The following is a 282,799-nucleotide window of genomic DNA, read 5'->3' on the forward strand; positions in this document are numbered from 1 at the left end:
GCTTGAGCACTTCCCTGGGCAGCCTGTTCCAATGGCAGCAGGGCCAGGGCAGCCACTGTCCCTGTGCTGGGCACTGCTGAGGCCACACCTCAGATCCTGGGGCCAGTTTTGGGTCCAGCTCGAGGGACATTGAGGGGCTGGAGCGTGTCCAGAGAAGGGAACGGAGCTGGGCAGGGGCTGGAGCCGCAGGAGGGGCTGAGGGGGCTGGGAAAGGGGCTCAGCCTGGAGCAAAGGGAGCTCAGGGGGGACCTCGTCCCTCTCTACAGCCCCCTGACAGGAGGCTGTGGCGGGCTGGCATCGCTCTCTTCCCCACGCAACAAGGAAGGACGAGAGGACATGAGTGCCAGGGGAGCTTTAGGGTGGATATGAGGAAAAGATTTCTTCACTGTGCGTTCCCCTCGTTGTACCCCAGCCCCTCCCGGTGCCGCTGTGTCCCACTCCCGCCCGGTGCTCCCCCGTCCCGCTATGCCCCGGCTCCTCCCGTTTCCGCCATGTTCCCTCAGCCCCTCCCGTAACCCCTCAGCACCCCCGTGTCTCCTCAGCCCCTCCCGTGTCCCCTCCCGGTCCCCCCGTGTCCCCTCAGCCCCTCCTGTTTCCCCTCCTGTGTCCCCTCAGCCCCTCCCGTTCTCCCCCCGCCCGTATCCCCTCAGCCCCTCTGGTGTCCCCTTCCGGTCCCCTCCCGTATCCCCTCAGCCCCTCCCGTGCCTCCTCATCTCCTCTGTTTCCCCTCCTGTTTCCCCCCTCGTACCCCTCCCGTGTCCCCTCAGCCGCCCCGTCCCCGCCGGTGCCGCCGTTCCGCCCCCCGGGCCGTGCACGTCGCGGGGGCGCCCCCCGGTGGCGCAGGCGGAGGCAGCGCATGGGGCGCGGCGCGGCGGGCGGCGCGCGGCGCTCCCGGCGGGGCAGCGCGGCCGCGGGCGGGACGCGCCGGGCCCGGAACAGGAATGCGGGGGGAAGCCCGGCCGGGGCCAAGGCGGAGCCCCCCGGGCCCGGCGTCATCGATCTGGGGGCGCAGAGCGGGCGCTGGGCCGCCTTCCAGGAGCGGCACCGGCTGAGCTGCGAGGAGGCGGCGCGGCTGCTGCTGGACGCGTAGTGAGTAACGGGGCCGGGGCTCGGCGCTCCCGCACGAGTCCCGCTCCCCGCAGCGTTCCCTGCACCGCGGGTCCCGAGAGCTGCCCGGAAGGGGCGCCGGGGGTGGGATGGGGAGGGGACGCACCACGGAATAAAAGTGGTTTCTGTGCTAAAGCTGCCCGTGTTCTACGGCTCTCCCATCGAAAATGCCCTTGGGGGCTCCGCCAGGCTCAGCTGCTAAATCTCCACCCATTTCCTGTGCTCGCTCCGTGCAGAGCGCGGGCACATCAGAAGCTGTCCGTGGGAGGCAAAATCTGGAAGGAAAATGTTTTTTCCTTTGCATTTAGCGATTGACCCGCACGGTGACTGCCCAGCTGCTGTGGAGGCGGCTCGGGGAGGGGGAGAAGCACAGGCTCAGAAATTCCTTGGTCATAAGTTCCTTTGCAATTACAACCCAAAATAAAAGACATTTCAAATATTTTGTAGAATCCACAATCTCTGCTTTCCCCAGCTCTTAAATGGAGGAATATCAATGGTGTTGGAGGAACTGTGGGGAAAATTGTGGGGAAATTCAGTTCTCAGTTCCAAGCAGTTTGTTTTGAGGTGATAGCCCTGGTTTCTGTGTAGAGTTGTGTATGGACACAGCTGCAGGGTCAGCACTGTGACCTGGAGTGTGGTGGGGAGCTGTGTTGTACAGAGTCCTCAAAGTGGTGCTCTTCTTTCCTTGTCACCATTTTAATTAAACCACAAAAGCAATTGCTGCAGAGGACAAAAGCCATCCTCCACCTCATTCTGACACATGTTATTAAATACATTTGAGTGGATATATTTCTTGGTGTTCTGCAACAGCTCAAGACAGAACTGAATAACGAATACATGAATGTCATGTATAGCCCTACTGTTCTCTTGGGCAAAACCCAAGAGAGGAGGATGCCAAAAGCTCAGCTGTGTCTCTCTGCAGTGAATACAGGGGTTTGGTGAAGCACACAGGAGGCTGTCACTGTGGAGCCGTCCGCTTCGAGGTCTGGGCTTCAGCAGATCTGCACGTGTTCAACTGCAAGTGAGTTGGTTTGTTCCCTGTTCCCAGAGATGGATGTCAGCTCTCTGCTTTTCCAACCTTAGAGCTAAAGAGGAGACAGCTGCAGGACACCCTCTGAGCTGTTTCCACAGGATTTACCCGTAATTATGTCCTGATCCACTATGAGATCACTGTTGGTGATTTCAGGTGCTGCTTTGGGCAGGACTTCATGTCTCAGCCAGGCTCACACAGAAAGTGTCAGGAGAGATCTAATGAGTCCAGGTGCTCAGCCATCTGCTTTCTGTTTCCTCTCATGCAGGGGGCTCAAAGCACATTGGTCTTTTTTTAACTTGTTCTTTTCAAGTGACATTACAGCTCTGACCACATGTGCCTCAAACTAAAACACTCTGGTTTCAGTAGTGACCCCTCTTTGCCTGCAGCTCGTTTGCTTCCAGCTCATGGGTGAACTTCTGAACTGTACTTTCTTATTTGCAAGGTAATGAATGTTGGCAGAATTGCTCAAATGTGCTCTGAACCATTAAGTGGATTTCTCAGGGCTAGACTTTGTCCTCAAGAGTTGTGTGTGAGGATATCTTATTGGGGTACCTGTGTAGGGCCAGTCTGTTCACGGGTGTGCTTGACAAACACTACTGACACCACAAATCCACTTTTGCCACTTACCTCTGAGCCATTCTAGCTGTCGGTGGGATTTCTGTTGTCAAGAGCTCAGATTGCTGCTCTACAACCTGTCCACTTCTAGAAAGGTCTGTTTTTTCTTTTACAGTTGCAGCATTTGCACAAAGAAACAGAACCGACACTTCATTGTGCCAGCGTCGCGTTTCAAGCTGCTCAAGGTAGAGTAAGAACTCAGTAAGAGCATGGCCATGAGCACGAGCAGTGTTACCCTCACAGAGCCAAGAACAAGCAGTTTTCTGCCCTAGGTTTGGCTGGCTGGAGGAAATGGCTGCATTTTAAGCTGTCTGGTGTGGTTGTGTCGGTGCATTTTGTTTAGAGCTCTTGCAGTTGCCAGGCCTGACTGTTATGGACACGTGTCCATACAAAGCACAGGGGTTCAGGAAAGCAGCAGGAATGCACAGCTCTGTATCTCAAGTAAAGACAGGAACGTGGCATTTGAAGTTGTACATTTCTACATTGTATCTTTCCAAAGTAATGAATCCATCTATTTCCATGGAAAACTTAGAGTGCTTTTCCTTTCCTTAGGGCGCTGACAATTTGACAACTTATACCTTCAACACACACCGTGCCCAGCACACGTTCTGCAAGACCTGTGGTGTTCAGAGCTTTTATACTCCTCGTTCTAACCCTGATGGTTATGGTAGGTACAAAGCAAACTGTGCTAAGCAGAGTTAACCTCCAAGTAAACCTTGGACAAAGATTCCATTGGATGCTGACATGACAGCAGTGAGCAGTATGTGTCCTAAGAGTTTGTTCCTAAAGGAACTGAAGTCTGAACCTGCAGCTCCTCCATAAAAAAACAATCTTACCCATAATGTGTGGGCTTCTTCCTGTGACAGGATTCTCATCCAGGCTCCTCAGCCTTACAGCAAGAGCATTTACAATTCCCTGAGATGCCCCAGCCATGGAGTGGAGCAGGCATCTCCCACATTTTATGAAAAGTAGGTTTCTGTGTACTCTGTTTTTCTTCAGGAATCGCTCCCCACTGTCTGGATGATGGCACTGTGCAGACCATTATCACAGAGGATATCAATGGCAAGGAGTGGGAGAAAGCAGTGAGGGAACATAAGACCATCAGAGACATGTCAAAACCCTGACACATCCTCCCAGCAGCCTTGGGAGCACTGCCAAGGAAATGCAGTCTGGGCTTTCCTGGGTGGTGGTTGGTGAAATCAATCTCTAATTACTGTTACCTGTTCTCTGTTTCTTAAATAAATCTTTCTATGCTGTTTTGTCTCATTCCTTTGTGACATTCAGTTTTCAGCCTGCCTCTGCTCTGTAAACCACTCCAGGGTTGCTGGTTTGGCACTTTGCCTTTAGCTGTGCTAAAGTTTAAATCACAATACAAAAGACTTCATTAGAATCACTTGCACCTCATTCCTGTGTCCTGCTGAGACTCTTGTGAGTTGACCTTGAGCCCTGTTCTGAATCAAGAAGAAAAGCTCATATTTCAGGAGGTGAAAGTGAAGGTGGAGCCTGCAACACAATGTATATAAAAGAAGCAACAGCAAACATCAGTGCAATTAGAAAAAAAATGCATGATTTCTGGTGTTTTATTCAATGGCTTTGGCTTTTTAAAGTTCTGACTGAATAACAAAGGTGTTATGGTTGTGGTATCTGTGGAGATAGCATTGAAAAGTTACTCCTGATAGCTGGATCTTACAAAAGCACCAAGGGAGAGTTGCCAAGCAGTCCTTGCAGTAGGGGAAACAGTTTGTGCCATATCTTCTCCAATGCAGAATCCTCCAGAGCTTGGCTCCCATTTAAAGTTAATCCAAATTCCTCATCTTATTTAAGCTTCTATGATGAGAAAATAGAGTAGCAATAGCCTGTTCTCAGGCTTTAGCCCTGTTCTCAGTGTATCAGGCAACAAGAGATTCAGAAGGAGGTTCACCCAGCCTGGGTTTTGTAGCATGGAGAATGCCACACAAAGAGCACCCCATCCTGTTGAGCACCTAACACAGGAGCTTTCCTGAGTGCTGGGCACGGGGCAGTCGTGGTTTTGCCCATCCTTTGTTGCTGGAGTGGTGCTGGGTCAGAGCAGGCGCAGGGAGTTGAGCACCAGGTAGCGGGAGCAGAGCAGGTAGAGCTGGCGGAACCAGAGGAGCTGGCTGCGGTGGCACCGCATGGCTCTCTAGGGGGAGAGACAGGGCACAGAGCGTGACAGAACCTTCCAGAGCTGCTGTGGGGGCACTTTCCTGACCCTGCTGTGGGGCTCAGTGCCCGTGTATGGGACAGCCTGTTTTCAGTGAGCAGGGACAGGCAGGGCAGGCTGCCTCAGCTCTGGGCCTGTCTGCCCCTGAGGCTGTTGTGCTGCCTGATGCTCAGAGGGTCCTGCTCCACTCCTCCTCCCCTCCACGGGAGCTCAGGCCTGGGGAAGTGCTCACATGCTGGGAAGCAGGAGCCTGATGAGTGTGTCTGGAACATCTCTGTTCCTTCTGACCACTGCCAGCTGCAACTGAGCCTATTTATAGTGCACCAGCCTAGAAAGGTCAGATTTCAGGAACAAAAATACATGGGAATAATGAACACCACCTTTATCCAAGCTGTTTCCATAAGTAACTCTTATCTTTTAACAGCCTCAGAAGCAGGAAAAGTCTGTAATTTGTGAATTAGCAGCGCTGCTTGCTGGGTAAATATTTTCATGCTGCTAATCAGATTCTGATATAGGGAACTGTGGAGTAAATGTGTGAGATCCTATGCAGCAAAATAGTTTAAAAATGTACAGTAAAGGAACTTGTGAAGAGCTTTGGACCACAAGTTCACAGGCTGTCTCCATCTTTAGTGATCAAGGATGCTGTTCCTGGCATGCAGTCATGCCAGGCTTTCACAGGCCACTCACATGTTCAGAATACTGTGTTGGATCCAGTTTCCTTTGAAATGCATCCTACATCCTGGGGAGTGTAAAACTCAGTGCCCAGTGACTGAGCTGCAAATCTGCTCAGCCCTGTCCTGTCACACAGGACATGAGGTAACCTGGCTTTTCCATGTTTCTAAAATCACTGCAGACATTCCTCGGTGACATTTCTAACCCGTGGATGACACGACTGGCATCCCCTGGGAATGTGACTAAAGTGCTCACAATGAGGATGAGCCACTCAAACAGGTCAGGCAGGTGCCACTCATCTCACCTTGGCTTGTTCAGTCTCCTCCTCTGTGAGGATGAAGAGTGCATCCCTGGGCAGGAGGCAGGAAATGAGGACATCCAGGAAGGAAATGTATTTCCTGAAGAGATTTACTGATTCCAGCACGAGCACACAGCACCCTACACAGAGAAAGAGGATAAATATTTCAAACCAGCAGCAATTCTTGTAAGGTGCCCTTTTCTCCAGGCTCAGCAGCTCTTTGCAGCTTCCCTGTGCTGCTGGCCTTGGGATTCTTTTTGTGTAAAGGGGGAACAACTTCTGATGCTCCCACCAGGATTTTTTTTGTGTCCAGTGCACATCTATGACCATTTGTATTGTCTGCTATTCTGTATGTGACCTTTTGTACTGGTTCTTGTTCTGTAATAGCCTGTGGAAAGCAAAGCTAGCTCTGAATATCCCAAAAACTGGGTGTTTTTAAATTCTTCCTGCATAATTAGGCTCAAAAAAATAGGTGCAGATGATTCTCTGAATGCTGACACTGTATCATATAATGGAATTTTAAAATAGTAGTTTCTGGTTCACCTACCAAAATGAAATTCCATCTTTCTACTCCAGTTCTTAGCTACAGAATAAATATTTACAAGCCTCAGGAATAAAATATTAACTCAGGTAGGCAGTAACACTTTAACAGAGTTCCTGAATTCATTGTTCAGATGTTTGTGATGAAGCAGATGAAGGTAACATGGTTCAAAATTCTGCTGATATTGAAGGGGTTTTTTTCTGTTTCAAAGATCCCTATGAACTCAAAAGTTAATTGCTAATTTTTTTTTTACCATGGCTAAATTGTCTTCACTGATGAGTTCAGAGCTACCGATGGTCCCGTTAAGAGCCTGAAGCTCTCAAGGGAGCTGCTTTGGGATTTCCTTGGCTTGGCAGCTGCTGTGATTATGTTCCACACTTCCCACATTGTATTAAAGTTTGACAGAAGAGGCCAAAGTCACAGTTTACACAGGTGGGCAGAGATGCAATTCGATTTGCAATGAGATTTTCTCCAGTGAGCCCTGAAACAGTGAAATGACACAGAAGAGACAGAACAAAGCTCTCATGGACTCCCTCTGGCACATCACCAGGATCTTTCAATTCCTTTCTTTCTTTTCTTTTATTTTCTTTTCTCCAAGGGTGTTGTTCCAACTTTTCAACACCCTCTCCCACTCTCCAAAGTTACCTGGCCAACTGTTCATTTCAGCACCACAGAGGGCTCCAAGGCCACGCTCCCCTTCCATCGAGGGGACACTGAGGGAGCTGACTCCCAGCAGGTCACACGGAGCATCCCAGCAGTGATTTTCTGCTGTGGGCAGCAAGGAGCAGGGCTGGAGCACTCAGGGGCAATCCGGTGTGGAGCGGGGCAGCAGCGCAAGATCCGCGCTGGGAGCGGCGGGCGCTGCTCGGGAGCCGCCGGGAGGTGGCGGCGTCCGCCGGCCGGGAGGGACCCGGGAGCGGGACCCGCATCCCTTCGGAGCGCTGCCCTCAGCCCCTGCTGTCCCCAGTGCCGTGTCCCCAGTGCCCTGCAGGGTCACGGAGCAGCGCTGGGACGTGCGGGAATGCGGGGTTTGGGACCGGCACGGCCCGGGCACTTCCTGAGCGCGGAGCTGAGCGCCCGTCCCGCTCCCAGCCCGCCGGGACACGGCACAGGCAGAGCTGCCCGGCTGCCATCGGCCCCAGCTGCTCTCCCTGGGGATGCTCTGCAGGCACAAGTGCTGCAGTCGCTCACAGAAGGGGCCCTGACACTCCTTGAATCCCACTTGGAGAATTTCTTGTTTGCAAATAGCAAACGTGGAAGGAAACCTGTGATGTGCCGTGAGTGGGGGAACCGTTCTTCCCCTTGCTCTGCAGAGATCCTCTGGCTGCTGCTGGGGTAGTTTCAGGGGAAGAATTAGTACAGGGCTGCTGTCAGCATTCCCAGTGGCACCTGTTTGCTTTTCAAACATCTTTCCTTTCCTGGATGGCTTTAAGGGACTCTGGCAATGCCACACCAATTCCTACTCACAGTGATGGGAAGAGAGGCCTGGCACCACTCTTTGAAGCTTGGGCTGCTCTGTTAACCAAATGTGCTCTCTCTTTCCTCAATTTTTTTCCCCTGAGAAATATTAATTCATGCAGCAATTGCACCCTTTTGTTCCCCAAAGCTCAGCAATAAGGACTCAAAGCCATGGCAAGTGATTTCAGTGTGGATGGCTCTGACCTGCTGGGCCCTCCTCGGTCAGATCAGGTGAAGTGGTGGCATCCAGCTCCCCAAAAAGAAGGGCACTGTGAGAGCCCTCTGTGACACTGATCCAAGCAGGATTTCCATGTGCTGACAGCAAAGCCTGCTCTGCATGGCAATGTGAGATGAAATGAAGCAGGGAAGGAATGTACAGTCCAGGGAGAGATGGAAAAGGGTTCAGAGAAACAGGCTGCTCCCTGCCAAGCAGAGTGAGAGCAGTGCTGCCATTGAGGAGTCCGGTGACACCAGCAGGTGAAGTTTTTGAGAGCCTGCTGTGCCTGTGACCTGGGCAGGATGGGATTAGCAGTGTAATGCAACCTCTCCAGGTTGGCAGAAAGGGCAGGATCAATATAGCTCATGGATTAGGCTGAGAATAGAAGTGTGGGAAGCCTGCAGCCTGCTCAGCTTGGCTTTCCACTTCCAAATCACTCAGGCAGCAAGGATGCCCAGAATGAGCTCCTGAGTGAGCGCTGTGTGTGCTGCAGGCCTGCACTGCTCCTGATGGAAGGAGGCTCAGGTTCTTCTGGAAGAGCACTGGGTGTAGCTGGAAGGGGCCAGTGGCAGGGTGGGAGCACATCCAGCAGTTGCCTTGGCTTCTTGAAACAACTGCTTGTGCCTGGGCTGGAGAACTTGATTACAGATTATAAAAAGCCTGTTGTGTTTGTGCTGGCTAAAGGCATTAGAAAGCAGAGCAGGATATTTAGGGTGCTCATTTGCATATCACTGAGGCAATGCAAGGCTTAGCTGGCTTTTGCATTTGCAGGGAGATTTTCTGTGGATTCCCTGATCACATGGGCTTACACAGGCTCACCCACAAACAGCTCCCTCTTCCCAACAGCAGCACAGCACTTTTCCATGGCCTGAACATGCCTTTCAGCTCCATCCAGACAGCCTCAATCCCACATCACCCTTGTTTCATTAAGCCCCTCTGGTGCACAGCCCTGCACGCCTGCCAGATCAAATTATAAATACTGGGAATTTCAATGAGACTGGAACTATATTTGGAAAGGCTTAGCATAAGCAGCAGCATGGGAGCTCCCCGTTCCTTTGGTGTTTGTAGGTCATGTCAGATGTGATGTAATCAGAGCAGCAAGGCTTGCACAGAGCTCCAGCAGCCTCTTGATGCTGCTGGAGAAATGGAAATGTTCTCTGTATGTGGGTCTGTTTCAAACCTGAATGGATTTGAGGCACAGCCCATATTCAGGACCAGAGTGAAACCTGCATGAGCAGAAAGTGGCTCAGTTAGATGGGGCCTGACAGCCAGCAGTGACATCAACCACTGCAGCCCCTTGTCCTTTGTGCTGCACACAGAGCTCTGCTGCAGCCCAAGGCTGAACAAAGGAAAGGTCCCAGGAATGAAGCTGGCACTAACACTCCTCTTTCATGAACTGGGGAATGAAGGGACTGGAGTCAGAGCTCAGCTTAAGGGCATTCTGCCATCTTGGCTCATGCTGTCTCATTAGGCCTGCAACTTCCTGCTAGCAGAGAATTAAAACTGATTTGCTGTGACTCATTCAAATCCTACAATGATTTGGGAATTAGCATTAAAGGAGCACAGCCTGGATGGCTGCTGAAGGAGCAGGAGATTGACTGGGTGGGCCTGGCTGAGCCACCTTCCTAGGCTCTGTCCAAACAGCTGAGTGACAGCTTTGTGCTTAAAAAAGGTCCACACATTTGTCCCTGGGCAGGCACTGTTTGCCAGAGATAAGGGCTGCAGCTCTGCTCTAGAAAAGGGGTCAGGAGCAACCTCCTTCTGTACTCTGTTTCTTTCCTTTCCCTACTTGTACAGAGAATTTCTCAGAGATTCTTGCTCACAGGTGGAAGCAGCCACTACAGTTTGTTGTGCCACTGCAGATTTCAGATTTCTTTCTGAGCACAGTTCAGTGGAGGCTTAACTTGCTACATGCAAATATTTTTGGCTAAATGGGTAATTGTTTCTGAGGCTTGTGTCACAGAAAAGGAAAAAGGCTTGTAAGCAGGATGTGACCAAAAACTGTGACTAAGCTGAGGGACCTGGAAAGAGCACTCAAATTCACCCAAGAGGCACAGGCCAGACACTGCATCACACCACTGAGGCAGGACAACCCCAAGGGACTGGAAAGTGACTGTAGAGAAAAATTGCAAGAAGATAAAAGTTCAGCTGTGGGTTTCATCTGCAGTGCAGGGATGAGTTGGGCAGCTGAACCCTGGACACAGCAGGGATGTCAAGGACTGCAGGGTGGGGATGTGGGGTGGGAGGAGAGGGATGGAGCTCCTACCTTCAGGTAACTTCCCCTCTGAATGCAGGTACCTGTGAAAGAAGAGATACAAGGGGTCAACACTCAGTGGAATGACTCAAATCCTGATTTTACAGGAATAAAACCCTGCACATTGAACCAAGTCTTTTCATTTAACACCCAGTGACAATGGCCAATCTCATGAGAAACTTCAGGAGCCCACACTGGCAGGGCTAAGCCTCATTCCCCACACCATTCTGCCATTCCTTCCCTCATCCTGCCTGCTGGGACACAAATAATCAAATTCACTCTCAGAGTTCCCAAAGGAAACCCAAGAGGCTGCCAAAGGCTGTTCAGCCCTGGGAGCACCTCTGGCTCTGCTGGCCAGGGGAATTGTCTCAGCAGCTGCTCCTCTTTGGGCACCAGCTCTTTTTTCTAACCCAGGCTGGCACTGGGACATCTTTTTGCTCACCAAGACTTTGATCCCTTCATTACTTTGTCCTGGGAAGTCTCTGCAGCAAAACAGAACAGGAGGACCAAGGATGGGAGATGTGAATGGTGATGGCACTTCCATCAGGAAGTGTAAGCAAACGGCCCTGGGATGGTGAGGACATCAGAGGGTGTTCATTTCAATTCCTTTCTTAATTTTCTTGCTTTTTCTGCTCATGGCTTTGGAGCCATCCTGGATTTGGCCCACGGCAGGGCTGGGAAGCAGCAGGTCTCCAGCAGATGGCACTCAGGGCTGTCCCACACCCAGTCCTGCTCTTCCAGGAGAAAAAGACATCCAAACAATGGAACATTTGCCAAAAGGAGAAAGGAAATAATAATAAAAAAAAAGTTATTTAACCCTGTGTAATATTTAAAGAGATTGTTATCACCTAATAGTGGTGTATCTGACAAAGGACAATGTGCCAGTTCATGTGTAAATCAGCCAGGATAAAACATGCATTATATGTAAACTGCTGTGTTTCTCCAGTCACTTTCAAACTAGGATTATCTCTGGCTGTTGGTTAAGTTCAAGGAAAAGGATTAGCTACACAGGCCTAGACAAAATAGGAAGCACGGAGTGATGAATACCCAATGCAGTACAAAGCAGAAGTCAAGCCAGAAATGCAGGTCATGACAGAACTCAAACAGCAATCAGAAAACATATTTAAACAGATTCTCCTGCCAGTGGTGTCCTCTGCTCCAGAGGCAGAGCAATGCCATCTCCTGCTAAACAATGGCCTTGGAATAGTGACTTGGCCACCTTCTGCCCCACCATTCAAGCCTTGCTGCCCTGACAAAGACTGTTAGATGTTGCCTTGTAATTTAAATATCTCCATGAATATCTGCTCTGCTCTTCTGCCAGAGGTTTCTTCCCCCCACAAGTGGAATCTGGCCACCCAAAGAAATGATTCAGCACTTGGTACAGTTAGTAAGGGTGGGAAACTTTTAGAATAAGCTTGGAGAGATAAAGCAGTGAGTGGTTGTGAAATCTGGCAAAGTCTGAAAGCCCAGTGTGTGTTCTGGGTGTGCTGCTCTGCCATGGAGGCACCTTCAAAGCCCTGAGCTGCTCCAGGAGGGAACTAATAATAACCACTCCTGTCACTAGAAACAGGAGTGAGAGATCCAGCTCATATGGAAACGATTCAGCAGGAGCAGGGAGCATCTTCAGCAGGGAAGAAAAGTGTGATTCAGCAGTAAATGGAGGAGTTTGTGCTTGTCTAAAGGTTCAGGGAGACACAAACTGTGTTTGGTTACTGAAAGGTCCTCAAAGCTGCTGCCAGCAGACCTGTCACTCATCTGGAAGAATAGGCATGAAGAAACTGCATCTCTCCTCATCCTTTTTGTCCCAATCCAAGTGCTTTGATTCCCAGCAAGGCTCAGTGCAGAGCCCTGGGAACGGGCTCCACCCAGCTCTGTGTGCAGAGGAATTGCAGCCTTGCTCATTTGTATTTCTCTGTGGTTGCAGAGAGAGAGAGAAACACGAAGCTCTACCTCCTGCACACGTTCACAAAATGAGCCAATCCTCTCCCAAATCCATCTTCTCACTCCCATCTCCACCCTGCTGGAGTGTCTCCATGGGACACTTCCAAGTAGGGGAGAGGTTGCAGCTCTCAGTTGTTGCCATTTTGGGAATGTTGTTTTACAGATTGGACTTGCTGTGGTTTGGTCGAAATGAAAGAGTTTGGCATAAAATCTCAAAAAGTAAAACACAGGCTCTTTTTCAGGAGATTTTTCCATGTGGGTGTTTTGTTTTTTCTTCCCGGAGAGACTTTTTATAATCCTTTTTAAACACAAAGTGACCTAAGGTGGCTCATTCCCACCCACTGCCCAGGTGCCAGAGCCTGCTGGTTACAGGGCACCTCTCCTGCAATGCCTGTGGTAGGTTCAGGTCCAATGTGAGACCCTCTGCAGGGAAGAATTTGGGAAGACCATGAGACATCCAAAGGCTCCAACCATTTGTGCCCTGCAAGATCTCAGGCCCAGCTCCTCCCTCAAGGCCCAGCTGCTTTGAAGGCTCTGCAGCCACCAGCTCCATCTGCTCAGCAGAAACCCTGAAATGGCCCAAAGCCCTCACCCTGCAGCCTCCAGGACTGAGCTGGCTCCCAAATTCCCTGTCTTCACTCAGGCATCCTCAGGAAAGGTGTGAGTGGGTCAGCTCCTCTGTGGCACTGAGCAGTGAAACATCCCAGGCTGTTCCAAGAAGGAACAAGTCAAGATGGAGCTGAAACCTCAGTCCTGGGGAGCACAGAACTCCTCTGGGGCCCATGCCCACGAGGGTGTGTTACAGTCTGGGTGATGTTCTGTTTGATGAGAAGTTGTTCATTGAATTCAATGACTTCACTCTCCAAATCATTTCCCAAGCCAGAGGCAAAACCCTTCACTGAACTGACTGCTGGCTGCTGTGGAGCACTGGGGAAATACAGTTTTGAAGAGCATGGCAAAGAATGGATGTCTTAAAGCTGCATTGGGGCTCCATTTAGGATCCCAACCTCTAATCTGCCCAATTAATCTGATGAAACAGATGTGAAGGAGGAAGAACAGGCAGTCTCCTAGGAATCACAGAGACATTAGAAGGATATCCTTGCCAGATGTTGGATGTTTGCTCTCTGGAATGCCTCCTCCCTCCCTAGCTGGATTTTCTGGCTCCATTTCCATGCACCCTGAACTACACCATAGAGCAGCACTTTGTACAACACTGCTCAGGCTCTCTGTGCTCACACGTGGGGCAGAGGCCAAAGATGGTTCTGCCAGAGACAATCAGAGATGTTCCAGCTGCCAGAGCTGTCCTGGCTCTGTGCTTTGGGCCTTTCACTGTCTGGGAGAGGAATGTGCAGTGCCACTGCTCCCCTCACTGTGACACAGGGAAGGACACTCCCTGAGGCTGCTTCTTTGGAAAAAAACCTTCTTTAGGGGGAACCCCTTCTGTGCTGGTGCTCCATGCTCAGATTTAATCCTGATGGCTCTCAACAGTGTCATGGAAGGGCACTGGGATGAATGAACTTGGTCAAATGAAGGAATGAGGGAAAGGGATAAAGGAAAGTGATAAAATCTAGAATTACACACCCAGCTATGGGATAAATGCCAGGGCAGAGAGCTTTGAGGGGAAGTCTCAAGGATAGACAGCAGAGTACAATTCTGTCTCAGCCTTATGGGGACAGTCTGGCTGCAACCACAGCCATCACTCATAAGCTCCCCCAGGACATTTAAGATCAGTAAAACAAGTGAGAAATGCATGGGCTGTAGCTGCTGAAAGAAGAGAGGGATCTCCCAGCCCCACACTATAAGAGGGCACCAAATAAAAATGATAAATGGGATATCCTTCACTCTTATCAAGCTAATCACCCAAAACCAGCTTCCTCCCTGTCCTTTAAGACCTGGCCTTGGGAATTCCACAGAAGCTCACAGCAGAACTGTGCTCTGTTGGGGTGGGATGCAGTTGGTGGCCTCTGAGAATGGCTCCCACCAAGGAGGACTGGCTGGACACTGCTCCTCTTTGTTTCCACACACAGATTTGCAGCTGGCATTCACCCAACCCTCCCCTTCCAGGGAGGCTCAGTGCAGCCTCTGCACAATGTCCATGGCATTGGCAATTCAGGAGTGGGGCATTCAGTGGCCAGGCTGGGACATGGCAGTGCCACAAGGCATTGGTGGCACTCAGGCTGCATCCTAATCCACTGCTGAGTGATAAAACTCCCAAATATCATCTCTGCACAGCCTCTTTTACAACCTGCCACAGAGCTGGTGAATGTTCACAAACATCCTGCAGGACTGGGAGGTGTTTTTCCAAATGGAACTGACGAGAATAGGCTCAGCTAATGATTCCTTGATGTAGCTTTTTATATGGCATCATTGATAGAAGTTTTATGGATGCAGTTGCTATAACAACATAATGCACAGTGGTTAAATATAGCAGCTCCTATTTTCCACTCAGTTTGCTCTGCCCTAAGCAGACAAGACTATTCTTTTCTGTTCTAGCTGGGATAAAATGGATTTGATAGCTCACTAAAGAAAACAAGTGGTACAGTCCTCCCTCCTCCTCCTCCTCACAAAGATGATTCCTCTCCATCCTAAGCAAGCAAACAACAAACCCAACAGCCCCCCATTTGCCAGGCTCCTGGGCCAGAGGGGCTGTTTAAAATCAAAATGCACAGTGACTCATGCAAAACTAAACCACCTTGATGTTACATGTGATCTCAGTGCAGGCACTGCCATTTCAGAGTGCAGGAAAGAGAGGTTCTCCAATGTTCCTGCCACAGAGTATTTACCAAGCTCATCACCACAGTGCCTTGTGACTGGCCAAATGCTGAAGGGGGATAAAGTGACCTGGATGTCACTCAAAACCTGCTCTTCCTTGAGGATGAGAGTAAAGGATCCAACCTCCCATGGCAACAGGGAAAGCTCCTGTTTTGGGGGATAAAAGAGGATGATGTTGCCAAATCAAGCTACAGGAGATTGCTTCCAGTCCTCCCTGCTTTGCTGCAGTGGGTTTTTCTTGCGTTTGGGTTGGGTTTTTTTTTTTTTCTATTTGGAAGCCAGAACTGAAATACTCCCAGGGGAGACTGAAATCAAATAGTAATTTGTGTTCATCTCCCATCCTGTTTTTTCTTATTTTTCCCTTGCAGAAGAACCAATCAATCCTTGAACCCTGGCATTTCCCAGTTCCTCCCAGATCTGAAGGCCAGGCAGGCACACACAGCAGCAGCTGGACTCCTGCAAGCTGCTGCAAGGGAAAGAGCTCATTTCTTCTGAGTAGCGCCTGCTCCTTTGAACATAACCTCTGTTCCAGACACTGGGAAGAATATTTATGCCCTTAGCAGACAATACTGAGCACCTGCTCAGCTATGACCATTTCCTGAACTGTTTTATTCCTTTGAAGCTGTTCAATAATCTGCACCTCCTGAAGTGAGGAGTTGTGGGAGGGGTCACAGAGCCCATTCCAGCCCTGCTCTTGCAGAAAGTAATCTCATGGAAGTGGGCACAAGCCTGTCCCCCAGAGACTGGGAGCATCCAAAAGAGCTGAGGATCACTGCACCAGCTTCATCCTTTCCTCCACTTTGCACAGTGGAGGCAGAACCCTGCAGGACTTGTTTGAAGAAGGTTAATAAATACATTGCAGATGATACCTGGAGGGGAGAGGTCGTTTGCCTTTCCCTTGCCATGCAGCACTGGGGCCCCAGGGGCAGCCACTGCTGCTCTGCAGAGCTCTGCTGGCACAGGGGCACAGGGGAAGCCTCAGTTTATGCTCCCAGAGCTGCCTGGACTGGCCAACATGTGAGAACTCATCAGGGCACTGAGAGTCAGGAGTGATACAGTCATGCTCTACTTCCTCCATAACACAAACTGAAAAATAATGAGGGCAAGCAAGGCACTAAAAATAAACTTAACCTTTCAGCAGCCACGGCATCACCCCTGCCACATGCAGATGATGGGGCTGCCATGATTAATTCTGCTGATTCAGGACTGGAAGGGAGACAAGACAAAAAGCAGCCCTTAGTTAATGAGAATTGCTCGTGCTCTGGTGTCCCCATCAGCATGGATCTCATCAGCCCAGTGTTCTGCTCCAGCTGAGCACCAATGCAAAGCTCTGGGTTCAAGGGAATTGTACACAATGAGCATTTCCTGGTAACATGCTCTGAGACAAGAAGAGGGTTAGATCCCCACTGCACACACAGGAAACATAAAGCATGAAGGTGGGAAAGTGATTTCTGCACAGCCACAAAGTAAGACAAGAGTAGAACTGGGGTCAAAATCAAGAGTTGTCCTTAAATTTCTTATCTATAACTCAGCTGCTAACTTGTTTTCCCATGATCTCTTCAGGGTGGAGGAGGACACCTAACAACCTGCCTTTCATTCCTCCTTGTAGGTCACAGGGCAGTTGAGTGAGCAAACAGAGGCCCAGGCAGCTGGAAGCTCTTTAGGCCCTCTGTGCCAATGGTGTGAGCATTGGTCACCAACCTCTGCTCCTCAGTCATCAGCCTCTGCCCAACCTCTGTTCTTAATGTTCAGCCTCTGCTCAACCTCTGCTCCTCAGTGTTCAGCCTCTGCCCAACCTCTGCTCCTCAGTGTTCAACCTCTGCTCCTCAGTGTTCAGCCTCTGCTCCTCAGTGTTCAATCTCTGCCCAACCTCTGTTCTCAATGTTCAGCCTCTGCCCAACCTCTGCTCCTCAGTGTCAGCCTCTGCCCAACCTCTGCTCCTCAGTGTTCAGCCTGTGTTCAACCCCTGCTCACTCCTCAAACTGTGCCTGAATCCACCTCCCCATCCAGCCCAAACACAGCACTGCTTCTCTAACCCCACCCTCTCTCCTCTGTTAGGCAATTTCAGAAGTTGCTGGGAAAGCCATGATCCCCCTCTAACACTGAATTCCAGCCATCAAAGCTCTCAGCATCTTCCCAGAGGAGCTGGAGGTCCCAGTATGGGTTCTGTGGCACTGCAGCTTTCTCTAGGCAAGTGAGAAAGGCAAATCACTGTGATGTTGTCAGCAAGGACAGCCAGAAGAATTTGTTTATTTGAATTGCACAGATGATTCAGAAAACAAATGGGTGCTATAAATACAAAGCTGTACTTGCAAAGAGTTCTTCTCATGCCTGGGAAAGCCAGGGGCAGCTCTGGAGGAAATCTCTCTAGGACACAGAAAGGTCTGAATGAGCAGAGGGTTAAAGTAAAATACAGTGGCTGTCATGCCAGCAAAATCTGAGTGATTTTAATAAAGGGATTTCTATCTATTAACCTCACCATCACAACATGGAGACATGGGGTCTCAAAATGTAAGGAATAAAATGGTGAAGAAACTAACAGACTATTCCTAAAAGTGGTAAATAGGGACAGCTCCAGTGAAAGAGCAGTGTTCTTGAGCAGAGAGGTAAATTCAGGTACCTGGACAAGATGGCAACATCCTCTGCTGAAGAACTTTCCAAAACCCACCTGCCACCAGCTCAGGCATCAGGTATTCACACACTCCTCAAAGCAGAGTGCAAAGTGATCTGTGGCATATTTTAGTGGGATCAAGGACAGGAAGAGCAAAGAGGGCCCAGTGAAAGGGAGTCTGGCAAGCTCCCAGCTGATAGAACACTAAAAGTTGCTGTAGGTTACTTCCAGAGCAGTGGCAGTTTCTCCAGACAGTGTCATGTCCCACAGCCTGCAGCAGTGAAGTGAACACTGCCCTGGCTCTGTTTCCTCAGCAGCACCAGCCCAGCCCAGAGAAGTCTGCAGACATTGTACCTGACAGCTTTGTAGAGAGAGATGTGGTTGGCATGGCCACTCACTCCTCCTGCATCGAACGTCACCACCTGCAATAAACACACAACAAGAAGCATTTAGGAGCAGGAGGAGGAACCTGAGCAGTTCCCACATTTGACATCCAAGCCCCGACCCAGCCCGTTGTGTCTAATGAGCTGTTTATGTGTTGCACAATGAGGCCTTGTGTGTGAACTCCTCACGCCACAGAAACACAAGCAAACAAACAAGGCACTCTGGAAGCAGATGAGTGCACAGCCCAGCAGCCTGAACAACAGAGAGATGACAAAGATCGTGTCCCCACTGGCAGGATGCACTTGTTACTTATTACCGGGGCAAAAGGTCACTTTCAGAGTGATCTGTTGCAAATGTGTTCCTGACCCCAGAGGTCCAGCTCTATGAATCACTCTCCCCTGGACCTGAGAACATCCTCCAGTGCCTGTGGATGACAGGGTGAAGCCATGGTTTGAATCAGGACATTGCTGCAACACGAGCCACACGAGCATGTATGCCTGTCCTGGCTCTGATAGGAGAAGCAGCCTCTTTAAATAATCTGAATGCACTTTTTGTACCACTAAACCAGGCTTTTCACTGAATTAGATTGTATTGTTAATTGCTTCTCTGCAGGGAGAGATGGGAACTCCAAAATGCAGAAGTAATGTGTGCACAGAGCACTGCCCAGAGCCCAGAACAGCCCTGGCTCCCTGCCCTCAGAGCCACCAACAGAGTGCCAGGGCTGAGACGTCACCCTTGGGACCCCTCCCTGCGTAGGGCTGTGCAATGGGCACTTAAAGGCTCCCAGTGCCAACCAAGCAGCCAAAGTGGCAGCACAAAGTGTAGAAAGGACAGGGAATGGGCCATGCTCTTTGCAGGGAGTGACAGTGACAGTCCCTGGACAGAGCAAAGCTCAGGGCTTGCCCTGGGAGAGGCCCAGCAGCAGAGCTCTCCACAGCTCCCTTCTCTGGGAGCAGGAGGAAATCATCCACTCCCACATTTCAGGCAATGTTTGCTTCCTTGCCAGCTTGTTCTCTCCTCAGGGAAGGAAATGCTGCAGCCCTGCTCACTCACTGCACCTCCCTTCCCAAAATCTATTTTATATGCAGGGCCTGGAGCACTGGGTTAGAGATCAGGGGAAGATCAAAGCCACCATGCCCGTCCTGCAGCGTGCTCCTCCAGCAGGAGAGGCCCTCCCAGCCAGGGGATATTGAGTCAGGAGGGAGAGGAAACACAAAGGCAGTGATGAGAAATACTTCAAACCCCACAAACTTCACACAAGCCTGCTTATAAACCCACCCACCCACAGTCAGACTTTCCACTTTGCCCAGTGGCCAGCAAGCCCCAGGTTGCTCTTTGCTGGCAGGAACTGGTGGGACCAAAATTGGTTTCATTCACATACAAAACAGCATTTTTTGATCAACCCCTATTTTATAAGGAGAAGAAGGATGTGTTTAACCTTGGCTGCTGCCGCACATCAGCACTAGCAGAGAGCTCTGCAGGGCTGAGCCCTCTCTGTGGATATCAGCTTGTGGAGGAGCTCATCATGAAATTCAGCACAGCTCAGGGTGAGCACAGCACCCTGGACTTTACAGATGAGAAAAAGACCACACTCTGAAGTCACTGCTACTTAGAGTGGTACTTCCCTGAGATGACAACATCCCCCACTCACTGCAGGCAGAATAAATTCCTATTCAGGTGAATAACAGTGTGAGTCTGATAAGGGCTGGACTTGCACTAAACCTTTTTTACTCATGGGGACAGAGAGAGGGTTTGTCTCTTCTGTCTGCTCCCTGATTTTCATGTAATTTGTACAAACAGAACATTTTTAAGAGCAGCACCCTGCAGTCAAACGTGGTTGAAATTAGCCAATGGGCTCTAAAGGCTTTTGAAACATGCATGTGCACATACATATAAATACAATTGCATTATTCCTGTTTCCTTAGGAAATCAAACTAAAAACCCCAGACAAGCCAAAACACACATTTTTTCTTCTGTGGAGGTTACAAGAGAACAAACCAGAAGACTGAGATAAGAGACTTCAGTGAGCAGACTAAATAAACTAATCGTTGTTTTTACAAAACTGGCTCGGGCCAACTGTGGGAGCAACAAGGCTGGGTTAGGAAATATTCTTGACATGGGAATTATCTGTTCAGAAACACCTTTGTAGGTTTTCCTTCTCCACATCTGTTTTGAAACAGAAGCTGCTGAGCTTATGTAACATCTGAAGCAGCTGAGGAGGCTACAGAGAGCCCATTTTCAATTGCTGTAGTGCAGTTTACTGTTACTGTTTACTGAATTACCTGTCTCTTCAAAGAAAGGGATTTTTAAGTACAATTCCCAAGGTATCTGCACAGTGACTTGGCCAAGGTGGCATTGCTGTGTCTGATCCCTCTTAGCACACATCTGGCTCTGGGACAGCAGGGATATCCCACCCTAAATATATCATATATCATCTAAATATCTATATAAGTAATCAGGGCTCTGATTCCACAGCACCACTGTGCTGTTCATGACTTAAAGCAGGCAGCAATCACATGTAAATCAATCCCTCTGGCTTCAGGGATTCATTTCATTGATAAGGAATTTGAATTTCTTTCTCACATGCTGAAGATATTTTCACACGGGAGCATTTGCTCCTTCCACACGGTGCAGCTCCTGCTGTGCTGGCTTTTAACTCCCAACCTGAACCAGGCTGATGATGAAATCAAGCAAACAATCAGGACAGGATGAGAAAACCTGAACATCTTGAAAGTGTCTGACTTAAAAACAGGCTTAGCCAGTTCTGGGAGCGAAAGGCTGGGATAGTAAATATACTTCATGTGGAAATTATTGCTCAATGAAATCTTTAGGGCAAGAGGGAGTTCCCTCCCCACACCTGTTCTGAAATGGGAGCTGCTGCTGTTGCTGGTTTTTCTTCTAGGTGACCTTGGTATTCAGGAAATGGAGCTTTCACTGGTGGAAGCCAGAGCAGCAGCCAAGACAAACAGGTCCAGAAATCCCTTCCGGAGAGGGGAGAGCACAGAGGAAATTACTCAATTACCAGCACAAGAGAAAACTCCTGAGAGCTCTGGAGTCCATGATCCCTCCTCACACCTCAAAGCTGAGGTTCTCCTCCTCTCTCTGGTGTCACACTGTGCTTCAAACACAGCACACATCTGCTGTGGGGACACAAAGGTCTCTGCTTTTTAACAAGAGCTATCCCTTAAAATGCTACAGCAAGCAGCTCCACTTCTCATGGCCTTCCCTGAGCATCTCTCCTTGCACTCCCAGAGCCCAGGGAGGCACAAACTCCCTCTGAGTCCCTTCTGAGTTTGGAGATGTCTTTTGTGTCTGATTTAGGAGCAACAAGAGCCTGCCTGGAGCTCACACAAGACTGTGTAACTTCTTTTTTTACACACCAAACACTTTCTAATCTGGATCAAGACTGAGCAGCCTTGGCTGCCTCTCCCTGCAACACTGGCTTTTGCTTGGGAATCCAGCAGGCAGGAAATAATTCCCAAAGTCTATAAATTAGTTTTGGCTTTGACTACATCATTAATTTCTGTGTCTGCACTATTTAATGTAGAGCTTGGATGAAATATGTCCCTGTAGCTCCCAAAACGATTGAGCTGCTCCTGGACTTCCAGGGCAATTGAACAAATGAGTAACCATGTAATGGAAGGAAACTACACAGAACATGAGGGACTCCTTGCCTTGCAATCCTTCCTTTCAGACATGCTGGAACTGCAGCCCCTGCTCCACTGCCAGATGGCACACAACATGTTCTGTAAATAAAGATAATAAAGATACCACTGTCCATGCTGTGACTACTGGGAGAACTGGGGAAAGTTTTCCCACTGGGATAGCTACAACAATACACACCCTCCAGCCATGCTGACTGCACTGAGCTGGGCTGAAACTCAGTTAGTTTTTGGTTTTTTCAAGGCTCTTTTAACATGTTCAACCAATTCTCTCCATTTCAACATTAGTGATAAATGGACTCAGTTTACCTTTCAAGGCAAGGCTATTGGGTTAGGACAGCAGAGACATCACAGAGAGCAAGCTCTGAAGTTTTAAATTGCACAATGTTTAACAAAGGTACTTAGGTACTTCTCTCACTGTGTTGGCAAATTCAGTCTGCTCCTAAATGAATGGTATTACAGCAAACAGCTGAGACCTGTGTGATTGCTTGGGACACTTCAAATAATGAACATTTCCAGAGCAGTTCATTACCAGCTGCCCCTGGTGCTGCTGCTGCTGTGTCCTGCTGCAGTGATTTGTGCTCAGTGCTGCTCAGGGAAGAGCTGATGGCAATGCAGGGGCTCCCATCCTGGCAGGGCCAGCACCAAGCCCAGCAATGTTTCTTGTTCTGCAAACCCCACATTCCCTGCTCAGCAAACCCAACATTCCCTGCTCTGCAAACCCCACATTCCCTGCTCAGCAAACCCAACATTCCCTGCTCTGCAAACCCAACATTCCCTGCTCTGCAAACCCCACATTCTCCCTGCTCTGCAAACCCCACATTCCCTGCTCAGCAAACCCCACATTCCCTGCTCTGCAAACCCCACATTCCCTGTTCTGCAAACCCCACATTCCCTGCTCTGCAAACCCCACATTTCCCTGCTCTGCAAACCCCACATTCCCTGCTCTGCAAACCCCATATTCCCTGCTCTGCAAACCTCACATTCCCTGCTCTGAAAACCCCACATTCCCTGCTCTGCAAACCCCACATTCCCTGCTCTGCAAACCCCACATTTCCCTGCTCTGCAAACCCCACATCCCCTGCTCAGCTCAGCCCTGTCAGTGACAGACTCCAGCCTCCCCCAGCACAAACAGCTGGAGTTTAATTTTCCCCCAGGCAAAGATCTAATCCTTCCTAACCATCCAGAGGAGTTCTGGTGTTTTCAGAATTTCTTCTGGGGTTTTGGTGCACTTGTCCCTGTGCCCCTGAGAGTCACAAACATGCAGTACAAATCCTCCTGTGCTTGGAGCTTTCAGATTAGATTAAAACCTATCTATTCAGGGGGCCAAAAGGCACAAAAGGAGTCCAGGAAAAGTGCATTTGTCTCTGTGCACAGCAATGAATTTCATGGAAAATTAGCCTCAAAATCAATACAAAGTTGGATGCATGATGCTGGTTTTGTGCTCGTGGGGCTTTCATGCTGCAGGAGATGTGGTTTCTTGTTTTGTGAAGTGCTGAAAGGCTTTGAGAGTTTGGTGATTTTGCTGCTAATCAGTGTGTGACAGTGCCATGCCTGATCAAAGCAGGGTTCAACAGAGAAGAACAGAACACAACCCTTTCCGTGCTTAGGCCCTTATTCCTGTTCTGTGGGAAAAAAACCCCAAACTATTCCAGTGCCAGGAAATCTCCCCAGTTTAATATCCTTCAATCCTGACCTATAACCCTGCTAATCAAGCTCTCTAACACACATCTGCCAATGGGCTTCAAATCTAAGCCTAAACCTAAGTCTAAAGCCCAATTTGGCTCTCTCCATCACATGGTTACTTTAAAATACAGAAACCATTTGAAGAGTTAGAAAAGTGAGATTCCTCCATTGTTTGTTTTTCAGTGGGAAGCAAAGAAAGCTCTCCTGAGAGAGAAGATACATCCTAACCTTGGAGACTCCAAAGAAAGCTTCCAGAGGGAAAGGCAAAGCCCAGAACACTGGCTCAGGAGTAATGTGGCAATTGCCAGTGCTGCAGAAAGTGTCACATTACCAGGCTGATGTTCTTGGCTTCAATGTGCTCCAGGACAAGGGTGGCCAGGAGCTGTGTGTCCCACTCCACAGCAGGATCATCAGGAAGATCTCTGGAAATGAGAAGGGCCATCAGTCACTGCTGAGAACTTTGTAAAGACCACTCTGGAACAGAGAGATCATCTTAATCACAGAATGAAATCAAGATAAATTTATTTACCATATAAAACCAGCTTAAGAGTCTTACAAGCTTGTATACTGGAGGGTTGAAAGAGAAAGAGCAGTTCCAACACCCTCCTCATGGATTTGTCAAAGTCTCCCTTTCCTCTTACCATCAAGGCAGACTTTGTGACTGCTTTACTTCAAGCAACATCTATTTTCTAAATTCTTTTTCTTGATTTATCCCAATCAAATTTAAAACCCCTTTAAAAATACATTTTTCTGAAAGACTTCCCAATTATAATCTACTGGTGAATTACATTGGGAAGGTACCAAGCAAACTCCTGCTGTCATTTATTCAGGAATAATCCACTAACCACAACCAGAGGACAGCAGAGTTGTAATTATATGGCTTGGATTTGATAGTAGCTGTTCATGTGTTTATTTTGTGCTCTGCATACCCAGCTGGCATGCAGAGCACACTGTGACTGAACTCCCTGCCTGGGTATTTTGGATTGCAGGACTCTAGGGGCAGGGACCATGAGCCAAATGCAAAATAGCACCAGACAGCCAAGAGAACATTCCATATTTACACAACTGAGAGCTGAACGTGACCCCCCAGTCATTATGTTTGAATGATGCCAAGAAAACATTGCTCACAAAGTTGCAAAGGTTATTAGTAACAATAGGATAACACACAGCTGCTGAAACCCAGTAATGACATGTTTAACTGGTCTTTTTCTCAGACCTTTTCCCTGCTCTGGAAGTCTGATAACCACTGTGAGGTGGCTCAGCAGCAAAATGACTGCACAGCATTCTCCCACCGAGCCAGGGGCTGCAGCTGAACCTCTCCAGCTGTTTGCAGCAGAGCAGGAGCCACATCCCAGCCCTGCTCAGGCCTTGCTCCCTCCCTGCTGCAGGGACAGCAACATCTGCAACAAAACTACAGGGAAAGTCACATCCCAAAAGAAACCTCAGCCTGGCTCTTCAGGAGAGGTCTTCTGGGCAGAGATTTTCCCACTGCTGTTAGCAGTAGCTGGAGTGGAAGGAACAGCTTTATGTCCAAACTGACCATTAGATTTCCTCTTGTGTTACATTCTCCTCTTCAGCTCAGGCCCAAATAATGTGAATTAGAAACCCCAGCAAAAGGGAAGGAGTTCCTGCACCAGGCTGCACATTCCAGCTCTGGTCCCTGTAGCAGCACTACAGCAACAGAAAGTTTTGTGTTGTTGGCAATTCCCTCTGGGACAGACAGCACCTCTGCCTGATGGACACCAGACACCTGAATTTCAGCCCTGGAAGGATGCCCTGGTGCATCTGCTGGCTGTCTCAGCAGCTTAACAAACCTGCACCTTTCACACAAACTTTCACACCTCCTGCTTGAGGAGGAAGTGGCCCAGGGGACCCTGAAGGTATGGCCAGTCCCAGCATGTCACAACCAGCCTTAAACTGAGCACATTTATAAATATTATTCACCTAAAACATCTCAAGAAACAGCCAGACTGAGTCCAAGGGCAAGTGTGACAGTGCTTCAGTTGTTTGAATGATTCCTTCCAGGTCTGTCAAGCCTTAACCTGATAATATTAAAGTAGCAAATTATCCAACAGGGATTCTCCCACTGATCACTTGCAGTGCAAATATCATTCCCCTTTTTGGACAGGGCTTAAATGGAGGAAGTGAAGAGTCCCATTAAAACAGGAAGGGTGCTCCAACAGTGAGAGGTCAGGAAAAAAAAGTAGGGCTTGGAATTTATGATGTCCAGGAGGCTTTGGTGTCATAGCCACTGCACTCAGCTTTATTGGGCTGTTTCCAAAAAGGCTGCTGGGTAGTGGAGCAGGTTTTAACTAGTTTAGACAGATAAAGATCATCCTCGTCAATGGAAATGAACAGCTGGAGGCAACGGTTTAGAATCCCTGGAAACAAAACAATCTGAAGGCATGAGCAAATTAACCCCATCAACACTGAACTGATTGAGCAGGAATATTCTACCCAAAATTCTGCTTCTACCCCGTTACTGCTGCTCATAGAGAGACCACTTACTGCCAGCAAGGAAAAGGAAATATTCTTCTTGCATCATATTTGTCAGGTACAGAAGAGAAGCTGATCTTGCCAAACAAGAGACACATGCACAGAAGCACATTCCTCACTCATTAATAGCCACGATGGCCCACGAAAGCATTCCCAGCTCATTCTGCAAACACAAAAACTCACACACAGCTAACTGACAAACCCACAGGCACCCAGGGAAGTCAGCAGAGCTACATTCATTCAGCAATAAATACATTCATCTAGACTGCTGCAGGAAGTGACTTTTCTTTCATGGTAAGAGTCTGTATAATATTTTATGAAGTTGGAAATGCGTTCCCATGATAGAAAGGGACCCACAGAAAACATGAGAGCTGTAATTTTCTGCCTGTGCTCTGGATATCAGTAACTGGGTACAATAAGGATGAAAAGGTGATGAAGAGAACTGAGTTCATCCACAGCCATGCACACAGGACAGGTTTACACGAGATCTCCACATGCCCAGGGAGCTCTGACGGGACATCAAAAACTGCTCACAAAATCATACATGAAGAAAATATTTTTCCTAATGTCATAAATAGGTTCTGCCCAAACCTGAGCAGTCCCCCGAGGTGCTGCACTATTAAAATGAGCTGCATTCATTGCTTTTACCTTCAGGACCTTGTATGAGAAACATTCAGCATTTCAGTGGTTAACTGCACACTGCCTTTCTGGCTAAGGCTGATAATGCCTCTGAGCTCAAGGTCGAAGGGCTGAGATAAAGGACTATAAAGGAGTGAAAATTAGCACATTCCCTGGAGCAGACTGGAGCTGGTCCCAGGAGCCACCGTTCCCCTCCCTGTCCTCTGCCCCACAGAGCTCCTCGTTGCTGCTGTCAGTCACTGCCACACACCAGGACATAAATCCTGCACCAGCAGGTCCTGCTGCTGGAGGGGGCTGTGGGAAGGGCACAGGGCTTTGGGCACTTGGCCATATTTCCATCAAACTATTATGGTCTGGAAGGGATGTTTATGGGATTCCACGTGTCTGATATTGAATGCAGGTGGCTGCTTGGATGCAGGGAAAAATGGGGAGATGAATAGGAGGAAAAAACTATTTTTAATGGAATAAGGCTTCAGAAGAGTTGTTTTCCCAGGAATTTTCAGTGAAACCCATGCTGTGCACTGTACAGGGAATTTACAGCTGTGCCAGGGGATCTGCAGCCTCAAGAGAGGGAAATGGAGAATTATGCTGCAGTGTGGAGAAGGGTCTGTCTCTGCTCACTGATTTCAGCATGTTCAGAAAACAAAATCCTGCACCTTCCTCTGTACCCATCCACGGGTGGCAAGAACCAGACAGGACCCCTGGTTTTCTCCACCTCCCTCTTTGCTTTCCTCCCTGCCAAGCTGAGCAGAGCAGACCCTGGCATCTGCAGCTGCCCTTCCCAAGGTTTGCCCAGGAAGGATGAAGTGGATGTCCTGGGTGTCCTGGAGCTCCCTTGTGGGGGTCTCTAAGTGCCCACAGCAAATCACATCAGCGTGAGGCACCACCCCACCTTGTGCAGGTTTGGCCCAGCAGCCTCACAGCTGAGAATGAGAGATGTCCAAAATCATCATCAACCATTTCTGCCTGGTGCCAGCTCCTCTCCAGGGCTCTCCTCTGCCTGCCCTGGGCTGGAGCTGCTCTCCCACCTCAGCCTGGGACACTCTGCACTTTGCCAGCCCTGCAGGCCCTGCCAGCAGCCAGCAGAGTTTTGTAGGCTCATCTTTCTAGGAACATTTGTGCTCAAGATGATCAGATTCCTGTCATTTGGGAGGTCACTTTTGGCCAAGGTAGAGATTTCAAAGCCTTCACAGATATATATTGCCAAGTTATTCCCTCCTTACATGATAGACTGCTCAATCCCGGTCCAATTTTCCACTGCTCACCTTCCACAGAGCTTTCAGCAGCAGCCAGGGCGTTCAGATGGACAATCCTCTCTTGAAGCTTCCCATGTAATTTATTCTGCTCATGAACTAAGCTCTCATGACTGCTCTAAAGGTTAAGTTAAACCCAGCAGCTGGTCCATGTGATGGCCACATGGCTCCACAAACAGCAAATGGGCTGTGGGATAACCTTGAGACCTGACCCTCTGTGAGCTGGGAAATCCCCAGGCCCTGGGGGCTCTGGTTACCCCAGAGTCACCCCATGGGGACCAGCAGGGACCTCTCTGCCCTGACATGAAACCTTTGTGGGTGGCTTTTACAGGGAGCAGGCAATAGAGAGGCTTCTTGGAGATGTTAAGGTCTCCGTTTCCACATTCCAAGACACCAGTGCCAAACTTTCAAGGTGCCCATGTGATTTTCCATCCCACTACACACCAAAAGGGTCAGGATGAAAGAGCTTTCCCATTTCTTATTGCCTTTTTATCCTGCACCACTTTAATCAGTCCAAGGCTAGGGACCAGGAAACTTTTTGGCATAACTTCTCCTTCTCCCCAGTGCCTGATTTTCCATTAAATCAGCCCAAAGGTCAGTGGGCTGATGGTGGAAGCAGGTGAGCTGCTGTGCACGAGGCTCCCAGCTGGGAACAACGACCACAAAATGTTTGTTGGAACAGAGGATGCCCTTTGTATAAAGTTATAACTGTCTGAAATGAACATCTGGGCAATGAAACTGGATCAAGAAGCAAAAGATCCCACAGAACAAAATGAGGTGAGTGCACAATTAGTGAAAAAGCCATGTGATGACTAGAGGCAATCAGTGACCTTTATATCACAGCTTCAAAGTAATTGAAAAAAATGTGTAAACAGAAATTATTTCATGCTCTCCAAAGTAGAGCAGAGAATTTTATTTTTGAGATTATGCTAAGATAAGCTAAGACTGGCTAGCCCTAGGTCTTGAAGCACAGCCTCTAAATCCTGACTTTTATAACTATTTATAAATTCCCCTTCCTATAATGGGCAATTACAGACAGGAGGGAATTATTGCTGTTAGGCTGCATGTACATCTCTGACTCAATTGAAAATAGCCCACTTAGATAAATGATCAGCATCTTGCAACATCATGTTCTACAGAGAACAGATGCTGTGTGCTTATTGGAATGTAACAGCCTCCAATTTGGGAGAGAAATGGACTGGAGCAGGATGCCAGCTGTCAAATGAAAAGCCACCTACGACAGGGAAGCTCAAGAAATTTTTAAACCAGAAGCATCCTCCCTCTCCTCATAGTAAAGAAATACTGATTATTCTGAGAGTTGTATTTTAAGATTGGAAATAATAATCTTAGGGTTTGGTGTAGGTAGAGGGTAAAGGAAGTGGGGAAGATGCAATGACTGGAACATTAACAGGAAAATACTCTGGGAGAGCTCTGCATGTTCCCACTGAGCATGGCCAAACCATGGCTCTGACAGGTGACACTCCAGCCTCCTCCATCCCTCCCCAAAGACAAAGGTAATTAGGTCCTGCGGGAACACATTTTTTTGACTTGGGCATGACCATGTGTTTCTCTTTAAAAAATAAGCATCCTTTGGGTTTAAATTCACAGGAATTATGACAGAGCACAGGACTGGTTGTTTGCAAAGACCTATCCAAATGGCCCTGTACTAATTTATTTTTTTTAATGAATTATTGATGATTTCTCAGCAGAGACTGATGTCTATTCACAGGGATGACACAATTGCTTATCATAATTTGAAATCTGGTATTCATTTGACGTCTGTGCCTCAGTGCCTTGTTGATAAATTACAGCACAAAGCTCTGCAGGAACAAGTTCATATTCAATGTCTTCAAACAAAAACAATTGATGGTTCCTTTCAAGACCAGAAATACATAGAAGCTATGATGGCTCAAGCTAATTTTAAAAAATAACTTTAAAAAAATAGTTTGGAGAGGGCATCAGGCCCTGCTGTGTAAGACAGGAAATAAAATTCAACTCAATTATTTCTGAATTGGTATTTAGTCACAGTATTTTTATCTTCTGCTCTTCACACCAGTGAAATGGAAATAATTATATGTTTACCCCTATGTAAAGAAGTTTGGGATCCTTCTAAGGAAAGCGTTCTGTCTGTTCTCTGATTTCTAGAGAAATCAGAATGTGTCTAAGATGTGTCTCAGCAATCCTGGGTACTGGGAACCCCACAAACCTGTCCTTTACTCCTTGTACTGTCTTCCCATGGGGTATTGAATCAAGTTCAACATCTTGGTCCTGATTTGAAGGTCTAGCCCAAAATATACAAAATATTGCATAAAACTCCAAAATTAAGAGCATGGTGAACAGTTCTGTCCCTTTGGAGTCGAGGAGCTCTGCAACAGGGATAACATTTCAAGCAGTCAGGACTTCCTTAGAGGCTGGTGCCAAACACTGAATGGGCTCTCAAATCAAGTAATCACAAACTGCTTTGATTTCTACTGCAAATACCAGGAATGCTCCTGGGAACCTGTCCCTTATAGCAGAAAACACAATCATATTTAAAGCTCAAAATTCCCCAGGCTCTCCAGAGCAGATAAGAAAGCTGAGAGCTCTGGGCCAAATGTCATCCCAACAATGGGGACCCCGTTTGCCAAAGCACGTGACAGGGGCTGGGTGTGTCACCCACTGGGCACCTTGCTGTGGTCACGTAGGTGTCACCTCACAATGAGGGATACCATTTCCAGGAGGGACAGCTCCTGGGCAAAGCAGCAGCATTTCAGCTCAGCTCAGCTCCTTCCTGAGGCCAGCAAGGTGGATGGAAATGCTCCGTGGAAAGGCTGAACAGCAGACAAGGACTGCAGCAGCCTTTGGGAATTTCAGAGCACACTCTCAGAACCATCTGCTCCTGTCTGTGGCAGCTCCCAGGGGAGGGACAGACTGACCTGATCCCAAAAAAAGGTGGAATGGTCTCTGCTAACTCCCTGGGCTCCATGATGTACCCTTTGGGATGTCTCTGGTCACTCTGGTATTTTGGACAGTCACAGGGGAAGGACCCAGCCCAAAGCACCATCAGCACTGTGAGGAATGAGCATCACCAGCCCCAGATGAAGTGATCAGGAATGTCCAGAATAGCTCCCAGATCATTCCTCATTATTGTTGTTGGCTTTGCCACGGTGCCTCAGAATTCATCTGGGCCCTGACAGTCCAAGTTGCCCTGACTGAGAACAAAAAGCCCAGCAATCCCACAATCACCACTGATGTTTTTAAACTGAAATACAAATCACCAGCAAAACCAGGAGTCTCTGAGGAGCAGACCACAGGACTTCACTCCTCCCTTAGTTTATTTTGTTTTGTAAAATGCTTGAAGAAAGGAACAGCTCAGTGGGGCAGAGCTTGGGACAGGGTGTGTTAAGGCTTCTTCACCAAGAAGCCATGTCCAGCTCACACAAGTCCTGGCACCACTGGCTCAAGGACAGATTCCAGGTCCAAACTGGGCCAGGAGGTCTCACTGTCCTGGCAGAAGAGCTGTAAGAGCACAGGTAGAAGGCAATACCCTGTTGTTCTTAGCTAGGTTTGCTCTGCAGTTCTGACACACAAAAGGTCACACATGCATCCTAACATGCCCAGGACCCCACAGTGGAAAAGGTACAAACCCAAGGGGAAGGAACAAAAAGTCTCTCACAGCAGCCAGCAAAATCTTTCAGGGGCAAATGACTGAAATGCCACAACCTTCATATGCCAAACAAACCTGGTGACCCTTCAGCACAACCTTAATATTAAATCTGTTTGCTCTTGGAATGATAAACACACCACACTGTGTAGGCAAAACTGCAGTTCTGATCCTGGCCCATGGAAGTCAAACAGGACTTTGCCACTGACTCAATAGCCAGACCCTCAAAAAGCAGGGGAGCCAAAACCATAATCACTCCAGCCAAAGAGATAGACCTTGGTCTATCCCACATAACAAAAATACTACAGTCAGAAACCCCAGGAGACAGCTTGTAGCCAAATCAATCCCTCAGCCACTTTAATTAATCATCTGGAAAGGGTAAGCACAGAATAGTCGCTTCATGGACATTGATTTCTCATGCCAAAACTTATGTAAATGCAGATGCAACTTCAGCAGAGCTCTCCAGAGGATGATGGCCTGATTCCAAACGCAGCTTCCCATGCTGCAACGTTCCAACTTCCCTCTACCAACTCTATCCAAAAAAAGTTTCCTGACTTCTCAGCCTCCCACCAACTCCCATCTCCTGCAATCCATGTGATCAATGCAATGATATGGGAGCATTAATTCTTGCAGTCATGCTGTACCCACATAATGCTGATGTTCTGATGCCCCGGGCTCTCTATCTGGGAAATTTCAAGTTTGAGTCCTACACCAAATCACTTCCTTTTAGAAGACAATGCATCAGGAAGTCAAACACCTCTCTTACTCCCACAAACTTTACCAGCATGCAAAGTCTCTGCTCATGCAAACAGAAACAAGCGTCTCCTGCAGGCACTGAGAGCGCCCCAGTTCCAGGGCTCCATCAGCAATCTCCTCTCTCCCCCTGCTCCCTCTGAAACCTACCACAGCAGCCCAGCCAGGAACTATGCCTGGAACTCCATTTGCGCCAGCAAAGCGGGCCTGGGCAACAATGAACAAACCGAGCAGAAGGAACGCGGGGCCCTTTGTGGCCGGGGCCGCTGCCAGCGTTATGCAATGCTCGCTATGGCAACGCGGGCGCTCGGCAGTAACCCCGCCGCAGGCTCTGAACTCTGCCCCACTCGCCGGCCGGGTGTTTACACTGCTCACATCACGGCCAAGGGAGGCTCCTGGCAGCCGCTCCAGCACCAGCCGGGTTTCCAGGACCGGCCAGCGCTGCCAAAGGCTGGCAGCCATTCGATCTTGAGCCCCGGAGAAGGGAAGGGCACCGGGCAGCGAGCGGGGCTTGGTCCTCCCGATACCCACACTGAGCATGCAGCGAGGGGAGAGAGAAATCAGTGAGAGGAATAGTGGATCTGTCTTTCCAAACAAACTGTGGGTCTGTGATGGTGTTCACAGGGGGCTTAGGATGAGGGAAGAGACGGGAATGTTGACTCCATGTTTCAGAAGGCTTGATTTATTATTTTATGATATATATTATATTAAAACTATACTGAAAGAATGGTCTCACTGTCCTGGCAGAAGAGCTGTAAGAGCACAGGTAGAAGGCAATACCCTGTTGTTCTTAGCTAGGTTTGCTCTGCAGTTCTGACACACAAAAGGTCACACATGCATCCTAACATGCCCAGGACCCCACAGTGGAAAAGGTACAAACCCAAGGGGAAGGAACAAAAAGTCTCTCACAGCAGCCAGCAAAATCTTTCAGAGGCAAATGACTGAAATGCCACAACCTTCATATGCCAAACAAACCTGGTGACCCTTCAGCACAACCTTAATATTAAATCTTTTGCTCTTGGAATGATAAACACACCACACTGTGTAGGCAAAACTGCAGTTAGAATAGAAGAAAGGATTTCATCAGAAGGCTAGCTAAGAATAGAAAAAAAATTATAACAAAGGCTTGCGACTGACCGATAGTGCAGACAGCTGGGCTGTGATTGGCCATTAATTAGAAACAACCACATGAGACCAATCCCAGATGCACCTGTTGCATTCCACAGCAGCAGATAACCATTGGTTACACTTTGTTCCTGAGGCCTCTCAGCTTCTCAGGAGAAAAAATCCTAAGGAAAGGATTTTTCAGAAAATATCATGGCTACAGTGAGTCTGCTGGTAGATAAAACCAGCACTGGGAGATAAAAGAAATAATGGGAAGGATTCCACTGATTGATGAATGAAAAAAGATATTTGCTTTTACAAATAAATTTTAGGTTTGCTGATAAACGAAATTAGACATTGAAAGATGAAAGAAACAATGGGGAAGAAAAACCCCTAAATTTCATAAGAATTAAAAATGAAAAGGGAGGGTTATACATTAGAGGGAAATCTTTGGTATCAGGCATATTGGGGAGTCTGTACCTCTCAAGTACCTCAGCCAATGGGGAAAGAGAGAAGGGGAATGAGGCTGGGAAATTGGGATAAAAAGGAGGCTGCGTCCTCCAAAAATTGGAGAGATTCCAGGGGAATACCCCATGGCCTCTCCCTTTATTTGAATAAAGCCAAAAAGGACTCCTCTGTCTCCTTTTTGGACATAAACCTCTAGTGTTTGTTTGTTTTCCTAACATCATGAAGCTTTAAAGAAGGGAACTGCATTGTTGCAAAGTGTGGAATATGTAAAAATCCCTTTGCTTGCTCAAATGTATAAATAGTAAAGAGTTCTGCTGGTTGATTTGTGGAGTTCCGCCTGGCACACCCAGGCTTGGCAGCTCTGAAATAAATAATCAATGTCTGTCTCGAGTGTGCCATTACTGGCTTGCTGCACACCGGGTAACAAATCTGATTTTTGCAGACAATAGTATCTTTTTTCTTTCCTTAATGAGTGGCAGATGAGTGAGGATAATGAACTGGAGCTGGGCACTCATCAAGAGCTGTGTGCCATGAGCTGCACGTACCTGGCTTACACGAGGTTGCACAGAGCTCCCAGAGTGGCACAGAACTGTCCCAGCCCTGGCTCAGGAGCATTCACCAGGGCACAGAGGAGGATTTGGAGACACGGATGCTGTGCTCCACAGGTGCCTTGCTAAAATGGTGGTTTAGTCTTACAGCACAATCCCGAAGGAAAAAGCTGCAGATTCCCAAGGCGCTGTGTGAGCGCTGCTACTGCCCCGGCACTTCCACAGCATTTATTTCCACACATTAACAGATGTTCATTAACTCACACCTCTGTGAGGCTGGTATGGGGAAGTGAGCGAGTAATAACCTCCCCATTTTCTAATGAGAGAATTAAGAGCTCAGGTAACTCTCCCTGGAGAGCCCGAGGCAGCGGAGCTGAGTCAGGGGCAGAGCCCTGAGCCCGGCTGCAGCACCCACACACACTCCAGGAATATCCTTCACTGCCTGGGGCAAACAACAACCCAACCCTCAACAGGCCTCTCACCGAGCTCTGCAGAGCCTCCTGTATTCCTGGGCACTTGGACTGAGCAGAAAACACATTTACAGTTGCAAATGATCCGCCATTACCACCAACATCAAAGGAGCTGCTTAAACATATCCCCAAAACTTGCCAGGGGCCCAAGTGTGACCTCTGCATCACCTAATTGTGCTCTGTATGATACAGCCCTGGATGACTCCTTGTGTCAATACTCTTGGCTGCTCTTCCTTTTAGGAAAAACCTCATGTCTTGCCCTAAAACACTGTAAAACACTGTAAAACCTTGCCACTCTCAGTAAGAGGTTGTGTGGATTTCTCTTCTTTGCTATGATGACAAGTTCCTTGTCACCAGAATGGGCCCTGCAGATACAGCTATGAAAAGCAGTGCCTTGACACCAGAACTGCCTTTCACATGTTCATCCAGTTATCCCTACATCCAAATATAAAAGTTGCATTAAAAAAAAAATAGAAAAGGAATTTGTTAGGTCTGGCTAAAAATCTTGACGCTCCCAAATTTCAGTTTAAATCAGAGGCTCAGTCTCATTTCTGCAGGAACAGGCTGCTGCAGCTCTCTGACCCTCACTGGTGACAGCAGCTGTGGGAGTTCTCCTCCAAGCCTCAGTCTCTTGGCACCAGTCCTGCAAAGCCCTCACCTCTCTCCCCCACGGGTCAAACCTCTGCCTGCAAATGTTTTTATCCTGCAATATTATACAGTGCCTTTCCCAAGGCAAATGATAAACCAGCCTTGGCAGCCCATCGTGTGGCTACTTACAAGAAAAAGAGAAATGCTGAGTATTTGGCTTATGAGACAGAAATACAGGAAGAAAATATTTATAACAATGCTACTGTTTAAAAAATGGAGACTGTAATTTATTACAGATGTGACCTTTCTCCAAAATGAAGGGTTTAAATCTTGCTGATGCAATGTAATGACAAGAAGTAGAATGGACTTAATGAAGAATTCAACCAACTTCAATTCTGAATTGCCTCCTTTTATCACCTGCCATTTTGTACCCCAAAATAGGAACAACATTTGCTTCTTTCAAGCATTGTTTGTCGGACTTTTCAGTGCTCAGATTTAAAAACTGATTGATAGGAAAAGATCCATCCTTCATCGTAAAAGAGACTGAGCACTTCTACATTTAAGAAAATTCAGTTAATTATTAACAATTAAAGATGAGAAAATGGCATGGAACTCAGACAAGATTTGTTATGCTTACAGTCACATATAAAGAATGTAGAATGTATGTGCATGGAGGGGAGGATGTGAAATGAATTATTTCAGTGCAAATGGCAATTGCAGAGAAACAGACTGCAATGCTGAAATGAGAAACCCTGAAATTACTGTACAAGGAGTCTGCAGCTACAATGAGATTGAGTTAATATGTGACTGGTTAGAAGAGGGGGCATGATTTGGCATGGAACTGTAATCAAAATGATTCCATTTAATGCTTCACTTAGCACAGAAGGATCAGGTAACAAAATATTCACCCCAAATCCCATTTCAGTTGCTAAAAAGGAATTTCAGCTCCCTACACTGCAGTAAAAATACTTTTTAATTTTAACTAAAATGGATTTAAGAAGCTACAAGAGGCAAAAGATGCTCAGTGATGTCCGGCAAAGAGTTCATTTCCCTTCTCCTGATGCAATAAGACTGAAATCATAAAACACCACCCACATTTGCTAATCTAGTGCACATTAGAAAAAAGGTGGATGTGCAAGAAATGAAAACATTCACTTCCTATTTGCTTCATCAAGTTCTGTTTTCTCCTTTTTAAAAAGCTGGTGTTGCATCACCTGAACAGCATTTCCTTCAGAACAAATTATCTAAAGTCTTCAAAACTGGCTTCAGTATCTCCACCAACAGGAACAGTAAAACTCCATGAGTATTCTGAATTCTTTGAGATACTGAGTATCTTTTACACTTTTTTACTCATTATATGAAAATATCTGAAAGTGTTTAACCATTTGCCAACATCACTTACCTGCTAACAGAATTCTATTCACAGTTGCTGTGTGTTGGGCATTCTGCATTGCTGGCACTCTTTGTTGGTGGGGCTGGGTTCTCTTAAACAAAATTCCTACTTGACAGTGGGGTTATGTTAAATGTACTCCCAACCTAGCAAGTGTCCTTTAAGGAATTGATTCTTTTTAATAGTTTGCTCTAATCTGAAGTACCACACCCACCACCTTCTAATTCAATTTTATACTGGAACTGAAAAAACTTTGTCATTTTATGTATGCTGATTGAACTGGGGCCAAGGGGAATAAAACCATTAAGGTTTCACGTGAACTCAGAGAAGAAAGACTTCTTTGGTAATATAATTACAGAGCACAGAGCTCGTAAGAGGAAATGAACTACAGGGATTTATTTGATTAGACTTTTTTTTCTTTTTCCTTTTTAATGATAGCAAGGGCTCTCCTTCCCCCACCCCTTCCAGTCTAACAGTAGATGCTAAGCAAATTCTTGGCAGGCAGGAACTGGGACTGTTACAGAGGGATGTTTCAATGGGGCACTGTTATGGATGGAGTGTGTCCAGTTCAGTTTTGGGTATCTCACCCATTGCTGAGGAGCCTGAGCAACACTCCAGCTGTATGAAGAGTTGATTTGTACAAGGAGCTGAGGTTGTGTCCCACCACACCCCCTTTCCACCTTTCCAGCATCAGGGCAAAGCTGTGGCAGGGATCTGTGAGCCACTTCAGGGGCTGTGCAAGCCCCAAGGGCAGTGGCCAGTTTACTTCGTTGTCTTGGTAACGTTGTGGCTGACCTGGGCCGACCAGATCAGATCAGCGTGGCTTAATCATCCTAAGAAGGAAACAACTGCAACAAGTGGAGAGCTAATTACTGTAGGTTCCCTCCCTGAATGGACTTCCTCAAGCTCCTGCCTCACGTTCACAACCTTTGGCCTGCCTCAGCATTCAACCAGTTCTGATTCTGCACCTCCCTGGGACACCCAAGTCACCTGCAGCACTCGGTGCACTCTGTACATGGGCTCTGTATCTGCTCACACCCACACACTCCCTGGGGGCTCAGGAAGAAGCAGGTTATAAACTCCTATTTACACTGTGTCAATATAGAGGACTTTACTGTTAGTTACAATGTAAAGTCCATGTTTTACCCACTCCATGTGTTTAAGCTCTGTTTTTCTCTCTCTCTGTACAGTAATGCAGCTGTGGAGATCATCTGGGAGACTAAAACAAATGGTGCCCTGATATAATCACAACAGAGCTGGAGGAAAGGCAATTTCAGCAAAAATCTTGACAGCAGAATCTGCTTCTGTTTAAGTCTGACCTGTTCTCCTTGCAGAAGCAGCATGACAGAATGTTTTGCAAAAGATTTGTATTTATATGCTTGGCTGTCAGCTCTAGACGTTGCTCCTTGTCTGTATAATAATTACATGGAATGCTCAGTGGAGATGTTCTCTAAATTGAAATAAACAGAATCAATACAGACTTAACTACACTGTCACACCACATGAATAAAACATGCTGATGGATTTTCTTGGCCAGTGTTCAACAGGGATTTATATGGTCATTGTTATGCTATGCAAAGTGCATGTTAAATGGTGTGCCAGCAGTTGAAAAATGCCATTTCTGTCTAACTTTTACCTGCTGTTGTTGCCAGTAACTCCTAGGATTCCTCAAATAGAAAAGAGTTGCATATTTATCTCTGCCACACAGTACAAGGGAAGAAAAAGAAACATTTTGGAAAATGGCTATGTACAATGGTTAACACTGGATAGGGATCTAGGGGACAGATATTACAAAAAAAATTACTTGACATAATTACAAGTTAACTTTGAATCCTCTGCATTTCTTGTATGCATTTCTCCAACATAAACCCATCCTTTTTTCATGCTGCCTGATGAACTGCTGCAGTTCACTGACTCCTGGACCTTCACTTGCTTTTGCAGTTTATGTATCCTTCAGAAGGTCTCACAAAACAACAGCCAAACCCCTAAATGTGGCCACTTCCTTCATCATCCCAAGCAGAGCAAGGTTGTTTCAGTTCACTGGAAGGCACTGAAGCATGCTCAGGTCTCATCTGATTACAGAGAGCCTGTAATGCCCCGAGGCCACTGAGACTGTCAACACAGCTGTCCCTGCGTGCTGAGACAAATGTCCTGCTGGGCAATCCCTGAGTCAAAATGGAAACACAACTTCTGACACGGATTAGGGCTAAGGACAAGGACTGGAAAGAGGCCAGGAAGCCAGGGAAGTTTATTAGGTATTACTAAAGGAGATTCTATTGAGCTCTTAGGAAATACCTTGACCCTGGTGCTGTTCTGCAGGTCCAAGTATTCTGAAGTATTTCACTTCTCTGGTCACCTGTTGCTAACACAACATAAAAATGAACATTTTCTGAGCATGTCTCAGACACACAAGACTACACAGAATATGTATAAAGCTCACAAAGAAGGGAGGTGCAGAGATCTGCACTCTAATGGCATTATTGGCTCTTGGGAGAAAAGCAGTCTTGCTGCATCAGCACTGAGCAGCTCCCACCCTCACCCATCCCACACCTTCACCCATCACACACCTTCATCCTCCCCACACTCTCATCCTCCCCACACCTTCACCCATCCCACATCTTATTCCATCCCACACCTTCACCCATCCCACATCTTCATCCATCCCACATCTTCATCCTCCCCACCCTCACCCATCCCACACCTTCACCCATCCCACACCTTCACCCATCACACACCTTCATCCTCCCCACACTCTCATCCTCCCCACACCTTCATCCATCCCACATCTTCATCCTCCCCACACTCACTCATCCCACACCTTCATCCATCCCACATCTTCATCCTCCCCACCCTCACCCATCCCACACCTTCATCCATCCCACATCTTCATCCATCCCACACCTTCATCCTCCCCACACCTTCACCCATCCCACATCTTCATCCTCCCCACACCTTCACCCATCCCACACCTTCATCCTCCCCACACCTTCACCCATCCCACACCTTCATCCTCCCCACACCTTCACCCATCCCACACCTTCATCCTCCCCACACTCTCATCCTCCCCACACCTTCACCCACCCCATACCCTCAGGAAAATCCTGGCAGAGCTGCAGTCAAAGGCAGAAATTCAGTTTCCTGACACAAACTCTGCAGCAGAAGCAAACTGGAGCAATGCAGTCCCTGAAAACCTGAACAATCTCCTGAATGCACATCCTGAGGGTTAAACATCCCCAAATAAATTACAATTACTGTTCATGCAGATCACCTTAAGACCAAATGAGTCTGGGCAACAGTGTTTAAACATTAAGTTCTGCAGGTTTATTTTTCTAATACCTCTTGATATTCTTTCTTTTTAATTAATTTTCTGGTCATCTGTGGCTTAGAAAAAGATTGTTTCAGTAGGTATCTGCTCCCATATCTGGGCTTTCTTTAAACAAAGTCACAAAAATGATGAATCTTCTTCTACATAATACTTTATTGCTTCCTACATTCATGCTTTTGGTGTTTTAATCATAACTAGAGGCTCAAACACTCCCATCTCAGCAAGTACAGTATGCTGGATAAGCCAAAATAACATTTTCAGTTGAAAGCTTGCCCAGACATCTAATATTTAATCATAAAAATCTGAAATTTCCTTTTGCTCTGAGCCACTGATAAAAAATTTACTTCACGGAACATTTGAAATGGGGGGAAAAAAAAGGGAAAACAGCCCTGTAAAACAGGACTCAAAGAATTGGCAGGAGCATTCCCAACTTTGGGCCCTGTCCCTGCCAGCTCAGATGCTCCAAGGGCCAGGGGGTGCTGGGGACACCACAGCAGTGACAGTGCCACACAGAAAATTCAAACCAGGCTGTGCTGAGGGCCAAGCCAGCAAAATTCCTGCCCACCTCTTCCTGCAGCCCAGGGCAGGTGGGTGTGAACCCACTCACTAAAGAAGTGATTTAGCTCTTTCTAAAACAACTCTCTCTCTAAAGATAAAATTTAATTTCTCCAGTTTCTTGTATTAATAGGGATGGAGTGATGCATTTCTCCTCACTAAATTAACTTTTAGTCATGGTTTGTGCAATTTTGAGTTGAGATGGAAGCTGGAGCTCCAAATCATAACAGTATTTTATAACTGTTTCCAAACAACTGGGTAAATGATATCAGAATTTTTAGAAATAATGGAAAAGCTTATCAAAACACAGTATTAAAAACTAACACATGCAGTAAACAAAGATAATATTAACTGTAGTTAAGGAGATAAAGCAGTTGGTTTTGGATCACACATGCTGTTGAGGCATCTAAAAAATTAGTAGAACAGACTTTCACATCTATTTTTATTCACAGACCACAAGATGAAAAAGGATTTCCTCCTTCAGTTTTGAATGAGCTTCTCAACTCTGAATTACTGAGTGTTTGATAAGACAACTCAAAAGGAGTCTCTCACTCTAAAATAGTCTACTGCTAAGAGAGAGGACTCCACCCATTCTGTGGTTTTACTTTCTCTTAAACAGTGCTAGGAAGAAGCACAGTGCCTGCCTCTTACATTTCATCTAAGTTATCATGTTAAGAATACATGAGTCTTAGTTCTTAGAACAGGTGGTCATAAATGCACATTAAATCACAATGTTTTATTTTAAACCATTTAATTTAACATAATAAAATATTAATAATTGCAATAAATTTTGATCCATGCTGCTCCAGTGGCTTTTGGTTTTACAGGGCAAAATCAGGCTTGTCAGCTAATTAATTCTTGTGACTGATTGTAGTTATTATCAGTCATAGGCTTTTAAAGCCAGCAGGACCATTATGGTCATTATTCTCATAGAAAATGTGTGAAACAGCTCAACAGACCCCACCCATCAAATCTCTTCCTGGTGTTGCTCCTCCTGCATGACCACAAAGTTATCTCATGGATAAAGCAAACAGCTCAAGCATTTTAAACATCCATTATTAGGCCTGGTTTCCATTTCTTTCATCATTCTGGTGGCAGTTTTCCAAGTATTTTACACCAAGATATTGAACTAGAACAAGAGAATCTCAAACAACACCTGAAGAGGCAATAACAGCTCCTTACTCCTGTCTGATACTCAAAAACTGGGAAACACATGCACAGGTGAGGGGACACAGGGCAGCACTCCTGGGCTGGGCTCTGCTCCAAACAAGGGACCCCTGGCTCTCATCTGCACACTCAGATTCCTGAATACTCTGCCTCCAGCAAATGAGTGTGTGATAATCCTGTGAGAATAATGAGAGTGTGAAGGACCCCTCCAACCCATCCCTCTGTCCACAGGCAGAGGGAGGAGAGGGAAGGGCACCAAGGTGCAGCCTCAGCAAACTGGGCTGGTCACAGAAAAGAACTGAGAGCCCCGTGCTTGTCCCCAGGTTCTGCTGAGAGGGCAAAAAGAGCCTCTGGTCACCTCCTTCCCACAGTGAGCTGAGCATGGGGACTCAGTGAGTTCAGAGTTTGCCCTTGAACTGGTGTGGGCTGCATTTGGCACTCTGCTTTTAGATCAATACATAACCCAGGAGTAATCTTATCTGGCAGGAACAGGGGGATTGGGGGGAGGAACACAGCCCCAGAGGTGAGGAGAGCAACTCTTCTAAATGTTAATGGGTTAAGAATAGAAAGGTCAAATGCCTGCCTTATCAGAAGGGCCCATGTGCAAACAGGCACCAGCTCAGCAACCAGAGCACCAGCAGGGGATAAATGTCAGAAGTTGGTTACTGTAGCTGTAAACACCAAAAGCAGAATGGTGCAACTGGGAAACCTCCCAAGACACTTCTGGTTTATACAGATCACTGGGAAAGTCCAACTGCCAAGTGTGGCTGGAAATGACTTCAGCCTTAGAGCTGCTGTGGGAGCAGAGAGCACCTGTGAGCTGGGTGGTGGCCCCACAGTGAGGGTGCTGAGGGTGTCCTGTGTCCAACATCCTGTGCTGGCTCCAGACTGCTCCTGCCAGGGCTCACACATTCTCCTGGAATAAGGAGTAGGAGGATGGAGACAGAAAATCCTTCCTCACCTCCCTGCAGGTACAGAGGGCACAGAACAGCAGGAGCTGCATGAGGACCCTGAGCACAACTTGTAATGGATTGGGGTGGAATAAGAGATGAGGCAGCACAGGAGAAATATATCTCCCTTAAACACTAATACATTTTTAGCCCAGTTCTAATTAATCTTCCTGTTGGCATCCAAGGAAAGAGGCCAGAAGTTTTATTCCAGTGGGCAGTAATCTTCTTGCAGATACAAGCAATCAACTTGCAGGAATGAAGAAGAGCACAAACACATCCTGGTGTGAGAGTTACTGTGAGGAGCCTTTGCCAGTCACCAGAGCACCCAGCCTGGCACCTTTTGCTTGCAATAAGTTGTCAATAAAATTAATCAGCTGACTCCATTCTCTGAAAAGATTGGCAGTGAGCAGCCATGTAAAAGAATGCTGCTGTTCCCTCTCTCCTGGTACTGGGATTGCCCCAGGAGAAGGTTACCTGAGTTTGGGAAACAGATACAGGATACCTGGCACAGCTCCCTGCTCCTGCAGAACAAAGAGCACCATTCTTGTCATCCTGCTCCCAGCTGTAAACAGCTACCAAAGGACAGGGTTAACTGCCACGTAAAACACAAAGAAGGAATAGTAACTACAAATCCAGCAAGGCTAAATATATTTTATCCCACAAAAGGGATAAACAAGATCTGTGCTCACAGCTCAGAGATCATATACTAACCATTGAATAGTTACTTTAATTGGTAAAGATAGGGTTACATTTCAAAACAAAAAAGGAATGCACCCATTTGAAGCCATTGCTCTCTGAAAGATGATTTTTTGATGTTTGCACCACAAAGTGACACTCTGCAGCTAACTGGCCAGGCCTCCAGCCCCAGCCATAGGGGAGAACATCATAACCTATTTAAATCTGCAGGCTGCATCCTCCCTGCAGCAGGGCTCCCAAACAGCACAAACTGCTCCTTCCCTCCTTCCACCAGCATCACTGGGCATCTGTTTATCCCCCGCCCTCCTGGCAGCATCTGCTCCCTTGCTGACACACAGGAGCTGCTCCTCTGCATTGCCACCCTCGTCTGCAGGCTGGGAACTCGAGTTCATCCGTTTGAAAGAGCACAAATATTCAGCAGCACACGTTTCACACACATGGCATCACTGAGCTCTATTAACAGTTCTGCTCAAGCCTGAAGCTACTGGATTTTCAGTGACAGCTCCAGCATGTTAATGACTTAGGATGTTTTCTGAATTCATGAAGGGAAGAAAAAGCTTTTATAAAAATACAAGATTTTACCTTTTTCTATTCACAGCAAGAATGACCAAACTTATTTATCCTATGAGTCACATCCTGAAGGCTTCACATGGCTGACAGCCTCAAGAGATATAATATACATTCTGGAGAGCCACTGCAGGGGAGAGAGAGGCTTTTCATCTCTCATTTCTTGAGCTGAGAGCTCAATTGAACTTAGTTCAATTTAGGAATAGGAAACACAACCCAAGTCTTCCAGCAGCACAATGACATTTCCCGAGCTGCTGCAAATTTGAATGAAATAATTTGCCAACTCTGAATGAAGCTGTGGAGATTCTGCCACAACTCCTCTGTTTCATTATGCAGGAGGCAATTTTGAGAATGCTGCCTCAGCTCTGCTGTTTGTTGTGTGGACGTGTCTGCCTGCTACAAGTCCTGTCACTGCCTCTCACTCTGACACACGCTGGCGTTTTCTTGGCTCTCAGTCACAGCAGGGGAAGAGCACAAGGGTATTGCAGAAACACCTCCTTTCTCCATCCCTCTGTAACATGTTCACATTTTAAAGATGATTCTCTGAGCACATTTCTTGCAGTTGAAACTGTTTCATAGAGATTCAAAATTGGACAAAAAAAATGCATAGCCCACCACAGCATGAAATGCAATCCAGGAGAGACCATATGCAATTTTCTGACCTGTGTTATTTCTGTGCTGTCATCATTCTGAGGCATTTGATATGCTACTCTTTGGTTTAAACCAAGAATGGCATCTGAATTTTTACCATAATAAACTTTCTCAACAGACTTTGCATTCTCATTATTCTACCCATGCAAGCCACAAGGATTTTTTTCCTCCTTAAATGTCCAATCTGCAGGCAATGGTTGTGAAACTCCATTATTTCCAGGAACTGCTGGCAAACCTACTGCTGTCTGCTCTCCTCAGTATTGCCTGTATTTTCCTTGTTCAGCCTTAAAAGCCAAACTCGGTTTGCAAAAATGTCTGGGTTCCTTGATGCCAGAACTGAATAAAGAGTAGAACAGGACAGAATTAGATGGTTTTATTATGCTGAAAAGCCATTAACTCACATGAAAGTCTGTAAAACAACAAGAGCATAAAACTGGAAATAGATGCTCAGCCTTAAATCCTATTACTCAGAAATTTTCCTAGGCATTACCAATCTTTTTGGTCATGTCTTTTTAAGATCCACCTTAAATCTTTTTAAGCTTCACCACCCTCATCTGATCTTTACAATAAAAACAATGTGGAATATTTTTTAAAGTTGTAACTACTTGGATTCTCATCATTCAGTAAAGTGAAAATAATCTGTAAAGAAAGGCAGCCTGAATTGTCCAATATAGGTGATGGCTGCCACGATTTGGTCTTCAACAGGCAGAGGTAAAGAACAGACAGAGGTAAAGAACAGACAGGTATTCTCAGTTACCTGGGAAGAGAACACACAACAGGAGATACAGCCAAGAAAGCTGGGAGATGTGACAAAGATTCTGGATTATTCAAATCTTTCATCAGTCATGATGATCCAAAAGCAACAATGGAAAACTCCCCACCTAAGGGTTATCTGCAGGACCACCCAGTGATCTCAGCCACACACAGCAGGATCTGCACAGAAAGAAAGGGAATTACTCCAAATTTACACTGGCAGGACCAAGATCAGAATCTGACCAGATCCAAACAAAAACCAAACACTGCCACAGGCTGTAAGAACAATCAGCAATCCATGGGGTGTGAAAGCAATGGAGGCCTCTGTGATTCCAATGCACTTCAGTGACTGAAAATATTCCAGTGCTATTGTTCTTCCTCTCCAAAACATCTTGGACCTCATCCTGTGCTCCTGAGCACTCCTGACAGACAGCTCTGAAAAGATAACTGACAAACTCACAATGGCCTGAGCTTCCTCAGCTGAGTATCCCCTTTATTCCATTTGGGAAAGCTGCAGTGCATGGAGCAGTGGCTGGGGCTGAGTCCTGGGAAGGGGAAAGCGACCATCCATGATGTCAGCCCAGCTCACTCCTAAATGCAAACCACATTGGCTGTGGAGCACGATAATAAAAACCTGCTGACCTAGTTTCCTGCAGAACAAAATCCTCTGTCTCCCCTCCTCCTGTGCCAAACCTAAATCAGATCTCCAAATTAACCCTTTGACTAGCAAGGAAAACTCTAATAATGATCCTCAACACTCATACAGCATGGAAATAGCAACTGCTCCATGCCCACAGCTCTGCAGAAAAGGAGGGTTATTGCAGGATGAAAGTAAGACCCAGAGAAGGTCAGAGACCTAAGCAGAGACTTCAGCAGAGAACTTATTCTCCTCCTTCCAAAGGATTTTGAAGCTCCAACTTCTTTGTTTGTAACATTTCTTCTATGCAGATATAAAACCTTTGTTCATTATGTTCATGTGGCAAAAAACCAACAGCACAGCTCTGCTTTTTTAAAAACTGCATCAAACCACTCAAGAAAGGACCATTGTTCTTCCCAAATTTTGCAATGTCAACTTGCAAGTCCTTTTCTGGAAGATGAGAGCTGACTGTGTCTGCTGCAAGAGTCTGGCGAAAGTGCTCCCTTGTAATGGCTTCACTTCCTCAGTGATGCAATGCTTCATTTGAAGGGATGCCTGGGGGACCTTCAGAATGCACCCAGAATGCAAAAATAACAGGGCATGTCACAACAAACTCAGCCAAGGATACACAAATGGGAATTCTTTGGCTGTAGGAGGCTTCCAAAGGCAGCTCTGGATCATGCTGCAGAGAACCCACTGCAGTCAGGTAGGAGCAGCTGGGGAGCCTCAGATTCCAGACTGCTGAGAGCACCTTTGCTGGCTCACACTGACACTGTCAACTGCAGGAGTTTTCAGTCATGTGTCAAAGAGGGTTTTATTAACACAAGAGTGGAGATTAACAACTGCTACAGAGCTTTACAAATGGGTGTTTTACAACGAGGTGACCAATGTGCAACCTGCAAGTGGAATTGCTGACTGCAGCCAGAGCTTGCAATTGCTGTAAGAAAGACCCTGCACTGAATAATTTAATCACTTGCTGCTCCTGTATGAACTGAGAGAGCTTTGCCCACATCCAGAGAGCATCCACGACCTGGAACGACTCCAGGGTTTCCTACAACAGCTTTTGAAAAAAGCAGGAAACAGGAAAGTGACAACTACAAGGCATGTCAGCAATGCCACTTCACCTGAGAAGAGGTTTCTGTCTCTGCCACTTTGTCACTCTCTGCAGGGAAGCTGTTAAGGCTTACAGAGTAAAGACAGCACTTAATACACTGTACCCTCCAGGGAGTTTGAAGTGAAGAACAGAAAACCTGGATTGGGGAATGCTGCAAAGGTTGTTGTAACTGTATCTGTTCTCTGGATGCTGCATCTTCTCAGGTGAACTCCACAAAAGCTTCTGCTCCACCTTGGAAATGAAGAAGACAAAAGCCTGAGTTCCCACAGACTTGCTACCAACATTGGTCAGGGTTAGGAACATGATGATGGAAAAAGAGCATCTTATTCATCATATCTGCTCCCTGAGGGCTTAGGAGTTGTACATGCTTTTTTTATTGACACAAACAAGCTTTAACTTCTATTGTCTTGCAGAGGAAGAGAAGGCTGAGCTCAGTTCTGGCTCACACATCATCTGCAGTTCCAGCCAAATCCCAGCCACACAACTTTTATTGCTGGGAGGATGTCAGAGGCAAAGACACAGCTGGAAGCTCAGAGCCCAGACTGAGCTTTGCTGTGCTGGCAGGGAGACAAACCAGTTTTTGATTTGTATGTAAACAGAGCCAATGTGAACTGGAAGGTCATTAAGAGAAAACACATTTTACACAACACCCATTGTACAGTTCCCTTTCCAACTTTCCCCATACCAACCATTTATTTTTTTTTAATAAGACTTTGTCTTCTCTTGTTGACTGTTTCAGTGACAATTCCTGGGTGTGCTGAAGTCAATGGCCAACCCCCACTGGAAGTGATGGAACTGAAATTCTTTAGACTGGATCCCAAGGAGGAGTTTGCCCAAGAGAGATTGCAAATCCCTTCCTCTGCTTTCCCATACAGTAATTACCTGCAGAAAATGCATCCATTGCAGAGGCAAGGATGATGTTTTCCAAAGCATGTCACAGCCTCAGATCTCACAGATTTACTTTAACTGAGGCACTCACATTTTCTACTGTAGCCACAATTAAAATGAGATGATGAGAATCCACAAAGAAACCACACAGTTTTTGTGATCAAGGTGTCAATGTCTGATCCATTCTTGTGAGAAGGCTTTTAAGAGCATTCCCAGCAGAAATAGGGATGTATTTTCCCTGAGTAAGCTTGGAGGAATGTAGAGATTCAAAAGCTTAAGCAGAATCCCAGCTAGATTTTTTTCTGTTTGTTCCTCCTTTTTAAATTGCTGTGATTATTTGATATAATTGTTACTCTTTAAGGGTAAGAGTTAAGCACTTCTCTGAAAAAAGACCTGTGTCTGCTTATAATGAACAGCTGCAGGTTCAAATGAGGGACTACCAGAGATGTTGCTGGGTATCAAAGCAGGGAACCTTCAGAAGCAAAGGGAAAGTGCCTGTGATTCTCCATTAGTTCCTCAGGGTCAGTGTTGGCAAAACACACTGAATTGTTCTACATGTAACCAGCCAAATAAAGAGGTTGTTGTAGTTTGCTGTGCTTAAAAGGGGACTCCTGGGTATAACTGTTGAAAATAGCTTTAATCTAAAGACTGTATCTTTCTATAGCTTCCTGGAAGCATGAAGAAAGTCCACTCCAAATGTTTTACCAGGAAATCAGCAAACTCAAAGACACTTCCTTCTGCTTGGACACAAGTGCTCTAGTGACAGAATGGCTCCCAGCCAGGAAATCTGTGTTCCCAGGAGACAGCAAAGCTGGGACAAGAACCATCTGCAAATCCAGGATGGCTCCTTGGAGCTTTCTTTGCTCTGAAGATGAGGCCTGCCTTTAATGTATGTGCAGGACATTTAAAAATCATTCATGAAAGAATAGTAAAAGGCAGCTCTGAATGAACTAAGCATGGACAAAAGAAAAAAACCTCCTTGTAATGGATTTTCCTGTTCTCCTGCATGTCCCTGTCTTCAGCCCCAGACTCCTGAAACACAGCCATTATGCACAGCTTTATTTCTTTTCTTACCATAAGCTTAGCAATGCTGATGGTTTTTCAGTCAAATCAAACTTTCATCAGCTTCAGGGGATGGCTAAGATCCCTCTTCTCATCTTTCATGTTTTGAGATCAGTATTTCATGGTTTTTATTCTGCTAAAATCATCTTGAGAACTAAAAGTATAAATTTCAATGCAGAGTACATTGATTTGATTTCCATAAACCATTTTGTCCTTTAGCTGTACTCCTTCATTTCCCCCTGCATTTATTCTGAGCCCTTGGCTTCTCTGGCCAGGCTGTGCCTTCAGTGATGGGCTGGGACAGGTCCCTGTTGGTATCTGAGGGAGGAGAATCCTTGAGTGTTTCCAGGGGTACCATTGCTGAGGGACCCAGGGCCCTCTGGCACTGAAAGGATCTTTCTCCCCTTCCCCCTTGGTGGAAGCTCCTTTTGCTGAAAAGCTGAGGCTTCCTGGTTCATGGCAGTCCCAAGGGGAAAAGGGGGCAGATTTCCTTATTGACAAAAATATCTAACTCAGGACAAAATAGCTAAGCCTCACTTAGTGCAATACAAAGCTTTGTTTCAGAAAACAGCTTTCCTGGAGGGCTGTGAGACAGCTCAACCCCCAGAAGAATTTCCTCTTAAATTATTGCATAGAGCAACAGTTATAAAAGCAGATGCCTGAAGGCAGACTTTGATATAATCCTTTTTATAAAGTGTTCTGAGGTCCTAAAATGCCAGCAGGAACTGCCACGAAGGAAAGCTTTTTGAAAAAATTATCTATTTAGAAATGTAAATATAAATAGGTGGCCAAATCTTTTATTGTCTTCTCAGAAAGAAAACAATTGACATTTCCAGAATTACACTAAACAGAAATGAAACTTGGCTACAGATTGATAAATATCAAGATCCCCACCTGAGTGGCAAAATGCCCTCTTGTCATGATGAAGCTTGTTAGTGCTGAGGATGATTTTGAGCGTGTTTGGCTGATTCAAGGGATGTAGGTTGATTTCCCTGCAATACACACTGAGCATGTGATCAATTTACATGTCAGATTTCTGGTCCCACAGATGTCGTTCTTAATTACAGAAAATTCTGAACAAAAAAAAGGCCTCTACAGCATTGCTGGGATAAGGAAGATTAAGAAAATCCCATCACTCACTCCTGAAATATGCAGCTCTTCCAGAATAAAGCATGGCAGCAATTTTAATCAGCATACAGATCAGCTTTTTAGAATTAGCAATAAAATAAAATGTCAAACCATGATACCACAGGGAACTTAGGAAGACAAAACGTAACTCATTACCACAATTACTCCAGCAGAATTAAAACTATTAACTATGATCCCAAAATATGAAATAATAGAACAGGAAAGAAGAAATATTAGGGAATAATATCACCTTTATGATAGAAACATAATAAGTCAGATGAACACATTTTTTAGAATCTCACAGTTCTGTGCACTCAGCACTCCCCATCAATAAACAGCAAATCCAAACTGGATCAATGGGATGGACTTAATGATTGTGCTTCTAAATTCTAATTTTAAAAAAGGCTCAGATTTCCAGTGATATATTTTGTTTTCTGAAGGGCCTGAGTGTTTTTGTATCTTTGTGATCACCACAACCAGACACACACACTATTTACTTAAGGATATATTTTTCCCATGACCTTACAGCCTCATTTCTCTGCCATGGAGAGGTCATGGAAGGAAGTTTGTTAGAAGTTAAATATGAGGAAGTGCAATAAAGCCTATTTATCTTATAGGAGGAAAAAATGAGTCAAACAACACAGAATTATTACATAAAAAAATGAAAAAAATAAAAAAGATTTTGAGTCTCTCTGCAGCCTCATAAAAATAGCCAGTGATAGTGCATGGGCAGATGTGCTCTCTGCTGTGCAGTGTCTGACCAGAGCCCTTTTGGACTTCAGTGCAATAATAATAATAATAAAAAAGCAAAGGGAGTGCAATTTCCATGGAAACTTGGAAAGAGATGTAACATTGTTTGCCGTAAGCGTCCGACTGTGAATGGAAAATTTTCCAGTTTACACAGATCTCAGCTATTATTTTCTTTGCACTGCAGACTTGGGCCAAATATTTTCTGTCATATTAAAGATGCTAATAGTCAGTTTTACTTTCTGTCCAGAACAACTGTGCACAAAAGCTTCAGAATCCACAGTAAAACATCTGATATTTATCTTTCCATGAACCCAAAACACACATTAGAAAAAAAAGAATCATTTGGGCTTCCTTTTATCTGCTTCTCTTCAGAAAGAGAAGGCAGATCAGAAATCATCTCCTCTTTATGTGCAATGTTTCAGACTAATAGACAGCCAGAGCATTGGCAGATGTGCCCACTGTAAATGGGAGCTTAACTCACAGGAAAATCTGCTGTTGAAGCACATAAGATGATAAAAATATACCAAAAGCACAGAGTTTACATTAACATTTATATAATTAATGGAGTGACTTTTATCTTACATGAGTTTCAGAACTCGCTCTCTTGCTACTCCTCCCTTACTCAGCAGCAGGAATAATTGTGACAGTCCAGAAATTAATTTTGAACACAAGCCCAAGTTCTGAGCTGGGCTGCTCCAAGTGTTAAGTCTTGTGTGGGAATGGTAACAAAAGTAGATTGTAGAACTTTTGTCCCCTAAATGCAGCTGGTTGGTGCAGTGTGGGAGCTGTGATAATGGCATGGCAGCTCAGGGAACACCTCTGCAAATCTGGTGCCTGACCTGTACTAGTCACAAGTTGGAAGAGTCCAGAGCTCAAATCTAAATTAGTCTGGAACATGTGTGCATGCCCAGACATCCCTGCCCTTCCCACTCCTGGACATGTCCCACAGAGAAAAGAACTTTTCTGCAGGAAATGTGTGATCAGATCTCTAGGGCTGAAATGTGGGTACAGTTTGGGGCCATATTTATGCAGATTTGAGTTGTCTTTAAGTGAGATAACAAACACAATGGCAACATCAAACACAGCTCCTGAAGAATCCAGGCAGAGCAGTTGTGTGATAGAGACTGAGCTGGTCCTGCTGGGAACCCTGGAATAATTGAGACAGGCATTGTTTAAGGCAAAGCACTGCTTAAGAAGGATTTGGTGTTTAGCACAGATTTCATCAGAGGCTGACTGAAGCTTTCTCTTCACAAGTTCACACCGAGGCCCAAAAGTCGTGTTGGTTTTATACCTGCCTGCCCAGAGAGATGACAGAGCAAGTCAATCACCTGGCTTTGAAAATCCATTTCCCCTTTTACATCTTGCAAATTCTACTCACTCACTTGTAGATCACACAAAGAAAGAGGAAGCAGCATGACTCAGCTCCACACTACAATGGCTGGAGCAGATCCAGACCTTGCAATCCTTTGGGCTTTCCTTACCAAAACACAAAGCTGCAGCTTGGCTAATGTAAAGCATGCAGTGTTTGTGTAAGCAGTGGGAGATGGGCAGCAGGCCAGCAGCTCTCCCAGAGCAATGTGCTCCTCCTTTACATTGATGGCAAACCATCTTCTCAAGAGTTCAGCAAGGAACAAAAGAGTCAAAGGGCTCTGATCTTAAAATGCTAAGGAAGAACAGCCTCCTGAGCTGTATTCTGTAGGCATGAATTTACATTGAAATCTAGTGGTAAATAATGCATTATTTTAGCAAGCTCCACACAATGCCATACCAGCAAATATTTTTGTATAACCTGGAAATTACGTAAGTCTTAAGAGACACAGGAAAACTCTTGACCTTAGTGAATCCAAGAACTTGGAGTAAGTTTCAAGAACCCTGGGTCCAGTGTTTTGTCTAAACCACTGGAAAACAGTATCTAAAAATCAGCTACACTAGAAATTCAGTGTGGTCTAGAAATTAATTCTGATCCTCTACCAGTTTGCTAACACCTGATCCACAGATGTTTTTCATGAAGAGCATCCACATGGTGAGTGATGGCACAGTAAATAATGCACTGTAAACACACTTAACTTTGCTGTGTAAACAAGCTCTGAGCAAAATTCATCAAGAACTTCACTTCATTTACTCCCTGAATGCACAACAAAGCTGAAGGGTTTGATGGTTATCTCACAGCAATCTAACTCAGAGATAAAGACCTCAAACCCAAAGCTGTTTCTTGGAGCAATGATGCACATTCCAGCCCAGCTCTGGGCAATGGGATGGCTCTGTCATTTCGGGCACTGCCTTCACAGGGGGGAGCAGAGCTCAGGACAGAAATGTGTGCAATAATAATAAAGTAAGAAAGAGGCATCAGCCAAGAGATTTCTCTGAAAAGGCCCTCACCTTCCAAAGATTGACTTGCAACAAGCAGCAGCTCCTTGGGCTGTGTGTGTGGGGTGACTGAGCAGCAGCAGAACTTGCATCACTCACCAGCCAACCTCACACTGCTTCAGAGGATAAAAGGCCAAGTGGCTTCAGGGCTTTACTGTCAAAGATGGTTCATTGAGCAGACTTTATGCTTAGCAAAGCTGAGCAGCTTTTTCCTTATTCCTCCCCAGAATGTTTTGGGCATTGTCATATGCTTGTACTACAGAACTTGCAGTTACCCAAAGCCAGCTCATGAGAAGTGAACGGAAACATCTCTTTCATTCCAAAGGAAAAACAACTTTTGTGCTGTTTTCCTCAGCAAGCTGAAAACTTGGAGAGAAACCTAAAGCTAAAAAAAGCAAAGAACTCAAAAAGATTCATATTCTGGACTGTGGTTCCTGCTGCCTTAGCTCAAGGGAAAATATGGTCATGGGAAAAGGGCCTGCCTGGAGCCAGAGTTTTTTCCAACTCTGCTCTAGCTAGAGTGGCTTTAAATCAATATGCTGCTATTATTTCTTCATAAACAGAAATATTCTTTATGGGCTGTGTGATAGTTCTTTGCAAGTGAAACAACCACTTGTATCATGTTTCCTAGCAATCAGTGTCTCATTCAGATCTTATACACAGACAGTGATTGGGCAATCTGAGAGGCTTTTACAACATCAGTTCCAAGTGTCACTGATTCAAAGTGTTAAATCACCCTCCCAGAGGAGAGTTCCTGCACAGAGAAGTGTCAGCTTTGCCACCCTCTGCAGCTACACACAGCTGAAACAACACCACACCTCAGAAAAACAGATCTTGCATGGCTTCATGTTGAAGAGTCTCACTGCCATGTTACTGTGGACTGTCTTTAGTACTGCACTTCACTTTTGTCTTTAGCCAGGACTAAAGCAGATTGTAAATACAATAGAATTCCACCCTAACCTTGAAAGGACCACCTACAGACAAACCTGCCCCAGGCAATCCAGAGAATTTCTGTCTGTCTGCAGTTGTTATACAACAAAATGTGATCATGCTGCCCAGACACAGGGGGCCAGATGCCAGCAAGTGTGGTTATCATTATTCCAAATGCTGTATGAACAGAGCTTCACCTAGGAATTCTGATCCCCATAATGCAAAAGAATTGTCTTCTGCATTGATTAGATTTATGAGAAGAATTAACAAAAATATCTGATATTGTCTTTCTTGAGATTCCTCAAGGCTTTTAGAACAACACACTCAGCTCTCCTGAATGTTAAAATGAACTTCAACCCCCTTTAAAACTGGAATTCTGCTGGAAAGGAAAACCAGTTACCTGTGATCCAGGACTGTGACATCAGAAGCAGGAATCCCCAGGACACAGCAACTCTGTTCCAGCTCTTTCTTACGAATCTCCCCTTGATTGTAATAATTTCCTGAAAACAGCAAACACAGCAACACCATCTAACTCAGTTTAGGTTCACATCAAGGGGTCCAAACAGTTCAGCATCTTCTTCCTTGCTCCATTCACAGAGGAAATTAAGGCAGAAGTGATATGGCAAGACTGCAAAAACTTAGAGAGGCAAAAGAAGAGAGAAAACCTAATCAAGACAGAGGCAGCTGGGAGAAGTTGTAACAGAGATCAACAACTAACAGGGAAATGGGATTCATCATCTTAAAACATTGGCTCCTTCTTCACTGAATTATTTTCTTCTCATCTTGCCCTGACATTCCCTTATTTTTTCTTGGCATCAGCCATGCAAAGTCCCTGCCAGAGCTGTGATGCCCCTTCCAGAACGTTGCTCTATGCAGGGCAATACTTGCAAGTCAGTTTTAACTTTGAAGTAATAAAATGAAAAAAATACAGTTGAGTATTAATGTGTGATTCAAGTCTGTAGTCAGCTGTCTTGAATTACACCAGAACTTTTTATTGTTGTGGGTGTGAGTCATCTAAATCTAGCATTTCTCTGGAGCAGTGCTGCAATCTGAGCCATCTCTAGCAAGCTTTGTACAATTTTCAAAGAGGGAAAGAATAACTAGAAGGAAAAATCCTCTTCCCACAGCCTGTGACTGAATGACTTTGGGAGACTGACAGTGAGTGGCTGTGGGACAAACCTTGGATTGCAGCTCCAGCAGAGTGAACTGAAGGGTGCAGCTTGTCTGGAATGACTGAGGGAGTACAAGAGGCTTCATTTCAGAGTGGTTTTTACCAGGCCATTACCACCACAGTGCTGGGAGGAAACAGCTTTTGCTGCAGTGCAGTGTCACAGCAGACTGCAGGTGATGCTTTATCCAAACACTCCCACTGCTCCCAAAATCCCTGACTTCTGCTGAACTCGAAGAAACAGCTCCACAGCTGCAGAAATGTGTCAGGACATCAGGAGTGTGTCAGTGCTCACCAGAAAGAATGGGCAGCTGTTGAGAGCAAACCCAGCTGAACAGCTGATGCTGCTGGACCTCGTCCATGGAGCACTCACAACCCAGCCAGCTACTACAGAGAGCAAAGCACATTTAGACTGAGTTATTAATTCAATCTAAGATTATTTAGTGTGTCAAAGACTGATTTCTTTTTCCCAGTGCTGTAATTCTAACTCATTTCTCAGTCAAATTGATTGATAACTGAAAACTGCAAGTACAATGGTTTTTAAGTAATGATTTTGTCTCAGTGTTAACAATTTGCAGTGCCTTTGATCAACTCACTTGTCATCATCAATCACTCAAACAATGAGAGGATGAACCATCTGAATCACCCACAAGACTAATCAGAGGCTTTTAAAATAAAAATCTCTTAGCTCATAAAGGTGCTCTCCCCTACATTTCCTTACAAGTGAGAAAGTACCTAGAAGGAAACAGCAAACACCCTGAACGTGTCATGCCACTGAATCAGGAGTAAAGAGAAAAGAAAATTCAACAAAATAGACAGAAACACAACACTTTGGAAAGTTCTCTAGCAGCAGCAGTGTATTAGTCCCCAAACTGAAATGGCAGAGCTGCACTTCAGTAATCTCCCCACAGCTGTGGAGAAGCCAGACTCTGTCCCTCAGCAGGGACAATGAAAGCTCTGCACCAAATCTTGAATGGGAGGTGCAGAGCCATCAGTGAAGCCACCAAACCACTGGACTTCAATAGTTCAATCCCTGTCTTCTCACCTGATGGTCTGGCAGGACAGAAAGCTTTGGAAATGTCACAAATGTTGGCAGTGAACTGGCTGGAGCTGCCAAAGGCACAGGGGGCTCTTTCCCAAAGCTAAGCAGCTCTCAGTGTAAGAATTCTGGTACTGCAATGTGGTCTGAAAGATCAACTCAAACCAGGTTGTTTCTTATGCACAGAAACCTGAACAATGCAATAACTGCTCAGGTGTCAGCTCTGCAGAACAATCTGGAGCTTCAGCAGATCATGAGAAGAACACAAAAGTGTCATGTGCTGTGGAAAGTTCTTGCTCTGGGCAAACAGTGGAGCCTGTAAGAATCTCTCCTCTCTACTCAGCCCCAGCTGCAGTGCTGCTTCCAGTTTGTCATCACTGCCCTTCCAAAAATTACATGAACCAAAGGAAGAGTCCAAGGGAGAGTGATGAGAATGATTAGAGGTTTAGAAAACATGATCTATGAGGGAAGACTGCAAGTAATCAGGTTGTTTAGTCTGGAGAAGATAAGGCAGAAGAGGCAGATAACAGTCCTAAAATATGTAAGAGGCTGTTACAAAGGGATACTCTGATTTCTATGTTCCTGCCAGGCATGAAAAAATAAACAAACAAGCTTAAATTACACCAGTGACTCAGGAAAAAGTGATTTGAGGGAGAGCTAAAGCAGCACCGACTCAGACCCCACAGGCTGAGGCACCTCCCCGGACATCCGGAGAACAAACATTTGTCTGCAGCAAATGAAGACGCATCGCTGCTGCCTCCAGGTCAGCACTGATGGGCAGCCCGGCCTCGCATTCCCTTCCGGGCTATTGTTCCATGATCGCATTGCAACGCAAGTGCTGCTTTAGATGTGTTACAGTGGATGTATCGCGACATTAAAACTGGACCATCCAAACAAGTCTTCCGCAAGACAACAGAATCACAGGGAGATGCCAAAAGGCCGCGCCGAGCAGCACCTTTGACAGCCCACTGACACCGCCGCGCAGCCTGAAAGCGCCTCAGCGTCGCGACTTTCAATTTGAACACGTTCCCCTCCGTTCCCTCACGCCACGCTCTTGTAAAGGAGAGGGAGGCGAGGCACGGGGAAGGGCGGGCGATGGCCGCACCGTGCCTCAGTTTCCCCACAGCATCAGGGCGCGGGGCCACACACGTGGGGAGCCATCGCGGCGGCCTCCCCGTGCCCCGGGGGTTGGCGGGGATGGGGGTGCGGGTGCGTGGGTGGTCCCCGCTCACCTGCGGAGCAGCAGAGCACGGCGGGGGCGGCCCCGGCGCTGCGCAGGCCGAGCAGGGCGGGGGCGAAGAACATGGCCTCGTCATCGGGGTGCGCCGTCAGCACCAGCGCGCGCCCGCCCCGCGCGCCCCCGCGGGACCCCGCGCGGCCCCGGCGCAGGCGGCGCGCGCCCCCGAGCAGCAGCAGCAGCAGCAGCGGCGGCAGCGGCAGCAGCGCCGCGAGCGTCCCCCAGCACCACGGGCCCGCTGCCATGGCGACCGCCCCGCGCCGCCGCCGCGCCGCCGGGAAACGCCGCCCGCCGCGCGAAGGTTCCGCCGCACGAAAGGGTCCCACCCTCCCCAGGGCCCTCCCGTCCCCGCCTCGGGGCGGGGCCGCTCGGCCGCTGCCGCGGAAACGGGGCCCGGGCCGTGCCACTCCGGGGAAATGTGTCCCGTTCCTGCTGCTCCGTGAGGAGCGGGACCCTGCCCTGGCCAGGCCCGAGGGTGTGCACTGAACACCGGCTGTGCCCCTGGGCCAAAGCCGTATTGACCCTGCCGGTGCCTCCACAGCGATTAACAGTGAAAAAGTCGAACTGCTCAGCGTGTGGTACCTTTTATCCCTGCTGTGGAAGAGACGTGGGTTAAGGGGAAGCTCAAAAGCGGGGCAGGAAGAGCTTATCTTCAGACACGTTCTGTGGGCTATCCCCAGTGTGGCTGCAAAAGGAGGGAACTTTTGGGTATGGTTTAGAAGTGAAGTCAACCACTGGAGAAAGCTGCCGAGCAGAAGGAGACAGGAAACATTAAAATAAACATGAAACAGTCAGTCAGATGCACGATGGCGTAGATACTTTGCTTTTCCTAACAGGCAATATGGAAGACTAGTGTACAGAGCAATGGTGGAGTGTGGGAATTGGGTGGGTTAAAGCATAAAAGGTGAATACAATTTATTAGAGTTCTGAGGAGCAGCTCAGACCTCAGCAGGTCTTTGCCTGACTGGTCTTCCCTGGCTCTTATTTGGACACCTTTAACCTCCAAGTGATTCCAAGCCAGTCATTGGCTTGTGTTGGGATTAGAGACTGTGAACATCAGCCCGGAGATGTGCCGTGTCACCATAGCGTGGCACTTTTAACCACTGTAATAACCCAACCCTTGGTACAACACGTGTTTGCTGAGCGATCCTGCTTGCCACAGGGTGAGCCCCGGCTTTTTTCGTCTGAACCAGTAATTGTGTGGGCACCCATCCTGCAGATGTGGGCACGACTTCTCCATTTAATGGAAATTGTGACCATGAAGTAATCTAACCTTGCCTAATGCTATGTCTTTCCCATAGGAAACCTGATTAGAGACTAAATTGTGATTTTAGCGCATCCAGAGTCTCACATTTGCACGTACGACGCCGTGCAGGTTTGAAACTCCTGAGAACGCAGGGAACGAGTTACACACTCCTCATTCCGGGGGAGGAATGAACAGACATTTAACGAGATTTAAACCTCTCTCACATTTTCGGAAGTCATTCGTCGCCGGGGCTCGGGCCCGAGCTCAGGGACAGCGCGGGAAGCACCGCGGACGGGGCGGGAAGAGCCCTGCGGGACCGGACGGGCTCCGGGCGATGCTCCCGTGAGGGGCTCCTGAGGCCGCGTTCATCGGCACGGCCGCGGCCCGAGCCCCTTATGGGTTATTATCAATTTACATCGGTCCGGCGGGGGCCAGCGGGGCGCTGCGGCACCCTGGCGGTCCAAGCCCCGGGAGCCCCTCACGGGCCCGGCCCCGTTCGCCTCATGGCGGCCGCGCCCCCCCCGGCCCTCAGCGGGAGGGGGAAGGAGCCCCTCCCCGCCGCACCGGCCAGCGGTCCTGGAAGGGGCATAGCACCCTGCCCTCCCACCGCCGCGCTCTCCTGTGGCTCTTCTCGACCTGTTGCAGCCTGTGCCTCACCACACAGCGGCACAGCCTGAAGAAGGGGAGAGCCACCGTGGCCGGTGAAAGGTACCGAGCCTCGGTGCCGCGGCTTATTCGGTATCTGGCAGGACCTGGCGGGAGGGGGCGGAGCGCGCGGGACCGGGGGAGGGGAGGCAAGATGGCGGCGGCGGCGGCGCTGAGGGTGAGGTGAGACGCCGCGCCCGCCCAGCCCCGCCGGGACCCGCCGGCACCCGCCGCCCGGGCCGCCCCCGCGCCGCGCCTCGGTAAGCGCGGGGAGCCCGGCGGGGCGGCGCGGGGGCAGCGGGCTGAGCGCCTCCGCTGTGAGGAGGAGGAGGAGAAGGAGGAGGGGGAGGAGGGGGAAGAGGCGGGGGCCCGGCCATCCCGTCCTCCTCCCTCCTCACGGGGACGGAGCCCTGTGGTCTCCGGGGGGAGGGCGCTGGAGCCGGGGGTGCCCGTGGGGCAGCCGCCGGGGGTGCGGGGGGTTGGCGGATCAGGGGCGGGGGGTGCCCGGTGCCCGCGGGGCTCTCCCCCATTGACGCTGAGGGTGCGCGGGGATGGCGGGGCACGGAGCGCTGGCCCTCGCTGGGAAGTTTGTGCAGAAATCCCAGAGCATCTCCGTGCTGGGTGTTCATCCTTGCGCTGTGGGCAGGAGGAGTGCAAGTTAAAAAAGAAAAAAAAATTAAAAGAAGGGTCCGTTCTTCAAAACCGTCCCCCTCGGAGGCTCGGCCAGGAGCGCGGTAGTTGCTGAGGATGTGCTGCGGCCACAGCTCCGTGTCGGGCGAGCATCGCTGTCAGTGCCGGGGAGTTGTTGCTGATGCTGACGCTGAATTATTCATATGGGACCTGTAAACATCCCCGGCTTCTGTCATCTCCGGGCTGCTGCAGGGCACAATGGAAGTGGCTTTTGCTAGAATTATTCTGACTTGATGGTAAAGAACTTCGTGCTTGCTGATTTTTCTGTACGTAGAAAAGCTGTGTGTATCAAGTTGGTTGCAGTTAGGCAGGAGTCGAGGTGGATGTATGAACTGTCAGTGGCAGACAGGCTCAAGTAAGCAAGTCGATATTGTGAACAATCTGTTGTCCAAAATCTGCTTCTTCGTGTTTCACAGATATGGTCTGTTACCTTTTCATGACTCGAAATGTTGGTGTAACCTGGGACAACTTATTGCAGTGGAGATGTCTAGTCTTGAATGCTTGATTTTTGTGGCAGTATTCTTTTATTAATTTTCTATAGTTATTAACTGTTTGAGCTCAGATAGGGATTTTTATCCTAGGCAGGATGATTTGAGAGGTAAAATCCAGAGCAATTATAACAAAAGCTGGTGTTGGTAAGTGCACAGTGTAAGTGCCTGAAGAAGTGGACACAATTATGTCACTGCACACAAGGACTGTGCAGCTCGGTTGCAGTTTTGCACTGGAATTTTATTCCGCAGAATGTTGTTATTCCTGATTAACTAAACAACCTTGACATTTGGAAAGGAAGTCTGGAATATTTGAAGTGGATTTCTAGTTAGCTGAAATGTGGTGTCTTGTGTTGTGGGATGAAAGAGCTTCGTGCTTAGCTCAGGGATTCAAAAGTTCAGGGGAAAGGAGCCAACTGCAGTGACCCTTTTTTGTGAAAGCGTGGTAAATTTTTTCTTTACGTCACTTTTCTTTGTGATATGGTATGGGCTGCTGAAGAAAGAGAGCTCTTTTGTGATTTATGTGCAGGGTAATTTGTTTGAAATAACACTGTTTGATATTGGTCACTAAGATATCTAAACTTGTTGCTGCAATGTGGGGAAGAGCAACGTTTTGGAATCTTCTTTCTAGGAGTTATAATGTGGGCTTTTTAGTATGTGGAGAGGATGTTACAAGTGTTTGCTTCCACATGTGTTGCTTCTCTCTAGCTTCTTAATCATTGCAGCCATCAATTAAAAGTAACTCTCCAGACTGCAATGACATGCACAGAATCAGAATATATTCATTTTGCTACATTGTGCTACTGCTGTTTTGTTTTGAATACACTTTGTCTCCTACAACCACTCATTTTAGTTGCTCTTTCAGGGCAGACATGTTTTCCATTGTGATCTAAAAGGATCTACAAAACTCTCTCAAAAACTGTGGTAGAAGTAGGGACAGACCTTAAAGCTCCTTTCCAATTCCTCCCTCAAGTCCCTTTCCACAGCCCTTGTGCTCCTCTGACTGCATCTTCTGAGTTATTTCATTTCTCAGTTGTAGCATGAATGAGAGATGCTCACAGGGAAGGGAAGCTGCCTCTGCTTCAGCTGCTGTTAAATGCATGAAAGCAACTGAAAAAAACCTTCTGTAGTAGAGAACAATATTTCTTATAAATAAGAAATTTATACTCTTTCAAAGCTCTCTGCAAAAGTTCTGGTGACATGTTTTATTCCTCTATATGGCCTTTTGCCTACAAAATGATTTAAATGAAGGCTTTCTTGGCTGATTCAAAATATTATTTAGGGTTCTGATGTGTGTAGTGACTTATATTAAAGATTTTAACAATTGTGGAGCTGGAAGGGGCCTATTCCCCATGCAGGTGCAGTGCAGCACAGAACAATCTCAAGAACAGACCTGTAACCAGACAGTGGTTTCATAATGCAAGCAAACATTTCCTGGATGCCAGGCTTGAGCTCTTCAAGTCATTTATGTTCTTTAGTCAAATCTGAATCTGTGTTTCAATGTTGGGCTATAAACTGAACATGGTACCTTCCCTCCTACTGCAACTGCTCCAGGTAAAAATTCTGACCTATGCAGGACTGCTGTCTGTAAATATTTACTTTGTGATACTTCTAAATCATGCAAATAGCCAGGACAGTGCTGAATGTATCTTCCATTTCAGTGTCTCTCTCCTTCAGTGATTCTCCCTCAAGCAATGAACTTCAGTGAGGTTCCTTTCCCTTCCATGCTCCTCCAGTGAGGTTCCTTTCCCTTCCATGCTCCTCCAGTGAGGTTCCTTTCCCTTCCATGCTCCTTCAGTGCTCTCCCAGCCTCTGTTGAGTCCAGCCTGGGCCTGCTGGGCTCTGCTCAGTGAGCTGTGTGAGACAGAGGGCTCAGTCTTACCTTGGAGCTGTGTTTCTTCCCAGTATCCTAAGAGATATTGCCATGTCCTTGCCCAGCTCTACATCTAAACCACTCATAGTGTTCCCCCTCCCAGACTGTCTGGATAGACCTAGACCTTCTTTTTTTCTTCAGGCTCAAGGGAGATGTTGGTCTATGTGGTTTTGAAGTCAGCAACTTTACCTCCTTAGGATTGCAAAGGTTATTGCAAAATTTAAGATACCCTCTTGGTACAAAGATGCATCAGCCCTCTCTGAAAAATCCTATTGTTCATAACTTTCAGCAGTAAAAAAACGTAGAAATGAATGTTTCATGCAGATGGATTACCTGGACAAACTGTTGGCCAGGACTTAAAGATTCTGTGCATGTTGAGTGACTGCTCTTGGGTAAAACTGAAAATGAAAATACAGTCACAAAGGTGTTGGGGAAAAGGACACCTATAGATGGGAAGGGATGATGTTAAGTGTAAAATATGCTTTGCTTGCCTGTGCCTCGTGCTGCAGGGGAAGGACATTTGGGTAATTCTCTTTGTGTCCTCAGCATGTCAGAGAGCTCTTGTCCTGTGGGAGCAGCAGCCAGCCCAGAGCATTCCCTGGCTGTGGGCACAGAGCTCCACTGAAGCTCTGCTGGGCTTCCTGGGCACCGCCCGGGGCTGCCTGCGAGAGCTCTCCTGGAGGGATTAAAACGTGTTCACGTTTCAGGGAACACAGCAACAAATGTGAATATAAATCAGCTGCAAACCCGACTGATTCCTGGCCTGTTTGTCAGTGTTACAGAGTTAACACACAAGTTCATGACAAGTTCAAGTGCTGCTCAGCAGACAAGGCAGGTGTATGATTTCAGATCTGCTGCTTTTCACCTCATTAATAGTATTTTGGGGCAAAATGATGAATTACTGGAAGTCAAAAAATTGTATATACCCTATAGAGTTTTGTCTCATCAGGTTCATATTTTTCACCTCTTGTTCTGTTTTAATTCTGTCTGAAATGTTGGATTTTCAGAGAAGGGGTATTTGCAAAGTGGGAATTCTCCCATATAATCATTGTAACTTCATGGTTTAGCTGTCTTGGAATGTTGTATCCAGAACCTGGAATAATAAATGTCACTTGTTCCATTTTAGCCATTATTTGTATAGGTGCTGGTGTTTTTCTGTGGTCTCAAAGATCAGACTTAAGCATATCTAGAACCTTGAAGTTCTGGGTTGGTTTTGGGTTTTGTTACTCCAGATCTAAAGGATTATTTATTTATACCACTCATAGTTCAAGATCTCCTTCATTCCTGCCTTTTTCTGTGACTTGGGGGCAGTTGTACCAGTCCCAGCTGGGGTTATATCTTTATATATTGTTACATTTCCTGTGAAATAGAGTATCTTAAATGTAATCCTATATGTGGTAGCAACAAACTTTGTTTCCAGAAGGCCCTGGTGCATTTCCTGTAGAGTATCAGAATTGACCAAGTCATTGTTCTTAGATACAGTTAAAAAAAATGTTATTTTAGCCTTTCTGTACTTTTTAGTTAAAAGCTAGACTTGATTTTATCTGAACCCAGTCAGCTGAGGGGAATTATGAGGCTGATACTTGGTTTGCCCTGACCCTTTCTTTAGAAGTGTTTTTTCTTGCAATCCATCATAGTTTGTGGATTTAGTCAGTATGGACTAGTCAAGTTATATTTCCTTTTCCAAACCAAAGCTGCTTTTAAAAGCTGTCACTGCAGATCCACTTTTGATAATCAGTGAACTACAAGAAGATCCTGGAAACTTGAAACTGTGACCACAGAATTTCTTGGCTGTTAGGTGATGTCAAAAGGAATTTTACCTGCAGGTGGATTAACACTGAAGGAATAAATTCATGTGTAGGAGCTGTTCTTGAGCTGTCTACACTTTCAGCCCAAAAAAGGAGAAGAAAAATGGTTGTTCTGAAGGAATATTTTATGCACAGTGTGTGATGCATATGAAGTTTGAGGTAAGGCTCTTTCTAAGTCATAGGTGAAATGGAGCAAACCTCAGCGAGTTGTTGGACGCTTGTGAGTGAGGATGAGTTGCTGAGGAAGGGTTTTTGCAGTTCTTATCTCTGTGGTTTGTGTTGCACCTCTTGAGTCTCTTGCCTGCTGTGCTGGAGGATGCCTGGGCTGGTTTCTGTTTCACATTGCAGTTTTCAGGGTGAAGTTTGAATGCTCCACTTGGTGTTTCAGAACCAGTGGAATTACCCTGTGGCAGGGATAGGGCCCTTCAAAAGGGGTGAGGGAGATGTCTGGGGTTTAGGAGCTGCTGGAGTCACCTCAGAAAAAAGCAGTTTTCTCTTGGGAATGTGAGTCCTTCCCTGTGCAGTGTTTGGGCTCTGTAGGGTTTGCCTTGCACATTCACTTCTGGAGCTTTGGGTTCTTTGGCTCAGGAAATTTTTTCATGGTGGGCATTAACTGTGTGCCATTTACCATATTGGGCCAACCAGGAATCTGGTGTTCCTTGGGAAATGTTTTTAGGAAAGAAGCTATCTTTGTTTCTATGACATACTTTTAAACCAAGAAAACCCTGTAATGTTTGTACCCTTCTCAGTTTTAAGTCATCGCTCTATGGTATTTTTAGTCAAGGAAATGTCTACATCCTTAATTTCCATTTCTGAAGGGAGGACTTCCTCCTACCTCTTTTGGCTGGTTTTGGTGTTCTTGTGACCCTCCTTGGCAGAAGAGATCTGGATAAGCTCCATGGCAGGGTGTAAGAGCTGTTCCTCCATGAAAATCCAGGAGGAGCTTTCCTCCCTCAGGGATTCTCTGCATCCCAGGGTATTCCGTGGTGACTGCTGAGTGGATGCTGGAGATCTGGACTCACTGCAAGTGGATGTGCTCAGCATCCCTCTATTTTTATTTTAGTTTTTGGTAGGCAAGTGGGTAATTGATCAGAAACTTCAAAAGATGTTGATGTGATTTTAGTTTTTCCTGTTATTTCCCCTCTATAATGCAGCAAACTTGTGTATGGCCTGGGCCCTGAAATCGTGTATTAGCAACTTTTCTTTGAGATCATAAATTACAGGAGGGATTAAAATAGAATTTCCAGGAGAGGAGTATCTTGTCAGCTGAATTTGATCAACCCCATTTTGGTAAGCAGAAATTCTGTTTGTATTTGTAGCAGGAGAGAGACAAGAAAGGAACTGTTGTTTAAGATGAAGTACAACAATGGGATCCTGAGATCTGGCAAGAGCTTGGATGGAAATTACATGTGTAAGGATGCAACCAATTCTCACCTTTGGAATGGCAACAAAAATTGCTTTGAATGTCTCTTAAATACTTATTTAATATTTAGTGTTCAAAAACTTCTACTTGAAGTACTTTAAGCAGCTGGTTACCTGTGAATGGGGAATCTTTTCCTATTAAAATATGGGTATAAGAACCTATTTTAATTTTTTGGCTCCCTTGATGGAAATGGAAAAGTCTTCCTAGTAGAGAGTCAGTGTGACATCTTGAATTGACAGCTGTAATGCTCCTTAACTTGTGTCACGTCTGTAATTGGCTAAATTAAAGTTTACCATGTGTCATGGAGAATATGTCAGGCACTGTAGAGCTTTGGATGTTCAGAAATAAGATTATTTTGTACATTAATGGAAATTTCAGGGCGTGAGAAGGGTTGGATTCAGATGTTTGGACTTTTCTAGGCATCTATTTTTCAAATACTCCTGTTGGTTGATTTATATGATGTTAATAATTAATGGGGAGAATGTTGTTCAGTGCTGGTAGTAAAACACAGCCTTACAGATGTAACTTTTGTACTGTATTTCTAGCAGGGATAGAAATAATGATTTTTCCATCAATAACTTTGTGAGTAGAGGCAGTGCAACTGAATGAGATTAAAGTTCTTGGGAATTTATGGTGTATTTGGAAATTTATGATTCTGTCTCTCACAGAAGAAGAAAAGGCATTTGCACATGTGGAATTGTCTTGGAAAATTCAGCAGTGACTTGTTCTCAACTTGGAGAAAATACATTCATTGTTTCTGTCCATTCCAATGGCATATGTCCTTGTGCTTTGACTACAAGCTTTTGAGAATTCTGCAGCATAAAATTGAGTGAAAAGGAGTGAAAGAAAGATTAGAAAAAGTGTGGAAGAGGCCCTGAGCTTTGGGGCTGACGCCTATGTTCTGCAGAAATGGGAAGCACAGAACTCTGGGGCATATTTCAATGACCATTACTCAAGTTGGCTTTAATTTTAGTTTTGACCTTTGCACATGGTTTTTTTTTGCTTGTAGCACACAAAGAATTTTTCATCTTTTAGAGGGTATGCCCAGCAGATTTTCATACTTTGCAGTACATCTCATCTGTAAGCTTGGCCATTGTAGCTGGAATACAGGTCCTTCAGTTTTAAAGCACAGAATGATCTTAAATCTGCTCAGGCATCAACCTTCTTGAATGAAAACCTTCTACCTTTCAGGATTGTCCTATCTATTGATCTTGTAGCTCACTTCCCATGCCATCCCTTTTGCCATGTGAATAAATGCCATTTGACTTTGCTGAGGAGTGACTGAAGGACTGATGAGTGCTCTGGCAGCGTTTGGTGATTTTTTAGGGAAGATTTTCTGGACTGTTCAGGCAGTGTGAGCTTGCAGCCCTCTTGGTAATGTTCTGAGCACAGGGATTTCAGATGGGAGATGACACTCAGCCTTGTGTCCAGTAATTCAAAGAAATAACTTCTTCTATGGAATTGGACCCATTGAGCTGTTTTTAGCCATCTGTCTTGAATGGGCATATTAGTGTTTTCTGGTGTATGGCACATCCCCAGGATGCAGAGTTGATATTTTTGTTTGGGTGTCTGAACAGGTTAATGATTACCTGGTAAAACAAAATACTTCTGGCAAGATTTGATTTGCAAAGCTAGCAGTACACTGAAGGGTTTTGCTTATGTGATTCTTGACTTGTAATTTTGATTTGTTTTATGCCATTTGAAGCGTTGTGTCTTGAAGGATCTGTAATTCCTGGAGTCTGGTCAGTGTGATTTAATAGGCTGGTCCATAAATATAATAAATATAGCCTGATTTTGGTTTTTTCCATGAGGTAGTTTCCTACCTTTTGATGAAGTGAAATCACAGAAGTAATTATTCCCAAGTATTGTTGTCATGCCTTGGATAAGGCCTTTCAGACCAACTGCTAAAACATTCCCTTCACTCTTCATTCTCTTGCCAGAGTAAACTTTGAATAAATATCCCTGAATTCATTTTGTGATTCATTGTAGATCCCCTGTGCAAGGCAGAGCCTCCCTTGCTCTGCCATGGGTTAGTTACATCAGAGCTCAATTTACTAAAGTGCTGATTTAAAAACAAAATCCCCCAACTCGGGTTAGGCTGTAATCTCATTCTTTGCACTCTTTATATCACACTTAGTTTGCTCAAAAACAAGATGAGGAAAATTCCCGAAAGGATGTGAATTTAATTAGCAAATGTTGGTTAAGCACTTCAAGATGGCACGAAAATGGCTCTAAATGCAGAAATGTCAGCTTGGTTTGGACAGCTGGAGGAAAACTGAGTTTCCCCATGAGAGCGGTCTTGTGTCCATGAAGGTAGGAGCTGGAGACAGGATATTCCAGCAAGGGGAGCAGGTGACTGCCCTGCCCTGGGACAGCTGCTCTCAGGTCTGTGTGGCCACACAGTGAAGGGCTTGGGGAGCTGCCCTGCTAAAAATAGCCCCAGTTTTTAACCTGCTGTGTTTTTCCAAGCAAGAGCTGCTTCACTCAGGCAGCGCCTTCAAAGTGCTGCAAGAATCGAGTCTTATTTCTGATTCAGACTTTGACTATTTCCTGGGGAGTCTTTGATAGATTTTTTAACCTTTCTGTGACTCATTTTCCCACATGTCTGCTGAAGATAGTTTGTACTTCTGCTCCTGAAGCATTTTGAGTTCTGGAGATCAGGCTGAAATTACGCCATGATTGTTGCCATTATAATATTCAGTTCCAAATTATTTCCAACTTACTCAAAATTCCCTGCATATGGTGAATGTAAGTGTGAACAGTAGCTTTGAAGGGAATTCTGAATAGGATCTGTTCAGTAGTTTGAGCTGGCCAAAGACAGAAATATCATCATACCTTTAGAAATAAACATTGTTAAATCATTTCCTTGCCCGAGAAGCTCAAATTAACACAAGGCCAAGTATCTCTTCACTGTTCCTGAATCCATTACTCTTGTCATTGCTTTTTCTCCCCTGGGTATCTTCTCTTAACTGCTTCTTTTTTGATTCTTTGCTCCTATGTGTCCTGTAATTTTTATTTTTTTTTTTAATATTATCCATTTGATGCTACTGGGTTTCCTGTTTTGCTGTAGAGTATGGGAGTGTCAGTGAAATAGGACATTATAGCACAATTTCTGGCTTCTGAACTGCAAAACAAGAAATATTTCTTTCTGCCCCTTCTAATTGTCAATATTTGATGAGACAGATAATTTGCCAGCCTGGTTGGCAGCTGTATGAAAGTATTCATGACCCAACTTTATCTTTGTGAGACATGAGGCAGAATTCCAAAGTCTGTAACAGCTCTTTTAAACATTTATATATTTAACCTCTGAAATTTGCAGAATAATATGAAAAGGTACAAAAATACTTGTCTGAAAAATAGAATCTTGCTGTCACTGAGCTGGGTTGGAAGCTGATTTCTGGTGTTGTAATTTATCAAGGGTGCTGAAAATGAAGATGAGCAGCCTCTGTTCTGGCAGGGGAGAGGAAAGCAGTGCAAGGCTCCCAGAGGCAGAGAGAGTTAATAAACAGTGAGGAACTTTCCAGGAGGATTCTGGTTTGGGTAGAGCAAGAGGAGTTTGTCATGACTAATGAAAGGATACAGCAGGGAGGGAAGCCCGGATGGGCTTGTTTACAGTCTGCACACACAGTTACAGTTTTATGCAAAAGGATGGCTGTATTTAAACATAATCTGGATGTATGGAACTTGGAGAGGTTACAGCAGGAGCTGGCACTGCCCTCCCTGCCCAGGAGCTGGATTGATGGAGAATAATCTGTGTCTGCTGCAAATGTGTGAGCAGATGCTGGAGAGAGAGAGGCAGATGCTTTTGGCTCACAGGTCAGAGGTTGCCTGCAGAGAAATAGGAGTTGAAGTCAAGCACCTCCATCCACAACTGCAGACAGGGAGAAATGTGCAAAATATCAGTGGTAATTCTACTGGCAAAAATTGGGAAAAAATCCCTCTCCTCTCAGCAGAGAGGATAAACAAGCTCATGCTGTAGGAGCCTGGGAGATGAGGGGTCAGATCAGGAGAGAGTGCAGGCATGTGGATGTGTCTAGCAGGAAAAGGAGGCTTAGAGGGAGGGAATGTTGTACTTCAGTGTCATTTTACGTGTTTGTACTCCAGGGTTGATTTTATCTTGAAAGAAATGAGATCCCGTGCAGGATCCCCATCCTTTAGCTCCCTTCCCACCTTGTAATTGCCAATATGTGACCACATGTTCTCCTCTGCTGTTACCCCCTTATCTCTGCTGCTGTTTTGCCAGTTCCCTCAGGGAGGAGAAGAATGGTCCCCCACCTCTGATAACTTCATGTTTTCTTTTTTTCCTCTCTGTGGTTCTCACCTCTCATATTTACCATGATTGTAATCTCTAATGCTCCTTGTTGCCTTCCTCTGCTGGCAGCTTTCATTTATTCCCCTTCTAAAAAAATTCCACCATGAACATGATCACACTTGCAGTTTTCAATAGGAAAGTCATCAGGTTCAATGTTGTCCTATTTATTATGTAAAACTGGTAGTTATCAGGGGGTTTAGGTTGACATTTTTGGATGGATGCAGGATGCTCATTCTTGTACTCCATGCCCTGTCTCTCATCTTTCCATGTCAGTGCAGAATCTGGAGAGATGGTCAAGCCCTCTCCCTGCAGTTGCTTGTGAAAGATTTCAAGATAACCCCAACCTAACACTGTGTCTGCTGAAGTCCCTGAGAATGGAGAAATGGCTTTTATAGCATCATAGAAAGTGAGCATGGCTTGAACTTTCAGCACCTGGGTTAATGATCAACTTGGGGCTTTGACTGAATATTGTGGGAATAAGGAGCAAATGTAACTTAACAGAGAGAAACTGGGAAGGACCTTGAATCGTGCAGTGGTTGACCTATATTTGTGTGTGATTTCTTTCCTGATCCCCTCTGCATCCCCAGGTTCTTCAGATCTCTGCACATGAAACTGCTGAGGGAGCACAGGCTGGGGCATCAGCAATTGATCAAACTGAGATTTGTATTTCCATAACCTTCAAGTGTTTGAGCATCTTTATCCCATGGAGCCAGTTCATTATTGATGAAAGTGCCCCAGCCTGTGGCAGGAGGAGTTATCCCATCAGCAAACATTGGATGGAGCTGGCAGCTCTGTGCCAGAGCTTTCATTCCTGTGGAAATCCACCTAAGAAGGGCAAAGCAGAGGTTTTCTTATGGCTGGGGCTGGGCTTTAGGGGTGCTGGGGAGAGCTCAGGGACAGCTCTCTGCTCTCACAACGTGTGCAGCTGAACCTGCTGGCTTTGTGACACTGTGCCTTGATGAAATGGAAATCCTATGACTCAGAGCCATTAGACCATCACAGAGCAGGTAAAGCTGTACTCCAATGAATGCATGTGAATGATGAGGAATAATAAATGTTAATGGTGAAGCATTCTGTTACAGCTTGTCACTTGGATATGAATTATAGGTACTATAATAGATGTATAGCTGCTATAAATAGATGTATAGCCACTATGGTGTACTATAAAGCACACTACTAGTGATCTGTAGTATTGCTTTGAAAGAGAAACTGTTGGGTTTTTTCTTTGATTTTTCGTAGCTGAAAATTGGGTTTAAGAGGTAAATGTAAATTTGTCTCATTATTCTGGTAGTCCAACATGGAGAGTTAAGGAGGGAAAATCCCCTGACCAGAACAGAAATTGTAAAATATTACAGATATACTTTAAGATCTGTTTGTATAGCTTGCTCTTTGCTGAGCTGGTTTGCCTATTGACTGATAATGGAAAATGCAATTTATAGGTGATGTCTGTGAAATGCTGTGGATTAATGTGCTGTGAAATGTAGCCATTGAGGCAGAGATCAACAGTTTATTTGAAGGTCTGATGTGTCTGCTGGGCTCTGGGCAACAGGTTGAGAATTTGCTCCACATCTGATAGAATTCTGGATTTAATACACAGGCTCCCGGAATTGCATCTTTTGAACTATCAGAGAAAAGTATTTTCTGTTTAAAATATATTTATGTCCCACTTTTTTGCTTAGAGCCATAATTTACCCACTCCAAACCCTGATGGGGAGCAGGATTGAATCAGTTTATTTGGATCTTCAGCAGCTGGAGGTATACCCAGCCTCAGGCAGGCACAGACTTTGCTGGGGAACTTGTCTGGATTGCTGCAGTATTTAAAATCAGTTTGCAGCTCAGTGTTTGCTCTCCATCTGCAGCTGGAGAATGCAGCAGAGGCAAAGTAGCCATTGATTGTCAACTAAGCAGGATTGTTTTCAGGCTTTGTAGTAATATTCAGTTTTTGGCATCCTGTAGGAGCCAAACTATGCTGGCATTTGAAGCAGAGCTGGTTTTCTGCTTTGTGAGTGCCTTTTTTCCTGACTGCTTGAGCTAAGCTGCTGTTGGATGGTTGGTGATGGCATTCAGGGCCTGACTAAAGCACTGGGATTTACTGAACTGTAGGTGACACTGAGTGCAGCCCTAAGACTACCTGGGTCTGAAAGTCAGCAACAGTCCATGGAATCCAAAAACTTTGTAGAAGAAACTAAAGTGAACTTCATGTTGTGCTAAGGAAATTTACTGTAAATGCAGAATCCAGCTATAGACTTATAAGCTCTTTAAAATTTATTTAAAGTGACCTACTTTTCTTATCAAATTCAAAGTCAACTGGTAAAAGGATGTATTCCGACAGTATAATCCTCAAATCTTTGTGTAGACAATGCTGACACGTCTCATTTTGAGCCCATTTAAGACCCGTTAACATGTTTCAGACTGGAGTAACCTATTAAATAAATACATCAGGAAAAAGCTTTTACTGGTAATGGTTGTTTTGCTTAGGTGACTATGGCTGTAATGTATTGTGAGTACATCTGGTACTTCAGTGCTTATCAGCGATCTTTTTCCCTTTAGGCGGTTTCCTAGAAACATGATTGCTTGCTGGTCTTGATCTCGCAGCTTGGTGGAGACTCCTTCCCTGATAATGTCAAGTTCAGGCTACCCTCCGAACCAAGGAGCTTTCAGCACGGAGCAGAGCCGCTACCCGCCGCACTCGGTGCAGTACAGCTTCCCCAGCAGCCGCCACCAGCAGGTAAGGGACACGGCGGCCCGCGCTGCAGCCAGCCCGCTCTGCACGTGGAGGGCTGGCCCTGCCGAAAAGGGATTCATTCTGCTTTTTCAAACCAGATAACACAACTCCTTCACATCTGAGAACACATCCATGAGCCCTGGTGGGAGAGCTGCTTAGTTAAATACCGCTGGGGTGGCTTCTGCTGTTTTACTTTGCCCTCCTTGCCCTTTATTAATATAAACGGCCTGGTTTTATCATTGGTTTCTCATGGTTTGAATAAATTCAGCTGGGGTTGTGTTCCTAAACTTCTGTAGCAGTATTGGGCTAGAATCTCTGGAAGTTAAGTGTGGGACTTGTCAAAATTCTGTGCAAGGTGGAGAATGTGTAAAAACTTGTATTACGCTGATTTCTTTCCTGCAGCAGCTGTACCAGTGCTGCCTGCTGTGTTCTGCTGGCCAGAATGGGAGTAAAGGATTTCTAAGGATATCCAAGTTGCTCAGTTCTGCCAAGCTTTTGTTCTGCCATCCTGTGCTCTGTGCTGTGCAGGACCAGCTGTTGGCTTTACAACAGTTCAGGTTTCCCTCATTTTCATGATGTTCTCCTCCTGCTGCAGATACTTTGGATGATACTTTCTTCTACTTCCATGTTATCAAAAAGAAATTCAAAAACTGAAGCTTTTTGGCTTGCTCTGTGTTTATTTTTAGATAATTTATGAAAACTGCATCTCATGGGTAATGATCTATTACATGTCTTGTAGAGCTTCTCTTCAGTCAGAGCCAGCTGCATATAATTTTTAAAAGCAAGTAGTCAATCACACAAAAATACAAATAAATAATCTTGTTCTTCACTTTGATTGTAAATTGTAGCAATTGGAAGATGCATCTTGTGTGACTCTTAGTCCTGATTAATAATGTCTGATATAAAAATGTCTTGAGGTGGTAACAAAAGAATTTGCCTCGAGGTTGCTCTCATTTTGCCACTTTGCAGTTGGATGTGCAAGACTGATTTTAGAGGATGTTTTTTAAAGGCTATTCATCTGCTTGCTGCTGACTCATCTGTGTTTTGTTAGAAGCTGCTAATAAATTAGGTGGAATTCCTAGTATAAATATTTAGTCTCTTTAAAGTTTATTTAAACCTCGGAACTGCCATTCGCAAACATTTTTTGAGCCGGAATAAGACTTTGTCAATCTGGTGTCCCTCCATATTCAATGTCTTTGGAAATGATCGTGGTCAGTGAATGCCTTTGTTCCTGCTAACACCAGAGGTGTTCCCCTCAGGAATTCGCCGTTCCCGACTATCGCTCCTCTCACCTGGAGGTCAGCCAGGCCACGCAGCTCCTGCAGCAGCAGCAGCAGCAGCAGCAGCTCCGGCGCCGGCCCTCGCTGCTCTCCGAGTTCCACCCGGGCTCTGACAGGTGAGGAGGCTGATCTGGAAGGGTGGCAGCTCCAGTCTCGTGCCTGCAGCTGCTCTGGGGTTACCTGAGGACGCAGAGTGGACAGCAGCAGGGAATCAGAGTTTACTTTCACTTTGCCAATATCTTCCTTCCCAGTGAAACAGATCAGTGCATGGGGGATGCTGAGGGATGATCAATGTGCATCATCATTGCTGTACTGCTGTACTACTTCAGGCCTCATTGTCTGAAGGTTTTCAGACAATGTCAAGCATCCATTTGAAGATCACTGAATAATCTCTGAACACCAAATTCAGAGATTAAAATCCCACTACAGATCAGAATAATATTAACTGGATTGTAGTAAATTAGCAGGAACATGCTTCTCTTTAGGGAAGAGATTAAAATATGATTTATGTCCTCAATTCTTTCGTGTGTTAGGCTGCTGGTGTACCATCATAAGTAAGTGTTAGGGCCTGTAACAACCTCTTTTCTTGCACTTACTGCTTGTACAAACCTTCTTTTGCCTTGGACTCTTAGTGAGTATATCTGCTAGGAGCAACTTTATATGCAGGATTACTGCTGGAGGTTTATTTTGGCTGTAACTGACCGATCTGGTTCTGAACAAATACCCATGATGAATGTTATGTAAATACTGGTCTGGCTTAAAATCTCATTAGGATATTCCCAGAAATAACTTGATGATAGTGAAATCTGGGGCTCCCATATTGCCTTCATCTCGTGTCAGCAAAATGTCAGTAAGGCTCTGTTTTAGTGCTGAGAATCACAGCAGCTTTTAGAGTTCTCAAAATTGAGTTTATAGCAGTAGTAAATCACACCCCCCCCAGACTGTAAATTTGTAAAAGCTTATTTGGTAGTTCTGGCAAACTGCAGGAAACTGCTGCTGTCATCTCTTCAGTGGCACTTCATAGGAAGATGTTGAAGCCTATGAGGGTCTTTTATGGGCATCCTGTGCACTGCACTGCGAGCACCAAGTGATAACTGTTGAGCATTTTTCTGAGAAGGAGGAGTCTTCAAATGACTCATGGATTGAATCAATGACTGCTTCTGTCACAGAGTAGCATTTTAGTAGAGATCAAGTTCCAAACAGACTCATGGCTCATCTCAAGTGTTCTGTGTATATTTAAAAATTTAATTTAAAAATTATTTGGCTGCAAAAATTCAATAATGGAGCTGTTGTGGCCATCTTCAGTGAAATATGGTACTGTGTTTTTCTCATGGATTTTTGGTGGGTTTATAATTTTAATCAGATCTTTGATTTGAACAATATCCTTGTAGCAGAGCTGAGTTTCTTTAAGGTTGTGTAATGAAAGGAGTGCCTTTCATTTGAGATTCAGGTTCACTTCCTATTTTCCAGTGGGTTTTAACTGTTGTATTTTTGAAGTCATATTTAAAAACACTTATCTGCTTTACTGTTTAGAAGGATCTTCACCAAATGACATCTCCTTTAAAATTAAAAAGTATTGAAGATTCTTCTCATATCAAAAATGTATATTTGAACAGTTAATCTCTTCTGTCTAGGCCTCAGGAAAGGAGAACTGGATATGAACAGCAGTTCCATCCAGGTCCATCTCAGACTGATCATGATTCTCTGGAGTCCAAGCGACCACGTCTTGAGCAAGTGTCTGATTCCCATTTCCAGCGTGTCAGTGCAGCCACTGTCTTGCCTTTAGTGCATCCTCTGCAGGAAGGGTTGAGGTCTGCAGATATTAAGAAGGTAAAGCCATTTGCTGTCACACTGCTGAAGGTCTAACTTTCTGTGTTGCTAATCAGATTTTTTCTCTTAGGTAATTTTTTTGTTTGTTTAGGTTTTTTTCTTTAATCCCAAAAATTTACTTTTACACATGATCAGAAGCTGTGATCATGAGTCAGTGTTACTCTCTTACAGTCTGACTCAAACACAGTAAATAGACTGGAATTCTGAGTTGCCACTACTCTCTTAAGTCACTCAAATCTCAGTTGTAAAATGATTGTAGCATAGTGCATGAGATATTTCTGCCTTTCAGCTGAAAGCTGCTGGCAAATCCATGCAAGTCCATTTTTTCCTGTAATTAACATTGGGACTGAATAATCAAAGTACTTCCTTCCACCCCCTTTTCCCTTCTAAGCATTTGAAATGAATCTGCTTATTTACATAACACTAATTATACTTGTCACTGTCTCATTTTGGGTAAATCTAGGACAATCTAGTTTGGGGTGGGTATTTTCTATTTTAGATATTGAATATTAGAGCTAAATTCAAGAGAACTTCACATTTATAACCACAACTAACTCCAGATGTGCTTTATCAGGCTGGTCATGATTATCTTCAAGAATATCCTCCTCAGTATAGGTGCAGAGTACAGAGGAGTGGCTCTCAAGTAGCCCTCCCTTTAAAAATCAAAGTTACTGCTAAAATTTATGAAGATGTATTTTAAAAGGAAGGTGTTTGGGTCTTATTTTGCTTTCAAGGGAAATACTGCAGTACGGTGTTTAAAAAAAAAACTTTGAAATTGCAGTATCATAAAAGATTTAGAGTATTATGAAAACTTTAATTGACCTCTCAACAGAGATACGGATAACTGGAAATTGCTGTTAATTCCTGGATGTTTGGTTTCTGGGTGCTCATTCCCAAGTTATGACTGATTTCCTCTCTGTCTCCCCCATCTCCTGTGCCCATGGAAGGACCCAGCTTTTGGAGGAAAGCATGAGGGACCATCTTCTCCAATTTCTGGTCAGCCTTGTGGGGAGGACCAAAATGCTTCACCTTCCAAGCTGTCAAAGGAAGAACTGATCCAGAGCATGGACCGCGTCGATCGTGAAATTGCAAAAGTGGAGCAGCAAATCCTGAAACTGAAGAAAAAGCAAGTAAGCACAGCAGGCACTGCTCTTGTTTTCTGCCAGTGAAAGAGGTGTGGAAAAACCTCATTTGGTGATGGTGAATTTTTTGGTTACATGAATCAGATGAAGAAGTTGAAAAGGAAGGGTTATGTGTGTGATTTTGTTTTAAATAAGTTGGATGTCACGCAGTTCTCAACATTTTTGAAAGCAGCAGAAAGCCATGTAGGAACAGCAGCAGTAGGATGGGTTTATATTTGAAACTGCTGTGAAACAAGGGCACTGTGACTGTAATTTCAGCTTCAGAGCTGCCTGCTGGCTGAGGGGAGGATCATCTTTCTTCTTTTGCAGTCTGTGCAAGGGGAGAATCCCTTGCATGCATCTCCAGAACCAGAGCTTGTACAAAAGCCCCTGGATCATCTGCTTTCCCAAGGGCAAGAGATCCTCACATCTGGAGCTAGGGCCAGCCTTGGGGGAAAGTGCAGTAGGAGAGGTGCAAACAAACACAGAGAGCAGAGAAATAAAAAAGGAAATATCACTTTGTTTTTGTATGGCCCTGGCCATGCTTTGCATCAGAGATCTGCACTTCAGCCACTGGAAGCAAAGGAAGTGTTTGCTGGCAGAAGTTGTTGCTTTCCCAGTAGCTGTTGTGGCCAAGTAAACCCACCCTTCAATCGAGGCATCTGTTAGTCATTGACAAAAACAAAGTCCTTGTTTCCTTTTCCTTTTCTGACTTTCAAAGATCCAGATAGAAAAAGTGCCAGCTTTACTCTTCTAGTTGGAACTCTGGAGGAAATGAGAGTTGCACTGTAGGATTTGTTAACTTGTAGATCCAGGATAACAAACAGACAATTTATGGTCTGGAAGTGTTTAATTATGTCTGAATTTTAATGAGCTGTAAAGTGACCTCCAGCAGAAAAACAACAACAAAAAAAGGATGTCTCTGAGTACCTGTTTGTGTGGTAATGATGCTTATCACCCTGTGCCCTTTTCCACAAAATCAGCAAGTGCTGTGCAACTCATCTATGAAGGGTCATTTGTGCACATTTGTCTGTGATTTGACTTTAAAAAAAACTACAAAGTTGATGAAATAATTGAGCCCAGGTCTTAGGACATTCTGCTAAAATATATTAGGGAATTCTTGCACAGCAATGTAGCACATTCTAGCCAGGACTGTAAAGCAGGATGGATCCCTGGTGTCAGAAGTTCTTTGCTGTGTATTTGTGGCAGGCACAGGTGAAGGATATTTTAAAAATGAAGATGTCACTGAACCAGATGTATTTGATGTGAAAGTAAATCACAGCAGTAGATTTAGCAGGAAAGGTAGTAGTTAGCTGGGAAAGGAGTACAGGGTGGGTTTTTTGCTTTTGTTCTTTTTTTTTTTTGCTTGTTTGGTATTGTAACAGTCTTGGAACTTTAATGCATGTGGAGTGGTTTATTTTTGCTGTGAAGTACCTTTAGAATGATGTTCTCTGTGGTGTGTTAGAAGGACTTTTGTACCTTTTGAAGCCATAAGACAGCAGTTATGGTGACACTTGAACATCTACAGTGCAGAAAGGCAGCTCTGTGGTTATTTCCACTGTGAGAAGGCGACTCTGATGTAACTGTTCTCCAGAGTTGATACTATTGTTTAGAGTTAAATAATGATAAATTACAAAGTGACAGTGGCTTTAACTGTCAAGCTGAAACAAGTCTGATTCAAGGCAGGTGAGTCTTGTGAACAGGTAATTTGAGTCACCAATAGTACAAAAAAAAGTCTTATTATTGTCCCTGTGGGCATTAAAACCACTTCATTCATTCCTTGTCAGCGCAAAACGAAGGAAGAGGCAGCGCTGACTGATCAGCTGCGTATTTTATCTCTGGTGACTAATTCCTGCTGGGGGGAACATGGATGGCTGATTTGCTTTCTTTGGTCTCTTAGCAACAACTTGAGGAAGAAGCTGCAAAGCCTCCGGAGCCGGAGCGGCCGGTGTCCCCCCCTCCCGTGGAGCAGAAGCACCGCAGCATCGTCCAGATCATTTACGATGAGAACCGGGTGAGTCCCCGCGCCCCGCCCAGGGCCTCCGCCGCCTCTGAGCTCACGTTCATGAGGTCTTCCTTTACCTCCATGGAGCAAATTCTTCTCTTTTACTGATTTGCCCACCCCTCTTTTGCTATTCATGTGCTTCTTTAAATGAAAGATGTTTTAATGACGTTTTTATTCTTGAGCACGGGAATCTTCCTTCGATCTTCCTTGGGTCTCATCCTTGTGCTGAGATGCATGAATTATAGATATATATAAACACACATATATATCCTTTTAAGTGTGTGATATGAAAAATGCCTCGGAAATTCATCTTTAATTCCCTGTTCCTCACATGAGCTGACAAACTTGGCTGAAGATTCTACTTTGAAATGAGCTGAAGAGAAAAAACTGCATATGTTGTAGGATTTTGTGCCTTCTTTATAAACTCTGACTTCTGGCACTTCATATCTGTTCATTTATCCAAATCTTAAGTAGTAATATATGGGTGAATTATGAGTTTGTGTTGTTGAAGTGGTGAGAAAAGTTCAGGAGCTCAGCAATATTGCCAACAGTAACAGCAAAAATGCTTCCTGCCTTTTTTTCCCATGGTAGCTTGAGATTAGGGAGTCAGATATCTGGGGGTTTTGAAAGTATTGTGATCTTCTGTGAGAGTGGTATATGTTTGTTTAATTTCCCAATTTTGTTCTGTAGTTCAGAGGAACAGCTAACTTCTATTACAATAGGTTGGGGTTTTTTTGAGGAATTAAAACCCCCCTGCAAAACAATGCTAGATTTTGTACAGTACAACTGTGTCCAAAGCATGCAAGGATGCAAGGAGGGGCCAGAATTATTTTGTGGTTTTCACTTGCTGTGAATGAAGGACCTTTGACACACTTTGTGTGTTTATGTACTCATGGATTCACACTCCCAGATTTGGCAATTGGAGAATTTTGGTCTCTTAATTCCATTTTTCAAAGCTAATAATACTTTATTTTACTGGATACCTTTCTTCCTTTTTAGAATTATTTGCTGTATTAAGAAATGCATGGTTTTTTTTGAACTGCAGAGGTCAGTTTCTGCTTTTGTGCTCTATCAGCTTCCAGACTGGGAGATCAGAGTCACTACTAAACAATTCAGGTACAGGTTTCTTTATTTGCTGAGGCAACATTGCAGAAGTAGGTTAAGAAGGATCTCGTGTGTTCAGGCAGGGGTTTAGCAGAGAACATAGAGTTCAGATCCACATTTGACATGAACTTCAGAGGATTTACTCAGACTATACCAAAAAAATCTTATTTGCAGAAAAAAGCAGAAGAAGCTCACAAGATTTTTGAAGGTCTTGGTCCAAAAGTTGAATTGGTAAGTTGTTGAATTCTGGTTTGTTTTTTTTTTTTTTCCTTTTGTACTATTTTCTGTGTTGCCAGTTGCTCTAATTCTGTTGTGCTGAACAGCTGTAGTTCTGTGAGTATGTACAGAAGAAATGTGTGTCTGAATGCACTGGTGAGTTGGGGCTTGAGTGAGTTCATTGGCCATGTAAGTGTGATTTTTAAAGTAGATTTTAATCTATTTGAGAGAACAGTTTGAAGTATGAAGAAATGAAGTACTATTATACACAGAAGTAGTTATAATCCAATTTTAAGTAATGAAATCTGTGCTTTGTGCTGAATATCTTGTAGTCCCTTCAGCTCTGCTGCATCTCAGATTGAGTGCACTGTTCTCAGAATACTAAAATATTGTTAAATGTGCTGCATACACATTTAATGAGTTCCATGCATTGCAAAGTGCTAAGTGTTCCTTTCTCATCCCAAATTGCAGCCACTTTACAACCAGCCCTCAGACACCAAGGTCTACCATGAAAACATCAAAACGTGAGTGCTTGAATTCCCTCTCATTGTCCCATTCAGGGCATCTGGACTTCAACATTCCCTGACATTTTTCATTGCTCTCATCCCCAAATAGGATGTGTGAGATTAAACCATAATTAAAAGCTTCCAGTCCATGTGACTTTCTGATTTCTTTGTTATAAAACAGTTCTGCAAGGTGTGCATTATATGTGCTGGAGTCAGAGGGAAGCTCTGGCTTTCCATCTTTATTTAAAGACAAAAATAAATAATAAAACTTAAGTTGGTTGTCCTTTAAAAACTTCTCTTAAAAAAAGTAATTCTTGTTCCACTCTATCAAATAGATTTTTATAGCAGTTCCAAAGTACTTATTTCTTGAATAATATATTGGAAAACTTAGCTTAAGGGCTGAATTGAAAAGATTTTCCCCCATAAAAGCATAATAGCTTAAACCAATTTTTTTTTTCATTTTAATATATTATCTCTCTTGTGGTTAAGGAGAGCATCTGCTTTGAAATAGGAACCTTTTGTGTCTCAATTGCTTATTCCAGCCATCTTCAAGAATCTCCTCTCTGAAAAAATACAGTATTAGGTGATTTAGGTATCTCAACTTCATTGGGAATTTTCCCTATTTTTTACCCTGAAACTGTTATTCATAATAAAGATCTGACATCTAGAATTGAGATGGGCTTTGTTGAGTAGTTTTGAAGGGCTTGATTTTTATATAGTTCACTTTTTTCCCCTAATTTTGTTTTCCAGAAACCAGGTGATGAGGAAAAAGCTGATCCTATTCTTTAAAAGAAGGAACCATGCAAGGAAACAACGGGTAAGAGCACCATGGTTTTCTAAAAGGAGCATGTGGCTGCTTTTCTGTCTGGACCCTTGTCTTGCATTCCCAAATATATTGATTAGAAAAATAAGACCTTCAGCTAAAACAAGTGTGGGATATTTCTGGAAGGCAGTAATGACAATTACCAAATACCACTAGGATGGGTAAAGCAAAGAAATAATGTATAATATTAAAAATCTCCATTTTTGTATCCACTTTCTCACCTTCTCTGTGCTGGAAATTTGGTATAAGTCATCTCCAGCATGGCAGGGACTGGAGCAGGAAAAATCTGTGCATTCCAGGAGCCTGCCCATGTGACATTTACTGATCACTTGGTGTATTTTGCTTAGATCAAGGTTTGCTTTTGGAATTTAACAGGAACAGAAAATCTGTCAACGTTATGATCAGCTGATGGAGGCATGGGAGAAGAAAGTGGACAGGATAGAAAATAATCCACGCAGGAAAGCCAAGGAGAGCAAAACACGAGAGTACTATGAGAAACAATTCCCAGAAATCAGGAAGCAGAGAGAACAGCAAGAAAGATTCCAAAGGTATTCCTGGAGATTTGAAATATTCCTGCAAAATATCTCTTCAGTCTTAAGTTATAAAATGATTTATAATAAAATTAGTTAATTTTAATGATTAAGTTTGATGTTCATGACTTCATTACTTTAAAAAGAATATGGGTGTGTCACAGAGTGTAAAGTTAAATGTTCTTCCCTTTGTTCCCTGTGTTTCCATGGCATTGAGCTCAAGCTTCACTTCCCATCCTAAGGATGTCCATGACTTTATCTGTCACAAATGTCCCCTTTGCTGTCCCTCCCTGTAGTGTGGCAGCAGTGCCAGCTCATCCCTTGGTGTCTCTCAGGCTGCTGTGGTGATGGCCACAGGGTTCCTTTCCATGTCCCTTTTCAGATCTGCTGTCAAACCCCGTATTTTCCAAAAGGAGCACAGGGGAAGGGCCAGCTAGCAGAGGCTGCTGAGGTTGTGGTGTCAGTGAGATGAGGAGAGTTAAGCTGCTCAAAAAGGGTTTGTGGGGTTCTGAAACAGCTGGAGCATCAGCTTCCCTCGAGCCTGTTCATTTTGGGCACACACCCTCATTTACACTGGTATTTTTCTATCACTGTCTGTGTTACTCCTGTGTTTCATAATCCCTGTATTCATTAGCCTCCACACTTAAAAACCATTTATCTTCTTAATTAACAGTTTGACTGATCTTTTATTATACTTGCCAAGTAATTTTATTCCAGACAGTTTTGCATTTTAAAATATTCAAGGTGTGACAATTAAGGCCCTATTATTTAATTTTAATCTATCAGACATTTGTTAGATGGAAACTACAAGGAATCTTAAAAGGAATGAAATGCACTTCACTTGAGAGTTCACCTTGCAGTGCTGTAGGTAGAGAGATAGGATTTAAATTAGAATTAGGTCAAGATTGATTCAGTTGTGTTGAAATCTGTTTATCTGATGTCTGAAATAATTTCAATACACCTTGGAGAGTTCAAGCCCCATAAAGATTTAATCTCATCTCTTGGAACCATCTGTCTACATCACCTTTTTGTCATAAAACATGGGGAAAGCAGAGAGTTTGCAATACACTGTGAAGACTGCAAGATTTTTTGGAATCAAGAAAAGAAGAAAGTAAACTGTTAGAATGGGAACAGCACTCAGACATAAGAAGTTTCACTTTAAGAGTATTTCATGTCTTTGCAAACTACTTGGGGAGGGGTCATCTCTTTACATTATATTTACATTCTGTACAATAATGGCCTCTCTGTCTATAGCTGTGCTCTAAGCCATGTAAAAATGAAAGGTTTTTTCCTCAGATTTTGTGCAAATGGATGAATTCAGTAAAATCTTTGAGATACTTTGTCTCTCCATTTAGTAGTGATTTTTACCTCTGAAATGCTTTTTGACCCACGTGCTGTAGTATATATTTTAGTTCCTAAGGGTAAAGATCACAAGGTGAAAAATTCTTCCAAATTACAGCTCTCCCCATCAATTCACAGGTGGAAAATTTTGTTTTGTTGTAACAAATCTCAGTGCTGTATTAGTGACTTGACCAAATTGATAAAAGGCAAATTTAGTGTGGTTTTCTTAAAAAAACAAAAAAGGCTCTTTCAAGGTGTATCAGCTGTACTAATTAAGGGGATATTTCTGTGCCACTGATGAACATTTCTCATGCTCAGCAGAAGCAAATTCATTTATCTGCAGCACCTACTTGGCAGTGGAATTGGTGGTAGCACCTTTTTTTGTGCCCCTTCTGCTGAGCTTTGCAAACTCCCTGTAAAGCCAAGCAGGACATGACAGGGTTTGTGCTCTGACTCTCCTTAGGACCAGTCCTAGGTGATTTGAGAGACTGCTAGCAGCATTAGAAGGAATTTTGGAGGTTGTTGTGGTGTACAAAACCTGCAGATATAGAGCTAATCTCCACTTCATCCTTTCTCCTTCTGTTTTCCCCTCGTTTCAGAGTTGGCCAAAGAGGGGCTGGCCTTTCAGCAACCATTGCCAGAAGTGAGCACGAGATCTCAGAAATCATCGATGGCCTCTCTGAGCAGGAGGTGAGCCTGGTGCCTGTGCTTTGCTGTAGAAGCACAGCCAATAAATCTCCCTTCACTGGCAGTGCAAGGTGTCTTGTAGAGAGTTTGTTCCATTGAGAAGAGAAAGCTCTTCTCTCTTTAAGAGAATCTGTGTGAAGTGTGCCTTGAAGCAGATCTTACAAACACTTTTCAGGGTTTTGCTTTCTAATTGTATCTGCCCTAGATTTTTCTCATGTGGCTGTACATTGCAGCTTGCTGCAACCTAGTTTTTTAAAGCTGTAACAAACATGTGAAAACTCTTCCTCTTCTCAAACCCTCCATCATTTTGGTGTTTCACCACTTGTGCCACTATTTCCTTCAGCTGCCCAGAAGTGTTCATTGCAATAGTGACAACTTCTGCCAGAGCTGTGTAAAAAAGAACTTCCAAGCTGCCTCTGAGTGTGGAGCTTTAAGAGCTGTGATTCGAGATCTGTAAACATCAGTAGCAGCATTTTGGGTGTTCTTTACTTTGTCTTTTGTTCTGCAGAATAACGAGAAGCAAATGCGCCAGCTCTCTGTCATCCCGCCCATGATGTTCGATGCAGAGCAGAGAAGGGTGAAGTTCATCAACATGAACGGGCTCATGGAGGATCCCATGAAGGTTTATAAAGACAGGCAGTTCATGAATGTCTGGACAGACCATGAGAAGGAGATTTTTAAGGAAAAGTAATGGCCTTTCTTATCTTTTCTTTTTATTGCATTGCAATGGCAGAATAACAGTTAAATGCCCAACCCCATAAAGCTCAATCAGGAATGCTGAAGCCTTTGTGCAATAATATTTGAAAATGTTCTTAATTGGCTGTCATGAATATTGCAAAAGTTTTAGACTTATTTTTCATCTGGTGTGCTCACATGCATTTAGTCCTTAAATACAAAATTTTCTCAAAAGTCCTTTAGTTCTGTGCTAAGATGAAAATGAAAAGTGTAGATAAGGAATTTCATTTTATCATTTTAAGTGCTGAGTTCTAAATTTACACAATCTGAAAACTGGGCTTTTTAGGCTAATTTCACTTGTGTAAATGAAGGGCTTGCTGATGGAACAGATTGTTTGCAAGATTGTTTTGCTTGTTGGATCATGGATTATGTTGTTAAACTGAAATAATTTCTGATTTGTTCAAGGTTTGTCCAACATCCCAAGAACTTTGGTCTAATTGCTTCCTACTTGGAACGAAAGGTAAGATATTTTTTAATATAAATAGAGCTCAGGGTGGCATCCTTAACTTTCCAATATCATTATAAATAGAAACTTTTTTACTTTAGTCTGGGGGCTGAATAGTTTTAAGTGTTTGGAGAAATTAAAAACTCAAATCTTTTCATTAGGAGTAAACCCTACTTTCTCCTGCTTTTTTCACTTTAGAATGTTCCTGACTGTGTATTATATTATTATTTGACCAAGAAAAATGAAAATTATAAAGCCCTTGTGCGAAGGAATTATGGCAAACGCAGAGGAAGAAACCAGGTACAGTGAATTTATTCATCACTTGGGTATTGTTATTTTATTGCTTCTTATTTACAACTGTTTCATTATCTGAGATAGCAACATATTTTAAGCATTGGGGGGAAAGAATTATTTTTCCTTTATTGTATTGTTGCCCTTTTAAAATTTAAGTGATCCTGACCTCAAGGGTGTTGTTGATTTTAATTCTCTGAAATATCTTCTTCCTTTGCACATTTCTTACTTGGTTTAATATGACACTTCATTTTCTTTGAGGACTCTGCCACAGATATTGAGGTTGAATCCATCCATCCACTCCTATGTTGGAGCCAAGAGAAATTAGGTTTAGCATGTGACTTGCAGTGGAAAATATATAATCAGTTCATAATGTCAGTGTTTGTCAAAAAACAGAAATTAATAGTGATCTTTATTTGGTGGTCAGGCTCAAAGTCCAAGTGGAACTTCAGAGCCAGAAGAAAGAGACCAATTTAATGCATGTGAATAAAAAATCCTGCTGATTCAGGAAGTGTTCCTTTGGAAGTCTTCAGAGAGAAAAAGAGCAGCATTTTATGTACCAAAAGCTTATAAATACATGTGCTGGGCTAGCAGGGTTAATGTGGGTATTGGAAAACCTGAAAAAAATAACCCTGAAACTCTGAGACTGCATAACTCTGCTCTGCAAGCCAGTAAATGCAGTAAATACTGCACTGAAATACACAAATACTGAGTGTTCTCTAGGAGTCCCAGTACAAATATATTTTTAATATAAAATTTTTGCAAACAGCTTCAACTGAGGAGTGGATCCTGTTCAGTAGAAACAGCCATGGGGTTGTGCTTCTGTGGGGCTGTTGTTCTTAAACCTTTGGAATGATGGGCTGGTGTTGTGCCAGAGGAGTCCTGGCATGGCAGAGCACCTTGTCTGTACCCACAAATGATGGATTGCTTAGGATAAGGTCATTGTCATTGTGCACAGGATTTCACCCAGCTTCTGGTCTGATAGGAGAGATCACTGGAAATAACTTCAATTTTGCCAGGACTTCTGCTAGATTTTCTAAGTCTGATAATCCTTTTTAAAGGGAAAGGTCATTGCTGTTGGTGTAGTGGCTGGGGAAGGATTGCAGTTAAAGTCTGGATGTGTGGCAAATGAAAAGAAGAAGGAAATAAATGTGGACAGTCACTGTGGACCCTTGGCAGAGGTAGTGCTGCCATTTGGAGTGGCTCAGCTCCCTGTGCCACTGCAAGATGAGGTTGGTGTGGCCATGGGAAGTGTCACATGTTGAGGGGTGAGGAGACACAACTGCCTCAGCCTAGGGCAGTGGAACTGGAGATTATGAGATATTTAGAAAGTCATTGTTGTATATTTAAATGTCTTTTCCACATTGTTAAATGTCAGAATATTTGAAATGTTAGAATTAAAAATTTGGATGGACTTTTCTATCCATAAATGTTTTCCCTGGATAATGTATATAGGATAAAGATTTTGATTCCAGCTTTAGACACAAGGGCATGGATTTGCTTGGTGAACTCAGCTCAAGGTGCTCTGCCTGACTTTGTGACTGCTCCTGTGAGTGCTGATTTATATGTGAGTAACTGAATACATCAGTTGGAGCACTGAAGGTTTGTTCAGCTCAGATTACTTGCTCTTGGAATTGCAGCAGAGTTGTACTCTGTAATTGCTGGTTGTTGATCCACTCTGAGTGCTACAGCAGATCCCTAAACTTTGGGCAAGGCTGGCCAGGCTTCATGTGTGCTCTGTGAAGGATGCAAGAAAGTGCCAGGTTTTTAGCTCTGAGAGGGTTGAGCTGGATTTGCCAACTCAAGGAAATACTCTCAGCACTCTAAAAGGGAAATTTTACCACTTCTGGAAGCTTAAATTCAGAAGTATTGCAGTTAGCATGTTAATAGTAAAGAACTACATGGTGCAAAAAATCATATTTGTATTTATAATTTTATTTATTATTAATTAGCAACGTCTATAACAGCTAGTAAAAAAGAACTTGAGAGGGTTGAACTGCCTGGCTTGCCAGAACTTTTATCTTACAGATGCAGAAAGCAGCTCACCCCTTCCCCCTCCCGTGCCCCAGCTTTGTTTGAAGCTGATATTTTTCATATCTCTCAGGAGCAACCTGAAACTTTCTTGCTGATTGGCAAACACAAGTCATGTAAGATTTATGAGGTGCTCCAGGATGGGCTTAGGCCAATAACAGGTGCTTCAGCTTAAACTCTTAATAGTTCATATATTTTTGTAAAGTAGAAGGCAAGCAAGTGGAATATTGCAGTGGAGGAGATATTAATCATGGTAAGGACATTGAAGTCCTTCAGAGAATGCAGTGAGCACAACTGGGCTCAGGTTTCAGTGTGGGGGGTTCCACATGAGAGAAACTGAGTGCTGGAGCAAGGTTGTGAAGAGATGCAAGGCTAATAAAATTCTGATGTGTGTTTGTCCTCAAACAGATCTAAAAAGGGCTTTTTATAAAATGCTGCCTGAACTGTTCCAGAGTGTCACAGAGGCAACTGAACAAATGTGTCTTAAACCAAAGCTTGTCAAATGTAGAGCAAGTTTTTAACACAGAACTGAGAGAAAGCCATGGCTGTATGGTGCTTTAACTTGCCTATCCCTGGAAATGTTCAGGATAGGGCTTGGAGCAGCCTGGTCTGGTGGGAGACATCCCTGCCCATGGCAGGGGGTTTGGAATTGGATGATCCTTAAGGTCCCTTTAAACTCAAACCATCCTGTGATTCTATGATTCCAGAGAATTCCTTGAATAAGTGGTTTAAAGCAGGTTTCTCTAAGTGCAGTTTTACATGAGTGTGGTGGCCAAGCAGTGCTCAGTGCTGGCCGTGTCCCTGCAGCGTGTGTGGCTGGCAGCAGGTGGGAGGCCAGGGATGAGAGCAGACAGAAATTCAGGGCTGTGTGTGACGGGGATCACCTCTGGTGACTCCAGGGAGATTAGAGGGTGCTGTGTGAGAGGGGCAGCACTGCTGCAGGAGCTTAAGTGGCAGAATGACACCATTTCCTGGAATAAACACGTTGCTGGGTCAGGCAGCCTCTGCTAAGGAGCTCTGTGATGTTGCTGCTGGGTGGGTTTTGCCCTTTTGAGCCGTGCCCTGAGCTCAAGCCCATCCCCTTTGTGGCCAGTAAAAGTTTCAATCAGCAGATGAATGTGCAGGAACGTCGCTGACCGAGGCTTCGACTCCTTCAAGGTTTGTGTTTATGCATTGATTATGCAGCTTAAATAAAGTTATGGGTAACAGAGAACCAACCAAGTGATGTTAACTTGTCCTATTAAGAACAGGATTGTCAACAGCTGTTTTCTAAATAGATTAGATGTAAAATAATTTTCTTTCATTTTTTTTTTAATGCAGTTTTAACTCCTTGTTTTCAGGTCAGTCTATCTAGCAAGGTGGAAATAATTTATCTTAGCACGTCTCTGACATCTTGCTTGAAGGAAGTCTTTGCATAATCAATAACCAGCACCTTAATTGCTAATAATTTGCAGCAAGATGATAGTGGTTAGTGTTTAGGGTTTCTGCTCCAGTTCACATTGTTAAAATGTCAAAACCAAGTCAGTTTGTGACTATTTCCAGCCTCAGTTTAGTTAGTGAAACAGTGACACCTGCTGCTGCACTCATAGGGAGGTTGCTTCCTCTGTGAAAAAGAAAAGCCTATTTTGGGGAATTTTTCAGTAGACTGTAAAATCTGAGTTCATGAAGTGCTAGAACAGCAATCTTGTAATTCTCTGTCCTTGTCTTGTTGTTCTCTGTCCTTGTGTTTCCATGAATTGCCAAATGTACTCTGGGTATCTGTTTGAGACAAGCACAGTGCTTGTAAAACTGTCATCTCAGCAGAGAAAAGAGTTTTTGTTGGCTCTTTTAATAATTCTTTCTGTAAACTCGCTGGAAATCTAAGTCTAAAATTCCCAAGCCAATTTTTTTAACAATTATATTTCTTAAATACTAGTGGCAGTTCTGAGAAAGCCACTCAGAGTTGCTGATAACTTTCATGCTCCAAGACCTTCTGCTCCCCAGTTGTAAGATCATGTTTCACTATAAAATGCATGAAGTTAAAAATAGAATTGGAGAGGAGCAACACCCTCACTGCATGGGTCAAACCTCCCTAAGCACTTCTAAAATTCAGCTGTTCATTTTTAGTGGGCCACACAGCAGCCAGTGTGTGATTGTACACAATCACCTCCATGCTCATGCTGCAGAAACCTCCTGTACTTCCATGGAATTGATATGATATAAAGCAGAGTTCTTCTGTTCTTATGCTGACCACTGTGCAGTGCCTGTAACTTAAAATATTATCAAGTGGGAAGTAAGCAGCATCAGTTTTTGTGCTGCTCTGAGGACAAGATGCTGCACCTTTGTCTGATCAAATTATCATCTAAATCCTATTCCATTTCAGCAACAGATTGCTCGTCCTTCTCAAGAAGAAAAGGTAGAAGAAAAGGTAGAAGAGGAAAAATCAGACAAATCAGAAAAAAAAGAGGAGGAAAAGAAAGATGAGGAGGAGAAGGATGAGAAGGAGGAATCTAAGTAAGTGTGTATGTGCTGAAATGCATGAATTCACCCTAGATTGCAGGTTTTGGCAAGGATCAGAACAGGATTTGCATTAGCCTGCCAGTGAAATCTGAACTGAAAACTATTCCTTTTGTGTATGAAACAATTTTTTTGGACATACAAATTTCTCTGTCTTGTTGAGTTAAACAGATCAATGGAAAAAGTAATGGAATTATTATTTTGCACATGTAATCATTTCCATATCTTGTTGATTTGGGCTTTTCTCATATGTTCTATCACACATGAAGTGTTCATATTTTCTTTGAAGTTGACAAAATCATGTATCTGTGTTACTGGCTGGCAACTGGAAGTTGTGGGCAATAAGTGAATTCTGTTTCACTAAAAGCATCTTTTGAATTTGTGGAGTTTTGTTTGTGTCTGTTGATATTCAGGAATATCTGCTCACAATGGCTCTCTGAATGTGACTGAATTATATTTTCCCTATTCCCAGAGAGAATACCAAAGAAAAGGACAAAACTGAAGTTGCACCAGAGGAAACAGAGGAAAGGGAGCAGGCAGCTCCTCGGGGCCGGAAAACCGCCAACAGCCAAGGTCGGCGTAAGGGCAGAATCACCAGGTCAATGACAAATGAAGCTGCACAGGCAAATGCTGCTGCAGCTGCAGCCACTGAAGAGCCACCACCACCTCTGCCACCCCCACCAGAACCTTGTGAGTAGCATTTGCAGCACTCCCAGCTGGTGTAGGCTCCTCACTGACACGGGCATGCAGTGCACTTCTGTTTTCCTGTTTAATATTCCAGCTTTATTCTTAGCCCTGCTTATAATTTTGTGACTGTGTGGAGCTGCTAAACTTCACAAGTGTAACTTCATGAATAGTGCATGTGCAATCAGCTGACTGTTAGAATGATGATGATGATGTGAGGGGAGAAAAGGCAGCTCAGCCCTTGTGTGGTAACACCTTGTCTCCCTGGGCAGGTTCATGATGGGGCTGCAGAGATCCAGGTGCCCGTGACACAGATTCACTTACAGGCTGCAGCTCACTGAGGATGCTCTTAAATAATTGGCCTGATATTTGAGTACTTCAGGGAGTTTCATAAGCTGAAATAGATCTTGGCACGTTGTTGTTTCTGCATTAGATGGCAAGAGGCTTTTTAAAAATGAAATGTTACTTTCTTGGCTGGTATGGTTAAAAAAGATGATGCAGTCTCTGAGTGTATTTTGGAAAAGTCTGACCTACTTTGTGTTGATGCAGAAATACCAGAATATCTTGTGGCTGGTAAATAATTATCCAGGATGGCAGGGCACGGTGTGGTTTTTTCTTGCAGTGCTCTGCTGTGGCAAATTTTGTTGCTCCTCATGCTTCAGCTGAGTAGTTACAGGCAGCTGCTATTCTAGAGCTTGTAACAACTCTTCTGTTACTCAGATGTTCTGCCTATAAAGAACAGAGTAAGTGGGCACATCAGGTCTTGTATAACTGTCAACAACAGAGATTGTGAGAAACATTCTTGCTCCATTGATACAGTGGGGTTTTATAAGTCTGAAGCAATAGTGGGTTTTGCTTTTGTTTTATTTTGAAACCATTTTTGAAGGATTTTCTGAAAAGCCTAAAATATTTTTTCAGTGGATAAGATAACTTATAGTGTCCTATTTTTGAGGTTTGTTAATGGAAGCTGTTGCAGGGTCTTTGTTACATGCTGTGTGTAATGGCAGATTTTATAGAAAGGAAATGGAGACTGGTGCAGCTCAGTGCTGTTCAGAAATTTAAACAGAATGATACAAAATCCAGAGGAGTGAATGAAAAGCATTAAAGCACTTTGTATCAAATCATACTTAGTTTCCTGCTTGCTTTTACTTATTGGGGTTTTTTGTTTTCTTTTCTTTTTGTCCATTTATCCAGTTGGAGACTCAGTTAATACAGGAATAGTAGATTTCTTGACAACCACTACCCAATAAATAACCATTCCAGCAGTGAGACAGCACTGAACTAGCTTAGAGCATATTGGATTGCTGCTTTTACTAGCTGATGGTAATTACTGACATTTTAAATAAAATTTTAGTGATAAATGCATCTAAGTTACTTACAAATCTTCCTTGACAAAGAATTAATCTCAGTTTTGTAGGCAGAATAGTTTTGAAGAGTTTTCTCTGCTGAGTTTTTGGTTGTTCCTTCTGTATCTCTGACTTGGTTTAATGGAGATTGACTGCTTCCCTCTGACAAGAGAGCTTTCCCCAGTGGCCTGAGCAAGGCATAATGTAAATAGATTTCTTGACTATGGGATTCATAATTGGTGCCATGATAATGAATCCTGGTCTTTTCTCTGCTCAGTGTCTTTGTATCTCTTTCAGCTTCTACAGAGCCTGTGGAGACATCCCGTTGGACAGAAGAAGAAATGGAAGTTGCTAAGAAAGGTAAACCTTGTAAAGCCTTTGACTTCCTTCTAGATACTTGCATTTGCAAAATTTCAAGGATTCACTGAATCACTGAATATATTTGCTGTGACTTTTGCCAACACTATGCTGATTTGAAAATTGCTGTTGGTTTTTTTGTATAAAAAGAAAAAGCAAGCAGCTTTAAGAGACAAAATCATCTTTTGAGACTTATGTTGACTCTTTTCCTGTGGGTTACTTAGAACTGTTTGGACAGCAGTACTTCTCTGTCTTGCCTTCCCCTAGGCATTGTTGTTCCATTTATTGAGGTTTGGATAGCTGAGCTATTGATCACAGTAAATATTGGCTCTTTTATGTCTGACCAGGTCTAGTGGAACACGGGCGAAACTGGGCAGCGATTGCCAAAATGGTTGGGACGAAAAGTGAAGCTCAGTGTAAGAACTTCTACTTCAACTACAAAAGGAGACACAACCTGGACAGTCTCCTCCAACAGCACAAACAGAAGGTGAATGCTGTGGACATTGAGTATTTTGCAGGAGAAAACTTGGGTTATTTCTGAAGTCGTGCATCACACTTCACTAAGGCTGTTTTGCAATCTCCACTGATTTCCTTTTCTACTTGTTTTTATGTTGTGACATAAATCTCCTAGCAAGCGTGTCTGGTGCTCACTGACCTGTGACAGTAACCACTTCTTGCTTTAAAGTGCAAGAGAAGGTTTTGTACTTAGGTAAAACACTTGAGCCTGAAGAGTTCTTCAGTGTTCTGAAAGTCACGTTCCTCACCAGTGCATGAGCAGCTGTGGATGTACAACAGCTCCTGAAACACAGCAAGCACTGACCTTACCAAACAGAGCAGGACAGGTGGCAGAAGTCCAGGAACTGAAAGTCTGGGGGCATTGAAAGTAGAATGCTGTGTGTTGGAATCCTCTAAGCTGCAGTACTACTCTCACTGAGGTGAAGAACCTCAGGGTCTGTTTGCTGCAATTGTTCTGTTGTCCCCCAAAAGCGCTGTGAGACCGCGGTTGGTTCCCAAACTTGGTTTTGGTCAGGAGCAGCAAAAGTTGGCCTGAAGTTGGAAAAAGTGTCCCCTTGTGAATGACTGTGCTAAACAGAGATTCTCTCTCCTTCATTTCAGCCTCAGATTGGTAAATGGGGATGTGGTAAAAGGCAATAATTGTGAATTTTCAGTACATTGTCAATGCTGTGTCTTCCTCAGTCTTCGCGAAGGCCCCGAGAGGAGCGAGATGTGTCCCAGTGTGAGAGTGTGGCTTCCACTGTGTCAGCCCAGGAGGATGAAGACATTGAAGCATCCAATGAAGAAGAGAACCCAGAAGACAGTGAAGGTAACTTTTCTGGGAAGGAAACTGGTGTGTGCACAGAAAGGAGCCTATGGTTTGTGCCAATTATATGCTCAGAAAACTGTGTTCCACTTCATGATGTTGTTGTTGTTGTTGTTCAAATGCTCTTTCAGTTGAGTTTCAGCAACTTGAATTCGCTCAAGGGGATGCAGCATTTTTAGAATTTAGCAGCCTAAAGATGTTTGCTGCTTAGTATTTTGAGATGCTTTGATTATGCTGTCATCTGGAGTGCTGAAACAAGTTGAATCAAATAAATGTAACCTTTGGTAGTCAGTAGTCTCAGTAATGCTTCAGACAAGCATTCAAGTGGTGGTTTTTTTTTTTTTGGTTGTGGTTTTTTTAATACATATTTGTTGGTTGCAACTGCTTATTTATAGACACTCAACATCAGTCAATCTTGGCTGGTCTTTTGTGGAGCAAAAGGCAATAGAATTCATAAACAGTGAATGAGACAAGATGAGTAAGTGTTGGGTTTTGAGTAGTAGGTATTTTTTAGTTGCAGTATTTCTGTAATTCAGCCAATTGTCCATTTCTATTATAAGTCAAAATTGTTGTTGCAGATGGATTGGTTAAAGTTGATGGATCCTTATTGCACCCAAATTTTCAGATTTCATTGATTGAACCTTCATGGCAAAACATTTTTTCCCCAGGTGCTGAAAATAGTTCTGATACAGAAAGTGCTCCATCTCCAACTCCAGCAGAACCTGCTAAACCAACTGAAGAAACTCCATCTGAGCCCACTGCTCCAAAAGTAACCACTGAGGCCCCAGCAGAGCAGGAATCTGCCATTAAACCTGCAACCAGCACATCTCCCTCCTTACCAGCCCAAAGTGTAACAACAGCTGAAACTCAGAACCCTGAGCCCCAGGTCAAGGAAGAAATAAACACTGAGGCTGAGGAGCCTATGGAGGTGGACAGTAGAAGCCATTCAGCTGAAGCTAAGCCTGTGATTACTCTTCCAGTTCATACCAAAGTAGAACCTGTAGAGACTGAAATGAGGCTACCAGAGAATATTCAAGTGAAAATAGAGAGTGATACCAAAGAGAGAGAGATGGAGAAACCCAAGGAAAAGTCAGAACCAGAGGAAATGGACTACAGCCTGCCCCAGCAAGTGACTGCAGCCAGACCAGAATCCCATTCAGATAATGACTCCAGTGCCACCTGCAGTGCTGATGAGGAAGTTGATGGAGAACCTGACAGGCAGGGGTGAGTAGGGCTTTGAATGGACAATCTCTGGAGCTGTTTCTCTTTTGGGAATGGCTGACACCACTGAGGGTATTTGAAGTCCTTTCAGTGTTCTGTTGGTGCAGTTCCTGTGTCACCCCAGCGTGGCACTGGAGCCAGTGCCCCCCTCCCTCTCAGTGGTTTAATATACACACAGTGCCAGGGATAGATGTTTAAATGTCAAAAGTATCCAGTGTCATGGAGTGCATGTGGGCTTTGGAAGAGTGCAGGTGATGGTGTTTGTGCACTCCCTGCCTTTTCAAACATCATCTTTCCACAAATGTCTTAGCCCTCCATGGGAAATAATTTTGTTGTAGACTATTGTTTCTTTTCTGTGGACTAAATACATGTAGTCCTTCCTACCCTTGGTGTTTTTCCAAAGCACTCTCTACAAAGAAGGTTGCATTGATGTAAGTACTGCACACTTAAATTTCTGATGTGGGAGATTCTGAGCTCATATTTTGGTATTTCTGTGTATTATGAAAATGTAGCAGCATCTGTTGCCTCCTCTACCATATGTGCTGTGGGACAAAACACAACATGGTTCTGACTTTTCAGCTCTTTGTCCACTTTGATAATTGTGTTGGTTTTTTTGAATTTAAGAGTTGTGGCTGTAATTTTTTTAAGATGTATAATCTTGCTCCTTTTGGTGATATTTTCCCCTTCTGTCTCTTTTTCCAGTATCTTCAGCAGAGAGTCAAAGCCCTCACTGTTAAATCCCACTGGGTCAATCCTGGTATCATCCACAATAAAGCAAGGGCAGATGGACCTGCAACAGCTTCACCACCGAGCTGCTGTCATCCCACCTATGGTATGGGCACTTTTCATTGAGTTTTGAAGGAGTGTTTGTTACCCCTAAATCTAGTCAGGAAAAAAAATGTTAAACAAATAAAGAAAAATATGATTTGCTTTATTATTGTATTTTTCATGGGGAAAGTAGGTTAAGTACAACCAAGCAGCTTAAAACCAGGTGTGAATCTTTTGAAACCCCCAGACTGCAGGGGGTAGCTGAGTTCCACAGCTCCTCCATAAAGTGCCTGTGAGGGGGTCCCTGGCATTGTCCCCTTGCTGTCCCCAGGTTTCCTGCAGCCCCTGCTCTGTCCCTGTGGGCACCCCAGTCAGTGGTTATGCCCTCTACCAGAGGCACATCAAGGCCATGCACGAGTCAGCCCTGCTGGAGGAGCAGCGGCAGCGCCAGGAGCAGCTGGACATGGAATATCGGAGTGCTGTGAGCCCCTGTGGCACCTCCAAGAGCCCCAGTGTGGAGTGGGAAGGTTGGTGTTCCTCAGCTGTGCTTTGTTTCTGTGTGGTTCACTGCTGCCTCGTTGGACAGTGACAGTTTAGTGTGATAAGGAACTGATAATGAACTTGCTGGAAGGGACCTGTCCCCTCTGCTGCACTTACTGTTGAACAGCTGCCTTGTAACCCCTTTATATGAAGGCAGAAAACTGGTTCTGTTTGGGCCAAACCCAAAAATGAGTTGTTCCTACAGAGAAAGATGGAGCATGGATGGAGAGAAAGATGGAGCAGATGATTCTGTTCTAAGGGAGCCCTTCCAGAAGCTTAAGGTGTAGGTGGGAGTGTGTACTCCATGCAGTAAAACATTCATCTTAACTGTGCTCAAACATGGACACTGGGCACTGAAAGAGGGCACAAAAGTTTGGTGGAACACATTAATACTTCTTTTTAATTGCACTGTTTGTACCTGATGGGTGTGTCTAACATTGGAGTAGTCCCTTCTTTAAAACTGTGCTGTGAATTGACTCCAGTTTCTAACCCAGGGTTCTTCTATTTCTGATTACTTCACCCCTCCCAGGAAAACCAGTGGCCTATATGCCTTATGCTGAGGTCAAGAGAATAGAACAGGAAGCACAAGTGCAAAATCCAGCCACAAGGTCAGCATCACCCTATAGGTTATCTCCAAGAGAAGTCAATAAAGCCTCTCCCCAGCCTGAGATGAATGCAGCTCGCTACAGTGTCCCTCCAGGTAAAGATTTGGAGCATGAAATTATCCTCTAAACACTTTGTGAGTTAATAGAAGAAAGATCATTTTCTGTGTGTGCATGTGAATAGCTGCTCAGTGTTCTTCTAGCCCAGTGAGGCTGTACTGTGCTATTTCTGTTCACACTGCAGTGTTTAATGTACAATTTTTCCCCTCAAGTTCTCCAGCCAGCCCCTCACCAGGTGATAACCAATATTCCTGAAGGAGTTCGCCTGCCCACAACCAGACCCACCAGACCACCACCACCTCTCATTCCATCCTCCAAAACCAGTGTGCCATCAGAAAAACCTTCCTTCATCATGGGAGGCTCGATCTCACAAGTAAGAGAATTATTATTTGAAAATCTGTCTTGCTTTTTTTTTTCTTCACTTTCTCCAATCTCCAACTTTTTGTACTCAGTTATGGAGTCACAGCATTAACCCTTAAGACCTACCTGTACATATCATTCTAAAAGTCCAAAGGAGCTTTAGAAATGGAACATTTACCCCCATTTAAGGGCATGGATATCCAGTTTAGGTGACCTGCATCTCCAAACTACCAGCGACACTCCACTCCTGCTGCTCTGTGCTTTGGGACATGGCAGTGAGGCACTGTAGCAATTTCCAGATAGGATCACACTAATTTTAGCATTCTCCTGTAAACAGAGATGTGACTCCTCATTCCAGAAACAAGAATTAACATCTATTTGTTGTTTCAGGGAACACCTGGCACTTATTTAACATCCCACAGTCAAGCTTCCTACGCCCAAGAAACTGCAAAGCCATCAGTGGGTTCTATATCCCTTGGGCTGCCAAGGCAGCAAGAGTCAGCCAAATCTGGTAAGGAAAGAAAAGCTGACATGTTTTATACAGACTATTTAATGATCCATAATTAAAGGAAATTAAAAAACCTCAACCTTTTTCTCTTTCTTCTCCTCAATAGCTTCTCTGCCCTATATCAAGCAAGAAGAATTCTCACCCAGAAGCCAGAATTCCCAACCTGAGGGACTCCTGGTCAGGGCACAACACGAAAGTGTCGTGAGAGGTAAAGAAAGTCACACAGATTAAAAAACTCTTGTCAGAGCCTGAGAAACCCCAGAGAATTAACTGCTGAGGTGCTATTTAAAAGTATTCTATGATTATATATATATCATAAGATTACAGGATTAATTTGTTCCCTGTTTTCCAAGGCATGTGTATTTGTAGCTGGCTCCTCCTGTCTGCATGGCTCACTTAAAAATATTTCTTATGAGCCATGCCAATTTCAAAATAAAGTTGCTCGCTACAGCAAATTCATCAGAACAAAATAAATTAACTGCTGTAAGTTAATGCTATAAAATACTTAGAGTCTGTAAAAGGCTGTGTTAAAAGAGGAAATAGCCTAACTGCCTCATATGCCAGCTGTTAAATTGAAATTTCCCCTGTATTTTAATGTATACTAACAGTTCTCAATAGAATTTTTAATTATTTCAAAGGGAATGGATTTTTTTTGTTTTCTGATTTATCAGGATGTCTTTATTTCAAATCAGGTACCACAACAATACAGGAGGGGAGTATAACACGAGGAACTCCAACCAATAAAGTTTCAGTTGAGACCATTCCTTCTTTGAGAGGCTCCATAACTCAGGTATTTTACCTTTGACTGCTGGGAAGGCTGTAGCAAAACAGATCTTCATCTTCAGACTATCATTGTGAATGTATTTGCATGTCTAAAAAAGTAAATTATTATCACAGGGTAGGAACTGCCTTAGGAAAAGAACTTTCAATCCAATCAGATGTTCAAACCCCACTATTTGAAGTCAGCATTACCGTGATTTCATCTTCATATATATGAGTTTTCAAATAAATAATACCAGAGCCTTTGGTAAACCTAACTGAAGGAAACTTTCCTGAAAATTGCATCACACCTGAGTTCAACTATTCAAACCAAGTGTAACCAGTCTTGTGCAGATTCTATTTAAATCCAAGAAGGGAAATTCTTTTGTCTTACCATTTTAAATGCTGCTGTTTTGGTTGGTTTGGCATCCCTTTGTACAGGGAACAATTGCCTCAATTCTGCTTTGAGATGAGAAGGGAAGGTTCCATTGCTTTGGACAGAAATAAAACCTAATGGCACCATGTGGTATATGTTATCTTCCCCCCAGATGGTATTTATAGGTTAAATGTTCCAGGTTGTAAATGCACTGGTAATATTGTTTAACAAGGTAGCAGAAATAATCTCACTCATATTTAGGTTAAGTGTCTATAATAGAGGCAGAAGTTTAAGCCATACTTGATAAATTAGTTGGTATTATAGGCCTAAGAATTTTTGGGGGGTTTGTTGTATTTCCCCTTCACTCTCCCTGCTCCCTAAAGACTCAGGGGCTGTGAGTTCTGTGCCTTGATTGCTGTGCTGGGTTTGCTCCCAGGGTACCCCAGCTCTGGCCCAGCCCGGCATCGCCGCCGACGCGCTGCTGAAGGGAACCATCACCCGCCTGGCCACCGAGGACAGCAGCCCCGAGAAGTGCAGGGAGGAGGCCTCAGCCAAGGGCCACGTCATTTATGAAGGCAAAAGTGGGCATATTCTGTCTTATGATGGTGAGTATTTGTGTATTCTACCTGATCCAAGTCAGGTTCTGCTTTGATAACCCATAGCTGAAATGTTTCTGCTTCCAAGCAGATGCATGTTTAAAATATAGTTCAGCTATTCCTTTGCCATTTATTTCCTATCTGTCATTAAATTGTATTGTGAAAGGGTAAATAACCCTTTCAAAATGACCTGTATTAAAATAAAAATAAATGTATCTTTAAACTTCAGTTGAAATATTGATAAATTAGTAACTTAACAAGTAACTTTCTGACACACTATAAAGTATCTTTTTAAGATTGATATTTAATGTTACAATATTATATTGAATTTGTGTAGGTTAATTATTAATGACCTGTGGTCTCATTAATGTAATATTCATGTGTCCTTTTTTGTTGCCCACATTTCCTGACCACACTCTTGTACATTTTGCCAGCTATTAAAAATGTCCGTGAAGGAACAAGGAGTCCCAGAACTGCTCATGAAATTGGTTTAAAGAGAACCTATGATACAATGGAAGGAAATATAAAGCAGGGGATGTCACTGAGGGAGTCTCCAGGGTCTGCACCACTGGAAGGTAAAAACAGCTGCTTCCAAGGTGTTTTATCTTTTATCCATTAATGTAAGAGCATTTAGAGTTTTTTTAGGGTGCAGACTAACAGAGAAGTTAGATTTAAATCACACTAATGACCAAATCCATGCAATAGCACTGCAGTTAGAGCGTGCTGGAAACAGGACTGGAGTAGATCCCAGTTTTCTTTTCTGTTTTGCCACAACTGCTGCTACTGCAGGTGACATTTCCTGCTCTCAGCACATCTGACAGATGTTCCTGGCTCTCCACAGTCCCAGTGGTCCTGTGGAGCTCAAACACTGGGTCACACCAGCACAGCCTCTGCCACACCCTTTAGTTAAATATTAATGTCACACTGCCCTGACCTTATGCATTCCTGCAAAAAACCTCTTTGAACTGCAGGATCCTGCTTCAGGGCATCCCCAGTGCTGTGGTGTTTTAATAAACTGTAATCAAACAAAGCCTGCAGAGGCCAAGGCAGGTCATTATATAACTTTTCTGATTGTTTTGTAAAAATACAAATGCAAGAAAATATTTCCTACCTCGACCATGGAGCCTGGCTCCTTAAAAGCATTTTGTCCCATTTTTGGGTAGCCCTTGGAGACTATTTTGTGGACATGTCCATCAGATGGAACAATGTGAATGTGGGGTTTGTAGGCTGCACACAGAAATTCAGTGTTGCCTCTAAGTTGCTGCTCTGGTACTTCCATGCTTTGTCTCATCACTGACATATTTTCTGTCTTCAAACTGTGGAAAATTTTGAGTGTTTTAAGCACTTTGTTTAGATTCTTACTGTAGGCACAGTAAATTCTCTCTTCCCCAATGATTCAGTATGAACTTTGATAATTTGGAGCATGCTGAGGCATATTTTGGAATTTTTTTTCTTGGTTCCACTTCCCACCATGAACACCTTTCTTTCTAGGCAAGGAAAGTGGAGTGTGAGAAAAGCAGTGACTGCTTTTGAAACAAAGGTTAAGCGTAATTATAAAAACACCTCCTGTTTTCTAAATATGTTAAAACTTGCAACTATGCAAGAGCACAAATACTTGAACTGAAAGATGTTTTTTTTAGGGCAGAAGGTGTTTATAACATGTTGCTGCAATGCCTGGCATACTGAGGCTTGGCCCTCTGGGCACTGCCAGGGTACAGATACCATCTCTCATGTGTGAGAAGGAGGGAGGGGGTTTGTTGGTTTGAAGGTTGGATTTTTTTTTAACACTTGTTTAATTCACTAAATTATTTTCATTTTAATTTTAGGTTTAATCTGCCGAGCGCTGCCTCGGGGTAGCCCACACGCTGAACTAAAGGAGAGAACAGTTTTGTCTGGTTCTATAATGCAAGGTGAGGTATTGCAGGCTTAGAAAGGGGAGCATTAATTAAGCCTCAAAAATCTGGATTTCTGAACCTTAAAGTTCTTATTAACTGTGGGAGCTGTGTTAAAAGTGGAGCTTATTTTATGAAAAGTTTTCAGAGCATAAATCAGCAGCTTTTTGATATGGTGTGTTCAAAGCTAGAGTGTAAACATAGATTTTATTTCTTATTGGAAAATAGACTTTTTAATATGAATACTTGGTAATCAGCACTTTTTAAAAATGAACACTAAAAACTCTGTAGATGCATTTATTTCTTTTGTTTCATACCTGAAATAACACGGGAGGTGTTCTGTAATCTATTGTTCAGTATTATTTTTGTGATAATTTTTTTAGACTTTGAGTATCTTAATCACAGACTACAGCAAACCAAAGTTTCACTGTTATATATAATTAATTACTCTGCTTATGAAAAAAGAGACTTAGCAGCTATTAATACCACTCATGTGACCCTTTCTTTCTATAAAAGGCACACCAAGAGCAACAGCTGAAAGTTTTGAAGAAGGTTTGAAGTACCCCAAGCAGATCAAGAGAGAGTCACCTCCCATCAGGACGTTTGAAGGAGCCATCAGCAAGGGCAAGCCCTACGATGGGGTCACCACCATAAAGGAGATGGGTCGCTCCATCCATGAGATCCCCAGGCAGGACCTCTTAAGCCAGGAGAGTCGCAAGACTCCTGAAATGGTGCAGACAAGCAGGCCAATCATAGAAGGCTCCATATCTCAGGTAAATACAGAAAGCACTGATACACTCACACAGGACTCAATCAGCTCAGGCTGTGCGAGTTTTTTCCACAACACGACCTTAACCTGAACTTTTCCTCCTCTTCAGGGCACACCCATAAAATATGAAAGCAACTCTGGCCAGTCTGCCATCAAACACAATGTAAAATCTTTAATCACTGGACCAAGCAAGCTGCCCCGGGGAATGCCTCAGCTGGAAATGGTGCCAGAAAACGTGAAGGTGGTGGAGCGAGGAAAATACGAAGATGTGAAGACCGGGGATGCCGTGCGGTCCCGTCACACGTCCGTAGTCAGCTCTGGTCCCTCTGTTCTCAGGTCAACCCTTCATGAAACTCCCAAATCACAGCTGAGCCCTGGGATTTATGATGATACAAATGCTCGGAGGACACCTGTGAACTATCAGAGTCCAATGTCCAGGAGTTCACCCATGATGAATAGAGTTAGTGAGGGTATGTCATTCCTGTCCACAATAAGACAAATGGTTCTATTATTTGAATGTTTTATGTACTCCATTCTTCTTTATTTTATTCTAGTGGCTTGTCTCAATTTGGAAGTTGGCTAGAATGAATTTTAGAATATATACATATAAGGAAATGAAAATCTGCCACAATAGAAGAGGGAAGTGGGAATGCAATTCAGTCCCAATTTGCATTTGACTATGGATCACATTGAAAGTGGTACCTACAAGGATAATGTTTAAGGGCAGAAGCTATTCCTGATCTTAAAATGTCTAGATGAGGAAGATGTTTTAGTGAAGTGCAAACAATCTTAAAGTACAGTTCTTTCAGCAGAAGTGTTTTGTGATATAAAATATTCTGTTCTTTGTTGTATTGCAGTCATTGAAAATGTTCCTTAGGAGCCAGTGTATTTTTACAGTTAAATTTCCAATAGAGAAATAGGCATTTTATTAACTTGGGTTTTTCATTGCTTTTAGCTGGAGTATCTTCTGGGAAGTCAGCAAATCATGAAAGGAAGAACACACTCACTCCAACACAGAGGGAGAGTGTGCCAGCAAAATCCCCAGTCCCAGGGGTTGATCCTGTAGTGGCTCACAGTCCTTTTGACCCTCACCACAGAGGAGCAACTCCTGAAGTCTACAGGGGTCACCTCCCTCCCCATTTAGATCCTGCTATGCCATTTCACAGGGCTCTGGATCCTGGTAAATACATTTGTGTTGGCTTTTTTTAGTTTTAGAAATACTATGAGCTTTGATGCACAGAAAGGATACTTTTATAAGGCAGTCAATGGCCAGTTATAAAGTTATGAGTATTTACAGCTATGGTTTGATATCAGTTTAGTGGTGATTTAATATCTAACCAAGATACTTAGTAAATTAGTATTGTATAATGTTGTAACTTCCCTTCAGAGCTGCCAACTTGCTTCTGTTTGGTTAAAAAGATCACAGTATTTATAGAAAAGTATTCATGGAATGTATTAAAAGCCTTCAGGAAAGCTTTACAAAGAAGGATGTGGAAGAGCATAGAGAATTAAAGTGTAATTCTATATAATTATATATAGACTTACATATTCTATATAAATCCTCTGTTCAAGACTGATTATTTTCACTGAAGAATTATCAGGTGGTATTAAATACAGTGACTTCCTTTTAACCTATCCCTCAGTTTACTTCTGTGAGGTATTTTCTAAGTTCTTTAGGTATTTCAGCCTTTTACATTTTCAGAATTTCAGGATTTATAGTTCTATTAAAGTCATCTCTCCAATCTGGATTGTTTAGCACTTTCAGTATGCACGCAGTGCAGAAATTCAATAAAACACCAGTATTAAAATGCTATTTTCACTCATTTGCCCCAACTAGAGAGACTTGATAGCACCTCTCATTGAAGCTTTACAAACACCTTGTGGTGGTGTTTGCAGGAGTCCCAGGATGAGGGAAGAGATGGGAATCTTGACTCCATGTTTCAGAAGGCTGATTTATTATTGTATATTATTATTATTATATATTATATTATATTATATTATATTATATTATATTATATTATATTATATTATATTATATTATATTATAAGAAAATGATATATTAAAACCATACTAAAAGAATAGAAGAAAGGACTTCTCAGAAGGCCAGCAAGGAAAGAAAAGGAATGATAATAAAATCTTGTGACTGTCCAGAGAGTCTGAGACAGCTGGACTGTGATTGGCCATTAATTAGAAACAACCACATGAGACCAATCACAGATCCACCTGTTGCATTCCACAGCAGCAGATAACCATTGTTCACATTTCATTTCTGAGGCCTCTCAGCTTCTCAGGAGAAAAGATCCTAATGAAAGGATTTTCCATAAAATATATCCGTGAACATTTTCTTTAATCCAGAATCCTCCTGCTTCCTAAACGCCTCCTTTTGCCTCCTTTCACCCTCAGCTGCTGCTGCTTACCTGTTCCAAAGGCAGCTGTCCCCCACGCCGGGGTACCCCAGCCAGTACCAGCTGTACGCCATGGAGAACACGCGCCAGACCATCCTCAACGACTACATCACCTCCCAGCAGATGCAGGTCAACCTCCGGCCCGACGTCACCAGGGGATTGTCCCCCAGGGAGCAAACCTTGGCACTGCCTTATGCAGGAGCACGAGGTGGGCCTGCCTCTCTTTCTGTAACCCTCTCCAAAGTGTGTTTTGGCTTTTTCGGATGCACTCATGTAAGGCCGTGTGTATAAATGGGTTTGTGATCGTGGATGTCTCACAGCTCATTTGGAAACTGCCTTTTGTGGAAAGGAAAACCACCTCTATAATCAATATTTTTTAAGGAGAAGTCTCTGAGAGTTACTGCTGTTCAAAAGCCAGATTGTTTTCTCCTCGTTTAAATTGATGATCAGAACCATATTTAGCTCACCATCAAACTTCAGAAAAGAGAATTAGATCAAAATGATAACTTCTTCAAAAAGAATATAAAAGCAACAGCCAGAAGTGTAATGTTTGTGATAACAATGCTGGTTTTATTTTTGGGTAATACCCAAAATTGCTAAAAGATAGGATTATTGAATAGAAGTGAAGTGCATTTTTCCAAATGGCAATTAAAGAGAGTGTTACAAATGCAAATTCTGACTTTGTATGTTCCTAAATTGCTGATTGGCAGATTTAAGGGAGTATAACCAGCTGGAATATAGCTCTACACTTGCCTTATTCTTGTATTTTCTACACCAAACATTCATTGCTGACTGTGTAGACCATGTCCTGGAGTGGCCATTCTCACATGTGTCATCTCCTGACAGGAATCATTGACCTGAACAATATGGCCCCCACTATCTTAGTGCCTCATCCTGGAGGAACCAGCACCCCACCCATGGAGAGAATCACATATATCCCTGGCACCCAGCTTACCTTCCCTCCCAGGCCTTACAACCCTGCTTCTCTGTCACCAGGTAAGAGCTCTCCTGGCTTGGTGATGGCTTTGATTGTCTGACATGCTGAGAGAATTGACCATCTTTATTCAGCTTTCATTAATGCCATCTTTTGATGTTTTCTCAGGAGATGCTTTTTGCATGCACCTCTCACTTGGATAGCAAAGGGGTTTTGATGATATCTCGTGTAGTTACAGTAGAAGCACTGTCAAATTCTGAATTTGCCACATTCTGTCAGGTCTTTATTTGTAGTAATTTGATTATAATTCACTAACCCCATTTTACATGTATTGAAGGGTAGAATTGGGGTCTAGAAGCTGTGTAGTTTCTAACTGTATAGCAACCACTTTAGTAAAAGGCTTTTGAGCCTTCCAGTATCATTGTGTGTTAAGCTTTTGTCTTCCTAGATAAGTGAATAGTCTTGGGTGGAATTAAAATGTATTTGGGAAATTTTGCTGCAAGTGTATGGCAAAATACATAGGCAAGTGTTTACATTGCCATGCTTCACTTAAGTAAATATTTTTGCTCCTTCATTTTACCTTGTGGACCTTCCAGGACACCCCACACACCTGGCAGCTTCTGCAGCTGCAAATGCTGAAAGGGAACGGGAAAGGGAAAGGGAGAAGGAGCGGGAAAGGGAGAGGGAACGTGAACGAGAGCGGGAAAGAGAACGAGAACGAGAGAGGGAGAGAATCACCTCAGTCCCTGCTGAACTGTATCTACGACCAGGTGAGGGCACATGGATACACTTGGATCACTTGTCTTGTACATTGTAACTGCTCATTTTATGCAGTCACTGTTTGCAAACACCATTTACAGTTTGCTTTTACTCTGCACTTCAGGCAGGTTCCTGTTGCCAGCAGTTCTGGTCATAATTGCAAATTCTGCAACTTTCTCTCAAAGCAATGTAGTGCCTAAAGAGGAGTGAATCCTCATTGTCACTGGCACAGCTTGCATGTCATGTAGAGCATTGTGAACAGATTTCAATCTTTAATACATACCATCACATCCAGAGTGCTGGAGACAGCTGGGAAGGGATGTGGAGGAGGCAGCATTGATACACAGTCCTGCATTGTTGTAAGAGTATCCAGAGTGGTGGAGACAGCTGGGAAGGGATGTGGCAGCATTGGTTTACAGTGCTACACTGTTGTAAGAGTAATCATTTATTTTGCTTTGTTCCCCTCCTGCAGGTGCAGAGCAGCCTGGCAGACCCGGCAGTCACGGATACGTCCGGTCCCCATCCCCCTCTGTCAGAAGCCAGGAAAACATTCTGCAGCAAAGGCCAAGTATATTCCAAGGAACTAATGGGACAAGTGTGATCACACCTTTGGATCCTGCTGCTCAGCTACGTATCATGTATGTTGTAGAAGTTAATGTGGCACAGATATCTGTTCTAATATTTCACCCTATTAAAAAGTGTATTAAAAAGTTAAGGATATTTCACTATATGAAATATAGTGGATTATTGGATATACCAGAGCATTTTCATCAGTGCATTTTGGGTAGAAATTAGTGTCAGAAAAGCTTTGCTTTATTACGTTCATGGCTCTAGTTCTTTCCATGTGATCTAATTGAGGCTATTCAATGTTTTCCAACAGGCAGCTCACCCCTGGAGCTCCCTCTATCACTCAAGGCTTGCCAGCTTCCCGTTACAACACTGCTGCTGATGCCCTGGCAGCCCTCGTGGATGCTGCAGCCTCTGCTCCTCAGATGGAAGTTGCCAAATCAAAGGAGAACAAGCACGAAGGAGCCAGGATAGAGGAGAACATGGGCCGCAGGTCAGCTGTGGTGACTGACCAGCAGCAGATGGAGCAGAAGACCCTGGAGGTAGAAAAGAGGCCTGTGCAGTGCCCCTATACATCTGCCAATTACTCTGGTGGCAAGTCCCAGGGACAGACTTCATCAGTAGTCTATTCAGAGGCTGGTAAAGAGAAAGGACCTCCTCCTAAATCCAGGTACGAGGAAGAGCTGAGAACTCGAGGAAAGACCACAATTACTGCTGCTAACTTCATAGATGTGATCATCACTCGCCAGATTGCTTCAGACAAGGATGCTCGAGATAGGGGCTCTCAAAGTTCAGATTCTTCCAGTAGTTGTACGTATCTTAGTAACTCTCTACTTCTTTGCTGTCTGTCTGAGCCTTTAGGGAAATGATGTGAAATGATTCAGATGTTTAATGATAAAATATTCAGCTCTGCAAAGCAGAAACACTTGATAGACAAATACGGTTTTTGCATATAGTTACTCTTGCAAAATCAGAATTGTTTGCTTTCTTCAGATTCCATGCTACAGCATGAATGCAGGATCATAAGTGTAACTTTGTCAGAAGTCAGGAAACTCAAAATTACTTGGTTTATGTTGGAACACTGATGGAAGTATTTGCATCACCATAGTTATCCTGAGAAGGCAACAGTGTTTTGAGTTTCATTCACTGGTGCCATTTTACTGGAAGCACTGGTGTTGCTAAGTATAGGCAACAAAAAATTTCTGTCATATTTACATCTTATTCCACAACCTTTGCTTGATATTCAGTGTCCTCACACCGGTATGAAGCTCCTGGAGATGCCATTGAGGTGATCAGCCCTGCAAATTCACCTGTACCTGCTCAAGAAAAGCTGCAGCCCTATCAACAAGAGACACCCAAACCAAACCAGGCAGAGAGTAAGTTCATCAACATGTGGAAATATTCTCACAGTCACCTTTTTTAGATTTGTAAGCACAGAAGTTTCAAACCTTGAGGCTTAACAGAGTGACCTTTTCTGTTTCAAGCAGCCGACCCCAACAGGCCGTACGAGGGCCCCATTCACCGCTACAGGACACAGCAGGAGCCCCCGTCACCCCAGCAACCTCCACCTCCCTCTTCCCAGGCAGAGGGGATGGCACACGTGCCCAGGACCCATCGCCTCATCACCCTGGCTGATCACATCTGTGTAGGTTTTATAATTATGGCTTTTATTTGGGAGTATTGCAAAAGATTGTATGTGAATTTATAACCTCATTTGTTGCCATCAGGCTCATCTAGTTCATGAATACCTAAACTATGGCCAGTGTCTAATCAAAATCTCTTTTCTATTTCTTTTGGTGACATCCAGCAAATTATCACACAAGACTTTGCTAGAAACCAAGCAGCTTCTCAGGCCTCTTTGCAGCCTCCCACCACTACATTCCAGAATTCCAGCCCTGCTCCAACTCCTGCTTCTGGCCGGGCAAAGCCCTCGAGCCGCTACAGCCCCGAGGCGCAGCCACAGCCCGTGCACCACCAGCGGCCAGGGGCCAGAGTGTCCCCTGAGAACCTCTCTGACAAGGCCAGGGGAAGGTAATGCAGGGATTCAGTCTAACTGCAACTTTAATTGATGCCCAGATGTGATATTGATAGAAAATAGTGCAGTAATCTTGTTGGAGATTGGAAGTAAAGGCACCTTTCAGTCTTATTTTCAGGCAAAGTCTGTCTCCTACAATTTCACCAATTGCTTGGCTCCATAACATAACTTATAACTGTTTTCCCTTTGCTACTTCTCTTAGTTCCCAGTCTTTAGACAGCTGAAAACATTTAATAACCTAAAACTTCCAGAGTTGTTATGGACAATGCATTGTCATCTTTTTAAGATCACCAAGCTCACTGAAGCATGTAACATGTAACTACACATAAGCAGTTATGTAGGAACTGTAAAATTGCATGAGTTAACTACTGCTGTACATGCATTGAGAGGAATTATCTGTCTCTGAATCATGGATGCAGGCCTGGAAAATCTCCAGAGAGGAGTCACGTCCCCTCAGAGCCCTACGAGCCAATCTCGCCACCTCAGGTCCCGGTTGTCCATGAGAAACAGGAAAATGTTCTTTTGCTTTCCCAAAGAACTGAGCCTACTGAACAGAGGTAGGTGTAAAACTGCCTTTTAAAAACATACTTCTGAATCTTTGTGCTGCAAACTGTGTCTTTATTAAAGAACAGTTCAACTGACCTTCCTCTGGTGCCACAGGCAAGTTGTTAATCACTGTCAATCCTTCTGCACTAACATCCAAAACTTGCAATTTGGGAGGTGCTTTGGGAAGGCTGAGGGAAAGGTCACATGTTGGTGCTCTGTCTTAAGTTTCTTGGTGCAAGCAGAATGTTCTGTGTCACATCTGAGAGAAAGTTAGAATGAAACTCCTCGTGGTTGCCAGTTCTGTAAAACTGAAGTGAGTTTTGAGAAAGGTCACAGATTTTATTAAATCATTCACTAAATCTCTTCTCCTGCCTCGTTGGATTCCTGGATACTGTCCTGGTGGAGAGGAACCCAGGCTTCCAGCACTCAGGGTGCTGGAGCAGTTAATCCCTTGAAATATCACTAAGCTAAGGAGGTTCCAGGAGGAGTGAAGTGGGGTGTCCATGGATGGGGCAGCCCTGTCCCAGTCTGTCACATCTGCACCACAAAACTGCACAGGACCTTCACAGGCCCCCAGCAGTGCTGGTGTCTGCAAACGTGTGGGAGATGCACACTGGAGTGGGTGCTCCTGTTTTGCCCTGCTGAGGAAGGAAGAGCACCCAAAGTACTGATTTAAGCCTCGTGTTGGTGAAACTGATTCCAATTTTCTTGAGGTTTTCCACTCTGCAGTTGCTGCAGGGCTGTCACAGTCCATGGATGTTAGGTAGATGCAAAGGGATTTTCAGAAACATGGCAGGGGAAATTGCACTTTTTAGAAATTTAAGGATGTTGGGCTAGGAAATCTAGATTATTTTTTACTTCATTTTTAGATTATTTTTTAATTTACGTACAAGTTGTTTGGGTTTTTAATTGAAGCTTATTTGTCAGATTGCTGCTGCTTAAGCAAACTCAGTTATTATTGAGCCCCCCCAGTGTTCATATGACTGTTGGTGGTTTCTGCCTGACTGCTTTTGGGAAGATTGAAATGTGCATCTTACAAGTTCTGTCTCTTTGACACGTGTTGGTCTTGGCAGGACTGACTCTCGCTCTCCAGGCAGTATCAGTTACCTGCCTTCGTTTTTCACCAAACTTGAGAACACTTCACCCATGGTAAAATCCAAGAAACAGGAGATATTTCGAAAGCTGAACTCATCTGGTGGAGGTGACTCTGACATGGGTATGCAGGAATTGTGTTTTCACTCAATTTTTCCAGCTTAAGCTTCATGTGACTTCCACCTGCAGATGTCCTGACCTAAATATGATCAAATAATACAAATTAATAGAAATCTATTAATATAAAACACATATAATAATTTATGACCATAGAACTAGAAGGTTAGATTTTTTTATATACTGTTGTATGTAGGACTGTCACATCATTTTTACACTTAATTTAAGAGGTGAAAACCATATAATTAATGAGAGAGTTATTAAAACCTGACATTATTCTAACTAACTTTATATTTGCTTTATATTAATACTACACCTTTTCCTGTTTGGAAAGGTGTCTTGAAACTAAATAATTTGTGTTTTCTTGGCCCTTATGATTATGTCTTTTAAACAGCATTTTCATATAATTCCAGTAATGAACACTGACATTATGGAATATGATACTAGAACTATATTTTTGCCTTTTTTTGTGCAGTAGGGCTACTGCTGATTACTTAGTGACCATCAGTACTGAAAATTTCAATGAAATCCTGTGTTTTAATTGCAGCAACTGCTCAGCCAGGGACTGAAATATTCAATTTGCCAGCAGTCACTACCTCAGGTAAGTTCTTCAATAAAAGAAACAACATATGTTCCAGAAAAATGTAATGTCTTTAATACCTTAAATTTATACTCTGTGGGGAATCCAGTAAAAGAGGGAAATGGTGCAAATTTAAAAGCTAACATCCTACATGAAAACTTACTTCCTGCACCATGAGGAAAAGCAAAATGACCAAATCTTTCCCCACACCCCTTTGTAATTTCTCTGAGATACACTTTCTGCATCCCTTCCCACCTCTCCCTGTGTTTTCTCTTCTCTCCCAGGTGCAGTCAGTTCTAGGGGTCACTCCTTTGCAGATCCTGCCAGTAATCTGGGTCTGGAAGACATTATTAGGAAAGCACTGATGGGAAACTTTGATGACAAGAGTGAGGAGCACGGGGTGGTCATGTCCCAGCCTCTCTCGGTGGCTCCGGGCAGCTCCGGCGCCGCGGTACCGGCGACTAACGAGACACGGAGGGAAGAAGCCAATCCATCTCCAAATTCAGGTATTGCAGCTCCCAAATATCCCAGGGCCTCAAAGAAAATAAATAAATCAAGGGTTTGAATAACGTGGGATCACTGAAAATCACTGTCTTACCTCTGTAATTGGCAGAGGTGGGGTTGGCAGTTATCGTCCTGGCTTTTCCAGCAACACTGATGGAACAGGAAAAGGAGAACAGGGTGTATTGGATACCTAAAGCTTCTCAGTGCTACCTGATGGTAATTTCTAGAAACAAACCACTAAAATGTGGTTGGTGAAATCTGTCCCTTGTGTTGCCAGGTGGGGCAGTCAGCAAGCAGAAGCTGATCGGCAAGTCAAACAGCAGGAAGTCAAAGTCTCCGATTCCTGGGCAGGGGTATTTGGGAACTGAAAGACCTTCTTCTGTCTCATCTGTACATTCAGAAGGGGACTACCACAGACAGACTCCAGTGTGGGCCTGGGAAGACAGGCCTTCATCAACAGGTGAGGAAGGGGCTTCTTTCAGAGGTGTTTGCAGTCTCAGGTGTTGCACTGTAACACTGGATATTGGCCAGAAGCTCCCAGCATGTAGGGGTTTTCTGCAGTGGATTTTCTGCTAATTGTCACAGCCCAGGCCAACACAGATCTCTCAGAACAGCTCATGTTTTTGCCTTTTGATGCAGGTTCCACCCAGTTTCCATACAACCCTCTGACCATGAGGATGCTGAGCAGCACCCCCCCGACCTCCATCGCCTGTGCCCCCCCGTCCATGAGCCAAGCAACCACTCACCCACAGAACAGGATCTGGGAGCGAGAGCCTGCACCACTGCTTTCAGCACAATATGAGACTCTGTCTGACAGTGATGACTGAACTATGCAGATTATTTTTTTTTTTTAATTTGCGGGTCAAAAAAAGAAATCTATTTTTGACTTGTGCCCACAGAGACTTTCCAAGAAGCAAGGGCCACACAATGAAGAATTGCTGGAGAGCCCATGAAATGCCTTCTGCACAGGCTGTGTGTGTTGGAGGATTGTGGTCGAGAAGGTTGACTTACTAAAGATAAATATGTAAAGAGTTTTTAAAAAATGTGGACTATTCCTGCTCTACATCTATTTGTAAAGAAAACCATAATGTCTTTTAAATCATTCTTCTGTAAATAGAGAGTACTTTTTGCAGTGTTTTTTCCCTTGCTATAGTATCTGGTGTACTTATGTTCAAATCATTGCCTAAACTTTGGGGGTCATTTTGTAATTTTTTTTAAGCATTTTCTCCAGTGTAGAATACTCTTCATAACCCTAGCCTCCCTCTCAGCCTAACCTAACCAGAACCCCAACCTCCCAACCATCATTGCCCATTTAATGCCGTGCCACTTCCTGCAGGCATTGTGCTTTTATATAATTTTTTTTTTCCCTAGACACACTTTCTCAGTGGTGTTCAAGCTCTTGTGAAAATGTTGATTTTTAAGACTGACCCCTTAGTGAATTCTGTACATTAACATAACTCCAGTTCGCTGGAATAAGATGATATATTTCTTTGGAATTTGAAATTCTGCCACATTGTAAATTTTTGGTGCAGTTGGTTTTATTTAGCAACACTGCAGAAATATTATTGCATGGGTATGTTATGGTTCATTTTTAAAAGGTTAAAGAAACAAAAAAAGAACAGCTTCTGGAGGCATACCTCACTGTTATGCACACTGGGAATTTTAACTGTGCCCTAAAAGCCTATTCTTAGTGTTCTCTGTTTCTGCATTGTATGCAGTCAAAACAGGCTACTAAATTTTACTGTCATATTTAACCACAGCAAATGGCTTTTCTGAACAGAGGCTCTGGGTGGGTTGATAAATCCTTTAAGAAGAAAAAGCTCCACATCCCAAGTTTAAATAAAACAAAGTGCTTTTATAGAATAATTGAGCAACACACGAGTCAACTACTTGGCTTCTGTTACAACCAGTTTGAAATAGGTACTGTGATTTTTTTCCTTCCTCCAATCTGATTTAAAAATCTTTATGTAATAATTATTTTGCAGTCTGCGTCCCAGTCCCTGTCCCTCTAAGCAAGCTTTTGGTGGAAGTCCTTACAAATGCTTGGCTTAACTCCTGAAGTGTGCAATACTTGTTAGGGTGATTTTTATTTTTAAATTGTATATGGTACTAGGAGAGTCTCCTGAATCGTTCATCTATCAATGCTTGCTATGATGTGCTTGTAGCTCATGTACACATCCCTCCATCTGGGCAGTGATGGCACAGGCTGCCCTGACATCCATCTCCAAAAGCATCTTCATTTTATGCTGCACTGACCTCAGGAATTGAATTCAAATCTTCTGGGGTAGAAGGACTGATTCACAGATAGCACTGAGCTGGGGGTGGCATGGTCTGTCAGATTCCAAACTGCTTTTGCATCTCATTGATCAACAGGGTCTCTGCCTTGGAGTTATTTCCAGTGAGAAATATTTTGGGTTTTGCTGTATTTGTGATGCGTTGTATGGAGGGTGTAATGCAGTGTGTAACCTTGAGTCCTGTGAGCTCTGCAGCCCATGGACTGCCATGGTCCACTTACAAACAGGAAGAAGCAAAGAACTATTTATCAATAGCAAATTTATTTTCAGTCCTTTAAGGAAAAGCCTTTTTGCCCCAAGTGTGGGAAACAAAATTCCAAAGGAACTCATTTGGAAACTTGACACTGTTGAAAATACAGAACTATTTTGCTACTTTTTTTAAACACTGCATCACAGTAGATCCGTTGGCAGTCTTAAATCTCCTTGCAGTCTTTCTCTGAGAAAGATTTCTCTCATCCTCCCTTCCTTTACCCTTCTGGCTTGAAGCAGTGACGTTTTCATCCTGTTTGTAGACCTGTGCTCTTATTTTAACTTTCTTTTTTGGTTCCCACAGCAACATATACTGGAAAAGGAGTTGATCTGCCCTTTTTGTAGATTTAAATTTGGAGTGGAGAGTTAAGTTCCATTCTTAAACTCACTTGTTCTCACTTTCTTAGTGTAACAAATACAATGTGAAAGAGGCATGTACAGACAAATGTCTTTGCTACCTGTACAGTAAGTATAGCATGTTCATTGCAAAGCTTCATGTTACTGCTGCAGCAGCAGCAAGATATCCAAAGTAGGATAGTCACAATCTCCTAAGATACAGTTTGAGTGGCATTTGCACATAAAATGTTGCTGCTTTTTTTTGTTTGTTATCAGAGTTTTAACTTCTCCGGTGTAAAAACCTCTCCAGAGCCTAAGTTAGGGTTTACCACAATTCCAGTAATCTTCAAGTATGGAATTACATCTGCCCTGTTTCAGACAGGAAGGTGTTTGTAAGTCATGTTTACAAAGTGTAGTTTACTACAAATTTTTACCTGATTTCTGATCAGCGCTTTCACAATGCTTTCATCTTGATATGGTTCGTGATTCTGATATGAAATCATTTAAGACTTGAAAAACCCATGCATCATAATTTCCACACAATGTCTTCACTAGACAGTGACTTCTGGATTCAGACCAATCAATAAAGGGGATCAGTTCTCCACTTGCTTTTCCTGTGTCTCCCTTTTGTTTTGCAGCATCAGGCAAGACCCTGCTCCCAGGGTGCTGCAGGGTTCCAGGTGACACTGCTGCCCTCCAGGCTCTGCTGCTTCAAACCCAAAACCCAGCATGTGAGGGAAGGTTGGCTCTCATGTGCCAGAGCCTTTCTGTCAGTATAGCCCTATTTTTATTTCCTAGCTTGCTGAGAACAAAGCTCTGTATGTGACTGAAGTTTTCCACCTTTAATGATCTCTAGAAAACCTGTGTGCCTCCTCCTCTTAGCTCAGAGTTCAGAGATGAAGCTGCTACTGTAAGTAAATTAATAATGATGTAATTACACTGAGGGTACCAACCAGCTGCAGTTCTGACAACTGAGAGGTTAAAATAGTGACAGAATTAGTTTACTATCCTAACTAAATAAGGATTTGGTGGTTTCTGGTTTAATTCTCCTCTTTCTTTAACATCAGGCTTCCTGGCAGGGCAGAACTGAGAAATTCTGTTGTCTAAAGCAGCTGTTGATCCTTGATTCACATGAAGGCACGTAGCTGGCAAAGCTGGGTTTGTACACAGCATCTTTTCCAACAGGAAGCCTCAGCATTCAAGCACTGACCTATCCAAGAGAGAAGACAACTCTGGCACTCCAGGTGCTCTCTACTGCAGCCAAGTGTTTTATTCCTGACAGCAGCTCTGTGTGCTAACAGCCTCACCCCTCCTCTGAGAGGACACCTTCTATCTTTGGATAAAAGAAGAAATGAAAAGAAATCAAGAAATATGTTGCTCTTCAGGCAAGCTGTTGGCCCAGGACAGGGAGCTGCAGCTCTGTTGCAGGGCAGGTACAGCCTGGGAGATGCTCTGCTGCAGTTCAAACATGCTGAACTGCAGCACTGATAAAAGTGCAGCTCCTACTGTGCTGTGCAACATGTAAAGAGTGAGACAATTCCTGCCTGTTCCTTTTCAAGATTTGCTCTAGGACAGCCATGTTTTGAACCTGAACACTTGTGTGGGCAGGCAGGAGTAGCAAACTGACTCTAACACAGTATTAACACCAGCCCAGACTTGCACTTAGGCAGCCAAAATTAAATCACTTAGCACAGTAGGTCAGTCAAACCACAGACTACACCACAAATTCACACAGTTAAGATTTCACACCTTTATTTTGGGCTGTTAGGCAGTGGCAGCCCTTCCTCTTAAGCAGTCCTGAAACTCCTCATTGCTGTTTCTCTGGAGAATTGCACCAAGCTGCTCCCAGGCTGCCTGTGGTGAGCAACCCTTGCTGCCTTCAGTCACCTCAAGGTTGGACTCTGTGGCCAAACTTATTTGGAGCCCTTCCTCCTCTTGGCCAGCTCAGCTAGTTCCTCCTGGATATGCTGGACAGAAGCAGCATCTCCCTTCTGCTGTGCCTGCTTGAGAGCTTCTTTGTACACTTGTTTTGCTTGCAGGAAATCTTCTGTAGAAAGAGGGAAAAGAGGCCTGGCTACCCAGTTCCATCACCCATTTTCAGAGCCCCCTCCTGATGCTGATCACGTGCAAAGGACCAGGACTGCCTGGAAGACACCAGGATCTAGGGAGGCTCAGAAAACATCCTGCCAGGTTGCCAACTCTGAGAGCTGGAGAGCAGCAGTGATGATTGGACCTGGTGCTGCTTCAGCATTAAAATCTCACAGAAACAAATCCCTTCTGACCTTTTAGAAAAGTTACTGGACACAAAGGACATGGGAAACAAGATCCCCTGGCAACATTTTGGGACAGTTTGTGAAATCAATTCAAAGCCAGACCTACTGCTTAAACTACAACTAATTACCCCAAACCAGCACTGCTGTTCAACCCTACAACACAGATCCAGCTCTCTGCAGCCAGCAGCAGCTCAGTGCCAGGCTGGGCATGTATTCACTGACCTTTGTGCATGAGGATTGCTGCCAGGTTGTTGAGCACCATGTGCTCCTCGGGGTGCTCTGTGTCCCTTGCCAGCTGTGCTGCCCTCCTGCTGTAGGCCAGCGCCTCCTCATAGCATCCCTGAGCATCCAGCACCGTGGCCAGGTCACTCAGCAGCACCACACTCTGCACCAGGAGGGAAAAGGGAAGCTTGTGGAGCACTCTGGGGCAGCAGAAGCACCACATTCATCCCCTGCCACACAAGTTACTGCAGTATTTCCCAGAGAAATTCAGTAAGGAAGTGTCCTGTTATTTCTGTGTTTGCATGCTCGTCCTTCCTGGCAGGAAAACAGCCTCAGGCAGTGCTGATGTCTGATGGCAGCAGAGCTGCTCCAAGGCTGCCTCATTCCCTCCAGATCAGCCTTTCCTTCCCTGGAGCCCTACTGCTGTACAAATCACCTGTGGATGAGTCTCTCCCTGAACATCATTTGATATCTGCAGAGCCTTCTCATACATTTTCTGTGCTGCTGGGAGCTCGTTGATGTTCAGGAGGTAGCGGCCGTAGGAGTCCAGGCTCATCCCAAGCAGGAGCTGGGTGTTGGCCTTTTCTTCAGCTGCAAACAGAAAGGAGTGAGGTGATCACTGCCTCAGGATCCAGCATGAACCCCCATCCTACCACAGCAGGAAACTCAGGCAGTGGGAAGAGAATGGATTGACAAGAAGATGGTGCTTAGGAATAGAGAAACAACATCAGGGACAGGGAAATGGAGAAAAGATGAGAAACCTTTGGCAGACAAGGCTGCCCACCTGATAAGACATCCTCAGGCAAGTCCTTCTGCTTGGCAATCTTCTCCTCTAAGGTCAGGATGCAGAACTGGTAGCCAGCTACAGCTAATTTGTGCCTGCAAAGTGCAAAGCAAAGCTCCTTCTACTCCTGAAGGATCCCTCATTGAAGAGCCTCTGCTTGGCCACCCCAGCAGCCCTGCAAGGCTGAGGTGAAGGCAGGTGGTGACACCTCCAGCTGGGAACTCACTGTTTCTGAGCAGCGTAGATACTGGCCAGCTTGAGGGACACCTCAAGGACAGCGTTGTCATCCTGCCAGGAGGACACACAATGCAACAGTTACTCTTCTTGTACCTCCCCAACAGAAACATTACTTTGTCAGAGAGTTTAGACCTCAGAAATCCCCATCTTGTTGCTTTCAGTGCTGCCCTGCATTAAATATTGCCAATTTCCAGTAAGAGGCATTACAGCACAAGAAATAAGGTAAAGAGAAGGGCACCACTGGGAGCCTGTCTCAGGACATACCTCCTTTGTGTCCCCTGCAAGCATATAGCTCATCGTTGCTTTGTAGAGCTTTTCTGCCTGAAACAAGAATTTTGAAGAGGATACTGAGAAATGATGGCATTTAAAACAAAACAGAGGCAAACTACATAGAGGGACCTGGCTCAAACTCGTTTCATTTACACTACACCAAGAGCAATTTGAAGTGAAAGGCTGAGCAGAGCCCAGTGCTACTGAACCAGTGGCTCCTCTCAGTTTCTCCTCGAGCACTGCTGCAGCAGCCAGGCCTTCACCCCGTCTGTGAGCTCGGGGCTTTCCCAGATTCTCCTTGGAGGAGCCACCTCTGTGCTCAACTGCAGAATTTCACAGAAAGAAGTACTCCTCCTGCCCACCATGTTGGAGCTGAAAATTTACCTGTGAGAGCATCTTTCTTAACTTGGTGTGCTCATGGGACTGCAGCCCTGAGTTAGATCATTCTGTCAGATCATTCTGCTTTGCACTGGGACATCTCTGCCCCATAGCTCTGAGTCTGCAGCTTGTGCCAGCACCCTACACCTTTGACATCGTGCACAAGATGTCAACATCTAAAAATTCATTGGGAAAAAAGCAGAGTTGCTCACATTGTCCAGCTGTCCCTGCATGTAAGCCACGTTCCCCATCTGGAAGAGACAGACAATGCTCAAGCTCCACCGAGGCAACGCAGACGAGCCTCAGCCGCTTCTCCTTCTCCCTCGGGCCCCGCTGTGCCCCGAGCCCGGCTCTCACCATGCTGTAGGTGTAGATGATGGCCTGCCTGTTCTCCTGCTGGTGCGCCCGCCGCAGGGCCTGGTGCAGGAGCTGCTCGGCCTCGGCCAGCTCTCCCTTCATGGTGCTGAGCTGCGGGGGCAGCGGGATCGGTCAGTGCCCGGGCAGCGCCGGCACAGTGCCCGCACACTGCCCGCAGAGCCCGCACAGCGGCGGCAGCGCCCGCAGAGCCCGCACAGTGCCCGCACAGTGCCCGGTCAGCGCCGGCAGCGCCCGCACAGCGCCCGCAGAGCCCGCACAGTGCCCGGTCAGCGCCGGCAGTGCCCGGTCAGCGCCGGCAGCGCCCGCACAGCGCCCGCAGAGCCAGCACAGCGCCCGCACAGTGTCCGCAGAGCCCGCACAGCGCCAGCAGTGCCCGCACAGTGCCCGCACAGCGCTCGCAGAGCCCGCACAGCGCTCGCAGAGCCCGCACAGTGCCCGCACAGTGTCCGCACAGTGCCCGCGCCTCACCTTGGCTCTCTTCAGCAGCAGGACGATGGCGTCCTCGCCGTCCTCCTCGGCGTCCCGCGGGAACAGGGAGAGCCCTGCGGGGACAGCGCGGTGGGTGCCCGGTGCCGGTTCCGCGCCGCCCGTGCCCGCCGCCCCTCTCACCTCCCAGGAAGGCCAGCGCAGCGCCGGCCGGCCGTGCCCAGCGCGGCCGCGCCCGCCCCGCGGTGCCGGTGCCGCTGTCCCCGCGGTGTCCCCGGGGTCCCCCTGTCCAGGCGGGCCGGGGCAGGGCGGGACAGCGCCGGGGGCACAGCCGGGACAGCGCCCGCGGCAGCGCGCCAGCCACCGCCGCCATCCCCAGCGGGCCCTTTAAGAGCGCGCGCGCCGCGCGTGACGTCACAAGGGCACAGGGCGGTGTCGTGACGTCACTCCCGGAGCGGGACCGGGAACTGGAGCGGGATCGGGATCGGGATCGGGATCGGGATCGGGATCGGGAACGGGAACGGGAACAGCCCCGGGAGCGGGGCGGGAGCGGGTCCCGCCCCTCTGCCCGCCCTGGTGAGCAGCGCCCCGGCCATGCCGGGCTCCTCAGGACACGGAGCAGGGGACACGGATGGGGAAGGGGCGGGAGCAGCACCCGGGAAGGGCTGAGGGAGCCGGGGCGGCAGAAGGGGACCTGGTCCGTGTGTGTGAATACCTGCGGAGGGTGCCGGGGGCTGCACCGAGCTCTGCTCGTCCACAGGAACGTGAGGAACATCCTGTGGGCAGCGAGCCGTGCTTCCCACGGGACCTGCCTGTGTGGGGGCATCCCGGAGACACCCGTGTGTCTGTGGGGAATCCCCTTCTCAGAACGTGTAAAAAAAACATCTCAGGAGTTGTTTTAAAACATCTTAAAGGATGCCATTCCTTGGTTGGGCTGGGGTGCCCAGCTAACCCCCCGATGCTCAGTGTCCATGGTGGCCCCAAGGATTTCCCACTGTCTCCTGTCCCGTCTGGTTTGCAGGGATGATCCCGTGCCCGTGGGATGGACAGCAGCACCTTGCCAGCAGTGGCAGAAGAGCTCCTGAGAGAGATCAAAAAGGCTTTTCAGGAGACCTCGCAGGGTATGTGGGGGATGCCAGCAGGAGAGGCCGGGCCCTGGCACTGTCGCGGGGCCTGTCACACCCCGCGCTTGACAGCTGGCCTGCAAGCAAAGCTGAGTTAATAGCAAGAATAACAATTGATGATTTTCGAGTATATCCATAACAAAAAAGAAGACAAAGCCGTTAGTATAAAAACAGATATAAAAAGATACATTAAAATTTCTGTAAGCTAAACTACGTGCGTAAGTAAATGTGTGTACGTGCCTTATTAAATTTCTGTAAAACTTTTGGTAATTATATTAACACTAATTACTTTGCACTAATGAATATTATAAGTTATTGTAATGTAGTTAATGACTTAAAATTATGCTTTGTTAAGAGTATATAAGCTAGAAAACACAAGCAGAATAAAAACTTTTTCTTTTAAACTCTAATCACGCAGTGCCCGCACCCCATGCAGCACTGATGAGAGCCCTGTGCCTCCCCTTTCCTACCTGGCCCTGCTGTCTCAGGGACCTTGATGTCCCTTTTTGTGACAACAGAAGCACAGATAATGAGGAGCAGCCCCTCCTCCAAGTCAAATTCAAAAATCACACCACTTTGGACTCTTTTCTTCATAATATGAGACTTATGGGTTCTGCTGCTTCTTAGAGCTCCTGGTGCCCGTGGTCACACCTGAGGGATGATAAATTAATGCTCCCCGCAGGAATTCTGCTGTGCCCTCTGCTCTGCTGGTTCTACAGATCCACCAATCCCAGCACTGGGCTTGGAAAGGGGAATTTCCCAAAGCCGTGTCCTGGCTGACCGGCAGAGGGGGTGTGCTGCTGATCCCAGGGACAGGAACAACTTCCCAGGGCTTCAGTGCAAGGAGCACCAGCCAGCACTGAAATCCTGGCCAATTCCAGCAGCTAGTTAAGAATAATTACCTTTGCTGGATCTGTGCTGACAGAATATTAGTGTTTGTGTTTACTGGATGAGCTGCACAGAATGGCTCTTCCCAAGGAAAGGGTCTGCTGAAGGAATATTTTTAACTGCACAGAACCCAAACAAATAAGAATTCAGATAAATCTGTCTTGAGCACTATGTGGGAGTGAGGAATGGGCAGAGACTTCATGTCTAAACTGTCAGAGTGACCCCAGTGACAGCTTTTTGGCACACTTGTTCTGTGGCTCCTGTCAGGTTAGAGTACATCCAAAATCTACATGTGGCTTTTAAAAGAGCTTTACAAATCCTGTTGTAAACTAAGCAAAAAAAAGAAGTTCACGTCCCTTTAAAAACGTCCTTACAAAAGCAGAGTGGTACTAAAGCACACATTGGGACAGGGCTGTGGAGACAAACTGATTGATCCCTTTGCAGAATCAAATTCAAATAAAGCTGGAAAATTCAAACCAACAGTGCAGGTCATAGAGAGTGTTTTGAATTGTCAGAAGAAAATTATTTTAAAGTCAAAAATCCAGATCTTCCAGTGGGATATGGAGGCAGAGTACACGGTGTCCCCTGGGTGATAACAGAAAGAGCAGAGTGGACAAGCAGAGCCTGAGCTGTCAGCTCCAACAAACACAATTTGCTGGAGTCTAACTTTCCATCTTAAGGAGAAGTTCCAATAAATGGAGACACAATGTTTCAGTGGGCTGCAGTAAAAGCCATAAACCAGTGGCGCCCTGCAAGACTGTGCTGGGAAAAGAACAACATTTCTAAAGTTGTGAGGCCTGAGTTCTCAGCTCCTGCCAGGAGAGTTTCAGGGAAAACAATATATATATATTTTTTTTTTAACCAGCTTCTTAAAGTGACAGAGTAAGATGCTGAGGCCTTCTGCCTTTCATTGGGTGCTTTTAAAAGTAGGATGTCATAAAAGAAAGTACATTTGGGCTTCTGCTTTTCTTTTTAAAATGAATCCCTGTGGTTGTGATTGCTGTGCTTGATAAGTGCCTCAGCACTGCCATCCTGGATCATTTCCCTGCTCCTTGTTGCTTTTTTGGTGGCTAGAGAGGGTGTTGAGAGCTCTGCAGTCCTGTGTGACCTCTGGGGGTACCTTGGGGGGACAGTGACCCCCCTGTGATGTGAAATTCTGCAAAATCATGTTTCCTTTTCTTTCTGTTGCAGTGCCTGATGACCTGCTGCTGGGGTGAGTGTCTTCTGCCCCAGCTCCTGCCCCTGTCCTGCCAAAGGGCACTTGGTGGTCAGCTCTCATCCTGGTTTTCCCAGTGCTGCTGAAACACAGGAATCCTGGTGGTTTTGGTGGTAGTGAAAACAAAGATTCTGAACGTTTTTTTCCCAGAGATTCACAAAATTATCTCTGTATCACTGCATCTCCTGTGATGACTTGCTCTAATTTAAACCCAGGATATTTAACCTGAGCTCTGGACCCAGCCTCAGCTCTGGAAGGAGTTTGCTGTGGGAGTGGGCTGTGTTCCAGGGTGATTCATCCCTCTGCCTTCCTGCCCCTGTGAGCACCCTGAGCTCACTCCTGCTCTTTGAGTCATGGGCACGTGTGGTGGAGAGGGAGAGGTGTCCTGAGCATCACCCTGCTCCAGGGAAATGTTAACTTGGAGACTCAGAGTTTTCTTCTGTTTGGGGGCGGTCTCAGGTCAGTTTTGTCACCCTGTGAATGCTTTAATCATTCCCAGCAGTGACCTAAGAGATCCAAGTTTCACAACTTCAGCCCTCACCAGCTGGTGTTGAAGGTGGAGAAGGGGCATTGTCACAGTGAAAGAAACTTTTCAGATTCATCTTTAACCTTGTGCTCCTGCCTGCTGGGGGATGAGATCACCAGGAACCCTCCAGGCCTTGGTGCCTTGGTGTTAAAGTTATCTGACACACCACCTGTGAAAGGTGTGCTGCCTCCCTCTCCTGGGACCACAGTGGCCTTTGAAAGGTGGGATCAGATTTGAAAGCTTTTGTTCTCCTCAGAAAAGAAAAGAGAAATTCCCTTGTTGAGTTTAATAATGGTGGTAACTCTTGGCAGCCGGATTTCCATCAATTCCCTGCATCCAGCAGCTCAGAAGTATTCTGATTTAATTTCCCAATCTCTTCCAAATCTCCAAAGTCCTTGAATTTCCTGTGGGCATTTCCTGTTGAAGTGATCAAATTATATACACAAGAAAAGAATTCCCTAGATTTGAAAAGAGTTCCTGAAACTCACTGAACTCAGCCCCCTTATAGTCCCAAACCTAATCATGAAGGAATGTCTTAGTTAAATGTTCCCCACCCACCTCCTCAGATGGAGCCAACCCTTCTTGCCTTGAGTTTGTGCAAGTTTTGGTCTTCCTGGAATCTGTCTGTCTGCTTGGCTGCTTATCAGTCAGCTTGACTCAGCCTTGCTGGGGCTCTGCCTTGCCCTGTCCTCCCTGCACTTGGAAACTTTCCCCTTTCTCTTGGTCTCCTGCTCGTGTTCGGTGCTATCTCTTCATCACTGCTGATTTCCTTGTTGTTTACCCTTGGAACCAATCTAGACTACACAGATTTTTCTCAGCTGGTGAAAGGTCTGTAAAGTTATCTGAGTTGCCCCTGAGCTCTTTGGAAACACTCAGAGCAGCTGGATTTACTGGTCTAGGGTGACTTTGGAGCCCATGAGCTGTCTGGACAACGGGCTGAAGGTGCAGATGTCCATATTTAACACAAGATGTCCATATTTAACACACACCTTATCCTATAGCCCTGCACAGCAGCAGCAGGAGGCAAAATCCCCCTTTAGGATGTGCAGTGATCCCCATCCCAGGCACTCCCTCATCCATAAATGCTCTGCAGCCCTGAAAGGACAAAGGTTTTTAGGGAGAGTGGAGGGACATCAGGCACGTGCTGCCCCTGGGTGTTTATGTGGAATAACTTGGCTGTCTCTGAGCCCTGCTCCTGGCTGGGTCACAGATGTAAAACTGATGCTATCTGGTGTCTCCATGTGCATGGAGTGTCTTGAGTAATTCCCTGATGTTCTCCAGCTTCCTCCTGATGCAGTTTGGTGGGTAGAGAAAGGATAATTTACCCCTCAGTTGTGACTGTGGTGGAGGAGATGTGATCACTACAAAATGATTCACTCATTCCCCAGGGTTTGAACTGATCTCCAGGGGATGAGGAAGGAGCCCCAGTTCCTGTTGCTCCAGGAGCTTTGAATCATCCTTGCACTCCCCTTTCTCCAGGGAGCTCCATGTGTGCTCCATGCCTGGAGGTGGGATTCAGGACCAACTGATCAATCCAGGGCAGAGATTGAGGGAGAGTCTAGAGCAGCACATCCAGCACAGCCTGGCTGTAGAGTTGAGGTGTCCCAGAGCCCCTTTTGCCCTGAGCACCCCAAGTCTGGCTCTGTGTGCTCCACTAAAATTCCTGGTTGTTCTTTTGTGCTCCTGGGACATTTCCAGTTGCTGCACCAAGGAAAAGTGTCTTACTTTTACAATGGGCTCCTTCAGGGCTGCCTCTGTGCCCTGAGCTGAGCCTGGGGGTCTCCCTTTGTGCTGTGACCTAACTAGAGACATGTTCTCTTCCAGGCTGAAGTTCATTTTTGGCCCATCTGCAGTCCCAGCTCTGGATTTGGTGGATCAGCGTTCTGTCACCCGGCTCAGGTCCCCCAGTGGAAGGATTCTCTACCAGGTACAGGCTTCTCTTTGCTCTTCCTTTCTGATGGTTTCCAGCTGGCATCTGAGACAGTGTTTTCCTGACTTGCAGAGCATGGATAAACACAGGGAGGACACCAGTGTTTTACAAACTCCTGAGGTGACCCTGGAGAGCAGCAGCCACGGGCTGGAATTAGAGCAGCACAGTTCAGAACCATTTTCTCTGTGGCTCCCAGCCAGCCAGAGACAATTTATGTGTTTGTGGGCATCACAGTCAGGAGGAAGTTTTCCAGGGATTGCTAATTTTGCTTTATTACTCCCATCCTATCCAGCAGAGGAAGTTCTTCCTCTTGACCAGTTGTACACAACTCATCATTATCTGCCTTCACTCTGCTTCTTTCCTGTCATGACCTCTGCTTGGCAGGAGATCCCTGCTGCCTGTGGGGGAGCAGTGCTGGCCAAACCCCTGGGTTTCACTCTGGTTCAGGGTAGCCAAGGCTGTGAATCACAGAAACCTCCCCATGAAATGGCATTTTGGGGAGAGGAACTCACCTCAGCCCTGAGATCAGTTACAGCACAGGGTGGGGGTGAGGTGAGGAGCCATTGGTATTTCATTCTCACCTTCCTGTACTGTGCACAATTCCTTGTTCTGTGGTCCCCCAGCACTGGTGGCATCTCTTCTGGGACAACCTGTCCATGCTGTGAGCCATTGACCAGCTGCATCCAGCCCATGGCTGTGCCCTGGCTGAGCACTGGGACTCTGTGTCCCAAAGATTTTGGTCAAAAAGCACCAATTCCTTCTCCTGAGCACTCCCAACCCCTCAGCTGGCACAGCCCCTCCAGGACTGGGCCTGGTTCTGTGCTTTCACACACCACAGAAAGGGAAATGTCTTTGCTCAGTGCTGCAGCACCCAAATGTTCCAAGAGGAACATTTCCAAGTATCCCCTCTGCAAAGGACCTTTTCTCCTCCCCTGGAGGTGTTCTGGGGTCCTGTAGGGTGAGAAAAGGGCTGTGAAGTCAGGCCTGGTGCTGGCACAAGCCCTTCCCACGTGTTCAGAGCTTGCCCTGCTTGGTTTGCACATGGAGCCTTTATCACTTCTGGGGCCATGGAGAGGACACAGCCCCTCCAGAGGGACATGAATCATAACCAGGGCTCAAGAACAGCCTTGGATTGCAGCTGAGGGCTTGCCTGTGGATGTTTGGTAAAGCCTAGGAAGCTTCCAGCACCCTTAGACAGCAGCTGCCATCCTGATTAACTGAATGCTCAAAGGCTTTCCCTTTTTCACTGTTGCTTGTCTGAAAATGCCATGGGCAGAGAATGGTCACATTCCCTTTGTCAGGCCCTGCAGGCTAAGGCAGAGCTTTGCTGGGCATCAATTATTAATCTGATATTAATAAAGGGCTCACTTGGTGCACACTGAAAAGGAACAAGTGTCAGAACTGCTCTCCTGCCTCTGCAGGGAGAGGGAGCCTCTGGTTTCCCTGTGGAGAAGGAACCCCTGGCCAGGAGGGTCAGGGAGTTAATGCAGGACAAAGCTCCAGGAAGGAGATTCCTGTGTGCCTGCAGCTGCATTCCTCTGCTGAGGAGCTTGATTGCTGATTAAGGCCACGCTGATGAGTTCATTAACAGAGGAATCTGAAGAGATATTTTCTCTGGGGGTGTGAGGTTGGTGCCATTGTGAAATTCTCCCTCATCACAGCTGTCTGAGATGCAGAAACAAAGAGCAGAGTCTACCCTGGGGCTGGAGCAGTGACAGGAACACATCTGGGGTCACAGAAGCCCAGCCCTGGGTGGGACACTGCACTGCAGCCACTGGCTCTTCATTCCTGTGTGGGAATGTGTGGGAGTGTGTGGGAATGTCCCCCAGCCGTGCTCCTGGAGAGAGGGCATCCCTGGCTGCCTGGGCACTGCACAATCATCCCTGCTAATTATCCCCCACAAAGTCAGCCCTGCCATCTGCACCAGATGTGGTTCAGCTGGAATGTGAGGTGCTGCTTCCACTTGCAGCTGCCTCTGGAGAGCTCTTTGAGGCCACAGGGCTGGTTCTGTTGTGAAACTCCTGTGGGTCATTACAGCCAAATCTGGGCTGCTGATAATCCCCTATCAGCCAGCACATCTCAGGTCCTGCTTCAGGGCAGGAAGGCTCTGCTCAGACAGGCCCTGTAGTGTGGGCAGCCCCTGCCCTGAGGAGCTGAGATGGGAGAAGAAGGAGCCCTCAGTCAAATGAGAGCTGTGATGTGTCCCTTAATGCCCTTCTGTTTAACAGGAGTAGCACTGATGAGTGCCCCTGGCTGGGTGCCTCAGAGCTGAAATCATCCCAGGAGAGCTTGGATGACACCTGCCCTGCTCAGCTCAGGGGTAAATCCTGCCTGCTGCAGGCATGGTGGGTCTGGCTGTGCTGGGGCTGTGCTGGCTGTGGCAGGGTTGGCCTGGCAGCATTTGGGGCTCCCTTGAGCTCTGCCCGAGTGGCAGAGATGCTGAGCTGTGGCAGTGAAGGAGGGCAGAGCTTCAGCCCTGCCAGCTGGCACCTGCACTGCTCACATCCTGCACTGCTCACATCCTGCACTGCTCACATCCTGCACTTTCATTTCTTTTTTATTTTGTCTTTTTTCATCCATTTCCCAGAACTGTGTGGCAGATGTCCCACAGTGAAGGGTTTGAGCAGCAGGCCCTGGCACAGGCTGTGGTGCTGTCTGTCTGTCTGTCTGTCCCTGTGCTGGTGCCTCAGCTGAGCCTCCTGTGCCCCCACACTGGCAGGGACACATCCAGGGGGATTTTTCCTCCCTGAGGCCCAGGGATGAGGACAGCAGAAGGAAATCTCAGCTCAGGGCCAGGGGAGCACCCCAGTGCTTGGCAGGGCTGCAGCTGGCCAGGAGCAGAGGCACCTTCTTCTCCCAGTCTTGGATTTTAGATTCTGCTTTCTTAGGCAGAGACTGTGTTCTTGCCATCTAGGTCAGGACTGGGAACGCTGGGCTCAGCCCAAATGTGGCAGTGTCTGTCTGTGGCTCCCCCTCCCCAAAGGAAAACACTTCTGAAGGGAAGGCACCATCAGAATCCTTCATCTTGGAAAAAGCAATCAAAGGGGCTGCAGGAAAACAAACTTATCACAAGTGAAACAAACTCAGCCTGCAGTAAAAGGAGGACCCAGGGTAAAGGCCAGACTGAAAAAAAAAAAAAAAAAAAGAGATTTACCCTGAAATGGGAATGTGAGTTTTATGTCCTGGATCTGCTGGGAGTGAGGGGGACTTTGAGGCATTGGCATTTCTGTGGGAGAGCCTGTGTTGGGCAGAGGGGGCAGGGGGAGCTCCAGGGGACTGGGGAGGGCTCCCCTTGGAAGTGCAGCTTTGGACAGGGAGGGACAATGTTCCCCTGGAGGGGCTTGGGATGCCAGGGATGTCCTGGAGGGGAGCAGCACTCTGCAGGGCTCCTCTGCCTTTGCACTTTTGGGTTTATCTTTGGATTTGGGGGTGTGTGTGCCACAAACCCAGCCAGATGGAGAGAGCTGGGATGGGAGAGAGCTGGGATGTGCCCTCAGAGCCCTGGGCCCTGTGCAAGTGTTTTCTGCTCTTGCAGATTCTTCCCTTCCCATAGGTTGAGCCCTAAAGTCGTTTCCTAAAAGCGATTTTCCAGTCTTGAGGAGACCAAAAGAGCACTAATGATTCACAGGCTGGCTTTCCTATACCCTGCAGTCAGCTCCAGCAGCTGACAGAATGCTCCATGCTGGAAAATAAAGCTTTTTTCACCTGTTTGCTGAGCCTGGTGCCTCAGTACCAGCCTTGCAGGGAACAGCATGTGGGAAAAGCAGGCAGTGCTGTTCCCAAAGCAGAGATGGAGCAGGGAGGCTTCTCTGGAGACCTCAGCTTTGTTTATTCAGGCAGATCTGGATTCCAGTAGCTGCAGCTGGTTCTGAGAGCAGAACAGCCTTCAGTAGCTGGGAAAGGAGAGGCCTCCCTGCAAGGGCTCAGTGCTGCTCTCTCTTGTCCCCAGGCCTGTGGTGGCCCCGGGGTCACACTTGTGACAAGAGTCTCTGTCATTTCCACCTGTGAGCCTGCCAGGGCTGGGAGGGAGTCACAGGAGGGGCTGGCACTGGATGGGAGCTCAGGGAGTGGTGCCACCACCCCTCTCCTGGTCCCTGGGACTGGGAGCTGCTGCAGGCACAGCTGCAGGACACCCTCACCTGTAGGGAGAGGAGCTTGGAGAGACCCTGAGAGGCCTGAGGAGCTTCAGGCTTGGGTGGGTCACTGCAGTGCTTGGGGACACTTCTGTGCTGTGACATCTCCCCTCAGTGCTGGGGCAGTGCACACCCAGCCTGAGTCAGAGAAATTAAAGTGAATCCTGGCCCTGACTCCTCCTCTGCCTCTGTTTCAGGTCCTTGGCAGCTCAGGCAAACTCTACACCTGCTACAGCTCCTGCCACTTCTGCACCTGCCCTGCCTTTGGGTTTTCTGTGTTGCAGAAGAGTGAGAGCCTTCTGGTGAGTTCTGTGCCTCAGCCTGGGGCTGCCATGGGGAGGGACAAGGCTCTGCCCTGCCCCTTGAACCCCAAATTTCCCCCCAGACACGCGTGGAGCTGCCATGCAGGCTGAGCCTGGCCACTGTGGCAGCCCCAGATTTTGGGTGCTGGGTGCAGGGAGGGCTTTTGGTGGTGAGCAGTGGTGGGGAGGGTGCCAGGAGCTGTGTGCCAGCTCCCTGCATGGCACTGTCCTGGTGGTGGCAGAGCTGGGGACACTGAGCCCCACCTGTGCCAGGAGGGAGCCACGTTCCTGGGGGCTGAGCACTTCACTGAACACATTTGGGCCAGGATGGGCTCCTGAGCCTGGCATCCCAGCCTTGCTCCTGCTCTTAACTTTGCAGTGCAAACACATCCTGGCTGTCTACCTCAGCCAGGCCTTGGGAGCCTGCCAGGAGCTGGCTGTGTCTGAGGAGCAGCTCTCAAACATCCTCCTGGCTGAGGAAGAGGATGAAGGATGAAGGAGGAAGAATTTGGACCACTCCTGGCTGTGTAACTGGCATTTTTAATATCTACAAGGCTGTCAAATGCTCATTGAGGCTGGTAGATTTCTTCCTGTGCTGCAGCCAAGTGTGACATTAATTAGCAGCCTGGCACAGATAAATTAATTAATTAGGCCTGTGTTGACTTCAGTTTTATTTATTTATGCTGGTTTTGGGATTTCTGAAGATGTTTGAGCTAATCTGTAATGATTGTGATGTGAGGATGCAAACAGTCCTGCAGGTCTCAGCGATGCACAGATTAAAGAGCTGCTGTGGCTCTTTGCAGGTGGCAGCTCAGAGCAATTTCTGATTTTTCAGTGTCAAACCTGGTCCAGGGAGTAGGGCAGGGACCTCTCAGCACCCTGAGACTGGTGACAGCCCTGTGCCTCCACTGGAACAGGATCTTTGGAAGCATCAACGTGGTTGCTGTGCTTTAAATCAAACATTTTCAGACACACTGAGCTTCCCTGGGAGCCAGCTGGGATTCCCTGTCCATGCTCTGTGCTCCCTGAGGGCAGTGTGGCCTCTCCTGCTGCATCAAGCACCAGTAATAATGGGGCACAGGCTGAGCCAGGTGCTGTGGATGGTAAATGAAGCATTTGGGATGAAAATAACAGTTTCTGCAAATACAGAATCTCAGCAACATGAGGAGAACACATCCATCCATGTACAGCAGAGCAGGGACAGCTCAATGGCCACAGCTGCACTGGCCACAGAAAGTTCCTCTGCTGCTTTTGCTTCACATTTTTATGAGAAATGAGCTTTTTATTGAGGAGGGCAAAGGAGGTGTCCTATTTTTATTTTGCCTTGAAATATGTTTGGCTCAGATCCACAAAGGCATTTCCTGTGCCCAGTGGCCATGGCCTGGGCCAGAGTTAATGCCTGACAGCCCAAAGGCACAGCTGGACTAAGGATGCTCCAATGCACCTGCAGGAATTCTGGTTCATGGGAAGGGGGCACTGGAGGATGCTGAGCTGCACTGGAAGCTCTCACATGTGCACAAATGTTCTGGCACCTTCTCTCTGGGTATTACAGCACTGAGAGTTTCACTCTGCTGCTGCTGTGAGAGTTTGGGTCTGTTTCAGGCAGCCAAAGGCAGAGATTCCATCCTTTGTTGTGAGGATAAATGTGGCTTGCAACCACTTGGCAACACTGCCAGGGCTGCAGGTGAAACCCTGCTGCTTTCCAGGCCTGATTAACAGGAGGAACAGGGCCAAAGATAACACAGGAGGGAAGGGATGGAGGGAGGAGGGAGGCCCTGCCCAGATGGCAGGAGGTGGCCCTGGCTCAGCTGGGCCCTGGCCAAGGCAGGTGCAGCAAAGCTGAGTGGGGCTGGTAAAGGAGAAGCACCTGGGACAGGGACTGGAGCTGCTCAGGCTCGTGCTGAGATCTGAGACACTGAGCTGTAGCTAAACTTGGGCATTGTATAAACACTGCAAAGCCATTCAGAGCTCTCTGGTGATTTCACCCAGCTCTGGGGCTGAGCTGCTCCAGTGGCAGTGAAATCCAGCACTCCCTGTGAGTGGTGGGCCCAGAGTCATTCCTGCAGCTGCTGCCTGCAGCTCTTGCCAGCTGGCACAGGAGATGCTGCAGGAACAAGAGTTCTTCAGCTTTTCAATTGATTTTACACTGTATTTGTCATTACATATGCCAGAGAAGTTAAACTCTTGGGGTCTTGTACCCCCCTTTTAGTGCAACAGAATGTTAAAAAATATAGTTGATTTCTGTGTGATTCAAGTACAATTTTTCAAGGATAAAAAGATGAAAATTACTATTAGGGGGGAAAATAAAGCATTCACAGCTTCTGGGGGCTTCAGGGCTGCAGGGGTGTCCCAGCCAGACCAAGCCTTAGGAGTCAGGAAGCTGCAGCATCCACCTCTCACAGCTAAAACCTGCACTTGTGGAAGCTCTGCAAGGCTGGCAGAGCAAAAACCCAATTGTGGAGCTCATGTCCCCAAGGCAGAGTGACACTGGCCTTGGTGGCTCTGGTTCAGACCATTGGGGCACTTCTGCCTCCTCACTTTGATAGCTGCAAACAGATCTGGAAGCAAACCTGGGCTGCACAGCCCTGTGAGCCAAAGTGATTTCAAGGCAGTGAAACCTCTGCACTAAAACCTTGGTCAAGTATTTTCTCAAATCTTTCAGCAAATGGGGCTTCCATGCTGGGCTGGCCAGTCCTGACCTGGTTTTCCCATCCTCACAGTCCCTCCCCTGAGTGCCTGGAACACAGATTCAGTTTCACACCAGCAACTGGGCTAAGTAAGACTTTTTCCCATCAGAGAATACAAGCTGCATCAAACAATTGATGGAATAATTAGGGTATTACCAAAGTGCTGTCAAGTATGAACTTGGAGAACAACTCAAAAAACAGACACAAAATTATTACTCCTAAATGAATCCAAATATTAAAAAATAATAATAATAATAATTAAAATAAAGATCCTATGACTTGACATGAGCAGCACAATTGGGGAAACACCCCCCCAGCAGGTGAGTCTTCCCCAGTCAGTGTCCAGCCTGGAAAGGAAACACAAGGGGATCACAGCCCCAGGGGCTACAGAGGAGGGCGAGCTGCACTCAGTGTCCCCGCTCAGGTCACTCCTCTACCAGGCACGACGTTAATTACAAAAATAAAAATAAAAATAAAAATAAAACCAGAGCTGCACGGGTCCATAGTGGTCATGTCTGAGCCCTGCTGGCAGGGCAGGGCAGTGCCAGGGCAGTGCCAGGGCAGCAGGGCCGGGCTCACACGGTCACCGAGGCCGCGGGGGAGCTGATGTTGATGGCAGTCAGGTGCTGGTTGTGCTCCGAGGGACACTTGGGGAGCTCCTGGGCCTTGCAGAGGATCTTGGAGAGGATCTTGCGGAAGGTGCAGCGGAAATCCCGGATCCTGTAGGCGTAGATGATGGGGTTGATGACGGAGTTGGCGTGGGACAGGATGATGGCCACGTACATCACCCACTCGGGCTTGGAGCTGGAGAAGCCCTCGTGGAAGTGCGTGATGCAGTTCAGGATGTGCAGGGGCAGCCAGCAGAAGGCAAAGAGGCCCACGATGATGGCCAGAGACTTGGCTGCGTGCACCTCCTTCTGCAGGGTGGTCCTGGAGTTGCCCATCAGCTCGATCTGGTGCAGCTGCTTGCAGGCCACCATGAATATCTTGACGTAGATCCCCAGCATGATGACGAGCGGGAGCAGCACGCAGCCAAAGAAGTTGAAGTAGACCATGTAGCTCATGGTCACCACGTTCTCAAAGAGGCACGAGATGAAGCAGCCCTGGGGCTCTGTGCCTGTCTCGTTGGTGGCGTTGGGACAGCCACTCATGGCTTTATTCCAGCCCATCAGAGGGGTCAGTCCAATCCCAAAGGACAGCAGCCACAGCACTGCGATGAGTCCCCTCGCCCGCTTGCCGGTCACCAGGCTGTTGTACCTGCAGCCCCCGGGACAAAACCACAGCAAACGTTACATAAACAGGCACTGGCGACTTCCCTGCAGTTAAAGGCATCCGTGTTTTGGTTAATGAGACAAAAACCACACCCACGAGGGGGCCTCACCTCTCTGATCGCCCGAGGGGCAAAACCTCTCACCTGTGTCTCCACCCACACACCGCGGTTTGGGGAGGTGACTCATTTACTATTCCTGAGAGGCGCCAGCACTGCCCCAGCCCACAAACCCCCTGCAAGGGGAGGGAAGGGACTTGGAGGCTTAAAAAAGCTTTATCATTGCGTGATCCTAAACCACCAACTGCCAGCAGGGCAGGACAGGGAGGCTCCCTGATGCCCTCTGGCTCTGAGCAGCCACTGCTGCGCACGCTGGGGCAGCTGCTGGGCACTTCCTGGGCTGACCCCGTCCAGCTGGGCAATGCTGGTGCCCAGCTCCACCTTGCAATCCCATGTGGGTTATGAAGAAGCTCTGCTGTGGCCCAGGGACAGGTTGGTGCAGTGCTGAGCCTGGTGCTGCCCCACACCTTCCTCATGCCACTGAGTCCTTTCATAGCCCCTCCAGCCCTCAGATGCTCAGAGACACAAGCAGAGCTGGAACCTGAAGCAGCAAAAGGCAAAAGTCTGGTTTGGGAGCAACCAGAGCAGCTGCCAGAATCAAAGCATCCGTCAGATCCCTGTCTGGAGATAGGAAGAACCTGCAGGTGCCAGAAGCCAACATGAGAAACCCATTCCTGTCCTCTCCACAGCCAGGCAGAGTCTGCTGGCTGCCACACGTCCCCTCCTTCCCACACCCTTCTCTCTTCACCCTTGTTTACTCTGGCTGGGCTGCCCTGCTCCTCCTTCCCTAAGAACGTTTGTTCTGATTTTCTTCCGGCCGTGAGGCAGGGGAGGGTTTTATTCCCACAGAACTGCAGCTGTGCCTGTGAATCACTGTGTGAGTGAGCTCCTGCTCCTCTGCAAGGATGGGGGGGACAGTGGGGGTCAAAGAGGGGCTGGGGGAGCCCTCAGCTCCTTCAGGCTGGGCTGGCTGGGAGGATGCAGGAGCAGCAGCCACGTTTAGGTGCTGCTAAATTGTGGACACAGCCCATGGGTTGGTGTCTGAAGGGTAGATCCAGCCACTGAGGGGCTTCTCCTGCATTTTTCTCTCATTATTAATATGTTCCAATACTTAGAAGTTGAGAAGTTCTCAAACAGGGCATCAGTGAGGCCAAGCCTGTTGCTTTGAGACCCCACATGAAGTTTTCAGAAGCTGGAGCTGGTCTGGGCTTGTGGGACCTGAAATCATTGAGATTTGAGAAGTTGACAGAAACCCAATCTCTTGGCAAAGTCTGAGTCTTGAGCTGCAGCCCTGGCCAAGCTCAGTCAGTGCTGCAGAGGCACCAGGAGCTGCTGCTCTCTCAGCCCTGCAGTGGAAAGGGAACTCTGCAGCTCTGCCTCGGGCTTGCCCTGCTTAGAGGATCTCTCCAGGTGCTCCATCCCAAAAACTACCATGGTGAGACTGGGAAATGCCAAAGGGCCGTTGTTTAGAAGCAGACACTGAAGGAATGGAGGGGTTTGTGTGCTCAGGAACAGGAGGAGCCACCTTGGCCATGTTGAGGTCCCAGGCTGGTGACATTCAGTGCTGCCTCTTGCTGGCAACACATGGCCCCAAATAAGGCTCCTTCCATCTGCTCTTCTCCTGAACTCTTCTGCTAAGATAAGGCTTGGCTTGAAGGTTTACAAGACCAGTCAAGAAGCCACTTGGTGTCCCAGTGGCTGTCCTGGTGTCCTGTTTATTTTCGAGCTGCTGGCTCCTCCCAGCAGAGCTGCAGAGGGACCATGGCACGTGCGTTTTTGCATCTCCTGAGGGAAGATGTGAAAACATCCTGGCCTGCAAGAGCCAGAGCTGAGCAGTGGGGAGGGCTGGAGGCCCAGCATAGAGGTGGAGATGGTTTTTCACAGGGAACAACTGCCCTGCTCAGATTAGCTCTTCATAGCTCTTCATTTCCCCAGAATTTGCATGGCAAAGCCCTCCCACCATCTCTCTGTCCAGCTGGTGGTCACTGCTGTGGGCAGGGAGAAGAGCCCAAGGTGAAACTGAGAACAGCCTGATGTCCTAGAGCTGTTCATTAATTACCTTCATACACTTATTTGGTGGGACCCTGCCTGTATTGCCCTTAAGTCAACACAAGTTAAGCACATGCTTAAAAAATAAATTAATGAATGTCAGCAGATCCAGGTATGAGGAGTCTCACAAGCTCTTCCTTAGCTCCATAAAACAGGGTCAGACAGTGAGGAACCAACAGATTTTCACAGCTCAGAATTCTCCAGCAAACCCCTCCTTCATTCTCTTTTAGGCTTAATATTATTAGACCAAAAAAACCCCATTAAAGTGAATTTACTCACCTAAGTCTGCTCAACTAATGTATAACAAATATTGAATCACCTCTACGCTTCCCCCTAGAGGCATCAAATGTTGCCTTAATGTAAATAACAGCTGAATATTTTAAAATGATTTATTGGAATTAAATAACCTGGCAATGTGTTAGTTCCTTCTAAAGTCTCTTTACTGGTGCAATCAGCATGAAGGCTTTAATTACCCCAGCTCCCACCCCTGCCCTCTCAGAGGAGCCATGGTGGGGTGAGTCAGGCTCCTGTGGTGATGGCAGGAGCTGAGCACTGCCACCAGTGTCACTGCAGGAGGACAAGGGGCTGCTTGAGGGACAGCTCAGCCTTTGCAGTGTCCCCGTGGGCAGCTGGGGCTGTCCCTGCCGTGCCCTCACCCACAGAGGCCACAGCCAGGGCTGCACGAGGTGTCCCCAGCTCCTGGTGGCCCTGCCACAGCAGCATCCCCGTGGCCCCTCCAAACCCCAGGGTTTTCCTGGGGGAGCTCACAGCAAACACCAGAGGAGCCAGTTCTGGTTGGAAGCCTCGCTCTGTGTGTTGGAGGATGGTTGGGGTTGGGGTTTTTGCATTTCTGCTGCCACTTCCCGGGGCTGGGAAGCGGCCAAGGTGCCCAGGCTGGTGCTGAGCACAGCTGGCACAGAGCAGGACACGCTGCCAGCCCGGCCTGGCAGGAACTGAGTCATGTCCTGCACGTCCCTGGCATCTGCCACCAGCCCCTGCTGGACCCCGGGGAGCTCAGCCCTGCCCTGCTGCCCCTGAGCTCTGTCAGACAAGGAAAGCACAGCAGGAGAAATTCAGATGTCCCACATCACAGCCCTGGCCTGTCCCTCCTGTCCCTGGGCCAGGACTTTGGGTTCTCCCACTGCCTCCAGAGCAGGATCAGCCTCTGATGAACAATTCCAGAGCTTCAACTCCAAACCCACCCATGGCTTGTGCTCCCCAGCTCCCTCCCCACCCTGCCCCTGGCCCAGGCTGCTGGATGCAGGGAGAGGAGCAGATGGAGTTTGCAGAGCTGGGACCAGGCAGGTGCTCTGGTACAAACAGCCAGTGACAATTCATATATTTCTATTTTAAGTGTGAAGGGAAATGCACAGACACCTCCATTCACAAGGGTTGAGAACAGCTCGGCTGCCAAGCATTGTGTCCTTGTCACCTCCTCACAGCTGTACTTTGCATCTTGCTCTTTTTTTATTATTTTTTTTTAGCTTTAACAAAGTAAGCCCCATTGCTGCCTCTGTGCTCCATGCACAGCCACAGAATGGAGATCACTCAGCAGCTGAAATGTCCTGGCAGGACACTTTAAATGAATCATAAATTGCACCTTAGAGAGGAGAGGGGAGAAGAAAAATAAATAAAAAGAAAAAGAAAGAAAAAGAAAAAAAAATGAAAAGAAAAAGCTGTGCTGTTGAAGCAGGAAGGAGTTGGCGGCCAGAGCTGTGCTCAGTGGTGACGCTGTCAGCTGGGGAAGTGGGACATCTGCGAGTGTCCCTGTCCTGGGCAGACAAATCACTTCCTCCTGCATCTGTCCCCATTGTGAGGGACAGCAGCAGCACTGCCGGCCTTCCGCTGGGCGGGACTGCCGCACTGCCACTGCCACAGTGTCACTGTCACACTGTCACACTGTCACACTGTCACAGTGTCACAGAATCACAGTGTCAGTGTCACAGTGTCACAGTCACACTGTCAGTGTTACAGTGTCACACTGTTACAGTGCCACACTGTCGCACTGTCGCACTGTCACCGTGTTAGTGCCACACTGTCACACTGTCACAGTGTCTGTCACCTGCCAGCCCAGCTCAGGTGAGCTCAGGGGTCAGGAGCAGGAGGAGCAGAGGAAGGGGCACCCCCAGAGGAACGGGCACCCCCAGGGCTCCCGGGTGGAAGGGAGTGTCCCCTCGCTTGTCCCCGTGTCCCCAGCCACGGGCCGGGGCTGTCAAACACCCGCAGGTTTAGAACCTGCCCGGGATATTCTCGATATTCTCATCCGTGCCCATTCCCTCCTGTGAGCCCTCCCTGCCTAGGTGGTGACAGAGCCGGGAGAGGGACAGAGGGACAGCCCCCGGCTGGGGACAGGGGACAGCCGCGGGGCCGTGCAGCCATGTGGGAGGGAGGAACACGGGAGATATAAAACCTGCCCCTGGCACACGGCCGGGAAATCTGGGGGTCACACGGGAGCTGCAGCCGGGGATGCTGCGCTGCCAGGGCCGGGCAGGTGCGAGCGCCTCTCGCCTCTCGAGCGGCCCCGAGGGGTTTGCAGGTGAGATCTGCCCGTGTTCGCTGCTCGGCAGGGTGAGAAAAAGCGGCTGAAAGCCGAGCTCGGCCCCCGGGGGTGTCAGCGGGCTGGGCCAAGCCGGGCTGGGGCAAACAGAGGCCAAAGAGCCCCGGAGCACAGGAAGGAAATGAGCTCAGCCCCCTCGCCCTGCTCGCTGCTCCCACGCTCCGGCAGCCCCCGGCAGCCAAAGAGCAGCAGCTGCCCCAAAACGGTGCCTGCAGGGGAGTGTGGGACTGGTGTGATACGGGTGTGATACTGGTATGACACTGGTGTAACACTGGTGTGGAACCAGTGTGATACTGGGGTGGAACAAGTGTGTATGGTACGATGCCTGTGTGGTATTGGGGTGGAATCAGTGTGATCCTGGTGAGGCATCAGCACGATCCTGGTGTGACACTGGTGTGGAACCAGTGTGTGATCCTGGTGTGACACTGGTGTGGAACCAGTGTGTGATCCTGGTGTGACACTGGTGTGATCCTGGTGTGGAACCAGCGTGATCCCAGTGCTTTCTGTTCCTGGGTCAGCCCTAGAGCACAGCCCCGCAGTTCTCCCCTGTTTAAGGCCTGAGCTCCTCCTCAGCCCCCCGGGCTCTGCAGCCCAGCCTTATCAGCCTTATCAGCCTGCTGGGGCCTGGGACTGGGGGTTTTTGTCCTCCTGAAGCTCCCCGAGGGTCGGGCCTGGCTGTGCAGCACCAGGGGCTGAGTTAAAGGTGCCTGGCAGAGGGGAGATAGGGGCTGGCTCAGGGGCCCGATCCCGCTGCCCCTCCCAGCGCCGGCTCAAGCGATAGCAGATAAGGGGGGATGGCAGATCCCTGCTGGATCCCTCCTTCTGCAATGAACGGGGTGGAACCCCCTTCCCAAAGTTTCCAAAGCGCTGCCTTGCCCCCCAGCAGCCTCACGGAGCTGCTGCTCAGCTGCCCTGGCCGCAGAGCCCAGCGCAGGGGGACGGGGCAGGGTCAGCCCCGAGCCCTCCCAGCCTCATCCCAGCAGCTCCAGGAGCCCAGCCCGTCCTCTCCTCCCTGCCTGGGCACTTCCAGGCTGGACAGAGCCCCCAGCCCATCCTCATCCTCTCCTCCCTGCCTGGGCACTTCCAGGCTGGACAGAGCCCCCAGCCTGTACCAGCACAAGGGGCACAATCCCATGGAAGGTTTGAGCAAAAGGGGGACATGGCCAAGAGCTGCTCCTGCAGGGACTGTGCTCTGTCCCTTGTCCCCAGCAGCTCTGGTCCCAGTGGCACCAGAGCCCACAGGGCACTGCAGGGTGGCAGAGCAGGGACACCCACAGGGACACACCCACTGATGCACTCCCAGGTTATTTGTGGCTCCTGCCCAGGCCTGATGTCATCCATTGGATTAGGAGTTAATCCTCTCTTTGGATTGCACAAATTCCCTAAACTCAGTCCCTTCTGCAAGCCTAAGGACTGACACATCTGTAGGCACAGCTGGAGTCACCAATTCCTGGCATCTTGTGGATCAAATACAGGAAGAGGAGTCCCCAAACCCTGCGTGGTCACTGCCTGGGGCAGCCCAGGGCCGGGGCAGAGCACTCCTCAAAGACTCAGTTTTGTGGTCTGTGCTCATTGCTCTGGCAAACAGCAAATTTCATAAAAATCCCAAGCAGCAGCTTGATAATTAACAAAGCAAAAACTTGCAACTTCAAGATAAAACAGTTTCTGCCAAAACATTTCGTTTTTGTGTATTTTTTGCAGGGCGAGGTCAAAAGATCTTCTGGAGCAAAATTCTGCTGGATTTCAAAAGTTCCTTTTTTAAAAAAAAATCTTAAAATTAACCTGTATTTTTTTTACAGATTGAGCTGACCAGAACAGAATAAAAACTTTCTAAATCCAAAATCTGGGTTCTGACTCAGCCTGGAGATCAGTGCCCTCAGCCAACAGCCTGGAGCCAGCCCTGACATCCCTGATGCTCCCTGGCATCCCTGCTGTCCCCCAGCTGCTGCAGAGGGGGCAGAGGTCCCAAGGAGGCCCCAATTCCTTTTCCTGTCAGGACTTTTGTTTTTTTGGGAAGTGGCCTCGGAGGTGCGGAAAAGATATAAAAATCTGGGACATGCATTTTAAGGAAACCAGGCTGCTCACAGCTAAAAATAGCTGTGATTTCCCCTCTCTACTTTATTGCCATGAGGACACATGTGATTATTCCTGATTTTGCTGTTGTATTTTGGCTGCACCCAAAGGCTGGAGCGAGTGGCAGCCCTGGGGGAGCCTCTCACATCCCTCGGACCCAGCTTGGCTGCCACAAAGTTCCCTAAAGCTGTGACAGCTCCACTGCTCAAGTGAACACCCCAACACCCCAGCCCTCCTGTCCCTGCTGGGTTTGTGGCACTGCAGGTTTAACTCAGTGATAACCAAGGCCAGGTACAGCACTCTGGGGATGGGGAGGAATTGGGAATGCTCAGAATTGGGATGCTCAGGAGTGGCCACAGCACGGGAGCCACAGGGGAGCAGCAGAACTTGCCCAGGGGTTCAGATGAAGGGCAGTGCAAGGACAGAAAGAAATGAGGCAAAGGCACAGGGAGGAAGAGCAGCTCTGTGTGCTGATGGCACTCACAGGGTGAGCATCAAGAGGATTTTCTCTGCTCCCCAGTGGCTCCAGTCCCACCTGACATCAAACCCCAGCAGTTTGCTTTGCTGAGCAAAGCTGGGATCTGACAGGGATCTGGGAACAGATCCCTGCAGGGGAACACCTCAGAGGGAGCCCCTCCTCTGCAGCACACAGCCTCAGCATCAGCCAGGCCACCTCTGCAAAGGATGAGGGAAAAACAGCAACAACCCAAATTTAATCTGTCCCACAAGGCCAGCAGGAAGGAGCTGCACTCCTGCCTCCCTCATGTCAGAGCCAAGGGGGGCAGCAGCTCCTGTGGGACATTGGCAGGAGCAGAGGCAGGTCAGGACAGCACCATTAACAGATCCTGAATCCCATTAACTTACTGGGAATCCATGGGAGCATCCTCTGCAGGAGGGGCAGCAAGGGCTCAAAGATGTGCAGAAAGGGAGAGGATGTGGCTGGGATTCCAGTTCATAGCAAAGCTTCCCTGGAACATCAGTCCTGCACATCTGCAAGGGGTGAAGCTGAAGATGGGAGAAAACTAAACCCAGGACAAGCAGCAGATCAGCTCAAATCCCAAGGAACTGGGGATGATTTTCCCAGGGCAGGTCCCTGGGGTGTTTGCCAGGCAGCAGCACCACATTCACTGTCCTGCAGGAGGTACCAGAGCACAGGGGCACACACTGGGCTGGTACTCAGTGTTTCTCTTTTTGCTCTCTAAATACAGATTCTCTTCTCCCTCCCTAATTCCTGACACATTTGTTCCAGGCATCCATCCCTACCTATAATTCTTCTCCATGCCAAAGGATTTGGGTTAATGCAAATAAAAGGAAACTGTTTTATTCCACCTACAAATCTTCTTTGGCTCCCAGCTACAGGACTGTGGGGTGAAATCCAGCTCTGGAGGAAGCCAGAGAGCAAAAGCCTCTGTGCCAAGTGCTCTGTGCAGGATGGATTTGCTGCTGCTGAGAGATGCTCGATTCCCTGGCTGGGATATTCTGCTTGGAGGAAGTGCTGGGATGGAGCTGGGTGCAGGAAAAGGGGACAAGGACAAGGAGCTGCATCCTGGTGATGGCCAAGGGAGAAGGGAGCCTGGGCAGGGCTGGGAGCTGCAGCTGCACAGAGTGGGCAGCGTGGGTGGGGGCTTCTCCACAAACAGAAAATTCATCAAAAGCAAACAAGCGAAATAGGAGTTTCGAGGGACACAAAGAATTCATGGCTTCGGGTCAAATTCAGCAAATATTTTTAGCCAGAAGAGGGAGGGCTCTAAACCACCATTTTTAAAATAAGATTTTTTTTGTTCTGCAGTTCTCCAGATGAGAAGTTGTCAGTTCCTTCCCCAGTGAGGAGGCCTTGACCTCAAAGAGCAGCACAGCCACATAGGAAGGGTTGGGCAACCCCAAATCTGCCAGGTTGGTCAGGATCACTTTGCTTCACTGAAACCTCCCAACATCCCTGTTCCAGTTTCACTGAAACAATCTTCCTCTTCCCCATGGGATTTCTTGGTTCAGCCACAGAGCTGAAAATCCATTATTAGCCTGGCTGTAATGCAAAGTTCTGCTGTGCACCCCAGCCCACAGGCCTGCCCAGCCTCTCAAAGAGCTCTGAAAGGGCATTAAATAATGTGGCACAGCCAGTCCTTAATGTCCCTGCTGAGCTGTCCACAGGGAGCTGATGGAACACTGGATGTGACAAGGACACTCATCTGCTCTGCAACAGCCACATTATTTATGGTAATCGCTGGGCAGGGCTGGGCACAAATCATTTTCCTAAACATTTAATACTTCATGGCCTGGTATCAGCCTCTGCACTGGCCTCCAGAACTGGTGTTTAAATGAGAAAAGCTTTTCCTGCAGTCTCCATTCCTAGAAATTGATGATCAGCCTCCCGTTCCCACAGCACAGCCCTGCCTCCAGAAATTGCATGTGCTCCTGCCCAGAGAGGGTGGTGGGAGAGGTTCCTCCCCAGTCCCTGCCAGCAGCACTGTGGAATAATGATGCTGAAGAGAAAACTCCAACCAAGCCTTGCTGGGAAAGCCCTGGTGCTGTCCAGAAGGGTTTTACCTGTGGAAAAACCTGTATAACCTCCTCTATCCCCTTTTGGTGCACAACTAAGAAAAGCCTTTCAGTATCGGTCCCTAAATCTCCTGTCACCGAGGAGTGGCCTGTCCATTGTCCTGCTCCTCACAGGGAGAACCCCCCTCCTCTGGAAGGAGATTTTTGCTTGCTGGTCCCTCCTGAGAGCACTGAAATAGGCCTCAATGCCAAGATGGAGTTAAATCCAAATTTCACACTTTAGCCAGCCTAGGATGGGACTCCTTGGTCTCCACTTGTGTCCAGCTTGAAAGGACTCATAGGAATAAAGATGTTTGTGCAAATGGAATAAAAGATTTGGCAGGAGATGGGGTGAGGAAAGCAAAGCTGGGAAAGAATCCCAAAGCAAGGCAAAACTGCCCTGGGATGAACTGCCCCGATGGAGAGTCGAGCAAACCTGCTCGAGAGCAGGACTGGGGGGAAAGGAGTGCAGGAAATATCGGCAGTTCCATCAGCTGGCAAAGCCACTTCCCCCTGCGGGCACAGGAACGATCCCTCAGGGCATTTCTGATCCTCTGCTTCCCCCCGGCTCCCAGCAGAGCACAGACCCCTCACCACAGTTTCCTCAGCTGCAGAAAGTGCTTGTGGAACAAAACCAGAGTTATTGCCACAGCTTGTGGCCAGGGGTGTGACTAAACTGAAACTCAAAAATCTGACCTGCTTCAGGGGTGTGATTAAACTAAAACTCAAAAATCTGACCTGCTTCTGCAGCTGCCGCTGCCCCAGCAGCCGGGGGAGCCCCGAGCGAGCGGGTGGAAAAGACACGACAGCATTTTCTGGAGCCGGGTGGGTCTGTGAGCCCGGCTGGGTGGCTGGGAGGGTCAGAAACAGGGTCAGGGATGCTGGAAACAACCTGTCCCTGTCCCTGCTGTCCCTGTCCCTGTCCCTGCTGTGCTGCAGGTCCGCTCCCGCTTGCGCGACATCCCCCGGAATTTCCACGCGCCGCGCTCGCATGACACACAGACACACGGACACACAGACACACGGACACACAGACAAACGGACACACGGACACACGGACACACGGACACACAGACACACGGACACACAGACACACGGACACACAGACAAACGGACACACGGACACACGGACACACAGACAAACGGACACACAGACACACGGACACACAGACACACGGACACACGGACAAACGGACACACGGACACACGGACACACAGACACACGGACACACGGACACACGGACACACGGACAAACGGACAAACGGACACACGGACAAACGGACACACAGACACACGGACACACGGACACACGGACACACGGACACACGGACACACGGACACACGGACACACGGACACACAGACACACAGCCACGCTTCTCCTCCTCGGCCCGGTGACTGATTCATATTTACTCAACCTCTGCGAGGTCTCAGATGCAAGGTGCCAGACAGGGTGAAAGGGTTTTCTGTTTTTTGAAGCCGTTTCAGGGTGACTTCATTGCCCGGGCACGGGAGATGCCGGGGACGAGCGGAATCCAGGGAAGCTGCGGCTTTGCGGGGTTCAGCTGAGGTCCCTGCTCCACAGCCGCCCCCCTTCCCCACCGCCTCTGCCCCCCGCCAGCCCCTGGAGCTGTCCTGCCCTCCCGGGGGGCTCCATCAATGTCCTATTCCCAGGGAAGGACAACTGAGACACGGAGGAGACTGAGATGAACAAACTCAGGTGGTTCACAATGCAAAGCCCGGGATTTGGTGCGCTTCAGCTTAAAGAAGCTGCCGCACCAACCCACTGGAGAGGTGCCTGTAACTTCTATTCCATACAGTTTTCCCCATTTTAATTCAATTCCCACGAATTAGAAGGAAAACAATTCATGTCTTGGATGCTGCACTTGGATGAGACTGAACTGTAAAACTCTAAATCTGCTGTGTGAACCTTTCTGCTCCCCTCTTCTCCTTTCACAGTAGGAAATAGGAAAAAGAGTGGCTGCTCCTCTATTTAATCTATTTAATCACCTGGGAGATGCCTGGACACCGCAATAAAGGGGCTGTATAAATACCGGCACAGCCCTGCCACAACCATCCCAAACACAGCCCTACACCACTGCGGGCCCGCCCGGAAACCTCTGACCCTCCCAAGGCAAACATCCTCAAGAAACTGAACTTCCAGGTGTGTTCCGGAGCAAAAGGAGGACACTGATCCCATTCCTGCAGCGAGCGAGTGACAAACCTCTGCTATTTCCACCACCTGTCAGCACTAAAACCTTCGGGGCAGCACTAGAGATTAGAAGCGCTAAGAGAAGGAGGATGAGACCCGGGCTGTGAGGGAATGCGGCTGCCCGCTCCCACTCCAACTCTTACCTCAGTGGGATCTTGATAGCCAGGTACCTGTCGATGGCCACCGCCAGCAGGCTGAAAATGGAGCTTTGGGTCAGCACCAGCACGAAGCAGGCGAAGAAGAGGCAGCTGTGAAAATCCACCTGGAAGCCGATGCTGATGGTGATGGCGAAGGGGATGGCCAACAACCCCACGGCGATATCGGCCACGGCCAGCGACACCAGGAAATAGTTGGTGGCGTTCTTCAAGGTGCTGTTGATGGCCACGGCCCAGCAGACCAGCACGTTGCCAGCGATGGAGAGCACGGCGATGATGAGCTCCAGCACGATGTAGGTGGTTTTCATAGTGTCCATGGCGAGCGCCCAGCGCCGGGAGCAGGCGCTGCTCATGGGAAGCAGGGACTTTCCGCCGGGCGCCCTCCCGCAGGTACCAACACGCCCCGGGGCAGCCGAACGCCCATGTCCGGGCTCCCCGCGGCCCTGGGGGGCCGGAGGGGCGCGGCGAGCCCCGGGTCGCGGCCCCCCGCTGCCCGCACCGCCCGGCCCCCGCCCGGCATCCGCGGGTCCCGCTCAGCGCCCGCCCGCCGCCACCCGCGGGGCCATCGGGGCCGGCCCGGCCGGGGCTGCTCCGCCCGGGGATGCTCCGCCGCTGCCGCCCGCTCCCCGCGGAAAAGCCGCTGCCGGGGCGGCGGGGCTATTTCTGCTCGGGGCGAGCGGGGCGGGGAGTGCGCGGCGCGGAGCCATTGGCCGGGACCCGGCGGCACCGGCCCCGCGCCCCCGCAGCGCCCGGCCCCGCTCCCGCACCCCCGGCCCCGCTCCCGAACCCCCGGCCCCGCTCCTGAACCCCCCGGCTCCAGCACGGCTTCCCCGGCCCCGCTCCCGCACCCCCGGCCCCGCTCCCGAACCCCCAGCCCCGGCGTGAGGCTCCCCCGAGGTTTTGGGCACCGCTTTGCACAATTCGGAATAAAAAGCTGCCTTCGCCGTCCCCAAAGTCGAGGACTCCGGACGCTGCTGCTGCTGCTCCGGGAGAGCGGAGTTGCAGCACCGAAAATAAAATTCGCCACCAGCAGAGCGCTGACCCAAAGTAGGAGATTTCACAAAATCCTGGCAGCGCTCGGTCTCTGTATGGTTGTGGCACAGCGGGGCATTTCCTGATGTAAGAAATGGCAAAATACCACGGATTAGCAAATGCTGTTACTCACAGGGCTGAAGTGGTTGAGTTTCAGTCTAAGAAGCTTAAAAAAAAGTTATACCTGAAGGGGTTGTCTGCTCTGGTGGATCTTAAACCAGCAGGGGAGGTGAAGGCAATTTAATAACTGGTTACCTTTTCATTGCAGGTTTCATGCTTTATATTGTGTTCACCATCAAAACATAGAACAGAGATTGAACTTCACACCACTGCTGAGGCATCCAGCAGCACTGAATAGCTCAGGGTAGAAAGCAGGAAAAAAATCCAAACAATTAAAGAAAATAAACCTTCTTGTAGCAAACAGAAAGTAAAAGATAATGCCATTGATTTCCTTTTTTAAAAAAAACAAAGTTGTAAACTAAATCCTGTGGAAGGGAATGTTTTCTGAGGATCCAGAGTTAAATCAGAGCAAAAAACATATGGGAAAAATAGGATTGAAACTATTCCTTTGGGTGTAGTGCAAATAGAAACATTCCTGTTGACCAGCAACGCTTGGGGTCAGACAGATACAAAGGGGGACTCTTAATTTATATTGAACAAAGTAATTTTTATCAAGTTGGACATTCAGGATGCTGAAAGAAAGCCGTGCCAGAGATTCATTTCATTTGATGGGGACACACAGAGGGATCTGCACACAGGAGCATCGCTGCCCTTTGCACTCCCACCAGGACCTTTGCACTTTGCATTCCAGGCACTCTGCTGTCACAGGGAAGAACCAATCCCACGATGGCATTAACAGGGAAGCCCTTAAACCCCGGGATTCAAACCTCAGTTTTTGCCTGAAGTGCCCTGAAAGGAGCAGCAGAGTTTGAGGTGAGCTCAAGGTTCACAGCCCCAGGTCTGGCTGCTCCTTCAGAGCTGGCTGGATCCTGAACTTGCCCACACTGGTTTGGTTTATTTATTATTTTGGGATGAGTGCAGCTTCCCTCGTTCAGAGCCTGTTATAACCATGTGAACTATCACAGAGAAGCACTTTTCCCCCCAGAGGGATGGATTTACATCAGGGTTTTTACACACATTGTTTTCCTAATGGAGGAACATGTGCCAACAGCCACCTTCTGCTGCTTAACAGCACCTCAGCAAAACCAGAATTAACTTTCTGCAGTGGACACATTTTATTAGAGAAAGATCTGCTTTTGTGATCATGGAAGCACTTATTACAGCCTGAGCCCAGGGAAATTGTGGTTTGTCAAGTCAGACATGAACAGAGAAACCATTATTTCAGGTTCTCATGAATAGGTTGTTTGGGCAAGGTCTCTGTGAGACAGGTAGCGAGGCAGTGAAAATTGTGGATTTTGCATTACAGGGAGATTCATGGCTCTCCAAAGCAATAGAACCTGTGCCAAGGTCCAGTGGTTTATTCTGGCAGTAACTGGTGCAACTGAGCTGACTCCCAATACAACTCCTGCAAGGGGAGCCAAGGACAAGTGTGCTCAGCTCTGTTCTACCAAACCTGGTTAAATCCTGCCGGCAGGAAAACCAGGATGAGCCCATTCCCAGATCCTGCCCTCCAGGTGTGCTCTTTGAGCCCTCTTTAAATACCTGGCATCACAAACCCTCCATGAAACACCAACTGAACTCTGCTGCCCTGTGGAGAATGAGCTGAGCCCTGCGAAACCCCGCAGCTCCCGGGGGATCCACAAGTGAGAGGCTGCAAATTTATCTTCTGGAATCTGTAAAGGAGCAAGGAAATCACAGAACCATCGAGGCAAACACAGCCCAGAGCCGGCAGCTGGATGGGTGATGAATCCATTCAAGAACTGGAGTGCAGCAGCACCATGGCAGCCCCGGAGCCCTGCTGGATGCTCAGATGCCAGACGCAGATGAATCACCACTACTATTATTTTCCTGGATTCCACTTCCCTCCAGGGATTCGCCTCCCAACACTCACGTAGGGAACAGCAGCAGCCCCGATCTGCTGCTTTCAAGTGCAAGAACTGCCCGGGCTCCTTTGTTCGTGGGAAGCCGATTGAAAGGGATCCCACGTTGTGCTCGGAGCTGCGCTGGGAGAAGGGAGCGGCGCCCTGGGGCGGCCACAGCCGCTGTCCCCCGGCCTCGGCAGGAGCCCTCCAGCCTCGTACGTGCTGTTCCTTCTGTCGCTGCCGTCCCGGGGGAGCGGAGCTGCCGCTTCGGAGGCCGAGCTCTTCCTGCAGCCCCTGTGATCTCTCCTGAGCAGGCTCCGAGGACTTCCCGAGCGAGCTGCGCCTTCACACCTCCAGCGCTCTTGGCCCAGGCACAAAGAGCTGGAGAGGAGCCCCAGTAACACATCCCTGCACACACACCCGGCCAGGGCCCGGCCAGCCCGCGGGACGAGGCTCCGAGCACCAAGAAACTCCCGAGTCAGGGAGAGCTGAGATCTTCTTGCTGGTCCCGCAGCCAGATCTGCCAGCTCAGACACTCCTCAGCAGCCTCAACAACAAATTTTCCTCTCTAAGCCCACAGAGTTGAAGAACAAGCACTGAAGTGGGAGAATCTCTGCTGCAAAGGGACGCAGATATTGTCTGGCTATCAAAAATAAAGGTGGATATATAAGAAGTCCATCTGTCTTGCTGCTTCAGGCACATCATCACATTGGCTTTGGCAGCCCTGCACCGACCTGTGAGTGCTGCAGTAGCGGGCAGAGCTGGCTCTGGGGCGTGCAGGGCATCAGCCCAGCACTGGTGGCCTTGCAAGCAGAGGAGCTGCCACCCACCCCTTCCCGTGGAGGGCAGCGCCACCCCAAAACTGCCCGCGACAAGGGGGAATGGGGAATCAGGAGAGACAGCGGCACTGCCACCAGCCTGGCACTGCCACCAGCCTGGCAGCGCTGGCACTGCCACCCAAACCCCATCCCATCCCCACTCAAGCCTCCACTGGTACTTCTGAGCTGTTTTCCTGGACAAGACAGAGCCTGTCCTGAGCCTGACTCCAAGAAAGGATTCCCAAGGCACAACGCAACCCCTAAACCGCAGAGCAGGTACAAAAACCGCCTTTGAAATGGTGCTGCCAGCGACACGCTGAACTGCTGAAAGGAATGGATGGGTTTGGATAACTTGCAGGCACCTCTGCATGTTTATTGCCCACATTGTGTTGAGCATTAGCACATCAAAGGCTCCTGATGAGCCCTGAATTAAATGATGAGGAGAGGAATGGCCCAAGGTGAGGTTGGTAACTGTAGGGCTGCAGGCATTTTGCCGGAAGAGATGGAAAACAAAGAGTGAAATTCCAGGGGAAGCTATTTCCATACTGGAGATTTCAATCATTCGGCAAAACCCTTGGAAAACCAAACAGAAAAACTTGGTTAAGATCGTAAACTGTGGATGAACAAACTTGCATTTTCCTAGTCCCCAGGGTCATTGCCAGATAATAAGGGTGTATTATCCTGGAATCTCAAAGCGGTGCTTTAAATTATCTGCAAGAACTCATCTCACAACAATGCAGGTGTGTGAATTCTTTAGAGATTGTTTCATTAAAAACAAAGAAGTCACCACAGGACTGAAAAAAAAAAAAAAAAACCAAACCATAAACGGCTCCACCAAAGAGGTCGAATTAAAAAGGAAGGATTTTGGCTGAGTGAAGTCCAAGGTATGAGAACATAATTTTGAATACACTTTTCATTTTTTTTCTCTGTGTTTGGTTTTGTGTACTAACCAGCCTCTGGGGTGGAAAGCCAAGTGCCTCTTCCAGCAGGAGTTGTGAGGCAAAGCTGCTGCTCGACCCCACAGCGCTGGGCCCTGCACGGGGCTCCCAGCGGGTACTGGGCCCAGTGTCCCCTCTATGCTGGTGGAGCTGGTACAGCCAATCTCCCCGAGAAATCAATGGGAAGCGTTGTGTTTCCAGGCCAACATCAGCTCCGGAGAAGCTGGACAGGCACTGATGCCCTTTGCAATTCAAACAACCTGTGATTGCTTCATTGAGAGCTGAGCTGCTTCCTGGGCAGAACCTTCACGAGTTCCTACATCCGGAGCTTGCTGAGTGTCCTCTCCACTCCCAATGAACACGTCACAGCAAAAGGAGAAGTGGTTCTGCTCCCTGACATCAGGGAAATGAGTCCTCAGCCCCGGCCTTTAAAGCAATTCAGGTTCATGTACAGATGTGACATTTGGAGCTCCAAATGAATGCAGTGAAAGGTCTTGAACGGGTGCAACACAACTGCTCTGAATATGGAATTATGCTCAAATACTAGAGAAAAGCAAGATTTAGTTCAAATCCTTCAGCTGGCTTTCTCTGCAAGATGAGCTCATGATTTATAAGTATCTGTTATTATTATTATTGAGATTATCTGTGGCTCTCAGAGGACTTAGAAACCTCTGGTGTTCCAGGTCCCAGCCAGAGCTCTGAAAACCACTTTTGATCCCCAAAAATCAGACTCCTTTCACAGGCAGGGCCAGGCAGGTCACCCAGGGGTTAAAGAGCAGCTTAGCTGTGGTGAAGGGAAGCTGCAGAATACACAGAAATACAAATGAGCAAATGCAGGGGCAGGACCAACCTTGCTGTTGGCAGCAAACACCGAATCTGCACTCAAACACTCAAAGCCTGTCTGAACCCCAGGGTCGTTATTGCACAGCCCCTGCTGGATTGCTCCATCAGAGATGAGGGTTTTGTTTCATCCACACTCCACAACCACTGGCAAAAGGAAACCTGGTGCTGTTAAAGCCCAAGAATTTGGTTAATGTGGATTCCATCCTTGCAAGACTCCACCAGAAACCTTCTGAGCTCAGTCTCTCTGAAAGCAATGGCTAATCAAAGCTGAAGGGGAGAACTGGCCTGCCCTATCCCATGGCATATTATTTATTATTAATATCATTAACCCCTCTGCAAACTTTAGACAGAACTCTCCCTTCCCAGAAGGGCTCTTCAGGGCTGAGCTGTGCAGAGATTATTATTTATGAATAAATTATTTTTATTCAGACACATTTGGGTTGCCTGGGCTGAACACTTTCATTCATTGTTTTCACTGGACCTGCCTTGGTTGTAGTTCAAATTTGGGTAAGGAAAGTAACGAATGTTCCATAACTGAAAAAAACCCAAGAGTCATGGTTGCAACCTCACTTGCCAGGAATTTCATCCTGTTGGGAGAATGTTGGGAATGTCCTGAGGAATCGCTCACCTGGGGAGTTCCTTTGTCTCCATGATTAGAGTCTGGGAGTGGCTTCCTGCGAGACAAAGGATGAGCTGACCGAGGAGGCAAAAGTTACAGCACATCAAGGTGGAACAAAGGTTTGAACTGCTATAAATTATTTTTTTTTAAAACCAAAGGAAGTTTTAACGGGGGCTTTGCACAGAAGGTGTGCAGCTGTGTGGAGCAGGTTAAGAAAGGCATTTGCTCCCACATTAATTCTCTTAATCTTGTTACTTTCTCTTTAACCAGCTTAAACTCTTGCTGAGGGTCTGAGGATGAAGCCTCGGTCATTGCTGTGTATTTAAGAGGGGAAAGCAGCTCACTTTCTGGATGTGTGAATAATATTTACCCACGCTGACATTTTACAGCCTCATTTTCTTCCTGTTAAGCTCAATAAAACCAGTGACTCCCCCAGCACCTGACTCTCCTGGGTGACATTTACTCCAGAGTCCTCCAGTATTAAACTGGATAATACTGTGAGGCTTCAACCACCTGCTTCTGACCTTTGCAGCCCATCTGGAAGACTCTTTATTCTACTCACATTTCTTATGCTTCTCTTCCATCTGTTCTGGCTTCCACCTTTCACCAGTCAGGAGGGGAATTTTTCTTTCCACACCAATCCATGTTCTCCAAGCACCAGGAGTCACTGAAAGCACACTGAGCCACAGAGCAGCCCTGGATCTTTTCCTCTCACCCCACCTACAACCACCCACAACCCCCCCCCCCAGGAAAATATTGGCTTTAGATTTCAGTCTCTTGCTGAACCAAACCTGTCCGTGGCTCTCACTCTCTGGCCATGTCCACAGAAAATCCAGCTTTCCCCACAAATGAATCAAAGCACCAGGAGCGTACTCTGAAAAGAGACAGCAGAGCCTGGGAGCATCATCTAAGGCCCAGCATTAAAAGTCCAGGGCTGAAACACAATGCCCAGGTGGGGAAAGGCAAAGTAGCTTGGGTTATGTAAATGACAACTTTTCCCACAGGGTTTCACCTGCCCAGCTGGACACAAACACACCTGAGAGGCCTGAGGAGCTTTAAATGCCCATTTCTTTTATAATCTCAGTTTTCTTTGCTTACTTGGCAGCTGGATTGTTCTGGTATTGCTGTCACCACCTTCGTGGGACAAAAGCAGCCTCTGTGAAATTGTTCTGGAATTTGATCTCAGCACCTCTGAGAGCTCTGTGGGTAGAGGGGATGGTGGCTGCAGAAGACTCCAAGGGATGTTTCTGGCACTGTGCACACTCTGCTCACCCTCTTCAATGTTCTGTCACTGCCTCCCAGGTGCTTTGAGCTCTGGGAGTTGTCATCTCACCTTCCAGACTGCCATCCAAACTGGCCTTGAACACTTCCAGGGATGGGAGATACTTTGGATTTTGTATTGTATGTAGGTAACTGAAACATTTCAACAAACCTCAGAAACAGAAAAAGATTTATTAGAAATATTACACAGATTTTGCATCATACACTTTAATAATGTTAATATTTAAATATTAGCATGTCCAAATCTGCAATGCTTAGTATGTACATTCTAATGTGCTCTTTGTATAAATTAGATTACGATGGAACATCTGTACCCAACAGGGAAAGCTAAAACTGTCAGAGGTGATCATCCCATATGACAAACTCAAGCCTGGACCAACAGTCAATAAAAACATTGTGTCCAGCACTGCCCAATGGGACTTGGCACACGTGCAAGTCAAAAATGGAGAGACCATCAGTTGAGAAAATAAAGTTACTTGCAGTTCAGTGAGAAGCTGCTTCTGCACCGTGTCGGTGAGTGAGCGTCGATGGCACTGCAGTTGGTACAAACCAACACAGCTGAGCATAGTAGAACTTATTGCTGGGTTTAAAAATGTCTTAATGCTCCATGCCCTGAGTCTTTTTAGGCAAAAAGCCCTCTTGTGACAGGAAAATGCATAATCTCATCCCATGCAGCCCCTGCCTGTGATCAGATGCACAAGGCTCAGCTTTGCCAAGAGCTGGCCCAGTCAGATCCTTGCTGCTGGTACCCCCAGCACAGCAGGATGAGGGAGGTATGAACAAACCAACAAGCCCAGGCTCGTGTGGGCATTGCCAAGGAAGGGGGAAAGTCAGGGAAGCTAAAAGGTGGATTTTTGAAGAGTTCCAGGTCAGGAATCAAACTGGGAAGAACCAATCATTCCACCCGTGTGCACTTGGTTCAGACAGAAAACTTGCACAGAACTGGTTCCATGTACAAAACAAGAGACAAAACCTGTCAAAATCAACTTCCAATCACAGAAAGAAAACTACCAAACCTCAAAGGGACCCTGCATAAGCCCCAAATCCCTCTGCTTAGCACAGCTGCCTTGCTGCAGTGCAGGAAGAACAGGAAGTCTCTGTCCCCTTCGTGTTGCCACGACTGGCAGGGGAAGGGGAGCCTGGCAAGGGCAGCCAACTGTGCTGTGTCCTCTCCTCACCTGCTGGGACCCCCAGGCTGCACTCTCAGGAGGAATGCCCCTCAAGCTGACAGCCCACACAGACCCTCTGATGTCCTTTGTGACAAAGAGCCCCAGGTGTGTCTGTCCCCTGTCCCTCTCCTCACACTCTGGGCTCCCCCTCAGTCTCACCAGGAACTTTCAAAAAAGCTCCTCAGCCCTTCTAGAAAAGCTCCTCACAGGGAGGGGCTGACTCTGGGCTCACTCCTCACACCTCTGTACCTTCCCAAGCCATGAAACAATTTGTACCTTCTCTGTCTCACCTGAAATCCCAGGAGCAGGACTGCACCTCCCACGCTCCAATCTCCTTTCCTCTCCTACACTGCAGTACATCCCTCCTTGGAATGTCACTGGCACCCCCTTCCTAACCCTTCTTCTCACCTGCTCATCCCAAACCAGCTGTTTGCTTCCCTGCAGTCCCACAGACTCCCCAGGTGGTGCCTGTGAGTGACAATTCAAGGAGCAAGGGACAAGACAAGATTTATCTGCCTGCACACCAGGGAAAGAGCCATTACTCCTAAGAGGCAAAGTCAGAAAGGATTTAGGCAGTTCAGGCAAACCAACTGCTCAACACCATCCCTGTCACATCATCACATTCAGGACGTTTTCAGAGAATTCTCAGAACTTCTATAAAGACTATCCACATACCCTCTTGCTTAATTTAATTAAATTCCCTAACTTTAAAGGCAGCTGGAACTTAAATTTTGCAGCCCCAATCTGAGATGTCTCACAAGGGCCTGAAGAGTCTCTGAAAACCAGGCCTGCAGCATCTCATATAGGATAAATTTAAATTCATATTGAAATTTTAAGGCAGCGTGAAAAAACAACAGCAACTTGTGAAAATCAAGGTCTAGAAATGTAACTGTGCAAGGTTTAAAAGGAAGAACCCCCCCCCAATATTGTAAAAGTTAAATGAACAAATAAACAATATTCTTAATTTAAAAAAATAATCTGGAAAACCATCTCTCAAAGTATCAAAATAAGATGTTTTGCAGGTTTGAGTACAGAACAGTAACACTGAAGAAAAGATAAAATCAAGTATCTTCTTCCCTACTACAACTCTGTGTTGTAACTCCTAGCTAAGTAAAAAAATTAGGAATACACCACTAGAATTGGGTAGAATTAGTGTTTGGACTATGCTGCTGGGAGGGGCATAGGAGAGGAAGCAGCAAAGAGATGACAGAAACATTACTTTGCACAAATCATTTGGAAAAAAAAAAGAGAAAAAGCTGCTGGATCCCACAGAATGGTCTGTAAGGGTAAAGTGAGCCTTGAGAGCCAGAGCAGTGTCAGAAGAGCCCTGGGAGCAGAGGATGCTCACACAGGAGGTGACACACACCCCATGGACACTGAGCCACACTGCAAACCCTTCCAGTGACCACGGGGTTAAAATTCCCTCTTTTTACATCATTTACTCTGACTTTGAGATGTTTACTACACACTGGGAATTAAAAGTGTTTTTCTCATCCCTGCAAGTGCCCAATCCAAAGCCCACTGAGGAATATGGAATTTTCTGTGCTGACTTCACTCCAGCTTTGAACTCCAGCCCGTTGGAGAGAATTGGGATCCCTGCCAGGGGACACCTCCAGGGAAAAGAGCTGCTGCATCCACAGGCAATGGGGCCCTGCAGTGCAAGTGCCTCAAGGCACCCTGCTCAGCACAGATTTCCTCTTTCATCTCATCCTGTATTTTACAGCAACTCATCTTGGGTTCTCCATGGACTCCAGAGTGAATTCCATCGAGGAAGGGTTCCCCTGCAAGGAGCTGCCTTGGCAGCACCCAGCTGTTTGCTCACAGTGCAGGAGGGCAGCCAGCATCAGGGGCACTGTCAGTGCTCTCCCCTGGGCCATTTTTATCACACAGCCTCTCTAAAGACTGGAACTGAACTTTCCCAGAGGCAATGGATTAGAATAGATTTCAAACTAAAACCAAGAGCAAGAGATGATTTTATCCTCCCGCAGAACAGGCACTGCCTTCCTCCAGCATCCTCTTTGTTCAAAGCGGTCCCTGGCCTCTACCATCTATTCCTGAATCCTGTATTCTGCTGTGAGAACACCAAGTCTGAAACATGTTGTTTATTAATTAAATAGCATTACAAAGTAAAATCAAATCAAACAACAAAGCACTATGGGGAACCAGAGGCTGAGATCAGCCACCTGCAAAGCCCTTGAAAGCCTGAAACCAATTTTGTTCTGTGAAATCTCTTGTTTCCATTTCATGAGCCTTTTTCCAGGAGGCAGGAGCAGTGAGCACTAATATTTTTTGCAAGAGAGAAATGATCCCTAGCTCCCTAGGACTAATGTCCACAAAGCATCAGGGTTAAGCACAGTAACTAAACACCAACTTTCTCCTACCAGCATGCCCTGAAGCAGCCAGGCAGCCTTTACATGCTCTCCCAGACCTGCTCCTAGAACAAATCCAGCAGCCTGTTGGATGCTTCCATCCTTGGAGACAAACACAAAAATTAATTTCATCAGGTGAAATGAGAGACACAGAATAATGGACACTTCACAGTGTCCATCAGGCATTTTCCTAACAGTGTTACTGAGGTGGGAAGCTGCTCCCTGGTGCCTGATCTCCCTGGCACAGACAGGTTCCAGTTGCATTGTTGTCATCTGTGGAGTGAAGCTGCACCTTCCATTGGTGCTGATATATGACTGTGTTCCTTTAGAGCATGATATCATTTCCAAGCCTGTCCCAGTGCCCCATGGGCTGTATTTCATGGCCCAGGGCACAGGCTGTCTCCAGATTCCTGCCTCTAGGCAGCAATGACACAGTTGTGCTGACCAGACAGGAGCAACACAGAAGGAAGAAGTTACTCCACTCAATCCACAAAAAATATGAGATGTCACTGTATTGCTCACCTGATTACTGGCACCTTTCAAGCTAAAGCTATTAAATTGCATTTGCAATGTTCCTGTGATAACTGTGCCTGCACAGTCAGCCAGGAAACCAAGCTCTGGCTTCCCGAAGTAATCAAGTAATGAAGTTGAAGTAATAAACCTATTTTCCTCAAAGAGATTAATTCTGTTTGAGATGAAATGAAGTCCCAGCACCTAACAGGATCTTTCAGACTTATTTCACTAGCTGGTGATGAACAGAGGGTGGTTTCTGAGTTACAAATGATCCTGTTACCATCCTGCTGGTTATGCTATGAGTAAATTAGTGCAGTTATTGGGTGAGATGTGCAAGAGTAACTCAGGTTAAGGTTCTACAACTTAAGTGCATCTGTCAAAGGTGTTGTATAAAATACATGGAGGCAAGAAAACAACATGTACTTGGGATGAATTAAGCATCTTTTGGCAAGAAGAGCATTTTTGTGAGCTTTTGTATTAATATTAATCTCCCAGCCTCCCTTGAGTGCCAGCTTAGTCCACATTGACTTAAAACTTCATTGTGTAGCAGGTCTCCTGTCAAGGCAAACGTTGTTAGCCCAAGGGATCCTCTTCAGAAATATCCCATGTGTGCTTGAAAACGCTTTGCAATTTCCATGTGGGAGCAAACTTACCAATGGATTTGGTTTGCAAAGGTGGACAACAGGGAATTATTTGGTTGCAGTCCCAGATGGAATCAAACCTACAGAAGAGCTTCCTTTCACACTAAGAGCTTTGCTTGGCTGTGGAAGAGGAGCAAGCAGGTTTTTAAAGTGATCGAGTGCATCTGTAGCATTCTTTGTTCTCTTCCCCACTCGTGTCCACCTCTTGCTCTGCAGCTCAGGTCTCAAAGTATTTGTAGATCTGGGCCACGTACTGCATGACGCTCTGCCAGTCGGGCCGGTCCGTGTACATCATCTCGCTGAGCTCCTGCCAGACACAGCACCACGCTCAGGCAGCCCCAGCACGGCTCCCCTGAGCCCCCTCAGCACTTCTGCTCCCACTCCTGAGCCCCTACAGCCATCAGGACCACAGGAATGACCCACTGGGAAAGTGCAATTCTCAAATCTCTTCATGCATTCTGCAATCTACAATATTTCTTCCATCTGCAATCAAAGATCAGTTCTCTATACAACTTCATTTAAACTGATCCTTCTTTGCTTCTGAATCTAGCTCATGAACCCCATAATAGTTTTCCCTTCATATTAAACTTCTATCTCCCTTGTCAGATAGGTAATTTTGGAAAAGTTTTTTTTAACAGTTTAATGTCTTTCTGTTTCTTAAAGTACTAAAACAACAGGAAACAAAATGGTGCAACCATTAATGTAATGGTGTAATATGGCAAATCTGTCCATAAAATTATGAAAAATCTGCAGCTGGCATCTAAAATAAGAACATAATCCAAACCCTCATTTCAATACTGGATGACCTGCAGCAGCTCCTCCAAATTATATTTATTCTGTGATTCTACAAATTCTTTCTGGAAGCTCTCCTAACACCATCCTGATGGTGGGCAGCCCTCCCCAGCACTTTGAGTGCAAGGTCACTGACTGGCCACATGGCAACAAGGAAAGGTGTTGGAATGGTGTTTGCAGCAAATGTCCCCTTGCTCAAAGGTTACTCACCAGACTGGGTTTGATGCCCACACTTTCAGCAGCTTGAAATGCCAACAGCAGATTTCTCTTCTGTAAAAATAAAGTTCAAAAGGATTAACATCAAAGCACTATTCCTGAACCTGTCCTTGCATCTGGTTACCCAGTAAGTTTAAATGAGCAGGTGTATTTGAAAACTAAACCCCTGGATTCCATACTTGCCTGTAGACTGTTTTTTGAGTCTCACTCTTTTTTGATCTTACTCACTCACAAGTTCTTTGTCTTTGAACAGCTCATCTACTTCTGCCTGAGTGACACCCTCTGTTTTTGACAAATAGGTTGTTGTGAAACTGGTTACAACTGGAAAAAAAACCACTACAGTTCTGTCTTTACTATGAGTAAAAGGTTTCTGCAAAGGTTTTAATTAATATAAAGCATTCTTGTACATACTATAATTCTTACTGTGATGGATACTGTCTTTGTGTTTATTTGCAGCACTCACTGGACTTAGCCAACTTGTCACTGTTTCATCACCCAGCAGTCCCTGCATTTCTCCCTGGGAGCTCACTGTTGACTTCCTTCCCCTTTTCATCCATTCTGTTCACCGTGAATTCTGCAAATGTACACCACAACTTACTTTGTCCTGGCTGTTGAGCTCCTGGTAAGGAATATGTGCAGGCAAATATGTGTGCAGGAGAGCACAGAAGGCCAGCCCATCACTCCAGCTGCTGCTGAAGTTGGTAATGTCAATATTCTGTAAGAGAAAACATGAGTCATCCTTGAACAGTGCTACACAACAATAAAAAAATCTCCAAACAATAGTTTTTATGCAGCCATGGAACAAAACCCCAGAGCTGAGCTAGAAACATCTGTGGTGACACTCCCACCACTGCCACCTCCAAAAGGAGGGAGGTGAAGAACAAAAATTTAGAAATAAATAGTCTAATAGAGCTGGGAGTTTATGTGGACAAATATAAACTTCCTTCCCTTGTTTCTAGACACTTGGATTGTTCTTTGCCAGCCACATCTCTTACTACAAGGCTGCACTCAGGTGCACAGAGCAAGCCCAGTTTCCCTGTTCATGACAGCTGAGGTCCAGAACCATGGGGGCTGCAGTGACTACAGAAACAGAAAATGGTATTTTAAAGTCAGCCCATCTGCAGAGAACTCCTTTAAATCAAGATTTCTGGGGATACAGAGAGCACTTGGGGTTCTTCCCTGGATGCTCTCATGGGGCACAGCTGCAGTTAAAACAGGCCCACGGCCCAGTTCTGCTCCTGTGAACAAGGTGACCTTTCTGATGCTCCTGTCTGCACTGCCTGGCCATACCAGCACACTCAGGAATTCCCATGGCCGAGTCTTGCAGCTGTAGTTGCAAACAGCAGCTAAAAACAGAACAGTGAACTGGTACAGAGCAAGAGCTGCTGGAGCAGGGGGGCTCTGGGACACGGTGGAGCTGCACCTTCTCCCACACTCCTGCAGGTGTGGAGCCACCTCCAACCCCCCTCAGCAGCCACATCCTCCTGTGTGCTCAGCTTCTGTTCACACTCCCCACCCCTGCATTTTCTTTAGTTAGCTGGTTTCTGGTTTCTTTCAAGACTCCCCCAAAGACAAGGCTTTTACTGCATCTCTCATACAACAGCTGATGCAGACACTAAAACCCAGACAGGAATTATTTCAGCATGTGCTCCTTGCTCCTGATGCCTCACTGATTAGTTATCCAACCTGGACTTGGTCCAGTCAGACACGATTTCCAGTTAGTAATAAATGTCCATAACCAAACATGACTCAAATTGAAGCAGTAGAGAATATTTCAGGTTAAAATACTTTGTAATAAATCTACAACTCTAATAGGCTCAGAAAGAGCTGACATCCCCACACTGCACCAGCCACCACATGGTAGGGCTCTATTAACATCTGTCAGTGGAGACAAGGCAAAAATGAGGCACTGGCTGAACAACATCAGAAGAAAAAAAAAATTTTCGCTTTGAAAGCTGCCTTGGCATTGGCTATTCCATAAAGTTGCAACTTTTTAGTTGGAAGTCCAACTTTGTGTGTATGGAATTGGCTGAGCTGGATTATTCTGCTTTCTTGAAGTTTCAGACAAACAAGTTCCTTTCTATTTATCAATCTGCAGTTAGTGGGAAAGGACTGACTGCCAAGTTACAGAAGTGTTTTTACTGAGGCCAACATGTTTTATCAGCAAATAGCTTATCAGCAAATGCCAATATTCTCATTTTATACTGTAGGATGGAAATGGAAAATGGAGGTTGTTCCTCCTCTTTCCCAAAGGCCATGGAAACAGGAACAAACAGAGCCTTAGTTATGCAACAGGACTAGACAAAAAGGGAAAGCTTGTTTGTGTAGGAACGTTGTATCTATCCTCATTTTCATGATGCTACTATGAGACATGTGAGATACTAAAAGATACTCACTACTATGTGAGATACAAAACTGCTCCTTCACACTATTTCACTATCCCAGAATCAGTTTAATAATTTTATCTACCTTTTCAATTTTAAATACATCTAAAGCTCTTTTCTTCCCAAAGCACAATATCTACGCATAAGAACTGCTCATGTCTACACCAAAACTAGGTCCAAAAATCCTCACCTCCCCAACAGCATTGTCCAGCCAGTCATGCTCAGTAACTTTTGGATCTAAGGCTTACAAACAAGCAAAAGTTCAAGGATGGGATTCTGCTGACCATGTTTGAACCACAGATGAAATCTGCTGCAAAGTGGTTTGCCACAATCAACAGCCAAAACGAACTAAAATCTGAATTTTTGTCCTAAATGCAACCCCAAAACGAACATTCAAAGGTTCAGCTCAACTACCCAGTTCACAGTACAATAAAAAATACCTAGGCATACTCAAGGCCACCTAGTTCCATTTTTACATCTAACAAGAATCAATGAATTTTGGTTTATTTTTCTCTAAACAAACGCATTTCCATTTCATACACAGTACAAACCCCTCTCCCTGGCACTTCATCTTGGCTTCTGTGTTAGAAATTTTTCAGTTTGGGATATAAGGACATGGTAAATGAAAAGTGATCTGTGTTTTGCTACACTGCAGCTTTATTTGTAGTACCTCCCCACTCCACCACACCAAGAGAAATTAAGTCAAAATAGAGACAACTCTGATTTCTCGGAAGATCTCTGGCTCCCCTGAAGCCATTAAAAAAAAAAAAAAAAAGGAAAACAATTTATGGAATGAACACCTCGGAAACTATTCCCTTCTCTTGATTATTTTGGCAGCAGAGCCTGTCTCAGTCTTGCTGCCACACCTCTCTCCCTATTCAGTCCCTGAATATATGGGAGCTATTTGTGTCCATGCTGCTTGTTAATGCACAACCCCAAGCTGCAGGAGGGTGATTTCTGTGTCCCACTGTGCTCACAGCAGAACCCCCACCCCAAGCTCTGAAAAACTCCATGTGGCTTCTCATGAGACACCCAGAAAGGATGGCAACAATCTGAGCCATCAGAATGAGTGCAGGGGGAAATGGGAAAATGGAGCAGGGATTCAGATCAAACTGAGTTGCAGCATTTATCAGGAAAGGAGGAAAAATTTGCTGTCATATGGCCACAGTACATCCTGTGGTCAGTGGCAGCCCAGGCTTTGTCCTCAGCACTCCTGCAGGGTCACCAATCAGTGGAAACACTAAATTCTCTTCAAGCTCACAAGTGAACTCCTCTACATCACTGGGAATGTTCTGACACTGGGATCTGGAGGCACACCAGGGAGCATAGCTATCAAAGTACCAGAGTGCCCAGAAGGGTCTGTTTCTATGAACATTAAGGTAAAATTTAAAAAAAAGAGAAATATCCAGCAATGTTATTTGGTAACAAATGTACAATCTAGGACATCAGTGTCAGGTCAAGCCTAAAAGACACAAAACACCTGGAAGTGATTGACCTTAGCCCCCCATTCCAGGAACAGGACCTTTCCTGCAGATAACAGAGCCCTGCTAAAGACACCCAGGGAAATCTGTGTGATCTGTTCTCACTAAAAACAATCCTTTGTTTGTCTGAGGAAAAAACCACCACCCCATTAGATTTCACTCGATCTTTGACTCCAAGCAAAAAGCAACAATGATATCATGCACTCCTCATTACAGTCTGAGTAGGTTAAAATCATGATACAAGATATTCCCACTATGCACGTGTTACTGTGCCCACAGTATGGCTCTGAGTCATAATTTTCTCCCTGAGAGCCAGAATTATCAATTACAGACATGAATCAGCTTGAAGCTAGCCTGGAACTCTGAGAAAGAAGGCCTGCAAGAAATACAACCTGAGCATCATTATTCCATTCTCTCAGCATCCAGCATCCCTTCCTGCCTCTCCCAAGTTATTGGGATGGAATGGCACACCAGGAACCTGCCAGAGTAGCTGATCATGGAGGTTCAGCCCATGCAGAATATAAAATTAAATACTTGAAAATAAATCTATTGAGTAAACAGATTCAATTTATTGAATCTATTCAATTGCCTTGTTTTTAATAGCAGCTTCCCTCCAGTGGCTCATCACTACCCAGGTCCCCACAGCTCCTCTTGAACAGGTCAGTGATTTTATGTGGATATATTTAAACACATGGCTGAACAGAAGTCACAGCTCTGCACATCTGAACTCTGACCTTTCTAAAGCAAAATGGATCAAGGTACCTACAATCAACTTCCAAACCTACCCATCTTTAACAACAGCTGCACAAAACGCAGCTCTAATTTGATTTATTACACCCTAACTGGCTGGGGCCAGTTAACAGGGTTCAGCCAAAGAAGTTCTATTCAAAGGAATCTTCAGGCTCTCACTGGGAAAGTTCTGAACAGTTCCTAAGAAGCAACATGAGGGAAGGATGGCTCCTTTCAGCCTCCAAAACAAGCAAAATACTCCAGTTCATCTGAAATGCTCCAGCAAAGATATGAAACATCTGGGCAATCTACTGGAACTATGGGTGAATGAGAAGTGTGGTCAGGTCCAGTTAACAGGGATGAAAGGCATGAATGTCTGAAATTAAAGGCTGCCTGGATTCTTCTGTAATTGCAGGGTACACCCAGATGACAACTGCACACAGCTATTTTCAATGGGGAGCTGCAAGTCTGAAGTGATTTGTACATCACATTTAGTCCATCTACTACCAGGAAGCTTTCTCAATTCTCTTACCAATCTTTTTCTCTTAAATGGAATACAAAATGAAGTAATGCCTTGTGATTAAAAGAAATCAACCCAGCAATGTATTGCACAGAGATTAAGTGGGTAGCCAGGACTGGGAAGGAAGCCAGGTGACCTCCTATCCTCCAGCCTGTATTAATATCCCTGGTTCAAATGGCCCAGCCAACTGCAGACTCCATAACAATTGCTTTAAATTTCTTTAAAATATTGTGGTTTTATCCCATAATCCATATTTCTAATGCTTCTCTCAGCATGTCAGTTAGCCATGCATCTTTTTGCTGATTACACATGCATGGAACAGCAGAGCTCAGATCACAAAATGCTCTCTGAAAATGCAATTAAATCATGTCATAACAGCACGATGAACTGAAAAGGAACTGATGCCAGCTCTTTTAAAGTCATGCCATTTACTGCATTTCTTTTTATAAAGAATCCCAGCTTCCCATCACATTTTTAGGTTCTCTTTGCTTCTTTCTCCACTGTTACCACAGGTGCTGCTTTGGGTTTACCATTCATCATTTGCTTCAGTAAGTGTGAATTAATGAGCTCTTCAGCAAAGACAAGATATTAGAGAATTTATGGCTGTATTTTTTTTCTTTTTGTAAAAGCATCAAACACCAATTTGCTATAGAATTTACATAGAGCAGAGACATTTAAACAGAGGAAATTTTAAAAGGATATTATGCATCCTACACAAAGATGTTTCAGTTCCCAACTATTTCCCTCTCAAAAACCAGAGAAGACACCAAAAAGTCAGGCAGATCCAATTTTCCTATATTAACTTTCCTACCCACGGCAGACTGGCAAGAATAGGTAGAATGATGCTCTCTAAAATTCTGTGTTTAAAACAAGCTCATGTAGACAGGACTTGTCCTACAGACATTGTTCAGAGTAAATTCTAGAGCCATTCCAAAACAATCTGTGCACTCTTCAAACTCAGTTCTTTCCTCCTGTGTTTCAGGACCTCTTCAAGGCAGCTTAGTTCTGATATTGTGGTTACAAGGGAGAGGTGGTGCTGAAATGGCTGAAGTTTTCATTACAATGAAAAATGAAAGTAGTAGCAAATGGGAGACAGTAAAGGTAATAAAGTAATTATGTAGCCTCCTATTTCCTTTGCTTGCAAGGCAAGATTCTACTGACACTGAAACCATCCCTGCAACCATGCAGTGAGCAACCAACCTGCCTAAGGAGCCAAACAGCTCTGTTGGTGCCTTTTACTGCTCCTTTTGTTTGCATTTTTATACATAAAGACTGACTTTTTATAAAGAAAACAAGTTCTAGTGAACACAGGCTGAGAGTAGCTGCTGGCATAGCATGCAACACACAGTGGATTAATTTGAAGCTTTCCTAGCAATTAATCTGAGTTGTTTTGAATGCAAATAACCCCATGACAGCATCCTCATTACTAAAAGTCACCTACTTCAAAGGTCTCACTAAAGGTTAGTAAAGTTACAGGGGTTTGTACATATTCCTCAGTTTGGGTCTTAATTTATTGCTATGCACAAGAGAGACAGAAAATGTATAAAACCAAGTTCACAAGGAGCTGGTTGGTTGTTAAACATACAGGACCAAATGAGAGCTGGTCTAGGCAGAAGCAATTTTATGGATGTGTCTGGGTCATTTCAGAGATGAGGTAATGGTGACAAGAGGTATTTATCAAGTGTGAGTGGTATTTCTGTAATTTCCACCAGTCACACTCCAAGAGAAGGCAGAGCAGGAGTCATTTCTGTCTGCAGAGGTAGATTACACACCAAAAGCAGGGACTAAGGAGTTCCCCCTCTTATAATAATCCAATTAGACCTTGATCAGTTCTGGTTTTTGCTCTGCATGTCTCTTTTCAGCCTGAATTCCCCTTGTTATGCTCCCTTGCTGAATGGCAACTCCCTGCTTGCCACACAACTCCCACTTCCCTCAGTTTTCTCAGCAGCTCCAACAAATGACACCAGTGCTGAATGCCACAGAGAAGAAACAGACTGGGCTGGGTCCCTTCATTCCCAAGGCTGCAGCAGTGGAGATGCAGCAGCACAGCTCAGGGACCACACAGATACTCTGGGGAAGAGGGGAGGGACAGAGGAGGGGAGGAATTAGCTCCACTCTGTGTCCAAGACAGCAGCACAGCTACTTCCTGCCTGGAGCCCTGGTGCAGAATTGCTAATGACCACACTGGCTGCTCCCACAGCTCTTTTTAATTATCTGTCTTGAGAATTCAGAGATTGGGCATGCCCTGGAATTCCTGGGTGGAGGGGCAGGCTGCAGACTGCAGCAGGCTCAGGGTGGAGGATGGAGACAAGGTGGGCAGAGGTCCCACCACCAAAGGTTACTGGTGGACCAGCAGCAGGGCCCAGCTCCCTGCCAGTCAAATTCCCAGTTTGGAGCTGTTCCAGCTGGTGACCAATCAATTCAGTGTTTTCACTGATTGTCAGCGCATCCAGGCAACACAAGGGAAGTGTCTTGGACTTTGGGATGGACAGAATGTAAATGCTATTTTTAAAATGACCCAGCAGGATAGAAAGCTACGCTTGAGAGAGCTGCATTTATTTTATCCTTCCAATCAAGAGACTTGTGTTTGTTTAAAGGATAAAGCCCTCTATGTGAAAAAAGGTAGAGCTTGGCTCAAGTTATTTGGCTCCACTGGGGAAGCACATTTGTGCACTGGCATCACTGAGAAGGGGTGATTACATTGGTAATCAACCTGGTTATTCCTCACATGCCAGGATTTGGCTACTGCATTTTAATTCCAGACACCAATCCTGGGTGCACATCTGGTGATTAAGAAACCAGTGGGTTCTCTCCTGTATTTCCTCAGGACAAGGCACAGCTGTGCTGGGATTCTCAAGGCTTTAAAACTGAGCTCCATCATATACGTGTCAAAGGAAGTGTTTGAGCAAGCCAAGCCCCAGGTATTACATTCTGACCAGGTTCAGAGGTTGATCCTGGGTTTTGTCCCATTCAGTTCTAATTCTGGTGAAGAATCAACTCTGCTGGAACTGCCAGCCTGAATACCGACCCTGAGGGACTGTGGTAGCACTTATATTTTATATATAGATATAATTTTTTTTTTTTTTTTTTTTTACACAGCTCTGCAGTCCCACATGATGCCAGTGAGGTCAAGTTCTCAGCTGACAATTAGAAAAGGTTAATGCTTCAGTAGACAGAAAATGCCAACTACTCACACTAATGACATACAAAGAAGTAACAAACTTCCTGTTTCTAAAAAGAGCCCTTATTTTCCAGAATAAAGAAGAAACCTTCAAATATAGACGTGTTAAAAGTACAACTGGCCATGAAGGAGCTTTGGGATGTCCTATAAAGCAGGTCCTCACAAAGTGCAGCCCCAGGAATGCACCTGGTTGATGCATCAGCAGCCCAAAAATTGCCATCCTGGCAGTGTGTCCCAGCAGAGTCCCTCTCCCAAAGGAGAATGGTCCCATGACCACCTCACCAAAGGGAATATGTCATGTCCATCTTTGGGTCACACTTAATCCATGCTGGATCTCATCCAGCCAGCAAATCAGACAAAAAAAGCAGGGGCTAACAGCATGGCATAGGGCTTGAGAACAAGGAGGATTTGGAGGAAATACTGCCTAGCACAACGAGAAAAGAAATGCAAATTCCTGCGAGGAAAAGAAAGCCACAAATTCGTAAACAAAAAGCTGGTATTAGTCTGAGTTTAAATTGAACACAAAGGATAAAGAGCTTTATATTACATCCACTGCCAAACCACCAGCAGAGCAGTCTCTTGCTATAATTACTTGACAAACAGCAAATACTGCAACAGCTTTATTTTTCTGCCTAAGCTTTTGTATCTGTGCTCCATGAAGAGCTGCCTTGATCCACAGCTGATGCACTGACACTGCCATAGGGAGGTGATCCCATGCAATGCCTTAAAACACAGATCAAGAATACATGAAATACAAACATTTCCAGAGGTAGCTGCCATTTCCCTTTATCACTTCTAGGACATTCCCTGTCTGCTCCTATTTAGCAATCTTCTGTATAAAACAACCACAGAGCTTTACTGTAAGAGATGGAGGATCTTCAACAAGTGGTGGATGCAAAATAGGTCCTGTTAAACCAAACATCACTTTGAACAAAAGAATAACCACGAAAATGTATTGGAGGAAAGAGCCACTCTCAGATCCTCTTTTCCTCTGGGCCACAGGAAGGGTGTGTAGTGGTTGAAAAGAGCATGAAAATAGTTCCATATTCATTAACGTGGTGGCAGTTCCTTCTCCTCTCTGGAGAGAGCATGTGTGGCAGAAACAATAATCCTCAATTCTAATGATCATGGGTTAAGTGCCTCTTAAAGTTCTGTGTTTTCACAATACATCTGTGAATGGCAATAGACTTTAATCTAGAGAGGTTTGGCCCCTTGACAAATGGTCTCCACAGAGAGCAAAGAGAATCAGGGTACTTAAATGACACCACAGTCACTAATGACATGATTATGGGAGGTGATAATGCAACAGGAATGACTCTCAGCAGCTTCCAGGAGTTCCAGCTCACAGGAACCCAGCCTGTTGGAAAAGAGGCACCCAGTTCCTGCTTCACAATGCTGCTAGGATGTATCATCTTTTTAAATAGATGGAAAAAAGCCACAAGACAACAGAGAAAAAGCTATTTTAACACAAATAGCTTACTCTCAGCAGGCTTTGTGGTTTAAAGTATTTGTGGTAAATGAGTTTCAGAGCCACAAAAGCATTTCTCAAGCCTGGTCACCTCATGGCCCTACATTACACACCATGATGTCAACGAACTTGGAGAGGCAGAAGGAAGAGCAGAATTGTGTATCTGGCAGCAGAGAGCCTGTGCCACTGCACAACTCTTATAGGGAACCATACATTAGATTTGGTTTTTAAGGTGGAGATGTTCCACCAAAGTTTTGCACAAAGACACTGAGTCCAAAGCCTGATTTCACCACAATTCTTGCTCCTCCTGAGATTTTTTGCACCTCCCCTGCATAGTTATTCAGAATCAATGGCCAAAATGCCACATAACATTCATCTGGGCACCAAAACATGACAATTGAAATAATATGATCTATCATGCCAGTTTATGCAATCCCATTTTCATATGCTTTTCTCCTAGTCCTTAAACTGAACTCCCACTTTATTTTCACTCCAGTGATTCTGTTTTCATGTTCTCAATATTTTTTCTCAGTATGCATATCTTTCTGATATCAAATCACTGTTTAAATAAGAATCTCAGAATTGACATAGCCAATTACAGAAACATAGATGCTTTCATGTTTCCCTTCAGTTACTGTAAACTCATGCAATTTCTTTTTTTAAAAAGCAAACAAAACCCTCCAGGGCCACTGCTAATTTGTGTTGCACTTCCCCCAACTCCCCTCGGTGTCCCTGGTTTATTTTATGAGATTGCCTCCTGGGGAACACGCTGAAGTTCAAGGCCAGGGAATGTTCCCACTGTAGTCCATGCAAGGAGAGTTTATGGCTGGACTTGATCTTAAACTAAATTAAACTGAGTCTATATTTGCCAGGAGCAGGATGAAAAATTCCATCTATAGCATAAGTTTTGTATGAATTAAAGCATTTAAAAAGTGGAATCCTGTGTGCTGGTCCCCAGGTCTCATCCCCAGACACCCTCCTAGGTCACTCATCCAGCTTTCCTCAGGGAATCTGGGACATGGGGAGTAGCTGCTACTGAGAATATCAATTATTCTAATCCATTCTGCCCATACTGCTCAATGAAATCATAATTTAAACAGAAAGGAATCCCCCCTCTTCCCCCCAGCTCAGATGAGGAATTGCTGTCACACATTTTGCCACCAAAAAGAGAAGTTGGGCAGCCAAGCAGCAAGTTTTTAATGCTCTCATTCTGCTGTGTCACAGGGCTGAAAAGAGTTTGCATCCCAGCTTCCCCCTGGTTCTGGCTCCACGTGAGGAATGACAGATCATCCTGGAATTTGCACAGATGAAGCCTCACAGACAGGGGTGTTATCTCTGGAAAAGAAGTCATCAGGGCTCTGCTCTGTGGAGCTCATTACCTCATCCCACCCTTGCAGTGGCTGAGGCAGGAAGGAGGATGACGTTCTTCATTTCTTGTACTCAAGAATGATAAAAACTCCCTGTGGAGCTCAACATCAGCCCTACCATGGGAGTGCAAGGGGCTGGGAAAAGCAAGTTCATGATGAGTTAGTGAATGCACAGCAGAGAGTGCAATGGGAATGACAGGCTGAGGAAGAATGTCCAAGAGAGAATTCCTCTAAACAAAGCAGTGAAGATAGAAAGGCAAAATTCTCACCATAAATCAATATTGTGATTGTGCTTTGGTTCTTCTGACTTTAATATCTACCCTGAGATGTCACACAGGCCTCTATATTTGCAAAGCCACATCCTTTTTTTCTAAAATCAATACATTTAGTTCAACTTGGGTGTAAATCAGAGAAAGAAACCTACAGGCTGATGCTCAGAGAACACTTCTAACAGTGAAAAGGGTAACACTGCCAGGAGAATCTGAATGAAGAGGATGGAAACAGCCCACAAAAGTAAACATGCAAAAATCAACATACAATATTATTCATATTTCTTTGAAGTGACTGCTTACTGCATACTATAGGAAAGTGATTAAAGTAAAAAGGTACCTACTCTCTTACCTGGTAACCTTCAGTCTTCTTTTGGCACCATTTCAACAAAGCATTCCTCTTGGAACCCCCATACTCCCGGGCCAGGGCTGCCAAGGGGTCCTTCCTCTCCACACTAAACCACGGAAGAAGGGAGAAGACAATAAATACACTTGAAATCTCTTTAATTTTTTAGTCTGTTTAATATCTGTATGACACAGCAGAATGGCAGCACAGAACATGAACATAAACCAAACTGAATTAGGTTTTGGAGCCTGCAATTAGTGTTTTCCTTTACACAAGGTGGTGTCACTGCACATGAAGAGCTGAAAAAACAGAACCTGTGGATAGGCAGTGGTGTGTGCTAACCAAACATTTCTGCTGTTATTGTCATCAGCTTTGCTTATACAATTTTCAAGTAATCTCTTTATTTTATATATTAAAAACTAGGATTTAGATGTAAAATTGAAAGAAACTGCTTAAAGAATCTGTAACAGTAAATTCATTTTATTCAAGAACTTGTTCTGCAGCACCTCAACTGGGTGTGAAAAGTGTGAAAGCTGAGAATATTTAAAGGCCAACAATTAAAACACCCACATTGTCTCCACTCTACAGCTTCTACTGGTGGAAATAATGGTGGAGATCAGAGGAAAATGTATGTTTTTTCTCAAGAGAGAAGAAAATTATGTGCCAAATTTCCTTCATCCCTCAGGGACCACAGAGCCTCTGGTTTTTAGCTCACCACAACATGGAAAATGACAGTAAGATAAAGAGGGCTGACCACATGTACACATGATGGAATTCTTGTGCACAACTCAGTGGCTCCTGAAAGCTTGCTATCCTCATTTCCCTTTTTAAAGATCATTACAATCTGAATTTTCATATCTTGATCTAACAGAGCCTGGTGATTCCCAAAGACCAGCCAGCAGAGTCTGCCCTGGAGACAAGAGATCCTCCAGATTAAAACATCCAGATTAAAACATTTATCTTGGTTCCAAGGTAATGCTGTTGGGCTGTCCTGTTTTTCCCAGGAAATTGGGCTGATACCTGAGTTTGCTTTGGGGTTTCAGGCAGCTGGGGGTGGAGGAAAGCATCCTGCTGCTGAAGGCCATGGGGGGTTTGCTCAGGGATTCCAGGGAGGGGCTTTTGCGGAGGTAATGGTCTGGTTTCAGCTCTTCATTCCTCCCCTTCAGAAGGTCTGTGGGAATTCAAAAAAAGCTGTCAAGTTTGTAGCCTGAAGAATGTGATTAATCACTGTCCTGCCACCCCAGCACACAATATGGAGTCTGTTGTTTTGATTCTAAACAAATGTACTCATTTGTTCATTAAACACACATGGGGCTAGGAAACCTTGAGCAGATTAGAGGTGACCACAACAAGGAATGGCTTTGATGATTTCAACAGTACAGGCTGCCTGGTTTCCTGTGATTGATACTCCTGCTGGGGGGTAGGGGCCTCAGGTGAATGAAGGGAAATACCAAAATCTACAGTCTCCAAGGTTCAAAAGCTGAGCACAGATATCTTCACCAGATGACTGAGCAGCCCTAGTACAAGGATTTCTTTTCTGCCATTAGCAGACTTGGAGCAAGAAAGCCTCTTGTCTTCTGAGCACAGCCCAGGGAAAGGCACTTACTCCTCATGATGTCTGATATAACTTTGAGAAGGCTCAATATATTCACAGCAGATGCATCTGTGTTTTTCTTACATATATTATGTAAATTATATAGTGTACTTGTTATATATATTGTTATATAGTCAAAAGAAAATCACTGCATATCAATATATATTAAATAATAATAATAATAATAAGTAATAAAAAGTGATGTAACAAGCCAGGACTGCACATGATGTTATCAGAAATTACTGAATGTGGAACACAACTTTTCCATCTCTTTTTCAGTTCCATCCCTATGATAACTGCCAATTAATGCCAATCACTGGGGTGTGAATTCCTTCTTATCTCAGCTTCAGCTCCCTTTAACTTATTTCTGGGTGCTTGAAGGTCCAGATGGAGCCAGGAAATCTCTGACTCTCAAAGATCACAACCAAAGACCAGCTCTGGGTGAAGTAACCCATGCTCCTCTCCAACTATGTAACATTTGGGTCACATTGGGGACATCACAGAACCCTGCTGTGACACTGGTCAGATGGAATCAGCCAGAAGATTTTTATTATGGAGACTACTTCACTCTGAATTTCCTTGGGGATAATTTTTGATTCAGTGTTGTTTGCATAGGGCTTGGATCAACTGCCTTCTAGGATTATTTAGATTGGAACCAGAGCTGTTACAGCTTTACAGTGAGTAAGCCTTTGCTATGGATTATTGGAACTAAATTAAATCCAGGTACAAAGAGAAGCTGTAAATATAGGAACTTGTTAGATAAGCAGCCATAAATTTTTACCATACAATGGCTTATAAAATATCTGTTGATTTTAACAGATTTCACAGAACTGCCCATGGGTAATAACAGGAATTATCCATGGCCCAGAGTGGGATATTTATTGTTAAGGACTGGCATCATATTACATAGCCGATACATTATTTCACTCTACAGTAAACTGGTAGAGATTAAAAAGGTCTTATATTGTGTTTGGGATCTACACACTCATGCAAGACTTCCAGGAAACCAAGTGATGCAAGTAAATAAACCCTGTCCATTTCCCTAGACAGAAGCAGACACTTCTGCTTGCTTAGCCAGGTTCTAATTTCTCTTCTGTATTAGCAAACGATGGCAGAAAATCAAGTTTAGCCATCAAGAAGTTGTGACTGATTGTTGGGGCTTTTTTTGTCCCTTCCTGTAGTTTCACAACAGGAATATAACATTTCATCTGTCCTTAAAAATTCAAGAATCTGCTGTTATTAACTTTGATTACAATGCAACAACTACATTCAGGACTAGATAATTAAAATAAAGGGCCTAGAGAAAATGGGAAACAAACATTGGTAGGAAAGAATATTAAATGACAAGAGAACAAAAGCAAAGTGTGAAATGAAAACAAACTCATCTCTTGAGAACTCTCAAAACAAACTATTTCCAGCCCAAATATGACTGCTCCTAAAACAGTCACATCAGTATCTGAAATGTTTGATGTATTTCAAATGAAGCTCAATTTAAAAACAAATAAACTCTCAGAAGACAGTGCTTTGGGCTAATTCCAGAGACATACATGTTGAACAAAATCCAGCCCTCTCCAGTTCCACAGTGTGGATTAGAGAGGTGCCATGGATCCTTCAGAACAAAGAAGGGGAGTTTGTGTTGGCAAACCACAATAAATCAGCTATTTTTTAGTTATGATCAAGATGGGAATAGAAGCACAACAAAATTAATTAGCTCTGTAAAACAAAGATATTGGAGGCACTTTCCTTTGACGACGTAAGAAGAGGAAAAATGGCTCAGGCTGAGGCCAACAGTAAATACCAAGTTTAGTTAACAGAAAGAGGCAGTGTCTGTACATTGATCACAACTTACCTGCCAGAGGGAGGTCTGACAGGTCTGCATGCCTGGCAATGCCCTTGCTGGCTGGCTTGGCATTGTTATACACAGAATGTCTCTGTGAAACAAAGGTGCAAAAGGTAACTGAAGAAGTATTGGCCATCATGCTTAAATAGGTGAGCAAAAAGAAGTTTCTGCTATCTCAAGAGCACAGAGCATGCAGAGTAATACAGAAACCTTTCAGCGGGGTATCAGCTGCATCTAAGTTGGGTAAATAACTGTGAAAAATAAAAGGACAAAGGGACAATATTTTATCTGGTAATACATTGGTTCCTCAACTACTTCACACTTCTATTTGTATGATTTTTCTCTTGCCAAACAATTTAGAGTCACAAACCAAAAGTAAGGATGCCTGTTTTCAACCCTGACTCTGCTCCCAACACCCTGAGTCATATGTCATGAGGATTCTTGTCTCTGCAGCCCCAGCAGCAGTTTTCAATGAATATCCCATCATCAGGCATCAATACACAGTTCCCAGACCTCACTGGATAACTGGGAGCACACATCTTGGAAACTTCAATCCCTTGTGTCCCAACTCATGTGCCAGCTCCCTAGTTCAGTGTGATGTTTCTTCTATCTCACCCCCAATAACTGAAACCTCTTTTCTGGTCCATGGTGATAAAAGCTCAGAACTGGATTCCAGAGCTCACATCCGTCCACCAAGACCTCTAAGCTGAAGTCCAGACAAACTCACTTTGATCCTTTTTGTTAGGACCACAGCATTTGATGTTCCACAGCAAACAAACAGATGAGTTTCCCCTTCCCCCTGTCAGCAGATGCTGGAGCCAGCACTGTGTCCACCCCTTTTGAATCTACAAGGACAGAAGAGCTCCTTGTACCTGCATTGGGGAAACAGCAGCTGCTGGGGCTGTCCTCACTGGAATTCCACTGAGAGGGCTCCTGGGCACCTTGTGAACTGGGATATTTTGTCCACTGCTACCTGCAAGGACAAACCATGGAAACATCTGGATTTCAAACCCAACTATCAGTCTCTTTTCATATCAGGGAACCACTGTGACATTCCATATTTATGCACCAAGCACTGACAGAAAACACCCATCCAGGAGCAAGAAGCAGATCCTGCTCACTGCTAGAAATATTTTTACTGCAAAGTACAATGTCCAAATACCTGAGCATCCCAAGTCAAAGGACTTTATCAGTGACTTCACAGTGGCTGCAGATTCTGGAGGCGTGGGAGATGCTCTGCTGAGGCAGACCCCCTGCCAGCGGCTGGCTGTGTCTGACTCCAGAGAATCCACCTCTTCAGCTGCCAGCCTGCAAGGCACAAACCAAGCAAAGTCAGGGCCAGCAGGAAGTGCAAGCACAGATTAAAGGTCTTTACTGATAGTGAGGTAAATCCAACAATGAGCAGGTTTTACTGCATTGCCCAAAACACGGACCACTCTTAGAATATTCAGGTACTTTTTTTTTGCAGTGCCTGGCAAACACTAAATCACTGAGTCTAACAAACTTTTCTGCATTGTTTACCATTTCATGCCCATTCCCAAGCCTCACACAGGAAGGAGGATTTTCATAGGAAAAACAAAGCAGTTTGATGAGACTTTTGAGTAATTATCAAAAATTACCTGAAGATGGGCTTTCAATACAGCATAGGTGCCCAGGGGCTGCTGTGGCTCTCAGTTTATAGTGAGGAAAGTAACCAAAAGACAAATACACTTCAGAGTAAAAACTCAACACTTAAAACCTATCAGCAGAGACATCTGCTAAATAAATGAACAATCACAATTCATAAGCACTTATGCAGGGAGTAAACTCTTAAGTGCTTCATCCTAGCAGACACAGGAAGGCCAAAATCCAATGGCTAGAATGAAGACAGACAAAGCAAATAGAAAATGTTTTATATTTTAACAGGAAGGATAAAGAAGTTACTCCTTTGAAAAGAAATTCTGAAGTCAAGATCAGGTGCTTACAGGAGTTGATACAGGAAGGCCCAGAGCTGTGTTAAACATCAAATATAATCACACAGTGAAAGTTGCTTCTAGTCAAGTATTTTAGATGACATTGCTCAGTGACTTACCTGTATTTCTCAGGTAGACTTGGAGTGCAATTACCTAGCTTTCATTTAGGAAAGCTGCAAGCAAATAAAGTCTAGCAATGTAAAAAGAGATTATTTGTACCTCTCCCACCTGCTCAGAACCTGCACATGAGCTGCTGAACAGCAGGTCCTGAGCTATCACCACTCCTCCCTGTATTTACAGTGTTGATACACACCAAGAGCTGCATGAACACAAACCCAGAAATTATTTCATAAAGTGCCTGGAAGACTCCATCCAGAAAGTGCCTATGGGGTGGAACAACTTCTGTGAGCCAAAAATAGAAGTCAGAGCCTTTCCCTTTAGCCATCAGAAAATGAAAAAGGCTAAAGGGTGTCAGTGAATAAGAGAATAAGAGTGACTCAAGCTTCTATTTCTGGCAGGGCTTAAGGAGGTGCTGTCTTTAAGCAGACTTTGCTATTTCTTTAATTCATTGAAGCTCCTTGTGTGCCAGGGAAGCCTGCAGAGGCAGATGGCTGGAGAAAAAGCCATTTCAGTTCCATTCTCCTTTAATCCAATAAGGAGGAAAGGCAGATTGGATAGGATTCACTGAGCTCTGAGGGAGCCAGTGCTTTGCTAGCCTTAAGTTCCAGCCTTGACTTCTTGTTCTGTGGTTCATAAAGCATGAACAACAAATCAGCACGTGACAGCACCTGCACCTGAGCTACACAAACCACAAAAGCTACAAGAGTCCTGTAAAGCATGGAGGAAGGACAAATTTCTGCCTCAAAACCCCAAACCACCCAGTGCAATCTATTACACTTTCAGTCTGGCCTTTGACTGCAGAAGGATGCAAAATGTTAAACAGAGTAACTGGACCAGCCCCTGTGCCACAGAAGAGTCAATTGAGAATTTATGTGCCATTATTCTGTCATTATGAGGATTCAAGTGCTGCAGTTACAACCAGTTCCATTTTTTTTAAAGAATGCTTCCTGTAATCTTCCATCTGTATATTTGTAATAGGCAGCCTGAAACAACCTCCTTGATTAAACACAATCACAACAGAAAACCAAGGCCTCCCTTGCTGCAAACTTTGGCATAAAAGGTAAGAACAACAATCCTGAGAACCACTTGCTTCAACTAAAACAACACATGTCAGCCAACAAGCAATGGAGAGATGAAACTGGTGAGCACTTAACCTTAAAAAGAAAAATCTGTCTGATAGGGGGATGCACATGTGTGTACAGAGATGGGCTTCTTAAGAGAGAAGCAGAACAGCAAGAGCTTAACTTGCAGTAGCTAATTCAGGACAGTAGAGAGCACAAACTAGAAAGATTAATGATAAGCCATAACTTCAAACCCAAAATGACTCCTCCTCATGCACAGAATTTCTTCAGCTTAGCACATCTTAGGCCATCCAAGAGACTACACAAGTTCTGCTACAAAAATGAGGGGTTTGAACAAAATGTCACCAAGTGCAGTATGCTTTCCTGGAAACAAGAATGAATGGTTCACACAGATAAATGCTGCACATGCAGCTGGCTGAAGTGGAGCAGCTCCAGGAGGAAGCAGAGCACTGGAGCCACAAAGGAATTAAAACGTGCAGTCCCTTTCACAAAACCACTGCTGAGTTTCATTCATTCACTGTGAGAGAAATAGATGCAGAGAGCTTTTCTCTAACAGCAAGAGTGATTCTCCTTGTTTTGTAGGTTTGAAATATGTGGACAACTGACTGCCAACAAGGTGCAAGTCTTTCAGGGCTTAATGTACAGATTTTTGGCAAACTCAGCCTTCTCATGTTTGTAAAATTTCTAAACTGCTCTGACGACTGTTACAGGAGGCCTAAGACCACAGGACCATATTGTCAGAAATAATGACTCCCCAGTATCATCTTTGACACAGTTCCTGTCATTGTGACTCCTCCTGAACTCCAAGGCACACAAAGAAGATACAACAAGCTACTGCTGCACAGAATAGAAGAGAGGCCAAAGGCAGGCAGCAGACAATTCCAAACACTTAAACATTTATTTGGCACTTCAATGTATATTTCTTAAACATAAAAACCAACATTCAACAGCTGCCAGCACAGCAGAGAAAGGCAACACAAGTGTGCATATAGGCAAACACTCCAGCAGCATGGCACAAAGGTGGGGCCATGCCAAAGCCAGGACATCCTGTGGAATTCTCCACAAGCTCAGCCTGCTCCCACACCAGGCCCTTGCTAGGTCTTCACATCCAGAAGAAAAGGACAGAAATCCCACAGCCAAAACACAGAATTCCAGTCCTGGAGCAAAAGGTGAGAATCTCCTGGTGGAGATGGTGATCTCTGAGTTTTTCCTCAGCATCCATGGAAAGCTCTCTCCAGGTGTCTCCAGCTGCAGAGCTGAACTTCAAGTTCTCCCTGATCATCAAATACTTCACCTGAGTTAAAGGCATGAGAACAACTCCTTTCTGAGAGGGTGTTTACAAGGGGCTTGATACGTTCGTTTCTTTTCCTTCTGTAGTTCTTCCAGGAGGACAAACCTCGCAGGGAACTGTCCCCGGCAAGGTCACAGCAGGACACGCTCGTGGTTGTCCCTTCCCAGCAGCACCGGGTCGGCCGTGCCACCCAGTGGCGAGTGCCTCGTCAATGCAGGGGTGGAAATCAAACCAGCAGAGCAGCTGAGAATGACTGAGTAAATCCGTGTTTGCTGCTGGATTCCAGTGACCTGTCCCCACGTCTGTGTGTCTGTATAAACGATCTGCTCTCTTACATGTATTTAGACACACAGAGATAGATCATAGAATAGAATGTTACATGGAGAATTTATGTATATGCCATTAAATTTTACAAATAAGACATACACACTCAGTTTAATCTTTGCTTAAGGTTAAAATGGTATGTTTGAATGCCTGTTTTGAGGAAAATAGCCCCATTCCTCCAAAAACAAAAGCTTTCAGTTATTTCAGATCCCCAAATCTCTGTGATTACTTCTTATGGCTTAGCTGGCTTTAGAGGAATTCAGAACTTCTTCTGCCTCCTGGTGTCTTCTGAAGAGAGAAGCCTTCTGAAACAAAGAGAGAGGCTCTTGCCCATGGGGAAGAGGTGGACCTGAGCATTCACACTTTGCAATACACTTGAATTTTGCAGGATAATAAAAAAACCAGAGGTGCTTTCTTGTATTGAAACTTCCCTTTTTCAGCTGGGAGTTGAAGGCAAGTCCTGTAGTGTCTCAAGGCCTGGCTGTGCCTCCTTTCAGGGCTGTGTTAGCTGGCAGAGATCAGGCACCTGTGGAGAGACACACAGCAGTTGGGGAGGTTATGGAAAGCCACACCATGCCCACCCTGAGGTACAGCTCTCTATTTTACATCATCCCATCATCTCTAAATTAGGGGGAGTCAGGGAAACACCAGTGGGGTGGCTGGGACAGGTAAAGGAGCACCTTAACACTCCACTAATTTGGCTTTGAGACGTGATGAGCAACAACAAAACACAGAATAAATCTGTGTTGCTCAGATAGGAGGAAATTAATTATCTACAGCCAGGGAATCAAAGTAGGACAGGTATGGTGGTGGTTCCTGGCTTTCCTCTCCTCATTTCAGACTATTCATTCAAAAGGGGTACAGGGACCCAGCCAGGCAGCTGAGCTGCTCTACCTCAGCCAGGGTTTCAGGGTCCTTGAACTAGAGGGGATGGAATAACCTCATCCAAAGTAAAGAAACCCACCAGGAACTCCCTAACAAACCCAAACCCCCACCCCAAACAACTCTGAGGAGCAAACAAACACTGCTTTGAGAGCCCTGCTCTGCCATCCTCCTTTGCTTGCTGTGAGAGCAGAGTGAACTCTCAAAGCCCTGTGAGACAGAACAGCTGCAAACACAGGCACAAATGAGCAGCACATCAGCACATACAGACTGACAGCAGGGTTTAATACACAGACTACAAGCTCATTTCCAGGAGAAAAGCATGTGACACTGCCATGCTGTGGCATTGGAGACTTGAGGAGGAAAAACAGACGCAAATTAGTGGGATGCATCACAATCTTCAGTTTAGGCCTCCATTTCAAGATCTGGTTAATTTTTTTATTATTCTACAAAGTGACTCATCTAATTACAGATTTAATTTCTCTAAGTACTACTCCTGGCCCAACTGTCTTCCCTCCATGTTCTTAGTTCAAGGCATAAAATGCTTTAGTGCCAAAATAATTTTGACAATTTGAAGCCAAAGAGTGAAAGCAAGACCTTGAAAGTTTTACTCAGGATCTTATCCTGTCTGGTCTAGAAAACCTCCAAGGATGGAGAATATTTAACTTCCATTTCCACTACCTGTGAGGAGACAGCTTCACAACACTGGATTGTAAGCTTCTGCATTTTACTGCAGAGAAATAACATTAATTAGGATGTAAAATATCATAGAAGACTGCCTGAAGCATGAGTTAATCAATTTGTAGTTTCACCAGTACTAACTTGGGACAAGTTAACTCCTTTTTCCCTTATTCCATTTGGTCGATGCTTGTCCAACCTCCCCCCAACATTCTCAGTCATAGAATTAGACATTTAATCTGTGTTAAAGATGCCCTTGGGAGGCTCTTACCTTCATTCAGTTGAACTCTGATGACCTCATCAGGATTTTTTCTGCAAGTTCTTGGGCTGTTCCTAAACCAAAAATGACTTTTTGTCTGATTAGAAGAACGTAACGGTGAAATCAAACTTGGAGGCAGGAACTCAGGCAGCCACAGGCAAACATGAAAATGGCAGGATGTCGTAGGAGATAAATTGGCTTCAAGATGAATTTATGAGGTGGAGTCTAATGACCCTCAAGAGATGGCTGAGATTTTGCCAAAAACCTTTGAGTAGCAAGCTCTTTGGAAGGTACATTTTCCAAGAAGAGCTTAAAAATCAGGCAAGAAACTTTCACTAGGGACTGTCAGACATTCAGCTGAGCGTGCAGCTGCTCAGCATTAGCAAACATGAGGAATACTTTATGGGCTCTGTTAAAGTATCATGCTACAAACTGCTTCCACCAATGCTGAGCACACATCAAAATCACCACAGGCACCAGAATCCACTGCTGATTGTGAGCAGTGGCATTTGTGAAAGCTGACAAAGTGATGATGAGAATACCCCAGAACTTCCTGGGTGAAAGAAGCTGAGGCGCTGGGGGAGACAGAGACCTCAGGAATGGAAAATATCTGGAAGTGTAGAACTGGCTCTCAGCAGGAGCTTTGGCAACTTCAGGAATTTGTTTCATAGGTCAGTAGAGCTTTAAAGTTGCAGTGTTTAGCTGCTGATCACTGGTTTGTTTAGAAAGAGATTTCCATAGGTTTCATTATGTTCCCCATACCACTCAGTACAGACATCTTGCACACTCTGAGAGTTAAATTATTTATCCTGACAGATGCAAAATTTGGTTTTGTTACCTGCCTTTGAAAGAGAATCAATATTGCCCACTGCAGACAGCACATCTGGCTCCATGACCAAGGCAATACTCAAAGCAAGCTACACAGAGTCAACATGACACAGAGACAGACACATCCATGTGTGTGTGACACAGAGGGAGACACAAAAGCCAAAAGTGACTTCATTAAATACATGTCTGAACAATTCCTCCTGGAACTACAGCTGTATGGATTCTGGGGTTCCAATTTAAAAAGGAGTATTTGCAGCTCAGCCTTCTTATACCAAAGAGCTGATCATGTTCCTTATAGATGAAAGATAAATATTCCAGTTTGCAAATTAGCAGGTCATCTTCTATTCATTTGATGTACTATCAAATATATCTTAAAAGCCAAAATAATACAGAGGGGAAGCTATGAGAATATCATTCCCCACCCTCATATAGGAACCCTGCTTTCAACAAGAGAAATTTCATTAAGAACAAATTAGAAATGGAAACAGAGCCCAGAACCTTAAGTACTGTCTGGTAATCATTTTGTCTGAGTACATGGTCTGTAACAGCTTTTCTTTGCATCCACTTGGGACTCTGCAAATGAAACTGGAGCCTAAAAACATTCCCTTATTTTCTGAAAAGAGGCTTTTCTGTTTGTTCAATCCAGGCATTCTGATCCCCTACACCTCCACAAAAAAGCTCTCCCATGTTTTTAGTCCCACCTACTGTACAGCTGCTGTGGAAAATCCTGAATGGAAAACAGTGAGCAAATAAGTGCAATGTAGAGCTGGACTGTTACTTCACCTGAAAGAAATGACAAGATTCACCCTGTTCCTGTGGCCATTCTGCCAATGGCCGTGAATTTACCAGGAGAGAGATTAAAAGGCAAAATCTAGAGGAGTAAAATTAATTTACACATATTTCTGATGAACTGCTTGTGATACTTTGTCTTTCTTCATTGACTTCCCTCAGGTTAAGAAGTTCTCTTCTGGAATATCTGTACCCAGCCAATCCTTCCACAGATGGTTTAATACAGCTGCACAGAGTTATAAAGGCATCACCATATTGAAAGCAAAGCTATCAGAGGATATTGGCAATTGTAACTACTTAATATTTAATATACCTGATTAAAACCTTCATGGCTTAGTTGACAGAACTAGACTGCCAAAAAGAAAAAGAACAGAAACATCTTAGAATAAGAGACAACAAAATCCGCCAGAAGAGTTACAAACAGACGAGATGCACATCCAAGCCAGCAAATAGTTACTGACAAAGCACTGTTTGCATGCGTGTTAGCAGGCACACAGAGCAAGTCCTGGCCTTGGAAAATGGTAAACAACCAACCTGTTGCTGCCCTTCACTTCATCCAGCTCCTTCTGCAGTCTGGCACTCTTCTCCTCCTCCTCCTGCAGCTTCCTCTTCACCACACGGAGCTCCTGCTGAGCTTCACACTTAATGTCATTGGCTACAACCACTGCAGTCTGCAGGTCAGCCTGGAAACGCCTCCACTCCTCTGTGTCCTCCTGCAAAGAGCAATGAGAACCCCAAACTGCTGTAAAAATGCACCCACACTTGAGCTGAGCACCGAGTTACTGATCTCTATTGCAGTGATCACAAGCAACCGGGATTTTTTCCCCTATTTTAAGGTGGTGGTGGTAAAACTGAACACCTGCCTCTTTATACTACCAAAAATATTGCCAAAGAAACTCATCCTAAGCTTTCCACTCAAATATTGCCACAAAGTCCAAAGTGAAGAGAATGAAAACTTTAAGGGTGCAGAAAGAATTTCTGCTCTTGTTCTAGGAAAACACAGTGCCAGTATTGCAATCAAAGCTCTGCTTAGCTTTGTCTTGGAACTTAAACCTTACCTTCATCTGCTTAGTCAGAGCTTTCAGCTGCCTCTCTGTATCTTGTTTTTGTTCTTCCAGCTTCATTGCTTTACCTAGGAATGATAAAAAACGTGAAAAGTTCATTAAACACATAAGGGCAACAGTGAAAGTGAGAATGGGAGGGCAGAGCAGCTGATTTGGTTTTGCTTCTGGTAATGCCACTAAAATAATTAAACTGAATGAAGACACTGTCAATGATCAGGAATGGAACCAACAGTAGATCTGGTACTTAAACACCTCTAAAATATGTCATTATTTTCAGGTATTAAACCAGACAAATTTAAGCAATCCCACGTGGATTTCCTTGCTCAGCACACACATCCCTGGGGATCACTGATGGGAGGAACAGCCACTGGTTCCACCAGGTGGCAGCTCCCCATCCTCAGCAACCTCGACTTTACTGCTCTTCCCAGTGCTCTGCCCTAAAAACTCTTTAAAAGAAACCCAGTGATTCCAATTTCTGGAACAAGCACTACTTCCTTCACTGAAGAATGAGGCTTGGAGACTGTCTCTAATGTCCCATCTACAGCACTCTCTGTTAAAATAGTACTTTTCTGCATGAATAGAAGGGAATGTCCAAAACTGGAATATTTGCAAAGATCAGACCTCCTCCTCCCTGTTGCAGCCCTAAACTGAGCCCCTCAAATAAGCTCACTTCAATCCTTTTTTCCAGCTCCACTTACTTTCCAGGTCACTGATGAGCTGGTTATTGTGGAGTTTTATAGCACGATGCTGTTCCACCTGGTCTTCCAACTCAAAAATGGTCTCCTTCAGGTTTTTGATATCTGCTTCATTCTCTGATGTCTTCTCCTGCAGCTTCTGGCTGGTTCTGCTCAGTTGCTCAGCCTGTCGGTCACACACCTCCTTCAGCTGACCATACTCATTCTCAGCCTGGGAGGGAAGAAAAAAAGCTGCAAGTTTGTCCTTATTTCTTAGGAGATCTCACTCACTAGAGACTTTACTTGTGGATTTAAGCATTGTGTACACCCAGTTTCAATGAAAATGAGAGTCTCAGGAAGCAGAGATGAGAGATGAATGTCAGTTTTCTTTCCTGGCAATGAAGATAATACAAGATGCTGCAAAGGAAATGGAATTTTCTATATGATGACCACAATTCCAAACCAATCTCTGCAGTTAATGGAGAGGAATTATATTCCCAGAAATCTCCACTTCTATTTCTGTAGAACATTATGAAAGTGATATCACTGCCTTAGGGCCAGGCTGATGATCAGCTCATCCACATTAACAATTTGCTGCTTTTACCATGTGCATTTTCAATGGGCTGTGAAAACACACACAGCAGAGCCAGCTACTGCAGATAAGTGTATTTCTGAATATGGGACATCTGGAATTACTGAAAGGGGAATCTGCTGCACTTCAGTTTGTTGGCTCAGCCCATTGATCAATGCTTCCAGGTTTGGGGGGAGCTCTCTGGCTAGGAACAAGTTATGGAAAAGGTGCAGGCTGCCAATTCAGTGAGCAGCACTGGCACAGCCTCACTGCAGGGCAGCCTTACAGAAGCCTGTGGTCTTGTTTGGGTGTCACAAATAGCCAGTGATTCAAAACAGCTTAATTCGAGGGAAGGGAAGAGTAAAAAGAGGGAAATCTGTGGTTTCCAAACCAAGCAATAAAAAGTTTGGGACAGAGTCTGAGCACTCAGCAGTTTTTCATTTATTCTTCATGACCTGCAGCTCCAGAAAGCACTTGGGAAAAGTGGAGGAAAGCTTCCTCTACTAACTCCATTTGCTGTGGTCACCTATTTTAGCTGTAAGGACATCTGGATTTTCTAAATCACCCAAACCATGGAGGTGCTTTTTGGCAATGCTCTCTTCCTCTGCAGCCAATTTTATCATTCTTCTCATGCTCCCTTCTCCATACAGGAAAGGCTGCACACTTTCACTCCTGCAGCACTGGGACATAATCACTGCTTGTGCTTTATTAACACTTGCTGAATGATGGCTCATGCTGCAGCTCCTCTGAACAGCTAGGATCACACAGAAAACAGGGACACTAACCTGCTTAACCTTGTTTGGAGCAAAGCTCTGAACTCACTAATGAGGTAAATTGTTCTAAAAATATTTTTATGTTACTTTACCTATCTCAAAACAGAGCATTTCTCTTTTTTTTGTAAAAATATTTGCTTTATGAAAATTATCTCATCAGGAGCTTGACTGTGCTGTGACTTGTTGCTGCCCCTATCAGCTTCCCTGAGCATTAATTCATGTCCTTGTGTTCTCATGACCAATGACACCTATACTTCACTGCTAATTAATTGTGATTCATTATTCAGAATTTAACATTCACAGCTAACTATTTATGCCCTTCTCTTCATCTGATTAGCAAGTTATTTACACTATTTGTTCACACCATATCAAAGTGCTTTTTTATTGATCTGCTCTTTGCTCCAATTCTGACAGACACAATTCTATTTACTGAAAGAGTAAATTCTACAGAAGGTATTAGAACAAAATAGCTATCAATTTTTTAAATACAGATATGCCAATAGTTATTTCTGAGAAAATATGGGTAGAGCAGCAGAAACTGAGACAATATCATATAATCTCAGCTTCTACTAAGAACTAATCATACAATTTAAATCCTGGAAACTCACAATCAATGTAAAGACCAATTTATTTATGAAAGGACAGAAACGACCACTTTATTTTAGAGCTGTTATTGTTTTACCTTAGACAGCAGCCCCTGAATGTGCTTCAGTTCACTGTTTGCCTTCAGCAGCTCTTGTTTCAGCTCAGTGCAAGAGGCTTCTAACTGGGCCTTTTCTGCATGGGCTACTTTGAGCATCTCCTGCACCTCAGAGTTGTCAGAGGTGCAGCCCATCACGTTGATTTCTGCAGCCTTTTGTTTCTCATTCTCCAGCTGAGTTTTGAGAGAGCCATTCTCAATTTTCAGACCTTCCAAGGCAATTTTGCAGTCCTCCAGACTTTTCGCCACTGCGCTGTTGCTCTGCTGTTCCACTTCTAGAAGTTTAAGCAGCTTCTCATTTTCTTCTCTCAGGCTTTTTATCACCTGCTGGGCATCCTGATGCTCCCTTTCTAAGCTTCGAAGGCTGCTGGTTAACTGTTGCTGGATGTTGAGCAATTTCTCTCTTTCAAACTGTGCTTTTTCAAGAACTTCTGCACATTTCTGCTCCAGTTCAAGGACCTTCTCCTCTTGAGCTTCATTCTTGGATCGCTCTTGGAGGAGAGTCATGAGCTTCTCATTTTCCTGGCTCAGCTGCTCAGCTCTGTCTCTGTGCTGACGGAAGGAAGTCTCCAGGAGAGCTTTCTCTTCCACCAGCTTCTCATTTTCTGTTGTCAGCTCCTGCACCATTTGCTGCTGATCAGACAGCTCCTGCAAAGTGGCCTGCAGCTCTTCTGCCGTGCTGTGGTGATTCTCCTCCATCTTTTGTATTCTCTCTGTAAGAGACGCCACAGAGAGGTCGCTAATATTGTTTGGAGAACTTCCTGCAGTGGAGCACTTGGAGCCTTTGAAGTGGTTGCTGCTGGCAGATGCTGGCCTGGAAGGCACATCTGCAATGTGCTCAAAGTCAGACGCATCAGGTGACAGGGAGGCCTTGGTGACATCACTGCTGGAGGAGCCGGAATTGCGCAGGGCAGCCCCGTTCAGGTGCTGCCTGTGCTCCTCTGCCTCACCCCTGGACACACTCTTGGATGGGCTTCCAAAACTTGACTCTTGGGTAGTTGGGGTTGGGAGGCTGCTGTCGCCTCCACTGCTTGTGGTTGTGTCTGAGAGAGGGGAGTTCTCCAGGTAAAGCAATTTCTCTTTCAAAGCACGGTTTTCTTCTCCCAGGCTAGCAAGCTCTTTTTGGAAAGTCCTGTTTTTCTCCTGAAGGGTCCTTATTAATGGATCTATGTCAACAGGTGATACTGTTTCTAAATTTTGGTTGGAAGCCCCCATTCCTTCAGCATTGAGTGACCCTTTCTCTTTGCATTTCTTCAACTCACAACGAAGTTTGGTAATTTCCGAATCTTTCGTCTTTGCTTCTGCCAGGAGCTCTTTAACCTGAGATTCCAGAACAGCCTTGTCACCAGTTTCATTCTCTTGCTTGGACTTGCTGGTGGGGCGCACGTGCTTGGTAGGAGTTGGTGCAGCAGAAGAGGTGGGGCTGGGCTGTGTTTTCCTGGGGTTGGCCTGAGCACGCAGCACAGCTCTCTCCCTGGACACGGAGGAGGACAATTCCCGGGGCGCTGGGATCCCCGTGCGCTTCGCGGCCGAAACTGCTCCTTGAGGAAACAGGGATGAAGCAAATTGGAGTTAGTGCAAGAAGAAAACAAGTTTCACAACAACAATGCTGGAGCCTAGAGCAGCCCTGGGAAAAAACACCTGAGTGTTTGAATAGGTTTAGTCATGACTGACTCTGTGGATTCATGTTTCAAAGGCTTGTATTATTCTGCATTTCTTCCTTTCCCATCCCCTGCAAAGGAACACAGCCTGGTAAACTTTTTCCCAGTGTGGTAATATAATATGTAAATGCTGCAATACATGAGCTACAACCCCCTATTAATTGTATTGATGTAAAGATATAAGGATATTAATTATTTGAAAGTAAAAGTTCTTCACACTACTTTGTAAAATGCTGGATCTAATCCTAATCATTTCTGAGGAAGTGTTTAGTAACTTAAGAACAGGTACTGTCTTTGAAAACAATGTATTTTTATCACACACAAAACTATTTGCATTATACTCTATTTAAGCAGATCATCACAAAAGAAGGACTGAAACACTTATGCTGAGCACAGATTCAGTGAAATATAAAACTCTTCTGGCACTTCCAACACTAAAACAATTGTGCTGCTGCAGCTTCTTGCAGAGATGGATGAGAGATTTTCCATGTTCTAAATTCCCATCCTCTTATGGAAGAAGAGCAAAAGGAGTTTAGTTGATGCTGTTCTGAGCAGTTGTTGGTTGGGTTTTTTCCCCACCAACCAACAATGCAAAGCATTATGTGACTACAAGGGAAATGAAGTTTATGAGTTGTTGATTTTCATCTTTCAAAGCTCTCTTGAAATACAGGACCCCAGGCACTGAGGAAACAATAAGAGTCATCTGAACCATGGAAGTTGTAACAAGCTGGTTAAAGAAAAGAAGCTGGTTCAAAGGGCAGGTATGACATGGCACTGTAACTGAAACACTGTGAACTTAAGAAAATCCTCCTGAAAATTCAGGACCTTATTCAAAAGGAAAAGCCCTAAAGTACAGGACCATAAAGTGTGGGGATAGGGCACAATGAGGAGATGTTGTCCAATGTAGCCACATAAACAGGATGCAAGAGCAAGTTACGCAAACAGAAAGGGCTAGTGAGCCAGTGTTTGCAATAAAAACAACTTCCAGAAGGACTCTGGGGGGAAATCCTAGAATGAATTCCATCTCCCCACATTTGGGAGGCTCTTTGCTGACACACATGTGCAGCATCCACAGAAAATCAAAGAGCATTAAGAGCAAAGGGGAACAGACTCCCTTCCTTACACAGCAACCTCATCACCCTCCCACAGCCTTCTTGCCACAGCAGAGCAGGGCATGGAAGGGTTAACATTAACACCACCCCGTTTGCTCAGCATCTCTTTTGAAGAATGCACTGGGTTTATAAAGCCCACACAAACAGGAGCCCCTCCTCTCCCCCCCAAACACACACACTCTGCAGCAGCAGCAGCAGCACAATAAACACCCCAGACAAAGAGCAGCTGAAGAAAAGCCCCTGAAGCCGGCGCAGCGCTGGCAGGAGAGCACAGAGAGCCTCTGTCATGGCAGGGGCACGGTGCGGCCAGAGACAAAGGCTCCAGTGTTTTTGGGAAGAGATACAGGGACAGCCAGGCCTGCACAGCTTCATTCAGTCACCTACAGCTGGAGGGGACAGCACAGCTCTGGGGTCTCCAGTGGAAAGCACCACGAAAGCGGAGATGGGAATTCTCCCTGTCAGAGCCCTGGCTCATGGATCATCCCATTCCCAACCCAACCAGCAGGACCTGGCGCCCATAAAACCTACTCAGAGTGAGCTCAGCACATGAGCAAAGCTCGTGGTGTCCACACAGCCAACACCAGGAGATGAAGGACAGGAGGGAAAGTGAAAGGACCATGATGTGATGTGACTTCCAGCAGAGAAATCCCAGCTCAGCATAACCCCTCCCTGCTGAGACAGAGGCACAGGTGGGAAAACATTTGAATGCATCCTGACCATTGAGAAGGACAAATGTCCAGCATACAGAAGCAATTTTCATCCAAGCTGCAACCATACTACAGTTTTAAGGTATAAAATCCACATTACAAATGAGCAGAAATGTTCTTGAATGGAGTTTAAGGGGTGATTTAAAGCCTTCTCTGTGTCTTGGGCTTTTATTCAATCTGAAAGGGTTTTCTACCTTTCACACAAAATTTTATGACAAAAGCAAGTGCCCTGAAAAACTTTTTTTTAACGCCCAAACCAGTTCAATAACATGACTGCCAACTGGTCAGTACATGACTAAGCAGTATTCCATAAACAGTGGGTGGTATTCTGTACATTGCAATAAATAATGAGGCAATTACACATTAGTACAAATTACTTGGCACTAAGGAAACCACCTTTTCCTAGGAGATGTGCTGCACCTGTAGTGATGCCAGCATGTCCCAGATGACAACTGCAACATGATCCTGAGCAATGGAAGACATATACATAAGGATAACAATTAATGATATTTAACTGGGATTATCTGTACTCCACCAGCTTGCCAACCTGTGCAGGCTTTGAGCTTACTCAATGTGCCTCCTGCGTTTTGCAAGACTCCACGCTCTGCTGACTTGTTCTGTCATAAATCACAAGGCATTTGCTGTCCATCAATAACCATTAACCAACTTGGTGTTTTTACCATAGAAAGACTTACATACTTTCCTCATTCCACTCCCCACAAGCACCACACGATACTAAAAAAGTCACAAGGAGCCCCAAAGAAAAAAAAAGTTCTAAGTGCATATGTTGATCACAAAACACCAAATCAAGTATAAACACCACTTTAAAATCTATTTTATGGGCAAGCCCCCTGTGAATGACCTTGGAATTGAGCAGTGTAGTGGTTGCCAATGAGTGCCAAGCCACAGCCCCAGGCTCCAGAGGCAGGAGCTGCACTGAGGGCTGTGCAAGTCCCCCTGGTGACCTGATTAAGTGGCCCCCAGTCTGGTGATGGGCCGTGGGACACTCCAGACAGACATGTGCCTCCCACTGCTGCATCCAGCACAGCCCTGATTTATGCTGCTGCTTTCAGTGCCTGGAATCACACAGAACTTCACTGCCTGGCCAGTGCTGCTGGTTTTGAGCAGGGCAGAGAAAAACAACCAGCCCTGAATCTCAGTGGAGGTCACCTCATCACTGTGCTCCTCACCTGGGTGCCCAGTAAGAACTTCTCCATTTTCAGCCTTACTTATTCAGTCATGAGGCATTAACCCATAACAATACACAGAGCTTATAATTCTCCAAGTGCTTTAAAATTACCAGCTATTTAACTCAAATCCTTTGAAACACATAATTTAGTTTAAGCTACAGGACAGGGAAGCAGAGAGAAATGAAACACCTCACCCAAGGTCACACTAAATCAGGATTAGGACCAGGGTTCATACCCTGCTGTGGAGCTTTCCATGAACCATTTGCTGCCAGGGAGCACTCCCTGACTTCCCACTGGTGTCAAAAGCCAAGGTATCGCTTTAATGAGATAAAAGTTGACCCCTTGAGATGATCTTTTGACATTTTAATCCCATTCTCGACACAATTACAATGTTTCTCACAGAAGCATCAGGATTACTCCTCAGTTTTTCCACATCATGATCCATTTCTGATGAGCTCTCAGCACCTTCCGTAGGGACATCCATAACCAGGAGAAAATGGACTATGGAATGGAGGAAAACATTTCCTAATCCTCCAAGGTGAAACACACAGGATTGCTGCTCAGAAGTAACATCCAATGTAATTACAGTGCTAGCAGGGTAAGGGATGTAGGAGGCAAACATTTTACCTGCCCCAGGGGGACACGTGTGACATTATGGAATGAAGATTCAATACATTTATCTGCCTTTACATTCCATGTGCTCTGAGATAACACATATCACTGCAGTAAAGCACCAGCCTTGAATTTACATTTATTTTACTTGACCCTTAATTATACTAACAGTTCAAACACCTGCTTCCCCAGTCCCAGCTCTTGGGAAGTGACAGCATTTGACTACATAATCACCTTTGAAAATGTTTTAATTTCTGCCTTGAATCTATTTTTTAGAACTGGAGTCAATACAAAATTATTTGCCTCTGGCCTTTGTCCCATTTGTGTCCCACAACCTGCCCTTTTCTTAATCCTCCCCTCCACCAACATATTAATAACCCAAAGGTTAATGCCATGGCCTTCTGCTGTTCCACAGTGGAGTTAACAGGGAATGTTCCATTTAGTACCTTATTCCTCAGTTTTAATCCTGTCATCTCTTAAGCAAACAACAATAAAAACACATTGTTTCCTTCAACATATTCAAAGTTCCACGTCAGTAATTCACTGTTCCATAGTTTCAGTAGGTACCAAGCCTCCTGCACCATCGATGTAATTGAAGCACTGATCACCCACAAAGCATTTCAGTCATGTAAGACTGAAGCATGGAGAGGGATGCAGCTTTGGTGTGATGTTTTGAAACAATGGATACCTTATTTGAATTGCAAGGGCAGGATAACTAACAAGAACTCAAAGGAAGCTATTCATAGCACGCTGCAATGTTCCAGTCATACATTTCTGAAAGGCAAACTGTTGCCTGCAGACAAGTTTGTCCTCTCACGAGGATGGTAAAGCTCTCTCATTCCAGCTCCTGCTTTTGCAACAGATCAGCAATTTCACTGTCCCGTGTCTGTCATCCCTAAATCCTCCTCAGAAAGGACAGTGCAACAAGAGATTACAAAAAGAAATTAAGGACTAACTACTCAAAGCCTCCCTGGAAGCAGAAGACAGAGGTGGTTCTGTCATTCTGGAATTCTGTCCTTACATGCCAGGATGTTTTAATAAAATTTCCCATCTGAAAAGAACTCCTGAGCCTCAGATAGAAAAGTGGTTCCTTGAGGGAAAGGTCAGTATAAATCAAATGGGCTGGAAGCATTTAGCACCATGGCTAAGTAAAGGCAATATTAACAGCCCACGCTTGTACACCAAATAAAAAGAATTATTAAACCACCCCACACAATTTTACTGTGCTCTAGCACTTGTGGTTTAGTTGAAATATGTCCTTCTTATCAATTCTGGCTTTCAGCTCATCCTCTGGCTGTGACTTCAGAGAGCACTTCCTCAGGCTTTGCCAGGGTGTGCTGAGGATCCAGAGCAGCACCAGGGACACACAGCAACAGCCAGGCAAGGCAGGCAGGTACCCTGTGCTCAGCCTTGCCTGGGAAAGGTCCTGGCACCACTTTCAGTTTCTCAGTAAAACAAACCTGCCTCACAGGAGTATCTTAATTTCACCTGGTTTATGACACCAAAACACAGCTGTTTAGTGCCATTTCAGATGACTTTTAGGTATATTTAAAATATCTTCACTGCGCTCTAAGATTTGGCAGCACCTGTAGGAGATTCATCCCTTGCTCCAGAGGCAGACAGAATAACTGGGATGTCTGAAGACACCTGAAGTGCCAGCAGACATTGAACTGAACAGTCAGACTTTCTTCACAGATTTATAAACCAATGTTAGAAGGCAGATAACAGCAGCTTTTTGTTGCTACATTCAGAATTCCTCCAGCACCCTAGTACCCTTTAGCTGACTTCCAGCTACACAATGAATGATTTAACACAATGGATTAATATGGGATTCATGACATCATCAATGTGAATTTAGTCACAGCCAAGTCACAAAAGATGGCATTAGCTTGGAGTCACCAACCACAGTCTCGGCTGACTCACTCTGATAAACCAGCACATGTTACAGGGAGCCTGGACATGTTTTCTGACTACTTTTGTCAACTCAGAGTAAAGTTTTAAAGAACCTAATTAACTTGGTGCCTAAGATCCATTTTTCAAAAGCAGATAAGCCACTAAGACCTCATAGCTTAAGTGAAAGCCCAGGGGACTCGGCAGATCCCTTTCACCCAGTTCCAGCATTGATCCTGAGATTGATACTGAGACTGATTAAGAGTCAGTGAGGGATGTCCTTGGGGAAATGGAGACTGTACAGCACAGAGGAAGGATTGCTGTACACTTGAGTCCTTTAAAGTACTTTTTCACTAAAAGGTTTCAGTACACATCTGTTTTATTAAATCCCCTATTTTCCTCCTGCCTTCCCCCCCCCCTTTGTTTAAAGCAAATGAAACAGTTAAAAAACAACTTCCCTGCTGACCAGAGATCTTGTGATATCCAAATTAACAGGAAACACACTGACACATTTCACGGTGGCATGAGGAAAAGCAAACATTGAGAAGTAGGGCAGATAGAACAGCAGCCCTTACCTGCACTGCTGGGCTACTTCATACAACACCTACAGAGACAAAATCCCTGCACATTCTGCCACACTGCTCAACCTCCCTATCCCTAAACCTCTGGGAATGGTAGGACTGCTTGGTAACAAATACTGAAGGGATGCACAAAAGTAGATCAAACCATGAGGAAGACTTGAATCTTCTTGAGAGCTGAAACGTGAGTGGGACTGGATGCAAAAGGCTGGATTTTCAAAGAGATGCAAGTGGCAAGAGATACCACCCAGCACCTACTCATATTTTCAAAACTGCTTATGCTGATTAGAACTTCATATTTGAGAGTGAAATGGCTGAAACTTCTGCTCCACCATCAGCTTAGGCAAAAGTCAGGATAAAGAATGGCACTATTGTACTGTGCAAAGTATCATGGCTTGAGCTGCTTGGTACACAAAGGGAATGAGCTGAACAGGGTCCATTCTTCCCTGACAACAGCACTGGATACTCCTTTAAATAAATCTCAAAAACTCAGAGGAGCACACCATTTTCCATCTCTTTCAGGGTAGTCCTAGAGAAAGACAGTGCTCTCTGCTACCTGGTCCTTATGCAGCAGCAAACAAAGCAAAGCAAGGCTTGGCCAGCCGTGGCTTTTCCGAATTAATCAGTCTGTTTGCAGAGTGTTAGTCACAGAGCCAACACCTTCACAGGTCAGCACCTCCTTGGGAAGGTTCACTTGTACTCCACCTAGCTTTACAAAAAGACAAGGAGATGGCTCCAGAACAACAAATGTGATTTTGATAATCCAGCACTAATTATATATTGAAGCTTCTGCTCCAAGAAGGCCTTTTACTCACTTAGCAAATGCAGACTAGGAGTAATTAAAACATTTGCTTTTTTTCTGAATCATTTAATGGCCTGTTGGACTGTCTGGCCTCCCTGATTGCATTGTTTGTGGAACAGGCACAATATGTAACAGGAGGAAAGAGCTAAAAGGCTTAATGCAAAGATTTTGATCTATGTAATCATGGTGGGGAGTGTAGGAGAGCAACTCGGGTACTGATATTTGAGATGGAGGATAAGAGTAAGACCAAAGAGAAATAAAAATTACAAAGTACTAGGGAACAACAGATGTCTGTACTGAAAAAGCTACACTAGGAAAGAAAAATAAAAAGCAGCAATAAGCATCTTGATCTGAGTAATTCCTAATTAAAGACTAGAGACCCTAACATTTGAGCTGAACACTTGGTAAAGGTTGGCTGATTTTTTTAGTTAGAAATACAAGTCTAGAGATCTGGAGTGCAAAAAGCACCCAAGAAAAGGCACTTTTGGTAATTTAAAGTCCAAGTCATGAAACAACTACTTGCCAGTAGTTTAAATCTGCAGATGAACTATTGGTAAGACATTCTTTTCAAGGGTGGCCACCAGCAGAGACTCTCCCACGGCAGGAATGTAACCCAATAGTAGAGATGACCTTAGAGTTGAAGCATCACCATTTAGTTCAAATTTTAGCATTTAAACAAGTACTAAGAATCCAGAAAAGGTCCCAATAAGTTTTATAGTGGTTTTAAAAGAGAAAAATGTCTGCTGCACAATTAAGGAATGATCACACACATTTTATTTTCAGCTTGTTGGATTCACCTGATCAATAGCTCTGTCGTTTTCTCCTTGCAGAGAAAGTCACATTTAATTCTTCCAGAAAAGTGTTAAAATGAAAATAGAAAAAGATCAACTCTACTCAGTATCTGGTGGTTCCAAGCTCAGCACAGCCACAAGAACTGAATTTCAATTTCACTTTGTCACAGCTCAATTCTATTACAGTGGAAACAAGGTCGCATTCAGAAGGTAAATGAGAGGAGATCTGATCAAAACCCTGTTCACAAAGTCTCATTGTGAATTTCAGCTGACTTTTTCTGCTCTTTATGGGTCTGTTCATAGACAATTCCTCTCTGAATAACAGCAAGAGTAGTTAAAATCTCTTTACCCTGAGAGACTTGCCAGTGCCCAACAAAAGAGTCCCTCTGAACATTTTTGATACTGTTTACTTGAATTTCCTGAAAGTTTTTAAGCTGAAAATGAAAACTCAAGCTTGGATATCCCTGCTTTGAGCACAAGTACAAAAGTACAGAAGTACAAAAGCAGTGCAGGCTCTACTGTACGAGGCCACTTCTGCTCCCAAAGATGCATCAGGAAAGTGAACTGGCTGAGCTGAGAGACAAGAACTGCCCTGTGCATGCCCAGTCTCTGCTGCCACAAACACAAACTTCTCCTTCTGATCTGCTCAAGAGTCAAGGAGCACCCAAGGGGCTCCACTGCTCCCTGAGGCTCTGGCACCAAGAGGATCACGAGGTGCTGCTGTGTTCACCCCCAGAATGAGGGACACAAACCCCGTGGAATTACCAACACTGGTGCAGGTCAGAATTGGGGTGGAATCTACCCCTGAGCTGCTTTGGATTTCTGGAGTACCCAGCAACCTGGCATAACAAACACTGAGCCATCCAAAGCAAATGTTCAGGGAAATTCTATATCCTACACTTGCTGGAATATCCCTATGGTAAACTCAACACTACTTTTTTTGGAACTGTTAATACCACTGGGCCTGCCAAAAACTTTAGTCACCTCCAAGTTATACCCCTTGTCCAGCCCCCACAAAAGAATGACTAAAACTTTCAATGTGTAGCATTATCTCAAAATTAATCTGATGAAAGTTATAGAAATAGAGAATTCTCCCTTTTTAAAATGAAGTACCCCTACTTGCTGGTCTTAATGCAAATTTGTAATTTCCACAACCATCACAGCTCATTATTAAAAACAATACATAATTTTTATATTCCTTAAGGAGGGCTTGATTCCATGTACTTGTGACATAAGCACACCAAAATTATTGGGATTTCTGTGTACTATGACACTTCCTGATTTTGTTTGTTCTGGAACATTTCCTGCCTATGCACCTGTAAAAACAAGATGGGATCAGGTATAATCATCTCATACCTACAGCTAAATCAATTTTAAGCTAAACTCTATTCTAGCAGTTTTTTAGACAACTGTTAAAAAAGAAAATCCATAAATATGATTTTTTCTGTGAAGAGGGACAAAATCACTGGTGTTTCACTGAAACAAAGGATTTTTTGTTTGATATGGTTGGTAAGTCTGGAGTTTCCTTTGTTTTCCTACCTGTTAGATCTGAGGCTTCTGCTTTCCAGAAGGTTTTTAGCAACTGCTGTGGGGAACATCCTTGGAGTTAATAGCACATCCCCCAGAATGTGCTGTTCAGAAAAAGCAGGGATTTTCTTGAAGATAAAGCAAAGAAATAATCCATCAACTCCTATGGCTGTACTAGGAATATTCCTGAGATAAATGACCACTAGCTGCACTAAGAATCCCAGGGTTTTCCTTGATTCTAGCTTGCAGACAAGGAGATCATTCTCCTCAGCTCAGAAAGCAGCTTCCCAGCTAACCTAGCCCAGAAGTCCTTCACTCAGCCATTGCTGGGTTAACAGTGGTGATAAAACAGCTGTACTTCCATTTCTGGAAAATACAATTATAATGGATAAAATACCAGCGCTGAGTGTTTTGAGAAGTACAGGAAATTAAAAAGCAAACAAAACTAACCAACCCTAAATCCAACCATACCAACTCACTTGGCAGTGGCTGTCAGTACTTGTGCTCCTCCCTGCACAGTGGCTGTCACACCTGAATGTGATCTGTGGCTCAAGTTCATGAAGGACTGTCCTAAAAGCTCCTGGTCCAAGAATCCAGCTGGAAGGAACAGTGAGAACCCTGCTCCTGCTCCTCCCAGACAAGTCAGGTGCTGTGGATCCCTCTAAGCATCAAAGTCTGGTATCTCTCCACAAGCACAAAGGACAACCAAACGTTATAAGAGGGGAAATGGTTAATATCCAACACTTTCACAATCAGCAGGGTAATTTACTCAGCCTGTTTAATTGTTCAGGAGGCCATGCCATGGACTGAACCATGGAACTGACAGAGATACCTGCATGGGGCTTCATCACACTTCTCTTTCTTTGTAGAGAATGCTCTGATTCCTTGTCCTTGCCACTGAGGGAGCAGAGCCATCACAGAGGAAAAGAAACTGAAAATGCCTCTCCAAGCACTGGGGTCAGGAATCCATGATCCCAACCCTCCAGCTCAGGAATGCTGCCCCACACTCGGCCAAAAGAACTTCTGTCCTCCTCAATTCCCAAACCCTGCTGATCCAGAAAGACAGGGGGAAAGGATCACAAATGGAAACATGAAAGGAGGCTCCTCTTCCTTCCCTAAAAGGGCAGAACTTAAAAGCTAGAAGCTTATTTTTTTTAATTGTTTGCTTAATGCTTAATAACCAGTTTGCATTGCACTGGTGTTACAACTGCCTTTTGTTTACTGAAATGTGATGGCCACATAATAAACCCAGTTTTATTGTCATTTCCAGCCTGCTTCTGTGAGGGGGTGGGGAAAGGACTCCAATTTAGTCTCCACTGCTCATCCAGAGCTTTAGCTGAGCCCAGCACAGAGCTAAGAGAGCTGGGAGCCAATACTGGGAACTGGGCTGAAATCATCAGAACTATCAACACAGGATGAGACACATCAGGAAAAGAAATGAGACAGAAGGGGAGAGGAGAAAGCTCATAACATAATGAGATATTTATCTATAAAACATTGCCCACTTCAAAGCAGGAAGAGCTTGAACTCCTTGGTTTAGAAAAAAAGAGCTTTTAATTAAAAGATCAGTCAAAGATTTTCCACAGTCAAGCAGCCTCAAAGAAACTATGTGTGGAGGAGGCTGAGAGTAATTCTTAACATGATTAGTCCATTCTTCAAACTCAACAAGGTTTTATGAAAGCATTTCTCAAGACCTAGAAGATAAGGATTGTGGAAATATCCTCAGACCCTCAAAGAGGGGCTCTTCCCTTCTGACACCTCCACCCTGATCAGCTTTTGCTCTGGAAAAGCCTTGAAAAACATATTTAGAGCTCTGTGCCTCCCACTCTGTGGCTAAATAGATTGTAATCCTAGGACCCAGGGGTTTGGGTTGAGCAAAGTTACTGCCATGGTCTTTAGGAGGCCTGGCTTGAAATGTGTCTGTGCATTGCTCTAGTCAGCTGAAAACTGAGGCTGTATGAGCACACAGCCTTCCATTAGACAAAGGTCTAAAAGCCTTTGAAGGTTTAAATGAATTGCACCACTTTTCTGGAACACTCTTCCCATTCAAGGAATGTTTCCAGACTGGGATGGACACGACACCACCACCTAATCCCCTCCCAGCATTACAGCTGATGCTACAGGCTCTGGGGAACAAGACTTTGAACCACTTCCCTTTGGTCAAAGAATTTTTAAATGCTTTTCCTTTTCTGAAAAAATCCCCAGAATTTTGACAATTTAGCCTTAAATAAGAAAAAAATGCAAGGTTCTCTACAGGCTGCAATTTAGCAACTATTTCACATTACTGCAGAGACAACACCAGGGCTATTGCACCCTGGAGGAGCTTTCCCAGCAGAGAATTACCAGCCCTGGAATGACTCCTGTTCATGGAACCTCATCCCCTCTTACCAGCTGTTAATTATGACTAATGAACCTCATGCTGAGTTGGTTCTGTTCTGCACAAGCACAGGGAATCACCTCTGTTTTATTTCAGGAATCATAAGCATTTTTGTCTATGAGAGTAAGTATTCAGTTATACTTTTGAAGGTCTTTCCTGTATTGCAGAGAACTCAGTTCCTGCCAACAAATTTATCATTATCCACACCCATGTGGAAACAACTCCTATAAAAGGGATTATATGAACATAATTAGTTGGTATCACAAGGATTTCTACATCTTCAGTATAAATGCTGCAATGGCACAATGCAGAAGACCTTTAGGGTGTGAAAAATACAAAAGAATATCCTCCAGATGCAGGGAAGGAGCCACCTTTGCATTCTACATATTTCAGACTAATTAAAACAGATTTCTATCCTTAGTATAGGATGGGATTTCTTAATTCAGTTGGGGAAGAAAGAAAAGTCATCCAACAGAAGTAAAATGTGTCAGAGGATTAACTGCACCCTGCCCCTAAAGCCACTTTCATTCCATACATTAATAAATATGATTTCATTGAAGTTGCTGGTGAAATCCTTACTTGCCTGAGTAGCAATGATTTTTAACACTTAGCACCAAAGCATCCATCAGGACAGGAATGTGAGAGGAACAGAACTCTGCTCATGGGATGTGGACATATTTGCTTTGCTCCTAACATTTTTCCTGAGTAACTGAATAAATTCCAACCAAGATACAAAACCTACAGAGCTGGTAACAAATGGAAAATATATGTCCCTGTTTCAGCCAACACATCCCTTACACATGCTCAGAACTGAACCCTGAAAACTCATGTTAGCCCTTTGCTTTCCCAAGAGTGTATTTTTCCAGTGATGAATATAAAATTTGCCTGTAAGAACTTCAAATGTAAATTTTGCTGCTGATAAAAATGTAGAGCTTGTTAGCTGTGTGCTCCAGAGCCTGATGAAAAGGGCAGGAAGCTGCAGCTCTGATGTAATTTATAGCCTGAGAGAACCAACCCATGAGCACACAAGGGCAGAGTGCTCTGCCTCAGAACATGCAATCCATACCTATTGATGCTTGTGGAAAAACAATTCATGAAATATAATAGATGGAACATTCCAAAGAGATCTGTGAACACATGCCTGCTTTGGATTACAGGAAGAAAAAAGTTCATGCATGGAAAATCTAACAGTGTCTATTACCATCATCAGAGATCTCAGTTTTAGATCATCTTCAATCATCATGCTCAAATTGCTTGGAGATACAGAATGGAAAAGTAATAGAAAATAATGAAAATATCAAATTTTTGTCTATCTTCTACTGTCAGTCTGTGAGAATCACAGAAAAATCAAATTAAGTTCTCCTCAAGCAATGCAGTACAAACAAAATCAGAGAAGTACTCTTGCCTCAGTTTTAGAATCTCATCTTGTTTTGAAAGCTACATTCCCTGTGGAAATCAGATTTTATGAAGAGTAAATTAGTAAAATTGGGGAGGAAATGAAAAGAGAAAAAAATAAGACAGATTACTTTGCTGAAATACTGGTAGAAGGTCCAGAACACAGGACTGCTTCCAAATAAACTCCTCAGTACCTCCAGAGCTCTGGCAGCTCTCAGTGGGAAGACCAAGGGGCAATACATGCTCAGATTTCTTTGGCCAGCTTTACAGCTTCAAGATCTTGAGGAGCCAAACATATCCCAAACAAAAGGAAGCAAACTTCTCTTTCTCCATTATTCCCTATTCAGCATTTTTCCCTTCTCCTTCCACCCTTTTCCCTCTTTCAAGTAATTTAATGCTGTGTCAGAGCCACAACCATTCCCTGGCTGTTCCCTTGTCACTCTGCAGCTGTCAAGCACATTAACTAAACTAATGAGACAATCATCAAGAAAATTAGCTTTTACATTTACTATCATGTTAGATCTATCACTGGTAGGTCCTAAAACACCACCAGCACTGGGGCAAAAGCACAGTGCAAAGCTCTGGACCCACAGGACAAGTTCTTGCTGACCAGCTCATTCAGCAGGATTCCCAGAAGCTCCCTCCTTTATCCAAAAATGGCTTTGTTTTGCTGATGGAAATTAATCTCACACAAAATGCATAAACCACATCCTGCTGCCTGCCATGCCCTCGAAGTTCTTCTTGTAAAAGCTGTCATCCTGCCCATGGAGAAAGCACTCCCACTCAGCACATCCTCCCAGCCAGGGCAGAAAACTGCTGGGAAGGCCCTGTGGTGGAGGAGAGCTTATTGATGAGCTTTTGCACTAATTTAGCATTCATTAGCCTTTCAACTTGGAATCAGGGGACCTCAGATTATCACTGAGCACTGCCTCAGATAATTCCAGAGGTAAATTACTCACACTCATGACTAAATTCCTCCAAGAGGTCAGTCCAAACTGTGACAGTGGCTGATCCCATTTCACTGGTCTGGGAGCAGAGGGGACACTGCCACTGACTGATGTGTCTGTCAGTCCTTCTGAAACCATTTCATCATGTCAGCCCTATCAAGTCACCTCACGAGACCCATCAACAGAGCTGGCCCTCACTGGCCTTGAAGAAAAGCTTAAGTCAAGTAAAAATGACTCTCCAGGGGAAAATAAAGTTCTTCAATACCACTTTAATCAGCAGTGCGTTACTACTCTGAAAAATGAGAGCATTTGTAAACCCCCCATGCAAGAATGACTTGTGGGAGGAAGAGGAGACTAAGGAATTAAACTATCCAGTGGAGAGCAAATTGTGGTTTGTTGGCTCCACTGGGAACAAAAGGTCTGTGGCTGGCTGCCTGAGCTGCAAGAGGACATGACTTGCAGTCGCTATTTCCATGAAAGCTGTTATGTGATTCATTAGCTTTGCTGGCCCCTCTCTCCTCCCTCCCTTCCCCCCACACCATCATCAAACTCATCTGGTCTCTTGAGCTCTTGCTTGGCAGAAATGGTGCTCTGACATCCAACAGAGTTAAAATGAACGGCTCTCCCATGTTTGGGAGAAAAAAGAGGGAGACTAAAGAGAGCACCCAGGAAAGATCTGCCTACACACCCTGAAAACAAAGAACAGAAATGACAAGAGCATGTATTTCTACAAAAGCATTTATCTTGAAAGTCTCCTATGTTTTACACTGAAAAATCCCTTCCTCAAACTCAAATGAAGCCAGCCCTGGGCCAGGACAAAACAGACATAAGAAAACAGCTCAATACTGACTCAGTGCACGCACTGACACTTGATAGTCTCATCCAAGCCATGTAAGCATGTTTTACAAATAAACACAATCCCAAAAAAAGCCTAACCCTTGGATAACCCCACCCGTCACCTTGTTCCAACAAGAGAAGTTAACATTTCCCATTCAAGAGATTCTTTCAGGAAAGTTTTTGTGGGTATTGAGTCATTTTTTTCTACCTCTTCCCAAAGATATTCATCATCCATCACCTGCAGATGTTTAGAGGATAAACAACCCCCCCATCACCGTGTCAGCCAGTGTCAAAGAACATCAGTGCTCCTGTTCAGAAATAACAGGAGGCCTCCCTGTTTCCAAGGCAAACTGTGTTTGAAAGGCTTTCTCCCAATAAATACTGTGCACTGGATAATTCTGGATTCTTCCATACAGCTCCCAGGAAATGTTCCAGCTATTCCACAGGTGCTCTGGCCTCTGTTTGTATACACTGTTTCCTTGAGCTTGGGTAGTCAGTTTCAAAAGCAGAAACCTAATTCTGCTGACAAACTGCTGCAATATTCACTTGTCTTTCACGTAATTTTCTGTTTACTCTAAAACCTCCACTGGTTTTAAAAATATGAATATTCAGAGCACTGGGGAAACCAATGACTTGCAAGGAGCAGAGTTTTGGCAAAGAAGTGATGCAAACTTGGGTCACACACCACAAAGTTCTCACAAATGATTGTAAAAGCTGTTTAAAGTAAGCTTTAAATTAGAAGCTAGGAAAAGCCTATAGAATTTAATGCTATTACAAGCAATCCTCTCAAATCCTTGTTAGACACTCTCATAAAGATGGAGATTAATTTGATACTGGGCTGTTAGAGTCTTGTCTTCTGTTCAAAACATTCCCATCAGAGACCAGCAGTGGATTCCTTTCCTGTCTTCTCCTCACCACAGTCCCTTGCTCAGTCAGTCCCAGTTCTTTGATTTTCCTGTATTCATGTGTTAACCTTCAACTCCTCAGCTTGGAGGCAATAATTTCCTTCCTGTTCCTGGACAGCACTGAGCAGCCCACCCAGAATTTACACTTAATAGGAAAACCTATTAAAGTACATAATACTCTTGTAAATGTGTGAAAATCAGTATTTTAGTTGAAATGATAACCAATATCATAACAGTATCAGATTTTTAAAGGCTTCAGTGCCCACTGACACCAAGAGGAGGAACAAAGATGCCCCCAGATGGTAAGTTTGGGGTGAAAGACTTAGAGATGAGCCATAAAATGTCCATAAAGTTTCCTAAGAAGGTAGACAAGGTAACCCTGAATGTCATGCTCAGGGAACAGTCAAAGGGGTTGTCTGTCACTAAAGCTGGCTCATGAGCTAGATCAATAAAGAAACCCATTCCTGGGGTTTAGTCTGGTTATTCCAAACACAAGCTTACAAGTACCACAGTTGTTCAAGATATTGGTGCTCCTGAATGAGAGCTGAATTAAGTTCACTCAAGCAGAAACAGAACTCAGAGATACCACGAGTATCACACTCTGATGTGAGAAGCAGTTTTTTGCATCCAGTTGTCAAAAACACAAACTCTGAGCTCCAAAGCCAGAGATCTGACACACAATAAGGACTATGTTGTCAGATTTTTTTCTTTTTGTCAACAGGAATGTTCCTGACTCTTTTTCATGGTTAAACATTGAGCTTTGAACACATAGTTCAATACAAAACACTGCTTTTCAATCCTACTCATACCTTATGAACAGTGAGGACTTTCAAACAAGACCTAGTACAGCCTACACTTAAAAACTGAGAATAGTTTAAAAACTGCTTAGGTGCAACACAAGTATAACTCTTTCCTCTTCAATAAAAAAATAAATCAAGAGAAAACAAAGGATGAAAGAGATTTTTCAAACCCACAAGGGCTCTGCACACTCATTTATCATCTGCGTTAACAGCAATAAGCTGTTCAAAATGGCCCTGCAAAATCAGAGTCCGTTTGCTGCAACTGATCAGAAGTCAGCAGTGTGTCTCCTCCGGCCATTATCCAGCTCTCCCTTAGTTTATTATCAGTACAACCCCTTCTAAATGACACTTTTAGCTCCAGCAAAACTTCACCGGCTGGCAGCGGCCAGCGCATTTCAGGGGCTGGGGATGTAGGCAGCCACATTCTCCAGCCTAAAGTTTAACTTTCCCTTAGGGCAGCATTTCTTCTGGTGACTGGATACTGGCAGCTTTTGTGTTCTTCATTAGCCCGGTGATTAACATAGTGCTAGAGAGTTCTCACTACACCTCGCTGCTGTTCCAGCACTCGCTGGCAGATTTGTTGTGAGCTCCCCGAGCAGCAATGCAGCCCTGGCTAACAATTCCAGAGATCAGGTACATTTGTATTTGCTCTTAGAACAATACCTACATATCGACCCGAAGTCATAGAAACCCCTGCTCAAGCAATAACAACTTTAATGGGATTTTGTGAATGAAATTCCCATGGCAACAGCAAGAAACAGAGTGCCAGGAAATACAACTGATTGTGGTTTTATGTGTGTTAGAGGGTTCTAAATTCGGAAAGAAGCTGAGAAATAGGCAGCAGAAAATAGTGGACCTCCGGGTTTCCCCCCTCGCCCAGCATTTGAAAAACAAGCAAAATAAACCAGAAGGCAAGCGAAGCAGCTCTACGGCATCAGGAACAAATTAGCAGCAGCGCTGGTGTACGGTGCAGACATTTGGCACACGGGGAATGCGATCTACCTGATACCAGCTCTCAGCTTTCTATGAAATCTGCTCCTGATTAACATGCAGAGCACTACACTTCTGAAAGGACAATGGTGGGAGACCTTCCACAAAGGCATCATTTTAAATTCTAAGGCCTGGAAAATTTCAGGCCTCAGGCCACGAACAATGGTGAAGGCTAACACAGCCAAGCTGCAGATCCTGACAAGTTCTATGCACATCACTACATCGGCTTTGTAACTTTTTAGTTGCATCATACAGACCATGCCAAGAAAAAGAAAAAAAAATCTGTCAGCGAACAGGGTCCCACCCTTGCAGACATTCTGCTCCAAAGGATTCCTTTCAGAAGAGCTCCCGTGAGGACGGTGCTGTGATCTCAGGTACGGAACGCCAATAAAGCTCATTTACAAGGCAAACAGCAGCAGTGTCCCCGGCAGGTTGGAAGCCACCAGCGTTCGCTGTGACAACAGCCCCGAGCCTCAGCCCCGGAGAACAAAACGCCATCCCCGCGGTGCCGCCGCCCCGCCGCCCGCACACACCTTGCTCGTGCTCCTCCGCCCTGCCCGGCTGGTTCCCCATCTCCTCCGGCCGCCCGGCTCCTCCCGAGCCCCCTCAGGCCGCCGGAGCCCCGCTCATGCCCGGTGCGGGCGCGGAGCCGCCTCTGGCCGTGCCCGGCTCGGGCAGCCCCGGCGGGGAGCGGCAGGCAGCGCGTCCCGAGCTGCTGCTGCTGGCGGCCGAGCCGCGCTGCGGCCCCCGCCGAGGCGGCTGCGGCGCCGCCTCCTCCCTCAGCCAGCCCCGCTCCCGGCCCGGCTGGGCGGCAGCGAGCGGGGCAGCGCCGGGGACACCCAGCGGCCGCCGCGGGAGCTGCAGCTCCGGCCGGGCCGCGGGCTCCGCGAGGGAGCGGTGCCCCCCCGGCACCGCCTCGATGCCCCCCCGGCACCGCCTCGATGCCCCCCCGGCACCGCCTGGAGCGGAGCCTCCCTGCCCTGGAACAGCCGTGGCGGACTGCGGGAAGAGCGGAGAGCCCGTTCCGGGTGGTACAGCACGGTGTTTCCAAGCTAAACGTGGCTGGGGGCGAAGGAGGGCAGAGGGACCCGCAGCAGAGACGTGAGGAGCCAAATGTCTCCAAAGCAAAGGCAACGTTAATTTTTAGCCAGTTCCACCATGCTTAGCAGGGAGCAAACAGACCCTGCCCACAGATCTAGCTACACTGCTGAGCACAGCACTGACATGTCTGGGCAAGGGCAGCTCCAAACTGTCATAAAATGAGAGGACCCAATTTCAGAGATGCTCAGTGTCTCGTGAAAACAGAGATACCCAAGGGATGCTGAAATGGAGACCGGACTCCTCTGAAAACCTGACCGTGATTGTGAGCATGAGCCCTTTCTGACAAGTCCCATCCATCAGATCTGTTCTGATATCCTCTGGGGCTATTCCTGGGTCAGCTGAGCACCCCCAGCTGCTCTCAGCCTCCACTGGTGCTGAGAACAGCACAGCAGGCTCACATCCCTATTATATTAAACAATATAGAGCATTCAATGGGTACCATTGAAATCTATTCCTCTTTATTGAGGTAAGGATGTAGTATTTTATTCCTAAAAGTCTATTACAGTGATTTCCAAATTTCCCCTTGTGCCAATAAAACAACAATCAAACCTGACAGCCACTAGCACATCTAGACTTGCAGCCACAAACTGGAGCAGATTTCACACCATATCTCTATCATCAATATTTTTGCCTGTGACTGGCACTACAAGAGCAGCTGCATAAGACAGGCCTACCCAGAGGCTCACCAACAGCACATCTTTCCAAAAATCAAGATGCTCCACACTGATGGAGCCCTGATGTACATGGGAAACAAGGATACTGAATGACTCCAGTGATCAGTTTCCATTATGTGGATAATTAACAGATTCCTCTTGAGTCTTGGTTTCAACAAGAGGGTTAAAAACAAATTCAGAAATAATAAACTAGTGTGTCTCCTAGGCTCAAAACAGCCTGAAAATAAAACATGAAGAATTAATCTATCTAGTTGTGAATCCATCACTTCAGATAAAGTATCTGGAGACCATTCAATATGATAGAAGCAGAATTTTGCTAATATTTCAGTACAATAGGATGAGTTCATTGTCAGTGTTCAGCTTTCCATTGTTCTTCCTCTGACACTTTATAGATGAAGTGAAAAGTTTTCATACAGCTGTCTATATCTGGATGACATTAAACAACTCCTGTCTACTTCTGTCTCATGACATGTCAAACACAAAACGCTTTGTTTAATGAATAAGCCATCAAAAGGGAATCAGTGACAGTACATTCTTTTTCTAAAAGTCATCTTATGATCTCTTAAGTCTTGTATCTGACTATGGTGGGTACTCAGCCTGCCCTTTCCAAGGTACAGATGCAAACTTCCTCCAACTGCTGTTGAAATGTATCTCCCACAGAGATTTTCTTCCACTATGGACTAAAGAGTGACTTCTGCTTTCCTTCAACAGGACTCACCTGAAGGGCTGCATGAGCTGTGAGAGCCTGTTGGGCTGATGATTCCTGAAGCTGAGCATTTATTACTTCATCACCTGCTTTCTATTTCTGTAATCACAAAAGGGAATAGTGTAACAAGGTCCCAGTGCAGTGTTGGTGCAAGCCTGGAGCAATTATAAAATGTAATCACTGACTCAGAGCACACACACCTGAAATCTGAGCACTGTAGGAGAGTCAGGACTGGAAGAACCAATCTGTTACTTTTGACAGTGGCACGAAATGTAAGTCAGAACATTCTAACACCATGATAGGGAGAATGATGTCAGGCCAAAGACTTCTAGCCCAGTCCAAAATGAAAGGTAAAGCACAAATTTTTAAATACAGCTACAGCCTGAGCAGACGGTGTAGATAAGAGATTACTGCTTATGGAGCTTGCAGCTCAAGCTGAGGAAAAAGGAGTAACAGCAAGGATGAGATGGGGACCAGGTAACAAATCACAACAGATGCATGGCTTAATCTTTAGGCAAATGTTTGTTATCTGAACATTTGACATTACTTTCCTTTCCTCTTCAGTAATAATGGTATAAAAACAAAATGAATGCATTTCAACTCTACAAAGCAGATTAGCTGGTCTCTTCCTCAGCATGAAGCTTGACTCATCCCCTTGCTCTTTGTTGAACTGCCAATAAAACTTCACAAACACTCCTATCCTATACAGTGAGAATGGGAATTAATTATTGAAGGTGTGAGGTACATAATTCTTTCAACTCCCTAGTCAAATGACAGGACTTGCTTGCCAAGCATAACTTTCTTGGCATCCTATTCATAACACAGCAAATGAATGAATGGAATTTCTGTTCAAATTGTAATCCATGCTCATGAGAACGAGTGTGAAGATGCCACCAAATCTCAGATTTGCAGTGGCCAGGCAGCTGACAGTCTCTCCAGAAGGCTGAGGCCTAAAGAAGCTACAGATACTGATGCTGGACTAAACTGAATGGGCCCTAAGTGTGGACATCATGAACACCAGAGTTCACACTGTCACACTCCTCTTCCATGAATGCTGAAGATTTTACGAGCACCAAGTACATAGGTAGCAGGGAAAATAAATCTTCAGAATCTGTGCATCATTCCCAGTAGTGGGCCTCAAAGGATTAGGAATATAACATCTAGAGCTGAATCCCAGATGAACAAAAGCTTTTTTTAACCATGCTAGAAACAAATTTTTTGTAATGAAGATACTTGGTGAGGTCACAGTTCATGTCACAGAAGCACAGCCTTCCAGGAACACATCTGAGATGGAGCTGTCAATTCCTCCCTCTTGTTCTACAGTATTAAAATCTAATGTAAGCCAAAAGCTGCTGGGAAAAAAAAAAAAACAGTGGAAAAATATACTACAAGGAATGCCAAGCCCTCTCCTGATCTGCATACTTGTCAGACCAGGCCAGCTTCGCGTTCCTTTCCTTCTCCCTCCCATTCTTTAAGTGCAAACACAATGGCCCTGTGCCAAGGCATTCTGGCTGCAATAGATTTAGGCCCAGAGAATTTGTGTTAAGGATCATTTCTTTTCAAACCAGCTGAAGGAAAGCTGATAATTAACCCAGGGCAGGTAGTCAGAGCAGGGTTGTGTTGACTTTGCTGAACAACTTCAGTAAAGAAGCCTGAAAAGAAATGAAAAGAAGCTGGGAGATCCTAGATTTGTGCTATTCCTGGAGCATCCAGGCATGCTCCCCTCTCTGTTTAGGTGTCCCAAGGAGAGGAAGGCTTTTGGGATCACCACAGTTCCCTTACAGCTGTAATGAATCCTCCCTGTAGATGTTGCCCTGAGCCAATTAACTGTCAACAATTTAATGGGTAAAGTCATTGCAGCCTTCAAGACCCAGCATTTCAGTATCCCTACCACACACTGAACCCTCTGAACTGGCTCAGCTCCCAGAGGGGCTCACGTGTGCCAACAAAGTCATTCTCAGGGGAACAGCCAGAGAAAAGGGTCTCTTTCACAGGTGGTTTTAACAAGAGGCTGAATGCAGAATCTCAGAATGTGTTAACAGAGATTCAGCACAGGAAATGTAAATTCTGCAGTAGATTAGGACAGCAAGAAAGCTTGAAAAAGGTACATTCTGCAGACAGTGTTGTCAGCAGAAGTTAATTCCTACTTGTTTAATAATGCAAGATGACTGCAGCCAGCCTGTGAATGCCTCTCAAAAAGCCTGTTATCCATAACAGGATCAGGTATCAGAAATCCTACCAGACAGCCTCTAAATGCATTGGTCTCACTACACTGCCAGTTATCAAAGAGGAAAAAGATGCCTGGAGAACAGTCATGTGAAGCAGCCCCCATTCCCAGCCATTCCAGGATGCACAACTGCCCATGGCTTACAGAGGGAAAGAGCAAAGCTTCAAAGAACGTGAAAAACAACACGACAATAAATATAATACAAGAATATTTTCAGCAAAGGCATCAGCAATCAACAACTGTTATTTGCAGGCTGTGCCAAGAAAAAAAATCCTTGTAAGAAGCAGTAAGAGAAACTTGACAAGTAGCAGCCATAACCTAAATCTGGAATGCCAAATTTGATCTACTTCAAATCTTGAGCTTTCCCTTCAGAGGACAGTGGGTGAAATCTTCTAAACTGGTGCTGAAACTCAGTCTGACTACTTGACACCTGGGGAAATCACACACAGAGGAAACATTTTGCTAAGGAATGCCAGGGAGGTTCAGGTTCACGGTTGTAGCAATATGTTAAACATCCTTGCAGATATTTATAGATATGTGTAGATGTCAATATGCATATCCAGCTGCATGTAGAGCTCTGGATGTAAATGCAGACACATTTCCACTGCTTTGCACGCTAAATTCCTGCAGCACTTCTTGCCAATTGGAATGACAGCCTGACAAAGCAATATCTTGAGTCCTCCTCTCCTTTTTATACCACTTTTGGAGCTAGAATCTCTTTGTAGGAAAGAATAATTATGCAAGAGCTGTGTCTTGTACCTGGGAGGGGGAGTAAAATGCAAGTGGCTTTCCAGATGAGGTTTTGAAGCATATTTAGAGCTCCTGGGAAAGCCCAGATGAGCTCAGCCCCTCGGCTGCAGTGGAGCCTGGTGGAACAGAACATACCGATCTCATTAGTGTCCCTCACACTTGGCACCATCGCTCACAAGGAAAACGAGACAGTAACGAGCCTGAATGCAAAGTGCAGCAACCTCTCCCAAACCTATAGCAGTGCTTTGATGTGGCAGATCACAAAAAGCAGCCGCTGTCAAAAGCTGATGTATGGCAGAGTAAAAGGGCCCCAAGGTCAGAGAGCTGTCCTTCAATAGAAATCACTTTCCTTTTTCCTGTCCTAATTGGGGTGCATTAGCATCTTATGAACTGCTATATTGTCAGTTAGGTTTTTTTTTTTTTTCACAAGGATTTTTTTCTTTTTTAAAGAAAGCTTTTAAATAAAAGATACTTCCTTGAATTTTCTGACCATGGAGGGAAAGCTTCTGGTCTGGATTAGCTTCACATTAACCTAAATTTTTACCCCACATCGCAGAGTGGCAAACAGCAAGCAGAGAAGTTGCCTGAGAGAAGACAATAAACTTGATAGAGTCCCTATATTACTATCAAATAGCAAGCTGAAAATGACAATTCTATGAACAAGCAGAAGCTCTGAGAATCTGTAGCATGGCACATTTTCAATTTTGCTGGGAAAGAAGCATATCTAATGAGTGCTATGTGCAATAAAACCACACACCAGCCTCCCCTCTGGGATCAGCCACAGGTGAACAAGTCTCACCAGTGATATTCAAGCTTTCCCAGCACTAACACCAGAGCTGGCAGGGACCAGTTGGCCTCATTTAGTTAAAGCCTTTCTTTTCTGAATACCAGCACTATCTACACAGAAAAGCTGCAAGCAGCTGTTTCAGAGAGAAATCAAGACTTTTGTTTTCACATAAACTACATAAAAAAAAAAAAGATGGACAAATGGAGTCATGGTATGTGCTCTACCAGCACTAGGAAGGAATTGAAGATACACAGGTATCATATTTAGTCCCTGGGACATTAACTCTGATTATTGGGCAGGAATGTGAATGACAAATCACAGAAAAACTCATCAAAACAGAGCCCCTCCTTTCTGGAGCTGAAGGTTGTTCAACCCAAACTGTGCCACAACAGACTATGAGCCTCAGGCCCTTCTATAGTTTTCCCTGATTATGCCAAATCTCTTGGTATTTTTGTTTCCCTATTTCATTTGCTGGGTTTATTACAACAGCCTGTGTTGCAGAGCAGCTTCATTTCCAATGCTGGCAATGTTCCATTCTGGGATTAGCAGCTTTTGTCCAGGTAACCTGCAGAGTTCAGAGCCTCGACACGAGATGCTGAGGAGATAATTGAAACTCTTAATGTCTTTGAGCTTCCCTCCTCTATGCTCCTGGATTGGCACCATCTCCAGCCTTGGATGTGGATCAACTCAGCAGGAACACACAGAAAGCAACAGGTTTTTTGTTATTTTGGCTGAAAATTCAGGCCAAGTATTGACTTTCCCATTTTATGCATAATAATAAATGGTAATTTCTGATGGAGCAGGGGGTGACACAGCAGGCCACCCCTCACAGTCCTGCTGGCATCTTGGCTTCTCCCAGCCCCCAAAGATATAGTACCTGTCTCCTGCTCTAGCCTTTAGAGAGAACTTGTCAGTAAAATAACCAGAATTTCTGTAAATGCTAAGGTAGGTGATAATAACATTGTTATTGACAGTTTCCTATTGTTTCTGAGGCAAATGATGTCTAAAGAGATTTAGCCTTTATTTAGCTATAAAAAAATAAGCTGATGAAGCAGCCTGAGAAAAAGTACAGCTATCTCTTAATTACATTTCAGGGATAACTGATACCTCATATTGGAGCTGGCAGCACTTGATATAAAAATCAATATATTTGTGAGAAATGGGAAGGGCTGAAATAGTCTCAATGCTTTTGGATGATGTGTGACTGGACTGTGCCATGCCCACATCCTGGCTGTGTCCAGACTCTTTTTGGTTCCTGTCCAACCTGACAGATAATAGCAGCTGCCACTGAAATCACATCAAAGCAGCACAGGAACATGATTAAACCAGACAGCCCCCAGGCAAGTTCTCAGAAAGTGCTTGAACTGAGAGTTTGTATGGACTGAATGACAGAACTCAGAGCAAGGATTTGGAATGACTTCCAGGCTCCATTGAGAAAGTAATTTCATCTGCCTGAACCTCAAATTTTCTATCTGCATACCAGTCCTGCCATGCAATGCTCTTCCTGAGAGGTGTGTGATCACATAAGAAGCTTTGAAATTCTCTGTGAAATTGCTTTTTAAAGGTTATTTGGCTTGCAGACCTCAAAGGAGCAGAATCTGAAGTCATTGATTTCCTACAATCCTGAACCTTAGGGGAAGAGAGTCCTAGATTCTCATGAATATACAAACTTTTCTATTAATATATTTTACAATCATTTCTTTGCTATATGGCTTCAAAGACTGGATGGCTTTATAAATACATGCATTAAAATCAATGAATTCCAAGATTAGTGAACTCTTGCTCATGTTTTACAGTTTCCCAGCCCTTTTTCATCTACAGAGACATTAAAAACAATGCCAGAGTTCTGTAAGCTTGGTTGTAACAAACCCAAACAGCCCCTTCAGGACAGCACATGGGAAGACATCACACTGTGGATAAGGAAGCTGAATACAAGACATTTATTTTTTCCCTGTGCATCATTTCCCGCTGCCTGGGATTTCAAAACTGCCAAGGAGTTACAAAACCAAACAGCACAGCTCAGAACTTCCAGCCAGAATCAGTCTCCAGCTCCATTTGCTCAACTCCACTTGCCAAGCATGGATACATGGGCTTGGCCTCATCCCTCTTGAAGCTGTTTATGATTTACTGTGTCAGCTCCCAGCAGGGCAGGCAGGGGTAGTTCCATCAATAAAAGGCTGGAATAAATAACTGAGACTCCACCAAGGGCAGCATAGAAACAACCCTATTTAAACAACCAATCTTTGAGGGCAATTATTTATTATCTGCAGCATTTGGAATGTGTCTTACTGCTCAAGGTCAACACAGAAATGGTGGACAGACACACCCAAAGAGGAAAGAAACCTAAGCTTTTGTATTTCCATACCTTTTTCCCTTTAAATTCTCTCATACAGGAATATTATACATGCTGTGTACCATCAGAGTGTGGCTGGAGCTAATAGAATATCATTTCAGTAAAATACTCCAACCACTCACTTGAGTAACAGACAAAAAAAGCCCAAACAAGGGGGAGAGATAATGCCTGCAGTCAAGACATTAAAGGAAAACACAGAACAGATGAAGGCCATCAAAGAAACAAAAGAAAGTGACTTTGGAATAAATTTCTAGATTTACACATTTGGCTACGTATACAAACATCTGCATTTCCCAGCTACTGGAACCTTCTCTCTTGGATTAGCTCCACAGTCAGCTTTGCATCTTGATCAGAATCAGACTCTTTGGGATGCCTTTGCAATAAAATACAGCAGCTGAAAACGTTCTCTCCTTTCCTACTTCTGTTCCCCAGAACATGCTGTGCCCTCTGTCATGCTCACTGTTAGTTCTCTTAGCAACAATGCACCATTTTAGTGGGACTGTTTGTATTTTCTTTTCCACTGTGACAAAGCATTCAGCTCTGTAACCTTGCTCAATAAAATCAAGCACCTTCCAGTGGCCCTGACAATGACATCTTCTCAGCATACAGCTGGATTTTCAAACATCCTTTTGGATTATGGAACCACTGTAAAAACAGACATGCAAGACACTGTATACACACTTAAAACAGTCCCTGTAAGAGCTGGGACGGCTCTCTCTAGGTTAAAAACCATTTTAGAGGGGTGACACATGCATTCTTAGCCTTTATCTATACACTTGTTCTCTTTTCATTCAGCATTAGTATTCCCATTCATGCTTCTACAAACGCAGATGCAAAGCAATATATGAGGTTATATCCAATGATGTGATTTAAAGTGGCAAAGCAATACCCAGATGTAACTTGACCTCCATAAACCATTTCAGCCTTTGTATTTAAAGTAGTCCTCATCATAAATCTCCCTCCTCCAATCCCAGTTATTATAGCTGCATGCAGAAGAGGGCTCTCTATTCCATGCTTGTGTTTTGGTGTCTGACAGACATATTCCATTCTGGACTCCCTGCAGTGCTGTTTCCCTGGCTGCATTCCCAGGATCCTGTGCTGCATCATCTGTACAGGTTTTCATCTCCCTGCCTGGCTCCTCCCAAGCATCATGCCTCTTTATTGGCTTGTGAATCCCAAATTCCTTTGGATACAGCTAGTCACTATTAAATTTGAGGATTTACACGCTGATTAACAGCAGAATTGGATCTGTCCTTGGGTTACTATGAAACATTTGTGCTGGTACAAGGCACATTATTTTCTTCCAAGGGTATATAAAGGTTTTTATATTTCATTTTTTTAAAAAACAGAAATCTCTCTCTGGTTAGTAACATTGTTCTGTCACACAGTCAAAACCTGCAGAGGCTGTGACAAATAGGGAGGTCATGGTCAAATTTAATAAGAGCTCACATTCCCTTGGAAATGCCACCAGGGAGCAGACAACAGCAAGTATTTGCTGAGCTCCTGGGGGAAAGCAGAGCGTTTGCACCGAAGCCCTTGGTATGCAGATGGTGTCGCTGCCTTTCGAAACAGGCTTAGGTTTGAAACCTATGGGAACAAGCGGTGGGGCTGAGGCTGCTGGGGAGAGCGTGCCCCGGGCTAGCTCAGGAGCAGCACAGGCTGCACAGAGGATGCCCAGGGCTGCTCTTTGTTCTCACAGCTCTGCCGTGTCCCAGGAGCAGCGGGGAAGCAGCTCTGCTCACTCAGTGAGAGAGAAGAGAGATTGCTATTGATGAATGGGGAAAACTTCAGCCAGCGATGCTGTCCTGCTCTGGAGCCCGGGGCTGGGGCCATCCTGCCCCGGAGCCGCGGGGCACCGGCGCCACCGCCCGGCTGCTGGGGCTGCCCCGGCTCCTAAACCCACCCAGTGCATCCCTTTTCACCTCCTGTCCCTGGCGCGGGGGATGCAGGATGCAAAGCACAGAGTCCTGTGACCGCCACACGGCTGTGCTGCAAGGGGGACAGGGGACACTGCTGGGACCTTGTCACTCACAGCACGGCTCACAGCATCTTGGTGCCTACCTGTGCTGGGCTTCAGCCGACTCTCAGCGAGCTCTGAGATGGCTCCTGCTGTGATTGTCTTCTTCAGCCTGGACACTCCCGAAGCTGCTGCTGGGCCAGCTTTGCTGAGCATGTCCTCGCTGCTCGCCCGCTTCAGCTGGGACACAGAGGGGGAACAGGTCAGGACCCTGAATATTCCCCTCAGTTCGTTCAACATGCAAGATTCTTTGGGAGAAAAATTAACATTTCCATAAAGTAACCCCACGGGAATATTGCCTTGATAACTGGAGTACATAATTTTTGTATTTGCATTCCATTCTAGGTTTTTGTGAAGTGGGTTAAGGGATAAAGCACTGTTCCAACAATGAAGAATAAAAATGGGAAAGACTGTTCAAAAAGGCAAATAATTAAAAGGCAAGGAGAAAACAGTTTAGAGGAGTGGTCCACTGGCAACTTTTTGGGAGGGAATCTCTGGTGACACAAGTCCACTCGAAGTGCCTACTCAAGAAACCCGTGGAACACAAGCACAAGGTGAGATTCAAAAAGAAACACTGAAATGATCTTGCTTCAGCAAGCAGGAGTTACTGTTTGTCTCAGAACTTTGGTTGGCTGATTTCCCATTTGTGTGCCTCTAGTAACAGTCTCTAATTAATTTCAGGAAAAATACTTTAAGTATTTTAAGACCAAAGCTTTGGAGAGTCTCCCTAGAGGAGAAGTTTTCCCATACTTTTGAGTTTGTGGACAGCTAAAGTGTTTTCTCAAATGAAAATCCACTTCCTTTGAAGTTGTCCAGTGTCAGCAGGGGGTCCCTGAAGCACAGGCTGAACACCTCTGCTGGGTTAAGAGAAAAGAGCTCACAACAAGCACTGCCCCTATTTAGTAGTTCCTGAATGTGAAACATTTAAGCAAAATGAAATCTTTCAACTCTAATTCCTTCTCCCTTTCATCTCCTCCTCTGACTCAGAGTCTGTGGTTTCCTGGACCCTGTGAGCCCATAAGTTTCAATAGCTGAAGTGTTGATGGTGCTCCAGGATACCAAACAACGAACGTTTTTCCTTCTGGCAGAGGTTTTGTCAGCTCACTCTCAGGAGGAGAATGGAACAATCTGACTTTCTGACCTTCAGAAAGTTCTGCAGTCTCTCTGAAGTAATTTCTTCAATGTGTTCTTCCCTATAGCAGCAACTACAGTGCCTTTTCTACTCCCTTTCCTCAAGCAAGCCACTTTGATGATTTTGCATTTGCAGCTGGACACAGTTTGAAGGCATTAGCTGTCATTAGGAAGAAATCTCTCCACAATTAACACTAAATTTAACAAATCAATCATATCAGATTTCCTGATTAGTGTCCTCAGTAGCATTCCTTCAGAGATGCTGCCTCAACCACACTGCACAACCTGCCTGGAGCATTGAAATGCACAATGGTAAGTGCATCTAGGAGTCTGCACAGCAATTTCAAGAAATTAATCCTTTCCTTGAAAAACTGTGACAATTAATGAAGTTTTAACCAAGAGGAGATCTAAATACTCTACCCTGCCTTGTACTGTTCATTAAACTTTGTTACTGCAAAGTTACAACCTTGGTCTGGATTTAGATGACCAGGTTATTTCTGCTTGCTGGCTGCAAGGGTGCAGATGCAGCAGCATTTCAGGTGTATTACGCCTTTTTCTTAAAAATATTACTTGGACAGAAGTTTCTGTTATTTTTTAAAATATATCTGTATAAAAAATTAGGATTCATAAAATGCATTTGTTCTATTGCAATGTCTTCTGTTAAGATATTTTGCCTTGAAGGGAGAGGCACAGGTTTTTAGGAATTCTGGATATTCATTAATAAATCTCTTTGAATTTCTTTACACGTGTAACTATCAGCTGAACTAGAAATTTGCCATTTGTTTTCCTCCATCTTCAAAGTTTAGGCAATTCCCTCACTCACAGACTGTACAAATACAGTACATGCAAAATACTTTGAAAAATGTGTATTAATTTAATATACAACAAAATTTAAATCTCTCTGCACTTAGCACAGAGGGTGTAGTAGTTTGAGGATTAAACCAAAGCTTTAACCTGGATCAAGACTGGAATTTTAACCTGGAATTCTTGAACAGTGTCCAAGGATTTGTACCTTGCTGAGGCGGGATTCAAAGGCAAGGGAAGTGGAGGATTTGGATGTCTTCATTCCTGTGGAGGTGGTGGGAAGAGGTTTTCCTCTGTCAACCCCATGGCTCCCTTGCTTTGCTATTGCACTCCAAGGCCTGGCACTACTCTTCATTTTCTTTCCAAGTAATTCAGTCTACAGACTCTAAAAAAAAAAAAAAAAGTTTATATGTATTTATGCACTCATACAAAAATACAAAAATATAACTTATCTTTATGTGACCTGAAAGGCAAGAGAGATATCTGGCATGAGTTTAAAGGGCTGAAAAGGCCATGATAAACTTGATCCCCTCCCTCACAAACATCAGCACTGAGACTAGAGGAGCCTCAGAGCAGGCTACAGCCACTTTTACCTTTCATACCAACCACAGAAGGAACTTTAACATTTCTGGGGACTGCTTTAGTCCCAAAACCTCTCTCAGGCACAGCAGAACACCTGTGAATACTGGAAGCACAATGGAAGAGCAACTGAGAACATTGAAGTCCACAGCAATTTAAAGCAACTTTGGGATAAAAGGAAAATTACTTATTTTACCATTAGATCCAGCATCTTCAACTGAACACTCACTTTTAGAAAGTCACATGAGAAGCAAGTTTCCTCAGATGGGTGGAAAATATATCTTTAACTTATCAGAGTCTTCTAGAGGAGCAGCAGTTGATGTTGCCACAGTGATAAAAAGATGTTCCACAATACCAAGACTCACAAAACATTGTAAAAAAAAAAACCACCAACTTCTTTGCAAACAAAGATCCAGATCCACTATTCCTCAGAGATAAGCTTATGCAAGAGAGAAATCCTGCCAGGAACCAGCAAACAGACGTGATTTCCTTTTTTTGGATGTAGCTGAAGACATTTCAGCTGCCAGCAGGAACAAGTAGCCTGTTTCCCTCAGCAGGCTGACAGCTGCCAGTTAAACAGCTCCCTGCAACTCCTGGAGATCTAAACCCATTCATTTCCACCAGCCACTGCCCAATCCACACCATGAGCAGAATAAAAGAATTATTTGGATATTTTTTCCAAGTCCCACCATCCTGCTGGACTGGGAATGTAAGGGAGGGGAGGTGGCCTGATATCTCCTGTCCTCCTCCACTTCATATGAGCAACATTTTTCTTCATTTTCCAAAATAGACACAGGATGTTGCTGTGGCTCAGCCTTGTGTAGGCAGAGGGTAACTTGTCTGTTAAACAGGTAACTAGAATATCCACAGGCACAGGATGGAATGCTGAAAATTCATTAATAAATCTCTGAATTTCTTTACATGTGTAACTACCAGCTAAACTAAGAATTTGCCATTTGTTTTTCTTCATCTTCAAAGTTTAGGCAATTTCCTCACCCAGTGAGTGCCCAGTGCCTGGCAATGTGCTCAGAGGATGAGTGAGCTTGGACAGCAACACCTTGACAGAGACACTGAAGCAATTTATTCCTGGCTGAGTCAGGGGGGCTCTGCTCACACGTTACATCTCATAATTTGCTTTGTACCTGATTTCACATTCATAAATGAGAGCATTCACTGAACTCCCAGGACACAGCTCTGTCAGGGGCCAGGGTGGATTTGACAGTGACAGCACCTTGCAGGTGCCACCTCGGTCTGTTCTGCACGGAGGTGAAGGCAATGTCAAGTGCTCAGCTGCTGCTCACAGAGAACAAAGCCAGCAGGTGACATTCCCTCTATTTGTCCTTGGTGCCTCTGGCAGGGGGGGCTGTCTGCTCTCTCCACAGCAGCTCCCTATCAGCTCCTAAATAAAGGAATTTAAAAGTTAGTAGTTGTTGCTAAGTATAGGCATTACCCCATTAAAATTCTTCACACATCCAGTGAGGAGCCATCCACTGATCTCATTAAGAGCCTTTGGTGATGATTATGCTGATCACTGTTTTAAAGCCCTGACAGATATGTAAACTATATTACAATAGATGATATTATTTAGCATTGCCACAGCTCATGATCCACCTTAGCAAGCTTTGGTGCTTACAATATTTAAAAACTTATCTTTTAACAGGCTCTTAATCCTTTTAACATTCACTGTATTTATATGGGTGAACAGGCAACTACACATACAAACTCTCTTGCTGATTACATCTCCAAATTATGCAGATTTTGGGTTTTTGCAGATCCAGTGGTTGCACATACACTGCTTTATTATACCCTCTGGTTTTCTTCATAACTGTACCTCATATTTTCCTGCCTTAAGCTGCACAGATGCTTTCTTGATATCCAAAGGAATTTAATTTTCAGTCATCCATGACATTTTCAAGTTGCACTGGAGTGATATGCTCATTAGACCACGATCTTAGGAGTCAAAGGAAGAGGTACTTAAAGAAAAAAAAAAACTCAAACCACAATTCAAGAAATCCAGCCAGTAGCCTAAGGCAAACTGGCTTCTTCATGTAAAGAGAGCTGAATTATTTGCCATGTGGATTCAATAACGTTTTACTGCACCAAGCAGATGAAACTAAAATTGAGAAGAAATACCCGGATTTATAAGTGTTTATTATTAGTTTTCCATGTATTTATAGGAGAACTGGCATTTGTAAAAGATGGAGTTAAGACTTCTCAGGTATTTGGCTAACCTGAATTTGCCTTGTAGATAAAGATTTCCATCTCTGAAGTGGGATTCCAGGACTTTCCACAAGCCTTATATGTACTTCAAAGCATCAAGCCAGGTTGCACATCCTAAGCTGCTTTCATTCCTAAGTAGGTGACACATATTTGAGTTATTAGAAGTACTGCTTCAGCAGTGCAAAATAAAAGTACTTAAAAAAAAAAGTGAAAAAAAAAAAGTCCTGCTGTTCTTTGATGAGAGCAGAAAATCCATTCTCAGAGTCACCATCAGCTTTCCCCCTCCTCCAAATACAATTTATTGCATTACAATGAAACAAGCAAAATAAAAAAGCTCCATGGAAGGTATGAGCAGTGGGGACAGTGGAAAACCCTGGAGTTCAGCATCATGAAATTGCTCATGGAAGGAGCCCATGGTAGCAGTGAACCCAAATATTAACTCAGCTACCCCAAGTGTCTGCAGCCAGGCAGCAACCAGGACACCCAGCACTGACAAGGAGCTTTCTCTTATCCTGGTGTAGAAACAGCACCTTTATTAAAAACATCACATCCAGCTCTCATCTACTTGTGTCTTAGAAGTAACTCTGCTGTATTTTCACTAAATATCAGCCTTCCACGAGGACCCCAGAGAGATTGATTTGATCTCTAGGCTACCCCCAGGGAGACTTGAAAGAGAAGCAGCTTTCCACAAGAGACACAACCAAGCTGTTCCTGCAAACACAGGGACAAAAATCACTTGTTTTATACCCATTCTGTGTCAATACATTTCAGATGAGAGCTGATTCTCATGGGAAAATGACTTGCTTTAAGCAATGCCTGGAGCTCTGTGGTTTTATTTTTCATTTTTGCACTTTTCACAGGGAATTTTCCTTAGGAAGCAAACAGAATTACTGCCACCCTGAAATTCAAAGTCCTCCTTTGGCATCAGCCAGAGCAGGGCACTCAGCTGGCCAGACTAAATCCCTGCTTGCAGCTGGACTCTGAAAATGAGGAAACAGCCCCATGCTGAAATAAATGAGGACTCAGCAAGATGTAACTTCAGCAAAATTGGTTCTATTGCCAGGCACTTCCAGACTGCAGGGGCTTGGGCTTGGGTTTTTAAAAATCTTTTACACCCAAAAGTGGTGTCTGAACACACCCCTCCTCTGAAACAGGTACTGCAAAGGATAATCAGGTTTACCAAAAATGTAAAGCTGGTTCTGACAGAGCTTCTTCTCTCAGTAATCCTCAGAATTCCCTGCAGGCATCAGCCTTTAAAAATTCAGGCCATGCTATGCAGTTCATCCTTTCTTACTGGTATTTTAAAGGATATTTGGAATATGTTGATGAGGACTGTTTTGGCAGTTGGCAGAAGTTCTGCAGTCCATTTTACTTGAAATTTTACTGTTTTATTAAAGGCTGAGAACCCAGACATTTCTTTATTAGTCAGTCCACATGCATTTATTAATAAAAGTCTTTAGAACCAGCCTAGAATGATTCCCATTTTATGGCTAGAAAAACTGGATTAAGAATTCTTCCTAACTCACAGGCAGTCAGCATCAGCAGGAACAACACCAGGGCTCCAGGATCTTTAGACTTGGCTGTGGATCAAAAGAGGAGTTCACCAGTTCTGGGGAATAAACTTCTAGGACACACATTCTGCTGACTATTAAGGGCTATTTTATTCTGAAGAACTAAAAAGAATAGATAGGTTGATTTGAGTGATGATGAGCAATATTATTTCACAGTCAAGAAACCTAGGAGTTGCACTATTAAATAAATAAATATTATTAGCATATCTGCAGAAATGAAATTACCCAGGAAAATCCCTGTTGGGGGATGGAAAGCATCTGTACCCCACACATAACTCTTATACAATTTAGGTTTTGGTGCACATGTCTGTGTCAGGACTCAGCAGGACACTCAAATTAAAGCAGAGTCATGCACAAGATGCTTTGGGAAAAGGAAAGAAAGAAAGAATTATGAAAGCTCATTACTGAATCTGGAGAGGAATGTGCCAGATGGCAGCTTCACCAGGACCTGGGAATGCCCAGCAGTCCTGAAGGACGAGGCCAAAGTCCCAACTCTGCACCTGAGGCCCTCAAAGGACACAAGTGTGGCTTTGGTGGGTCAAACCCCACAGTCCCCAGTGCCACTTTCCTGTAATTCAGTTCCTTCTCATGACATCCTAAGGTCAGACCATTCCAGAAGCTTTGTAACACACACTCATGAATTCAAAGCACGATTTTCTTCCTTTTTTTTTTTGTAAAATCTGCATCATATTTCTACTATTTTCCCTCTAATCAGCTTCTGCTATTTTCAGAGAAACTATCAACTGGAACATAGAAATATCTAACAAGTTCAGTAAACTGTAAAGCATTTTCTAGTGGCACGTAGGAAGCTGCATGGCAGGATAGACAGCTGGGCTAAAATAGAATTCTTTTCTGCCTTTCACATCAATTAACTTTAAACAACAATTTTTAGGCTTGACAGATGCTTCCATATGACTCATCTTGATTTCTTAACTGATATTAGGAATCAAACCAGGGAAGCTGATAGTCCAAATACAGTAATTGGTAATGTGGAGATAGATGGCATAGAGAAAACTCCATTTAGAAATAAGATCAGGCTAAAAAAATAAAAACAAAGTATTTTGGTCACCTTTTGGTCACCTTTAACAGCTTTCCTGAGGCCTTTGTTCCTTTTATCTCAGTAGAATTTCTGTATCTATTCAGTCTCTCTTTGCTTTAATTCCTATTATCTTGGTTTTGGTGTATTTGAGGCACTCAGTGCAACCTTCCTCCATCACTCCTCCAAGCAGTCACTTGCTGGATTCTTCCTGGTATAGAGCTTAGCTTTAATCAGAATTGGATGAAAAAGCCCAACCAAAAAAAAAAAAAAAACAAAAAAAAAAAAAAAAAAACCACAAAAAAACAAAAAACAAAAAAAAACCCCAACAACACAAAAAACCAAATAAAAACCAACCAAACAAAACACCAAACAAAAAACCCACACCAAGCCAGACCACCTGTTTCCACTTCCATTCAAACACAACTCGGACAAAAAAAATACCCATTTCCCAAAACCTCATCCCCAAGGCTCCTCTTGCTTTTGCTGTCCAAAAAGAATCAATTACAAACCCCACCCCAGACACTTCACAGTTTCCTCTGGTCTACCTCAGCAGACTCTCTTTCCAATCTCATTTGCAGCTGAATTTTCGTGGTTTGCTGGTAAAGGACCAGGAGACAAGACATCACTTGGAAATTTTCATGTCCAGACAGCAGGGCAGATTCTGCTGGTTTTATTCATGCCTCAAGAAAGATGGTTTTAGTGCTATTATTAATTTTCCACTTTAAACAATGAAGATTGTACTATAATAAAACATCTAGGCAGCTGTAGAATCCAAGTGATCTTGCAAGGAGTTAAAAATGCTGTTAAATTTCAGCCACAGAACCACACAGAACTGAGGATACAGACATTCCCAAGGTCACCCATTTAGTCACTCTGTTGGGTTGAAGCTTGCTTTGCATTTTTGCTTTAATGATTCTTCTGTAGAACTCTTCAACATCAAAAGAGCACTTTCAATGCAGCATTCTCAGATGAGAATTTTCTTTTCAGGGGATACAGCTCTACCCTCTCCTCTAGAAGCAACTATTGCAGAGCCAGTTCCTTTCCTTCCCCCCATGGTGTCAGATGCAAACAGATAATGGAAACTCCCTTGAACTTCCCAAAGACAAAGTTTCTCTGTGGTTACAGTGGTAAGCCAGCAGCTCACATTTTTGTGTTAAGGCTTTTCTTGCTTATTTCCTTCGTGTGTTTTCAAGAATTCCCTACAATTGGTATTTATTGAGGAGCACACAAATGTACTGAAAGGTTCCAAGGATGCCCAAAGATCGGAGATGGCCCAGGCAAGGACAGGTCCAGGCAGCCACACGTGACAGGTTTCCAGCCATCAACTCAGCCTCCAAATCCATCCCCAAAAGGCTGCCAGAGCTCAGGCCAGCAACTGCAAAACTCCATGTCTCAGCATCATTCAAAATAAAATCCTCTTCCCACAGCAACCATTAGAGTCATTGATGACTTTTTCAGGCATGGAGAGCACTGCAAAACCTTCTGCCCACCCTCCTCCACAGAAGCTGTCCCTGGAGTTTTGGATTTGTCAGCCTTTCACTCATCATTAGATCACATGAGAAAAATGCAGAAATCACAACAAAATCCTCATGTGTGCACATGGACAAGGAATTGGTTCAGCTGCATTTCCCTTGTTCTTGTTCCATGCTGCTGGCCATTTATGAGACAGGAAAATACAGATATCTTTGCTGTCATCCAGCACAGTGACTGATGCTGGCAAACTGAGCCAAAGCTGTTCTGGGAGATGTCTGGGAACATGCTTGTCCTGCATGTGAATCACACTGTTTGTACATGGACTCCCCATCTCCTCCTCCTCCTCTCACACTGATTATCTAACCAGTCACCATTACACAGCTCAGAGAGAAACGCTGCTACCTCCTTATGACCCCTGATCTTATAAATGAGAGGATAAAAACAAAACTCCCAACCCAGCTGTCATTTTCTACATGATGTGGCAATTCTGAATCACAAACATCACGTTACTGAAGGATGCACAGGAATATTCAGGAAGGCTAAAAATGATGCATTGACTCCAAACTCCCTTTTTGAAGTTACAACCATGTTATAATCGTGACGAATTAGGTCACTCTGGGCTTTCCCCAATATGACTCTGTCCTGAATAGATGGGTTTAATTCATGTTCAGTACATTCAGGTTGAGAACAAAAATGTTTTAGAGCCATTTCAAGGCAGCTATTGCTCATTAATCCATGTTCTTTGAACTACTGTCCCAGTGAATGCAGCACAAAGCAAGTGACACATTCAGCCACTTCATGTTTTGCCAACCCACAAGAAGGAAGAGAAGAAGGTTTCATTTCAGATAGAGCAAGAGCTATATAATTGCTGAAGAAATTAAGAATAATTACAAGTGGTTTGCCTGATAATTACCTGTCATTACGTTTTTCTGTAGCACAGAGGGGAAACACAACTACAAGAAGGAAAAGGAATGCTGATGTTTTTTTGGAACAGCAGAGATGGAGAGCACGTGGCTACATGGTCATACTGACTGGTACATACTGGTACAGAGAGTGGCAGCTTCCCTGTCCCCTCAGAGCATGGAAGGATGATACCAGAGGCAGTGCATTCCATGGAATTCCACCTGGTTCCATCCTCAGCCTCAGCACAGGATCATCATACCCCCTCAGCCATGCAATCTTCCCTTCCTTAGTTTTTCCATTTTTAAAATAATTGCTCACTAAATAGGATATTTACGAAGATGGACTCATTCATTTGCCTTGGAAAGGAACCCCACAGAAAAAAAAAAAAAAAGCAAAAATTAGATAAATCAACATCTGTCACACAGCACACAAGCGAGCAGCCTCACAGATTGCCACATGCTGGGATGTTTCCCTGACTCCCGTTTTCCATCCATCACAGTGCAGAGAAATAATTGAGATCTGGAAGCTATCCCTTAAGGAGATATTTATCTCCCATTAAAGAGCAAAATAGCTCACTTGAAGTTCATAAACTGGGAACTTCTGAGCATTTATGAGAGACAGTGTGAACTTCTGACAGAAAGGGCTCCTTGCAAAGATGAGGACATAACTCCAAAGCTGCAGGAGAAACCAGAGGACTTCTGCATTTTAAAAATATTCATAACGAACAGGAACAGAACAGACCTAAGCAACAGTTTGCAGCTGTGACTGGGGGCCACTGATGGACTGAATGACCCACCTTGGTGGGCTGCACAATGAAATTAAATTGGTTTAGAACTGCACAAGAAAGGGAAGGGATAGCACATAGCCAAGTGCATGTTAGGATGAGGAATTTCTGTGGTAGTTACAGAAATTGTGCAGAAAAAACACTGTTTGAGGAAATCAGGTATTCTCTCTCCTACCAAGGTTACAGCAGCAAAGAACACTTGAATTTAGAAGGAAACATGCAAACCAGAAAGGATCAGTAGGGGATTTCTAGAACTGTACAGAAGAGAAAAAGGTAGAGAATCCCTGTTTTCAAACCAGTTCTACCACTAATCCTTCACTGCTACACACACAGGGTTTAATTAACATCTCTACAACTTTGCCATATTACCTGCTCTATAAATGCTGTTATTATTACAATTGTTTCTATGACCAATCTTCATGCCCAGCACAATTTTAAAGACAACAGTCGAGGTGCTGTAATGAAAGGGTCCTGCTGAGAACCTGACCAGCCCTGGCTGGAGTGCCCCAGGTGCTCTCCTTGCCCCCACAGACATTGAGCTGCCAAAGCTCCTGGCTCAGCAGCCCCTTCCCTTCTGCCCTTCCTTCACTGGACTGTGTGCACGTGCAGCAGCAGCAGAGGAAACTCTGCTCGTGCTCCTGCTTCCATTCACTGCCGGGGAAGAACCGTAAATTGCCAGAGGAAAAAGCAGGAACAGAAACAGCTTCACCCCTTCTGTCTCTAAATCAATGTAGCTGAGCAGGAGGAAAATACAGTAGCCAGCTCTCCTGAGGGGATTTTTTTTCTGTGGTTGAAATGGCTTTTAGACCACCCCCAGCCCATTTTCAGCTAACACAGCCATGTTTACCCTATTTTTGATTAATTCGATTTAGTTTTACATTGAGATGCTATGAAAAAAGTCTTGTTGAGCAAAGCAGGTTCATTCACTCTACAAATACATTACTGGCCCAAGAATCCTTCTAGAGATAATACAGTTCCCATCATAAAAGAAATAAAAGATAATAAAATACTTACAGTAAAAGCTTGTCCTCTTCTCTGCGTTAAAAAGAAAAGTGTCTCCCACTAGCTTCTGACAGCATGTGCAAACCAGACTGAAAATTCAGGGCTTGAGTGCTTCCCTGAGAGGAAAACCACATTGCAGAGAGACACAGAGAGCTGCTTGAGAAATGATTCACACACGGAAGCGAGCTGGCTCCACCGGCGCCTCGGCACTCAGCACACACACACAGGCACTCGCTTACTCAGGGGAATGACAAATATTATATTTTCATCAAAGCAAGGAGGATTTATGCAAGAAAGCAATTTGTAGCCTAGGTCCAGAGCAGTGAGATGCTTCAATCCTTAAAGCAGATGAAGAGTTTCTTTCAGAGTCCCATCATCCCCAACTGCAGGACTGGACACTGGGCAGAGCACACACCACAGACTGGTCTGGATGATCCAATTAAGCAAAAACATGCAGCACATACCACGGAGAAGGGGCAAGGAGGTGGCATAGAAAAAGGCATTTTCAGGGGAAAACACAGAAGCAGCTTGCAGAAGGTGTCTATTCCACAATAATACATCCCCCAGAGTGCCAGCAATCATAGCCAGGACACCTTATGGCATTTCCCTTGCCTCCATCATTGCTTCAACAAAGTGGAAAAGTGGGTGCAGGGAAGGAAGGTGCACTAAGACAGAAGCTTTTACAAAACTAATCAGAATCAGTCCTGAGTGACTTGAGCTGCCCAGGAAGGGTCTATCTGTTCTTTATTTAGAAAAGAGCAAATAAAGAACAAGAGTGAACAAATGCTTGAGAACGTTAACCTCTTCCTTAAAATTTTTGAATTTCATGATTGAAAACAGGAAGAAAAAGGCCAGAGGTCTTAACAGAGTTACAGCAAGCAGAGATAGTATCAAGTTGAAGGAGACAGAGGGAATGAAACTGTATCAAATCCAAATTTCAAACAGAACACGAACATGTTTAAAACATGGGGGTTTGTCCAATTCTGTCTAGAGAGGGTCTGATCACCCTCTGATCTCCCTGACCAAAGAATTCCTACAGATCAGGAATTCTCCCTCTCAACGGTGTGAACCTGGTATTTAAGTAATGTTGATACTACAGGAGATGTTTCTAGTAGAGGATGGATCTGAATGGTCCAACCTTGCTGCACTCTCCTTACTCGAGGTGCCAAAGGGGCCTGAAGGAAGCTGATGTTATGCCAAGAGTAAATTTATGTTTTAGCTCAGTTTTGGCAGCACTACTGCTATCATAGAGTAACCAAACCTTAAAGACAGATTGAGTCAAGCCAAATTTCCTCTGAAGATTATGGATTTGGGATCCAACTTTCTGATATTCTCAAGAAACGAGTTCTTGCCTTATCTTAAAATGCCAGAGCAAGACAAAAGAGCACACCATGACTTATTTGGCTCAGGATAAAGGTCTGTGCTTGGCAGGTCTCAAGCAGGCATTAGTTCTAAGTCCCTAAATTCAGTCAGGTGCTGTTCCAGCTTTGCCAACATCCACAATGTACCAATCCTTCTACCCTGCCCATTTTGACAGTTCCTTCAATATCCAAGGTCAGGCTGTGTGAGCACAGGTAGAACTTACCCGTTCTGTATTTTCACAGAACATTCAGAGCTCTTGAGATGATTCACAGCTCAGATAAGGAGGAAGTTGCTGTAGATACTTGATCTGAATGCAGAGTTCCTCCTCCCTGAGGAAGTGACCCCTCATGTGATGCAGACCAATGAGGTCACTTGGTCCCCAGGGGAGGGACAGCAGCTCAGCCCTCTGCTCATGGATCACCATCACAACTGAACAGATGCAGCTCAAAAATACCAGCTCAGGGCAAACAGCTGCAGGGACCCTGAGCTCACCAATGAGAGGGACATCAGGTGCAGACACCTTGCTGAGAAGATTCTTTGGCTGAAGAAACCAAACCCTTTTTGGAGAGCAGCATTCAGCCCCTCTGCCACTGCTGGTGAGTTTGTTTGGGCTCAGAGGGACAGCAGTGTTGGCAGCTTGATAGGTTTTCCTATCCTCCAGCCAAGAGAAATAAAGAACTGAGATGAGGGAGTGGGGAGGCAAGATGAGCTCCTGTACTGCACTCTCAAATATCTTTGGGATACATTTGATAAATATAACTTGACCAAAACCTAAAAATGAAACACCTGGCTGTAAGGAGACAGTCACAACATTTACATACTTCAGCTTGGGGAGACAGCCTGGAATAGTGGTGGAGAATTTCCCCAAACCCAAGGAGACCAGACAGTATATTTGTTTATTTAGAGGTTTTCTGGTAGCCTTTATGGCTATAATTACCTGGTCTCTTTACTTGGACCAAAGAGTTATTCAGCATAAAACTTTCTGAATTGATAAATTGCCTTTCTGTTAAATGAAAAAACAGCCCAAAAACAAACAGCTCAAATGAATTGGCCAGGCTGAAAGAAAGCCAGGGCCTTAACCATAATTACTTTCACACAGCCAGGATGAGAAAACAATTTCAAGTAGCAATATAAACTTTTTTCAAGTATATGCCAGGTTCTCACCCAGCTGGTAAAATTGGTTGACAGACAAAATAACACTGAACATATTGCCTGCATTCTGCTCAATGCACTTGCTCCCACAACTTCCCTACAAGGTATGAGAGAATAAGATCAAACCTCACCATTAATACACCTTAAAAGTACTGCATTTGAGGAATTTAAAGGCTTTATGCTGCAAACTGCATTAATGCTACAATTCCACAAGAACAACTATGGATGAGAACTTAATGAAATGGGCAAAGGGCAGAATTTTGGGTGGCACGGCTCATTTGAGAAGCAAATGCATAGTGTGGAAGAAAGGCTCACTTAAGGAACAAGGTTTAAAATATCTTTGCATTTACAGATATTTATGCCATATTTAACTGCTTTTGTGCATGAAACAATCTTAATTACAAAGGAGAGAAATTCCATAAACAAGGCTGCTATGTCAATAACAATGTGTTTCTAAAGCAAGTCTCTAATTCAGCTGTAGGGCTTGGGACGTTGCTGTCTGGAGTTGGAAAACCAAAAGCAATTACAAAGGCAAGCCTGCATCAGACAGTGGATATTAGTGGAGTGAGGCCATGGCTTTGGGACAGCTTTTACTCTGTGCTTTTTCCCTTTTGGACATAACTGATCCAAACTTCTTTATTTTCTCAGTTGCAGTGCAGATGTCAGGAAGTTCACGCTGCTGGTGGACGTTTGCAGAGTGAATCATGGGGCACCACTTTCCATTTTGACAAAAACAACTGCTGCTCAGTCAACAAGATGCTGCTGATCAAATGGGTGGATGGAACTCCTGCAACTGCTGCCAAAAAGGCTCCACCAGCACAAGCAAAACTGTGTGAGCTGGCTTGGAGAACTGGGATTTATTTTTCCTTCCCTGTTCTTAAGAGACTGCTCAGAGTTCCATGTTCCTACCCAACACCTGAGGGGCTCAGCCTGTGGCTACCAGTTTTGACCTGCAAATGGAGAAAATGCTTGTTGCTGGGAGAGGCTAGAATAATTAAATTGGGGTGAAAAAAAGGCAGATAATGTTTTATGGAACATGGAGTGCTATAGGAGACAAGAAAAACAGCTTCCTCTGGTGCCTATTGCCAAAATTTCAGAAGACCAGACAACAACTTGAGAATTTCCAAGGGAACAGCCACTGAGTCAGTCAAGAATAGAATTAGGAAATTGCCTGTTTCAAAAGTAACTCTGTAAGATGTGCCAGCATTTTTCAGTATTTCTGTAATTTCCAAGTAGAACACTCAAGAGTTAACACACATTTATCTACCAAAAAAAAAAAAACAAAAGCCAACCCACAGAAAAAGTCAAAATGAGAAAGGAAATCTATGTAGCAAAGAAACACTCATCATATTTCATATACTTAAAATAAAAATTGCTGATCACTTTTGCACACATTTATGCAAAGTTTATTATTCTTTGCAATTTTCAAACATTTCCACTTCCTTAGGCATCATCAACAACCAAGGACAGCTTTCTTGCTAGTCACCCTGTTATTCAAAATGTGGATAAACCTGAACACACAAAAAAGGCAACCCTGAGTGCTCTTCCCTGAGAGAGGACCATAAGATTTATACTGTTCTTTTTTACTAACTGATTTTTTTTTTTAAATTTCAGTGATTAAAAGCAAGAAAGGCTTAAGGGAAAGGGAGTAACTTTCTATTTTATTATTCCTCACTGTTAGTTTTCAGCTATATAGGTTATAATGTGGCACTCATTAACAATTCATAGAGAATTACCATATTCAAGTAGCACAGCAAGTTCTAACTACCTACCCAGGCAAAATCCTGCACAATCCTCCTTGCTCCCTTTACTTATTGTCCCAGAGGGATCTCATGCTGGAAGAGCCGGCATTTTATCACCTAACGGGAGAGGAATTCCAACAGGTTAGAAACTCCAAGGAGCCCGGAACAGAAAAGCATTCCATTAAATCACTGACAGCGCAGAGCTGCGCAGCAACACGGAGCTCTGAAGATGTGTGCTGGAGGCTGCCTTGGAATCAAAAACCCCGACGGGATTCTGGAGCAAAGTCCCGCTGCTTTGAACTTCTCGCTGCGTTTCAGGGGGATGCAAATGAGAGACCGGAGGTGTCAGCTTTGTCTCGGAGGGATTCCCGCTGGAAGCGCCGACAGCCGGAACGGGAGCGGAGCTGGGGGATCCCCCCGACCCTCCGGGGGCATCAGGGCAAATCCACAGAGGGAACTCAGGAAGCACCAGGAGCTCAGGCCCCAGGAGAGGAAGGAGCCCCCTAATCAGACCAGCATTGCAGAAAAAAGGCTCTTGGCAAGATCTGATTCCCCACACAGCAATGCCTTGGAGTGCCCACCTCGTGCTTCCTCTCTGCATCTTTTACAGACACTCCATCAGTATTGGTTCATCATTACAGTAGCTTAATAACTCATCTATTTTACAGGTCAGGAAATGAAAGCACCTAAATTACTGAATAAATATCACAAATTAGCAAGGGTCTACAGTGCTCACCAATTTTAACTCCCATCTAAATCAGCAGTTTTGACAGACATGCACACAGAGGCACCCAGAAATTCAGCATAGAAATTTGGCTTTGATGATGTAATCAAATTCAGAAAAAAGGGAGAATCTAAATTAAAGTTCAACAATTCCTTTCTTCTAGACAGCTTGTAGGAACAAACATGTTTGCTACTGCTTAAACTTTTAAATCAGCTTAGCAGGCTTGAGAAATTGAACCAAGCAGCTGAAATTTGAAGTGCCTGAACACCGAGACCCTCCCAGCATTAACCACAACATTACAGAGGAACCATGAAGAAACAAGTAGTGCTATAATGCAGGCAAATTCCATTCTGAGAGCCAGGTTCTGCTTTCAAGACTTCTTATGAAAGTATTTCCTTGGATCTCTTGGTTGGCCATCATAATCCCTTCAGATTTTAAACTCTTGGTGCAAATCTGGCACTCAATAAACCTCACAACTAAAATGAATCAGAAGCATCCTTAAACTCAGCAAAAAAAGATCTTGGCATGTGGCTCACGTTGCCTACAGGGCAGGTAAGGACAAATATCAACACTTCACCAGCATGAGCTCATCCTGCAGGCACCATCTTCCCATCAAACGTGCTCAGTGCCACTCGTGCTGGCTCTGCTGTGCCAGAGTTCCCCCCCACACAAAGTGGATGCAAAGTGCTCCTCTCCTCAAGTTCTCATTTTCTCATGCAGCACAGCCACACCAAACAGCTCACACCAGAGCAGAACCTCCCTTACCAAAAGCCCTAAATGCCCAGAGGCAGGAGGCACAGGCAACGAAGTGGGAAAGCAGCAGGAATAGGTGCTCAATTTTCATGTTTCTATAAAAGCAAGTGATAATTTAAAATCTCCAGCAGATACTATAGTAGGAGGGCAATGAAGCAAGAGAACAGATTGCATGAAAAGGAAGAAGTGCCCTATGGAGTTTGTGACCTGTTTACCATAAGTAAATAAATAAATGAAAGCAAAACAACCCCCTGAGGTGACAGTTTGCATGAGGGACATTAGTGACTCTGTCATGTGGAAGCCTATAGAGACAACTGTCATTACAGAGCAAGGGATTGATTTGCCACACAACAGGAACTCAGGAGAGAAAGCAGATGTGAAAGAAGGGAAGAGGAAGGTTTGGAAATGAGGACAGCAGGGAAGTCACTCTAATATTGACCAACTAACACCACTGCCCTGGTACACAGCAGCTGAAGGCCAAGAGGAAAATGGAGCAGTTTGAGAACACCATGAAATGAAGAGAGAACACACAAGCCAGGTCAATTCTTTCTACTCCCCACTGAATCACTCAGCAACTCTGCCTGCTCCTGTGGCAGGTGGACTATCACAATTTTGCATCCTTCATTAGGGTTAATTAGCTCACTTGCTGACAATGTTGAAAGAAAGGCCAAGTGTTGGCTCAGCCAGAGGGAGTGACATCTCCAGTTCCTGCAGGAGCCTGCTGCCCGAGGAAAGCCTGCGCTGTCCCTGCCTCTATTCCCTGATCTGAGGGCAGGCTCCAGAATAAATCTTATTCCTTTCAGTTCCACTACCATCCACTGCTATCAGAAATCAGGAATATGTTATTTTGGCCTCTTTGATCTCATTCAAACCGTGAAAACAACAGCCTAAGCATTTTGCCCTGCTGTATCTCGGGGAGCTGGAAACCTTTTACCAGCAAGAAATTCTTACAGCAGTTACCATGGTGACTCTGGTAATAGATATTTAAAGGCAGCTCACTCATAATCACATTCATTAGATATCAGGAGGCTTTAGTAAGAAAGGCACAAAAAGCTTGAAACCAGGGAGCCAGCCAGGCTTGGTGATGGTGTAAGAAATTTATGGGGAGGGATCTGCTTATCCCATCATTTAGCTGGACACAAAGGGCTCCTGTCCAAATCTGGAATGGCACTGAAGCTTGCAGAATAAACTATTTTTAGTTTGTCAATTAAAAAATTGGTTCTGAAAGCCTCATTTCAATTGTGGTATTTCCATTAATCCTTTCAGAGTGGCCATTGCCAGAAATATAAGAAATAGCTGTGCCACAGCTCCATCCCCCATTATAGAGCCAGGCTGCTGGGAATCTCCTGGTCTGCCATCACCTGGAAACTCAAATCTGGATAAAGCTCACTGAGTTGAAGAGGTATGTTTGGTTCTACAAATGTTAAATCATTTATTTCTTTAGGTTTGAGTCCACAGCTTTCCAATCCACTGGAACACAACCCAGAGAATCTGCATCTCCAGATAGGGAGCCACTTCTCCAGGCTGGCTGAGCCCGTGCAACAGTCATCAAACTGAGATTTCCTTTCTCTTTTTGCTGCATATTTCCATGACAACTTTCCTGCAGTATCAACTTCTTTCTCTTGGAAAGGTCTCTCAAAGAGAATTTAGGCTTCTATAGCAACAGCTGAAAGCCCTGGGAGATAATGATGCCTGAAACTTTTTTTAGACCACAAAAGTGTGTTTTAAATTATATAGGGGAAAACAAAAATATGTGTAATATTGGGCAGACTGTGAAGAGGAGAAGGAGCACCTTGCTGAAGTGGAACAAACACAAAGAAACCACCTTACTTTCAAAAGGGGTGCAGACTTTGAGATCTAAAACGTTTGGGAGAGCAGACAGGATCAAACACTCATCCTGAAAAGCCACATCCTGTTCCTTCTCTCTGAGTTACAGAGCACAGTCACAAGGAACGAGTCTGCTGATCTTACAAGGAGATTTTAGTCCAAGATCTCTCTCTGCAGCCTATTTTATATTGACTTAAAGAAAAAAAAAAAAAAAAAGGAAAATCAGTGAGTCAGGATAGCTTTTGAGTTTTAACTCCAATATACCTACCACCTTCCTGTAATCTAAACTTTTTCTTAGTACTTTAGCTGTTTGCCATGGTAGTGACACAGTATTCTCCAACACTGAGGGCTACTTTAGAAAAAAAAAACCCCAGCTGCACTCTCAACCAAATAAATTTGCTAAACTCATAAAGCCAAGGAAAGTACAGAAGCTGAAGCAGCTTTCCTTCATTGAAATTAGATCTATTTCACAAAGCACTTCTCCAGTGCACTTTCCAACCTAAAGTCTTTTAAAGAAAAAAAAGACAAAACATTTTGACCTACATTCACAAGGTCAAGGAGAGGAAGGAAAGGATTAAATTTAATGTATAGATGGGAATACCACAGGGTGGAAACAAAGCCCAGCAGGTCCAAGCACCTTCCCTTTTGCAGCCACTGGAAACCTCTTTGTACCCAACAGGTGGGATCAGCATGTGACCACCTGCAAAGCAGCCCCACTTTCTTCTGCTTGTGCTGATGAAAAGCTTTTCCTTTTAAAATTAAAATGCCCATTAATTTATCTCCTCCTCTTCTCATTCACCCTTACATCAGGACAGCTCTGATAAGGAAAAGAAAGTGCCCACAGGTAGGAATGAGTGGAAAAGAATGGATTTGATCTAATTCTTGTTGACTTCCATCTTCAGTCACTCCTTGCCCAGCTGAACAACTTCAGAAAACACTCTGGAACCGGCATTTTGACAAAATAAAACTTGAGGACTGGACTGTGAAAACTTATTTTCATTTTTTAATAGCACTGCTAGAGTCTATTCAAAACCTGGAACTCTACATCCAAGACACATATGCAAAACCAGGATTTCTGACAAACCCCCTCATTATTTCCAAGATTTATCCTGTCTGGAGAAGACTGAAGCGTGGGAGTCACTGAGTCACTGCAAAGGTCAAGTGAGACGCAAAGATTCGGTGTCACCGTGTGCTGCCCTCTGCTGAGACACACACCGAGCTCCTCCGAGCAGCGCCAAAGCCCGGGATCATCTGCGCCCGCTGCTGCCGTCACACTCACCCCAACTCGAAATGTTTCATTTCCTGGGACCAGGCAAGGTTAAAAATAACCTGAGCTCTTGCACTGGACTGAGCAGCTCCAGGATAAAGGAGTGTCTGGGGAGAGAAGCCAGGGAGAAGGAAGAGGGTCGGATGCACCGTCACTCTGCAGTGATGGAGGGTCACAGGCTTGGAAAGAAGAAACTGCTGAAAGTTGCATTTAAACAACTTGTTTATCAAAGATGTTGAATTCTCAGAGTCCCTCTCAAATCCTTAATCCTCCATCTGATTTCACCCACACGAAAAATCTGTTCAGGCAGAGGAGATTATTCAAATACTCAGGCACCGGAATTTGTTCATATGTAGAACAGAAGGGGGAGAGGAGAAAACTATTAAATATCTAAGGGGAAAATAACATCTAATTACACATTAATATCCATAAATAAGTATATTTTATAGAATCATAGTTACAAAATCCTTGCTTAAATATTTTATTTACAAACAAATAGTAACCCAGCATTTTCTCCAAAACTCAGGGAAAGGGGAAAGAAAGTCAAAGCAATATTTCAACTATACATATAAACTCTCAGTGCTGAAATTCCCAATGCAACACATATGTTTTTTCCCTTTAGGCCTTTGGAAATTAGGCTTTGCTGTGTGACTTCAGCCCAGCAAGGTTATTTCAGCTCAAGAAGATTGAAATCTTAGGTTGAGGGCTCCTTAGGGAGACCATCCTGGCAGCAACCTCCCCTACCCTGACAAGATCCTGCTGTAGTAGATTTTAACCACGCGTTTTTTCATGGAATTTGGCCTTAAAAAAAGGGGAGGGGAGGGAGGGGAAGTACCCCCAACAAACAAACAAACAAAAATCCTAAACAAACAGCAAAAAGCCATATTTTTAAAAAACCCCAAGGACGAAAAGAAGAAAAGAAAAAAAGGAAAAGAGGGAATAGCAGCGGGCAGGTGGTGCAGCCAGTAGAGGGCAGTGGGATTTAGAGGAAAGTTGTTGAACTTCGTCTAATGAAGTATTTGAAGTGATGAAATTATCCATTTAAATCGTTATTTGAACTTACCTACCTACACTAAGACATAGGCAGGATAGAAAAAGAAACGAACCAAAATAGAAAAGAAATTTTATTACTTTAGGACCTCTAAAAACTGTTTCAGGGTATCAGGAAGATTTCATACTAATGCATCATTTACTTAATTTTGAAAATAATTTTCAATTACTGAAATACAATAACTCCATGCATCCTATTGAAACCAAGACAACTATGTCTCATAGATTTTTAAGCATATGGGTAACTTAGAAAAATATCAAATAAGAAGAAAGGTATTTTTAAGGCACACCTATTGTCACTTGTGAAGATGAAAACAGGTTCTAGTCAACAAGAAAGTAAAACAGGTGAAGAAAAAGCAACACAAGCAGGAAACATAGATTTTTTTTTTTAATTGCACCGTATTCACCAAAAGGAAAAGCAACATTTCTCACCTTATCACCAAACAGAACAGCTCCCCAGAGCTAAGATTCGTGGATTATTTGACACGAGCCCAGTCTGCATTTTGCGACGGAATATCGTGGATATTCTCAGAGCCCTTTTGAGCTACACATGTCCTGAAGCAACACCGCTGCCCCACGCCAGAGGGGACCGAGCTGTCCCCAGGGAGCAGCGGGGCATGTCCCGGTGCTCCGTGGCACAGCGGGGACACCTGTGCCAGGTTTGGGAGCCCCGCTGCCCCTCCGAGCCCTGCCGGAGCCCCGCTGCCCTCAGAGCCCCCCGGGGGCTGCAGGAACCCCGCTGCCCCTCAGAGCCGCGCTGGAGCTGCGGGAACCCCGCTGCCCCTCCGAGCCCCGGCGGGACGCTACGGGCACGAACAGCGCCCGCCCTGTGCGGGACCTGTTGCCCTCAGACACCGGCGCGGGGCCGGAGTCAGCGGCGGGGAGGATGCGGGGTCACGGCGGCGACACCGCGACACCTCACCCGCTGTCCGCACCTCAGCCAGGGCACAGTGGTCCCGCACTGCGGCACCTCAGCGCTACCCCAGCAGCGGGATGCCCGGCGCGAGGCTGCCGGTTCTGCCCAGCCCAGCCGGTGCCCCCGCGCTGCCCGCACCTCCCCACGCTCACCTGCAGCCGCCGCCGCCGCCACCGAGCTCGGGGATGCTCCGCAGCCGGAGCCTTCACCTCACCTGCACCGGCCGCACCGGCCACCAGGGGGCTGCCCTGCGGCTCGCCGGGTAATGTAGTCCCCTGGCTGCCCGGGACGGCCAATCCCCGCGCGCGCCGCGGAACGTGCCGGGAGTGGTAGTTCTTGCCGGAGGCGTCGGCGCGGGGCAGACCGGGAGATGTAGTTAAAACGCTGCAATGCGCAGCTGGCTTCTCCCCGCTGTGGAACTACAACTCCCGTGCGCCCCCGGCGCGGTGGCTCTAGCGGGCCCGGACGCGGCGCCGAGCGGCCGTGGGTGTGCATGGCCATCATGGCGGCTCCGCCGCCCTCAGCGCCGGGAGAGCCGGGGCCGCCGCCGCCGCCGCCGCTGCAGTACAGCCTCCTGCTGCAGCACCTCGTGGGCGACAAGCGGCAGCCCCGCGTCTGGGACCCCGCCGTCCTCGGTGGAATCCCCTGCCCGCCCAAGAGCGAGGAGCAGAAGATGGTGGAGCGGGTCATGGAGAGCTGCCCCTTCAAGGCGGCGCTGGCTTGTGTGGGAGGTGCGGCGGCTGTGGGGTCGTTCGGGGTTCCTGTGGCGTCGGGAGAGGGGCGGATGGAGAAGAGACTGCAGTCCCCGTGTTTGGTGTTCCTCCTGAGCCTCCTCCAGTGCCTGTCACATGTCACAGGCAGGGATCTGTGTCTGCCTTCCTTGGAGGTGCTCGTGGCCTTTCCTCACACATCACGGGCTGTCACAGGTGTCCACAGCACGAGGGATTCCTGCCCTGTCACAGACAGCAGGGGCAGAGCCGCTTCATTGCCTGCAGGGAATGTGCTGCTCCTGCCCAGCCAAGTTAATTTCACTGTTTATCTCTCACAGGGTTCGTTCTGGGAGGTGCGTTCGGTATCTTCACAGCTGGCATCGACACCAACGTGGGGTTTGATCCCAAGGATCCCTACCGCACGCCCACGGCCAAAGAGGTGCTCAAGGACATGGGGCAGCGAGGCATCTCCTACGCCAAGAACTTCGCCATTGTGGGTGCCATGTTCTCCTGCACGGAATGTGTAGTGGAATCTGTGAGTAAGAGCCTCTCAACCATTAAGAAATGTTTTCTGGTACCCTTTAAAATCTTCTACTAGATCCAAATAAGTACATATATCCTCCTTGTAATAGGGCAATGGAATAGGCTGCTTTGTTCTTTCTTGGCCAGCAAAGCTTTTCACCTTGGAGATCTGTCTTCAGAGCTGCTGTTCTCTGACAGAATGAAGAACTCTTCCGCAGTAGCAAAGTCCTTTTCTGTTTTTAGTCCTAAACGTATTGGCAAGCATAGGCATTACTTTTTAAAACCCTGGCTACAAGTGCTTGTGTAAAATGTCAAACTGTGAGTTGCAAGATGGTAATTTGAGTGTCTAAAAATTCCATATGCAGAAAGGGATCATTTGATGAAAGTTCTTGAGTAACAGGCCCATTCTCCTCTGGCTCCTACAGTCAGAAATTACCTTTTGCAGCTCAGTGGTAAATCTGTCATCTGGGGTTTTTTTAATAGGAAAATTACCCTGTTATGAATTTGAGTCCTGCCTTTTAATTGAAAGGCACAATGAGTTAAGAAGTTTAACTCATCTAGAAGAAAAGTGTATCTGCTTTCACAATGGAGCAGAACAAAGAGATGTCTGCACTGGTGAAAATCCAGCATGTCCTGCCTATGGAAATAGTGCACCTTTGTCAGCTAGTGCTGTGACTCTCACTGTGCCAAGGACCAGTTGCATGGCCAGGCTCAGGGCTGCTCAGATGTGGCTGTTGCACTTTTAGACTCAGGGCTGTGTTCTGTCCTGGCTCACCTGAGGATCCTTCCCACAGCACTGCATTGCACCACATGGATTTGTCTCACCTCTCCTAGTTCCCTTCTCCTTCCTCCCTTCCCTGCCCTGCAAGTCTGGGAGTGCAGGGCCATCTACTGAGAGCAGAGGGAAGAACACCCTCAGCTGAGAAGGGGATGGAAGGGCGTTTAACCTTCCTTGCTGTTAGCACAGATACTGAGTGTTATTCCATATTTCCTTGTTGGCTGTGATTTGTAACTCCACAGTATCGTGGGAAGTCAGACTGGAAGAACAGCGTTATCAGCGGCTGCATCACGGGAGGAGCCATCGGCTTCAGAGGTTGGTGGTGCCTGCTGGGAACTGTTTCTGTGATAAGATTGGATTTGGTTATGCAGCACACGATGTTCTCAGTGCAGCACACACAGCACAAACCTCTTTGCATGGGGATGTGGTGAGGCCAGCATGAGAGTGTGCTCCGGACTGGCAGAGCTGTCAGCTCCAAGAATAAGTGGGGATAAGGAAGGGTTGGTCAGAGAGGAAAATCAACAAAATTCACTTGAAAGAAAAATCAGGAGATGGTGCTGGCTGTCCACACTCTTCTGTGGTGTCATGGGAGAGAGCCAAAATACAAATAGAAGCTGTTAACTGAGCTCTACACATCTGCCATTTCACTGTCTCCGCTACTCTCCTTTGAAATTAGAACTAAAGAACTCTTTTCTTTTGTACCATGTGTAAAATGCTTTTTTCCTTTCTCATGTATCAGTTCAAACAGACAATTTTACTTACATGTGAATGAGAAGTGGGGTTTTAGTCCAGCAGCACTAGTGGAGACTTTCCTTTAGTGGTAACATCTGGGAGAATGCCCAAGTAGGAGAGAGCTGTTCTGCTCATCAGAAATATCAAACTTCTCTCACTCTCCTTAAAAAAACCCCAGTCCTGTTTTAAGAAGCGTAAATGAAAAGAAAGCTCTTGAAAGTGCTTCTAATTGAGCTTAAGTTGTGTTTGTCCTAGACCTAATCCTCTTAGAGCTGTCAGAGAAGTGGCTGCTCCTCCTCTCCCTCCCTAGCCCCACCAAGCCACTTGCAGGGCTCAGATGAGAGCACAGTAAAGTCGGCAGTGGCCACGGGAGGGTTTGTACATCAGGCAGTGGCAGTGTCACTGTCCCCTGGGAGGGCACTGCCAGGTTCCTGCTGCTGTGAACTCTGAGCCAGCACAAGTTACTGGGAATAAGAATATTTCTCCTGCTTTGTCTCATGGTTTCCCACCCTTGCCTTGCAGCTGGGCTGAAGGCCGGCGTGATCGGCTGCGGAGGATTCGCCGCTTTCTCCGCCGCAGTCGATTACTACCTCCGGTAACAGCCAGGAGCAACATTCCCTGTTCAGTGCTGCTGCTGAGAGCCTGCACCATGGCACAAGCACCAGGCTTACCTTTCCACTGCCTCTGGAGTCGGGGTGGCGCTGGCCACTGTGTGAATGACTAACAGCAACCTGGCTGTGAGCCCTGGCGAGCTGCTGCAGGCAGGCTTGCGGGAGCAGGGGAGGATGGAGCCAGGCACAGAGCAGCATCTCCAGGACAGATCAGCTGACTGTCAGTTTCCAGGAAACATGCCTGGACTCTGAGCTCTTTCGATCCTTTGGGGCTGATTTTGATTAAGTCTGTTGCTGGCATCAGAAGAAGGCAGGAGGACAATCTTCGAAGAGAAATGCAGCGATTTAGGTTATCACGTATTTGAAGGTGCTGCAAGTGTTTTAACAGTCACCAGTTTGCAGCTTGCTACTCTGTTGGGGAGAGGTAAGATCCTGTGGAGAAATAAGCTTGTTCCAGGCTTTTCTTAAAATACCAGCTGAAGACAAACCACCATCTGTACAACTTGTCTTATTTCAAGTACAGAGATGAGCGCCAGATTTCTTTACCATGTTTTAAAGGGAAAAGCAGAAAGGAATCCTTACCCTTAGAGCTGTGGTTACTGGCAGATGAACAGAACAGTTTAAGGGAAAAAAAGAGGTTGTTGCTGAAGTATAATTCTCTGTAGCCACTTGGCTAGCCTGATTTAACCTCACTGTGGGAGTGCAATCTTGCTACTGCTTTAACTGCCCCAGGCTCACCCCATTAGTTCCAGCAGTTTGATAGTGAGACTTAGAGCTGTGAGAATAAACCAGTGTTTGACACATAACTGGGCACTCACTCAGCACACAGCCTGCTTCCCATCACATCCCTGTGCCACCTCCAAGTGCCCCAGTGTTACTTACATAGGGGGAAGTGAGTGTTTTTTCTCAGCTCAGTTTTTTCTGAGCCCAAAATTGGTGCTGAAATCAAAACATCTGTTTGTTAGGTCAAGGAGCTGCTGATTGGTGTTCTATCTGCCCTCCTGCTATTCTAACCAAGCTCTGTTCTCAGACCTCAGAGGGTCATTTTTAACCTTCATTGAGCCATTCCATAAAGGCAAACACTCCCTCTAATCTTTTTGAGGCAGTGGCATTTCAGATGCAGTGCACACAAGTAATAGGGATTCTCCCACTCACCTCCCCTCCTTGGCATCCACAGTTGGACATCCCAGAACAGTGACAGCCCTTGTTGACCTGGAAGAACAACACTAGCAGTGTGTTTTGGCTGATAACAGTGGTCAGTGGTCAGTTTGGAGGCACATTGGCTCCCATTCCCACATGGAAAGAAGTGGGGAGACAGCAAGCACCATGTGATCTATCAGATGAGGTTTCCAGATCTCCTGATGTCCCTTGCTGTGCCTGTTCAATATCCTCAGGCCAGAAGCTGTGCAAGTCAGCTGAATTTTAAGCTTGAGTAATTCTAGGCTGATTAAACAGCCTGGCTCCAGACAGTCCAGGGTTTTTTTCCTTCAAAATGCAAGGATGGAGCCCAAACCATAAGAAGTCTCTTCAAAGATTGCCTGGCACAATGCCTGTGCTTATACCACTGGCTTGAAGTGCAACTAGCAAGAATTCCACGACAGAAACAAGAAGCTGTGATGCCAGAGTGATCAGTTAGTGCAAACAGCAACACCACAGGGCTTCTTTTGTGCAAATATCAGGGCTTTGCATTTTTATTAACATTTTTTTTTTCTCCTCACGAAGTTTTACAGCCATTTAAAGTTTATAATCTACAGAAATTGAAACAGAACACAAACAAAAATATATCCTTAACAACTTTTGAAAGTCAAATATTAATTAACAGTTCTATTCTACCTGTAGCTGCAAGAGTCCACCCCCCTCTTTTCCTTCCTGTAGGGACAAGCAAAAGCCAGTCATGGGGACAGCCACAGCCTGTTGTGCTGGGCTGTGGGGACTGGGCCTCCAGCCACTGTCACAGGGGGAGATTTGGCTGTACAGAGTCTCCATCTGGAATGACAGAGAGTGGACAGAGACTTGGACACATGTAACAAATCAGACACACACAGGGATCTGTTGTGCAGTCAGATCTAAAGCTCGGCCTCCTTACTGGGTCCAGGGCCAAGACAGACGCCTGGTTATTTTCTGCAATGCTGTTTCCCTTCTGTTTAGCTGGTAGTCAAGAGGAGCAGGGTCTGGAGTGTGAGCCCTTTGGAGGGGGACTGAGACCTCCCCTCCTTGGTTGCTTTGCTGGTGCAGGGCTGGCAGGTGCTGCCTTCCCCAGGGAGGGGGCTGAGGACATACCTGGTGCATCGGTGGCTGGGCTCTACCTGGAACAGTCCATTAGCTGGGAGGGTAAAGGCAACGCTGCTGTGGGGGACAGGCTTGGTCACTTCTCATCCATCTCCATTTGGCACAGGAGAGCACAGGGCCAACGCAGTTGGGGACATGGGGGGGCTTTTCCCACAAGAACACAGACTCAGCTCACAGAGCGAAAGGTTTTGTGTCCCAACAGGTACCAACACCTATGTGGGAGCCTGGGGGACATCCCAGGAGCCAGGCACTGGGGCAGCCTGTCCTGCCCTGGGACATGGCCTGACAGCTCCAGTCATCAGCTTGGGAGGGGTCACTGGAGCCACTAACAAACAAACCTGAGCTGGCTGGGCACAGCTAATCCAGCAGCAACCACTTTGGGAGGAAGACAGAACGAAGCATTTCTGCCTTCAGTCACGAGGGCCATGAAGGTTTCCTCCTTCCATCCTTCTGTGCTGGTTCCCAGGCTGGGTGACCATCCAGCTGCTGCAGAGCACTTGCCTCTGGCAGCCAGGCTGCCACCGAGGCAGGGCCATGTGCTGCCATGTGCCCAGTGCAGCAGGGAAGGCCAAGGAAGGGATAAAACATCTCCTTGTCCCCGTGGCCACGGGAGGAATGCTGGTGCCCCAGCAGGCTGTGCCACGGGGTGCATGCAGTGCTCATGGCAGTGCTGGGCTGGCAGGGGCACGAGTGCCTCACTATGGCAGAGGGAGAACTGTACAGCAGATACCCTGTTCCCCACCAAATTCCCAAATTGAGGAAATTTGCGACCACATCAGTGCCAGAGCATACATGGGGTCAGCCCATGGTGCAGAAAGCAAATCTGCCTCTGGCTGGCCATCCTTTCAGCCTGCTGTGGATCGAGACCAGCACAGCACCTCTGGCTCCAGCCTTGTGTGAGGGGTTACCCCATGACTACTCAGAGGCGAAATCCAGCGAGGGGAGGAACCGCCACGCCACACACACACAGGCAAAGCACAGGGCTGGAGAGGGGACTGGCCTGAAAACACCCAGAGGAGCCGTGGCAGGGAGGAAGCAGCACCCTGCTCCTCTGCTCTCGGGGCCGCAGTTTGCTCAGAGCGGAGCAGGATCCGGGCACGGGGTCCGACGTTTGCGCAGGCAGCGAAGCCAAAGCAGGGCTGGTGTCACCGTCACCAGGGAGGGAGGGAGGGAGGCCCGTGAGCTCCCGGCCTCGGAGCGAGCCAGTGCTGCACATGCAGGCGTGGGCAGGGAGCTGGGCAGCAAACAGGCACTCGTGGGGCACTGCAGGCTTCAGGCAGGGGGTGCCTGGTAGGAGTGAGCGGGCGGGAAGGAGTCCAGGAGAAAACTAGCCAAGGGGGAAGCCTGTGTCCACAGCCCTTGTCAGTCACTACCTCTTCCGTTGAGCAAATATACATAAAAACAATCCTTGAACACAAGAAGGGACATAAGACACGACTACTTTACAGAGAGGGCCTGGCACCTGCTGGGACCAGGCCACTGGAACATGATTGTACAGGAGCTGCAGGCAGCACCGTCCTGGGTCTGGGCTGGTCTCCCTTGGGGGCTGTGGTCCAGTCCGTGTCCCCCAGCAGGGAGCTGGAGTGTTTGCAGCTGGTGCCTTCTGCCTGCAGGCTACACGTCCGTGGAGAAGTAAAGTGTGTTGCGTTTGAGCTCGCTGAAGGAGATGGGAGGATGCTGCAGGTAGTAGAGAAGGACCTGGACCTGTAGAAGGTAAATGGGGGGTGTTACTACAGAAGGGGAAAGAGCTGCCACCTCCCAGCTTGTCCCATCCAGCAATAAGTAACAAATCTACCCAGACAGGCGGGTGAACCCCTCCAGTACCCAGCTCTTACCTGGGCCATCACATCATGGGACCAGATGTCAGAGGCCAAGGTGAGGTGCGCCTTGCTCTCCCCCTCTGAGGGTCTCAGAAGTGTTGGTCCAAAAACCGTGGCCAGATTGTGGAGAGACATTTTGTTGATAGGTTCCTTTTCAGCCACCCTGTGGGGTACAGGAGAGAGGCAGTGTCAGCCCCTAATGACGCTCAGAAATGGGGATCCATGGGGTGATGTGGAGGCCGAGGGCTGCTCTCCCTTCTCCCAGCAGCAGTGGGGCACCTCCAGCTTTCCACTGCCCTCTGTAGCCCTCAGAAAAGCCAGGTGCAGGGCAGGGAGCTCTGCCCCCTTCACGGCCTCTGCTGGAGCTGCTGGGCCTGGCTGGGAGCCCTGGGTGTGATGTGGCAGCAACCAAGCCCTGACTTCTGCACTGTGGGGCCTCCACCCTTCCTGAGCCCGCAGGGTACAGGGAGCCCTGCACCAGCCCCTGCCCCCTGCACCCACTCCCCTCGAGGCTCCCTGCCCCAACAGCCCTGTGGGAGCCCTGCCAGCACGGAGGGAAGCAGGACCACAACATTGCCATGTTAGGAGGCAGCTGTGCTCCCCGGCACAGGCTGCTCGCTTGAGCCCCGGCCAGGGGAGCAGATGTGGGAACTGGCTGTGCCCGGTTCTCAGGATGGAAATGGATTTTTCCTTCTCCATCCCCCAGCATCAATCACTTTTTCTGTTTGGTTTTAGCCAAACCAGAGGAACAAAAAAAAAAAATTTCATGATGCAAGTAACATGAGCCATGAGCCCCAGCTCTGGCCAGGCTCTGTGTTCTGCTCTGTTGCCCTTCCACAGCCCTGTACCTTTCCTGGGTTTTGGGCCCCCAAGGAGCCCCCAGTCCCTGAATCCCCAGGTTTGGATGCACCTCATCTGGGCCAAGAAAAGCCTATCAAACCACAAACTGCTGCACTCACCCTGGGATAGCTGATATGAGGTGTCACCTGCAGTTCTGGGACATTTCCACAGAGCTGCGTGTCCTTGGTTCTTGGCCACCTGCTGCTGACAGGTGACAGGGATTGCTGCATCTTGTTTTGCAAGGACTACTGCTGGACTGGTGGGAAGGGACACTGCAGAGCTCCCAACTGATTCCTGTCCTGTGCTGAGGCCAGCTGCTCCCTGCAGAGCTCATCCAAGCAGCTGCACGCCGGCTGCAGCAGCCAAGTGTTCCATGTTTGCAGAGGCCGTGTGCTCCCTGAAGAGCTGACCTGGATCACTGGCCAGGCACAGCCCAGACCCTGCTGCCACCACAGCCGGTGGTTCTGGGACACCAGGGGCTGCTCTAGAGGGACAGATCAGCTCCAGGACACCCCCCAGGAGAGAAGATGTGGGAAGCCAACACTGATATCAGAGAAGGTCTGAACAAGCTGCAGCCTGGGGAATATGCCAGAGCCCAGAGAGACAGGGCAGGTGGGACACACCTGGAGCTGTACCCTCTTGGAAGGACTGGGAAAGGACCACTCCATGCCTGCCCCAAGCTGCTGTTGCTGGCCCTGGCTGCTGCCCTGCTCTGCACCAGCACAGCCTCCAGTCTGGGATCAGCCTGGAGCCATGCAGGCACCACAGGAATCAAACAGCAGCTCTGACTCTGTTCATGTCCCATCCCCACGGCAAAGCAGTGAGACAGACCCATCCTGCACCTCCCACCCATCCCAGGCAGCCCCTGAGCCATTACCTTTTCAAGTGCTCCAGCAGGAAGAGGAAGGTGATGAGGTTGGGGTCAGGCAGCGAGCGGAGAAGGTGCATCATGCAGTTCTCCTTGGCAGCAGGATCTGAGAGAGCTGGAGGCAAAGAGGGAGAGGGCTCAGGACAGGGTCTGCTGCAGCAGCAGGACCCACCACAGCCAGATACCTCCCAGCAGCCACTGTGTGAGCACTGGGGAGCAGCACCACCAGCCCTGAGCTGGCCTGGAGCCAGCAAAAACAGCCAGGACCAAGGGGGCTGAGCTGGGAAGGACCCTTGGGAGTGTCCCATCCCAGAGCAAGCAATGCCAAACAGTTTGTGCATCATCCCCTTCCCCTTGCCATCCCTTACCGATGCCCTCCATGAAGGCAGGGTAGAGCCTGTCAGTGAGGAGGGGCTCGGGCAGCTCTCGGAAGTACAGCTTCAGCGTGCCGGCGATGGCATTGATGTCCATGTCACTCAGCATCACCAGGATGTCCTTGTTATCTGTCCAGAGAGCACCCACAGGTGATGCCTCCTGCCCTCCTGATCCCCTCTGCGTCACTCCAGCCAGCCAGCCAGGCTGCCAGCTGCAGGGCAGGGACAGCACTGCTGGGTTCACAGCCCCATCAGCCAGGCTGAGCCTGGGAAAAGCCCAGTGGTTCCCGCCTGGCTGGGCAACAGGACACACAACAATTTGTGCAAATCCATTTGCAACGTTTCCCTGACTCAGTGTCTCCCAGGAGCCAGCTCAGAGGCACAGACAGGCTGGGATCCCTGGGTGTTTTTGCCCCTCCTCACCCCCACCCCTTCCTGTGCAGAGTGGCACATCTGGCACAAGTGCAGCGCAACAACCAAACCCAGCCTTGCAGGGGCTGGGGGAGTCTCAGAACACCAAGCTCCCCCAGGACACTCACTCGCATCAAAGACAGCTTTCAATGCCTGGATGTCAGTGGCCACTCCAGAGATCCTGTAGATGCCAACCTCTTCAATTCCCCTCTTCTCCACCTCCTCCACGCACTGGCGCACAATGTAAGGCACCTTGGAGCGCTCGCGCCTGGCTCGGGAAGCAGAGCTGTCACCAGAGACTCCCAGGGGAACCCTGGCAGCCAGCCCAGCCCTGCCAACCCAGTGCCCAGCCCTGCCAACCCAGTGCCCAGCCCTGCATGCAGGAGGGGAGGATGGGAATGGCAAAGGGAACAGGAAAATCCCCAGCAGAGAGCAAAGGCCAAGCTCCCCAGTGCTGGTGGGAGCAAGGGGACACAGTGCAAACCCACACCCAGAGCTGGTGAGAGCAAGGGGACACAGTGCAACTGGAGCAAGGGGACACAGTGCAGCCCCACACCCAGAGCAGATCAGATCAGCCCCACAGCCCTGCATTTACTTTGTCACAACACTGATTTTCACCCCGAAGACACCAGTCTGCTTTTTGGACGGGGTCCTCTTCAGGCTCATGTCCCTGCTCGTGAACTTCATGGAGAACTCCACCTTGATCTGTGGGAGACAGGGGGTGAGTGCTGGCTGGCCTGAAGGCAAGAAGGGGCTGCATTCACAGCGAGGGGCTGGGGGTCCCCCACCCTCACTTACTCCATTCATCTCAATCACATCCATGTGCCAGTTCTTTGTCTGCACGGCCTGTGGGTCCAGCTGTGGCGAGAGAAGGTCTGTGAGCTCTGTGGGGACACAGCCCCGTGCCAGCCCTGCTGTCATCCCAACCCGGTGGCCCCCAGAGCCCCTGATCTGCAGGTGGTGTAGAGCACAGGATATGCTTTTCCTGGGCAACATGCTGCTCATGAGCAGAGGATGGAGAGGTTCCCCTTTAGGGTCTGGGGTCCCTCTGGCTGTGCTCTGAAGCCAGGTGGGCTCAGCCCCCCTGTCCTGCCCTCTCCCCAGAGCCCCTGCAAGGCAGTGCTTTAACCCACACCCACAAAGCAAGAAACTTCCAAGAAATTAGGACTATTTCTGGCGGCAGATTGATGAAACAGAACTAGGGCAGCGTTTTCCATACAGAAAAACAACATCTCCCCATAGCCAAGGCTATTTATAACCCCTGGGAATGACAGGCTCTGCTATTTCTGGCTTTGGGGCTAGCGGGGGACTCGGTGACGCTGCCCCGGCGCCCGGGTGCAGTGAGAGGTGCTGGCATTCCCAAGGCCCTGGCACGTGCCCTGGTGGGTTCCAGGCCCCAGGGCTGTGCAGAGGTGGGTGCAGTTGCCTCTTGGGGCTTTTTGGTCCCCAGCTGGTGGTATTGATCCAGCCCCATCGATCCCTGTAATGCACAGGGCAGGCAGCCCGGCCCTAATGTCCCCTTGGGCAAGGGGATGGGATCTGGGAGCTGGTGGGGGCTCCCAGGGCTGAGGACACGCAGCTGCCAGGCCACACTGGCACCAGGCACGTGGGGTCACTCTGCAAGGACACGGGAGCTTCCTGCAGCTGCTGGGTCAGGAGATGCTCTGGGCAAGTGTAAAGATGTTCAGAGCTGCTGCTCCAGCCACAGAGCTGCTGCTCCCCTGCCCACAAAGTCACTGCATGTCATGATGGCGGGGCACCGTGGGGTCCCTCATGTCCCTTCTTGCACACCAAAACCCCACAGTCCCAAGGACAAGCTCGAGCTGCCCTGGCTCTTGGCACAGACCCAGCACGGTGGCATTGCCACATGCCCAGCCCTGTGAGCCTGAGCAGCTCCTCAGCCATGGGAAAACTGCGAATCTCAGCAAGGCAGAAACGTCTCCAGCATGGCCCAGGAATGGCTCCTGACACGGAGCCCTCCCTGGTGCTCCAGCCCAGCAAGTGCCACGCTGCTCCCTCCATGCCAGCCCTGCTGGGGAGCAGCAGCAGGAGGAGGAGGAGGAGGAGGAGGAGGAAAGCTGCGGCTGCCCTGGGCTCCCGTGGGACCCTGCAGCAGGTCTGGACACTGGGATCACGAGACTGCAGCCAGAGCACAGCCAAGCCCAGTCCTGCTGCTCCAGCTCCTCTGTGCTCCCCTGCAGGGCTGCGTCCCCCACAGCACTGCCAGGAAGGCAGCACAGCCAACACCATGTCCCAGGCACTTCCAGCCCTTTCCCCACTCATGGCAGTGAAGCCCCTTCATCCCCCAGCCAGGTCAGGAGCCTGTCTGCTCTGCAACACAATTTTATCTGCAGCCACCATGCCTGCCTTCCCTTCCCCAGCCCTCAGGTCCCTCTGGCTCCGATGGCCCTGGCAGCTCACATCTGGAAGGGCTTTAGCAGAGCTCTGAAGAAAGCCTTTATTAAAGCCAGGTTGGCTGCTGCCAGTGCTGCAGACCTTACCCTGAGCTCCCCTGCAGCCCCTTCCCCCTGCATGGGCACAATCATCCCACAGCAGCCAGCAGGGCCCAAATTTGGGCTACTTCTGCTGGCACCATGGGCCTGAGCCCCCCTGCAGCTAGGGCAGGTCCCTGTGCACTGCTGTGGCCTAACCCTGGTGCTCTCTAACCCTCCTGCAGCAGCAGCAGCAGCACATGATGCTGCCACTCCCCAGTTTCAGCAAAGCCACGTCCAACACTTCATCTCCAGGCGTGGGAGGATGGACAGGAGCATCCACCCACAGAGCCAGAGGCAGCTCCTGCCCACACAGCGCTGGCAAACACCCTGTCCCAGCTCCCAGCACCATCTCCTCGTCCTCTGAAGGGAGCTGCCTTGCTCCAGCAGGATGCAGGGACATCCCAGGTCAGTGGGGAACTCCTGGGCCAGGCGCCCTGGGGAACAGCCCTCGAGCCAGCATTGTGCAGGATGAGATGTCAGCTCCTCTTTGGAAGATCAGACGGCTTCAAAAACCCCTCTGTGCCTGGGGAAACATCTCAGCCAGGGCACCAGCACGTCTCCAGGCTGCTCCCTCCTGCATCCCAGGGACTCCCAGCCATGGTGGTATCCATGCCCAGGTCAGCATTCACTGTGGTGCTGCTCTCATCCACAGGGATGTGCCATCATCCTGGCTTCCCAAATTATCCAAAGCTGTTTGTTCGTAGAACAAGGCCCCAGGTTGTGGAGGAACAGGCAATGAGCATCCTGGCAGTCCTGCAGCACTTTGTGTGTTCTGGAGAGGTCCTGCTGGTGCTGACCCTCCCCTCCTTCTGCTTGTCTTGTCCATGGGACAGCTCCGGGCTTGAGGTGATGAGGCCACATCCTGGATTCTGTCCTCAAGACACGTCCAGGTCGTGACAGACCCAGGCAGGATTGGGTGCACAGAGCTCCAAGGTGAGGAGCTGGTAGGGCTCCAAATCCTCAGGGTGGTTCCCCAGGACCCCAAACACTGGGATGCTGTGGTGGGGCAGGGTCAGGCCGGGCATGTCCCCTCCTCACATCTCAGGCCCATGAGGTCACCCCACCTCAGCCTGGGGTGAAGCAATTGGGAGCAAACCCATGACTCAGTCTTTGAGGTCATCTCTGCCAGGGCCCTGGGGAGTGGGATCCCAGAGGAGCTGCTGCAGCCAGCGCTGCTTCCCATCAGCATGGCACCCACAGCTTCCCCAGCCTGGCCTCCCGTGGCTGCCCTGGCAAGCAGATCCCTCAGCAGACCTACAGACAGTCCCTGAGCCCCCAGCACCGTGGGACAGGGCAGCCCCCACACCAGCAAACGCTGCCAGTGGCCAAGCACAACCCCCCAAAAAATCAGCAATCCACAGCCCTGACTGAGAGTGACCCGAGCAGCAGCAGCAGCCACAACCCAGCAGGACCCAGCATGGACCTACCGGGGCCACATCCTGCCCTGCAGCCCCAGGGAAGCCAGCAGCCAGCACGGGCATGGGAAATGAAACCCCTTCATGCTGTGACCCAGCAACAGCCGCCGGGCAGCCTCCCCAGAGAGCCCTGCTGCCCCTTAATCCCCTGGGCTCGGCACAGAATCGAGGTTAATGCAGCTGCGTCACACACACAGAGCCAAGCCAGGCTGGGCAGGGGGACTGCACCGAGGGAAACCCCCAGAGTCCCCCGTGGGGCTTTTGGGACAGCCTGCAAGGGTGCTGTTCCCCTTCCTCTCCCTGTGCACTCTGTGTTTCCAGCAGCACTGCCTGATGTGGCTGCGACACAGCTGGGAAAGCCTGGCTGGACCCGGGTTGCAAGAGGGGGACACAGGCAGTGTCCCCGGGAAGCGGCCCCAGCCAGCCCAGGAGCATCACTGCCCCCTGGAAAAGCTCCAGGGCCGGGCAGGAGCTCCCTGGGGCTCTGCAGGACCCCCCGGTGCAATCAGCTCAGCCTCCGGGAGCCTGCCAGCACACACAGGGAGAGGGAAGGAGCAAAACAAACACCTCGCAGGCTGCCAAGTGCATCTAAGAGCTCCCAAAGCACCCAAACATCTCCCTGCTCTGCAGACCCCGCAGCGCTCACTCTATACACAAACAACACAGCCCCCCGTACCAGCGCCCCCCACCCCACAAAAGCACCGGTGACAGCGCAGAGCAGAGCCCGGCAGAGCCACCCCAGAGCCCGGCGCTGCCCCCCACACCCGGAGCACCTTCTGCCGGAGCAGTTTGCTGCGCACCCTGCCCCAGAGCCGGGCGCCCGTGTTCGGGGCTCGCTTCCCCTCGGGCTCCTCCACGCCGCGCTCGCCCCCGGCACCGGGGCTGCCCTCCGGCTGCACCAACACCTCCGTCATCGCTTCGGCTCCGGGCAGGCGACACGAGGGTGCCCGCGGCTGGGTCAGCGCAGCATCCGCATCCCTGCTGCTGCCGGCGGCGAGAGGTCAGCGGGGCCCGGCCAGGGGAGCCCGGCTGGGGCTGCGGGGCGGCGAGCGGCCGGGGCTCATCTTCAGGCTGTGAGTCGGGCTGGCGAGGCAGCCCCAAAAACCTCCCTCCCTCCCTCCCCCTGCGAGGAAGTGACTCAAAGGAGCCCCCCCCGGCGGCCCCCACGCGTTTAACCCTCGCCCTGCCGCCCGCCGCCGCTCGGCAGCGCTGGGGGGGCTGTCCGGGCTGCCCGCCGCCGGTATCGGCTGTTGTTATCCACTCCCGTTATCCCTCTGCCGGTATCCGCTGTTGTTATCCCCTCCCGTTATCCGCTGTTGTTATCCCTTCCCGTTATCCCTCTGCCGGTATCCGCTGTTGTTATCCCCTCCCGTTATCCCCCTCCCGTTCTCCCCCTGCCATTTTCCGCTGTTGTTATCCCCCTCCCGTTCTCCCCCCGCCGTTTTCCGCTGTTTTTATCCCCCTCCCGTTCTCCCGCTGCCGTTTTCCGCCCCGCAGCGCCAGCAGCAGCCGCGGCCCCCGAGGCACCGCCGCTGGCGGCTGCAGCATTCCCGGCTCCCCGCAGGAGCCAGGCTGGCTCTGCTGCTCTCGCTGAGAGCAGGAGGAGGCTTTTGGGGTCTGTTGTCACGCCTAGGGACAGCTGGGTACCCCCACGTCCCCTCTGTGTACCCTGGCCCGTGCCAGCCCCACTGCCAGGGGGCAGGGAAGCCCTGGAGGGTCCCTGCCGGCAGAGGGACACGCTGAGGTGCAGCTTGGGGGGACTTGAGTGCCCCCCAGTCCATCCCTCAGCAGCCCCTGGAGTCCCCACGGGTCACTATGGCTCCCTGCAGGTCAGGGGTGCCCCAAGATCACAAATCTCCCCCGCCAGAGACTCTGCCAGCCTGGGGAAGGGGACAGACAGACAGACAGACGGGCAGCTATCCCCTGAGGGTACAGCAGGCACCGTGCCCATGACAACACAGGCTCTGCTTCAACAGCCAAATCCCCCCGGGCATTAATGGGCTGAGGAAGGGGGTCCTGAGACCCCCTTCATGCACCCACTGCCTTCTCCTCCAGGGCCTGGGGGCCACATCCAGCCTCTGTCCTCTGCAATGTGGGCACAAGCACAGCCTGCTTTGCCCACCACAACACCCATCTGCCATCCTGGCACAGCAGCACACACCCCTGCCAGCACCCAGCAGACACAGCCCAGCTGCTGGGAGCAACTGGGACAGCTCAGAGCAGGGCTGAGCCCTGCAGTGCAGGGGACACAGGACCCTCATGGGGACATGAGCCAAACAGAACAGCCCTAACCTGACCACAGCATATTCCAGCTTTAGAAAATAAAGGGGTTAATAACAACAAAACAGGGTTAGTGCCAGCCAGGAGACCCAGCTTTCCACTGAGCAGCCAGTGCTGCTACGTGGAACCAGCAGCAGCTCATGGTGAGCCCAGGGACCAGCCAGGGTCAGGAACATCCAGGGCAGCCTGAATGGCTCAGGGACAAGGCAGAGGGGCAGCTCTGGGGCTTGACTACAGCCCACAGCCCCAGCAGCAGCACTGCCCATGCTGCTCACAGCTGTCCTGCCCTGCCACCAAGCCCAGCCCTGTGGCTCTGGGTGACACCAGGACAGCCCCAGCCCTGTCGCTCTTCCACCCATCCAGATCCTCCTTGGGATAAGCAGCCCCAGGGCCTTCTCTCTTTCCTGCTCTTCCCCCAGAACTCTTGCACAGCGGGTACGGGCTGTGCTGTCCCTGTCCCGACCCCCGCATCTCCCAGCATGACTCATGTTTGTTGATCCAGGCTATTTCCGAGAGCGCAGCTGGACTGATCCCCGCGGGACACCGAGCCCCTTGCCTGCCCTGGCCTTCCCCCTTGGCCCAATGCCACCCCCACAGCACTGCTTCCTTGGGGAGAGGGCAACGCAGGGGTGATTTCAGGTGTGGACAAGCCACTGGTGAAGCTGAGCCCCCTCCTCCCACCCTGTGTCCCCTCCAGTGCTGTTTCCCCACAGCTTCCCATTCCCTGCAGCACTTCCCTGCTGCTCTCTGCTCCCCTGGGACCTGCCCTCAGTTGCTTTCCCACGGAGCAGGCAGCCATGAGGGGCCCTTTGAAGCGGCCCTGGGTGCAGGGCTGTGTCCCAGGCGTGACCCTGTCCCCAGCACAGCCAGGCTGGGCTGCCCACCAGGAAAACACAGAGACACCCCCAGCCCAAACTGTGCTCCCCTGCCCTGGGCTTGCCTGCAGCCTGGCCAAGGTGGCTGCAGGGGGAATGGGAGATCTGGGGGTTGCCTGCCCCCCACTCCATCCTCCTGGTCCTGCTCACCTGGGAGCATCTCAGGGCAGCCCAGACCTCCATCCTCCCTGCCTGGCAACCGCCAATCAGAGGCGGCTCAGCCATTGCCCTGGAAACCCCCGTTGCCATAACAGCAGCTGATGGAGGCACAGGGAAGGCAGATGGTGGCAGAGGGGGACACAGGAGGGACGGGGGGCTGCACATGCAGAGCCCTCCCTAGGGCAGCTGCCAACCCCTCCCTGCAGCCCCCCGGGGCCACAGCACAGAGAGCAGCAGAAGAGAAAAACTTCCAGCCCAGCTGGGGCTGGATGCATCTCTGCAGGGGAGGTCTGGCTTTGCCACCTCCACAAAGGCCCCTCTCACTCTGTCCCACCTTCTCCTGCAGCCACTGTGCCCCAGGACCATCACCCCCATGCTTGATGCCCACCCACCTCCCTGCCTTCAACCCCACAACTGCTGTACCTTGATCCCAAAAGCAGAGCTGCCACCCCAGGCACCGCTCCAGAACAACCCTCCCAGCCCAGGTGCCAGGCCCTAAGGAGTCCCCCTTTGGGTGAGAGGATGCCCAAAAGCCCCAGTGCATACCTGGATCTGCCCCTTGCCCATGATCTTGTCCACAATTTCGTTGTTGTCCTTGTTGAGTTTGGTCTTGTCGTAGCACTTCTCGTAGCAGAGGATGCGCAGGGACTGGGAGCCCTCCAGCTCAATCTCAAACTCCTGGTGTGTGGAGGGAGGGTGGCTCAACCCCAGCACCCCAGAGCAGCTCCAGAACTGGGCTTGAAGGGGAATGGGGAGCACAGCCCCTCCCTGCATGCCACCCTCCCTCACCTCATTCCACTGCGGCTCCGTGGTGTCCCGGAACACCCTGGTCTTGGCTTTGCTGACAAAGTAGCCAAAGGAGTCCACCTCCAGTGTGCAGTAGAGATCTGGGGGAGCAGACATGGCTCAGCACCCCAGGAACACCCTCACCATCTCCCAGGGGACCACAGTGGGCAGAGCAGGGCCACGTGCTGGACCTCAACTCTTGCGAGCCCACCGGCCCCTCCAAGCAGGGTGGGCACCCACACTTACTGGCTGACTGCTTGAAGCCCTTGGCAGAGTGGACGATGACGTGCAGGAACCCATAAAGCCCTGGGGACTCGTCATCTGTGGCAGGAGAGCAGGGGCTGTGTCAGGGCCTGGGGCTGGCCATCCCCAGGGCAGCCTTTGCCACCTTTGCCACAGCAAGCACAGTCCCTGCAGTGACACCCAAATCCCCCAAGGCCCTGCAGGGACATCCCTAAGTCCCGTATCCCCCACTGACACACATCCCAAGCTCTCCTGCTGCTGGACAGCTCTGGGGGAGGTTCCCAGTGGGGCTGGCTGGGTCTCACCCTGGGCACACTGCTCCTGCCCAGCCCACGGTGTGGGATGGAGAGAGCCCAAAAGCAGCCCCGTGCTGCAGCCGGGATTGCTCTGCCTGGGAGCCCGACGCTGCTCCAGCAGTGCCACCTGGTGGGAAGCTGTCCCCTGCACAGCAGAGCCCCCACAGTCCTGCCAGCATCATCCCGAGCAAAGCAGGACCCAGCGGCCACTCACCGTCCTTGTTGCTGGTGACTGGGATGTTGTGGACAGTTCGCAGCTTGAAGCAGGATCCTGTGAGCACCTGCAGCTCCACTGAGCTCAGCACAAAGGCCTGGAGGTCTGGGAGAGGACAAAAACTTCAGAGGGACACAGCCAGTGCTGGTCATAGAGACTGGAGAGCACCAGGCTGGGATCCTATAGGACTTCTGGGGTGACCAGGAGCCCCAGGAGCACCTCAGCAGCCCCAAACTCACCCTTTTTCTGCAGTCTCTGGATGGCCTCTCTCCACTCAGAGCGCTCGTAGTCGGAGGAGAGCAGGAAGAGGTAGCTCTGTAAGAGAGGAGATGTGGCAGGCTGTGTGCAGGCAGGGCTGAGCCCAGCCCCAGCCCCAGCCCGCCCTCCTCACCTTCCCGTTGCGGTTGTGGATGCGGAAGGGAATGGCAGGGGAGTTGAGCAGCAGCCAGAATTCGTTCTCAAACATCTTCTTCTTGAGGCGCTCGATGGCGCGGCTCTGCCCCTTGTTGGCTTTCTACAGACGGGGAGCAGAGAGGACCTTCCAGAGGTGCCCCTGTGCCCCAGGACCCAGCCCTGATCCAGAGCAAGGCACCCACCCCAAGAGCAAGTCCCACACCTGTCACAGACGTCTTTTATGAAAAATCCTTTCCTTAGGATTTTTCCTCCTGAGAAGCTGAGAGGACTCAGGAACAAAATGTAAACAATGGTTATCTGCTGCTGTGGAATGCAACAGGTGCAACTGATCTGTGATTGGTCTCATGTGGTTGTTTCTAATTAATGGCCAATCACAGTCAGCTGGCTCAGACAGAGAGTCTAAGCCACAAGCCTTTGTTATCCTTCCTTCTTTTTCTATTCTTAGCTAGCCTTCTGATGAAATCCTTTCTTCTATTCTTTTAGCATAGTTTTAATATAATATATATAATAAAATAATAAATCAAGCCTTCTGAAACGTGGAGTCAGATCCTCATCTCTTCCCTCATCCTAAGACCCCTGTGAGCACTGTCACACACACCCTTCTCTCACCTCCTTCTGCACCTCGCTCTTGATGGCCGAGATCTTCATCTTCATGTCCTCCAGCTCGTGGTCGGGGATGACGTGGACCTGCGGGCAGTGCTCCGACTCCTCCGGCGAGGGGAACACCAGGTCGGCCAGGGGCACGTACCACTTGCAGTCGTACTGCTGGTGCTTCCTGCAGCCAGGGCACGGGTGCTGACTGACGCCTGACCCCCTCCCTGGCTCATCTCCCACCCCAGTGAGGGACAGGGGGGGTCGTGGCAGAGCGCCCAGCGCCCTCCTTACCCCACTGCTGTCTTCTTCAGCTTGGCACAGAGCAGCACGTCGGTGAAGAGGAAGACGTGCCGCAGCTTCCGCGAGCCCTCCGACAGCTCCACCAGGAAGCCATCCTTGACAAGCTGCCGGGTCTGCGGGCCAGAGGGGCTGCCATGAGGGCAGGCAGGGAGCAAAGACCACCAATCCATGGGGAAAGGCCAACAATCCTGTCCCTCTCTGTGGCTCAGCCACCAGGAGCATGGGAAGGCCCATGTCCTCTGTGTCCAGCAAGCAGCAAGGACCAGGAAGAGCCCTGGCCTTGTACCTGGAACTGCATCTGGAGGAGCCTCTCCAACTCCTACCCAGGCACTAAGGAGCTCTTCAGGGCAGGGGGCTGGCAGAGGGCTCAGCCCTCACCCTGTGCCCAGGCACTGCCCACCCCACGGGCTCACCTCGCCTTTGGGGGTGGTGACCGCTGTCCTCCGGGGGTCGATGTCCTCATTGATGCTGGAGAGGAAGTTCTGGGAGATGCGGAGGGCGTCCTGGAGCAGCGGGTAGTCAGGGTGGTCAGCTGGGGTGTGCTTGAGGAGATCCTGGAAGGAGACAGGCACAGGTGAGCAGCTCGAAATCCCACAACCTGGAGACCCCTCATCAGCACTTCCCCACAGCTGCAGACCCCCAGGAGCAGCAGAGACAGAGGCCACCACCACCCCCGTGGCCCTGGTGTCACACTCACGTGCAGGACGAGGGTGCTCCGTGTCACCCGGTCAATGGGTTTGTACAGCAGCGCTGAGGGGAGAGACAGAGTGTCAGCAGCCACCTGTGCCTGCAGCCCTGGCCCCTCTCCCACCCGTCACAGCGAGCACAGGGGCAAGCAGGGGAGCCCAGATGCCCAGGGCAAGCATCTGAGCTCTGTCCTGCACAGCTGGACAATGGTGGTAGTGCCAGGAGCAGGGGGAGCCAGCACTGCCACAGCCCCGTGTCCTGCTGTGCTGGGGGCACCAGGAGGCACAGCCAGGTCCTGGGCGGTGGGGACAGGATGTCCCACCACACCTGCGGCAGCACAGGGCTGGGACAGCCCCCTGGAGGGCAGGGCCTCCCCGGGAGGGCTGCACCCACACTTGCTGTGCGGTGGCTGAGGAGCGGAAGAGCCGTTCCTCACCCTCGGCAGCTTTTTCAGTTTCCCTTTTTGCTCAGAGCTGGGTCCCGTCTCTCACCAAGCTCTGCCACGCCATGGGACACCCTGTACCCACCCCTCTGCACCACCCCAGGCAGCCCTGGCTGCAAAGGGGGCCCAGGCTGCTCCAGCAGCAGCAAAACCCTCACCCTACAGAGAACACCGAGGCTTCAGCCCCACAGCCCTGCCCCATGTCCCTGCCTGCAGCCCCCCTGACTGCCTGTGGGGCTCACCCAGGGCAGAGCTGCCTCACACACAACCACACAACACACACAGGGGGTACAGACACCCCCTTTCTCCTGCCACACACCCTCCCAGCAGGAAACCGCCCCAGAGGCTCTTCAGAGGCACATTTCAGTGGAAGCAGACAGACCCTTCTCCTCCTCCCCACCTCTTTGGGCAGGCAAAGGCACAGAGCCCACTCACACTGCTGCTCCCCATGCCTGGCCACATTCATGTCTCCCCAGGCTGCTTCCAGCCAGGCTGATGCCTCTGGGGTTTCCCTTCACTTTGGAGCACTTCCCCAAACTGCCAGGGCCGAGAGCAGCCAGATTTTGGGCCATGGGAGAGGAGGGAAAGCTGCCACCTCCTCAGCCTGGGCTGACTCATGGGGGGTTCCCATCCCTGTGATCCCAGAGGGGGCTGCCCCATGGCCCCCAGCCCTGAGACAGGGTGAGCAGGGGGTCTCTGTTCAGCAGGTGATGATGCCAGGCTGCACCCCAACCAGAGGCTGCACCCCCACAGCTCCATGCCAGAGGGTAAAACAAGAGCCCTGCTCCCTGTGCCAGCCAGCCAGAACCCTGCTCTGGGATAAAGGTGACAGGCAGGGTGCCCCCCCTTTTCCACCATGAGGAAGGATGGACCCTCCTGCTGCCATCACTACGGGAACATTCAAAGCTCCGGGGAGCCCCTGGAGGGGTGGTCCCAGCACAACAGAGGAGCAAGGGGCTCCTTGTGCCCACAATCCTGCCTGCCAGCCTGGGACCCACAGGCAGCAGAGGCAGGGATGCCCAGTGCCTCTCCTCCCAGCCCCACGATGCTGGGGCAAACGGGGACCCCTCCCCATCACCATCCACACAGCACAGCCCGCACGGGGGGGTCCCCCAGCCCGGCACCCCCCTGCCCACCGCAGCTCCGTCTGTCCCATCACTGGCACGATCCATGCCCGGAGGGGACAGCGAGCGCGTGGCTGCGTGTGCCAGAGCCAAGATGATTCAACCGAGCCTGGAACAAAGACGCTCCCAACTTCACCCTGCAGAGCACGACCGCAGCCTCCACCCCCCCGGCGGCACAGACCCCGCGGCACCGCTCCCTGCCGGACCCCAAAAGCGGAGCCGCCCCCCTCGCCTCACCGTAGGTGCAGTTGCAGCAGAGCCGGACAATGAGGAGGATTTCCATGGCAGCCCCGGCCCCGCGCAGCCATCGCAGCAGCTCAGCCCGGCTGCGGCAGCGCTCCGGCCGCTCCGCACGGGGAGGAGCGCTGGGCAGGGGCTGGGGGGCTGCCGCACGCCCCCCGCATCCCAAAGAGCCGCCTGTGACCCCCCCTCCCCTCCCCGCCGGCTCCAGGCACACAAAGGGCTCGGAAATTCACCCGCGCACACAAAAGGATGCGACCCCCTCCCCGCATCCCCCTCCCCGCGTCCCTCTCCCCATGCCCGCCGTACCCTCCATGGTGACAGACGTGTGGCTCTCCTTGGAGTCCTTGGGGCCCTTCACCTTCAGCTCCTAGGGAGGGAAAGGCCCATCAGCACATCCCGGGGGGCTGGGGTGGGGGGAAGGTCGTGGCTCAAGGTCATGGGGTCCCCCCAACCCTTCCTGCACCCCCTGGCCCCAGCCTGGCCCTGCTGGAGGCCACACACGGGTGCTGGGTGAAGGAGTGTGGGTTCCTGCCTGGCTGGGAGCAGCTCTGGCTGTGCCCAGCAGCTTGGACATGGTGCTGATGCCACCGAGCTGAACAGGAGCAGGGAGCCCAGGCTGTAGCCATGGAGGTCCCAGTTTCTGGAGGGGATCCAGGCACAGAGCTCCAGGCAGCAGGAGATGAGCCACAGGTGCCCAGCACTGGTGACAGCACAGGCTGAGCCCAACCTGATCTTGCACAAGGTGGGGACAAGCTCCTGCAATGCCCAAAAGAGCACAGCCCTCCAGCAGAGCCCCAGTGGCCCAGCCCTTGGGGACAGTCCCTGCAAGTCCCCAGGGCAGGGAGAGCATCTCCACAGGGCAGACAGGGTCAGCTCAGCCTCAAGGACAGTGTTCTCTGCCCTGTGCAGGGACAGCCTGGGCACAGCCCTGCCCCACTGGCACAGCCCCATCCCAGCTTACCTCTGAGATCTTCTGGAACTGGTAGTTGCTCTGGCTGCACTTCTCTGCCGTCTCCAAAGCGATTTTGTAGTTATCCACAAAGGCCTTGTAGACCCCCAGCTGGCTGGCCTGTGGGGAGTGGGGGTTAGCCAGGCACCAGCAGGGTGCTGAAGCCCCCCACAGCACCCAAGGGGTCAGGCAGCCCTTGAGGTGACACTGCCCAGAGCTGTCCCCTCCTGGCAGGACGCTCAGCCAGCTTGGCTCCTGCTCAGGGCAGGATGGTGGAGCTCCTGCCCAGCCTGTGCTTCCATAAACCTCCAAAATCCAGCAGAGAGATAACAAGTGCCTGGCCAGCAGAAGCTGAAGCCACAGCCCTTCAACCTGGCCTCTCCTCCTCTCCCCAGCACGGTCATGGCATCCATGGGCACAGCCCCTGAGGGCATCACGACTCCAAACTCATCACAACTCCAGCCCTTCTCCTCTTCCAAGTGGAGCAAGACCCAGGGAAGGTGCATACCAGCTTCTGGAAGAGGTGGCCCATGGTGACATTGCTGTCCCACTGCTGCACCTTGGGGCACAGGCTGTCGTAGAACTCCTTGTGGATCTCATAGATATCCTGGATCTTGTAGAAAATGGTCTCGATCTGCTGGAGGGTGAGGACAGGCTGCGACGTGGTGGCCGTGGCCTTCAGTGGCTTCATGGGCTGCCAAAGGAGGGAGAATTTGAGATGAGGGCTAAGAGGAGAACACTGGGGATGAGGAGGATCTGAGCTGGCAGCGAGGGCTGCCCAGGACAGATGGACCAAGGCTGGCAGCTGGACCAGGGCACTCCAGGCTCGTGCGTCCTCGGAGTTCCCCGCAGCAGCGGTGACCCCGTGTTGCGCAACAGCGTCTCGCCATGAAGGTCAGCGAGTCCACAGGAGGAAACAAGGCCACAAATATGTCCCCAAAAGGGACATGGGCAGCAGGGGAGGTGAGATGGGGGTAGACAGAACCCAGGAGTAGACCCCAGGAAGAGCAAAGCTGGCCCTGGTGTGGCTCCTGGAGCTTTGCTCCCACTCAGGCTGATGTGGCTGGGGAAAGCCACCCAGGAAAAAATTATTCCATCCATCCATCCATCCCTGGAGGGGCTGTGCTCACCAACAAGAGGGCCTCCAGCTGGTTGATGTAGATCTCCTCACTGGCCAGGAAACCGGAGAGCACCAACTTCCGCATCTCCAGGCCTTTGCCAGCATCCCGGTCGCCCTGCAGAACACAGCGAGGAGCCTGGCTGAGCCAGCAAGTGGCACAGGAGGAGACCCCTCATCCCACCAGCCCATTCCTGGCATCCCCACGTGGGCACAAATCCCTGCCAGTGTCGGGAGAGCTCCATGGCAAGCCGTGGGCATGCGCCCGGTGGGCAGCAGAGCCCGTCTGGAGCCAGCTGGGAAAGCCACGAGCTGTGCTGGCTGCTGTCCCCTCCCTGCTCCGGGCTGGCCACGAGCCCGGTGCCGCTGGCAGCGCTCCAGGATGGTGAACAGCATGGCAGGACTCTCCCAGGGCAGAGTCCAGAGACGCCCAGTGAAATCATGCTTGGCGCTGGATGGGCTCCCACGTGAGGTGGCACCACCCTTTCCCTCGGCTGACGTTTCCCTTGGGATGTGCCACCCCAGCAAGCACTGCCCAGTGGCACCCAGGTCTGCTGCAGCTCTGATGTTCCTGTGGTGTGCCCCTCATGGCAGGGAGATGGCTGGGCTGGGGGGGCTCTGAGACCCTCAGCGAGGCTCTGCCAGTGCCCAGGCGTGGGCACCCCAGCACCTGGACCATCCTTGGTCGTGCCTTTCCTCTTAAAAACTTGAGGGCCAGGCTTTGCCACCCAGACAGGGGCCAAGCAGAGCCATGGGGGCGTCACTCTGGGCCATTTAGGATGGTTTGGGGGGGACATTGGTCGTGTCTCACCTCTGCTGTTGTGCCAGGGGAGGTGGCACAGCCCCAAGGTGGGCATGGCTGAGGATCAGCATCTCTCTGCCCCACTCCAGTGCCCATCAGCCAGCCCTGGGGGCTGCTGTGACAACAGAGTGTCCACCCTGCCAGGCTGCCCCATTGAGGCTGGGCCACGGTGACAGAGCAGCAGGAGGGTGAACGGGGGGGCCACTTTTATTCACTAGGAGCTCGTGGGCTCTTTGCCACAGATTAGTCACGGGCTCTTCCTGCTTCCCCAGCCTGGGCCCTGCGCAGGAGCTCAGCAGATAAGGGGCCCACCCACGCTCGGGGCCCACGCACCCCACGGGGACAATGTCAACTCCTGTGACCCAGAGCAGTGACTCTCACTCAGGGCCTTGTGGCTGCCCCATGCAGGAGACCCCAGGAAGAGCAGGGCCAGAGCCCTCTGAGGGCTGGAGCACCCTGGCAGGGTGGGCATGAAAGGGATGCTGAGCTGCACCTGCCAGCACAGGGGTCTCCCCTGCTCCCCAGCTCTGTTTTGGGACTGTTTAGGGGTTTCTGGTGGCCGAGTGTGGGAACCGGCCAATAGCCGAGCAGCGGTCAGAGTGTAAAACCAGCCCCTTCCTGAGCATCCGGTGCCGGCTCTGCTGAGCCCCTCCGCTCCCACCCCGCAGCACGTGTGGCTCTGCTCCCCCCTGCAAGGACAGCTGGGTGGTCACCCCACTCTGAGCCCCCCACACCTGGAGCCTGGCACAGCCGTGCCCTGGCACAGGCAGTCCTGGGGGAGTGCTGGGGCCGCAGTGATGCTCCCGCCGCTCCCAGCTCTGCCCTCCGCCAGCACCCACCGCATCGCCCCGGGGCCGTTCCAACACCCGGGCATCGCCAGCACCAGCCAGATGCCCCTTGTCCCCACACCCACCACCCAGCTCGGGGGGCAGGGTCCCCCCGCTGCCCACCTTGTCGCCGGCCGAAAATGGAGACACGGGGCTGGTGGGGGTTCCTGGCTCAGAGTCATCTTCATCCTCCAGCACTTTATCCAGGTACCCTATGGCCTCCTCTTCCTCCTCCATGGCCGGCCGGGCAGCGGGGCGCACAGGGGACCCCACAAGGCTCCAGGCAAGGCGCTCAGGCGGCCGGGCTGTCCCAGCCTGACTCAGCTCTGGACGCCGGCCACCAGCGCGGGATGAAAGGAGCCATTATGGGATCCCCGGTGCTGCTCCAGCCTGACCCAGCTCCGGCCTCCCCGTCCAGTCCCCGCCGGCCCGGGCGCTCCCGGCGCGGCTCCGGGCTCGGCAGCGCTGCGAGCGCAGGGCCAGCCCCGCTCCCGGCCGGCTCCGCTCGGCCCCGGGGCCGCGGGCGCTGCAGGGGCCGCTGCCCCAGCCCCAGCCCCAGCCGGCCCCGCCGCTCCGCCCTGCGCTCCTACAGGAAATGCTCTCCCGGCTACGGAGGTGGGGCCGCTCCGCCGCCGCCGCCCGCCCGCCCCCAAGGTGGGTCCGGCAAGAGCCGCGGGGAGGGGATCCCTGCCAGCCCCCCCGGCAGGGGGAGAGCATCCCCTCTGTTGCAGCCCTCTGGACCCCCGTGTCCCGTGGGAAGGCACAGCCGGACCGTGGGGATTGCCGCCAGCGAGAAGGGAGCTTGGAGGGCAGCAGCATCACCGGGTGCCACATGGGGACCCGGCTGTGCGCCCCCAGAAGGGACCAGAGCTCTCCGTGCCCCAGTGCACCCCCAGAAGGGACCAGAGCTCTCCGTGCCCCAGAGGGGACTTGGGGCAGTGTCACCGAGCCGAGCCAGGTGTGTTCACACGGACCTGCCACACCGGCTGGCACCTCAGCGCTGAGCCCCGGGGCAGCGGGACATGGGGACAGCAGCACTGCTGTGACGCTTGTGAGGGACACTGAGGGCCTTGGCAGGCAAGGCAAGAGCAGGCTGGAGGAGGGGACACTAATGCAAGAGCTGCTTCAGCAATTTCCCCCGGGCTCCTCAGAAGCAAAAGGGGAACCAGTGGCTGCATGTGCTCTGCCCACAGGAGCCATCTCTTCTCCCTGCACCCATCTGAGCCTGCAACAAACTCCTTCTGGGAGATGTGGGGACACAGGGACTTACCAGAGCCCGTGTCCAGCCCTGTATCCATGCCACAGCTCAGCCTTTGCACCACAACCCTGCCCAACATGCCCAGGTCCCCAGAGTGGGGAATGGTCCCTGTCCAGGGGAATGCTGCCCACAGTGCCAAACCCAGCAGCACCCAAGCAGGGGCTGGGACACCAAGTCCACACCACGACCACATGCCACGGTGGGATGGGGAGGGTTAAGATGTGTCTGCACGCAGCAGTCACAGGCTCCAGACATGGTTACAGCTGCCCCAGGAGCCTGCAAGACGAGATGCCCCACCAGAAACCTCCCCAAACCAGCCCTCACAAAGGCAGTGCCACCAGTCCTGCCTCGCTGCAGGAGAGCAATGGGCTGAACCTGGCACCCTGTGCCACACAAGCACAAGCCTGTGCCCCTCGCAGGGCTGGACACACTGTGCTGGTATTGGAGGGAGCTCTGCCAAGCCCCAGCACAAGCAGCTCCAGATAAAGAGAGGGAGGCAGAGCTGGCACCGGGCTCCAACACTTCCCAATCCTGTTTGTCACAACCAAGTCAATGTCCTTGCCTGTGCCCAGACCCAGTGTGCCCCGCCAGCCTCAGGGACACCCCTGTGCCAGCATCTCCCCCAGCTCTGTCCCCCAGAGCCACCCTCTGCTGTCCCGGGGCTCAGAGCCCTGCACCGAGTGCCAGGGCTGGGGTGAGGGGCTCTGCTGGGGGGTCAGGGAGCCCGAGCGGTTCAGAGACAGCCCCGGGAGGCGGTGGCAGAGGGCAGCACGCTGCTCTCCCTCCCCAGGGGCGCTGGGTGCTGAGAAGGCGATGCTGCGCAGGGCGACCCTGGGGAGGAAGCCACACCTCTCCCTCTTCTGCCTCAGCATCCGGGTCAGGAGCTTAACTCTTTCCATGACAAAAATAAAACTTCGCTTTTCCCGGCGCGGGCAGCGGCAGCGCCGGGGGATCCCCCAGCCCGGGGCCGTGCGGCTGCTCCCCGCATCAACCCCGAGGGACCTGCCTGGACCCCACTGCTCCCGGGCTTCATGGAAACTTTCATTCTGGAAAAAAAGCCCACTTTTTTCCCTTTGGATCCCGCCCCGCAGCTCTCCGGGCATTCCTCCTCTTTTGGAAAACCAGAGCGCTTCCCGAGGATGCGCTGCGAACAGCAGGGGTTACATCGAAATTGTGCACAGCGAGGGGGGGCACCTTGTGTCCCCAGCCCTGCTGGCGCCTGGTCCCCGAGTGCCACTAGATGGAGCCGGCAGCCCGGCGGAGCCGCTGTGCCCGGTCCCCAAGGGCTCCCGGGGCTGGGGACCCGGCACTCCCCGCTTCCAGCGCTCCCGACCCGGGACCCTCTCCCCGGCCAGCCCATCCCATCCCGGCTCCGTCACGGCGGGACAGGGACCGGCGTGTCCCACGGGCATGGCACCCCCTGAACTGCCACTCCTTGGAGCCCAGACTGCCACAGCCGGCAGAAATTGGGCTGCCAGGTCAGAGCAGCTGCAGAGCACCACAAACACGGCTGGCACCGAGACCCCGCCGCCAGCACCTACCCCTGTGCCGAGGCCATCGGTGGGCGTGGGTGACACACCGTCCCCGCTGTCCTGGCCGCGGGCGCTGAGCTGGGGGGACATGGTGGGCGACTCATCGATGTAGGGCATGGTTTCCGAGCCCTCCGGCAGCGCCTTGGGCTCCTCGTTGCCCTCGGCGTCGTACTCGTCCGCGCCATAGTTGAAGTCTGCCGGGGTGAGAGAGGGGTGGCCGTGAGCATCCAGGCACGGCTCGGGGACACCGTGTGGCACCGCGGCCACCCGGGCCAGCCTGTGCTGACCCGCGGGCAGCTGACCCCGCGTCCCAGGGCCACTCAGGGCCAGCCCAGGCCGGCCCCGCTGCCTGCTCAGCCAAGCAGGCAAGAAGACATCACAGATCACAGCGAGCATCCCCGGCCCCGCAGGCATCCTCTGCTCGACACACTTCCCTATATTTGAATAATTCACGGAACCGAGAGGCCCGATGGCCTCGTCTGCGCAGGGACAGCTGCTCTGCCAGACGCTGCAGCCCCATGCAAGTGGCTGTGCCCTGCCTGCCCGCCGGCCACCATCCCTGTGCCATCATCCCTGTGCCATCCCCGGGGACAGACGAGCTGGGCTGGCAGCCACGGCCGCCGTTCTCCTCGCTTGCCCGTGCCCACACTGCTCGGAGCTGGAAATGCCAGGATGCCCAGCTCGGGGGGCAGTGCCACCCCCGCGGGGTGAACTGGGCATTCCCTCCCCGATGGGGGCTCATTCCCAGCGCAGGATGAGGCCCCCCCCGCCAGAACAGCACCCATTTCTGGGTGCCCCACGCTGCCCCACAGTCCCCCATCACCCAAGCCCAGGGGAAGGAATTTGGGGGAGACAGAGCCCCAGCGGGGAGGCGGGGGGGGGGTCTGCAGAGGGGCCCTGGGGCGCAGCGGGGCCCGGGGCACATCCGAACCGGTTACCATGGGAACGGCAGCGGCTCGGTGGCGGCGGGAAGAGGCTGCAGCAGCCCCGAGATGCCGACAAAGGGGAGGGGGAAGGGAGCCCGGCTGCTGCAGGGGCGGCCGTGGGGTGCACCCAGCACCCCTCACCCCAAGGCAGCGGCCAGGAGCCCCTCGGCAGCTCCCAAAGAGGGAGGGGGCTCATCCAACACCGCCCCCTTGCTGCCCTCCCATCCAGCAGCCCCATGGATCCCTGGAAGCCACATCCCCACAGGCTTCCTGGGCACAGACACTGGGGAGACCCCAGCTAAGAGCCCAGCTGATAACCTGGCCACAACGGGGTGCACTGGGGTCAGAGCAGCCACCCCAGACCAAACCCCACACCACTGCCACTCCATGTCCCCAGGGCCATCCTGGACAAGGACTCCCCTGGCTCCCACCAACATCATCCAGCACATTAATCTTACATCCTGCTTCCTGGGGAAAGGGGATAAATCTTTAAATCAACGAGCGCTGCAAAGCGTGCTCAGGCCAGGAGCCCTGCCAGTGCCAGTGGGGAGGGATGGATGGGGAGTCCCATCCTGCACCTGAGAGGGGTTGGAGGAGAGCTGTGACATGGGCCAGATGCACCCAATCTCTGCCAGGACACCACAGCCCCTCTCAGGCCTTACTTCTTCAGCAATTAGCTGATGACAATCCCTCAGTGAGCCACCACAGCCCACCTTCAACCCAGGAGCTGACTGGATTGCACCCCCCTGGTCCTCAGCTTCCAGGAAAAAAGAGTCCCTGGCTCTAAGCTGCTCTGCCTCCTCATGGTGGGCTGTCCATGGTCTCTCCTGTCCTGGACAGATCTCAGCTGTGATGCTTCCAGCACCGTCCAGGAGCACAGCAGCACAGGGCTCATGAGCACTGGTGTCCCCCATGGTGGCCACTCCCCAGGACACCACCCCACAGAGCTGCCCTCAACCAGGGACTGTCCCCAGGCTGGGAATGCCCCACAGAAACCCAAACTCTCCCCCAAGCTCCTTTTCTAAGGGGGAGCCAAGGCAGCAGAGAGGAGCCAAAGCTGACGATCACCATCAGGTGCCATTGCCTTCCCTCCACCACAGCCAAGGTCTGCAGCTCCAGGATTCACCACAGGGACACCCAGAGTGGCACTGTCACTGTGGCAGTGCTGGCAACCCAGGTGGGGCTCATCAGCATCCATGTAATGAGGAACAGAGCATTAATGAGGCAGCTGGGGACCCTGGGAGGTGACACCTGCAGCAGTGCAGGGAAGGAGGTGGCACGGAGAGGGAAGGGCCTGCAGGGATGCAGGAGTGACCTGGCTCTGTTGGTAGCAGCTGAAGCTGATCTACACCCCAGCCCCAGACCAGAGCTGGGCATGAGATCTACAGGCAGTGCCCAACTGGCACACACTGAGAGGGACCCTGAGCTGGCCCCAGGACAGAGCCACGTCCCCACAGCTCCAGCAGCGCCACCCGAGGCTGTGCAGAATTTGAGGGGCCTCACCTGGGGAGCCTGGGCACAGGAACCTCCCCAGCAAGCCCAGAAGCTGCTACAGGGAGGGGACCAAGCACCACCAAGCAGCCAGGACAGGCAAAGGAGACACTGATGGGCAAGGGGACACAGAGAGATTGTCCCCTGTGTCTCCCTGCCTGTGGGGTGCTTGTGCCACCCAGGCAGCCCAAACCCAGCATCTCCCTCCCTCCTCCCCCACAGCTGCATTGCCCCTGCAGCCTGTTCTGTGCCCGTGCCAAAACCCAGAGCTATTTTTGCTCCTGATTTTTAGCAGCAGTGGAAATCCTCCTGCTGCACCCCAGGCATGGAGACGGAGGGCAGGGAGGAAGCCTGGCCCAGGGGAGCCACTCTGGGGGACAAGGACACCCTGATCTGAAACAGCCTCGTGGCCCCAAGCCCACAGACAGCCCCAGGGCCCTGAGCTGGACCCAAGCCCACACTGCACCAAGGGATGCTGACACCCATCAGGGCAGAGGCCCTGTGAGCTGGCACACGGCCCCAGCAGGGAGACAGGGTCAGGAACACATCCCCATGAGGGATTATTTTCCCTAGGAAAATGTTTTTGCTCTGTGACATCTCCCCAGGCTGGCCCAGGCTGTTGGCAGCACGATGGCCCCCGTGAGGGAGCTCAGCCAAGGGCAGCAGCTGCTCCTGCCCAGCCTGGACAGAGCACAGCCACAGCAGCCCAGGGTGGCACTTCCAGATGGACACGTGCTGTTCCCCGACACCCTGTCAGCGTGTGGGCACAGCCCAGTGCTCACCCATTCCACCCCACTTCCAAGAAAAGCCCAACATCCACACAGAGCCTGTGAGATTTTGGGGGAATGCCACGGTTTGCCTGTGCCTGGGTGAAAATTCACCATGACAACACAGATGTGTGAGCTGGCCTCAGACCTGCTCCGTGGGCCTCTGCTAAAGGGTGGCTCAACATAACAGCATCTCCTCCACACCACCACTGCCTTGCCCAGTGTGATGATGATGGCTGGACCCTGCCCTGCATCCCCCAAAACATGGGCATGCCAAGCAGCCTCCCCCACGCTTTGGGGAGGGCAGCAGGAGCAGGATTTGGGATGGCAGAGCCATGGGAAGGAGGGTGCAGAGGCTGGGGCTGGCTGTGGCCCCTACGCTCCAGCCCAAACCCCTGCACAGCCACCCCAGCCCCCATCCCTGCTGGATGTGGCCTCTGGCTGTGGACATCAGAGGCTTCGGGCTGGAAAACCTGGGGCGGGGGCTCAGCCCTGCCCACCGTGCCCCTTGGCGGCCCGTGCTGCCTCCAGGGCATGGCAGATGCCAGATGCATGCATGGAGCATGCTCTGGAGCATCCCGCCTTCCCACGCACCCAGCCAAACCCCGCTGCCCTACCAGCACCAGGCTCCGAGCCCAACGCTGCGCCCCAAACCCCAAACCCCACCCCGGGATGCCCCCGCAGCTCCAAAATAACCACGGGGACCCTGTGACCGAGCCCCTCGTCCCCTGGATCTGCCATGAGAGCAGCACCGGCCCCGGGGCTCCCTCCTCCCTGCCGCCCGTCCCTGGGGTCGGATCGGGGGGGTTCGCACCCCCAGGCTGCTGCAGGACGCCCCCGGCCCCGCCGGCTGCCAGCCCCCGGTACCGACACCGCGTTGCCACAGCACCGGCACCGCGCCTGGAGCTCGCTGCGAGCATCACGGCTGAGGGAGGCAGGGATGCAGGGAGGGAGAGGCGCCCTCCCACCGCCGCGCAGGGACAGCGATGGGACCTGCGGCCAAAAACCATCCCCGTCCCCAAAACCCCCGCGGGCAGTGCCGGCTGCGGGGAATGACCTGCTCCAGCCTCAGCGACCCCCCGAGCTGGGAGCACCGCCACCCACCCTGCTCATGCAGCCCCCAGAGCCTGGGGGACGCCGGACAGAGCCCGGACAGAGCCACCAGGACATGCGGGATGCTCCCGGAGGGGAGCACAACCCCCTGGCAGCATCGGCAGCCCCTGGCCGGGCTCGGCTCCGCCCGGGACAGCGCAGCATCCCTGCCCAGCGCGCCGCAGCGTTACACAACAGGTAGGGGCCAGGCAGCCCCGGCCCCCCGCGCCCCCCCGGCAGCCCAGGGCACGTACTGCTGTAGAGGGTGTCGATCCAGGAGAGGCGAGGCAGGCCGCGGTGGCTCAGCGGCTCCATGCTCCCAGCGCTGTGCCGGCGCTCAGCCCGCTCGCATCGCACAACAAAGGCGGCGGGCGGGAGGCGGGGGCCGCGGGCCCGGGCGGGGGCTGATGGCAGAGCCGGACACGGGCACACGGCCGCGCTCCTGCCAAGGGTGCCCAGGGAAGGAGGTGCCGCCTGGCAATGGCAGCGCGTCCCGCCTCCCGCCCCTGCCTCGCCGGGGGGAGCCGAGCTCGGCGTCCCCCCGCACGCAGCAGCCGCGCCGACCCTCCGCAGGGGTCTGGGGACCGGCGAGGAGGGGGAGGAAGATGAGGATGAGGAGGGGATGGTGGTGGCACAGCAGCGTGGGCATCCCAAGGAGAGCGGGCGGGAAAGGGGGAGTTGGCTCCATCACCCCCTCCAGCACAGTCTCACCTCCTTGCTGTGACCTGGGGATGCTGGGCCAAATTCACAGCAAAACCGCCCCAGCCCCTCAAATACCTGAGGCTGAAGGACACAATCTCTTCCCAGCCCTGCTCTTCCCAGCCCTGCTCCCCCTGGTTCTGGGAGCCAGGGCCTGCAGGAGCCGGGAGCAGCCCTGCCCCACACAGCTGGGGCTGGCAGAGCAGGACGCAGGCAGGCAGGGGTTAAACCGCCCTCCCCGGCCGCAAAGGAGCCAAAGGAAAATACGAAGTGCCAGAGTCATCAACCCCAATATGTCAGGGCGCCAGCCAAGCGTTCAAGTGCAAAGAGTGCCCTGGTTCAGGCTGTGCCCGGCAGGGCGGGCACCACCCCCGGGCACCACCCCCGGGCACCATCCCCGGCCCGTCCTGCCCGCGGTCGGCACGGACCGGGAGCGGCCCCGCTGCCAGATGGAGCCGGCAGGAGGGACAATGCTCTGCCGGGCACACGGGGAAGGCGGAGTGTGAAGTGCCAGGACGCGGAGGGGAGACCTGAGGGGACCCTGCACTGCCACCGCCTGATTGTCACTGCCAGGGATGTCCATGACAGGCTCGGTGCAGCATTTTGGGGAGCACAGCAATGCCAGAGCTGTGGTTCAGCATGGCTGGAGCACAGAGAGCCACTGGCACCTGGCATCCAGCATGAGGAGCCACTGCTGCCCCCAGCACAGCCCTGCCCGCCTGGGGGCTGCATCCAGCCCTGGCCTGGCAAGGACAGCCAGAGCCTGCTGCACCCACGGGCTGTGAGTCAGGGTGCAGCCCTACAGCTGCCATTTGCCTTCCCCTGCCCCATCCCAGGTGCTCTGGGGAGCTGAGACTCCCCTTGTCCCCAAGGCACACAAGGGTGGCCACCGTGTGACAGCCTTTGCTGTCCATCCCCCACCAACTCCTGCTTCGGCTCAAGCTGAACCTGTCCTCACTTTGCCCCTTAATGGATGGAGAGTTTCCTGCACACTCCACAGCAAACCCCACACCCACCCCTGCACCCCCAGAGCCCGAGGCTCAGCCAGGAAGGTGGTGGTGGTTCAGCTCAGAGCATCAACCTTGTTCATGGCAGGAAACCACAGTCCGCTGGTGCCCTGGGGAGCCCTGCAGCAGCACCAGCACAAGATGCAGCTGCTCATCCTCAGCACCATGGCTGCAGAGCCGTGGGGGCAGCTGGTTTTCCATGCACAGCTCCCTGCATACAGGCAGGGAGGGGCTTTTCCACATTTCTCCCTCAGCCAGACACATTTCCTGGCCACTCCCGCCCAGCCTCTCCATGCCCCCTTTGCACATCTGCTTCTTTATCCAATGCAGACCATGAGCTGAGCACTTGGATGAGCTGCCAGAGCTCCTGGAGCCCTCCCCAGGCTGGCCACCCCCAGCCTGGCAGCACACAGCAGGTCCTGGCAGTGCCACGGCCAGGAGGACCAGGCAGGCAAGTTCCCCACAGCTGGGTGAGTGTGCTGGGAAGGCCAAGGCAGGGCCACCCTGTGCTGCACCACTGAGCCAGGCAGGTGGCCTTGCACAGCCCACACCAACCAGCCCCACCAAACTCCTGGGGGGTATTTTTACTTTGGTTTCCATATTCTTTTCACCTCTGCGAAAACAACAACAAAAAAACCTCAAAACCTGCAAAGCAGCTGAACCTCCCTCCTCTCCCTGTGGTTTGGGGGGGAGCACCCACCCCAGCCTGGCACCACCATCAGCCCTGGGTGACAGAGCCCAGTCCTGGCTGAGGAGATGCTGCCAACCATGTTCTCAACCCCCGCCACCGCCCCCAGCTCCAGCTGGGAGCATCCCTGCGGCAAGAGCTGGGAGAAGCTGAGCTCCAGCATCCCTCCCCAGCAGCAGCCAGCCCTGCACAGCCTGCCTGGTGTCTGGCTGTCTGCCTGGCATCTGCCCAGCCCCTGCCCGCCTGCCCACGCCTCGCTATTTCTGGCCTCTTGTGCAAGAGTCCTCCAGTCACAGCCACGGGAGCTGCAGGAGCCCCAGGGCTTGCCCAGAGTTGGGCAAGGGCTGCTGCTGGGCACCCAGGGCTGCTGCTGGGCACCCAGAGAGCAGCTCCAGAGCCACCTGCACCTCCAGCACTGCGAGTGTTTGCCCACAGGAAGAACAAAACAGGAGACTGAGGTTGGGGAGCACCATGCAAGTGGCTAAAGAAGTTAAGGACTGCAAGAGCAGCCAGAGTGCTTTGGTTTGGGACAGGGAAAACCTCTGTGTGCTGAAGCCATGGCAGGAACACAGGCAGGCTCTCCAGCTGCAGAGCCTGGGGCTGAGGTGGGAGATGCCAGAGCACAGCCTGGCTTCCCCAGCTCCTCCAGTGCCTGCTCTGCTGGGCCCTCAGCAGGTCCAGGCTCACCCTCGCTGGTGCAGAGCAGCTGCTCTCCCCTTGCCAGAGGCTGCAGAGAGGAATAAATGAAAATGTTTCCAGCATCCCTGCCAAGGAGCACAGCGGGCCCTCAGTCCAGCACTGAACTTCTCTTCCTGTATCAGTTCCCAGTGGAATTGAAACCCTGAGGTCTGTGCTCACTGGGGCACAGCTGAGAGGTGCCTGGGGAACAGGGAGGTCACCTGGAGCATCCTGGCCTCAGGGCAGTGCCAGGCAGGGTGCCAGGGCCAAGCAGGCACGGGGAGGAGGGCAGAGACACAGCTACAGCAGCACCGACCCAGCCTCTCAGAATACCCAGATGGAGAAGGAATGAAAGGTTGTGGCTGGTCAGAAAAAACCTTTTCCTCCAGGTGAAGGCCTGGGCCAGCTATTGCACTTAGAGGGAGGCAGCTGTGGCTGTGTCTGCCACAGCCCCCAGCTGCTCCTCTCCCCCCAGCCCTGGTGCTGAGCTGGCTGGGCCAGGTTTGCCCCCCAGCACAGGAGCTGTGGAGGAGGAAGAGGAGGTGTTGGTTCACAGCCTCGGAACAAAAATCACCTATGGAACAAAAACTGTCCATGGCAGATAGCCCCGTCCCAGCACAAAGGTCTCCCTATCTGCCAGATCTCCAAACAATCCCTGAACTTTACAGCTGGGATTTATCTGGGGGCAGATCTGCAGGAGTTCTCTGGGATTCTGCTTAGGCTGGCCAGGCTGATCCAGCTACAGCCAAGGCAGCCAAGAGGTGCTGCTGCTCCTGATCCACACACAGCAGTTATCCTGCTTAGCAAACACTGACCAAGCCATCTGGGGTGGGAAAGCCAAGCCTGCTCCAAGGTGTCCCTTGGGGATGGGGTGAGTTCCCTGTGTTCCCTCGGGCTGGCTCCCAGACACTGCTCCCGGTGACCTCTGTGGGAGGAAAATCCAGGAATGCTATGAACCAAGGGGGTTCAGGTGCCACTTTCTGGGGTGGATGGACACTGAGTGAGCTGCCCTGGCCAGCCCAGGCTCCTTTCTCTAACCCGGGGGAATATGAATTCCCTGGCAGCACAGAGCAAAGCTTCTCCCTGTGATCACTGCCACAGCAGACAGCACCCAGCAGAAGACAGAGCAGAGCATCCACTGGGATCCCAAGTGTGGGCAGGAGGGGAGGAGGAACCCGAGGAACAAAGAGCCTCCATGCACAGAAGTGTCTTCCCAGGGAAACAGAAAGAAAACAAACCCCAACCAGATTTCAATGGCCTTACAATGCAAATGTATGCAGGCCCCACAGGGCACTTCTGGCTCTATCCAGACACCTAATGAGGATTTCTTGCCTGCCCTGCTGCTGCCATTGCTTCTACCTGGGGCTGCTGATCACCCACAGCCAGCCCCTGTGAGCCTGGGGCCTCCTCCATGCCCAAGTGCTCATCCCCATGGTGGGCACAGCCCGTGGCACCGCTGGCACTGAAGGGCAAACTCCATCCCCAGCCCCACCGCCCAGCCCTGAATGCTGCCAAGCTGGGGAGCTCAGGGCTCTGCCCCAAATTCTGGGGGCCAAAACCCAGCCAGTGGGGCTGTGCCCAGCTGGCAGAACACAGGGATGCACGGGGTGCTGCATCCAGACCCAGCTCCTCCAGGGGGGATGCTGGCATCTCTGTGCTGATGAGAGAACCACTGCCATGCCAGGGGAGCACCAGTGAGACAGACAGGGATCCCCAACCCTCTGTGCACCCTTCCTGCTTCTCTGCAGGGCCCTGGCACCTGGAAGGGCTGCTCTCCCAGCCAGAAGATGCAGCTGCTGCTGCCATGATGGTGCCCACAGGCAGAGCTGATCACAGATCTCCCCTTTGCTCTTGCAGCTCCTTTACAAGCCCTTCACTATTTGCCCAAGCAGCACTTGCTGCTCCCACCTACAGCTTTAAACTGCAACTCTTCTACTCAAAGGCTTTTCAGCCTCATAAACTTTACATTTATTGATGATCTTTAACAGAGACAACCTGTTCCAGAGTTAACCCTGCAGTCCCCAGCTCAGGCAGCATCACTCTCAGCCTGCCGTCACTCAGGGGCTGCTGTCACAATGCCACCAGGGGGGTTTGTGGAGAGAAATCACCTCCCCAAATGCTGCCGGGCCCCAGAGCAGATGGAGACAGTTCAAAGGTCCCCAGCAGGCACACACACACACACACACACACTCTCTGTGGTTTTGTCCTTGCCTGAACAGCTAAAATTAAACACTGAGACTCTGCCTGGCCTGCCCTGGCCAGAGGAGGAACTTCCAGCCTCTTCAGAGCCAAACAAGCCCTTTCTAACAATGGGGGAGTATAACAAAGTACAAATTTAGAAACTAAATACAAGGACACAGAGGTGGTAGATGGGCTCTTGGGGAGGCACAACTGCCCCCACTGCACCTCCCTGATTTGATGCCAAGATCCCATCCAGGTGCTAAAGGAGGGGAGGTGGATGCACAGACCATGCACCATTTTACCTTCCCCTCCTGCACACCATGACCTGCCCCAGGCAGAAGGAGATGCACCAGGACAAGCTCTGGACTTTGCTCACTATTTTCCATTCTGCTTCTGCAGAATATTCCAAGAAAGGGATGAGGAAAAAGCAGGGTCTAAGTGCAGCTTGGGACAGCAGGACAGAGCTGCCCCATCACCTCCACAGCTGCAGGGGGTTTTTATGGGACAGACAGAGGTGCCACTTTCACACCAGCAGCAGCAGCAGCACAAGCAGGGATGGAGTAACAAGAACAAGCCCTGACTTTACCCAAATCATGTCAGGAGCCCCCAGCATGACACCCATGCCAATCCAGCCCCCAGCTGGGCATGCAGGGGTGAGGTGGCCAATGCCACAGGAACTCCAGATGCTCCAGGGTCCCTTTCCCTCTTCTGTGCTCACCACCCTCCAAGGCAGGACCTGCTGCAGCTGGCAGCTCCCTTCCCCTTCCCAAGGTACCAGTGAAGGCAGTGCAGCAGAGTGAGGAGAAGAGCTCACGTGACTCCAGAATCTCTCCTTGAGAGAAACTGTAATTCCAGCTAAACAGAGGGCTGGGGATTCACTTACAGCACATCTCACAGCCTCAGCATCCTGCTGTAACCAGATCCACCAGCTCACGCCATCACGGACTATTCCAGCTATGCCAACGCTCCCCACCCTACAGCTCATATTTGTGGCGTGTAGGGCACTGCACAGGGCAGCTCAGGGGCTCCCAATCCCCACAGCCTTCCAGAGGAGCTTCAGCTCCATGGCAAAGCCAGCCTCTTTCTCTGCTTCCCAAGGACAAAGCGAGGAAACCCAGCACCGAGTCGCTTCCACCTCTGCGCTACCTGGCTGCGGGCACGCAGCATCTCCACCGAGCATCACCCCATCCTCCTCTCGGCCACGAGCACCTCCTCCTGCTCAGCTCACCCTCTCCAGGCTGCCACCAGCCCACAGCCCTCCATCCCTCCGTGGCAAACAGGAGATGGAGGCAGCAGCCAGCCCGAGCCCGCTGCGCCCCGGCTCCGCGCACGCTCAGCTGCGAGGCCAGCTGTGTGCTCAGCCACAGGGACAGGTGACGGCCAAGATGAGGGGAATTTCAGCCCTTTCCACGCTTCATTCTGAGCCATCTGCTCGCTGAGGCTCAGATTTTGTTGGTCCCAGGAGAGCTGGCACAGGCGCTATCTCAGATGCCAGGATGGTGTATCTGGCTGTCACACGCGCCGCTCTGGTGCGATAGCCCCAGACGGGCATCTTGCAGATTTCCTCCCTTTAAATCAGATTAATCACAAGCTACTTAAAGGAAAACACTGTGTTTCCCTGGTAATTCCCATAAAGATGATATTCAACACTCCTTCACTTGCTGTCCAGAGGGTGCTTCCCAAGGTTGATACAGCTGGGGACTGACTGCGTTCAGCCACAGCCACAGCAGCACTAAGCTCTGAAATTCACATTAAAATACTGAGGGACCCAGGCAGAGCAGCACTAACCAGGTTACACACCACCAGAGTGCTGTCAGGAAAAGCAAACAACACCACAATCATGAATTTTCAATTGCATCTGGAACATAGAGAAGTGAGAAGAAAACAACAGGAGCACAGGGCTAACCAACAGTCCATGAAAGGGGGATCCAGGCAATGACTGCACACCTCTACTGCACTCTCAAATTCTGCTCTTAAATGTCAGCCCAGGCAGAGCACACAGGGGCCCTTATAACGCCCAACAAAGAAAATGCTGATGCCTGGGAAAGGCTCAGGACAGGCTTGGGACAAGGTTGGGGAAGGCTGAGCCCAGCCCTCCATGCAGAGCCCAGCCCTGTCACGGGGCAGGGGGATGCTTCCTCCTCTGATGAGTGCTGGAGCTGCTGACCCTGAGGAAGATCCATTTAGGGGAGGAGGAAGAGGCCACATTCAACCACAGCTGATGCAACCTTGGACTTCAAAGTCTTGCCAAAAGACTGGAAAGGGCTGGACCCCTCCAAGTTGTGAAGCCAGGACTCTCAGGGGCTCGTGCTGTGCTTCAGGAAAGCCCCTTTAACATCACCCACCGACCTGAGAGCAGCCTTGCACCATCCTGGCTTTGGAAACATCCAGGAGCATAACCCAGACATAAACAAAACACAGGTCTGAATGTAAATCAAAGATTTGCGCTTGGTCGCTCCGATGCACTCGAGCCACTTCAGCCACAGAGCAGCTCTCCAAGAACCACAGCCCATGCCTGCTGCTGGGAGCTGGAGAGGGGCTTGGAGCAGCCCTTTGGAGGCAGCATTCCCAAGGTCCTTGTTCCTGGGCACAGGCTCCCACGGCCGACTGGAGAGCAGCACAAACACTCACACGTGCAGCCTGGCACAGCACGGTGACAACACCGAGAGCAGCCACATACTTTGGACATTTCAGCTCCAGGCAGCTCAGGAAGGTGAAGTGGAAACCTCCTCCAGCACTGCAGACTAATGCAATAAATATAAATGAACTAAATATTAAGCATAATTTGACATCAGAGCACTTGCTCTCCAGGCAATCTTGAACCAGCATGATACGGCCTCAGGGGGAAACCACCACCCCAAACAATCGAGCAAGAGCAAAATTAACTCAAGTCAGCTGTGGAATTAGCAGCATTAAAAGTGACATTCCCTAGCTGCCAGGACTGTGTTTGAACCGGGTTTAATGCTGATGCAATAACAACTTCCAGGCCGCTGGAAGTAGGACAGTGTGACGGCTGACAGCGCGAGCTGGCTGTGCCTCCAGTGCCACCACGCAGCCAGGCACTTGCGAAACATCATTGTCCTCAATCCACCTAGAAAAACGCCCCGGGACGTGTCACCACCCCGGCATGCTTCTGCTTTAGAGCCTCCAGGATTTTCCCGCAGGAGGTCACAGGGTGTCACCTGAGCAGAGGTGTTCCCATGAGCCAGGAAATGACTCCTGTGCAATGTCCCGGCCCCAGAGGTGGCTCGTGGGCCACTGGGCCATGAGCGAGAGCTGCAGGGGACTGGCCAGAGCCAGCTGCAGGGCTGGCCAGCCACCCTCCCTCCTCGCCCACCCAAGGACGGGGCCTTGGCACGGGATGTCCCCGGGAGTGGGACAGGGAGGAGCAGAGGCTTGGGGTGACCTTAGTGGTTGGTCAGGGGCTGCACAAGGGCTGGCATTAGCCGTTCCATGGGGATGGCAGAAGGACTTTGGGCATCCTCTACTACGTTTCGGCATGGGGTGCTTCTGGCTGCGTGCTGGGGACACGCGGGGGCTCCTGTGCCGAGTCACAGCACGGGCCGCACCAGCCGGGTGGCACGGATGGCACAGGGGCTCGGGATTGCCTTTACCCTGGCACGGCACGGCACGGGAGGAGCGCAGCACCGGGGATGCCCTCGGCCGTGCACATTCGCCCTTGAGCGTGCGGCGGGGCCGGCTGGGGACACCCTGGGGACACCCTGGTCCCCGGGGGCGCGGGGTGGGGACGGCTCCCCCTCACCCACCTGCCGAGGAAGCGTCCTCCGCGTCCGAGCTGCCGGCGCTGCCGCCCTCCGGGGAGCTGCCCGCGGGCCGGGGGGCGGCGGGCGGCGGCGGGGCCCGGGCCAGCGCCGCCTCCAGGTACCCCACCTTGAAGCGCTCCTCGGCCAGCGCCCGCTGCAGGCGGCGCAGGTGGCGGCGGCAGCGCTCCAGCTCCCGCTCCATGGCCCGCACCGAGCCCAGCTCCATGCGGGGCGCCGGCTCCCCCGGGAACTGCGCCTGCCAGTGCCGAGCGAAGTCCGCCCGGGCCGCCTCGCCCGCCGCCATCCCCCGCCCTGGAGCCGGGCTTCCCCCTACCCATCCACCCGCCCGCCCCCGGTACCGCCGCCTTCCGCCCCCCGAAGCCGCCGCCGCCGCCGCGGGGCCTGACGTCGGTGCCCGCCCCCGGCCCGCCCCGCCTCGGCTCGGCTCGGCTCGGCCCCGCCGGGGCGGGGGCAGCGCTGCCACCGCCCCCCGGCTCGGCCCCGGCTGCCGCGGGAGCGGGCGGGGAGCGGCGGAGGGGACGGGATGGGACGGGACGGGACGGGACGGGATGGGATGGGATGGAGACAGCAGCGGGGCGCGGGTGCTGCGCTCCTGCAGCTCACAGACTCCTAGTACCCCCTCCGGGTCTCCCCGACGAGCTGCGGGCACGGGGATGTAGGTAAGGGAGTGCCCGGTGCCGGCAGCGCAGGGCAGTTACAAGGTGATAATTAACGCCAGAATCCATCCCACGTGCTCCAGGAGATCCCCGAGCTAGGAACGACTGAGCCTTAAAGGTTCCTGTGACATGGAGTTGCTCCTGTGCCTTCCACAGCTGCCTTCCACGTGCCCTGGCCTTCACTGCAGAGCTCTGTGTGTCCCATCCTCATCCTCTGGCCAGTGAAACTCTGCCAGGCCTGCTGGTCTCAGGATGGATGAGCCATTCCTGGCACATGGAGCAGCAGGCACAGGCTCCTGTGGTGGGCAATGGGAGGCCTACAATTCCCTGAAAAGTGTGATACCTGGTGGGGGTTTGTCTCTACTCCCAAGGAACAAGGGACAGGACAACAGAAAATGGCCTCAAGGCTTAAATTGGATATTAGGAAAAGTGGATGGTCAGACTTTGTAGCAGGCTGCTCAGGAACGTGATGGAAATGTTCAAAAAACAAGGATGTGGCATTTAGTGGTTTAATGGTAACAAGGCAGTGCTGGGTTAACATTTGGATTCGATTAGGGGGGCTTTTCTACCTGGAATAACTTTGGGATTCTGTGAATGCCCGGGTGAGCCTTTTGCCCACTGCCTGCCGCATGTGCTGTGTTTGAGCACGTGCCCGTGGCTCACTCCTGCCCCACGGGACGTGGCTTTCTGACCTGTGCCAGGGCAGGGCTGTTCCCTCCTGCTGGAGCAGGGATCTCACCCACAGGCGCCTCCAGGCCTCCCAGTGCCCGTCCCTGCCTCCTCCTGTGCCCTGCAGCGTGGCTGCCTGGGCATGGATGAGTCACCAGCCCGTGTCTCGTGTGCCACCTGGCCGTGCCCCAGCAGGAACAAAGCACCCTATTTATCTGCCCGCGGGCAGTGTCGCAAGAGCCGCCTCCTCCTCCTCCCCCTGTCACCAGGAACGGGCACCTCCCTGCCTGTCCCGCCTCTCATCCCTCCCCTGCCTTGCTCTGGCACATCCATTCCTCCTGGTGCCGCCTTCCCAAGGAGGCTGGATGGTGGTGGGACAGTGCCAGGAGCTGGGCAGCCCCCCCAGCCCATCAGGGTTTGACCTCCAGTGAGCTCCCAGATGGCTCCAGCAGCTCCCACATGGAAGCATCAGCAGTTTGGGGCTGCTGGATGGATGTGGCAGCCAGTCCAGGGCTCCCTGCAGGAGCTGAGGCTCAGCAGCAGTGTCAGGGGTGCACACCCCAAACACCCCTTTGGGATGAGGGACCCGTGAGAGCTGTGACAGTGGGCAGGTGCCAGCACTCAGCAGTGCTCCAGTCCAGAGTGACACAGCTGGGAGATGGGGAGTGCCCGAGGGCCAAACCCCTTCCTGGAGGCTGGGGACGGCCATGAATGGCCTGATCTATGTGTGGCGACAGATAATTACTGCTCTTTCATCATCTGTCAGGCAGACGGGCCCAGCAGAGCCTCACAACACGTTTCTGCTCCCCATCTCAGCCCATAAATCTCTCCAGCACACGGTGATAAATCAGCAGGGGCCGGGGGAGCCGGGCTGGGTGGGCGTTCCCGCTGACCTCCCAGCCTGTAATGGGCACCTGGGTCGGAAGCGCCCAGGACGAGGTGGGGATGGCCCAGGGATGTGCTAATTACAGGTGGCATCAGACACTCTGTGATTTATGGTCTGGCCTTGCCCCTTCTGAGAGCTGGGGCTGCATCCCTACAGCCAAGGCTGCCCAGAGAC

General features: G+C 47.7%; 9 protein-coding genes across 23 annotated transcripts; 4 read left to right on the plus strand and 5 right to left on the minus strand.

The window, feature by feature from the left end:
- Positions 1 to 754: 754 nt before the first annotated feature.
- On the plus strand, positions 755 to 4,021 carry CENPV (centromere protein V). Its single transcript, XM_071447882.1, has 5 exons — positions 755 to 1,089; positions 2,030 to 2,128; positions 2,871 to 2,940; positions 3,308 to 3,422; positions 3,755 to 4,021. The coding sequence occupies exons 1-5, from the start codon at positions 857 to 859 to the stop codon at positions 3,877 to 3,879; spliced, it is 642 nt and encodes a 213-aa protein (XP_071303983.1). The 5' UTR covers positions 755 to 856; the 3' UTR covers positions 3,880 to 4,021.
- Positions 4,022 to 4,310: 289 nt separating this feature from the next.
- PIGL (phosphatidylinositol glycan anchor biosynthesis class L) lies at positions 4,311 to 58,073 on the minus strand. 5 transcript variants are annotated; one of them, XM_071447879.1, is made up of 9 exons: positions 57,765 to 57,991; positions 54,726 to 54,825; positions 39,081 to 39,147; positions 23,765 to 23,855; positions 21,760 to 21,831; positions 18,056 to 18,123; positions 10,390 to 10,421; positions 5,914 to 6,047; positions 4,311 to 4,916 (listed from the first exon to the last, which is right to left on the minus strand). In XM_071447879.1, exons 1-9 carry the CDS (start codon positions 57,846 to 57,848, stop codon positions 4,818 to 4,820), a joined length of 747 nt encoding a protein of 248 aa, XP_071303980.1. In that variant the 5' UTR covers positions 57,849 to 57,991; the 3' UTR covers positions 4,311 to 4,817. The 5 variants fall into 5 exon arrangements, 4 of the variants coding, with proteins under 4 accessions (XP_071303980.1, XP_071303981.1, XP_071303978.1 ...); XM_071447880.1 differs by lacking the exon at positions 21,760 to 21,831; XM_071447877.1 differs by lacking the exons at positions 21,760 to 21,831; positions 39,081 to 39,147 and having other exon boundaries at positions 57,765 to 58,065.
- Positions 58,074 to 59,767: 1,694 nt separating this feature from the next.
- Positions 59,768 to 115,602, plus strand: NCOR1 (nuclear receptor corepressor 1). Of its 2 annotated transcripts, none has more exons than XM_071447955.1 (47): positions 59,768 to 59,920; positions 72,805 to 72,982; positions 74,239 to 74,375; positions 75,894 to 76,089; positions 77,037 to 77,219; positions 79,111 to 79,224; positions 80,494 to 80,550; positions 81,007 to 81,059; positions 81,792 to 81,858; positions 82,240 to 82,412; positions 84,335 to 84,425; positions 84,931 to 85,109; positions 85,563 to 85,617; positions 85,801 to 85,902; positions 90,287 to 90,417; positions 90,893 to 91,110; positions 92,748 to 92,810; positions 93,155 to 93,294; positions 94,005 to 94,131; positions 94,797 to 95,352; positions 96,052 to 96,181; positions 96,449 to 96,644; positions 97,187 to 97,357; positions 97,532 to 97,692; positions 98,070 to 98,190; positions 98,294 to 98,395; positions 98,880 to 98,977; positions 99,759 to 99,927; positions 100,353 to 100,493; positions 101,745 to 101,828; positions 102,327 to 102,583; positions 102,689 to 103,049; positions 103,535 to 103,759; positions 104,984 to 105,193; positions 105,832 to 105,981; positions 106,516 to 106,689; positions 107,151 to 107,316; positions 107,559 to 108,055; positions 108,493 to 108,621; positions 108,730 to 108,890; positions 109,053 to 109,276; positions 109,700 to 109,837; positions 110,900 to 111,042; positions 111,583 to 111,636; positions 111,900 to 112,121; positions 112,397 to 112,579; positions 112,759 to 115,602. In XM_071447955.1, the coding sequence occupies exons 2-47, from the start codon at positions 72,875 to 72,877 to the stop codon at positions 112,944 to 112,946; spliced, it is 7,605 nt and encodes a 2,534-aa protein (XP_071304056.1). In that variant the 5' UTR covers positions 59,768 to 59,920; positions 72,805 to 72,874; the 3' UTR covers positions 112,947 to 115,602. The 2 variants fall into 2 exon arrangements, with proteins under 2 accessions (XP_071304056.1, XP_071304057.1); XM_071447956.1 differs by having other exon boundaries at positions 108,733 to 108,890.
- Positions 115,603 to 116,724: 1,122 nt separating this feature from the next.
- Positions 116,725 to 120,394, minus strand: TTC19 (tetratricopeptide repeat domain 19). The gene is made up of 10 exons (XM_071447957.1): positions 120,150 to 120,394; positions 120,009 to 120,082; positions 119,520 to 119,630; positions 119,375 to 119,413; positions 118,779 to 118,835; positions 118,504 to 118,565; positions 118,278 to 118,372; positions 117,930 to 118,084; positions 117,494 to 117,656; positions 116,725 to 117,045 (listed from the first exon to the last, which is right to left on the minus strand). Exons 1-10 carry the CDS (start codon positions 120,337 to 120,339, stop codon positions 116,912 to 116,914), a joined length of 1,080 nt encoding a protein of 359 aa, XP_071304058.1. The 5' UTR covers positions 120,340 to 120,394; the 3' UTR covers positions 116,725 to 116,911.
- ZSWIM7 (zinc finger SWIM-type containing 7) lies at positions 120,392 to 130,737 on the plus strand. Its single transcript, XM_071447960.1, has 6 exons — positions 120,392 to 120,542; positions 120,988 to 121,087; positions 123,170 to 123,191; positions 125,545 to 125,647; positions 129,981 to 130,085; positions 130,465 to 130,737. The coding sequence occupies exons 2-6, from the start codon at positions 121,009 to 121,011 to the stop codon at positions 130,579 to 130,581; spliced, it is 426 nt and encodes a 141-aa protein (XP_071304061.1). The 5' UTR covers positions 120,392 to 120,542; positions 120,988 to 121,008; the 3' UTR covers positions 130,582 to 130,737.
- Positions 130,738 to 132,853: 2,116 nt separating this feature from the next.
- ADORA2B (adenosine A2b receptor) lies at positions 132,854 to 146,450 on the minus strand. Its single transcript, XM_071447959.1, has 2 exons — positions 145,668 to 146,450; positions 132,854 to 134,029 (listed from the first exon to the last, which is right to left on the minus strand). The coding sequence occupies exons 1-2, from the start codon at positions 146,030 to 146,032 to the stop codon at positions 133,348 to 133,350; spliced, it is 1,047 nt and encodes a 348-aa protein (XP_071304060.1). The 5' UTR covers positions 146,033 to 146,450; the 3' UTR covers positions 132,854 to 133,347.
- Positions 146,451 to 153,344: 6,894 nt separating this feature from the next.
- Positions 153,345 to 238,381, minus strand: SPECC1 (sperm antigen with calponin homology and coiled-coil domains 1). Of its 6 annotated transcripts, none has more exons than XM_071447773.1 (15): positions 238,246 to 238,381; positions 217,938 to 218,114; positions 215,839 to 215,974; positions 186,041 to 187,599; positions 184,039 to 184,246; positions 183,335 to 183,408; positions 182,811 to 182,989; positions 175,234 to 175,379; positions 174,944 to 175,044; positions 174,081 to 174,162; positions 171,658 to 171,808; positions 170,644 to 170,746; positions 159,491 to 159,607; positions 158,887 to 158,946; positions 153,345 to 158,191 (listed from the first exon to the last, which is right to left on the minus strand). In XM_071447773.1, the coding sequence occupies exons 2-15, from the start codon at positions 218,082 to 218,084 to the stop codon at positions 158,102 to 158,104; spliced, it is 3,153 nt and encodes a 1,050-aa protein (XP_071303874.1). In that variant the 5' UTR covers positions 218,085 to 218,114; positions 238,246 to 238,381; the 3' UTR covers positions 153,345 to 158,101. The 6 variants fall into 6 exon arrangements, with proteins under 6 accessions (XP_071303874.1, XP_071303873.1, XP_071303875.1 ...); XM_071447772.1 differs by lacking the exon at positions 238,246 to 238,381 and adding an exon at positions 227,313 to 227,624; XM_071447774.1 differs by lacking the exon at positions 238,246 to 238,381 and adding an exon at positions 220,540 to 220,836.
- Positions 238,382 to 238,542: 161 nt separating this feature from the next.
- On the plus strand, positions 238,543 to 241,936 carry TIMM22 (translocase of inner mitochondrial membrane 22). 2 transcript variants are annotated; one of them, XM_071447784.1, is made up of 4 exons: positions 238,546 to 238,824; positions 239,142 to 239,338; positions 240,346 to 240,418; positions 241,358 to 241,936. In XM_071447784.1, exons 1-4 carry the CDS (start codon positions 238,587 to 238,589, stop codon positions 241,432 to 241,434), a joined length of 585 nt encoding a protein of 194 aa, XP_071303885.1. In that variant the 5' UTR covers positions 238,546 to 238,586; the 3' UTR covers positions 241,435 to 241,936. The 2 variants fall into 2 exon arrangements, with proteins under 2 accessions (XP_071303884.1, XP_071303885.1); XM_071447783.1 differs by lacking the exon at positions 241,358 to 241,936 and having other exon boundaries at positions 238,543 to 238,824; positions 240,346 to 241,333.
- Positions 241,937 to 243,105: 1,169 nt separating this feature from the next.
- Positions 243,106 to 280,708, minus strand: ABR (ABR activator of RhoGEF and GTPase). 4 transcript variants are annotated; one of them, XM_071447779.1, is made up of 23 exons: positions 280,397 to 280,708; positions 267,110 to 267,294; positions 262,695 to 262,799; positions 262,073 to 262,258; positions 261,577 to 261,684; positions 260,922 to 260,982; positions 258,817 to 258,869; positions 258,533 to 258,673; positions 258,111 to 258,232; positions 257,835 to 258,000; positions 257,203 to 257,325; positions 257,051 to 257,126; positions 256,812 to 256,916; positions 256,305 to 256,379; positions 256,062 to 256,159; positions 255,819 to 255,950; positions 248,847 to 248,906; positions 248,644 to 248,753; positions 248,177 to 248,316; positions 247,632 to 247,766; positions 247,273 to 247,378; positions 245,571 to 245,718; positions 243,106 to 245,439 (listed from the first exon to the last, which is right to left on the minus strand). In XM_071447779.1, exons 1-23 carry the CDS (start codon positions 280,695 to 280,697, stop codon positions 245,350 to 245,352), a joined length of 2,826 nt encoding a protein of 941 aa, XP_071303880.1. In that variant the 5' UTR covers positions 280,698 to 280,708; the 3' UTR covers positions 243,106 to 245,349. The 4 variants fall into 4 exon arrangements, with proteins under 4 accessions (XP_071303880.1, XP_071303881.1, XP_071303882.1 ...); XM_071447780.1 differs by lacking the exon at positions 280,397 to 280,708 and adding an exon at positions 271,631 to 271,875; XM_071447781.1 differs by lacking the exons at positions 267,110 to 267,294; positions 280,397 to 280,708 and adding an exon at positions 264,434 to 264,883.
- Positions 280,709 to 282,799: the final 2,091 nt, after the last annotated feature.

Source organism: Agelaius tricolor, unplaced genomic scaffold (assembly GCF_023055355.1).
Source record: "Agelaius tricolor isolate 1412-34295 unplaced genomic scaffold, bAgeTri1.0.p SCAF_25, whole genome shotgun sequence".
Classification (NCBI taxonomy): Eukaryota; Metazoa; Chordata; class Aves; order Passeriformes; family Icteridae; genus Agelaius; species Agelaius tricolor.

Bases quoted from the DNA above. Each gene is read 5' to 3' on its own strand.
- CENPV (XM_071447882.1), top strand. From the start codon at position 857: ATGGGGCGCGGCGCGGCGGGCGGCGCGCGGCGCTCCCGGCGGGGCAGC. The intron at 1,090-2,029 runs GTGAGTAACGGG...GTCTCTCTGCAG, and splicing joins CGGCTGCTGCTGGACGCGTA to TGAATACAGGGGTTTGGTGA. The intron at 3,423-3,754 runs GTAGGTACAAAG...GTTTTTCTTCAG, and splicing joins TTCTAACCCTGATGGTTATG to GAATCGCTCCCCACTGTCTG.
- PIGL (XM_071447877.1), bottom strand. From the start codon at position 58,014: ATGGCAGCGGGCCCGTGGTGCTGGGGGACGCTCGCGGCGCTGCTGCCG. The intron at 54,826-57,764 runs GTGAGCGGGGAC...TGCTGTTTTCAG, and splicing joins CGTGCTCTGCTGCTCCGCAG to GAAATTATTACAATCAAGGG. The intron at 23,856-54,725 runs GTAACTGGTTTT...TCTCATTTCCAG, and splicing joins GTCACAGTCCTGGATCACAG to AGATCTTCCTGATGATCCTG.
- NCOR1 (XM_071447955.1), top strand. From the start codon at position 72,875: ATGTCAAGTTCAGGCTACCCTCCGAACCAAGGAGCTTTCAGCACGGAG. The intron at 90,418-90,892 runs GTAAGTGTGTAT...CCCTATTCCCAG, and splicing joins GATGAGAAGGAGGAATCTAA to AGAGAATACCAAAGAAAAGG. The intron at 109,838-110,899 runs GTAGGTGTAAAA...TGGTCTTGGCAG, and splicing joins ACTGAGCCTACTGAACAGAG to GACTGACTCTCGCTCTCCAG.
- TTC19 (XM_071447957.1), bottom strand. From the start codon at position 120,339: ATGGCGGCGGTGGCTGGCGCGCTGCCGCGGGCGCTGTCCCGGCTGTGC. The intron at 119,631-120,008 runs GTGAGGCGCGGG...CTGCCCCCGCAG, and splicing joins TGCTGCTGAAGAGAGCCAAG to CTCAGCACCATGAAGGGAGA. The intron at 118,836-119,374 runs GTGAGCAACTCT...TTCTTGTTTCAG, and splicing joins TGCAGGGACAGCTGGACAAT to GCAGAAAAGCTCTACAAAGC.
- ZSWIM7 (XM_071447960.1), top strand. From the start codon at position 121,009: ATGGACAGCAGCACCTTGCCAGCAGTGGCAGAAGAGCTCCTGAGAGAG. The intron at 123,192-125,544 runs GTGAGTGTCTTC...GTTCTCTTCCAG, and splicing joins CCTGATGACCTGCTGCTGGG to GCTGAAGTTCATTTTTGGCC. The intron at 130,086-130,464 runs GTGAGTTCTGTG...TTAACTTTGCAG, and splicing joins AGAAGAGTGAGAGCCTTCTG to TGCAAACACATCCTGGCTGT.
- ADORA2B (XM_071447959.1), bottom strand. From the start codon at position 146,032: ATGAGCAGCGCCTGCTCCCGGCGCTGGGCGCTCGCCATGGACACTATG. The intron at 134,030-145,667 runs GTAAGAGTTGGA...CGGGGGCTGCAG, and splicing joins GCTATCAAGATCCCACTGAG to GTACAACAGCCTGGTGACCG.
- SPECC1 (XM_071447773.1), bottom strand. From the start codon at position 218,084: ATGAAGAGTAGTGCCAGGCCTTGGAGTGCAATAGCAAAGCAAGGGAGC. The intron at 175,380-182,810 runs GTTGGTTGTTTA...TGTGCCTTGCAG, and splicing joins GAAGTGAAGGGCAGCAACAG to GCTGGCAGCTGAAGAGGTGG. The intron at 170,747-171,657 runs GTATCAGCCCAA...TCCGTGGTTTAG, and splicing joins AAACCCCAAAGCAAACTCAG to TGTGGAGAGGAAGGACCCCT.
- TIMM22 (XM_071447783.1), top strand. From the start codon at position 238,587: ATGGCCATCATGGCGGCTCCGCCGCCCTCAGCGCCGGGAGAGCCGGGG. The intron at 238,825-239,141 runs GTGCGGCGGCTG...TATCTCTCACAG, and splicing joins GGCGCTGGCTTGTGTGGGAG to GGTTCGTTCTGGGAGGTGCG. The intron at 239,339-240,345 runs GTGAGTAAGAGC...GTAACTCCACAG, and splicing joins CGGAATGTGTAGTGGAATCT to TATCGTGGGAAGTCAGACTG.
- ABR (XM_071447779.1), bottom strand. From the start codon at position 280,697: ATGGCGGCGGGCGAGGCGGCCCGGGCGGACTTCGCTCGGCACTGGCAG. The intron at 258,674-258,816 runs GTGAGTGTGACA...GTCTCCTTCCAG, and splicing joins GGAGCACCCTCGTCCTGCAC to GATCTCCTCAAGCACACCCC. The intron at 256,380-256,811 runs GTGAGTGGCCGC...CTCCTGCCACAG, and splicing joins AGTCACCAGCAACAAGGACG to ATGACGAGTCCCCAGGGCTT.